The sequence below is a fragment of the Hetaerina americana genome, unplaced genomic scaffold (genome assembly GCF_022747635.1).
Source record: "Hetaerina americana unplaced genomic scaffold, ioHetAmer1.1.p SCAF_3, whole genome shotgun sequence".
NCBI classification, from domain to species: domain Eukaryota; kingdom Metazoa; phylum Arthropoda; class Insecta; order Odonata; family Calopterygidae; genus Hetaerina; species Hetaerina americana.
In genome coordinates this window covers 93,419,651-93,697,937 of record NW_027286874.1, presented here as the reverse complement: position 1 = coordinate 93,697,937, position 278,287 = coordinate 93,419,651, and the positions used below count along the sequence as shown (strand labels likewise).

General features: G+C 39.9%; 3 protein-coding genes across 7 annotated transcripts; 1 reads left to right on the top strand and 2 right to left on the bottom strand.

Annotated features, from left to right (window-relative positions):
- Positions 1-40,943: 40,943 nt before the first annotated feature.
- On the bottom strand, positions 40,944-56,592 carry Hap40 (Huntingtin-associated protein 40 kDa). Its single transcript, XM_071588501.1, has 6 exons — positions 56,507-56,592; positions 56,322-56,368; positions 56,002-56,201; positions 48,906-49,128; positions 47,900-48,151; positions 40,944-42,059 (listed from the first exon to the last, which is right to left on the bottom strand). The coding sequence occupies exons 1-6, from the start codon at positions 56,575-56,577 to the stop codon at positions 41,890-41,892; spliced, it is 963 nt and encodes a 320-aa protein (XP_071444602.1). The 5' UTR covers positions 56,578-56,592; the 3' UTR covers positions 40,944-41,889.
- Positions 56,593-56,660: 68 nt separating this feature from the next.
- Positions 56,661-81,613, top strand: ClC-b (chloride channel protein 7). The gene is made up of 16 exons (XM_071587492.1): positions 56,661-56,831; positions 56,937-57,056; positions 57,227-57,425; positions 60,274-60,383; positions 60,462-60,605; positions 60,692-60,869; positions 61,870-62,161; positions 67,319-67,457; positions 72,256-72,349; positions 75,771-75,940; positions 76,440-76,619; positions 80,109-80,318; positions 80,774-80,938; positions 81,014-81,097; positions 81,242-81,322; positions 81,402-81,613. The coding sequence occupies exons 1-16, from the start codon at positions 56,751-56,753 to the stop codon at positions 81,501-81,503; spliced, it is 2,349 nt and encodes a 782-aa protein (XP_071443593.1). The 5' UTR covers positions 56,661-56,750; the 3' UTR covers positions 81,504-81,613.
- Positions 81,614-89,359: 7,746 nt separating this feature from the next.
- On the bottom strand, positions 89,360-271,831 carry bru3 (bruno 3). Of its 5 annotated transcripts, XR_011701448.1 has the most exons (13): positions 271,780-271,831; positions 267,938-267,986; positions 170,627-170,755; positions 117,239-117,318; positions 116,354-116,497; positions 115,271-115,367; positions 114,663-114,815; positions 106,276-106,350; positions 105,478-105,555; positions 100,072-100,230; positions 99,411-99,570; positions 98,978-99,045; positions 89,360-95,620 (listed from the first exon to the last, which is right to left on the bottom strand). XR_011701448.1 is itself a non-coding variant. In XM_071587314.1 (12 exons), the coding sequence occupies exons 1-11, from the start codon at positions 271,828-271,830 to the stop codon at positions 99,443-99,445; spliced, it is 1,143 nt and encodes a 380-aa protein (XP_071443415.1). In that variant the 5' UTR covers position 271,831; the 3' UTR covers positions 89,360-95,620; positions 99,411-99,442. The 5 variants fall into 5 exon arrangements, 4 of the variants coding, with proteins under 4 accessions (XP_071443415.1, XP_071443417.1, XP_071443416.1 ...); XM_071587314.1 differs by lacking the exon at positions 98,978-99,045; XM_071587316.1 differs by lacking the exons at positions 98,978-99,045; positions 105,478-105,555.
- Between the last annotated feature and the right edge of the window lie 6,456 nt (positions 271,832-278,287).

The following is a 278,287-nucleotide window of genomic DNA, read 5'->3' as shown; positions in this document are numbered from 1 at the left end:
ATGTTTTGGCTTGTCTTCGATTTTTGCCTATTCCAAAAAATGGATCAAAGAATCTGCATCAAATGTTGTGTGGAAAACGAAATTAAGTGTGCGGACGCATTCCAAATGTTGACTGTGGCATATGGAGGAGCTACCTAGGACCAAAGCAACGTTTATCGGTGGTACAAAATGTTCTCATAGGGCTGAGAAGATGTGAACGACCAAGAGCGTGCCAGATGCCCAAGCAAGTCAACAACAGACGAAAACATTGATGAGGTGAAGAATATAGCATTGTCCAATCGTCGAATCACCTGAGGACCTAAACATATCGATTGGCTTGTGCCATTACCAATGATTTGGGCATGACTCGGGTCGCCTTGAAATCTTGCCAAAATGGCTCAATATCAACCAAAAACAGCAAGGCATTGACATTGCTAATGAGGTGTTGGACTTTGTCTGCACAACCCAAATTTGCTCCAGAGGGTCAACTGGTGACGAATCATTGGTTTATGGTTATGACGTGGAAACTAAAGCTCAATCATCCCAATGGAAGCTGCAGCATGAGCCAAAACCGAAAAACATTCAGTTGAATGCGAAAGTTTGGTTACAGTTTTCTTTGATTGCAAGGGCGTGGTGTATCATGAGTTCCTCCCCCAGGGTAGAACAGTAAATAAGGAATATTACCTGCAAATTATGTGCAATTTGTGCAAAGCAATCCACCACAAACGCCCAGATTTGTGGAAGAACTAAAATTAGCTTTTGCACCATGACAACGCCCCTGCTCACACATCGTTCCTTGTGCGTGAATATTTGGCCAAAAACAACACACTAATGATGCAGCAGCCACCGTATTCCCCAGATCTAGCCCCCAGTGATTTTTTCTTGTTCCCATAACTGAAGTGGCCCATGAAAGGATGATGCTATGCTACGATTGACGAGATAAAGACTGCATCGATGGAGGAGCTGAACAAAATCACAAAAATGATTTTTTGAAGTGATTCGAGGATTGGAAAAAACGTTAGCACAAGTGTATAATATCTAATGGGGATTACTTTGAAGGTAATGAAATAGATATTCATGAATAAATAAATAATTTTTGAAAAAACACAAAGTCGCGATACTTTTTGAACAGAACTTGTATTCTCCAGTTTATTCGTACTTACTACAACAGCCCAAAAACCATATTCTCTACCTTGTTTATTGAAACCTTATCCCTTCAATCAAGGAATTCATCATCTCATTACCTCTCAATATGTATCACATATGCCCTTTCTGTCTTCTTTTCCTTCCTTGATGCATTATAATTTCATCAAACAACTCCTACCGTATTGTTAAACTTCATTTTTGCCTTCCAATTCATCAAAACTCATTTCCTTCATTCTCCTGAAAGCTTCTAAACTAAGTTGTCTCTCTAATTTACAGTCAATGTATTGTACCAACACATATGGCATGGTTGTCATATCCCTTATTATGTGTGGCGAATTGAACAAATAAATGAATGCTCGTTCACCAAATGATCTTGTGAAAATTACCCTGGTGCATTGGTGTAATATAACCATATTACTTTCCTTAATTCAAATTAACCTTTATTATGATATATTGTGCAAGATGGGCAAAAGTAAGTGTAAGCATGTTACAAGGAAAGAAATGTTTTAGCAGAATGGGAGCATATTATCATGGTATGTCTGTCCTTTTGTTCATGTTACAGCTGTTCTCATCTCAGGTTGGTATTACTATGCAGTGGAATCTCTTACAATGAGTATAATTTTTCCCGAGATCTTTCTCATAGACACTTGTTTAGTGAAACAATTTTTCCCATATAAATTAATGTAAAAATATGATAATGTACTCCGTGTGGGAAAACTATAATGTGCAAGGTTTATGCAAAGAAAATTATATATGCATTGTGTAGGATCATGAATCATTTTCACCTTATCTTCTTCCTTAGAATGAGCCAACATAAATGCAAACTCCATGTATAAAAACAAATAATAATCAAAATAATTAGTTAATTATCTATGGTACAAGGTCTTTTCAAAAAAATATGAAGCTGTTCGGATAAATACTTGATTTTGGAACCTGACGATGTTATACCATAACAAAACCTAGGTCGTAAATAAAATTTTCTATGTGGAAAAGCAAAGTTGTTTATTTTCAATTTCAATTATTAATTACCCTTTAATTGTGCTTATTGTCTTAAAAATACAGCCCTTAGCTGCCAATACAATGCTCTCAACGTTTTTTCCAGCTTTCGAATGCCACCTGGAATGCTTCTTTTGGGATAGCTTTAAGTCTGTGGTCTAATTTTGTTAGATTTTTTCAATAGTTTCAAATCGGCATCCTTTCAAGGTGAATTTCAGCAAAGGAAATAGAAGAAAGCCCTCTGGAGCAAGATCCAGAGAGTAAGGTGAGGGGGGGATTACTGGTGCGCTGTTTTTGGCAAAAAAATCTGTGTGTGCTTGTGCATTTCGTGATGAAAACACCAAGACTTGTTTTTACACATGTGGACTCTTCTGCAACATGCCATGTCTTAACCTGCTCATAACCTCTATATAGTGCTGCCCATTCACTGTTTGTCCTTTGGGGGGCATATTTATAATGGATAATCCCGTCCCAATTGAAAAGAGTATCAACATCGCCTACATGTTTAATTGCAACATCTTTTTTTTTGGGTTGTGGAGAAGATGGCCCCTTTCGCTGTGAAGACTGGGCTTTTGTTTCTATATCATATCCATAAATCCAGGTTTTGTTGCTTGTGACGATTTTCTTATGAAGTTTAGGTAGTTGTTTGAATGACCGAGCAGTTCCTGACTGATATCAAGACATTTTTGCCTCTGTTTACACTCTCAGGATAAATTTGGACGCGATGCACTGCATACCCAAAATTTATGTCAAGATAGTGATACATGATCCAACACTAATGTCACCTTCATTGGCAATCTCCCAGACAGTTAACCTATGGTTGGCTTGCACTAAATCATTCACACTGTGGACATCAATGGTCGTCCACTTCATGGTTCTTCATCAGTCAAGGTTTTTCCAGTCTGAAAGCGGTTGTACTAACAAAAACACTTTGCCCAACTCATAGATTCATTGCTAAACCCCTCTTGAATCATTGCAAAAGTTTCAGTTGCCCTTCTCCCAAGGTTAAAACAAAATTCAATGCACATCGCTGCTTTTCTAACACCTTCAATCTTACCAACACAACAATTTTCACAGCAAGCATGTGCAAGCTCACATGCATGGGAAGGTCCAGAAGTACCCAGCCTGGCCTAGGGATGGCCGTAATTGTTTGCAAAAAAAATAGCACTATTAGAAAGTATGCAATCTATAAAGCATATGCTTCAAGTTTGAAGACGCCACGCTGCGTTTTCAGTGAATTTGTGAAAATGGAGAAGTGATACAATATCTAGCAGGCTGGCAGACATTGCAGGCATTTCAAAAAGTGTGGTACATCGCATATTAACTGAAAATTTAGACATGAGAAAGCTGTGTGCAAGTTGGGAGCCGCGTTTGCTCACACTTGAACAAACCAAGTGTCGTCAAGATGTTTCAATTGAGTATTCAGCAAAGTTTCATAGCAACAAAGCAGAATTTTTATGCTGTTTCATAACCATGGATGAAACATGGGTCTATCACTTCACACCTGAGATAAATGAACAATCAAAACAATGGATTCAATAGGGAGAACCGGCTTCAAAGAAGGCAAAGACCATTTCATCTGCAGGCAAGGTCATGGCGTCGTTTTTTTGGGATGCACGTGGGATGATTTTCATTGACTATCTTGAAAAAGGAAAAACTATCAATGGCGAGTATTATGCGAACTTAATGCAACGTTTGAGCAAAAAAATCAAGCAAAAGCAGCCATGTTTGGCTAGAAGAAAGTGTTGTTTCATCATGGCAATGCACCAGCTCACAAATCCATTGATGCAATGGCCAAAATTCATGAATTAAAGTTTGAATTACTACCTCATGAACCCTATTGATCAGATTTAGCCCCCTCAGATTATTTTCTGTTTGCAAACTTGAAAATATAGTATGGCTCGGTGGTCAGAGATTTTCCAACTGTGAAGAAGTGATGTCGGCAGTTAATGGCTATTTTTAGGAGCAACACAGTTCTTATTATAAAGAGCGTATCAAACTTATTGAACATCCCTGGGAAAAGAGTATAGAGCTAGAAGGAGATTATGTTGAAAAATGCATTTTGTCCAAAATTTTTTTGGTTTCTTTGTTTGGTCAGGTACTTCTGGGATTGCCCTCTTAAGAATCACAATTGTGCAGAGGCAAGTCGAGAGAGGGTCACAAGCATGGCATTGTTTTACTTCTCACAGATGCCGCTAGAAGGCGACACCTTGCTGATGTGAGCTGTCAAGCAGTTTGTGTGTAGAAAGACCAGGCTCATCTTTTTTGTACAGACCTTGTATATCAGAGCAGTCCTGGTATATACACAGAATTTTGTTGTATGACAGGTGTCAGAATTTAGATTTAAGAACATTAGGAGAAGAATTCCTTCGTTGAAATTCGTATTTGCCAGAGGGGAATCAATATCAGATATGTTAATTATATTTTTTTGAATTCAAAATCTGTGTCTATTATAATTTTAATCCGTTTATGTTAGTTGGATCTGCACACAGCTGTTAAGGAATCTTTTAAATCAATTTCCCAATGCCAAAAGACTTCTTTAACAGGATTCAGTTCATTTAAACTAAAGCTGCATTGGGACAAAATAGCAGCATGAGATGGTTTTCCATTGGCCTGTGGCCGGGTAATGTATTCTCCTCTACTGTTACATGTACAAGGGTCATCCGGAAAGTAGTACCCGTTCGTGCCGCATGAAGTGCTGACGACGCGAGTAGCCGCTGGACGAGGTCAGATAGCTTCAGTGGCTTGTCTGCCTTCTCTGAGCCAAGTTGCGTGACGCTAGCATTGCCTGTGTTGTTTCTGTGATTGTTTACAATGTTTAAAAAAATTGAGAACGCCGCCAGTTGTGAAGTGAGGGCAGTGATTAAATTCCTCAATGCAAGAAACGTTCGCCCATGTGATATTCATCGCCAATTAAAGGAGGTGTATGGAGACAATGTAATGGACGAGTCGTCTGTTCGGCGGTGGTGTCGCAACTTCAACATGGGGAGGGGGAACACACACGACGATGAGCGTTCGGGGAGACCGTCTGTCATTACAGACCAACTGGTGAGCTCAGTTGACGAATTCGTGAGGAACGATCGGCGCGTCACAATTGATGACATCTGTGAGCATTTTCCCAATGTTTCTCGAACAATTGTTCATGAAATTGTTAAACACCATCTGCATTATGCAAAAATTTGTGCAAGATGGGTCCCTCGCGTATCTCAATGAGCTGGCGGCGAAGGACTATGCAGCAGGAATACAGAAACTTGTCACACGTTATGACAAATGCCTTAATTTGCTTGGAGATTATGTTGAGAAGTAGTTTAAAGTATCCTCTTTCAAATAAAATTTTTTATGTTTGTTAATATTTACTTTTGTGTCTTTATTTCACGAACGGGTACTACTTTCCGGATGACCCTCGTACATATATAGATCCACTTCAGCCTCTTCTTCCAGGAGAGACCTGTCTTGTCACAATTATAAACGTTGTGGGGGGTAATCCTAGAAATTCTTGAGGACACCAATGAAGTTCTCTGCTGCCTTTGAGTTGGAGCTTGCTGCTTTGCAATGCCTTGGATTCCAGTTCTCTTAAACTTCTCAAACCACCCATGAATTCCCTTCTTTAGCTTCTGATGATCTTGGTATCTTCTTAACATAGTCAATGCAAATCACTTTTGCCTTTTCACTAATGATATTCTTGTGAATAGTGTCACATTGCCATTGCTTTTCATTTATCCATGTAAGAAGCAACCTTTCAACATTGTTAAGAATACATAGCTGCTGCATATATACTCTTGTCACTCTCTTTGAAGAAAATATGTCTCTAATTTCGTCCTTTTTCTTGAGGATAGTGCAAATAACTGATGTACAGTAGGTGCATGCTAGATCATCCCCACTCACACCTTGTCCTTGCTTTTCAATGATCTTACTTTTCATCTCTAGTTATTTTTATTCTCTTAAAGCTATCTTCTTGCAGCTTTTTCTTGGGGAGTTTTTTTTAAACTAAGCACAAAATATTATTTAACTTTGCACAAAAATGTCTCAAATTAAATGTCTGAACACACTTAGAAAAATGTGTGATTACTAGCAACATTAAGATGCTAGTGCCAAACACAAACTGAAGTAGCAGGTGCACAATCATTCCAGGAATTTTGCCCTCAGCTTTGTGAGTTGATGATGCTGTTCCTAAATCTATGTCAAACTAAACTATAATTTACTAGATGAAACCTACTTGTTTCTCCTTGCATTTTCCATGCATGACTCTCGGTATATCCATCAAAACATTTGCGGTACTAACAGGGTTAAATATGCTGTTGAACCTGGGGCAAATACCAGTTCTTAAATTTTATGCAAAAATTACATTTTTTATGGTCAGTAATTAGTTAAATTGCAAAATAATGAAAGAAATTACTATCGAAATATTTTATTAGTTACAAATACTCATATTATACATAGTTTGTTAAAAATATGCACGTCATTGAATTGACTCATCTTTCATAACCTGTACATAACATAACACAAAAAAAATCACAAAACAGCATACATTCAAAAGATCATTTAGAAAGTGAAATTTTGCTGGGAAAATAATTTTTGGGAATAAACCAGCTTGGTAATCAGCTTTAAAAGAATGCAACATTAAAGAGATTCACATGAACACTATTTTGACGTACCTTTGTTTTAAAATACATGGAACAAACAAGTTTAACATTCATTCTAAAGCTGATGTAAAGTGATATTTTGGATGGTGTGGAACTATAAAAGATTTGATGAGGCATTAATTGTGGGGACAATGAGTTCTCCTGAGATTTATTCTTCACTAAGAGGTTGTCCTTCAGGCTGTGTGCTCACTGCTTCAAGTGCAATGCCATTCTCATTGCTATTTCTAGGAAAAAAATTGCAGCAAACCTTTGGTATTAACCTTTTTCGCCATGCAATTATTAGTAGTAATAAACCAAATAAAACAATTAAAATGATCACAATATATATTATATTAAATGAGTCTTTGGTAGCTTTAACTAATTTTACTGGAGCACATGCACAATTAGATTTAGATTTCTTCTGAGATTCTCCTATAGCTTCAATCAGAAAGCATATTTTAGAGTCTGATAATATACTCTTGTTATTTTCAAAGGGTACACTAAAGTTACAGATTTCTCCTGGCAGAGAAAGCAGTTGGAAATGTAGGCTCTCATTTTTTTTATTGTACAAGTCCTCATCTTCCTCATGCTCGCCTGTAGAATTGTCATGGCACTTTTCCACAAATTGAAATACATATTCAAATACTGAAAAATAAAAAAGATTATTAAAACCCAGTACACTCAGGATGATTTTTTCAGCGATAGAAATTACATTTGAAAAAAATTGTCATAACCACTGTTATATAGTATATCCACGGTCAGTTTGTTAAGTGAGTGTAAAGCTCACCTAGCACTAAAGCCCAATGACATGTGAAAGTCACATATTAGGGTAGGTGGCCAGTTCTTTTCCCTGTGCCACCGCCAATGGTTTCCCAGGAAGACTTCTACTACCCGAAAAATCACACAGCTTGGGTGAAGCTGAGGGTGTTCAGAGGCATTCACTCAGCCTGAGAAACAAGTTCAGACCCTCCAATCAGTAATAAAATGCTCAACCCACTCAACCCAATACCATATCCCCCTAGTTAGATATATGCTTAAAAAAGAGCATATCACTCACTTCGAGGAGAACATTTTAAATAGAGTTGTCTAATCAGATTCTAAATGAAGTTTCCTTTTACAATAACTGAATGCATCTGTGAAATTTACATAGACTAGAAGTCATGGATCTTGTAAACTACATAATTAAGGTTATTTATGGTAAAGACATCTACTTTCTCCAATAGCATACCATATTTTTATAAGCCTTCCCTAATTCCAGACTTGCCTTTCCTAATTCCTATGTTTTTTAAATTCTGTCATTTTTCTACAACTTGTAATTCACTCAAACCTTTATTTGCAAAGCCAAACAATGTGAAGTAAAACAATAGCATATGGGGTGTGGCAAACCCAGGTTCAACCCATAGAGTGAATCCTCTCATTATCTGTTAAGAAAAGAAATTGACATAATAGGTCATTCCATATGACTTTAGACCCAAGACTAAGTAAGGGTGAAAAATGAACACTGGCTGGCATGCTGATCTAGTATAAAAGAAATCTGGTTTTGTACATCTTATCTTGTGATCAAATAGCAATTGAAATGCATTCTTTTTTAAAGTGTTGATTTCAATTAAGTAGATAAAATTCTAAAGTTCAGGTGGACAGTCTTGTCTATTTTACCTAACATAGTTATTTACTGAGTCATGGAGTAAATAATATAATTTGGAACTATACGGACTTTGCAAATAAAGGGAGGAGTCCATTGAAGAGATAACCTTAAAAAGACTGTGACTAACATTGCATTTGCAAAGTTCAATGACATTAATTTACAATTGTAGAGAAATGATACTAACCTTATCAAGTCAAAATCTGTGATGACTGTTTATTTGCAAGTTGCTTTTATTTAAGCACAAGATAGGTCACTGCGAGCTTATCAATTTCCTACCCTGTTTAAGCTAAAAGAGCAAGCTAGTATAGGTGATAATGATTTGAGTCTTTTGTGATGATTTAGCCACCTTGCAAAAACATGATGTAGCGATTTGAGGATCTTCTTTTGTTGGAAATTCCAGACTGGGTGACAAATCCACTTGTCGATATTGAGGATGTTGGAGTATTAGAGGAAGAATTAATTGGACTACAACATGATGTTGAATTGAAACCAAAATTCAAGATAAATTATCAAGAGTTTTGTCTACAAGAGGAGGTTTCTGATTATTATACTGCATTATGGATGGTGGTTAAAAAACTCCTTCTTGTTCCGATTACATATTTGGTGAAATGTTTTAGTGCAGTTATTCAGCAAATACCCAAGCAGGGAAACAGACTTCAGGGTAGCTGAGCGCGATGATTTAAGACTCCTGCTAAGTGACATTAAACCAAACATTGGAAAACTGGTATCAGGTCACCAAGTCCCTACATCCCATTAAAATTTTATTTGATGGAACTTTGTTATTAAATCAGGCAATGTAATCTCCTTAAATGACTTCTAGACTATGAAAAACGATAATCAATAGTCCCTTAATTGTTTCACTAACTTTAATAAAACAAGATTAGTTATTCTATTTAAATAAATTGACAATTTTCATGCAATATAATAGCTTAATTTAAGTAAAAAAATGACATGTAAACTTCTAAAAAAACCTTTCTTAAAATTATTTGTTTTGATAATTTATTTTTATGTAAAAAGTATATTCTCACCTAAGCTCCTTTTATTGTGTATTACGACTTTTGCATTAATGTGATATGAAAACTATACATCTATTGAATTCTAAATAAACATTTGATTAGTCAATGTTCCTCATTTGGTTATTTCATCTTATGATTTTGTTTATTACTTTAAAGCTACTGAAATGAGGGCATTGAGTATAGGTTTATGGATCCAAGGTGGCCCAAAAAAGTTAGGGAAACAGTGATATACACCAATCATTCTTAGTGGTCGAAATTCCCCTAAATGTTTATTTTAGGGATATATGCTTATAACAAAGGCTGTACTATAGTGTGTAATCATAATTTTTTTATTTGGATAATTTATTGTGCAAAACTTTATATTGTTTGCTTAATGTATAATGTCATCATCATCGGGCCATCATTTTGCATTGCCAACTTTAAAATGCACTTTCTTGCATTCCCCTATATTCAAGTGCCTTGAAATTCAAACGTGGATATTTTGGCATCCTGCTTCCCATGCAATCTCTTCTCCTCTACTCCTTCTGCCCTTTCAATCCACACTTCCCAAACATGACTCTTCATTTAGGCAAGTACCAAAAAGTTCGGCTACCCCTGTGCCAACTTTAAAGTGGTCATCATTGATTGTTTGTAAAGTTTTATTTGATAACCAAGTATTTCATCATTGTTTTTTAAAGGATGTGGTAGAGTGGGTAGAGTGCTGGGCTACTGATTAGAGAGCATGAATAGAAAGGCATGGAAAATAAAACAGCTCACATTCACTGCACTCATTGACTTCATGAAACTATCACATAATGAATGGAGTGCCAATTACAACATTCCTTACTCTTTTTAGTTGTATTTTCAAGCCCCCCATTCCATCTTTCTCTGTTGGGGCAATGCCTCACGTTGTGCACTGCCAACATTGGGCTGTCACATTTTTCAAATGTGACTTTAGGGGTGGGGACAGTGAGTTCCATGCCCATATATTAGTAGAATTTCCCCTTCTTACTTTCCAGCACTGCATTAATTGTATTTTTTTGGTGGAGGTCTGTCATACAAGTGGTAGTGGTTGTGTTTAATTTTCATTCCATTCTTGTTTGTGTAACAAAGAACTATTTTATTGGGTAAAATTGGCACTTGTTTTGAACTAAGTTTTCCTCCTGCATTGATTAAAATGCGCAAGTGTTTTTAGTTAATGTTTTTCCCCTTACCCATCCCACCTGGTGCTTGCACCCCCCTCCCCCCACCTCACAATTTTTGGTGGATCGCAGGATATTTATTGTGGATGTTATAGAATCCCAGACACCAGAAATGGGGATGCAAAACAAGTTGAAAACAAATAACTGCGGAATGCCATGAGCTATTCAAATAGTTACTACTTCAAACTTTTCTTCATTAACCATAGTTTTAAATATAAGATAACCATACATATACGTAATTGGTGTTTGCTTCTTTAGATTTATTATAAAATATGATTCTTCAACCCATCCTTATGATATTTAAGCTTCATCATCCTAGATTTAGCAAACATATTTTATTTAATGATTGCCAAATTAAGTTATGGCTAGTTAGCAATGTGCCATCCTGCCAAATGCAAATATTTAAAAACATATGAGTCTCCGGTAGAGCATGGGTATTTTGGAACCCTGGTGGCTAATCACTTGATGACAAGCCAAATCATATAAACAAGTATACTGGGACTGTAATGGGCACACTAACTACCAGTAAAATTTGTATATAGCAAAAATAAAGTAGCTGGTATGTAGCCCATTTAAAGCAAACATGCATTATTAACAACTTTACATGATGCCCCACCTTACAAGTCAGTCTTGTTTATCAATACGAGTATGCCTTATGTATAACATATATACCTTTTCCACTTCCCAGAGATCTCCCTGGTGCTGTCCATGTTAGTTTTATGCTGGGATGCATTCCATCTTGCTCCCCTTTAAGATCTCTTATTTTATCTGGGGGGTAAGTTTCATCTGTTTTCTGGAACTGAAACATTAAAATTATTTTGTACTGAGGTAAAATACAATAAATGGTAGATTGAATGAAAGCTAATATGTATATCCAAATGCTCATTTGTGCATATGTTCAGCATGCATGTGAATGACAATATTTTACATTTTAAAATGCCGCTCAGGATACCCTAGTACTTAAAATAAGAAGCACCTTTAATTAATTGCCTGCCACTGAATAATGGCTGTATGACTTACTTCCTGATATTAATATACAACTTATGCTGTATTTAAACAGTACTTCAGACTACATACATGTGGCTTTTTAACCAAACAGTGTATAGTTGGACATTTAATCCCATTAATTAGACCTAAAAACTTAAGTAAGTGTGCATCAGTCCACCTATTGAGAGAAAATTGAAATGAAAACATGTTGATCAATTACAAAGTAAGGTATGAATAATTAAGGAATTGCACAATGAAAGATAAAATAGAAAAAGCCAGAGAAAAATTACATGAAAATAGGTAAATGTATCTAATGTATAACACCTTAAAAAGGTGATGAAACTGTTGGCCACAATAGAGGCAATGAATTTAGTTTAAAATAGGACCCAGCCAATTTTCAGGTACACAAAACCTTCATAATACTTATTTACTACCAGAACCTCTGAGTTGTAAACGAATGTAAGGATTCCAAGCTCAATATTACATTATAAGTTGAGGAGCATGATCACAGTGTCTTGATATTCTTAATGGCATGAAAAGGTTGAAGGGAATGAAGAATTACAGATGATGTACCTTGCATAAGTAAGACAATTAATACCCCCTCTTGTTTCTGCTCCACAGTGACCCTTCCAAAGGAAAGTTTGACAAGAGACAGTATCCATTAAGGATGGAGGGCTCAGCCTACCGAAAAAATTAGGGCACCAGATAAAAGTCTACCAAAGAAAAACTAACTTCCAAATGTCATTCTTGGATTCATTTATGTATAAGATTAGTTAAAAATGTTACACAATAAAAGCTTGAAGAGTGGCTTTGCACAAGCCAAGAGCTATAACACATTATATCAAACAGTCAATTCAGTTGGTTCACACCCATATGGGAAGTATCTCCTTGAGTAGTGTCTACAGTAAGAGCACTGATCCCGCGGGCACTTTGAGTGAGTCAGCTACACATATGACTATTGCCAGTGTATGTGAACAATGGGATGAAAAGAAGTCCAGAAAAGTTTAGATACTATGAGACCAGTGTCATCAATGAATGGAGTTTTCAGGCTAGACTGAATTCTGTGCCATGCTGTTACTTGGAGATCCCTTGTCCTCAATGGGCACAGTCATGTTGCACATCAGCAGGCCCAATTCAGGAGCACTTAGTACCATAGTATTGGATCAAAGAAGTGTATATTGCTAGGAAAATAGGCAAAATTAGAAGTGAGCATGGATTTACAGTTAAATGCCTTGCTTTGCTACTTCAAAATGTAGAAAGTCAACCACAGGAGGGAAATTCTTAAAAGGCTAATCTCTGCAGGGTGACTCATATATGTAAAATTGTATTTGTCATGGTGTAAGAGTTGACTTTACATGGTCATGATGAATCTGAAATCTTGATGAACAAGCAGAATCACAAAAAAATCATCAGAATTTTTACCAGAGAAAGGGGGTTACGCAAAAGTTAATTTAAGCAGCCAAAAGTATTTCAACAAACTTCTTCTGTCTTCTTCATCTATCACTAAATTTATGGCTGGAAATATTTTGAGTGGCAAAAAATATCAATCTTGGTCATATGCAGATCCTAGGGAGGAGCAATGGGGGTTATTTCTAGGGCCTGGATCATAATAATAGTAGATAATCTACCGGTTGAGGTAGGTTTTGGATGGACACAAACTACCAAATAATTCTCTTGTCTCTCCTAACGTATCAATAATTGCTAAGGTAGGGCATTTAAAAAATTAGACCTTGTTTAACTTTTAATGCACATATTTATGATGTTAATAGAAAGTATCTAAAAAATTCCAGAATAGTCAGTCAATCCAAATTAAGAAAAGAAATGAGAATAGGCAATTGGCAAATGGAGTTTCAGACCCTCCATCTCCTGGATTTAACCCTAATTAAGTTCGATGTCAGCATATAGCTTACAACTATGAACATTAAGGTACATATAAATTTCATTGCTACCAGGACACGGCCTGTCCCAAAAATAACTAGAATGATTTTTCTCACCAATGAAGGCTGGAGTTGAAAATTTGTGGCAGGAAAGGTGTAAGTACGCCTTTTTTGGGTCTATGAAAAACGAACTTATATAAGGGATAGAATAGCCATCCATAACTGCAATTTACTCCTGTTTACAATAGGATGTATTGCAGTGCCATCAAGAAAATGGAGTATAAGTGGGGGATTAAGTGTACCTGCTTAAGAGCAAGATTATAAATTTCAAGATATGTTGAAAATTTCAATAAAAATGTATTCATATAACTTTAGTGCTTCACATTTTAAATAAAGCAATGTCCAATGACATATTAGAATGTAGAATAATAGATTCAACACTATATGGTATTTCAGAAAAGGTGGAGAATTTTCTGTGACTGATTTAAACCAGATTAGGGAGAAGGGGATTGAGATATACCAAGAGATGAGTGATTTTATGAACACCTGGTATAATATGTAACCCCTTTCAACATGCAGCTTCAATGCTATTAGTTAAATACAACCTGCTATAATAAAGTATGTTATCTTTAGTACCATTAATAAAAAATACCAAACCTTAAGGTATTCATTAACATACAAGTGGGGACCCAAAAGCAACGGAAATTGGGCTGCGGTGGGGAGCGAGAGTGGGGGAAGCCTTAGTTTGGCCGATCGTACGTCAGGCTCACGCCACCTGCATCAGTATGCGCAGTGCCATCGCTGTGACTGGATCGGTCCATCTGTGAGAGCTGTTTCAGTGAAACAACTTTAACCATTGATCAACTCAGTGAAATGTCTGGAGTGTCATGGAGTTCAATTCAGAGAGAATTCTAGAGCAGATCTTTGGAACAAAGGCGACTGGTTCTTCCATCATGACAACTTGCCGGCTCATACCGCCCTCTCCGTGATGCAGTTTTTGACAAAAAATGGCATGAAATTGATTATCTACCCCCCTCTACTCACCGGATTTAGCTCCCTGTGACTTTTTTGTGTTCCCCAGGCTCAAAAGGGACATAAAAGGAAAGCGTTTTGACACTGTGGAGAAGGTAAAATAAAAATCGCTAGAAGGCCCAAAGGAAATCCCGATAAATGAATTTCAGAAATGTTTCAAACAATGAAAGCATCATTTGGAGAAGTGCATTGTGGTCAATGGGGCATACTTTGAAGGTGAACAAAATTTAATGTAAATATATTGAGAACTAAAGAATCAATAACAACAATCCTGTTATTTTTGGGTCCCCCCTCGTAATATATCCTTCAATTTTAGGTAACCCCCATAATACGGGTAGTAGTAGTAGTTTTGAGGGGAGGCGACCGACAGCTAAGGTCATTTGCGCCATAGGGGAAGGACAGGAAAGGATGAAGGGTGGAGAGAAACCCGGCGTCGGCATTAGCCTACTCTTTACGAAAGGCGCCAAGGGGTCCGCGGCTTAACGTCCCATCCGACGGACGGCGTACTCACTCAAAGTGCCCTCCACAAAGCACCTCAAGTAGGGATCGAGATACCTCTGAAAAATATTCAACACCGCCGGGATTTGAACCCGCGCCCTCAGGGTGGGAAGCCAGTACGTTAGCCCCCGCACCATCTCGATCCCCCCCCATAATACGGGATATATGCATTTGTCTTACCTGTCCTGTAGATGTCTTACATGTCCTAGCCTCTTAATAAACCCATAGGATAACCTAATACTTTAACCTTTGCTTTGCTACTGACTCGGACAATTACATATCTCACCCCAATAGCATCCATCCTGAGTCGAATAATGGCAAAGAAAAAAACTCAAAATCCTGGCTGTGCCGGAATAACAGATGAGAAAAGAACATGCAAGCATTTCATTAATGTTTAACAGAAATTAGCCAAAAAATGTGGAGTTTTAGTACAATATTAACAGAAAGGAAGCAGTAAACAGGAACCGAGAAATTAAGACTATAGAAGTTGATATTTTAGGGTTATGACCGGTAAGTGGTAAGTATGATTACATTTTATGCCCAAAACACAAGGATAGTTTGTAGCGAAGGGTAACTATTTAAATTCACCATTGACCATGAATCTAGGAGGTTGAACATGCAGAAGAGGTTAGTAATACTTAATGGATGATGGAGTTAAAAGCAGATCATATAAATGTACACATGCACTTAAATTCAAGTGTAAATGACAACAAATGGTATCGGTTAAAGTCAGGCTATGGTAGAAAATTATTTCTTGATTCTTAAAGTTAGCTGAATGTTAGAATGGCAAAATGAAACAAAACCATAAAATTTGGCTCCATTTCTCCAAGTAACTTAGTTGAAATTACAATTCATCATCAGTCATTCAATATTACCACATTACTCTATCTATATTTAGTTTTGAAAATTATATGTTTATCTCACCTACTACATATTATGCTTAGTGGTGCCAAATACAATTAACCAATATACAGTATACTGTGTGCACTGATGTTTGTTTGAATTCCACTTGATATTTCATATCATATTGCCATATTTCATTAGTGCAGATCTAAATGCAATTGTCTTTATATTTATTTAATCATTCAATTATATGTACAAAAGATTTCATGGAAAATAAAATTTGCCGACAACAACCAAAAAAGGCTTGTCCCCTAAAACTGAAATTATGTTTTCAGTTTTTAGAAAGACACCTTTTTAACCAAAGTTGACATACATTTGTTTTACAAATGCTATATTTGACATTTTAAAATAATTATAAGATATTTTCAAAAGAAGTTTTAGATTACGAGACTAAAATCTGAAAAATCATTTTGTGTTAGATTTATTTATTAATAGATGGAATAATGTAACTTTTGCCAGTGAATGAATGAGTTTTAACCCGAGGGTATAATATTTAAGAGGCACTAAATTTGGGAGATGAGGAGAATAAAGGAAAATAATTTCAGACTCAGTTGAAATCCATTAAAAGAACTAATCCTTGATTGGCATCCACTCTCTTCAACAAATTAATAAATAGGTCACTTAGGTGAGTGAAATACAGTGACCACCATGAGTTTCAAACACACATACACATGACTTTACGGCAGTTAAATGCAATACTGGTGGCCGACTAATCAGACTAAAAATAAATGAATTAATATTAAGGAGTAACCAAAGCTATCACACCCTCTCACTCAGGTATGAGAAAGAATGATCTTTGCACGAATCAAAATACTGTATGCTCAGTGACCCTCATGAGTGTCTCACCACACATTAGTTTATTCACTTCAACTTTCATCCCATCATCCATCGTGAATCCCTTCTTCACCTGGATTCTCACTCTATTCCTAACTCTCCATAAATTGCTATAGGGATTGATCCTTCCTCTTTTTTTCTCTGAAGTGACCACCTTAGCAGCTAAATCCTGATGTCCGATTCATTGTCACTTTTACGCTTTGTTGTGCTCTCAGTGTGTTTGATCAAGTTAGTGTGGGCAATTGAGAATTCAAAAGGCTCATTGTGGTTTCAAGCACCCAAGTTGGAGAGTGTGTGCCTTACCTCTTATTAAGAGAGTTCATTATAATATCTTAAATATAATTAATTTAAGTCTGACAGATGGGTCACTGATAGGAGTGACTCACCATAAACTGAGCTTGTGTGCTTGAGACTCATGAGGGTCAATGTTTGACAAAAGGGAGTGGGTGCCACTCTAGGATTAGCTCTTTTAATTTTATTTTATCATGTTTGAATATATTCATCTTTCATCCCCTTACACATTTTGTGCCCCTTTCTGGCTCTGGGTTGTCAGATTACATAAATAAAGGTATTGCATATGTATATACCAAAGTGTTAACTGAATAATGCATAATCTGTGCAACTCATATGGTCAGGTTATTATTATTATTAAATGTTCTATGTAATATGATTTTAAATGCCACTCCTTGAATATTAATGGAAGTAACTTACCTGAAATGGAGGACCTCTGATCTCAATTTGAAAATTTCCATATTTGGGACCGTAGCCACTAGCAGAACAAACCAGAGAGAAGTTGCATGGTAATGAATTGTGCAAACAGTGATTAGAAGAGTTTTCTGATGGATAAAAATATCCTGAATATATTCCGTCATTATTGGCTCTATCAGCTCCCCAACCATCATCATGTAGTCTTATAGTCTCTTTACTGCTCATGTAGGTATTCATGAGATCACCTACATCTTCAGATGTTACCCTATAGAAAAAGTTAACTATCTTTATTAAATAATCACCTGAAGTTTTAGTATGCGACGTAGTGTAGTGCCTATGCAATTTAAAAAAATAAATTATATATGTGCCTTTTTACTTTAAACTTATTTTAGAACAACAAAATAAAACATTTATTGATTATATGTACTGTTGATTAAAATGAGTGCTATAATTCCATGAGTTTTCCTAGCTTCTCCTGGGGGGATTCTGCATATCTTTATTTGTAAAACTTCTCATTGTTTTTAATCATTGGGATTGTTAGTATCCATTCAGATGATTGGAGAAGCCATGGCTTTAATGATTAACAGATAATATTAAAGTATAGAAATATAGCTATTTTTTTAATTATTTGTTTAGAATAATTTTAATATGAATGAGGCAGTATATTCAACTTGGCAATAACTTGTAATACATCATTCAATTATATTTTCACATCTTTGAATTTAAGGAATTATATTCTTAATAATTCTATTGAAACAATACAATATGAGATTTTAAACAACAATTTACAAAGCCTGTGTATTATGAGTGATATTGATAACAAAGATGGTAATAAATTGCAGGGAAACAAATTTAATTCATCGATTCATTTAGTCAGAGCTTAATATCACATACGTTATATTTATATTTTCCAAAAGATTATGATTTTCTTCAATTTGTGAGAAAATTAGCACTGGCTGAAGATGGAAATCATTCCAGTGTGCATGGTTGTCACCCCTCGTACATAAACCTGTAAAAGAATTAGTAACATATTTTATCTCAATCCTTTCTATCACATGGTTATTATCATACACTATAGCTAAATAACTGAAATTCTTCTACTAATTGCGACAAAACCAAAATTAACACACAAATATTTGTGTTATTAATTGTAACAATAATTTGCGAGAGTGAACATATTAATATTTGGGTTTTCCAGCAAGGAAGCACTCCCTCTAATCATCTTTTTTAAAGTTTTGCCCATTTTCATAAACTACTTATATTAAGAATAAAGGCAGACAAAATTTTTCAGACTTTTAACCAATCTTTTTATGTACCAATAGTACCAATTATTTCATATATCTTGCACAAAATACATATAGTAATAAACATGCCATAAATATTTAAAAAATCAATAGCAGATACCCTGAACCAACTAAATATAGTTGTAGTTATGTATTTAGCAATTTAGCATGAGTTATACCAATTTTGATAAGCAATGATTTTTCTTATATGCTGGAAAGCAGATTACTTCATTCAATATTATTTCCATTCCCTGGTAATTGACAGCATCATTATGTAGTTTTACATGCAATTAATCAGACATCTTTTACCCCTGTCTATTATGCAGAAGTTAAGGTTTTTCATTGCAGTTTAATTTAGATTGGTGTAAAAATGAAATTAATTAATTATGTACACATAAATGCATTCTAAATATAAATGCTTTCTGCATAAATTTATAATTTAACTTAAGCAATGAACGCACGCATTATTTAATAAACTACCAGCTTCTGAATATAGTACAAACATTAAAAATATGGTATTATTGGCTCTTCTAACCAAGTCCTTTTCTCTGTCAATGAATTCCATAAGGTTGATCACACACTAGAGTTGAATGAATGTAAAACTCCAATAGCCGTAAACAGTTAACCTTTCCAAACAAAGTACAAATGAAATTAGTTGGCTAGCGCCACAAGTCAAGAAGGAATAAAAGGTGAAAAAGGAGAGGAAAAGAAAGGTGAATACGAACCATCAGCCTTGTCTATTGGCTCTTGTCTCTTTCAACACCCCCCCCCCCCCTCCCCCACACATGTCACACTATATACTCTTCGGATTGCCCTTACCCTTTCTCACTTCGACTTGTGTTGTCGTGAAGATTACCCTACAGTACGCTGAAGAGGGCTACTTTGTGGCCGAAATACGCGTATTCGTATTCACCTTTCTTTTCCTCTCCTTTTTCACCTTTTACCCCTTCTTGACTTGTGGCGCTAGCCAACTAATTTCATTTGTACTTTGTTTAGAAAGGTTAACTGTTTACGGCTATTGGAGTTTTAGATTCATTCAATATTACTAGCCGTAAGAGCTCATTTCTATCAATACACACTAGAGTATTGATAAAATTGAGCTCTTACGGCTAGTAGTATTAAATGAATGAAAAACTCCAATAGCCATAAATGGTTTACCTTTCTAAACAAAGAACAATTGAGATTAGTTAGCAAACTCCGTAAGTCAGTAAGGGGTAAAAGGTAAAAAGGAAAGGGATATGAAAGGTTTCACCTTTCCTCTTTACCTTTTACCTCTTCCTGACTTGCAGCGTTTGCCAACTAATCTCATTTGTACTTAGTTTAGAAAGGTAAACTGTTTACGGCTATTGGAGTTTTTCATTCATTTAACATACACTAGAGATTTGATTTTCAAATAATAATAATAATATATAATTTGAAAACCAAATCTAATTATATATATATATTTTTTTAGTATTTCAATCCTAGGATTGGTTTACTGCAGCATATATCTTTCCATTCCACTGTATTTTGAATGCAAGACAAGGCAACATATTCTAGGGAGAACAACATTGCAGTACTGCGGCCAATACTGTGCACTTCACTCTTGCCCGCAGCTGTGGCAGCTAATGCCAGGCCGACCCACTCAGTCTGCACCACCAGTGCCTAATTGTGAAACTGCTGCCTTTCACCATGGGTTCAGGGGTCTCTCTTTTCTCATTGCCTCATTCCGAAATACCACTAATATTATTCTGTTGTGTGCCTTGTTCCGAAAAACCATTAACAACTATTATTGAAGCTGAAAAAGCCACCAGTCACAGGACTTTAACCAACGACCTTTGGCTCCACAGACAGACAAGCTTTCTCTGGTCTATCTGCACCTCCTAATTATATATATATATATATATAATTACATGTATATGCATATATATGTAGGTGTGTGTGTATATATATATATATATATATATATATATATATATATATATATATATATATATATATATATATGTATGTATGTATACTCATTTACATAGAAACAGAAATAAGGAAAAGTGACAGGGACACACATAAAGGACAAACACAGGAGAAGTGGGGAAGGCAGAATCAGGCAGATTACGAGTGTAAAAATATTTCCTAGACCGGGACTTGAACTCCGGATCTTTCCACTTGCCAGGCAGAGGCTCTTAACCACTTGAGCTCTCCAGGAAATGTAATTAACACTGAGATCTGCGATGCTTTATGCAACCAAGTGCCCCAATCTTTGGCCAACAGATGGCGTTAGGGAGCTGTTTCACCCACCAAAGGAGAAATAGACAAGACACACAAGAGAAAAGGATAGTAGTTTAGAAATCATACAACATCATAAAGGATAAGAACAGTGCATTTCGGGGCACTTGGTTGCATAAAGCATCACAGATCTCAGTGTAAATTACATTTCCTGGATAGCTCAAGTGGTTAAGAGCCTCTGCCCGGCAAGTGGAAAGATCCGGAGTTCAAGTCCTGGTCTAGGAAATATTTTTACACTCGTAATCTGCCTGATTCTGCCTTCCCCACTTCTCCTGTGTTTGTCCTTTATGTGTGTCCCTATCACTTTTCCTTATTTCTGTTTCTATGTAAATGAGTATACATACATACATACATACACACATATATATATATATATATATATATATATATATATATATATATATATATATATATATATATATATATATATATAAACACAGATGTAGATTTTTAAAACATAGAAACATAAAGAAAGGACACTCACATATGTAGCTTTGATGTTTCGATGGCTTGACCCTCGTCATTAGAATGGCATTCTCAGGGGAAGAGTGGAGAGAACATGTTTGGGGGAAGGGTGAGGGAAGGAGAGGTAAGTGACCAACAGGAAATGAATAAGGGGGTGAGAGAGGATATGTAGGCAGCTATTGGATGCATTCAGAGGGCTTGGTTCAGCCTGGGAGGTTTAAATGACTGGGACACCCAGATATGCACCATCTTGTGGGTTTTCACCTCTATGATACTTGCAGATGTGGGAAGGGTTTCAATCACCAAAACAGAGAAGCAGTCATCAAAAGATTGGCTGTGGGAAGCAGTGTGAGTAGGGATGGGATAATTAAGGAAGGTGGGATATTAAGGAAGGTGGGTAATAAGGGAGGGGGAGGGTCTTAGAAGATGACAGCATTTGCAGCATGGATGGTTGCATGGTGCAGATAGGGGCGGGGAAGAGACAAGGGTGCTCGCAGTTGGTTTTGTCGACTTGAAGATGTCTCGCAAGTTTGATGGGCATATAAACGAAACAGAGGGACAATGTGGTAATAAAAGTGATGTGGACTGACTGTTATTAATAATTGGGAAGAGGTCACAGATTAAATGTTTAATTTTGTTTGTTCTGGGGAAAAAAGTGGTGATAAGATTAGGGCATTTTGGGCGGTTTGGTTTGGGGAGTGTATTGGGTTGACGGTTTGAGAATTTTACTGCTCAGTAGTTTTTCAGGGTACCCACATTTTCTGAGAGAGCCATGTAGCTGGTCCATGCATTTCTGTTGAGAGGGTGTGTTGTTGCAGAGACAGAAGCCACGGACTGAGGGTGGGAAGGGGATGGAGCGTTTTGTATGAGATGGGTGGCAGCTGTTGACATAAAGATACTGTTGTTTATTGGTTGGTTTAATGTGGACTGAGGTGTAAAGCGTATAGTTTTGGAGGTGAATGTCGATATCTAGGAAAGTGATATTCGAGTCAGATACAGAAGAAGTGAAAGATACCGTGGAGGAGGAGTTGAGAGAGGAAATAAAGGAGGATAAAGTTTCACATCCGTGGGACCAAAGGAGGAAAATGTCATCAATATAGTGGGCCCAGAAGAGTGGTTTGAGGGTTTGTTGTTGCAGAAAGTTATGTTCAAGTTTACCTTAAAAGATTGGCGTATGCGGGTGGGAGCTAAACGCGTACCCATTGCAGTGCCTTTTATTTGCAAATATATTTTGTTGTTGAATTGGAAAGCATTTTTGGTGAGGACGATTTGGCTCAGTTCGATGAGGAAATCTGTGGATGGAGTGTGTGGAGTGGGTCGTAGGGAGAGGTAATATTTCAAGGCTTCTAAGCTTTCATTGTGAGGAATGGAAGTGTAGAGAGATGTAATGTCTATTGTGGACATGAGAATGGTCGTGTTGTGCGAAATTGGGATTGAATGTAGATGTTCCAGAATGTGGTATGAATCTTTGATGTAAGAAGGGAGTGAAGTGGCTATGGGTTGAAGGTGGTGGTCTATTAATGTGGAGATTCATTCCATGGGTGAGTTGATGCTGGAGGTGAGCTGTTGCTGCCCACTGAATGCCTCCAATATTTACCCACATATCCCACCCCTTGTTCATTTCTTATTGGTCCCTTACCTCTCCTTCCCTCACCCCTCCCCCGCTCTTCCTCGAGAACACCATTCTGATGATGACGGTCCAGCTATCGAAACGTCAACACTACATATGTGAGTGTCCTTTCTTTGTACTTCTATGTTTTAAAAATCTACATCTGTGTTTTTATATGCTTGTGCATCGCCGAAGAGCATTCCATTTTGAAGAGAAAAAAATAAAAAAACATATAATTTTACATGCATTGTATTTAGACACTTATCAATCTATATATAATTCATTGCCAATTAATAACAAAGATTTCCGATACTCATGAAATAATTAGTAAGTAATATTTTCTATGAAGTACATATACTCACTTTTATCAAAATTCACTTTATTTTCAATGTAGTTAGGAGTTTTCCAATCTTTGCAAGCAACACAGGTAAACTCTATAGGCTTTTCATCATTCTCTTGAAAAATGCATACTTCATACACTTTAGTGAAAAAATTGTGAATGCTAGTTTCCTCATTATCAGTAGGGCATAAAATAGATAAAGTCCAAGTGCCATTCTATTTTGGGAGCAAGAGTAAAAGAATTATAAGGTGTTACAAGCGAATACAGGTAGGAACAAAAGGTTTTTCAGGACCAAATAAAATTTTTAATATATATGATATTATGAGTGTCTCATTATATACGAAGTTGTCTTCTTTAATTGCAACTATATTTGAATTTTTAGATGAAGAAATTTCCTCATTACAAGATGATCCAGCACACAGGCTGATATGATTCATAAATAATAATAAATAGATAAAGTTACCCCTGTAATATCAAGAAACACAATGGCCTGCATGTCAAGCAGCCCATTATTACATATCCCTATTGATTTTGGGACAGAAGTAAAGATGCTTCTTTCCCTATCCCCTGCACTCTCATTCCCCATTCCATTGGTCTGCAGGTCTATCATGTCATGCAAATATATTTGTCAAAACCACCCATAAATGAATTATTTTGGTAGCAAATTTTGTTATGTTAATTCATTTATGTCTGAGTTAATGATGATGTGCAGCTGAGTTAACTGTAAACTTACCAGGGAACATGGGTATGAAATCCATGAGGTGCTCAACTCTTTGTCAGTTCCATACTGTGCTTCATTGCATTCAGGCAAGTTGTGCCTAAACTCACATGTGCTGCTTCCACACAGTAATCGCATTGAGATTTCTAATCTCCTAAACTGCTTGCAGGAGAAAACTGTAATGGAGATATTAGTGCCTGCACCAGACTCCTGATTAATTAGTGTTTCTTTTTCTAGTAGCTGAAAAAATAATGAAGATACAAAGACTAATGAATATGTATTCTAATGATGACATTAAATTCTATTCTAATTTTTTAAATTGCGTCTAGGTCTGTAAATTGAACACCTAGGGGTTGGTGCAAAGGAAAGTGGCTCCCTCTTCAAACAAAAGAGAGGGTTGTGCATAAATTCTCCAGGGAGTTGGAAAGAGAAAATTCATGCTCTCAATTTTTCATAGCTTGAATGTTCTAGGTTACCCTGTCCTTAGATTTAACATCGTTTGTTTCAGATGTAAAATGGACCCATATGCAGTTTTTGCTTTCACTAGGGTGAAAGCAAAAACCACCAAATAAGAGGTTATTTCTATTTTATATGCTTCTTAAAACTAAGAACCAACAAAGTTATTCTGTTGGCACTGAGGTGGCACTTCAATCCTATATAAAAATTACTACTTACTCAAATATTAATTCAATAATCAATTAACAAATTTAACTTTAAGCAATTATACTTCATCTCCCTTCCTCCCTAAAACAGGAATCAAAAAACTTATACCCTAAAAAAAGGTTAAATGATACCTTCATACAAAACCATAGAAGCCCTCAAATCAGCAAATATCAGTGTTTTACCCACTGGACTACCACTTCCCTTGACACCTATATATGTGCTGAAACATTTTTTAATATAATGAGTTGGCAAAGTTATCAGTTAAAATATTTTAATCCCAAGGATTAAAACTGCAGCATTTAGGTATACATAAATGCATTGCATTTGGGAGGTTAGTGACTAAAATTTTAATCTCTGTTGTAATAGAATGTATGTTTTCAGACTTTATAAGCATTTTTTTACTCTAAGAGTTTGATGTTAAAAATGAAATATATGATAAGATTGTGTCATATAATAATTCATTTCGTGTGGCGAACAGAAAATCTTTCGCCTACTTTAACAGAACTATCCTTTTTATTAGCCAAATTATCATTTTTTTCAAGTCACCAAATGGTAAATTTCGAATAAATAGAGCAAAATTTAGTTTAATCACCCCAGTCCTAGCTCTTTAGTATGCACAATAATGTAGCCATCATATAAAAAATAAAAATACAATAGGTAACTTTTAAATGTGATGAAAATGTAAGCATTTGGATTTTAATTAAGTCATCCATTCTCACTAAGAAATTTATGAAGTATTCTGCATGCTAAGGCACTTCATAAAATACTAGAGCAAAAGCATGATTTAAAAATTTAAAAGTCAATTGCTTCTGATTTAACTACGGCTAAATATCACCTTTAAAAAAAAGTGGGGCAACCATAAATATTAGACTCTTAATGAGCAAACTTAAGGCCTTTTGAATTGTCTACTATATTTCCAGAGAATATAAATAATTACATAATTGTTTTTAGCCATTAATTGATAAATTAATCCTAATCTAAATATGATACAATAATAAATGATGATCAAACGTCATGCATTTTCCAAGGCTGGCGACCTAAAATCGATTCTAGTTATTCAATATTAAATTTGTATTTGTGGTATATAGGTACTTACAGAGGCAGTAGACATGTTATTACGCCCCCAATCTGATGTATAAACAGCCATTACTTCTGCCAATGCTGTGTCAATATTCATCACTCGCATTTCATGTTGTACATAAAGTGAATTTTCACTTATGTGTAGAAATTGAATATTAGAATTAAGTTCAATCGTTTCACATGCAGATGCATTCACACTGTGGAAAGAATAATTTTGTTAAAGTAAATATTTATATCACTTGCTACTATCATACTAAGCTTTAGGGAGTATGATTCCTCAGGTCTTATTCTTGTTACCATCTTATTACCATATCAAAAGTTCAACTCCTGCCAAGACTCTTACAAGCTTCATTTAAAGTTGAAACAATGAAAACTGTTCTTTTCATCTTCTTTTACATTTTAATTTCTACAAGTATTTTTGATTCATTCCCTCTATTAACAGCCTCTACCTGTATGCCATGAAGAGACTATACTTTGTAAATTTACTCGGGTAGAATAACCATTATTCTACCAGAATGAATTTCCAAAGTGTACTCTCTGTATTTTCAGAGACAAATGAGGATTACCTGGGGTGCAAGGTAATCCTGAAGGGTTTATAAGCTGTTTATAATAAATAAAGTACTATGAACAAATAACTCTAAATTGGGAACGAATATAAATGTTGATAATTTCCATACCCATTGAAGTATTTTTGTTGAAATGGAAATAATTTCAAAAAAGTAGAAATGTATACAGTCACATATTGACAAGGTACATACTTGAATCATAATAAACTTCATTATAAAAAACTTATTTTAATATGGACGAAAATGTTTATTTAATGCATTACTTTTTATGTAGTATTACAAGAATTGGTAGGACTCACCTCATAAAAATATTGACTATCTTATGATTTCTTTCCAATAACTTAAGTAATATTTTTTTCTCATTTATCCCAATATATGGCTCTTCCCACTTTTTATGACTTAGGAGAAAAATGAAGCTTCCCCTCCTTGAAATCATCTGTCATAAGAAAAAACTTGAAAATTAAATTTTACTGGCACAGATAACTCACAGTCATGGGCATTGATTATAAGTTATTATAATTTAGCTTAACATTATCGCATTTCTACTTTTTTAAGCTACCAGAGAGGAACACTGGTATCTCTAAAGGACAAAAAACATTTTAGATTCCTTCTCCTGAGATAAAATTTTGAAATATTTTTGTACAGCAAAAAAATCCAACTTCAACGGCCTTAAATTTTATATTAAACCAGTAATATCAATAATAAGTTATTTGCCCATCGATCAGATAGTACAAAGGAAATATTGTACATTTAGCAGAGGACATGTCAAATTGGAATAAACGACATTAGCAACAAGAAAGGTATTCACTGGTGCTGTAAAGCATTATCTTCAGCATGAGACATTTCAACTTACACTGCAAGGATGAGGTTTTGCATTCAACTGGCAGTTTGTTGGGTAAAATAAGAGGCCAATATAAGAATAGTTAGTACATATATGAGAAATATTCAAGTTATTAACCTTGCAAGTGTTATACTTAAGAACATCAGCATAACTAGAAAACAATGTTATATTCTTCTTTACAAACACAACTGCAGTTTTATGTACCTAATTGATCATTTTAAAAATTTAAATATCCACAATAAAGATGTGTAATCAATATGCTGAATGCGATAAAAATCTATTACATATTTTTTTTAAATAAACCAACCCAGGATTTGATGCATTGTTACTGTGAAAGTGGAAAGGTTAGGGATCACAAACCTTTATGTAAGTTGAAAGCATGCTGCTAGGTTAAGTTGCATATAAGTTAAAATCTGTGGTTAGTTTCACTGCTTACAAGAAAACAATGTAATTTATAATTTATTAACAAGCTCCAGTCAATGCAATACATACCACCTTAAACCTACTACTGTTACTCAATATGCAAGTTTAGTGCTGAATAGAGTCAAATCAAGTGCTACCTCTTTGCACCTGAGAGTGGTGAAACTTCTGAATCTAGTGCTTGAGTTACAACTCCTTCCTTTCCTCCCCCAAATTCTATCCACCTACATAGGTTTATGATCCCTTACCTATCCACCGTGACAATGTAAGCAATGCAACCTAAATCAGTAGAGAAAGAATTTTTAGCGGGCTTACAAATATATTTTTATATTGAAAATGTATATTATCAAACCAATCAACCTATGATGACGATCAGAAAACTTAGGTTTCCTGATCATCATCATAGGTAGCCGACTACCTCTTAGATTTCATCATCAGCATAGGTAGTTAAGAGGTAGATTTTGCATGGTCTTTCACTATTACATACATCATGAGCTTCCTTTAGCCCAAACTTCTATATTCCCCACAGTTATTCCTTCTTCAATTCATTTTGCTACGTATTAGCCTGCATTCCATTAAAAAAACATGTTTTTGAAAACTCTCATCCTTCCTCTGTTTCTCCCTTTTTCCTAACTATAAAGTTATCCATTCCCTCAGAACCTTTAAGATACAACTATCAATATCTCCTTATTTCAATGATTTGATCTTCTTTGGATTTCACCCAGCAACTTCCTCTTTTCACTCACTTTTCTTAATATTTCACCTTCTCTCTTCTTAGCATTGATCATTTATCTTCTATTCTATTAATTGTAATGATAGTGAAATTATGATACATGTGTATTTCTTCACCACATTAATGAATGTATATATTTATACGTTTTTCTTTTGACAACATCTATAGTGGCAAGTGCCACTATAGATGCTTTGAAGAATAAAGAATTATTAGCTTATTTTATCTATTATTCTTCATAGCCATATTTCAAAAGCCTTTAGTGGGAGGAGTTTTCTGATATTTCGTTATAATTATCAGTACACCACTGATAACATAGAAATCAGTGACATGATGGAACCAAGTTCAAGGGACATAAAAAAAATTAAATATTAATGGGTGAAGCAATGAATAATTCATATTGGAGTTGGTATCCTATTTATGGAAGCAACTGTAAGGCTGTATACTTTTGTGAAAATGAAAGGGGTAAATTATAATGAGAAGCATGGAAGTTCTCAATGATTACTATTGTATAGCCAAGGAGGACAGTTGATAGTAGTAAATACATGAATTTTTAACCTCAACCACTTCTTCCTGTTCATTTGTTTATGGCTAAAAGTATAAATCTTCCTGATGAAACAATTTGCAAGAGGCAAGTATCTTTCATTATTTCCAATCACAGTTATGTTTTTACAATTTTTTAAGATTACAACTAATTAGACAAGAGAATATACTATGATCAAATAAAAATTTAAAGAACATACCTCTTCAGCGATGTGGATCCCTTTTAGTGCATTACTTTCCCCATGAACAACTGGTATGATTTTTGATGCCAAGCCACTCCGCTGATTCATGTCTCCCATAATTGTCACAGGTAGATGCATTTTATTGGAAGCTCTGAAAGGTTTATTCAGTTCAAGAAAACAGTTCAGGCAGCCAACAGAACAAACCTTTCAATTTTTAAAACTTACCTCGCAAAGCTGCACTTCCCCCATTAAGGCCTCACATTCTTGTCAACTTTCGTTAACTCAGAGCAAGTACATGGAGCAAATGGACTTAAAAAAATCATGGAAGATGAAAGGTAGATTGGTAGTCTACTAGTAGATATTTGAAGTTTTTTCAAGTGAAAGAGTAGCCGAAGCAGGTAATTGTTCAACTTGACTAGATTTCTGGTCCAAAATACGCACAAAGAAAACATTCATGACATAGACATGACGTCCCTGCCATCAATTCCTTCAAACGTTTGAAAACTTCTTTTCCTAACATAATTCTTCTTTTTAATTCCATATTACTCTGACTATCTGTGAATGCATATTTATAAATTTTTTTAATACGAGGGTCATCCGGAAAGTAGTACCCGTTCGTGCCGCATGAAGTGCTGACGACGCGAGTAGCCGCTGGACGAGGTCAGATAGCTTCAGTGGCTTGTCTGCCTTCTCTGAGCCAAGTTGCGTGACGCTAGCATTGCCTGTGTTGTTTCTGTGATTGTTTACAATGTTTAAAAAAATTGAGAACGCCGCCAGTTGTGAAGTGAGGGCAGTGATTAAATTCCTCAATGCAAGAAACGTTCGCCCATGTGATATTCATCGCCAATTAAAGGAGGTGTATGGAGACAATGTAATGGACGAGTCGTCTGTTCGGCGGTGGTGTCGCAACTTCAACATGGGGAGGGGGAACACACACGACGATGAGCGTTCGGAGAGACCGTCTGTCATTACAGACCAACTGGTGAGCTCAGTTGACGAATTCGTGAGGAACGATCGGCGCGTCACAATTGATGACATCTGTGAGCATTTTCCCAATGTTTCTCGAACAATTGTTCATGAAATTGTTAAACACCATCTGCATTATGCAAAAATTTGTGCAAGATGGGTCCCTCGCGTATCTCAATGAGCTGGCGGCGAAGGACTATGCAGCAGGAATACAGAAACTTGTCACACGTTATGACAAATGCCTTAATTTGCTTGGAGATTATGTTGAGAAGTAGTTTAAAGTATCCTCTTTCAAAAAAAATTTTTTATGTTTGTTAATATTTACTTTTGTGTCTTTATTTCACGAACGGGTACTACTTTCCGGATGACCCTCGTAGTTAGACACCATTCATATTTGATTTTCCCATTTGGCTTCTTTCCCTCACTTCAAATTCTAATAAATACCTACATCAAAACAATTGCACTATTGATTTACTTTATATACTGGTCATACATACTTTATATATTCTTGTTTGAAGAAATTGGAACATAAAAATGTACAATTTCAGGCTGCTGTGATATTACTAACAATTAAATAATTAAAGTTGCATCCTTGGCAATCATGCAAATATAAAGAATATGTTCGGTGTTTAAGGAATAAATTATCAAAATTAAATTAGTCCTACAAAAATGATGTATCATTTCTTTATTGGTCTGCCCAGAAAAAAAATTAACTGTAACGTTTTAGTTGTCTTTTCAAAAAATGTTGGAGTTAAATGCTCTTCTAATAAATAATGAACTGACTTGCCGAGAAAGAATTTTATGACAATAATACTAAATCCAAAAAATCTCAACAATTTACTCTCTCTGTAATACTGCTATCCTTACCCTTTGCTTCCCACAAGAATGAAAGACAGTTTGTCTTTATGCATATAAAAGCGGAGATGGAGACTATTACGTACAATTCCACTTAACATAAATAATTATTAAGAGGAAAATTGTAATAGTCTTTGTCTCTGTTATTATTGAAGAGTTTCACCGCATCACACCAGTATCTGTAATTCATACTTATTAAAGGGTTTATGTGATCTAGTGTATTTGCTGCTCCTAAGCATAACTTGTTTTAAAAATATGTTCTTCTCCTTGTTTTATTTCATTTTGAAATAATGTAATGACTATTAAGTCAATAAGTAATTTCCCATGATCATTACAAGGTCCAGTTAATTGTGTACCATATGTATTTAGTTCATTATGGTTTTCTGGGCCGAGATAGGGCAACAGAAATGCATATTCTATATTTCCATTGCTAATAATTTTTAAATGGTGAATTTTACTCCAGGGAATTCTCTTTAATCTATTTCCAGATGGAAGAATCTTCACTAAAATGCAATTAAATGGCTGCAGCAAGCAGTCAGTTAGACTAATCCATAATTACACACAAAGTCGACCATGTAGCTTAGTGAGAAATGCCCTTGTAAGCTGACTTGCACTAAGGTCATATGTATTACAATTCTACCCAAGGCATAGATCTCGTCACCTGTGGCCAAAACAGAGACGACATGTTTTAAAATTTTGACATTTAATTAAATATTTACCCGATTTGAGCAACTCCAATGTATTCACCCTCTGGTACACTATATTTGATCCAGCGTTTTACAGTTTTTGCTATATGTTGATCCATTCCATTCTGAAATCAACAAAGAAATTGCCTCTCACTCTCAGTGCATAAAAATAAGATAAAATAAAAGAAAAATCAACTCTAATGCTTAAGGATCTGAACTAACCTACTGCATAATCATTTTAAATTTGCAGTGAGGCAATTAATTGTATAAGAAGGAATAAGTTTTGGTTCTGCCCTTTGAATATAATCAATGATTATATGAAAACCACTAATATTTAACCTAATCTCTTTAAAATTAAACTTGACATATATGCTATCATAATATTCAAAGTTTACTACAGACATCTGATTTTTACCAATTGAAACAATACATTGTTTCATGCAGCACAACTTTTGTTCATGAATTCTGTACAGAGATTTACTTTCAAATTAAATGAATATCATTTCAATATTTTTAAGCATCCTTGTAGCAAGTAATTTCATTTGGACTTCCAACAAGGTTTTCCTATTTCAAACAATCAAATATTCCTAACTTTAATTTTTACCACCAATTACTATTAACTAAATGGTAATGGTGGAGAAAACAAATGGAACTGAGGAATAAAACCATTTGTCTATTGAAAGATGAAAAAATATTATTTAAACCATGCTCAAATTATTATTATTAGTTGAGAAACATGATCTCAAGGTGAATTCCTTTCTCTTAAAACATCTTCTGCCCCCATCATCCAAAATTCTAACTGCCTGCTTCATGAAAAATTCCATTGAATTAATGAATTCAAAAAGAAAAATAAATGTCAACTATTTCCAATGAGAATACTTATAATAAATCATAGATACTTAAATGAAATAATGATGACGAAGACCTTCAGATATAATTCCGGCGACCAGAACTTCTGGCCATTAAAAGGACAATTGGCAACTGTGAAAAATCATATGCCTAGTGTAGGAAAAAACTTCAAGAAATGATACAAGATCCAGATGATTCACAAATTGCCAAGAGAACTGTGAGGCCAGCTTTTCAAAGTAAAGGACCACCTTGGCCAGAAGACTAAAAGAGTTTACCTTGCAGCCTTCGAGGGCAAAAAAACATACACCAGGTAAATTGGCCTAATCATCAAGGTCAGGATAAAAGATGAAAGAAGTTGCAACAGGTTGAATCATCTAGGAAAATAAGCTTTCACCAAACTACATCATATTATGGATACAGGGATTTATTGCCCAAGGAAACCATCAAAATATATCTGGAAGAATCAAATTTCCAGTGTCATTGACTATGTCCTGAGTCAACTGTGGAAGCCCAGGTTCAACCTATGGAGAACTCAAGTAAAAAAAAGAAAAGATTTGCCTGACCAAACAGGAGATCCTGGACTACAATCAGAATATATATATATAATTGTGAGAAAACCCAGCTTAAGAGATTAACATGCTGAGAATTGTGAAAACGGTTAGCTCTTGAAATATCAGCAGAGAAATACCTAACCCAGTGGAAAACCCAAGAGGAATTCAAATGTAATATTAAGGAGTTGGAGGTAACATTTGGTTTGATATTATGTTTATTCTAATATATTTATCTTTTTCAAACATATATTTCTCTTGGTTACTGATCGAGAGCCTGGGTTTTATTCTGGCTGATTTCTCAACTTCACCAAGCTGTTTGATTTTTTTTTGGGTTCCAGTTAATACCATTTCTATGTTGGCCAAAATATGCTCCACAAATAAACAACCTTTTGAATCTGTTATAATAGTAAGTCATGAACTCACATTCTATATTCTCTAGAGATATCCACATTGTTCCATTGAAATATTTATAATGTATAAAATTAATGCGAGAATTTTTGTCGCAAAAATTATGATTCACCATCCAGGGCATTATTTTTGACTTCGATATTGCTTTCCGCTTTATTTCTGTGTTTCTAACTATATTTTATAACAGTGTTACAAGTTTAAACTATTTTTCAGGATTTGTCCAGAAATTGTGATTTCCATTATCACACTACAAGATCTATAAATACACATATTATAGACCTATCTACATGAAAACAGCTACATTAGGATATCATGAAATGGGTCTCAAAAGACTGCAAAACTAATTTCAAGAGACCCTGTATATATCAATTGAGCAACAAATACTTGTGCAAATAATACAATGAAAAAATCCTATGAAAAAGTGAATTATTATAAACATGTAAAGGAACTGCAATTGAAGAAAGCCAATGAGGTTAAGGTGAATGGCAAGGACTGTATTGGAAGATCCTGGATGAAAATAAGGAACAAATAATGACAAATGTCAAAAAATAAAAAGAATATAGATACAAGGAGGATGGATACCTGATAGAATAATAGATTAGAGAGCTGTGTCAAATTAATCTTGGCATTGGTGGCCAATGCTGGTGGTATGAATAATATATATGATATATATTAAAGTGTACACCCAGGAATAGTATCCCAGGGGTTATTCCATGCTTTCATTGCATGGTAATTTTAATTAAAAAACTGGTTTTCAATTTAAACCAAAGATTCAATTTACAAAAATTAAGAGCTAAGATTTATTTTTATGACTTACAGTTACTTGATGTTATAATTAAGATTTCTAGTGGGAATCGAGATGTTAGGTTTTTCCAGAGTCAAAGGGTTTTTTGAAAACTTTACTCAATAGTTGAATGCCTATAGTTCTGAGGGGTGCTCAGGAAGTAAATCTATTTCTCTACTCTCAGTAGATTACAAATATATCTCAATAAATAAATCAGAGGGCAGTTTATCTCAACTAAATTGCTCATAAAATACTATGGAGCAATAATTTTAAATAAAATATGAATACTATGAGATACCACAATATATATTCTGAAATTAATTCCAAGTAAATGACGTACAAGTTTTGCAGTATCACCCATGTCCATCAGTATAGCAATATCTGGATGAAGTTCTCCCCTTAAATAATTAAATGCCAAATTTTCCTGTAAAAAATCAAAAGATAATTAAGCTATCTAAGCAAATTTCATTATTTGAGGGCATTTAGTTGTAAATAAACATGTATGAGGGGCAGTTAAATGAAAACCGAACACCTGCTACAATGTGACCACGGATTGGTTTTATTCAAAGCAATGACCTAAAGTGTTGAGACATTTATCCCACTTGGAGATGAGATGATCAATTCAAGTTTTGTAGAAAGGGATATGTTGCTGAAGGATCCTCAACGGTGCCCACTTTTGAACATCCTTGTCCGAATGAAACCATCATCCATGGATGTCTTTTTTTAGGTCGCCAAAGATGTGAAAATCACAAGGTAAAAGATCTGGGCTGTACAGAGGATGTTGAAGTGTTTCCCAACCAAATCACAGAAGTGTAGCCTTTGTCAAATTGGCAGTATGTGAGGGGAGGCTTATTATGCAACAAGATGATTTGGTCTGACAGCAATCTGGGATGTTTTCACTTTATGGCACGTTGCAGTTTCTGCAAAGTGTCTTCATAGCCCTGTGCATTAATTGTGGTTCCAAGCTCAAAGAAGTAGACAAGCAGAGGGCCCCTGCAGTCAAATCATGAATTTGCCAGAATTTGTGTGAACAGCTTTGGCTTTATTTGGTGGGGAAGAATTGGGATACTTCCATTGTTGACTTTATGGTTTGCTTTCTGGCTTGAAATGGTGGCACCACATTTTGTTCCTTGTGACGATGCAGGGCAGAAATGCCTAGTCTTCCTTGTGTACCACTGCATATGATTAGGGCTTTTTACCATTCTGTCAATCTTTTGTCCCTCTGTAAGTTGATGCAGAACCCACTACGCTCAAACTTTGTGGAAACGCAAGTTATCTTTGATAATGGCATGCACGGAGCCTTAGCTAATGCCAACCTAAACACGAATCTCTTCTGCTGTGATTTGTTGGTTTTCCCAGAAAAGGCCATCAATCCACCCTATCATATCATGGGTAATGGCTCAATGGACCTGTCCTGGGTGCAGATTGTCTCGCAATGATGTGCTCCCTTCTCAGAATCCCCCATGCCACTTGTCAAGTACATGCAGTGTTCACCATACACAGCAGACAAGTAACGATGAATGTCACGTAGTCCGGCACCCTCTGCCACCAGAAAAAACCACAACTCTGCTCTTCTTTCCTTGCCTCCATTTCTACAGCTGGATGAACTTACTAGACCAATCGGCGCACTTACAAGGGCAACCCAACAACTGCATGTACCTGTGAGTTGCAATTCTCTTACCACAGTAATGACAGTATTGATACGTAACAACAGTGTTGCACCCTTTTGTGTGGATGGTGTGTTATGGTGGGTTGTCGATTTGCATTTGGCTGCCCCTCATATATTACCTGTTGTTTGAATATTGACCAAAATTAAAAAGCCATTACTTTCTTATGCACATTGTAAGTACCTAATTTTCCCATTCAATGATCAAGAAGAAAAACACAATTTGATCAAATTTAAAAAAATTTATAATCACATAAAATTTGAAATAGCAAATGGTCTGACAGGATTGTGTTTCCCAATTGAAAAGCCTGCAGTTTAATCAATCACAGAGAATTACCAGATATATACCCATTGGAAAATATGTGTTGTTATCTGCCCACAAGGATGTTCCTCATCCTTCTAAATACTTCTATTCCTAAACTTTCAGAACTTGACCTCTAAATTAATGAAATGCTCCAATTGTTTTTACAGCAGCACTATCTTAGAAAATAAATTTACACTTTCTGAGGCATTAGCAAGGAATTTAGATTTTCCCAAGGTGATATAGCAGAACAAAGTTCTAATATTAACACAGGAAATACCCTTCAACTGATATTCTAGGAACTTTTAATATTGAAAATTTAGATGTGTGCATCACCAAAGGCCAAGATTCAGAGAGAAAATCAATTATCAGGGTGATTTCAATGATACATGCTATAATTTTCCAAGCTTCACTTCGTGGAATTTGCATCTATCCATATCAGAAGGTGCAACATACTTTTCCACAAAATTTAATATTTGGTACATATACACAAATATGCCAGCTAGGGGTGTGGCGAAATCGATTCCAACTGGGATAATTAGGAAATAGTTGGATTACTATTAATAGATTCAATTTTACTGACCTGAAGGGCTCCATTTACTTCTGTATGCTGTGTCATGCCTACAATGAATATCCAAAGAGTAATGTAGGCCTTGATATCTGCAAACTATAAAATAATATGTGCTAAAATAAAATGATTACATGCATTATTCATCGATGAGTATCCATGCAGAGAGTATTTACTACGTACCATGTTTATCAAAATAATTAGCTAAAATGAGTTCAATTTCTTCGTCACTAGTGTATGAGAATATCAGAGGAATATTATGATTCTATAATTTGAGGAAGCTATGACACATCTCATCTTGGCTATGAAAGTTTTTTATGCAGCGATTGATGCAATTTGTGTTTTAAGAAATCATTTTACGCTGAAGTAGAAAAGGAACACCTAATTTCTATTGAACAGATGTATTAAGTAGAATTAAGAAAAAATTATGAATCAGCCATCTTTAACTTAAGTCAAACTGCTTCCGTGTACTCAAAAAATTTATTATTTCATTATTTAATAAATATTTTTATAGAGAGGAAAATAAATTATTTCCAGCACTATTAAGCATGAATAAAGCCTTTTGTTATTATTATAAATTAAGTCTGTAACTTTTTTCATTTATCTCTTTCCTCCTACAAACATGCTCACTCCCGAACCTTTTGTTTAATCAGTGATAACACAAGCCAACAGCACGAAGAGGATAGATATGGACACAGAGTAGAGCTTGCTTGGATCAAAAGGATGTGAAAATTATTTCAGAAAGGTGAGTAACATCCTCTCCACAGCATATCTATCGACAGTTTCCAAGAGAAATTAATGAGGGCATGACAAGGGTCACCGCGAAATTTGCAAGAAAATTGCTCAATTTTGACCAAAACAGCAGCACATCAACATTGCTAATGAGGCAACAGGTAATATATGAGGGGCAGCCAAATGCAAATCGACAACCCACCATAACACACCATCCACACAAAAGGGTGCAACACTGTTGTTACGTATCAATACTGTCATTACTGTGGTAAGAGAATTGCAACTCACAGGTACATGCAGTTGTTGGGTTGCCCTTGTAAGTGCGCCGATTGGTCTAGTAAGTTCATCCAGCTGTAGAAATGGAGGCAAGGAAAGAAGAGCAGAGTTGTGGTTTTTTCTGGTGGCAGAGGGTGCCGGACTACGTGACATTCATCGTTACTTGTCTGCTGTGTATGGTGAACACTGCATGTACTTGACAAGTGGCATGGGGGATTCTGAGAAGGGAGCACATCATTGCGAGACAATCTGCACCCAGGACAGGTCCATTGAGCCATTACCCATGATATGATAGGGTGGATTGATGGCCTTTTCTGGGAAAACCAACAAATCACAGCAGAAGAGATTCGTGTTTAGGTTGGCATTAGCTAAGGCTCCGTGCATGCCATTATCAAAGATAACTTGCGTTTCCACAAAGTTTGAGCGTAGTGGGTTCTGCATCAACTTACAGAGGGACAAAAGATTGACAGAATGGTAAAATGCCCGAATCATATGCAGTGGTACACACTGTTATAAAATATAGTTAGAAACACAGAAATAAAGCGGAAAGCAATATCGAAGTCAAAAATAATGCCCTGGATGGTGAATCATAATTTTTGCGACAAAAATTCTCGCATTAATTTTATACATTATAAATATTTCAATGGAACAATGTGGATATCTCTAGAGAATATAGAATGTGAGTTCATGACTTACTATTATAACAGATTCAAAAGGTTGTTTATTAGTGGAGCATATTTTGGCCAACATAGAAATGGTATTAACTGGAACCCAAAAAAAAATCAAACAGCTTGGTGAAGTTGAGAAATCAGCCAGAATAAAACCCAGGCTCTCGATCAGTAACCAAGAGAAATATATATTTGAAAAAGATAAATATATTAGAATAAACATAATATCAAACCAAATGTTACCTCCAACTCCTTAATATTACATTTGAATTCCTCTTGGGTTTTCCACTGGGTTAGGTATTTCTCTGCTGATATTTCAAGAGCTAACCGTTTTCACAATTCTCAGCATGTTAATCTCTTAAGCTGGGTTTTCTCACAATTATATATATATATATATTCTGATTGTAGTCCAGGATCTCCTGTTTGGTCAGGCAAATCTTTTCTTTTTTTTACTTGAGTTCTCCATAGGGTTGAACCTGGGGATCTTGTATCATTTCTTGAAGTTTTTTCCTACACTAGGCATATGATTTTTCACAGTTGCCAATTGTCCTTTTAATGGCCAGAAGTTCTGGTCGCCGGAATTATATCTGAAGGTCCTCGTCATCATTATTTTATTTAAGTATCTATGATTTATTATAAGTATTCTCATTGGAAATAGTTGACATTTATTTTTCTTTTTGAATTCATTAATTCAATGGAATTTTTCATGAAGCAGGCAGTTAGAATTTTGGATGATGGGGGCAGAAGATGTTTTAAGAGAAAGGAATTCACCTTGAGATCATGTTTCTCAACTAATAATAATAATTTGAGCATGGTTTAAATAATATTTTTTCATCTTTCAATAGACAAATGGTTTTATTCCTCAGTTCCATTTGTTTTCTCCACCATTACCATTTAGTAATAGTAATTGGTGGTAAAAATTAAAGTTAGGAATATTTGATTGTTTGAAATAGGAAAACCTTGTTGGAAGTCCAAATGAAATTACTTGCTACAAGGATGCTTAAAAATATTGAAATGATATTCATTTAATTTGAAAGTAAATCTCTGTACAGAATTCATGAACAAAAGTTGTGCTGCATGAAACAATGTATTGTTTCAATTGGTAAAAATCAGATGTCTGTAGTAAACTTTGAATATTATGATAGCATATATGTCAAGTTTAATTTTAAAGAGATTAGGTTAAATATTACTGGTTTTCATATAATCATTGATTATATTCAAAGGGCAGAACCAAAACTTATTCCTTCTTATACAATTAATTGCCTCACTGCAAATTTAAAATGATTATGCAGTAGGTTAGTTCAGATCCTTAAGCATTAGAGTTGATTTTTCTTTTATTTATTAATCCAATGTTCATTGGTGAAATCCAATAATTAATGCAATTAAGCCTTCACCAATTTTTTTTCTTTTCAACAACTTTACCGACAAAAATAAGGCCTGGTAATGAAAGCATCTTTATGTTCTCTGCTGGTAGAAATATTCTTGAAAGACTTCAAGGATACATTACTAGCTTAAAAAAATTCCCCGGTCACAAATATATTTTACTGGCAAAGGTGTGCTGATGACATACTTTAATGCTGGACTAGAACCTCAGAACAGATTGAATCTTTTTTAAAAAATCAACTCAATTCACAATTGAGTTAAATTCAAATTGGAAACTGGGAAGGACCATAAATACATTTCCTGGACATTACACTCAGAACAAGAAACACTAACATTTAACTTATAATATATCCACATACAAGGTGAATTAATCCCAGCTAATCCATTCAGTCCTTTCACACAAAAATCCTTCTCCTTCTATTCAATAATCAATAGGCTAATCAAAATACCATTCACAGGATCAATTATGCAAAAGAACTCAAGCAATTATACACAATGCTACAAATAATGATGTATCTCAAAATTAGTAAGCAACAATTAAATCCCTCCAGGAACAAGCCATATCAGAAAGTTCAACCCTTAAGACAGAAGATAACTTTAGCATGAGGTGCAGAATTCACCTTACAAAGTACCTAACTCACATAATATCCTTCAAAATTTCTGAAAATTAGCAAATACTCGTAGTTGCATAATACAACCTCCAACACTCATTGGAATCATGAATGACAGAAAAAATTTCCAAGGTGGAAGTAGGGAAACTGAATACACCTGAGACTCAAAATATTGCAATGGACAATGCAACCCCAGTTGATGAGCAAGTGTTTCTCTCCAACTCCCTAATTTCAATGTCCCTTGTAAGCCTTACTCAGACCCACAACTGTCAGCTATCTGCTGACATGGACACACCAACACAGTCCTAGTTGTACCTGTACATTAGTACAGGTACAACTAGGACTGATGAAGAACCTAGCTTGCCAGACTAATTAGAATGAAAGAACATCTTCTTTTTGAACTTTAGAATATTATGTCTTGTCCTTCCAGCTTCCTCAAAATTTTTACTTGATGGTTTATACAAAGTAATCATTGTTTGAATGAATTATAATAAGACTGGCTATAAAAAACTAGTAAACAATATTTATTTTTAACAAAAGTTTATTGACATAATTATTATTGATTCTATAATTATCAATGAATATCAATTTGAAAATATATCCAGAAAAATGTAACTGGCTAATTAATAGTCCACACCAAATTTCCTAACTCTGAATTACATTAGCATATGAAATAAGTTCAACATTAATGAATTATTCTTACTTAATCTAATAACAGTATTATTAAGTAATTCCAACACAAAAAAGATAGTATACCAGTACAATCATTGTCAAATATATTTTTCTATAGAACAAATAATTAGAACTGAAATTGTAGAGGCTATTGGTAGCATCAAATATACTGGGTAATTGGATAAATTTGTACTATCAGATATCATAAGACCTAAGAAGCATATTCATCTGTTACATTTTCCACCATTAAAAAATATGAATGAGGCATCAAAACCTTTTTAAGAAATACAAAGTAACAATAATGCAATATTTGATACCCATTGTCATATTCTACAAAATCTCATTTCATTTAGATGTATTTTCATTCATGAATAGTATTACAGTTAAGACCAAAACACTTTCTAAGACACAAACGTGTGCTATTGATTTTGAAGATTTACCAAATTGGCAATAAATATATGAGAAAACATTTCCCACTGTAAAAGCAGAGGGTAACAAGTTATCAGCCTCCACTTAAAACAAGGATTCTTTTAAAATATATCACAGTACAGAAATGGCCATTCAATGTTGCTCACATTACAAAACAAGGAGATAAAATGAATTATAGATCACAATCATTCCTCTTGGAAAGCAAATATGCCATTTTGTCCGGTCATAAAATTTAGTCCACAAGAACTGGGGTCAACTCACACGTTGATATGAAGCACCCTTGGACAATGTTCCTCCCATGTACACCACATAACACCAAACGAGAAAAACTAAATGATCACTCAAAGAGTTTCCATCACTGAGTCATTCTGCTGACCAAAACTCGAAGCAGATCCCTTTGTTCTGCTGATTGCAGGTGGGGCCAGAGATCAGCTTCCAGAGTTGGCAGTGAATCAGTGTCATGTGACTGGCATGCCATAACTAGTGACTGTAGGAGCAGGAACAAATCTTGGCTCAGAAAGTCCACTATATATTCCAATCATTGCAGATGATGTTGAAATGAAACAGGAATGGTAAAAATCAGAAAAGAGGGAACGTGTATTTTTTTACGTGCACAGTGGATATTTAAAAACATGATATGAAGGAATAACACAACATAAGAATCACCATGCATCTGGCAACCAGTAAACAATTATAGTTGAACTTACAACACTAACTACAGCATTAAACTATCCCCTCGTCACACCAAACTAATTTCCTTACTTATGAAGAGTAACAGTATATTTTTAATGTGTTATTGATGGTCTATTTTCAGAAAAATATACCACAATTCATAATCTCACTCAAATAATTCATGAATAAAACCATAGGCACAGTAATTAAGCCGAAGGCCAGCTTGGTAGGCGATGGTAGAGTTCACTCAGTACTAAGCCCAACAGCATGAGAAATTCACACATCAGAGTAGGGGGGCCAGTTCCTTCCCGTACCGGTTATGGTTTCCTGGGAAGATCTGGTACCCGAAAATCACATAGCTTGGGTGGAGATGCAGGTGCCCAGAGAGGCTTGCCCAGGAATCGAACCCGGATCCTCCAGTCAGTAGTCCAATGCTCTACCCCTGGACTACCATGACCCACAACTCATGAATATTACTAATTAAATTTAAATGCCCCGAAATGCATTTCCAAGTGTTGTGACCAGCAAAATTAACTTGAAAGTTTAAGTTCTCAGATAATTTTATCCTGTACCTCCTTTACATCTCCAATTGTTTATCACACTCAACCAAATGGACAAAAACTTTTGATAGGGAAAATTTTTCCTCAAAACCAATCAAGGAGAAATTATTTACCTTTTCAGACAAAGTAAAAAAAAGATGAATGAATTTTGTTGTTGAATTAATGGATCAAATTTGAACTGTGACAATTTAGGTGGTAAGCAAATAATAAATTCTTTTTGATTGGGATTTTATCAATTTTATGAACAAATATTCCTTTAACATGCATCCTTTGTTTAACACAATATTAAAACAATTAATAAAATGTATCCCAAATGAGCCTGCGTATAAATTTGAACTACCATCCAACACTGCTTAGGCACTTAATCTTCTAAGGGCAAAGCTTGCGTTACTTTGGCACAATGGCCAGTCAAGCATTGCAAAATATGGTGTACAAATAACAAATGTGCCATACTGCTAAAAGAGCAGAAAAATCATTGTGAGGTACTCACTGGGATTATAATTAACAAGGTATTTCAAAACCAAAGGCAGATTACAACATACTTGCCAGGTACTTTTGTCTACATATTTAGCAAGGAACCAATTATTACACACTACAGATATGCCATTGATGACAATAGCACCTCAATATTCTTGTCATGAGTGCTCTCTTTTACTAACATGCCACCTGCAATGATAAAGTTTTCTAAGATTCTTTATATTATTACATAAAGTCAAAGCCTACTATAGCCTAGTCAAAGCCCACCTACATAATGATGACCATTAGTAAATGCACCAGACTTTGAATGGACCTTTATGGTGATTATTTCAACATGAAAAAGATGATAATGCCTGTATGTGCAAAATCATGCATAGGCCTGTACATGACTTTGCATGTACTTCAATAAGTGCATCATTAGATATCTATTATCTATCTATATATGTTTATATTGCCTATTTTCCCCCTCTCCAATGAAACTGCCTACCCTCCTTCCCAAAGAGAAGGCGAGGGGTTTGCAGTCATGGAGAATACTGAGACCCGAGACCCTTTGCTTCGTTATAAGTGCTCCCCCAAACATGGTGGAATATGCATACTTCATCACTGCCAGAATGGGAGGAGAAAACAAGCAATGCTGAGTCAGACGAGAAGCAATGAACATGGATGGAAGTAGGAGCATGGGACCAGGGTTGGCCAGTGAAAAGTTATGCACTTCATTATAGCTGCTTATTAGTATGTAACAATAGTTTTCCACCCACAGCTCATCATTTTATGGAAATAATACCCTAAATAACTAAAATGTTCCATCAAAATCAGTAGGGCCACTTTCACATGTTACTCCAAAGTTAATGATAACTTACATCTTTGTTGCTGGTAGTGTGCAGAACATAGTTGGGGATCAGATAAATGCTAACACTACATTAAAATGACAACAGAAAAAAATTGCATAAAAATGCAATACTAAATTATAGCTCCATTACTTCCTCTTTTCTGTTTGTGCAAGAAATACATATTAAATTTTAAGTTTTATGTGATTTAACACTGAACTTGTGATGTAAATAAATTCAAATTTAAAAACATCTCACAGATAGTAAGCATATGAGATAGATGAAGGTACCCACTGTAAAATAATTTACACAATACCATCATGCAGTAAGTCCCCATTTCAGAACAGTAATGTGCACTAAAATGTTAAATTAAAATTGTAACTAAATTTTTACAATTCTTCTCATTGGTGCGATGGTACCCTATAACCTATCATTTGTATTCAAGTGACAATTGTTGTGAGATTGTTGCACTGGTATGCATGCGCAGATCATTTTATTAAATTTTTTCGAAGTACAGTTTTGCTAAGTCTGGAGATTTTTCCATGAATATTCACAAAATATTCCTGAAAATATAACAGAATTGTAGCTGGTATCAAATAGCATCTTGAGTATGTACTTGTTTGTTTAGGTGCTAAAAAGTATACATTTTTAATTAAAGCTTATTCTGTTTCTTAGGCTGAGACAGGACTCTCTCAAAAATCACTCATAGAAGAGAACCTTCCTTTGAGTATGTTGATTTCATATTGCTTTTTAGGATCCTCCAAATGGGCACGTAAATCACACAGTTATCCAAATTAGTATTATCTTTTTTATGATAATTATATGCATTTTCCTCAATGATTTTTGTAAAAGAACAACTTTTTATGACATAAATATGCAATTATCCTTTCAATTATCAATAAAAGCATACCAAAATTATTGATTATCAAACATCTAATTCTTTATCACTGTCAAATTGAGCTAGTTAGTGTTCTCATTTACCCCTACTAAAAAGAATTTTATTTTGTTTGGGACAGCTTGAAGCTTCTTTATTTATTTTGGGACAGCTTAAAGCTTCAAAATGTGATATTGTCATTTACGGGGGGACTATTTTCAACTCTACTCCCCTCCAGCCTATAAGGTTGCAAGACTGATGGAGTGTTAACAGCTGTGATGCCATGAGATGGTACACAGGTCAGAATATCAATAGATTTCAAATCAAGGTTAATGTTAGCAGCAACTAATATTTCCCCGTGGTTATATGAGGGTAATCCCAAAATAAAGTTCTCTGACTTTTTGGAAATAGAAAGAAATATTCCTCTTCAATAACTGATACATTTTAAAACTTTAAAATTCATCTATTTTACGTGGGTAGGCTGAAAACTAATGCACACATGCTTGTAGACCACAAACAGAATGACCTTCAGAAGCACTCCTGGTGGCATGTGAAAGTAACATTCCCCCTCAACATGCACAGGCAGTGAATAACTGATTGTAGCACTTTTCCCCTTGATAAAATTTATTTTACGACCAGGTTTTGATGCATTATGTCATCATCACCTGATGATGATGTAATACATCGAAACCAGGTCGTAAAATGAATTCTATCAAGTGGAAAAGTACTATGATCAGCTATTCATTATGTTTGACGTCTACCATATCGCACCTGAAGCTACTCAATATGTACCTGCAGGTTTGAGTTCGTTTCATTCATCCAGTGAATTTTGAGAAGCAGAAATACGGATCGTGTTCTAGTGATATGTCAACACAAGTTAAACAGCATGCTGTTGTCGAATTTTTAAATGCCGAATAAGTAACTCTTACTGAGATTTTTCATCATTTAAAGGCTGTCTATAGTGATGATGCTGTTGATAGGTCTAGTGTAAACCCATGGGTAATAATTTTCGTGGTTGCGAGCCTGGAAAAGCCATAATTGTTGATGAAACTTCTTTTGACTATGTTTTGGTATGCTCACCGAGTATATGTGACCAATTTCCTGGAACGAGGGGCAATGGTAAATTCTTCTCAGTATATACTGACTCTAAAACACCTCCAACATTGAGTTTGTGGTGTTAAAGGCAGCCTAGTGCCAATAATCTTGCAACATGACAACACTCGTCCACACACCTCGCGCGCAACTGGAGAGGCTCTGCAAAACCTGATATTCAAACTGATTCCCCCGATCTTGCACCTCGTGATTTTTATTTTTTTCCTCCCTCAAGAGACACCTCAAGGGTAATCATTACACTTCGGACGACGAGGTGAAGGCAGCTGTCAAGTCCTGGATTCGAGAAGAGTCAGAAAATTTTTTCAGTGATGGAATGAAAAAAACTTGTTACACGTTGGGAGAAATGTGTTAGTCTTGACGGTGACTATGTTGAAAAATAAATGTATGATTTTGAAACGTAAGAATTGTACTTTTTGCCCAATTTTGCTATTTGTTTCTGTTTGTGGACTACAAGCATGTGTGCACTAGTTATTAGCCTACCCACGTACATATAATGGCAATTTAGGTTTTTGATTTTTTATAGGCAATGGGACAGTTTTAGTTTGGACGTGCCACACCAGCTTGCTGCCATGTCATTCAGGAAGCATTGAACTTGAACTTTCCCCTTGTCACTGTTGCTTGTAATGGTGATGAAAGCTTGGTACTCCACTACAAACCTGACATCAAACAGCAATCACATGAGGGGCAGCATTCCTCACTGCCCAAGCAGCGACAATGCAAAGAAACAGTCTACCAGCAAAATATGATAACTGCATTTTGAGTTTTAACAGGGTTTTGTCGGTCAGCTTCAGGGCTTCTAAAACCATAATAAACACTGATACAGAAAGTACCATTTGCTTCATAAATTTGAAGAACATTTGGCCAGAGGGTACTTCAGCAACAATGAGAAAGATGAGGTCCTGTGTATCCTCAATTAAAATGGCAGCATGCTCGAAAGACATGAGCAAACAAATACTTCTCCAATGCCTGAGAATCCATCACCTGTATTGGTGATTCAGTTGTAAAATAGAGGAATGTTCAAGCTTTTAAATCATGTATCAATCATTAAAAATGAACCATTCTTTCTTTCTCTAAAAAATTGAGACCTTAATTTTGAGATTACCCTGGTAACAATGTAACCACAGTAGACACATTAAAAATGTTCATTTATCTATAAGGTTTGCAAGCCTGAGTCTTTTTAAAGACATAAATTAGAATTCCTAATCAAAATGACTAACTCTTTCTCCTATGAGAAAAATTAGTTGTAGCGTGCCTTCTACAGAAGCATGAAAACCATCTCAAGTGTATGGCAACTGCCATGCAATATAATTTCTCACTTAAAATTCAACTCTCACTGCAACCCCAAATGCTATTTCATACATAACGGAAACATTTGGTTACTGTTTTAATGTCGTTACAGTGAGGAGAGGGATAAACATTACCTTTTTTGACAAACTACATGCCACTGCGAATTTTAGGAATATAAAACTAAAAAAACGGCTAATTCTGATTAAAAGTTATGGACTCCAAATATATAAATAACCTTAAAATGGCCTTTGAATTATACCACAGAATCATTAAACAATAGGGTAAGACTCCAGCTTTCAATAAATTTGGTGCCAAATACATTATTCACATGACTTAAGACCTACCATAGCAATCAGAACATGTGTCCAACAATGGGAAAATGAAAAAAACTTATGAGAATTAAATGTTGCCAGTCATAAAATAATGAAAATGCAATTATGGAAATACCATGGACCTTGCAGAAAAATCATCCAAGTATCTTAGATAAGTTAACATGGAATACACTACACTAGAAATGCCAATTACCAATCTTATGACAAAACTAACCAAACATACCAGTTTGATGAGCACCAGAGTCATCACCTTCATTCCCTGCCCATGCATATTTTTCTAACACTCTTGCCAGGTTAGGCGAAAGACGCTGGGGTGTAGGTTGCAAAACCAGCAACAGTAGCACTCTTGTAACTTCACAACGACACTGCATGTCTCGGTATGAGCCAACACCCGGGCCGCTGTGTTCAGACATGCAACCATATTTGGCCAAGGAGGCCATTTCATTGAAAACACCAAGGGCACCATCATAATCTCCTTTACATGGCGATAGAAAGATTATCATACATATATTACTAATAAAGTCAGATGTCCACCTTAAAATGTATGCTGATACTGAGTTGCCAAAGATAATTGCTCCAAAAAATATTGACACATGAAACATTAAATAAAATTAGCTGGCAGTGAAGGTTGATTTAGGCTTTGAGCATAGAAAATGTGCCTAAAGGGAAGTGGATCACTGAGCTGCATTTTTTATCGCATCATGTAAGATAATGAGTCAATGAATTACGATTTTTACAATTAATAGACATACGATTCCTCGTATATTCAGGGTGCGGAGCTTAAATCCGGACAAGCACGTGTTTCCTCGATTGAGATTTCCTCGCCGGGTAAGCAAAACCTTTCCCAGACTTCTCCAAAGCATTATACTTAGCCACAATACGGTAAACAGTTGTCCTGGGGTACTAGAAGAACCAAACTATTTCGAAATATAATGCCCAGCAAAAAATAGCCGATCTTCAATTGTACTCCGCACTTATAGGTAACATCTCGACCAGTTTGAGGTTATGACTGTTTACTAGATGCCTATAGCTTTCAAGAACGCCAATTGTGACCTCCAGTGGAACTATGATATGGTGGGAAATTCAAATTGAAACTTGTTTGGATTTAAGTGCTGCACCCTCTAAATACAAGTAATTCCTAGAGAAACCTTGGTACAACATTATGAAATTGACCTCACTTATATTACCAGATAGAGAAATTATAGAAAACCAAAAAACATGGTACCAACCCAAACGTATTTTGCATGATGCCAGGTACCCTAGAGCGTTACGACAAAGAGGAGGGCTGTGCCTCAGCAAGGCCGAAGCCGCAGCAAACTGTTCCGCAGCTTCAGCTGGGCGGTCTAATTCCTCAAGAGCACTGCCTAACTCTAAGCGAAGAGCAGCTGCTGGTCCACCCTGGCCAGATTCAGTGTGCAGCTTTATCGCACTATTGTAGCAACTTATGGCTGCCTAAGGAATCAAAGAGCAGTTACCATTAGAGAATTTAGGCGAAAAGAAAAAGGAAAATCTGTTCAGAAGACTTCATAGGTGTTAAATTATTGACAAACTAAGGAATGTTTTAAATAAAAATTCAACCAATTATTGGGTAATAGAAGGGATTTATAAGAATGCAAGTATGTACATAACTTTCAAGTATCACTAAAAGTTTATGGCAGCTGACAAATCCAATGACAATTGTAATGTTACTACAAATAGTATTAATTTAAAAATTTTAACTTAATAGGTATGGATAAAATATTTAAAAGATTATGTGAACATTAAATATAATAGCCTGATTTCACTAGTATAGCTGAAAAACAGTATCTAAAACATTATCATAATTCCAATACAGATAATTTGTATTCCACAAACAATTTCATAGAAAGGAATCACTTAAAAGAAAATTTATAATTTGTTTCCTTTGTTTTGCATGCAATGCCTCATATGTTTATTATTTATAAAAACCTCACAGTATTCATGGTTGTGTTCAATGAAATGGAATAATGATGGTGAACAATTAAGCAATCACACCTCCATAGTTTAATATTGTGCGTGACCATAAAATAACATTCAGCATGCTTCATACATGAATGAAATGTTCTGCACAGAAAAAGATGAGACTGGTCTTTCTAAACACAAACTGTTAGGTGGATCACGAACAGTGAGGTGTCACTTTTTAGCGGCATCTGTAGGAGGTAAAATAACACCACGCTTGTGGCCCTATCTCAAATCGCCTCCTTACAACAGCAATTCTTGCCTGAGCTTGCTGTACCAATTCTTAGGTCGGTAAGAATGAACGTGTTAGAAAAGCAGCAGGTGTTCAGGAAATTTTGTTTTAAACTTGAGAAAAGTAAAACTGAAGCTTAAGCGATGATTCAGGAGGTATTAAGCAATGAATCTATGAGTCACTAGACATCAAAGCCCAGTCTTCACAATGGAAGGGGCCATCTTTCCCACAACCCAAAAAAGCTCTGATGTCGCAATCAAACATGAAGGTGATGTTGATACTTTTCTCGAATGGGAAAGAATTATTCACTAAGAATACGTCCCCAAAAGACAAACAGTAATGGGCAATACTATAGAGAGGTTATGAGAAGGTTAAGAAGGATACTACCTTGATCAAAAAGTTCCCGGAATAACCACCGTGTGGCGCTCCCATCGTTCCGATTTGAGTTCTGTTTTTTTTGTTAAATTGGTACATCTGTTATTGATATTCCCTTTAAATCTTAGTGTCATAACTTGACATTTGCAAAAGTTACGTAGCCAAGAGTACATCTATCTCTGTGTGTGTTGGCGATTTTTTACAATTTCAGAAATGGATTTAAATTTGCAACAACGAACTTGTATTAAATTTTGCGTAAAAAACGGATTTAGTGGCGCACGGACGTTGGAAATGTTGGAAAAGTGTTTCGGCAACGATTCTCTAAAAAAAACGGTCGTTTACCAGTGGCACGAGCGGTTCAGAAGTGGTCGTGAGTCAATCGAAGATGATGAACGCAGTGGCAGACCATCGACATCGAAAGTCGGTGAAAAAATTGATAAAGTAAAAGAAATGTTGGTCAATAACCGCAAATGAACCATCAGAGAAATAGCGGAGGACTTGAACATTGCCTATGGATCCGCCCAAGACATTGTGGTTAATGATTTGGGTTTCCGTCGTGTAGCAGCAAAGTTGGTGCCGAAAGACCTCAATTTCATGCAAAAAAGAGACCGTGTTGACGTCGCAAAAGACATGATTTGCGAGGCTGAATCCGATCCCACATTCATCAAAAGGATCATTACTGGAGACGAGACGTGGGTTTATGAGTACGACACGCAATCCAGACATCAGGCAAGTGAATGGCGTTCACCAAATGAGCCGAGACCAAAAAAACCATGTCGTTTTCAGTCAAAAAAGAAGGCAATGCTGACGGTTTTCATGGATTACAACGGTGTAGTGCATCATGAATTTTTGCCAGAAGGCCAGACAGTAAACAAAGAGTATTATTTGGGCGTTATGAGACGTTTGCGTGAAGCAATTCGCCGAAAGAGACCAGAAATGTGGGCAGAAAACTCGTGGGTTTTGCACCATGATAACGCACCGTCGCACAGTGCTATCATTATTCGTAATTTTTTGACGAAAAATGCAACAAATACCATCCAACAGCCACCGAATTCACCTGATTTGGCTCCCTGTGACTTCTTTCTGTTCAATCGAGTTAAAAAACCATTACGGGGAACGCGTTTTAGCAGCCGAGAGGAAGTAATGGAAAAATCGCAGGAAGCACTGATGGACATACCGAAAACCGAATATAAAAAATGTTTCGAGGATTGGATCAAGCGCTGACATAAGTGTGTTGCAGTCAATGGGGATTACTTTGAAGGGGACAATATAGATTTAGATGAATAAACTTGTATTTTTAATTTTCTGAATAAATTCCGGGAAATTTTTGATCAAGGTAGTACATAAAATTTCTGAGCAGGAGATACTTGGTACTGCAAAATGAGCAAAAATAAATTTCTAGATTTTGATTACTTGATTTATTTGAGTGAGTCAAGAGATACAGATAACACATTATGTAAATATACACAATAAATAAAAATGTCTAATGAATATTTTTAATTTGACAATGAAAGTGGTTACAGGCAAAGAACGTGAAAAAATTAATTGTTAATAACCCATTGACAATATCCATACATGGAAATAAGATAAGAATTCTTCCATTATAGGCAACCTATAACAGATTTTGAATTACCTTTATACAAACATTTATAAACATGGGAATGTGGAGGGCTAGAGCATTAGATTATTAACCAGAGGGCCCTGGTTTGATTCCTGGGGACACATCTGGGCACCCAGATGTGTCCCCAGGCTGCCCCCAAGTTGCGTGATTTTTTGGATAGCAGGTCTTCCTGGGAAACTATAGCTTGTACAGGGAAAGGAACCGGCCCCCCTTCCCTAATAATGTGTGCATTTTACTCATTATTGGACTTTGCATTGGGTGATCCTATCAAACCAACCTTTGGGTTGATAACTATGGTTTGGTTATATGTACATACAACCCACATTTTTACTTGGTTCAATCTTTATGCATGAATCACAACTGCTTTGCACTCCTGGCACCCCTGCCTCCATCGCACTTTCCTATGGAACTTCATGCCATGCCAAGTATGCAAAACTTTGTTCACTAAAAACTAATGCCATTTAACAGATGAAACAGAAAAATGAACATTTTGGAATACATTTAATTTTTGCATGAGTTTTTAAATCCAGAAATTAAAAGTCCTCACATCACATACCACTGCTTTCCAATCCTGAATCACTATCAACTACCCAGAAGATCATTCCCAATCACGTTGTCAGTTGATTATTATAACAGTCTATCGATTTCTCCCTCCCTATGACTAGACTACTAGACACCATATACACTGAGATTACAAATGACCTGGTGTATATCTGCTAGTATCATTCTATCATTATTCTGCTTTATATTTACTATCCCAAATTTTCTGTTTAAACAATAGATTCCACTTGTCTGCTATCCTTTTCTTCACTACAAATTTCACTACAAACTACCAACCAGGTAGCCTTACTCTTCCTTCTACCTGCTGCATACACAATTAGTAACATAACTTTTCCTTCATGTCTTGTTTCATATTTTTTAAAAGTGGCATATTCACATTAACAGCAGCTTCAAAAGAGATTGACACTTTGCTATCTGATCAATGAGGAGAAATTATGGCAGAGACAACCTTTGTCCATCTTCAATCTTTTTATCTACATGGCCTTATCAAGAGCAATCATCATTACTCCCTTCAATACAGCTAGCTCTAAGAAACACTGGAATCTTCAAGTCATTCCACCACCATTCTCCAGGAAGGTCATTTCTTTATGACTGATAATTTTTGCTATTTCAACTTTGGAACGTAGTAACATATGATGGGAGAGGTGAGACTTGATAAAATGAGTATGATTTTGGAATTAAAAATGACAGTTAGGAAATTTTTTTTGCATAAAATATGTTTAACATTAAATCACACCTTCAAAAGCAACATTCCATGAAAGTCCACATGAAAAATACCTGTAGATATGAAGATACCAAGATATTAGGGTAATTAATAAATTTTGGAACAGCCTTATAATTTAAGACACAAGCTAATGAATTATAATTAAGAAGAAATTAGGGATAATTAATACATAGAGGTAGCTAGGAATGGAAATGAGATAGTGTATTCAACAGTATACAAATAACCAATAGATCTTACAGGATAGTAGGTAAGCCAAAGAAAATAATTTGGACCGAAGACATTATTAATGGAGCTGAAGTGATCATGGGAAAGTGGAACTAATCCATGGAAGAACTAAGCAGTAAAGATTAAGAGTTCAGCTATCTTTCTTAGCTATATAACAGGGTATGTGATCTGAATAAGTCAAGAAGAATAATATATAAAATATTAAAAAGTAAGTTTTGGGAAAATGAAGGCATTACAAATAATTGGAATACAATATTCCATACTGAAAGGTTATAGAGAAAATAGAAGACTTTTTTTTGGACATATTTGTGATATTGATGAGGGAGGAATTAGGCCTGAAGACATCATCAGAAAAGAGCTAAGCAGCAGCAGGCGAAGATTATAGTACCATATACTAATTTTCTATACGGCCAAGTGCATTCACAATAAGAAAGACAAAAGAGACTACAAGGCAGGGCAATGAACAACTTTGTTGATGATCAATTCAAGGGCTAATGAATCTTTGGTTTCCAGCCAGTTAAGGCATTTTTGCCAATTTTGAGGACAATAAAGGATAAATAACTGTAGTATGGGAGAGGAATAAATCGAAATTGAAACTAAACAACTTGGCTTTTCCACATAGAATGGAATTTACTACATGGAAAAGCCTAGTGGTTTAGGCTCAATTTCAATATAAAGATTTTCGACCAAGTGATGCCGGAAACTGTTTTATGTGGAATAAATCGTAAATAAATGAAATAGAACTAAGTTGAAAGCAAAAATTAGAGCATGGGGAGCAAACCAAATTTTCAGGTAGTAATATGTAAGAGATATTAGCTAAAGTTGTTCTCAGGATCATAAACAAAAGGATAAAGAGTAGGGCAAATGATTACTTAGGGGATGATCAGTTTGGGTTTAGGAAGGGGAGAGGTACGCATGATGCCATGGCAGTAATGAGATTATTAATCGAGAGGAATATAGAACACCACCAGGAGGTATTTGTCTGTTTCGTAGATTTCAAAAAGCATTTGATAGAGTGGATTGGGAAAAACTAATGAGTATATTGCAGAAAATAGGAATAGATAGGAGGGAAAGGAGGCTAATCCGCAACCTGTACATGTCTCAGACTGCTCAAGTGCTAGTGGGTAACATGGAGTCCAGTTGGGCAGTGTTAGGAAGAGGTCTAAGGCAGGGTTGCCCATTATCACCATTGCTGTTCAACCTGTATGCAGAGGAAATGATCCAAGAGGCATGGGAAGAGCTGGAGGTAGGAATGAAAGTGGGCGGGGAATTCGTAAAATCAGTTAGGTTTGCTGATGACCAAGCTTTAGTTTGTCAGTCAGCCAAGGGGTTGCAAGCATTGCTGAGTGAATTGGAAATTCACAGGTATGGGATGAGAATCAATATTAATAAAACAAAGGTTATACGATTCTCTAGAAAGAAAAAGGCTAAGCTAAAAATTAAAATAGGAGGGCAAAAACTAGAGCAAGTAGAACAGTTTACGTATCTTGGAAGTGTTTTGGACCAACACGGTCAAAGTAGTAGGGACGTAAGGAGAAGAATTGCACTAGGCAAAGAGGCTTTCACAAGGAGGAGGGAGTTGATGAGAGGGACGTTGAGTAAGGACATTAAGAAAAGACTCATAAAAACTTTGATATGGAGCGTAGCTATGTATGGTGCGGAAATGTGGCCATTGAAGCAGGAGGGTAGACGTAGATTGGAGGCTTTCGAAATATGGGTTTGGAGAAGAATGGAGAGGGTGTAACGGACAGAGAAGAAAACAAATGAGAAAGTACTTGGTATGGTGAGCGAAGAGAGGGGTTTGTTGGGAGAAATCCTATGGAGACAGGAAAAGTGGATGAAGGCGGTATTGACCAGCAGTGGGATGTTGAAGACTGATAGAGGGGAGAATGTAAGGCAAATGAGGAAAGGGAAGGAACAGGATAGGGATGTGGGACGGGGTGAAGGGAGGAAGAAAGTACTCAGAGATGAAGAGGGGTTTGATGTTGGATTGATATTGGATTTTGCATTTTGTTAGGCATCGCAAAATATTTATTTAGTAGCTGGGTCCATCCAAAAACCTACCAAAACCGGTAGATTACCTAATAAATAAATAAATATGTAAGAATATTGGCGTAAAGATATAGAAATTTAAAAGAACTTTAAGCAAAAGAATAATTTAAAAAGAGAAGAGGGCACATGCGTATGGTGAGTGGGACTGCATTGTTCCAAAATTTGTTTCATACGGAAAGACAAAGGATGTAAATTGGTGACTTGTATGTCACACTATGTATGGAATGTAAACACTAGAAGAATGAAGAGGTTAAGATGGAGAGCGATAAGGAGAAACGACGTTGTGGGTAGGATTGTGGAAGAAAAGATGTTCTGACAGTATTGGGAAAATTTGGTAAAGGAGGCATTGTGAGATTGAGAGTTATGAAGGATAAGGAAATGCTTGGCACATATGATGACAAAAAATAACAGGGTCAAAATATTGCTGTATTTTTAGCATTGGAGAAATGCTACCGAAGTTTATGACAGGCGTTGAAGTGTTAGAAACCATGCAAAACGTAAAGGAAGAAATGACATGAATGCATTATTCAATTCATCTCCTACATGTACCACTTGTACCTGTAAGTGCTCATCAAAGCTGGGGCAACGTAAACTATGGTTCCTTTTCTCAGCTTCCAGAAACAGGCGAGCACCCTTCACCAAAGCTGCTATTTCTCCACAAGGATTTCCTAACTTTTGTTCGCACCGAGCAACAGCTAAACAACAATATCCAGAATATTGTGGCTGACCTTCACTTTGCAAGTTCTTCGCTAACGCTCCTAAAATGTATGAATGTGATATTGCTTAATATAAACTTGACAGGCTGATTTATTTATTAATGTTACAGCATGTAATAAGACATGCGTATTAACAGAGCCAAATATGATTTGCTAACTCACCAAATTGCTCACTTGCTTCCTTGACGTTAGGGTTTCTTAAAAATCGCCTGCAAAAGAATAATGCAGTTAGTAAACAAATGATACACCCATTACCCTAACGTAGAGTCACAATGGAATAAATGTCCATGGAAATGATTTTTACAAATTGAAAAACTCTAGCAATGGCAGCTGACTTAAATGCTTACTTTTTCAATTTGCTAGATATTGCCCTGTACTGCCCTAGAAAATCTCCAATTCCACCTCCGCCATCCGTCATTTTCACCACCAGCACCCAGCGCGCTCTTCGCCAAGTTAGCAATAGCGGCCAAAACTGGAAACAATAGAACATGATAGCAGCGATAGAGGCAAACTTGGGCCTGGGAATTGCTATCAGTTCAATGTGGTGGTTGATGTCAACACAGTCAAGGAAATCGTCCGATTCACTCAGCAATGGCAGATGAGTCACTTCAGGATGATAGTGATCAACTACTTGTCGAAGAAGACGATGCCATGATATTAGCTCCTGACGAGGTATGTTGGAAAAAATAATTTTTGAGGAACAACCTCCTCTCGTCGCAAGACCGTAGGTTAATCGCTCACATTATCTATCTTGTTTATTACTTATATTTCCTTAAGGGTTACTCTGTCAATAATGATGCTGAAGATGTTCCTGAAGAGGAAGGAAATCGCCTTCGAAGGTCAACTAATGGAAATGTAGAACCTGGTTCTTTAAACGTGTTATCGGCTAAATTAGAGGTAATTACATTTAAACAGACTTGTCTATTGTAAGTGTTAGCTAAGCCACACTTGGCTAGTGCTCACGGTCAATGAATAATACTGTCATTTTCTTTGTCAATGAATTAATTGTTATTTGAATAATTTATGAGGAATCATACACTATTTGAACTCATTTATTTTCATTGCAGTCTCTCGATTACGACATATGTGAAAATGATCTACTGCTTGAAGAGGACGAAAATAAAGGATATACATTTGTGGTAAAAAAGAACCTTGCTAGATGGCTGGTATTTTTCTGGATTGGAATCATCACAGCAATCATAGCCTTCTGCATTGACATAGCCATAAAAGAATTATCAAACATTAAGTATAATGGCCTAAAAATATGTATCCTTTTTATGGGTCAAGTAAAAAATGGTCAGAGAATTAGGTACAAAGGATGTATTCAAAATAACAAGTTCCCTAGTGTTTAATAAAGGATTTTATTAAGGATGTAACTTAAGCCGAACGAAATTCTTTGAAACAGAAGTGTATACAAGAATTCAAGACAACAAAATCCTAAGGTATTAATGAGTGTTGTGTAGAAATATACCTCCCCATTGGCTGCAACTGTGACGCGGTGTATTCCTATGACTCGTAGAGCAGTGGTTGTGGAAGCATTCGTTATTGCAACTAGTAGGATTACCCATGCCAGATGGGGTGAGAAAGAACGTAGTCTGCACTATTACTGTTCCTCATTGAGGTAGTTGCGAAGGCGTTTGATCCCCGTTGTGTGGCCATTGAGTGATAGTATCAGGTTAAAAGCATAATAGAGAAAAGCAGCTGGAAACCACCTCAATTATTCATTACAAGAAAATATGATTGAGCCGAAATTGAAAATGAGTCCAGGCGACTGCTGGTTGTCATTATATGAAATATTTGCACTACTGAGGCTATGGCAACTGAGAAAAGAAACAAAAGAGGAAAGTCATCAAGAAAATAGGGACTTGGAATGTTAGGATGATGATGAGGATAAGTAAATCGAAAAATATCAAGTGAGAGATGAAGAGAGGAAATGTAGACATAGTGGGCCTATGCGAGATGAGGTGGAAGGATTCATGAAAGATTATTTGAGTGATAGCTACGCAGTGATATATAGTAGTGTGAAGACTTAACATGGGGTCACCGTAGCACATAACAGGAAACTGGGGAGAAGGGTAGTAATGAATGTTAAACAGGGGAATGGCAATATTACTGGTGAAAATAAGAGCTAACCCAGTCAAACTTGTGGTAATTCCGGTATACATGCTGACAAGCAGTAATATTTATGTATTTAATGTCTTTTTTTATTGGGGTATACCATATAGTCCCTTCATCCCCCTAGCCCCTAAGCACCACATCTAAGACAAATAGAAACACCCATGCCTTAGGTGGAGGAAAGCCCACCTAGGTGGGAATTGAACCCATGACCTCTGGGTTGGCAGGTGAGAGCGTTAACCCACAGCCACCAGGGCTGGTACAGATAACAGGGAGGAAGAGATGGATAGTGTATGTGATCAGTTTGAGGAAATGATTGAGTTAGTAGTAGTTATGAGGGGATGAAACCAGCAGCAGAGGAATGGTGGAGAGGAATCCAGCATAAGTATTAGTCTACTCTTAACAAAAGGTGCCAAGGAATCTGCAATTCAACATCCCATCTGATAGATGGCATTCACCACTTGAAGTGCCCTCTACATAGCACCCCAAGTAGGGATCATGATACCACTGAAAAACCAGTCACTTCCAAAATTCAAACTTGGGCTCTCAGCATGGGAAACCAGTAACTTAGCTACCACACCATCTCTATCCTCTGAAAAGATATGTGGAAGAAAGAAGAGGGAGAGGAGAGATTGGATCGAGATAGCAGAGTACAACTTAGGGGAGAGGAATGACCAATGGAAAGAACATGAGGTTTTGTGGGAGAAATAGGTTTATAATGATTAATTTATTGTTTAAAAACCACATTATATGTACACATGAAAATGCTGAGGGAAACTGGGAGATATCATTTAGATTATGTTATATTTAGGAATTAATTTAGGAATAGCATGCATGATCAACTCCTAGTTTTCGAGGAGAAGTTGAAGATTTGGATCACAATTTAGTGCTTTTGAAGTGTTATGTTAAATTCTTGATAATGAGAAAGGAAGGAATATAAGAAATTGAAATCTAGAAAACTTACTAAGAATCTTCGCGAGATGCCGGGACAGTTACTTTTGATGGAGTCATCCGCTAAAATGCATTACAATGCAACAATTTCAGAGTGTAAAAATCATTCTTAACAGGGGGAAAAGGAAGGAGAAATAGGAGACAGATAATTAAAGTTTGAGGAAGGATAAAGGAATGGATACAGTTGAAGAAAGATGGGAATAGTTCATGCAAGGAATGAGAAAGCATTGAATGAAATAGTAGGAATCAGTCAATGGAAAAAGGTTCAGGAGACATGTATTTCAAGAGATATTGTTGGCAAGATTGAAAGATTAAAATGGAAAAAAATGTTTGCAGCCTTAGGGAGAAGAAAATACAAAGAACTAAACAATAAACAAAAGGAAGGAAACAAATAGGGTGTGGGGAACATAGTTGAAAGAGCAGTGCAAGGATATGGACCCCACTCCACTCTATATTAAGGAATTGTCTGGTTTTAAGAATGGTAAATCCATTTACTCTGATAAAGACACAATGGCTTAGTTATTAATTGAAGCGGGAGAGGTTCTAGCAATATGGGAAGAATATATTGTGATGCTATTTAATAATGCTGTAATGCATGTAATGCTGAGTAATAGGCCTGTGAGCATGGATATTAAAGGGGAAAATGTGGGAATATCTTACAACTAGGAATACTTGAATGAGATATAAAAATTTTCAAAGGAAATTATGGGCAATCAATGTAGTTTTTTAATTATTTATATTAATTTCTGTTTATGGATGATGCCTTAATGCATATTCACATCTGCATGGCATTCTTATTATGATAAAAATTAGTTCGAAAATAAAAATGGAATTCGGCCATTTTAGAATTCATTAAAATTTTATGGGAACAAAAGTTTGAAAATATTTTTGGGAAGAGTTCTGTGAGTACATAATTGTATTTTAAACCATTTTTAGTTAAAAATTTAATACTCCTATGAAAAAACTAGTAAACTGTTGTGTTAAATCCCAAAAAGAGGTAATAGTCAGCCTACAAGTATGTTGATGCTTCCTTAATATAAATATTCAGCTGTGGATAAATGGATTACCAAGAAAAATTTGATATACCCATTTTTATCATGGATAGCTGCAAATATCATTCCAGTCTTTGTAGGATCAGTATTAGTGACATATGTAGAGGTAAGTGCTGAGTTGATGTGATTTCTGGTTTAAAACACATGTTGATTTAATAATAATACATATTTCTTCTGTTTTCAGCCCTGTGCTGCTGGTAGTGGTATTCCACAAGTGAAGTGTTATTTAAATGGTGTTAAAGTTCCAAGAGTTGTTAGAATAAAGACACTGTTTGTTAAAGCAGTAGGTGTGATAACTTCTGTTGTTGGTGGACTTGCAGTTGGAAAGGCATGTTGTTGTAGAAGTGTGTATTACCAGGTATAAATTGCACATTTAGGATGTAGTGAATAATTTGTCATTTCAATAATCACCAGGAAGGACCAATGATTCATTCTGGTGCAGTTGTTGCTGCTGGGATATCTCAAGGAAAAAGTACAACTTTAGCCAGTGATTTAAAAATATTCACATATTTTCGAGAAGACCATGAGAAGAGAGATTTTGTTTCTGGAGGAGCAGCTGCTGGGGTGGCTGCTGCTTTTGGAGCTCCTGTTGGTGAGTAGAGTCTGCATAAATTTTATTGATCTATTGTTGATGATAGAAGACATTAATTGAGTGCACAGTTAATTGAGGAAGAGTTTTCTCTTACCATACAAAATTAAAGATATTACCCACCCAATTCCCATTTCTTAGTTTTAGCAATAGATGTAACTAGTACATATACACTCGCATCTGCACTTCATTCATATACGAGTATGCCTAAATATGTTGTTCAAAGAAACTACACTATTAATTATCTCTAATTTGAATGTATAAATAGTCACTGCATATTATTAATTGTTTCAAAGGTAACAATATAATTGGGTTGCATAGTGCATTAGAAAATGACTCCTGCCATTGAAGTGCCAAAAATCCAAACTACTCAACTACTACTAATGTGGTCACATTATGAAAGCTAAAAGATAAAGTGATATCAGTCACTTTATAAAATGCCAGAGTAATAATTTTAGAGTAAAAAGTATTATTCCCAAAAATTAATGTACATGACGATAGGCTTTGGTTTCATGTACTAAGTGGTCTTTCCTTGTTTACTTTATAATCAACAGCTCTTTCACCTAGCTGCAATATATAGTAAATAATTTTATCATTGTGCTATAAAACATAATATGAATTGAATATGTTTCAAATGTTAAACATACTTACGCAAAGAGGCTAAAACTGCTTACTGTTCCAGTGATTTAAGTAAAGGCCCCCAAGTCTACTCACCAGCATTGAAAGGTGTTAAATGCTCATTTTAATAAAGATTTTATGCTGTATTTAGCCCCAGGTATCATACAAAGTGCTAAGGTGCATACCCATAGTGATGTTAAAGCTTTCTAATTTATCCCTTATACTTTGTCTCTGTGCCTTTGCCCTACTTGACATTGTTTTGTGATGTTTTCCGGGAATGGTCATTTTATTTCTCTGTAACTCAAACAGAATGTTTTATTGTGTATTATTTAATTTAATCATGCTCCCTTTCATAATGTCTATTTGATGTAAATATTTTCAAAAGGTGGGGTTCTCTTCAGCTTAGAAGAAGGTGCCAGCTTCTGGAATCAAAGTTTGACATGGCGTATATTTTTTGCATCAATGATATCAACTTTTACTCTTAATGTGGCCCTAAGTTCTTATCATCAACACCCTGGGGAGCTCTCATATGCTGGATTACTCAACTTTGGTCAGTTTGATAGTATCTCATATGAGTTCTTTGAGTTCCCTATTTTCCTCTTTATGGGAATGATTGGTGGTCTCCTTGGCTCTCTCTTCAATCACATCAACTACAAACTGACTGTTTTCCGCATGAGGTATGTATGAAGACATGTATGCATTGACATATATTGATGTAGCTGGAGTTTTGTCATTTTATAAAGCTAAAATTCATGATACTGAAAAGCTAATATTTGTATATTCTAGTTTTATATAAAACTATTCATCTTAGAACTCAAATGGATGGTACTGGTTTTCCAGACAGTTTTTCCTGCTAAAGAAAATATTGTTAAATGAGTCATTGTTTATTGACAAACATAAGAGAAATATCTTTCTCTCTTTGATTAATGGAAGACAATTTTTTTGGTGACTATTATGTGCATGAGAGAGAGAGAGCATTTAAATGCCATTGAGACAAGGGTTTTCAGAATAGGGGAATAGCTGGCTTATCAGTTTTTTATAGATACAGCAAGGGTTTGATTCCCGTCATTCTGTTGGATTTTGGATACTTTAATACATTACTAAATTGCAAAGGAAACACTTGGTTTTTCCACATAAAATATTTATTCACGACCTAGGTTTCGACGCTCAGCGTCATCTTCAGGTGAAATACAGGCCAAAATCTTTCTTTATATAACAGAAGGAATGGGGAGGTGGGGGGGGGGTGTGTATGGATGTAAGAAAGGAAGAGGAGATGGTGGGGGAGGGAAAGGAGCGGGATTGGGGTATTACTGAGAAGGAGGAGTCAAGGTTAGTCTCCGGGGGGGGAGGGGGGGGGGGAGGTTAAGGAAGCATGGTAGGGAAAGGGTTGCCTGGCGGGGGTCCGCCTTGGGGTTAGTGGAGATAGGACAAAGAGTTTGGGAGTTTAAGGTTGAGGAGGGGTGACCGGGAGTTACATAGCACGTCGTTCACTATATTATATAACAGAAGGAATGGGGAGGGGGGGGTGTGTGTATGGAAGAGGAGATGGTGGGGGAGGGAAAGGAGCGGGATTGGGGTATTACTGAGAAGGAGGAGTCAAGGTTAGTCTCCGGGGGGGGAGGGGGGGGGGAGGTTAAGGAAGCATGGTAGGGAAAGGGTTGCCTGGCGGGGGTCCGCCTTGGGGTTAGTGGAGATAGGACAAAGAGTTTGGGAGTTTAAGGTTGAGGAGGGGTGACCGGGAGTTACAAAGCACGTCGTTCACTATATTACAGGAAGAATTTGCTCTTTCCAATATCTCCATATTTTCCAAAATGTCCAACCGGGGGCCTTTTCTTTCGAAATGGAGAAACTCCACGCTGAAATCACTCTTATGGTTCTGGTCAATCAAATGCTTGGCAAATTGAGATTTTCCATTACCGTTCTTCAGGCAGGCCTGGTGCTCCTTCACACGTTCACGGAACTTCCTTCCCGTCTGGCCTACGTAGACGGCGGAGCATTCACAGGTTAGCTTGTACACTCCGCTCCTTTCCGATTTTGGGATTTCGTCTTTGTTATTTGCGAGGATGTTTCGCAAGTTGCGTCTATTGTAAAAGGCTGGCTTTATCCGTTTTTTTGGTAACACTTTAGCGACCGAGAGAGACAACTGTCCTAGGAAGGGAAGCCTGCGCCACTTGGCTTCTGAAAAAACATTATGATTGAAACCATATATTAACAGCGTGCTTAGTTTTTTTCTTTTACACTGGTATAAACGGTCAATTAATTGGGGCGTGTAACCATTGCTGTGCGCTATCTGTTTAATAATAGACAGTTCTTTCGCAATATTGCGCGAAGACATGGGCACGTTAATTACTCTATTAATCATTGCATGAAAAGAAGACAGTTTTTGAGAAAAGTGGTGCCTGGATGTGGCATGGATTACTTGATCTGTGTAAGATTTTTTTCTGTAGATTGCAAATTCCAGTTTCTGATTGACTCTAGTTACTACTAAGTCTAGAAAATTAAGAGAGCCATTGCTCTCCTTTTCTAAAGTGAATTTAATGGATTTGTTGATTGAGTTAATGAACATTAAAAAATTGTCAAGTTGTCTCTCCGATCCTGACCATATACAAAAAACGTCGTCGACATAACGGAACCAGCGGTAGACGTTATTCACTAAGGAGTTGTGGTGAGCAAAAATGTCTCTTTCCACCTGACACATAAAGATATCGGCTAATAATGGAGATAGGGGTGACCCCATCGCCAGCCCTTTTGGTTGTTTATATATTCTCCCATTGAATTTAAAATAATTTTGCGCAACACATGTTTTTAGACCTGAGCACACTTCACTTATAATGGGGAACGGAACCGCCTTCTGTATGAGGAGGTCTTCGGCGAGCTGAACGGCTTCTTTCACAGGAACACTGGGAAACAGATTCACCACGTCAAAGGAAACCAGGATGCATTTAGGAGGGAGGACCACTGAGGATAAACGGTTGGCTAAATCTGAGGAGTTGACTACCCCATGTTTGGGGGAGAATTTGGAGTGCTGCCTAAAGATGTCATTGAGTTTCCTAGCTAGGAGATGGTTCGGGGCTGTAACGTTTGAAACTACTGGCCTTATGGGCACATCAGGTTTATGCACTTTAGGTAGTCCGAAGAACCGGGGAACAGAGGGATTCATTTGCACTAATTTATATACATCACTCGGTTTAAACAAAAGCTGGCAGGATTTGATGGTGTCCCTACAATACCTTTGGAATTGGGTAGTTGGATCCTTAGGTAATTCTATGATATTATTTTCCTTGATGAACTCTTCGCACTTCCTGTTGTAGCTATTCTGCTCCATCACCACTACTGCGTTGCCCTTATCCGCTTTTTGGACAATCAGATTATTCGTAGCTAAACTACGTCTGATTGATTTTAGTGCCGATAAATCGGAAGGGAAATTTTTTCCTTTCCTAAACCGGGATTTTTGCAAACATTTTTCTATTTCACGCGCCACCAGTTGTTTCTCACCCAGGTTTTCTTTACTGAGAGCTACTTCACAGTCCACTGCAAGGCTCTTCACCTCGTTGACCGTAATAGGGAGGTTGGGGACGTATTTCAACCCTTTCTCCAACATGGCTGTTTCGTCTGGTTTAAATTGGTGCTCTGATAAGTTCACTAATCTCTCCCCGAATTGGTGATTACCAAGAATTGGTAAGGTACTATATTTACTGTTAAAGGCCGACTTCTTATTTTGCACCAAGGATTTGAGTTTCTGAGAGATATTACCTCTTTTTTTATGGGCGATTTCACTGGCTTTTTGCCTGACCATGTCGTCAAAGCAGAGCCATTCGGTCCATTCCAGCTCATGGGTTAATTCAAGGTATAGCAGGAGTAGATAATGTGATATGGCGTCCCTTTTTACATACCACTCGTGGAGTTCCCTTTTAAGCCAGGCCCGTCTTCCAACTCCCACCGCGTAGCTTCCAGCGGAAGACCAACTCTCCTTCCCTTTCAGGCTGATGTACTTCGGGAGGACACCGAGGATGATACACTGGCTATTGAAGAATATATTCAACGATGCTATTCTGTATTTGATCGATAATTTCCTGTAGAGAAATGCCTTTTTCGCGTTACAAGCGCACTTGATAAAGGAGATAGCTTCAGGCTTCATGCCCATGTCTTCGCGCAATATTGCGAAAGAACTGTCTATTATTAAACAGATAGCGCACAGCAATGGTTACACGCCCCAATTAATTGACCGTTTATACCAGTGTAAAAGAAAAAAACTAAGCACGCTGTTAATATATGGTTTCAATCATAATGTTTTTTCAGAAGCCAAGTGGCGCAGGCTTCCCTTCCTAGGACAGTTGTCTCTCTCGGTCGCTAAAGTGTTACCAAAAAAACGGATAAAGCCAGCCTTTTACAATAGACGCAACTTGCGAAACATCCTCGCAAATAACAAAGACGAAATCCCAAAATCGGAAAGGAGCGGAGTGTACAAGCTAACCTGTGAATGCTCCGCCGTCTACGTAGGCCAGACGGGAAGGAAGTTCCGTGAACGTGTGAAGGAGCACCAGGCCTGCCTGAAGAACGGTAATGGAAAATCTCAATTTGCCAAGCATTTGATTGACCAGAACCATAAGAGTGATTTCAGCGTGGAGTTTCTCCATTTCGAAAGAAAAGGCCCCCGGTTGGACATTTTGGAAAATATGGAGATATTGGAAAGAGCAAATTCTTCCTGTAATATAGTGAACGACGTGCTTTGTAACTCCCGGTCACCCCTCCTCAACCTTAAACTCCCAAACTCTTTGTCCTATCTCCACTAACCCCAAGGCGGACCCCCGCCAGGCAACCCTTTCCCTACCATGCTTCCTTAACCTCCCCCCCCCTCCCCCCCCGGAGACTAACCTTGACTCCTCCTTCTCAGTAATACCCCAATCCCGCTCCTTTCCCTCCCCCACCATCTCCTCTTCCATACACACCCCCCCCCTCCCCATTCCTTCTGTTATATAATATAGTGAACGACGTGCTATGTAACTCCCGGTCACCCCTCCTCAACCTTAAACTCCCAAACTCTTTGTCCTATCTCCACTAACCCCAAGGCGGACCCCCGCCAGGCAACCCTTTCCCTACCATGCTTCCTTAACCTCCCCCCCCCCTCCCCCCCCCCCGGAGACTAACCTTGACTCCTCCTTCTCAGTAATACCCCAATCCCGCTCCTTTCCCTCCCCCACCATCTCCTCTTCCTTTCTTACATCCATACACACCCCCCCCCCCACCTCCCCATTCCTTCTGTTATATAAAGAAAGATTTTGGCCTGTATTTCACCTGAAGATGACGCTGAGCGTCGAAACCTAGGTCGTGAATAAATATTTTATGTGGAAAAACCAAGTGTTTCCTTTGCAATATGTATCGTTTCCACAAAGTGACGCCTGAAGCTATCTACATTACTAAATGATAATGATTTATTTTTCAAAAGATCTGTAGTCTCTCTTTCTGAAACAAGAGGCTGCTTTGCCAGTTGTCACATATATTTGATCAATGCAGCATTTGCTGGGTTTAACATTATTTATCCAGAAGTTAGAACTTAGGGTATCCCGAAAAATTTCCATCAAGTAATGTTAGAAATGATTACATACAGGTGGTCCTCCATGTTTAAAAAAAACTATTTAATCAAGGTCATTTTAATGAAATATCTTGATGATGCATTCCCATCTAACTCTAATTGGTAGAGAATTTAAATAAGTGAATAAAAAAGTATCATTCTGACCTAAGCATAAGTATACTGCATTTTTTTAGCATTGTATTAAATCATAATAAAAGCTTATTTCTTTGCTAATTAACTTAATTAACCTATTCCTTTATAGGTATGTGACAAAAAGAGCGTTCAAAGTATTTGAGGCTGTAATAGTTGCTGCAGTCACTGCAACTGTAGGGTTTGGGATGATTTATTTTCTAAACGACTGTAAACCACTTGGCCAAGATCCAACCAAGTTTCCTATCCAGGTATGGTGTGGCTATTTCATGCAGCATCTGTTGAAAATTTGTTTATGTTATATTATATAAAATAAGGGTGTCTCTCTGAACACCTCAATTCCAGCTCTTATAAACTGATACTCATTTTGCCTTTGAACCACTGTAATGCTTGTGCTTAAGCAATTATGTGTAGCTCTCCATTAAGAAATCAGGTTTTGCATATCATCCTCTTGAATATTGAGGAGAATGACCCAGATCAAACCAGCAATCTCTGAGAATACCCATAGTCATGGCTGTAAAATTGGCATTCCAAATGTAATTATTTACTGATTTCTATCAGACCATCATCATTAATGATTATTAGTTGTGAACTAGTGGAATGTAGTCAATTGCATTTGATTGCATTTTATCGAACCAAGCTTTTGCTATCAGTTGAACAATTACTCTTTGTTAAATTTAAAGAAGGAAATCATATGAAACTTTACCAAGATGTTATTGGTATTATATTCATTATTTTGCAGAAAATACTATTGAATAGGTTAAAATGTGATTCAGCATATCTGTTTCAAAAATGTTTATTGCATTTTCTAAATTTACTAGAGATTATCCTCAGATTATTTCTGCTCAAAAATTGACAATATTAATGTTTTGGACAAATTATCATAGAATTTATCTCCCTGTGTCATAGAAAAATCACCTGCATATATGCTATCTCAATCATTTTTTGTGATTTTCATGGAAAACTAGTACTCCAGAAGTTTTTCGTAGGTCACCAAAATTCATTTAACTGACTGGACTTGCAGTAACATTTTACTTAGAATTTAAAAAGTTACATTCTTACTCATACTCTACTGATTTTTTTCAATGCTCTTGAAAGCAGGACCTTTTCTCTAAATGAGACCTTGTACCATAAGCACATTAAACTTACAAATGTTTTGAGATTTTGACTCATCCCCACAATCTTTATAAGTTAAAAATATAGGGGTTAATTATATCTACAGGGCACATAAAATAACTGGTATGGATAAGTATGTAAGTATAGGATATGCAGTATTTTGGAAAAATTGAAATTTAAGGTGGAAGATTTTCAAGAGACATTGTGTGTAGAAACTTGCCTCTAGTGAACCTCATGCTGAGTAATGTCTTCATAACATGTTCTTTGAAGTCTTTTAATTATTTTTGTTCTCCCTTGCTCAAAGGGGACTATATTTTCTCATCTGTTAATGTTTCTCTATGACGTAGGAATATTGAGCATTTACTTGTCAGAAAGGCGTAAGTTAAGGAGTAAAAAGAACAGTTCAGGTCTAGAAATGATTTATGTAAACACAATGGAACACATGTAGAATATAAGATCTGACAGAATCCAGAGGACAGTGTTAACTAATGGCATATTTTGTGCATGAGATTCTTTGATAATCAGCCTTAGGTAAATGGCAAATTTCCAGTTCATAAGGCAATTACTGACTTTTGTAAATTATGATTCATTAGGTTACCTGATAATTGATACACCATGAGTGATTATTGCGATTTAAATATTTCTATTTTTTGCACGTGTGATGTGTGTTATGGCAAAATAAGAAGAAAATATAGTATGCATTGACAAGGTCTGTCCCAAAAGCAGTAATCCCAAAAGGACTGACTGAGTTGATAAAAAAAGTGTGTCACCAGAATGAATGCATTCACTCAAAAGTCTTCAAAGTAGCACCCTCGGACCGCTGCCAGCGGCTTTTCCACGCCTTGTATGTCTTCTGGAAGGAGGTGCCCAGAATGCTGTTTGGAATGCCCCAAATATCACGGCCTGTTGTAACACTTCCACCAAGCCATGGTGACGTTCTTCAGCACAGATTTGAGGGGGGGGGGGAAGAGGAAGAAGTCTGATGGGACGTTGTCTAATAAATTTGGATCCTCATTCACATGGTCAAGAAGCTCTTAGCAGATCTGTATGGAAGTTTCCTTTTATTCATCCGAGAGCACTTTGCACACACCATTCTCATGCCCATGTTTTTCAGTCTCAAGTCAGTGCAGATTACCGATAGGGATGCCAAGTTATCATAAACCATGCGAACAGTTAATCTGTGATCCCTGTCCAACAGAGGCCTCTTGCAAGATTTTTGTAACTTTTTGAGGGGTGTCTTGAACATTTGGTATCTTCAACATCTTCTCTGCCCTCCCAAAACAACTTGTGCCCCTCAAAAACACCTGATCTACCTATGTTGGCCCAGGTGGTGGCGTGGTAACATCCTTGTTTGCCAAACCAAGGGTTGTAGGTTCGATTCCCGCCTGGGTAGGTTTTCTTCCACCTAGGGCGTGGGTGTTTGTAATTGTGGCCATTGTTATCACTATTAACAGTTCGATGTAAAAGAGCAAAAAGTGCTGTTTTCTGACTAAGAGTAAATAAATAATTGTTGTTATCGCCATGCGCTGCCTTGAGCATGTCATGAGTCTCTCTCCCATTTTGTTCTATTTCATTCAAAATTTGATGGTGTATTGCTGTTTCAATCTGATTCATGATGGAACATAACGAGATCACATTATAGAGGTTTTGCAAACAAATGGTCAGCACTCTGCAAAGGCTGGGTGAGCCAATTTCTACTGGCCTCCAGCCTTTCCTGAGACTCCCCACCATCAAACCCAGCCAGAGAAACCATCGCCGTCTATCTTGTAAAAGACAAGTTCTACTGCTCTTGAGACAGACCTTGTAAATATTACACACCTACAAGGATATAAGATGCTCCACAATATTAGTGGTATGTTTTGGAATGTGTACAAAGCCATTCTTCAAGTCCAACTACAATGCAAATCAACAGATGTTTAGAGATGTGTTACATCATATCTTGGCTTTACAAGATGAATGAACATAGGCTGGTTGGTGCATATTAATGCGGTGAATTTGCAGGCCAGGTTGAAGGGTGGTGACTTTCACTGATGCCTGAAGAAAATAAATAGAAACCAAGGGAGTGGGTGTATTGGGATCCAAAGTGACCCAATGTCACATATTTATCTGATATTTTTACCATTCCTTTAGTTCCATTTTGTGTGCACCATCTTTGAGAATGTTTTCACGGAAATTGTGTATTACCAAAGAGATATGGGTTAACTCTAGGCAGGAGATGTTGGCCTTGGAAGAATGTGAGGGATCAGAGTAGGTATAGACATGATATTCTTCTTTTCGATTATTCTCTTCGCTAATGCCTAAATTTTTATTTGTGAAATAATAAAAAAATCTTAAAAAGAGCCTATTTATGTCAAATATATTATTTGTGTGGCTAAAATGAACTTATCTCTAAATCTTAAATAAGATTTTAATGGTGAAAGGATGATAAAGGTCATTAATACCAAATTGAAATGGTGTCATAGGAATTATATTTAGGTGCAATGAGAAGGATTGCAATGAAGCTAAATAAGAAAAATACTTTTTGAAAACACAAATGTAGATATGTATAAAATTGTACCATTGCTTTAGTGGTGTCTTCATAATGTCCTAGTGTTACTTTGTATTGTATTCAAATGATGCTGTTATTGGAATGAATTTTTTCATCGCCTGAATTGGAATTTAAACAATGCTTGGAATAGGAAGCTGTTGGACCTATTGTTGGACTGGTGTGTGTAACAACTTAAGCAAAATCTATCAATGTCATCATCTTGTAATTGGTGATGAAAAAATTGCTGTGAAAATCAATTATGCAAAACTAAGGGAAAGAATGTATCATAAAAACCACAGTGTTGAAGGTATCTGGGTACAAGTTGGGTTGGAACTGGCAGTAGATACAAAAATATTGTTATAGAAATACTTGATAGGTGTTCTAAAACACTTGTGAAGATTAATTAAAGACATGGGCCTGAAGGATATGTTGTACAATACAGATATTTAGTTGAAAAAATAGAAATATCACAGAATTATTTGACATGGAACATAATTTGTGAATCATAAGGAAACTTTCAAAGACCTATTTTACAGGCATGCATGAGCAAAAGCCATTGAAGTTCTGAACAATGCCAAAAATGATTTTATCTGGTGTACAAATATAAATAAAATGAGAAATCATACATGCAATCACCTTCATTAATTTATTTGGAACTATATGTAGACTACAATTGATATGTGGGAATGCTTAATTAAGGCATCTGATGAAATAGTCCATAAATAAAATCATTGAATAGTGAATTTTTATTTTGTTTCAAAAGTATTGTTGTCTAGCTTGCGTTAACTTGTGGTTTTTTCAAGAAAATATAAATTAAAAATCTAACAGCCTCAATACCTACATTTCTAAGATCAAAATTATGCACTGGAGGAAGGATAACATAATTTTTAATGAAAATTTTTAAAGCATAAAATTCTTTGTTGAAATGAATATTTGGTTGGGGCCAAGCTGAAGGTTAACGTCAACACTCAAGTAATTAGCTGCCAGTCAGAAAAATTTGGTAGAAGTGGAGAAAGTAAAATTATTTATTCAGTCTGTTTAGAAAACTAACTGCTGATTCTCTTGGCAGAGATGGAATGACAGAAATATAAGGGAGAGTTGAAGTTAATGAAAACTCATTAATCAGCAAGAGTGTCATTATGCCTGAATACTGGTTACATACTGATTAATCAGTCCATCCCTAAATTGGACCCTTAATGAATGCAGGAACATTGTTGCTGGGGAAGTTAAGGTACAACTATAATGATCTCTTAAAATAGAGATATTCTCATGCATGGGGGTGAAGTTTAAAATGTGCATAGGCGATTTTAATGTCATTTGAAATGGAATTTCTTCACCTTTTGAGTGACTGATTAAAATGTGGCAGCAAATGGTTTCTTTCCTAAGCTTGAACATTTTATTTTCAGATGCACTGCAATGATGGTGAATATAACGCTGTTGCCTCCATATGGTTTCAAACTCCAGAAGCTAGTGTGAGATCCCTTTTCCATGATCCTCCAGGTAATATAATGATAATTCTTTTATGCATAACACAAATACATATTGCATTAGCAATAGATATTCTTTATACATGGAAATCAATATTTATCGCTGTAAAATTTAAAGTCATAATTTTTTGTCATTAATGTTTTGGAGTTAATCACCCCTCAGTAATCTGACCGAGTAAGTTAATCTTGTTGGTAGAATAATTTTTGACCATGTTGCTGGCATTGATCGTCTAATACTTGTTTTGTTTTTTTTTAACCAATTCATGTTCAAATGGCCATACGTTGACAGTAATATTATGGATCCTCCCATGTTTTACATTATGAAAAATTGCTTAGTATCCTTATCTGTATTATATCACATAGTAGGTATAATTTGAAGTTTGAAATATCCATAGCATTAACCCCTCTTTGTGTTTTGTTTGTGCCAGGTATTGGACTTTTCTCAAGGTTCTGCTATGGAACAAAGCTCTCCATTATTCTCTCGTATTATCAGCCAAATAGCTTCCTCCTTAATAGCATTTAGCTAGTGATTGAAGCTTTGGCTCAATAGTGCAAAATGACCACCCGTTTAAATTAATTCCTTATAGATGTGCTACTCAGTTACACTCCCACTCCAACTCTTCCCTTCAAATGTCAAGGGATGCATTTTCCATGGTGTCTAAATGCAGTATTTCATCAAGGTAGTCCATAAAAAACACTTATGAAAGCTTCTAATATACAGTGGAGCTTTTTATTTATTGTTTGTGTACATAATGATGGATACAAAAAATAATGGTGCTTAATCAATTGTCAATATAAAATTTAAAAATTTTGACCCAACTTTTTAAAGCAATTAGCATTAGTTTTTTTACATGGTACCCTGCAAGCCACCACTTGGGGGTGTGGCAGGGGGTGATCACACACCATTGACCTTAGATCCAAAACACCTTGCCTTCCTAGCATTATTCTGTTCCCTTATCGTTCTTGGGGAAAATATCATCTAAAATCCATCTCTTAATCTCTCTTATTTTACCAACACGATCTCTCCTACCATTTTGCAATGGGGCTATTATACATTTTCAACATCATTGCTAAAGAGACATCTTTCAAATTTATGTAGAAAATTTAATCTGTAATTTAACTTCGCTCCATGAGTGATTGCCAAGCCTAGATCCTCTAATAATTTTGATACTATGCTCAGTTTGTCATAACGATGTTTTACAAATCTAGCTCCTCTTTTCTGTGCATGATCCAATGTGACACTTCTTCTTGTGCCTAGGGCAAGCAAAAACTGTTTCCTGAGTAAAGGAGCAGTCAGAATACTTTCCACTCAATGTTATGAAAAAAAAGCAGTATCCAAACACATTTTTGAAAAAGAGCACCACATCACTAGATGTTACTGTACATCAACACAAACTCCACCAGCCTATAAATATCATCCTTTACCTAGTTTGATCTGTGTGTAATATAGTGTTTCATTTTCATTTTGGAAATGCCTCACCAGAATGCTGGAGGGTGAAGATGATATCATGAGATTGTTCATAGTGATCATTTGTTGCATGCATAAGTTGGCTATAGAATGAAAGTTGCTATTCAACATTAACAGTGGATTTATTGTGTTATCACCCCTGGGAGTAATTCTAACTTCAAATAAAATGCAAATACATGATAAAACTGCAGTAAATTGAGGATTAAGTCAAATTTTTGAAATTAATCACTGAATTTTTGTGTCTAAATTTTGCAAACATGTAATTAGCCTAGTAATTTTGACTTTAACCATAAATAGTATAAGTACAAGGGTAGGGTGAAAACTAATGCACATATGCTTGTAGACCACAAACAAAAGCAAATAGCAAGATCTGGCAAAAAGTACAATTCTTAAGTTTCAAAATCATTCATTTATTTTCAACATTCCTAACGTGTAACAAGTTTTTTCATTCCGTGAGATCATTTCATTCATACACTGAATGAATGACCTTTCGCAGAGCCTCTCCAGTTGCAGGCAAGGTCTGTGGATGAGCGTTGTCATGTTGCAAGATTATTGGAACCAGGGTGCCTTTAAACACAACAAACTTGATGTTGGAGGTGTTTTAGAGTCTGTATATACTGAGAAGAATTTACTGTTGCCCCTCGTTCCAGAAAATCAGTCGCATAAATTGGTAAGCATCCCAAAACACTGTCAAAAGACGTTTCATCCACAATTATGGCTTTTCCAGGCTCGCTACCACAAAATATTACTACCCATCCAGTACACCCATTACAGTAGGCCTATCAACAGCATCATCTCCATAAACAGCCTTTAAAAGAAGATGAATCTTAGTAGGAGTCACTTTTTCAGCAGTTGAAAATTCGATAACAGCACGCTGTTTAACTCACGTTGACATAGCACTAGAACACGTCCCCATACTTCTGCTTCTCAAAATACACTGGATGAATGAAACAACCTCAAACCTGTGCATGCATGTTGAGGGGTAATGTTACTTCCACATGCCACCAGGAGTGCTTCTGAAGGTCATTTTGTTTGTGGTCTACAAGCATGCTTGCATTAGTTTTCAGCCTACCGTTGTATATGCATCTCATTTGCAATTATGCATCTCATTATTAAGAAAAAAATGCAATAGGATGCCACCCCACCATTACATCTCTTATTCATTTGTTCAAATTTAAAACTTCCCATTTCTCTCAGCCACTGTCTTCTTGTACTCTATCTAATTCTCAATTAGCAAGTAGAGAACATTTTCAAGTATTATTTATTTATTAATGATGATTATAATAGATAGTTATACGTAGATTATGTAATAGATTTGGACAATGGATTATATTAATTATATTATAGTTGATATATTTATATATATAATAAATTATAACTTGTGATCTATGCTGAGTTGATTGAACTCTGTTAATATATTCATTGTTATGCATACTTGTTAAGTTGGGACAAGCACTAACTTGGTGTCAAATGTAGGCTTACACATTATCAGTATTTGTCAAATGGTGGTTTTCCATATCTAGTGGTTGAATCTTGGTAATTTTGTTGCTTTAGCTTTCATGAATATTACAAGCTGTATAAATAAGAAAAAATGTTGTTTCCAATGATGGAGCTGGCAAAGGTCTCATGTATTTAGTGAGCTTTATTTTATGAAATGGTATGCATTATGTGTTGTGATCTGATGAATTAGTTTATATGCGTATCAAATGACCAACATTAGTTTTGTGCAACAATTGTTCTCAAAGGAAGGTTTCAGTACATCACTATAAAACTTACTCCTTGCATTCAGAGTTGTCTTTACTTAACTGAAAAGTGACCCTTTTGACATTATCAGCTTGCCCATTGAGGTGAGAGATACATTACATGCAGTACAATGTATCTTTTGAATATTATCTTTGAATTCCACCAATAATATAATTTAATCTTGTAATAAATTACTACAATCAATTATATTCTTGATTTTCAGGCTCTCATAAGGCAGTATCGGTGGCATTATTTTTTGCTCTCTACTTTATTCTATCTTGTTGGACATATGGCCTTAGTGTGTCCAGTGGACTTTTCATTCCCACACTACTCACAGGAGCTGCCTGGGGCCGTCTCGTTGGAATGGGTCTGGAAGCACTTTCTCCCAATGCGGTGAGATAGTTATCTTAAGATAGGCATTAATTTCTATATCACATTTCCCAAAATTTATTCCTTTTATATAAACCATCAATTTGTTGGACAAAGTTCAAGATCAGATTAGGTTTCGTTAAAAAAATTATTTTTCATGAACAATAACATTTTGTAATACATTGCTCACCTGACTGACCTGGTCAGTGTCATGATGTAGGATATTCAGGGAGTAAAATATAGTAAATTTTGTTTTGAATAAATTCCTCATATTGTGTGGTGATGCCGTTAAACCTTGAATGCATCTTGAAGATAGAATGTGGATCTGTGAACATTTTAGAGCATTTTTGTCTCAAAATCAGATTTTACTCTGGAATAATATGGTATTAAATATAGGTTTTGGAACACACATTGTGTAATGGTTAAATAAATATAAAATGACAAAAAATTTCATGTTTTCTTCAAAATACGGAATAAGTAAGATTTAGTAAGGGATATTCCATCAGAAAATTTCCATTTTCAGGGGTGGGCTACACCAGGAAAGTATGCCCTTGTGGGCGCAGCCGCTCAGCTTGGAGGAGTTGTTCGGATGACAATTAGCCTGACTGTGATCTTAATTGAAGCAACTGGTAACATATCCTTTGGCCTGCCATTAATGATAGTCCTTATCACTGCAAAATGGATGGGAGATTACTTCAATGAGGTGATTATTTTATGAATCTCTTTTCTGCTTCTGTTTTTTACTTTCAAACATATATAGTATATGTGACAAAAGTGTTGTTTCATAAGCAAAATTGACTTTGACAGGGCACCTGCCTTGTATGAACGTGCACACGTTCAAGCATAAATGGCCATTGTGAAATAATGGGCAGTTTAAGTAAACCTTAACATTTTTAGTTTTTTTTATTTGAAAATTTAGGGATGCTTCAGTTTCATTTTGCTATTGTGTGTCTGACATTTGAGGGAAGTTCAAGTAACTTGTATGTCAATCTTTCTCTTTTATAATATAATTTTTCGCCGTAATAATTCCCTCAGTTTTATCAGTAAACTCTGGTGTTCCATGCACTTCTAAAAGTCTTAGTCTTACCTGCTTCCTCCATGGCCCTAGGCAATTAAAAGCGATATGAATTCTCATGAAGTACCTATTTATTTTTATCATGGAAATATGAAAATATTAAGGTCATTACATGGATCTTAAACCATTATGCATAAAAATTATGTATTCTTATTCTGTTTACCACCATTCACAAAATGTCATTCCCATATGGATTTTTTTATATTTTGCCCATATGATTGTGGATACCATAGAAATGCCATTGTGGTGCTTACTCATTCTTTTTAATTGGATGAATGCAGAATTGATTCCTTCATTTTGTTGATGAAGGAGAAGAGTGTAGATTAATAGTTGTTTTCATCCAATACCAAAGAATGTTTTGCCAAATCAAATTTTTAATTCAATTATTTCTGTAAATAATAATGACAATTGTTATTACTCTTTTTCATGGGACTTTAATAAAGAAATTACATTCAAAAGGTCCTGGTAAAAGCTTAATGGGGAATATCATTTCTAAGTCATATACTGCATTTCCTGGCCCATGAGAAGCAAAGTGATTTTTCAGTTTAGAATTCACAAAAGGAGTGGTGTGTTTGAGTGGCTATCATTTGTTGAGTCCAGTGATAGCCTTCTGGTTTCACTCTATTAAAATATGTTGAAAAAGCTCGATACAGGTCTAAGAGCTAATTGGACTACTCCACTCTTTGATAATTTGGAAAAACTGTTTTAGGGGGCTATCTAACTTAGTGAGTGGCACCAGTCTGGGGATTAAAGTATCACCTTTAAGCCAGCCACTTTTTTTAACCACCATACAATCATATTATTCTATTCTTAAAAATGTAAAAATTGTTTCATAACATGTAATTCATCCACTTTATTTTGCATGACAAATTTACAATAAAGTTTATCTTTTGGAAGCTGACGATCATAATTTATAGGGTGCTTTGCTATATGTATGTAAAATAACTGGAAAAATATGATTTTTAATTTATTTAAAAAGACAGCATTTATTAGCGGTGCATATTAAAAACCACTAATGTTCTTCGTTATACAATTATGAAACATAATGTTGTTTTATGGTAAGAAATAATATGCCGCTTTATTTACAACTATTCATGTGGCAATGTGACAATTATGGCAACCCACAACACATTTAATGCATTATATCGTAGTTGAATTTTTCACTGTTATAATGAGACTTAAATACTTAAATAGCACAATTTAGGGAGTGATATTTTTCAAAAATCATCTGTGTGCATAATTGAAATTTTATGTTCACTGGCAAGCCCACTAATTAATCTCATTATCATATTAAGCTATCTGTGTCATTAAAAGTATTACGTTTCAGAAAGTCAGGCTAAAAGTTAGAAAAGTTAATGAAGTACTCAGTGGCTGAAGGAAGCTGTGATTGCCTTTGTTCCAAACAATAAACCTTAGAGAAAATGACAGTTTCAGGCATAACATGGTGAAAATCCTGCCTGATGAAAGAAGGCACTTAGCTGTTCTACGTAGATTTTTTTATTACTAGTAATAAAATAAATTCTGAGTGGAAAAGCAAAGTGCCTTCTTTCAACATAATAAACCTTAGACTTAAGTTGATGAGAAAATCATTTCTTTAAGGCACTTATTTTGGGGTATTCTATTATCAACTGTAGTTTACTTCACCATGCTGATATTGATACTCAAGGACTATCTAAGTAGTGTGGCCATTCAATCATCAGCTCATCAGGAAAGCTCTGGGATCAGTGCTTGTTAGAGGCTATCGTGCAAACTGGCCCTGGCAAAAACCAAAACTACAGTTTGAGGCTAACTTCATTAATACCAGTGCCTTGTGAAGTGACGAGGCATGATCCATTAAAAATACTAAATCAGATTGCAGAGACCTGGGAGAAAATTCAGGGAAAAGGATCAAATTGTCATAGGGGAAATTGAGAAAATTTTGGAATGGGACTCGATGAAATGATTCACCATCCTGGTGAAGCAAATGGATAGTGGTAAGGAAAAAAGTAATTACATCTGTTATTCATTTATTCAAATTTAAAACTTTAACTTCTTAATTCTCTGATTTTGGACCCATGTGACCTCTGTTCACAATTACAAGGGGTGGCCCTTTGGAATTCGTCAGTAATGCTTGCTATTGCTCATTCAATATTTATTAGTCAATCTACTTTCTTGGAGCATTTCATGGTTGGTATTGCCAAATGTTCTTGCCTTTACATTCATACTATCTTTTGTTCACTCTCCCTCTGCCTTCCTGATGGTAGAAATACACCGAGAAGAGAAATTAATTTTCCTAATTGCGCAGGTATGCTAGCTTGCTTGCTTACTTGCAAGCTTGTATAAGTGATATAGGAATTTACTGAAGTGGAAAAAATTGCTCCTTATCACAAAATATGTAGGATTGCTTTATAGGATGGTTAATCCATTAGTTGACTGAGACCAAAGTTTTCTCTTGTTCGCTGCTTTCATCATCACGCTTAATAAATTTATGACTACTGCTTCAATCATCTTATTCTGAGCCATAAATGAATGCTGAGTGAAACAATGTGTACAAAATGCCAACAGAGTGGTTATTTAGCATAAAGAGTACACCATGAATTGGAGACGAACTTTGTAGCACTGCATTTGAGATGACAATTCAAACAAAATGGATATCAGAGAGAGAATGAACTCACATAGGTCAAGCTGCACTCTATTCCAATGCTACAGGTTCTCCCTGTATCACGTTGGTAAAATGGTCTCTGCTTCCCTCTCTCTCTCTGAGACCAAAGGCCACTTTGAATGGAGTTTAAAGTTGACCTCCATTGGTTTCCAATAGAATACCACTGAACTGAACATTGCCCTCTTCAAATATTAGAAGATGTCACCCCTGTGGCAAATGAGGTGAAGAAATAACTAAAAGTAATCTTCAATGTGGTCGGTGAACAGCAAATTATTGGTGGTCAAGCCATTCTGGACATTCATAATTCCAGAATTTAAGATGGCTACTATAATGCTAGTGAAGTCATTGGGTCACCAGTCACTGGTCAATCTATGAAAGTTGTAGCCGTCTGAATTAACTGTTACACAACATGAAACGGTTTACCTTGATTCCAATACTTTTTAGCTTCATTCATTTATCTCTTTTTTATATTCCAGGGTATATATGACATCCACATTCAACTTTCTGGTGTTCCTATACTTCCATGGCAACCACCTCCACTCTCTAGTAATATACATGCCTGTGATGTGATGAGTCGTCCTGTGGTCTCATTCAAAACTGTGGAAAATGTAGGGTACATAGTGGATGTTTTGAAAGGAAAAAGTCATAATGGATTCCCAGTTATTGAACCCATGCCACGTGGTGCGGTAAATTTTAAATTTTTTTTCAGTGCAGTCCAAATAGAAATGTATATTTTTATGGCCATTGTTGCAGTGTGTGTGTGTTGGAGGGAGAGTGAAATATTAAGTAATGAACAGCATAAATGAAAACTGCTGATCTAAGGCAGACAATAGTATTTTTATTAACAAAATAAGCAGTAACATGCTTAAGCCTAAATTTAGCTCAGTAGAATCTACATTATACTGTATTATTTTGACTATTTTATTCATTTAAAATGTTCAAAAGTCAGGATTTTAATATCACTTTAATTACAGAGTTATTGGGTTTTCTTCTTCATTCAAATGATTTTTACATCATTCAGGAAATATTTCACTTACTTGAATGCCCCCATGAACTTCATGTTGAATACTGTGAATACCCCCGACAACTTTTATTGCAATGAATTATTATTTTATTGAAATTATTTCAACTTTTTTTTCAGGCAGATGGCAGTTCATATGGGTTGTTTCGAGGCCTTATTATTAGGTCTCAGCTAATAGTACTATTGCAGAATAAAATCTTCAGAGAACTTCCACACATACAGAATTCTCAAAATGTCTCACTGAAGTTATTCCGTGATGCATATCCTCGGTATCCTACAATACAGGTGAAATTACTTTAAATTATTTGCACACTTATTTGTGGAGTGTCAGTATCGATTCTAAGATGACTTTTCTTTCAGAGTGTTCATGTGTCACCTCAAGAGCGGGCTTACACTATTGACTTGAGGCCATTTATGAATCATTCACCATATACAGTTCAGGATGTAAGTTACATTGGTGAACATTTTGATATTTGACTTTGTCTTGAACTTAATTTTTGCCAAAGAATAGTCTAAAATTTCCTGCTAAATAATTTATTAATATTGTGTATAGTGAGTGATATGCCAAAACTTCCAATTCAATTTTAGTCGGCTTCCCTTCCTCGGATTTTCCGGCTTTTCCGTGCTCTTGGTTTGCGGCACTTGGTTGTAGTGAATAGCCGCAATGCGGTAGGTCAGGAATGATACAAAGATGCAAATTGTCAGTTTGAAATTGTTCATTGATGGTAACTGTAAATTTTATCCTCAGGTCATAGGCATGGTCACCCGGAAAGATTTGGCAATGTACAGGGTGTGGAAGCATCAAGGAAGGATGGGTTTGGAAAAATTACTGATTTCAGAAAAACTCTGATTTTAACTGTACTTTTATACTGTATTATATTTTTATCATGATGATAAATATGCACATATTGTTTATTTTTATATATGAAAAATGCATGTATTAAATTTATTTATTCTCCATCTAAACATCTCATGTTTTATATTAAGATGCAACCCTCTTTCAGTAAATCAATTGTATATAATTTGTAACAAACTTAAGCAGTCTGGATTATAGAAATATTGTTAGACTGTATGGGACTTCACTTAAAAGAAAAAAATAACTGGTTAACTATAGCAGACAAAAATAATTTAAAAAATCAAGCTTCTATCTTTTGAATGAACATTATAGCTAATATAATATTTCATTGTTTTTCCTATGCAGTCATTCTGAATAATAATGAAGATTAATTTCATATATTATTAGACTCCTTGTATATGCTAAGACTGATGAGGATTCAGGTATTAATCTATGGTGGCACACTTTATAAGTTAAGTGCAAGTGTGTGTATCTGTTGTCATCATTCACTCAGTCATTAATAATTCAATTTGAAGATTCAATGACGGCTGGCCTCCATGCATTCTTATTCAGTTATGATTGTTATATGCTCTGCTTGCCACTGCTTTATATCCCCGAGTTTCAGTACAAGTGTTATTCTACATATTAATTGGCCCCTACTTTTCCAACAGAATTAAGACATTTCAAATGAAATTGTGCAAATAATACAGAACACTACATGAGTATTTTAAGATTCCTCAAAGTGAAGCCTGAATCACTTAGTTTCATATGTATAAGTAGTGAAGGGTTGAGTCCAAAATTATAATTTTTCCAATTTAAACCCTGATTCTCTATTTTCAATGCTGATGGAATCTATTTATAGAAAATGCGTCAATCTGATTCATTAAAACTATTGCTTAGAAAGGCATATGTGCACGAAGAAACCACAATTATTAATTAGATGACAAAATATTGATTAAATACATCTTTTTAATTTACAGGCAGGAAATTAAAATGAGCTTGTTAGCCTTCAGAATATATTAAAAGCAGTGCTATACATTCATATTATTATAGTTTCAATCTTCATTATTTAATTCAACAATATGGGGCAAATTATTATGCAGGATGTCCAATCAAAACTATCCAATGACATTTTTTTTCTGCCTTAACATACTTTAAAAATGTAGTAAAAATCAAAGCATCTTGACTTGATGAGGATCAGGTCTGTTATGTTTTTGTCACATTCCTTTCCTGTGGCGTGAAAATGGCTCATTGAACACAATGAATGTGGCTGGGTATGGCCGAAAAGCTTTTGCCTAATACACCCTTTCAAATTTAGGTAGGAGAAACAAGCTTTCCAGTGAGCTATAAAAATAGGAATAAAAAAATGCTCTTTTTTTCCTTGCACCCTGTGGCGGCAAATTTGAGGGTGACCCACATAGTAAATGATACATCAGCTTACATTGTGAGCAACATGAGGGCTAAATGATATTATGTCATCAATTGATTGGTTGAACTTGAAGCCAGTTACATGAAATAATAATTGCCCAAAAGATACAATGTTGCTAACATGGCGTCCCTTGAATATTTTATTTACAGCAACATATGTCAACACCAGTAAAGAACCTTTTTAATGTAGTGAAAACTAAGGTTGAAATATAATGTACCTAAATTAAGATATTGAAATCAATTTTTAGCATAAAACCCACACTGGTGCAAGTGATCTCATTTTTTTCGTGGGTTTCTCAATATGGCCAACAACCTACCATACATTGCATATTTCTCTCTCCAGCCATTTAGGTCTTGCCATCATTCTATTCCTACAAGTATCTCTATTTTCTCAGGGGAGTTGTAAATTTCATTAAATATATTCTTCTCCCTAGTATTAGTATTGTTGAATGAAATAATAATGAAAACATTTGTGCTTTCTTCCTCTGATGGCAATTTAAAATATTAGCATTTCCTAATTATTTCAATTCCAATGGCTGGATACATAAAATAATTTTTCCAGTAATGTTAATGTCATGCTGACATATACTTTCATGTCATATATGGCAAATAAAAGCAGATTATCATTTTCATTGTGAGCCTTATTTAATAATTTTTCCTATTTCTGAAGCATGGGGAGTATAGAGGTGGCATGCCATGGCCAGTGGCCGAATTCAGCATGTGGCATTTGGCCGCGGCCATGGCAGGCAGTCACTGCACAGGCTGCATCACTTCAGTTAGATAGGTGTGTGCAGAAGACTAGTACTTCAGAAATCGTTCACCAGCTTGGTGAAGCAAAGTGCAGACATAACTTAGTTTTCTGTGGAGCCCTGAAAATTTTAATGCTTTTGTTTTCACTGCTGCATGGCATGCAAATACAAGTGATTGTTGGAAGCACACTTGGATTAAAACTCCGCAAAGTTTCCAATTCCTGCTTCATGTATGCGCTTTGTTGCCTTGCCAATTCTAATGTCAATGTGAGTCAAAGCTCTTCTGATGTAGCCATGCAACAAGGATGTACTCTTTCATCAATAACACCAAACCCTCCAGCGTGAAGGCTAAAGCAGTTGGTGACGGATTGCCTGAAAACAATGCTTCAATGCAAGGATACAGAAATGAAATGGCAATCTAATTTTTGAGGATCTTGTCGTGGTAAAAGAATCAAAGTTACCAGTCATATTTCTGAATTAAATTAAAATAGACATCTTTTAGTATTTTCATTAGCCTACAATTGAGATTTTTCAAGAATGCTGAGCATTTTGATTGGCGATGGAATGCTGAATACTGTGATGGAGAAGGGAACTTTAGGTAAGCAAGGTAGGTGGAGGAAGAGGATGATTATGGATGGAATAAATGGAGCTAGAATTAATGCAGAATTGAAGGACGGCTTATTGTATCCCGGGGCATCGGGTTGTCTTGTAGATGGGAATCAGAAATGAAGCAGTGTGCAGTCTGTGCAAAATCTGCTTTAAACAATAGACTACCTAGTTATACTATACCTTGGCGGTGGCGGGCAGAAATAATTCTAATTCGAAGGCCCCATTTGCTGTATTGAGCGATAAATATTTGTCTACCTTGGATTCCTTGGTGCCTTTCTGTCTTCCCTCTAAAATGTCCTCTGCCTTCCAAGGTCCTCATTCCCCAATTGCCCATCGTATCTTACTGCAGCAAACTTTTGAGTAGTCTTCTGGAGAGTTAAAGACCTCAAAAAGAATATACATGGTATTTGCATCAGTGGCACACTTACAACTGCAGCCTGACTACGGACAGTTGATTTCAACCACGAGATGACCATTTTTTTAGAAGACGAACTCAACCACTGAAAAAATTTACGCAAAGCTACCAAAGCATCACCTGGGAGGTTTTTGCAACACTGCTTAAGGCTATAAAACATCCTTACCCAAGTTATCTCTCTTAAAAAAATTCTTGCTCAAGTAATCAATTGCTGCTATGGATCGTTATGGAACAAACAAAGAAACTGTTTTTGCAATAAGAGTGGAAACTTTGGAATTTCAATGCAAATTGTTTATAATGCCATTTATTCAAACAGTAACATCATACTGAAAAATGATCTGAATATTTATTATTTATCTTTACAAAAGCCTCATTTTCACATCCGCGAAGTGAAGATATATCGAAGGAGAGAACAAAAAGAGTTACAACAGCATTTCCCATGAAATAGTAGTTTTTGGGTAGCTCTTGAATGAAGGGTACTGGATTCTAAGCCTTTATTTTAAATTGAAACGGCATGATTTTATGGTTTTCAAAACTTCATAGGTTGACACAGATAGCATATGGAAAGGAACTGGTCCCTAAACTAAATTTAATTTAAAAAATTTAGCGATGCCTGCCTCTGCTGAAGTATAATCTACCCTCTCCAAAAAAATAAACCTACAATGATTGCATCAGTATATTTAAAATATGTGTATGAACTGAATGAATCTACAAATCTAATTAAAGTGAAAAACGTTACCAAGATATCTGTTTGAGTGCTTGTCCTCTATCTTAATGTTTAATTTAGCTTTCCTTTTTTTCAAAAACCTAATTAATTCTTTTGTTTACATTGATTTTAGTCCCGTGCATATTACAATGATCTTCTAATATGTTTGAAAATCAAAGTCAGCCCCCCTGGCTGACCCAACTAACCCTAACTAAGGCTTGAATATCCAGCATATTTGATTTTATAAATTACCCACCATCTTTCATTGCTATCTCCAATTCTTTACATACCTTTTTTACCATCTTTTCCACATATATATGTTGAATATATTAGAGTGATCCATGTCTTACCCCTCTTCCTAATACTGTCCATTCCAGCTCTTGTCCGCCACTCCTACCTGAGCACTCAGTGGCTCTGTACAGACTGCGGATGACTCAACTATTCCTTCAATCTACCGCTATCTTCTGTAATCAATTTAACTATAGTTAATCTACCAGTTAAGGTAGGTTTTGGATGGGCACAGCTACCAAAATATTATTTTGTCTCTCCTAAGAAAACACAACCCAACATCGTACACTACAACAAGCACCTCTTCATCTCCACACACTTCCATCCCTCCTTCATTCCGTCCAACATCCCCATCCTATTCCTGCCCCTTCCTCGTTTGCCTAACATTTTCCCCACTATCATGGTCTTCAACATCCAACTACCAATCAATATGCTTTTTTATCCATTTTTTTCAGTTTCCTTCTGATTTCTCCTTGCAATTTCACCTCCTCTCCCACCATACCTAGCACCTCCTCACTTGTTTTCCTTTTTGTCCAGTGAACCTTCTCCATCCTTCCCCACACCGGCATTATAAAAGTCTAAAATCCATGCCTATCCTCTTGCTGCAATGACTAGGTTTCCGTGCTGTATGTTCTATATCAAAGTTTTAAGGAGCATTTTCTCGACATTCTTACTCAACGTCCCTGTCATCAATTCTCTCCTTCTTGTGAAAACTTCTTTGCCCAATGCAATTCTACTTCTCATGTCCTTACTATTTTAACCATTTTGGTCCAAAACACTTCCATACCTTGTGTACATGAAAATGCGACCTTTTGATCAGTGATGGTCATATTTGCATTAAGTGTCATATGGTCATCACCGCATCACATATGGTCATCATATCATTGGCATATGGTCATCACTGCATTCAGTATCCTCACGGTAGCATTTTAGATTTCCGAGACTTCTGAACCGATAACAATTCATTTATAACACTCTTAGATTTGATATTGTGTTATGTTAAGTTCCTTTTCTAGGAGAAATTATTTGTTAGTCATGTGCTTATATCAATTTTTTTTAGGAAAACTGATAAGTTGTTATTGAGTCATTCTGTCTTGAACAGAGCAGAGTCAAATTTGTAATAAGAAAATAAATCTAGGTTTGAGATCCAGTACCAGGAAGATCTGGTACCCAAAAAATCAAATAGCTTGGGTGGAGCTGCAGGTGGCCAGATACATGCCCGGGAATCGAACCTGAGACCCTCCAGTCATATATATATAACACACACAGACAATGAAGTTCAGTTCATTTCCCTTGTCCAATTGGGGTTCTGATTCTTCCAGACAAATAATTCAATATTTCCCTGACAATACCAGTTCTGCCAGCAGGTTACATATGTACACTATCTTTGCACAGCCTGGTCACCTTAATTATGGATGAATAAGGCAAATATAATGAAATTGATGAAAATAAAAGAATGGTAAGAGCCCTAGAAAGAACTGTTTTCTAGTGAATGGCGAATGATCATAGTAGGTGTAGGTACAAGGCAACAGAACAGCCAACACCGAGTTAAAATGGTGATGACCTGACATCATTTACTCTTGAAATTGATACTCTTTTTTTTACAATAATCAACAAACGTGTGTACACTATCTTAAGGCTTGGCTTACTCCTAATGTTTCAAAAGTTAGACTTGTTAGAACTGTGTATGAAAGCAAATGCTTTTTCTGGAAATGTTATGACTTAACATTTGTGGTGATGTAAAATTTCAATTATCAATTAATTTTACATAACTTTTTCCTCATTTTTGGCAATCTCGAATTTTCATCATCAGGAGACTTACCTAGGATGGATAAAACATGCATTTTATATTACATTACTTAGGGGGTACAGATGTAAAAGTGGCATTTCTGATGTCATATTGGCATGTTTTTGATACGTAAATGACATACTATGATGCTTAAGATATGTTTTCGTCTTCCTTTTCTCTTTCTGTTACAGTTTTCATAACCTCCTAATTCATATTGTTGACATTTTTTGCATTCAAATACTTCAATATGCCATTCACTTCCTCAAAATTCTCTTAGATATTTTCTTTGAACTACTTTTCTTGTGCCTCTGACATACCTTCAGTATTTTTATGGCAAAATCTCATAAATCTGAACCATTCAATGCCTCGTTAAATATTGCAGACATTTTCTTTTACATCACCCTTCTTGTTAAAAAGAACTTCTAATATTGGCCTAGTGGAAATATTATTTCTTGATTTTTTTGTGGAATTAGTAAGCTTCGAATTAAAGGTTACAGCATTTTGAAAAACAGCAATACATATAAAACCTCTAAGGAAATGATATTACTTTTCTACTTTTTTCCTATCACTTTCACTTTATCATCTAAACTCTGTTATTTCAATTTTACTGGACATCTTGAACAACATCTTGAACTAAAATTTCAAAGCTCTATTACATGAAGTACATAACTACATTTGATAAATTTGGCCATTGTCCAATATGGTATCTAAGGAAATTTAACTGTTTTAACTTCATGGTGTACATTGGGTATAGCTTTATTACTTCCACTTTTATCACGAAATACCTTTGACTGTTCAAGGAAGTTGCAATTATTATATTTTTACAGGGGAAGTCATTCATATGTCATTTAAATAACCATGCTACAGAAATGAAGTTCTCCCCACAAGGGTGCCAGGAGTGGTCACCCCATAGAATCTGGAAATGTAATCGCACAACATTTTTGGCCAATCAAGCAGTCTGTGATTGAAAATATCTTGCTAAAATTGGTGTTAGTTAGTAGTTGATACTTTTCAAGGACTCATGAACTTTTTATTTTGCCATATTCACTTGACGTCATTGAGGGTAGATTATACATGATTCATAATCCATTGGTATTTGGTAGTGATATAAAAGGGGAAAATTTGGATTATTTTAAGTTCATTTTTTAAAGTATGGACTGGTCAATAAATATGGGCCGGAAATCCATCATTGGCTTGCACGAAATTGGTTATAGTCGAGCAGTCATTAAGAGAGATTTCACCATAAAAATAGGCATGACTCAGGATCTGTATCATTAATTTGCATTGTTGTTCATTTGCAATTATTATGATATGTGATTTCAGATGTGCCAGTTACAAAATGCCATCACAATCTCTTCTAAGAGGTTTGATGGCATTTATCAACAGCTGACAACAGAACAGCTATGTTTCCATCAAAAAGTTATGATGCAATGAATTGATTAACAATTGATTTACAATTCAGTCATATTAAGTTTTTGAATGTCATCTTTTTGGCATCACTAAAAGTTGATAAACCTCTCTAAAAATCATTGGTCACCTATAAAGAAAATGCATCAGGTGTACTCCTTGGTTTCACTTGCTAATTCTGTTCTTTAAATTAAGCAAGCATTTCTCTTTCATAATTTTCTGTTGCTTTTAAGCACTCCATATATTTTTTATTTCAATCATATATTATTAATTTACTTCCTTTATAGTACTGTATTTTTATATAATGTTGAAGAGCACTTGTTAATTGTATTGAAACAAATATATGATGTCAAATATGCTATGAAAACTTCAACCAAAAAGAGTGCCAAAGATACCATGTACATTTTATCACATCTCAAAATAACATGAAAAAAATCATCGCTCTTTGGAAAGGTGTACTAAAAATCTAGAGCATTCTGGTAAAAATTCAGTTTATTGAGAATTATAAAGAAGACTAATTGACAAATACTTATAAAATTAGTATGAATTTGAAATAATGCATTTTCCAAGCAAATGATAGACACTGTAATCATGATGAAGGTTGTAAAAGCCTCAGAAAGTCCCTTTTAAGGGCCTCAAAAAGGCTTGCCCTAAGGCCTTATTTAGTTCAGCATGAATGACGTGTATGTTTGTGAGAAGGAAAATTCCTTCAAAATTTACAAATTACAACAATATATTATTGTTGGTTAACATTGGAGACAATTAACTTAACTAACTTTACATTCTGATCTTCTAGCTTTTGTCTAATAGGATAAAATAAAAGAAGTTTCTTTAACTGTAAGTCAGAGCTGTAATGCATTTATTGTCAGCAATCAAAAATATCAATTAGTTCTGTAAATGGCTAAAAGATATGTCACACTGAGTTGTTTTTAGTATCCTAATATGAATATTAGCAGATTCAGTTGTGTAGCTGTTCTGCCATCAACTTTAGTCAACTACTGCCTCCCATAGCATTCAAAAGTTTTCCTTTATGATTGCACTGCATCCTAAGGCATCAACAAGGTAAACAAACAAGAAAATAAATTCACAATAAAGCACAGGGCATGCCACTGTTCAAAGAGGTAAAATGTTGCTCTGACAATATAATGAAAGGCCTACAGAATAAAATCAATAATGAGGTCGAGAAAAATTATGATTTTATTTGACTTTATTTCTTAGTCATTATAAAGTTGCATTTTGTGCTGGCAAACAAAGTTTGTTTCATTTCCCTTTGCATGCATGTTTTAGTCAAGCATATCAAGCTTCAGACCTTGGCATTCATGTACCTATCATGATAATTGGCCATATGATAAACTTATATTTACAAGGCATTTAAAAATATAGCAATAAATGGAAGCTATAATTTAAATTCACAAGCAAATATGTGAAACAAACTTTAGTTTAGCCTCCATTTTCAAGCAAAAAAAATTAACAGCAGACATGCACCTGGCCAAAGATAGTATTAGCTCTTCAAAAGTATAACAAAAGTGAAAACTGACAGCAAATATCAGCTAAACAAGTTCTAATTAATTAACTAAGTCAGTTTTCAACAAACAGATTCACTGTATTAACTCAATAGTTTCATTTACATGGCTCAAATTATGGAATTATTCAGCAGAAAAATTATATAAATTATGCTATGATTATGACTATCTAAAGTGATGACTAATGAGTCAGCTCTTTACAAGGATTAAGAGACCAAGAAAGAAAACAACAGAAAGGTGAAGAGCTAATTTATAAGACTCACTACTTATACCTTAAACAACTGTCATAAATTCAGTTATAGCTGTTGTTTTCTTTCTATGCCTTATAAACTCTAGCCTGCTAAACTTAAGTAGTATCATATACCTAATAAAATTTACATGCAACAGAGGTTAGAGTATGGAATGATGTGTTGAACACATCCACCCTTTTCCTTGACCTCACAAAAGTCAGAAATGAGACCTGTGAAGGTTCCAAGCTCAACACACTGATATGCTAAATAGCTGCTTGATTCACTTCCATCCTCAATGGTTCAGTAATATTGTTGGCATTCTGTTTGTTATTATCTTGCAATTGTAAATGTTTATCGCACGGCCATCACAACCACTGGTCATCTTGCATTCTACTTTCCAGAATAGATGAAGATAATACTGTTTAACAACCTGCCATGCACTCTCACATGGTCACAGGTGCAAGTTTTCAAATGAAAGTCTACTATCACTCTTCAAACACTTTTCCATTGACACTCAACAGTCACATTTTATGTCACCCAATGATGTGAAAACAGTTCAAAGTGCTTTTCAATTAACAAATTTGAAAATATAGCACTTTAAAATAATGACTAGGTACAGTAATATCCCTACATTATACTCTAAACTACTTTAAAAAAACACTGCCAGCATGTAATAATAAAATAACAATCAGTGTGATGTGTTACAAAATTAAATCAATAATCTAGGGAAGAGGTAGAAGAGTAGCTGATGTGCTACCTTTTAACTAGTGTGGCATCTTTCCAAAACAATTAGGATCATCCATCCCCAAATAAAATTTTTCAGAATAGATGTTAGTTCCCACAATGAAATGCATATTGAGAGTTTGGAAAACTTCAATATTACCTCTTAATTACCAAAATGGAAATGTTTCAATATATTCTGGTGAATCTTGACAGTTTTGTTCATTTATTTTAAAAGTTCCATCTCTCATACTTTCTCCTTGGATAAAGGGGCAAAAGAATCCACAATTGACAAGACTTTTGCAATGGAAGTCCAATCACTTACTACCAATCACGACACTCTTTGGGCCATTACAACACAACCATCCCATGGAGAGGCGCAGCTGCTTGGTCCCAACAAGTCAACTTTCAACTCCCAAACATGAGATTCAAGTGGGTTCTTTTCCTCTTACCTTAGTACATTATAGTTTTTTACATTAGTGTATATATATATTTATATTTATAAATATATTTACATTTTTTTCTCTTCTACTTTGTCATGCAGAGTAGTCAAGAAAAAATATGTTTATATAATAATGGTATATTTTCCAGAGAAGGAATAGGCTAAAACTTGTAATACCTGGTAGTGAAAATGAGTACACTAGTTGATCATTCAAATGCTCATCCGGTTGTTGTACATGCAAACAAAAATCATTCTGTGGTGTGTTTGAGGTTTCTTTACAGTATGACAATACATTCATTAATGACCATTTTAAAGCCAGCATAGGCAACTCATATGTCTAGAGGAACAGTACGGACCTTTAATGCACTGTCACTGATGATATCAGTCTTGCTGTTGACGCTGTCTCCTATGTGGTCGTACTACCTTCAGTCCACCTTACAATGATGATCCAAAGGATCAATACAAATGCTATATATTGGCTCTATTTGATTCATATCATATAATATATATATTTATATATTTGATGCATATAAGCTTCACTGCTCTCAACTCTCTCCATGTCTCATAGAAAAAACCCCTGTTTAATAATGAGAGCAATCATGGGGAACCAGGTGCAAAAACCTGAATCATTATAAGAATTTTCCCCTAATGGCACATACAATACATTTGAAAATAGTGAAAATCAATAAATAAAAATCCACACAAAGTTAATAAAAGTTGTGCCCCAATAATCTATGTGTCTCATCCACAATAAGAATACTAGAAAACCCCCAGTAATATATTGGTACATACACCATTGCCATGACAGAACATTTACACAAATAAGAAAGCATACCCTGTATCCAAAAATCACTTCATTGCTGTTTGGGGTTCAAATTGGTTAGTACAAATCATCACCTCCATGCGTTCATTGGCTAGTACAAATCATCACCTCCATGCATTCCAAATCCAACCTTTCCTTCCCAATATTCTTCTTTGGATTTTACAGTGCGCAAGAGAATATCATCACATTCCATGGGTTTGCACTGAATACTACTGTTTTCTTTTAATATTGAGGTAAAGTCAATGTATCCATTGTAAGTGTCAGTGTGTGTAGCATGTGGGTGTTTCTTGTGTAGTATGCATCAGCAAAAAATAATTATTTCATCAAGGTTTATAAACATCTAAACAACAATAAACTTGGAATTAAAATGAAAATATTACAACTATTTACAACAAAAACAACTAGATATTAGTTGAGTTTGTGTTCTTATATTTCTTATCCTAAGTCCATCCCATTATAAAATAAATCTGTGTCAATGGCACATTCCAACCCTACCGTTTCATACCCTCTCTGTAGTCTGATGCACAGCACTCAACGATTCCATTTGAAACTCATTTTCCAACATTCTAGTTAACTCCTTCCACTAGGCATTTCATAAATGTAAACTTCAGCTCAACTTCCATAATTCCCAGTCCCAATTCACAATATTCATTTCCTTTACAATACAAAGGAAGAGGAAAAAATGAGTGACCATTGCAGTCATCTCTGGATTTGTACCCATAGCACAGCATTAGTTATTCATTGGACACTGGGATATCAACTCACTCATCCGACTATCATCTTTCCCAAGCAAACTGTGCTTGCTTTTAACAAACAACACCTAATTTGTACTGCACTGGATTAAAGTAAAATTTACATGGCACTTACACCATGACAACTGCTTGAAATAACCCAATAAATTAAACATTGACACAGCTTTAAGCAAACACTAATGGCAACAACAAATGCTCTGTATGAATGTGTATCTCATGATATTTAAAAATGCAAGTGATTAAGAAAATAAAATGTTATGATCGAAGAATTACCATGTTTTAAAGGACATTGGTTTTGGTAACAATTTCAACTCTATTAACTATCAGTATTAAAAATACAATTTTTACAGTGACTTTATAATAAAATTCTCAGTTAATGAAGCAAATGATTTCAAAACACTTAATTCATAGTATTGTGAAAAATCACTCAACGATAAAAAAATGGACAATCTGAAACTATTAAATTTGTAGAGAATATTGACCATGAGAGGCAACATAATTTTGGTTTGATAAAAATAATCTAGTAGGAGGGGTAACAATTCCCAAGGCCATTTCAAATTTGACCTCCTGAGCTGGTTCAAAGTTCCTTCAAGCATTCCATAAAAAAATCTCACAATTTAAAAAAAATGGAATTGCTTTGTTTTTCCTAAATCTACATTATAGGCAATGCTTTTTTAATTTGGAATGTTCCATCATATGGAATGCTTATTTATGGACTTCATCTAAAAAATATTTTGTAACATTTAATCACAAACTAAAGTGTAAGCTAAGGATTAAACTTCTGAGCAAGTTTGAATATTACAAAAAGAAAAATAATTTATTTGTATAAATAGTTTTCACAAAACTAATTGCCGATATAAATACTAATAATGTAAATATAATGATGTATTTTACCTTAAGTGGCTTTTTAATGAGGAATAAATTATTTCAGTCAGCAGAATAATTTACAGGCTTTCTTTTAAATGTGAAACTATAAATAACAATTTTATCTCATATTGCACTAAATCCATTGCCTCAGTAATTAATTTAATAAATAATCAGCCTTTTATATCAATAATTTTTCTTCCTTTATGAAAGCAGACTAGAAATTTAAATTTCAATATTCCTATTTCTCTGACTGGTTCTTTTTTCTCAAGCTTCCTAATGATCAACATCAACCTATCATGCCTTCCAAATGGCTTTAATATGATACCCAGGTATATTGAATTCCATAACAAGTCAACCAGTACTTACCCTTTTTCAAAATGCTTCTCTAATTTTTAGTTAAACTTTTAATTTTATAAAACATGAATGCAAGAATAGTGACCATCGTGTAAAACAAAATTCTTCCCTCTATTAATTGTTCAAATGAACTTTCAGAATTATTCATTTAACCTTGCTACAAATTCGTCTTCTCATCGCAGTTTCTACCTCTAAGTCATTTTATGAATATTTGGTACTTTACATCTGATGTCACTAGGTTGTAGAAATATTACAATTTTATATTTTTCATATAAATATTTGAAAGTTATATTGGATAAATTTGTGGATACTTGTGCAACTTAGCATTCAAGTGCTGTTAGGCTCCTAAGGTAAGAAACAAAGAGTATGATATATAAAATTTAATTAAACCAGAAGGCATGCAGATGTATTTGTGACACAAACACATGAAAAAAAATACCTTACAAAGAAACATGTCTTCCAGTTGTTCAAATATAAACCTTCTTATCAAAAGTTGGAAAAATTTCCCCAGTCAATTTACATAGGATGAAAGTAACCTTCCTACACAATCAATATATATCACAGCACAATTGGAATATCTCATTAAAAAACATATGATTCCATAATTATGTACCGAATATGGACAGGAATTAAACACCTGGGGACCTTGAACCATCATCTCTTTGGAAGTCAACCTGTGGAGACCAACAGCCAAGCCTTAAGCAAATTGTGATTTTTTACTTTAGTATTCAGAAATATTTATAATATAAATACAAGTTATAATGTATATCATAAGAATATGAAGCAACTATCTTCTACATATTCCTAGCTTAAATCTACTATAATGCCTAATACTTGTCAGGAAGTCTCAGAATGATGAGTGGCAGCAGCCAACTGTGCTTCCCACGCCCCTGTCACCTCCCAAGCTACACGAGACACTCGCATGATGATATAAATATGAATTTTATCAATAATGAAGAGCCACCAACACTCTGTTATCATGTTCATCAGCTTGTCCACTGATAGCATTAGCGTTGTCCAAAAGAGAGATCTGAGGAGGAAACAGGAAATTTCTGTGAGTGCCCAAGAAATGTGAATTATTATTTGAAAATGAGTTTAAATTTTCAAGTTTTTACTCTAGATAGTCAACCACAATCTATATCCAATGAATGGTTTCTTTGAATTATTTTTTTGATTACTGATAAATACAATAATTTTCTTTTTGCAATATTAACATTTAATACAAGTAAATATTAGCTTTTTTCAAAGAGTATATTAATGCCACAAACATCCACCAATATGCATACACAATTTAAGCAGAAGCTGCAGTTAAGGCATTCCACAATAAATAAAATAATATCTGCCTAATAATTTGGAATTATGATGCATTCAGTAAAATAAAATTTGCTATCCAGAAACATTAAGAAATGCGTAGGAGTCGAATAACATTTATATGTTTACTGGCCATTGACTTTAAGGCACTGAATAGTGAAGACAGGCCTTAAGGCTTTTGCTGATAAGTTTCCAGAGAAAAGAAAAATTGGTTCCCACTTGACATTGAAATAAGAATAAAACACAACCATTGGAATTTTCCCCTGTGCTCAAAAAGATATTGATTGCTAGTTACTAAAACACTGGCTCTATAAATTCAAATGCTTGTGGACATAACTTATTTCTTTACCAAGAACAGCAATCTTTTCTTTTCTCTGAAAATCAGACTAAGTAGTGAGGGGTCAGCAATAAAAACATTGTTTTGAAATGTATTTATTTTGTAAATAAAAGAAAGTAATAATGAGAGTTCTTATTATAAATACAGTTTTACGCAAGTAACTATTTAGTATGATCTATGAGTAGCATGCTATCATAAACTTTAATGCTATTAAAGACAAATTCAATGAAAATGCATGTGCATCTGTAAACTTTGACTCAAGAAGGTTTGTAACAGAATACGACAATGACAAAGCAATACTTTTATTTTAGGAGAATAAGCACAATTTCCTCTGAAGTAGAGATCAGGAAGTAGAGTAAGTGAGAACAAAAGAAAAATTCAACAAAATATTCATAATACAATTCAAAGGAATGATTATTCTATTGTATTTTTTCCTCATCAAACAAACAGTCTAACTATTTACAGAAGCAAATGTGCCAGGAAAGAAACATTTTGATGCTTTTCCTTCTGGATCACTTATAAAAGTTGTGTGCATGCAGGATTACCACGAAGTGTTCGGGAGTAAATACAAAAATGAAGAATATCATTTTCTCAAATAATGAATTCAGCTGACGGTTCATCAGCAAATATAAATATATAAATTAGTTCCTACCATTCCCTGTGAAATAATTAGTATACAAAATTTGTGCAATAATTTTGTATGCTGATTATTGCTCATTTGTGCATGTAATATGTTGCACATAACGTTATATATTTGATTAGAGAACTCATTCATTTTTATTTATAAACAGAATATGCCCACAACTATAGTATATTATAAAATATACATTTTCCTTACACATTTTTTTATATTAATCCGTTTTTGTTAGAAAACTACCCACAGAAAGAGTTCACTGAGAGAACCAAATGCAGCCAGGAGGATTGAAGCCCTATTAATTCAGACTAAAAAAACAATAATCTATTATTATAAAAACTGTACATTTTGACCTATCTAGTTTTACTGTTTTTCAATCATGAAATGATTACAAAATTTTTGGCATTGTAATACCAACATTTTAGAATGAAATTTGTCAAAAAAGTAACATCATTTCTGTATTGCAGCTAGATTTCATATTTTATTCCTTGGGGCTTTATAATTTAGATGGTGTGCACATAACTAATAATCTGCAGGATAAATCTCTCTGGTACTATTATAGTGCCTAAATAGGCATTATTCTATGTCATTCACTGCGAGGAATATTGGACATTGTTAATTTTTTCCTTAAAATGCTTCATACAAGAATGAAATTCATGGGCATGAAAATGATGAGCAACCAGATATGCTGCAGATGCAAATTAGCTTCTAGGCACCCCCTAAAGTTATGGAACCCAATGACCGAGGTAGAGGGTGGATTGTCTAAACAGCTGAATACACACATTATGGCCAGATTTTAATTTACAATGAATCTAAACCAGTAGCATAATCAGTGATCAACTTACTAAATCCAAGATACTGCAGTTTCAAAAGCTGCATTTATAATAAATAACTACATGAGAATAGAACATATAAATAGTCGTAAGACAGTATATTCAGTTAATGTAAAATTATTGACTCAAAAATGACAGAGCACATCAATATCATATTTTTCACTCTATCATTTTCATCTTTAATGCTGATAATGTGAGATATTTGAAATGAAGCTGGAGCTATGGTAGATAGTAATCAGTCTCAAGAACTGACTTTTCCAACATCCATGAACAATAATTTAACACTTGCATTCCCCATATTCCCATTTACTTATTAATTCCAAGTCATAAAGTAATGAAATGATGATTCAAACAGGTACAGATATGATGGCAAATTGGTACTCATATTACACTGTAAGTAAGATGCTACCTCTGCAATAATTCATTGACTTGATTGATTCAAAAGAAGACGGTAATTTGAGCTTGTCATTAAATACACTGCAAGAGAAGTAGGCGCACAAGAACTTGAACACATTTTTTTGGATTCATTAACAGCAAAATGTGGGTTATTTTCAAGGTCACCACTATAGCAGTGTAAGGAGTACTACTGACTCATGGAAACATGGTATCTATGAAAATTATTTGCAATCATCTAAAATATGGATAGGGTGGTGTCTGGTGCTTAGTAATTTAATTTTTCACAGAAATATACTTGATCAGAGTGAATTTCTAAACATTTTATGCTGTCTGGGACTGAGTTCACTTTCATCATCCATTTAAAGTTTCATAAAGGGGAAATCTGTCAAAATTACCTGCATGTATATGGCAGCAATTACTTTACTTCAGTTCAATAGGCACATTTTGCTCATGGAATGAAAGTTGAAACTAATTATCCTCATATAATAGAGTTAGCAAATGTTATTATTGAGTGAAACAACCTGGCAAGGCTACTTATTAGGGTAGACAATACAAAACCAAGTATGGCAATATGTGATGGGGCATAATTGATATTACATTATCCATATGCATTGAAAATCATGATGCAACATTATTACACAAGTCAATGCATCCCTTTCTCAGAAAGTAAAATGATATTCTTGTTTGCATTTTCTCATGGCTTACTTTGTGGTTATCCTGTACACTCTTTTACTCACATAAACAAATAAACACCACTGCAGTAAAATAGTACACCCAATTATTACATTTACAAATGGTAAGGAATTATGGAGCTACAGCATATTAATTTGACAGCACCATCAATGTGACAACATTAGCACAACATCTGCCACTTACTGGGGCGCCAATATTGTTTAGGTATGTATGGCAACCATTTTGGGCGCAGCGGCTTAGTTTCCATGACACTGAAGGATGGTGGAAAAACAGAATGAATGGTTGGTTCTGCATAATTACATCAATATTAAAGATGAAACGTTACAATTTCTATGATACTTACAATGATTAATTTTGTTCACAATCCCCTTATTTTAAAAATAAACTATTAAAAATGACTCTAAATAACCTAAGAGTACAAAAATACATGTAACACACTCAATATATTTAAGAAAAAATGTCAACTCATTGCTTTGTCTATTTAAAAACAATTATTAATCAATATGTTTAAATCATTCATTTAGTTAAATGCTTGCCTTTTAATGTCATGTCGACTAAGTTTGTAATCACCGGGTTGATGGCATATCTAGTGAAGAATAATGGTTAATAAACATACCTCTGTTTTCCCAGCATTTCCTAAATTTGTCGCTAGTATGGACGATTTGCATCTTTTGGCCTCTTTAGTTGAACTTTAAGTCGCTTCATTCCAATCTGGAAACCATTCATGGCCTGAATTGCTGCCTGTGCGCTGGCAGGATTATCAAAGCTAACGAAACCTGAAGAACCAGAAAAATAATCGCTCATATGTCTACTCTACAAGAAATTCTAATAATTTCAGCATAATGTTAAATAAAAAAAAATGAAAATGTCTTTGATTTGCAATTGAGCGGTAAATGTTACAAAAACAATCTATTTTTACTCAATATTATTCAATTTAAATATATGTTTACCACAAAAGCTACTGAGACTCATAGAAATTACATGGTAAACAGAAGGTTATTTGTATGATAAATTTTTACTTGGAGTCATAGTATTAAAAAAGAAGAATTGCACCATGATTGTGTAATTTAATTTTAATATTAAGGATAAGCAAAAACTTTGTATTTGTCAACAAAATTTAATCATTCATAAAAATAATAAATTGACATAGGGAAAAATGGCACAATGATCCTGCCTTGAAATCATTTATCTTAAAATTTCTCATAGCATTTCTGTACTCCCAAACAAATAATAATTGGAAATTAAAATTGATATATCATATTCACTGCTTCAATTACCAAAGCATTTGCTCTGATTTGTTGCTCGGTCAATAAAAACTTTGGAACTGATGACATTGCCAAATGGAAGGAACATCTGCATCAATTCTGCATCACCAAACTCCTGAGGTAAGTGATAGATGAAGAGATTGCACCCTTCTGGGCCTGAGATGGAACAGCCTATCAGAAATATAAACATAATTAATATGTCAATTAGTGACAAAACAAATGAAGTTAATTATTATTTTAATAGGGACACCATACTGATAAGCCAATTGGCATGATTCAACACCTCATATCTTCAAAGGAAAATCTGTTTATGGAGTTTCAAACATATTGTTCAGAGCATAAAGTAATTTCACCATTGAAAATAAAAAGGTGTTCATATTAAGGAATAAAATGATGGAAAATGAGTGATAAAGGAATTTTTTATTAATGCCTAAATATGAAATGCAATATATATATATATATATATATATATATATATATATATATATATATATATATATTTATTTATTTATACACATATACACACAAACACACACATGTATATACCCAAACACACGCACACACACAAAAACATAGATGAATGTATATACTTATTTTAGAAGAAAATGCTCTCAAGCAACAGATTATTAAATACAAACTTTAAAACAAAGGAATTTTTGTTGAGATTTTATTTTGCAATAGTAGGTTGCTGCTTCAAATGACTACGTAATGATTGATTCCATATTGAGTCCCAAAATATATTCTGAATATGATATATTCAGCTAAAAGATGTGTGTGTGTGTGAGTGTATATACACAGGGCTCGGCAACATAACTTCCTTTTTTTTGAAAGTGTTTTGAGTTTGAAAAAAGAAGTTATGGTGCTGCACCCTATATATATATATATATATATATATATATATATATATTTATTTATATATATATATATATATATATATATATATATATATATATATATACATACATATATATATATACATACATATATATATACATACACACTATATATAATTTGTATTTATTTATAATGTATACAACCAGATTTAGAATTATAATAGAAAAATAAAATAAATAAAGGCTTCAAGGCCGTAAGAATATTCTTAATGAATGAAAAGACATTTGTATCATACAAAACAGAGGAAACCTTAAATTATTAGTCACCATTGTAGTTAAAGACATTGTAGGATAATTCATAAAGCAATGCATATATTTAAAACACACAAAGATTGGGAATAAAGTTTTCAAATCATGCTCATATATAAATATTAGTACATTAAAAATAAGTGGCTAAGGGGCACACTGATAGTGCATTTTTAGTGATAATTCTTAAAAGAGTCTAGCAATTATTTTTTTAGTTAATGCTATTTGATATGATTGCTTCATGATTGGATTAATTTTTGTGCGTGTTTTTAAGCACTAAAATTACATACCTATGATAACATTTTAGCTTATGCATCTGTATTTTAACATATTAGTTATAAATATGAGGCAAGTTTACATTAAATAAATGTATACATCTATAGGTATAGACATTATAAAGGTAATTAATTTTACAGTATTGACTGATGTGGGCTTTGAGTTAATGAAGGTATAAGCGCAGTCTTAAGAATTTCTTAGACAGTTGTACAATTTTAAGTATCAAATGAAAAAATTTCTCTTTTAATGACAACATTCTAGCCTTTAATCTTCTAAAAATCAATATTAATGATTCCATCAAGGTCCCATTTAAAAATTAATGAATTGCTCATCCCATTAGTGGGGCTAATAAGCTCATAACACATAGAGGAAACAAAAACCAAGCTCAAACAATCATAACAGAAATGATAACCACATAAAGCACTGATAGGCTAATGGGTCCAAACAGTAAAACAGTCCAAGATGACTGAATCTAGTAGGATGGAATGTTCCACAATAAAATATGAGTTGTAGGAATTTTTTAATTCTTTTTCCTAAAAGATGCTTTAGAACTGTAACAGCTATTTTGATTTGGGGCAGTATTAAATATTCTTTTACAATGTAATAAACTCAACTACCTAGATATTGGCCAATGCTAATCATAAGTTTCAGGAACCTTTAACAAAACCTTTTGGAATGAATAATTCATTCAGAATGAAAGATTTAAGAATTATCCTATTAAAAATGGATTTAATTAGCTGAAGTGACAAAAATATCTGGGAACTAATTAATGTAATATACTGGGATAGATTGGATTCTCCAAATTGTCATACAACTTGTGCTTTATGTTTTATTTCATCAGATGACTTCATCAACAAAAGTCTTAATTATTCTAAGTGGGAATACATCCACAGTCTTTCAATAAGCATGGCAAGTTTTCATCATGTTGAAAGGTAGAATAGCTATACAAAATAATAGTGGATGAATACATCTTATGAGGCTTTAAGTATTAGTTAGATCTTTAAGTATTAATTGGTCAAGTGTTTGAGTATAGGACTGAGGGAAACATGGATGAGATTTGAGAGGCATATATGGTGGTCATGATTAGAAAAATTGATTTGTATCTTACAGTTCATTCCTTTTTTTATGCAATTTGCATTTATAAATATGACAAGTAATGAATAAGATTATATCATGTAGACATAGTTAGTTGATATCCTTAAAGGACATTTCATTTACAAACTGCCTGTTTCTCATTGGAACCTGACATTTTTTATACCAAACAGTCATAATCATCAACCCAGAAGTTTGGGGAAGAGGCAATTAAAATCTTTCAGCATAGGATTCCTTGACCAATGCTGCTTGTGTCTTCTGAGATGTGTTTTGAACTCTGAAAATTATGCTGCCAGGGTTTTATAATAGTGTTAAGTGAGTTTATCTAAAATTGGCATAGGACAATTTCTGGTCTGAAACCACAATAAGATTATAGCTGAATAATGAGCAAATTTTGTATCTAAATATAACTCAAGGAACTAATTTAAAGTACAACTTAAAAATTTCCCTATATGGTTTCAAATAGGTTATAAATTTAACATCTCCTTGTGAGTTAACCTTTTGGACATGGAGTATAACTTGACATGGTTATCATGCAAAGAGATGAAAATGAGTTCTATGATCATTTAAATGAAAATTATGAATTTAGTACCGGTCCAATTGAAATTGCAGAGAGGAAAACTAACCTTCCTTCTCCAAAACTAGGGTGAATGCATTAACAGTGATGTTTGATTTATAAAGCCAAACAAAGGCACACGATGTATACTCAAGAGACAGTGATGGAAATACAGGTGATAGCATTGTGAATTTGGGCATGGCACAGTGTGGAAGAAAGTTTCATAGTGGAAAATTAGAAAAAGAAAAATGGAAAGCTGTATCCAAGAATGACCAAGAGCTTAGCAGGATCCCCTTCTCCACTGATCATTTATGCGTTGGGCTTCAAGTTTCTTGTGAATGTGCCATACTAATGGAGTTTATTCAATTGTTTTTACTGAGATGTTGTTAAAAATATATAACAGATAAGACCAACGAGTGTGCTAGGTATAAAATGAGAATCATGGTATTACACTAGTGTCACTCTTGCAAGGGAGAAACGGAAGGAGAAAACACTCTGGATGGGGACAATAATGCCTAATAGGAAAGACAAATTAACTGTTATCAAAGACCTAAAGCTAAAGAAAGGAGAAAATGCAGCTTACAGGAATGATTACGTAATGCTTCTTGCATGAAAAGAAAAGAAGTTAGTCACAATGCTCAGTTCATAGGGCACGTCAGAGAGAGTCCATAGAAAGGAGAGTGTGTATTGGTAGGAAAGAAATAGTTCTCAAGCCCAAGGATAAGATAAAGTTATTGGAGTTGACATTGCTGATTGAGATGGGTGGAGTTGATATTACTGAATAATGTTTATATTGTGGATATTGCCGAACCCATAATGTTTTATAAGGAACATCCTAAATTGAAGTCCTACACCATCCCATTGGACAAAAAACAAATAAATATATACAACTATGGACATTCTGGAATGAAACGTGTAAAAGCACCCTCCTGACTATTTTTATGCAGAGTTTTCTTAGAAGTTACTGATATGATAATAATATAAATAATGTAATATTATTAGGAGTTTACCACCCTTGTATAACAATTTGGATAGTCTTTTTCTGCCATATTTGGACCAGAACTAAAAACAAAATTCTCCAAATATATTATGGAGTCCCTTCTTAAAATGATTAACCAAAATTAATGAACTTTGATGCATCTCTATTATGTGTAAACTCCAGCTTTTTGATATCCAAAAATGTGTAGCTTGGGAGATATTTTTACTTCATGTTGAGGTTTAGTGAAATCTATATGCATTTGGAAGATATTATTATATTATAATGATTGAGGGATGCTCTTCATGATCTTACATCTGATGATTTCCATTTTTAACTTTATTACATTTTGATGTCTTTAAGAGGAAACATACACATAACTCAAGTAGGTATTTCGTAGCCAAGGCTTGAGAGAGAGACAGAGAGAGAAAGAGAGAGAGAGTGGATAAATGTTTGGCTTTTAATGCAAAGATGTAAATATCATGCCATGCATTTTTAGAAAAGAATTGGTTTATAGATTTTTTTTGGCATTTGCTAAATACTTTCTGAATTGAATTTTATGATTTAATACTTGTGGAAATCTGATCATGTTTTGTTAGGACTGATTTTATTGAACATCCTAATCATCTCATTTGAGTAATGATTATTTTATCACTTTTAAATGCACGTAAGTGTGCCTAAAATAGATTACTAAATTGAAAAAGAAACTCATGGAAAAATTACCTCAAAATTTAATTACTAATCATTTGGATTTGATTTTAGCATAAAATAATAAAAAATAAAAAGTTTTAAAAATTAATATTTTCATTTGAAAGTTCCAAAAGTGTTAACAGGCATTAGGCCACTCATTTTTAACCCTCAACAGCAACATTTAGTTCAATGTAATTTAAATGGAATTTCACTCGATGACCATAAAATGATGGAATTTTTAATTTCTGCTTTACACTGAAAGCTTTGTTTTTTGTGCCAACATTCCTTTGCATTGGCTTAAACAAGGCAAGCAAAACTGTGATTTTCAACTTCCAGCAACAATGAACACACAGGATTGCACACCAAAACAAGGCAAGTGCGAGTGCCAAGCCATTGGATTAGCATAACAAATGCAGAATAACACAATGCAATTATTGTAAGGATAAGTGATACTACAGCCAGTACACTGTCTTCATTAGCAACCATATTTCTCATTTTCCAACTTCATTTGGATATACAAACCTCTGGTATAATGTATAGTGTATGAAGTTTAAGAAAAGAGTTTTTTTATGTCACAGAGTGGAGGGATACACAGGAGACTACTACTTATTTAAATTGACTTCATTAAATAAATGTCTTCTAATTACAATATTTTTTTGCATTATGTTTCTATATATCAGGCATCTTACCTTCCCTTTGCGTTGGGGGGACTGTTGTCATCGGTTGGGCCATAGCCTGCGGAAACTGGCCGTAAACTGCAGGGTATGCTGCCAAGAAGATTACAAATTGATACATACACTCAGTGAGGAAGTAAGCAGGTGTTTGGTAGAAGAGGGAAGGAGGAAGAAGAGCATAAGGAAATTTGCAAATATGTTATATATGTTATCATTTTAAAAACAGTTTCCCTTCTCAGTTTAGAGCATTTACTTTTTTAAATCCCTAAATATTTTTCCTTGTTTCTCATATTGGCTCCCGCAACATAATTCCTTGAATGATTTACAATAGGATAAGGAATGTACACATATTAAGCATTAAAACTGTGCAGTGATGGTTATCAGGAATATCCATGCAAAGACATTGCAGAGAAAAAGCAATGTAGAAGAAACAAATAGAACCCATTCAAAAATTTCCACTTAATATTCATAGAAAATATTTCACCCACATTAATTCATTCCAGAAAACATTGAAGGAACTTTTTAAATAGAATCATGGCTATTAGGAATATGTATGGGAAATAAAAACATATCCATTGAAGGTGAAGCAAGTGACACAAACAATCATGCAGGAGTACTTACACAAAAGGATTTCAATGCCCATTTGGTTAAAAGACTAAAGCTTGTCTCAAATATGTGTAAACTATACCACACAGGAAACATTGCATTTTTATATGAAAGACACAGTATAGATTGATACAGTTAAGTGAGTATGAAAACAAAAGTAGGGAGACAATACTTGAGCAAGTATTATCTAAACATGTTTCCACATACCAACACCAGGGTAAGGTTGCATTCCAGGGTAAGCAGCATGCTGCAAAGTAGCTTCACCATTGGGCAAGCCTTGAGCTGGAATGGACAAATGAAGGGCATCTACGTAAAAGTAGTTTAATTCTTAGAGACCGCGACAAATTATGGGTTACATATAGTATTTATAAGTATAGGATTAGGAAATGAATGAGCAGCAAAAGGGAAAAAGTGGCTTTTTCAAACATAATTGTGCATTAATCATTTCTCTAAAGAACCATTCAGTCACCTTAGTTATTTCAGTGAGGTGTTATCTGTGAAAACTCAAATTTTGCTTTGCATAATATGATCAGGCTCAGAATGTTCACCGCATAGTAAATTAGTTGGTAGAAGTCTACATGTTTTGTTTGTGTCAGCATTGGCATGCTATTGAAAAGTAGTTGTTGAACAAAAAAACACAACAGCTATGAAATCACTATTATGTTATTCTCTCAACTGGTGTGCTTTGACTATCCAACCCTGCTTCATATGATGATCAGGAAGATGATTTTTTGAATCTTTACGTTTTCCTTCCAATTACAAGTTGATTTAGAATAAATATAGGTCATTCTGTAATCCTACTACAAAGGTATTGATTTCTCCGAAGTCTTTATACTAAGGGTCACATGTTATGGTGGATAATCTTACTTTTAAAGCTGAATCAGATAAAGTTTTACGTCATGGGTGAACAGATCAGTATTTTGTATTAAATGACTATTTGTTTAGCTTCCTGCAATAAAATCGTTTCATCATGATCCTTATCTTTTTAATCAGAGAATTTTATTCTGAACCTGTGAAAAGATTTTTGATACACAATTTTAAGTTGAATACTGGTATTATACTGTTCCCGATGAATTTATGATTGGTGCATGTCAAGGTTATTGCTTTTCATTTGAGGCTTAAGGCTAAGTGATAATGAATAAGCTTTTGTCAGGAGTGTTTTTACATAATGTGGTTCATAAACAAATTTTTTTGGAATATTATATAAATTTTTTTGAGAGTGGCCTACAATGAATAATCATTAATGAAAATGCTTAGTTGTGGACAAACATCAATTTTATATTTTGTAAGATGGGGACATATTAGTATAATTTAAAAATTGTTATCTGATATAAAAAAGGTGTTGTACTTCTGTTTGTTCATCATCATGTATGGCTTTATGGGTATATGTGTAATCCTGGACAATCTAGGTAGAAAACTAAACAATATTTGCCAAATGTTGAATTTGCAAAAAATATCAATTACAACGAAGGACTGGAGAAACTGCAATTCATTATTCTGGGATGCTATAATAATGAGGTGAAGAAGAAATGAAGAAACTGAAGCAGAATCTGCAATTTGTTGCTCACAGGATATTGAAAGAAGAAGATGACAAAGAATTAAATAATTGAAGAAGAAACTGCAATTAGTCATTTGCAGAATGATGAAGAAATCAGACAATACCACTTACAGCAAAATAATCAAACCAGAACAAAAAGTATCAATTGATACCTGAAAGAAATTGCAGAACATGAATATAGACAAATGAATTTGCAATGTATTGCATTTTCCTATTGTATATTTGTATTCATAGCCAGATTTAGTATAGTACATCACATATATATCCTGGAGGAGGAACTACAAGAAGTTTGCACAATTGATAAAAGAAGAATAGCTTCTGGAAATATTGAATATCTAGTTAATATCATCCTTTGACATGACAGAAATTTAGATAATAGATGATATAATGTACCAACAGTGGATGGAATGGACACAAAAATATTGATGAAGAACCACCCTTTGAGAGAGATGCACAAGTTTATTGAGACCTGACAACAATAATAGTACTTTTATTCTCACTGTGAATCAAGATGGTAGACAATTTTACCTTTAATTTATTTCTCTCCACATTAATTTCTATCAGAGAATTGGTAATGAGAATTCAAGAAGAAATAATGTCAGTGCAACAATGGATAGTAGCTCAGACTTCAGGCTGGAGGGGAGATTTTAATGATTTGCTGTATAGTGAAAAACTATTTTGATAATGGTTAGTGGAATCTTATTTACAAGTTGAAGCAAATAATTTAAATGTCACTACAAATTGACAACCTAAGCTGCAAGTGGCATAAAAATGAATTAATTTACTATACTTTACTGATGGAAAATTATTGGAAAATGGTTTTACTAGATAAATATAAAATGCCTTTATTTTACCATGTTCTTATACAATATTAAAAATAATATTTTTACGGTTCACTAAAATCATCTTAAATATTACAGTTATTCTAAAAGCATAATTAAAAACGATATGTGAAATTCAAGCATTATTTAAACTCAGCACTTTATTAAAAACATTATTTATATTACATTTCAGATGTATTGCAGGAAGAATATAGAAGAGGGGCAATGGGTGGTCAAATAGGTTTGGGAAAGACTGGCTATTAGAAAAATTAGAACTTTTAGGGCAGGTCTTGGGGGGAAATAGTATCGTGGGTGTTGAGAAAAAAAGCAAAGAGGAAGGTGAGGGGGCTGAATCACTGAGTAGAGAAAGGAAAGTAGTGATATTTTGGAGTATGCTTTAGGATTTCATCTCTTTTCCAACTACTATAGAGGGTCTACTTATTCCCACCCTCTTTTCTTCCTCATTTGGCCAACTGATACTTAAAGACCCTACTGTGATTTGTCCACCTACATCTTGCCCAATCACCCTCTCCTCCGGCAAAAGAATACATGTTGCATCATATTATAAATTTTATTTTCCAAACCTCTGATCATATTTATCAATAGTTCATCATAATGTATTACCCAAAGGTGGAGAGCTTAGGCTTTGGATAGGTGGAGACAGCATTTAATGTTCCATGCTCCATTCAAATGTTGGAATGGGTATCTGGGAAAGTGGAGGAAAGCTAAGGTAAATTAAGAGGCATAATAGATATAGAGTTGGAAGCAATGTATTTACTTAAGCTTTCATAAATTGAAGAGTGCAGGTGAGTATATTTGGCATTTATAATGGTTACAGATTCATAATAGTGAAAGTGATCACGTATTCCAACCAATTGGTCTCAAATTCCTTTTAGATAATTGAATATATATTTCATCTTCAAAAGCAAACCCCCCTGTGATTTAAATCAAACTGAATGCTATTCTTTGGGAAGCTCCAAACTCTAAATCTAAAATGGATTGCATGGACATAAATTTGCCGCTCAACTTTCCTCCCTGACCCCCAATTCCTTCTTCCAATTTGGCTCCAGAATCTCAGGTTCTACACTCACTCATCAGAATATTGTAGAGGGGAGACATTATCATAGAGGGAAAAAGAATTGTCAAAAACATATGATGTTTTGATTCTCATTACTAACTCTGGGTTGACTTTCTATGGCAAAAACATATGACAGCATGTTGCATATCTTCGAGTTATGACAATAAGAAATCTGAGCTGGTGCACTGAGATAAGAAAGCTGAAAAACCTCACTTTCTTTTCTCTTTAATGATGCTGTTTATTTTGAGAGCTACGGCAAGGTTTTTCTTGCTTTTCATTATATTAAAGATCCATTCTCCGCATCCCAAGCATTCAAACCCTGTTCTTCTGCTTCACCTATATCTGCCATTATGTCACAGCACTGATTTTGTGTAATGGATAAATTTGGAATTGCGTAGTTTTTAAAACTTGGTTTCCCAATATGAGTAGTTTACCTTGACAGCAAATCAATAAAAGTTGCACCCCTGCCACTAAAATGTGGGCATTAAAGGGAAAATTCTTGACAAATAAGTAAATTCATATTTATGGTTTACTTAAAATTTACCACAATGAAGTAGAGTTCAGAACCAACCTTAATATTTAGAATGATTGTAAATTCCCTGAACTTTTCACTTGATTTGTTCATTTACATTTTTTTGGAATTATTGATTTTTTTGAGTAAATCACAAGGAATTTCTTATGTTGTAATTAGGTAATGAAATTCATGCCTTCAATCATAATCATGAAATAACAGTTTAGAAAAAACATTTATTATTTATTTGAAGTCTTTGCTACTTTACTTTTAGCAAATAAAACTGATTATACTCCAACTATTGATTACATTTCAAGCCTTGGATTTTCATCATTCATTTTTGTATTTTGAAAGCTTTGTATCAGAAGTACCTAATTCAAACTCAAAATATGCATTCATCTCTTTGTTTTTACATTCACATGCCACTCATGACTAATAACTTAATTAAGTTTGTTTTCATTTCTTTAATTTCCACAGTTGATCTAATTATAAAAATAGAGTTCCACCGCTAATTCCAATTCCAAGGCATTGGAAAACTTTCTGTTATGAATAGGAATGGGTGATATTCACTCATATTCAACAAGAAATCATTTCCAAATCCATACAAGTAACCATAAATCAGAAATTTCATTTTAAAGCATGAGGGCAATTGAAGTCAGAATGTATAACACATTACCACACTGATTGACAATGAGTGATAAATTATGTAGTGATGAAAGAAACTAAAGAACCTCCTTCTAATGAAGTGTTATTGTGAATTTATGAATGGCAAGCAGTTGTAGTTCATCATGTTTCTTACATACTTTATGGTATATTTTCTTTTTTAAGCATGTTCATAGTGTTGTATTGCACCTGTACTTCATACTTTTTGTTTGACAACTCCTAAACCTACATCATATGCATAGTCAGTGGATGATAAAATTGCTATTACTATTATGGGAGACAGGAAGTATGACCAGGTAATATGAGATGTGAAGCATTTTGTGAGTAGCGACTAGTTTTCTGAGCTTTTCTTTTCAGTAGCTGAAGTGATACTACAAATAAAACCAGTATGTTCAACCTTAGTATCTGGGGGATAAGAAAATATTTTTTTTCATTGGATTGGCTACTCATTCATAACCTAAACCTCTTATAAAATTAAAACATTAATTTACATTTATTTAGAAATAAATTACATTTAAGGTTAAACTATGAAGCAATATACAACCATTTCAATCTTAATTTTAGAATTTAATTCTACTGTATAGTATGGTAAAATTATTTTACATTTACTTTAATTATATTTGACATACCTACCTAATTCAATGGGCTGTCGTAATTGGAGATATGTGTTGTCATTTGGTTCAACTTTTAAATTAAATTATAGAGTTCCTATTTTTGTCTGAAAATTAGCCCTTTGATGATTTTCTATTATTGCATTAAATAAAGTAAGACAAAGCAAAGTATTTAGAATAGGTCAATGAAAGTTGTTGGGACTTAAGGCAGGTGTATGCTTATGTCATTCTGCTTTTCATAAAATGGAAAAAACTATTTTTAATACCTTCATTTTTACATAAAAGCCTAGTGGAATCATTCTAATAATGAATTTTAAAGTGAATGAGGTTTTTTAATCATAGAAATTTTTAAAATAAAAAAAGGATTATTATGAATAACTTTTTTATTTAGTAACTACTGAAGTAGGCTATGTTGTCCCCCAAGGTCTTAAAGTATACCTAATTATTTATTTACGTTCTCAGTGGATTCCCTTGGATTTTATGAATATTGGTTTAGTCATTTTATTCTAGGCATAATACCATGTTGAATATACAAGTTTTAACTTCATAATACTTTTCACTGTAATCACCATTATCTTGCAATGCTGATAAACTTTCCCCATCAGAGAGTCAGTTGCTTTAGGTATATTTTCTCCGAAAATGTGTTCTATTGTGAGAAGTGTGAATTATAAATGTGTGCATTTTTGATTTTCCTCAATATACAGGTAAAATATCCCTGAATAACAGAATTTGTATTCCAATGACAAATGCGTCAATAAAAATTTTGTGAAGAGTACAGCTCTGATAGGTATCTATTATTAAAGTATAATTATAATAAAATGATATTAAGAGGCACACATATGCACAAGAATCAGTTTGACAGCATTTGTGCAGGCAATACTGAAATGTGATGGCAAAATGAATGCAGATATGATAAAATATTTGAAGATAAGAAAAAATCAAAATACATATTTTTTACAACATTTTTCAATTATTCACAGTGAATGTCAAAATATTAATATGTATATGTTATAAAAATAATTTCACTTTTTATATGTACTGGTAGAAGTTGTTAGGATACCAGACATAGATGAAGTAATTTATACCTTGACAGGGATAGATTGATAATTAGATTTACATCCCATTGGAGCAAGTTTATGAACTTTCTGGATAGGAATTGGAATTTGGTGGACAGTTGCTCAGAATAAGCCATTCATGAAAAATATTCACAAAAATACTCTATTTGGCCACAGAATGAGAATGAATATAGAGCATTTCTAAAACTTTGGATGCCATCTTTGGTATTTGAATCTATTAATTCAAGACAGTAATGAAAATGAAAATTAAATCGCATATTTTTCATTTCACACCTCTCTCCCACTTTATGGAATATCTGGAGCATTAGATGTTAACTTGCCCCAACATTAGTAAAATCCATCCTTTTCATTGAAGATTCATTCAGTATTGGTTCACATGACATGCAATCATAATCTTTTCATACTCATTCTTATTCAGAAAGTAAAAACTTGCAAAGTTCAATTCCTGGTCACTACCTGAGTAATCATGGCATAACATTTTTCTGATTGTTGATGTTCAACAAGATATAATTGACCTCAGTATGGGGTTTACTTCTGGTTCTTATTAGATAGGAGATAGATTGGGCAATTGCAGTCAATGTCAATTACCATATTTATTCAATAGTGTAAGTTGAGGGGTGCTAAACAGGTGCTGGGGCCTATCAAAGTGTTATGGTGCAACCAGAAAGTGTACACACCGATGAATAATATGCTGCTCTAAAATATTAAAGTTTACAATGGAATGTATATTCAAGTCTGTCTGCAGCCAATAATTTATGTTTGTTGTGATGTTTACTTTGCCCAAGTTCTATAAAGTTATACATATTGTCTTAGAGTGCCTAATGTATAAGCAAGAAACTTCTAACACTATAAAATAATGCCAAAAGTGTCATTACCTGACCATATCACTTTATGAAATATTTTGTATGCATTCCAACAAAGTACAATATATTTTTTCTTTTGTCGAAAGGGCTAAAGCAAAGCCTGAAATTTCTGCAAATAAATATTTGCCAAATTGACTTACCTGTGTTCTTGGACAACAGGGAGATATAATTTTTGGGATACAGCCATTACATTTAATGCTTTTCAGATGTGAGTTGCAAAACTTATCCCTTCATTATGTGTGAAACTCCAGTAGCTGGTAGTCATGTACAGGGCAAAGTATTCCTATTTTTGAGCCCTTCATCACCATTACTAAACAACCCTCTTCCCAATAATCTTTAGATCAACTCTTCTTATTTGCAGAGTTCCTGATTTATGCAACTATGATTTCCCAACAAAGACCAAATTACTTTACACCCTTTCTCTTGGATGCTGCAGGAATCATGTGACATAACCTACAACTACTTTGCTCCTACTTGCTCACATCACCAGCTGCTGTCTATTGGCGTCCCCATCAAAAATGGACCAGAGAGGGATCAAAACTGGACCCATTATTCCAATGCTGAGATGACCTATATTGGTATATCACTTTTTTATCAGGATTGTTTCTTGAATCAGGGGTAAATTCAGAAAACTTTCTCCCAGAGGACACTCTATTTCATTATTTTGCACATAGTGATTTGTACAAGTTCATTGAGAACTTAAAAGTATTGGGTAGCAGACCCAGAGTATTAGTTGCTAAATATGTATTCTTTTATTTATACAATGTAGAAATTGCTGTCAGGAATTTCCATGGATTGGTATTTAAGATCATGGCGAAATGAAAATTATGAGAAAGTGCCATTATCTAATATATTACATTGCCTAGGAGAAGAATAAGAATATATTTTTAAGGGCCAACATAATAGCAATTGATAGAGTGATAAAGAAATTTTATAGAAGAGAAAGAGAAATTATTTATAGAAAATTACTGCATTAGAGGAATGATGATGATTCATCCAGTTACATTAGAAAATACCTTATATTTTCAGTAAAATTTTGAAGAGAATAATTGCATCACAGATTCTGAAGTATAATGATTTGCATGTACTTGTAATTGTGATTCTTGTTAACTTGTGTGTTATCAGTTCCAAGAAAAAGTAGTACATTAATTCCATACATGAGGTGTTAGGAGAAATTTTCTGATTTCATTGGCTATAATTGGCAATGTCATATTCAGCGGAATGATAACATAAAAAACCTGACTAAATGGAGCCAAATCAACATATGTAAATAGAAGACTTTTTTGTAAAGTCTTGCAAATTGTAATAAAATTATTAATGCACAAAAAATAAAACTCTCAACCTTTTTTATAGTTGCTGTAATCTGAAACAAAAACCATTCAGATATTTTCACTCTTATGTAGTTATACTTACGTGTTGGGTATGACTGAGGCATTCCATTGGTGTAAACTGGATCTGATCCACCTGGCTGGCCATTAGGTGTTTGTGCAGCCATATTGAAATTTGGCATAGTAGGGGAAGGCAGACTAGGAATAGCACCATTTACCGGCTGTGCTGAACCAGAACCTAGAAAAAAAATTGTTACATGAAATAATCTAGGACTAAAATCTTGATCAAACTTTAATTAGCAAACCTTAAGAAATTTATATTTTATGGCAACAATTTTCTGTGAAATTTTCCAATGCCAGCACTGAAGGAAAATTCAAAAATATGCATTAATAGCTCAGTCAAAATACTGCATCTCTACAGAAAATGTAAAGGCTTATAATTTGAATACTTGTATAAATAATATGTTACATAAGGGTTGGTCATAGAAATAATTAATTGGCAGTCAATAAAATATCTATTTTATTAGTGTTAACTTTATATTTTAGTTCTTGAGGCATTTATTATTAATATTAAGGGAAAACTGATAATATTAAAGAAGAAAGTGATGAATAAATTGTAGTATATATTAACATATCCATACATACGATTTTCTCCTCAGCAGAAATATTCTGTTACCTTATGTGGTTACTCACCATTAAGGGCGGCATGAGGCATTTGAGTGGCAAGTGCAGCAGCCATTGGGTTAATATAAGTGCCCTGAGCAGTGGCAGCTGCCATTAGAGCCTGTTGCTGCATGATTTACCATCAATGGCAGAGGTGAGTGGCCAGCCATGGATGAAGATAGCAGCAATGGCAACAAAGCAGGGTTTATGGGAGGAGAGAGTTGGGCAACGAGATCAGAATTGACTCCATGACACACAGTAAATAATATTACAATATTTCAATTACTCTCCAGGAGGTGGTAAACTTTTTGTGAACTCAATACATATAAGTAAACATTCAATAATAATGTTGAAAAAACTTATTGAAACATTTTATTAAAACCTACTTGTCCAATTATGTATGATACTGAATAAAGGATTGAAAAAATGTCAATTTATCAATTAATTTCCTACACAATCCCTCCATGGAATAAACTTGATAGTACAGAAATTTAATGTTTATAATTAATTGGCATTGAAAATAAATAAAAACAATAAATAAAAATATTCGGTTTTTCTTAAAATCTGAAGCAAATATTTTAAAAATCAATTAAGGAATTAACCTCAAGATTTGTTCAAATTCCTATTATATGTAATAAATGTAATTACACAAACATACTTATCTACTGTTTATAATAATGGTAGTTAATTTGTTTAAATTATAATGAATTACGCGGCACACACTTATGACCCTACTGCGAAAGCTAATGTGAATCCTCAATGAGGCCAGATTCTTGTAGGCTGAGCATTTGTTAAATAGCTGAAATATTGACAGTGCCAAGTTGTATGCATTTTTTTAATGGTGGGAAGCCATTTAATCTAATGGCTTATTTCAAATCCTCGATGTTTCACTTTTCTTACTGGGCCTGTCATTTCTTCTGATGACACTTCCAGCAGAGGGAGTGAAACGCCGAATATTTAAGCTGGCTAATCCCGAAAATCACTAACATAGGTATTACATAGAAGAAGCTGCGGAAGTCTCCATTTTATTATTATTTTCCCGGAATACGTTTTCAAACGGAAGTTCAACCTTACGAAATAATATGCCGGGGGGGGGGGGACAAAGCAGTTTACCTGTGCGTACGCGCCGTAGGCTCCGAACTGGTTGAAGACGAACGGATTAAGAAGGCTCATGTTTCCAGCCATCTGTTGCATTCGACGCAACTGACGTTCCTTCTCCGTGTCTGCAAACTTTACAACCAAGCTCGAAGACGCGCCCTGCAACGAAAAAAGCATTTTACTCATTGGTGATTGCACTAAAACATAAGGAAAATTGCTATTTTCAAGTGACACGAACATCAAAGGGTAATGAAATGGATTGATTGATTAAGAGATTTCTTTATAGATAATTATGACTTCATTGAATAATAAACATCAACTATTAATTGATAGCAACTTCAACAGAAACCATTCGTCTTCATTTCATCACCTCGATCTTAAGGGTGGATTTCGTGTGAAAACATCCATCTTTAAATACAGCACACGAAATGAACATGCTATGATTTTGCGAAAATTATATTTTAAATGAATTTAATAATATTGATAAACAGTCAGCGCATGATGACTCTGATTCCAGAGTACTATGAACTGCCAAGGTGGACTTACCCGCGTAAAATCCTTATTCGAGCAATAAAAATTGGAAAAAAATCAATTTTATCGCTTCAGAGATAGAAATTCAACAATCATACGGAGAATTAATTTAAATTGAGGTCACAAAGATTCCATGCAGGACTGTCCAACTTTGTTAAGAAATGGACGGTGGGCAACAAGAAGACTGCACTTTAATGCAATGTTCAGCATATATTACAAATATTATGTTCGCCAAATAACTGGAGATTCCGTTGGGTCACGGAGAGACTTCAACTTAATGCGAACATAGTGAGAGTAAATTTAACATTACAGCTAATTAAATAATGAGGAATGATAGTTGTCATTATTCTTCAAGTTAAGTACACTCACCGGCATAGTTTGGCTCCCGTGCAGACTGCTGATAGCTGCTTGTGCTTCTTGGTGCGAGCTGAACTTAACGAATGCACAACCTATGGAAGAACAGAAAAGATGGTTATTAATATATAAAAAATTGATTTAATGGCTACCATTAAAAGGGGAATTATGACTCTGGTGACTACCCGCGCGTACACAATCTTGTAATTTAAATATTTACTGCCCCCCCTAATATTTCACAAAAAGGAAATTCAAGTCTTTATAAATCAACTGTCAATGACAGATGAGAATTATAATATATGTTATTATCATTGTTATGATAACATTATTAAGACATTGATGTATTTAGTTTCACACCAAAAATCGTAATAAAAACGGAACGGACTAATGACTCTAAAATGTTTCGAAAGAATTTTAACTTTAAATTCAAAAATAAATTTCAATTACTGAAGGTATTTTATCAACGATGGTCAATTTATTTTTAATGGCCTCGTAGAGTGGGAGTCCCTTAAAACTACTGGAAGCATCTCCTTCAGTAGGAGGGTAAAATTATAAAAAAGCAAAGGACACTATAGATTGCTCTTCATTCAGAAGAAATTGCGTGGATACGAATGACGAAGGAAACCAAATCCCGCACGGAGTCATTGCTCATTATGACCTCACACCGATCCGTCATCTTAACAAATGCAGAGTGTATCAACATGGGCACTAACAGAGTACTAATAAGCACAGCAAGTAAAGACTTATCGTTTTCCATTGCGTATTACGTCTCTAACGCTTCATGAAATGATGTCTCAGTCATGACACAATCAATTGGTAGCTAACCACACACACTCAACCACTGTGAAGACACTTCTATGCCATAGCAAAGGCATTACTTCTAAATTTGAAAAACATCCGTTGGTGATACCAAAATAAAATAATTAAAAAGTTATAAGTAATATTGAGTTCAAATTATTTTAACACCGATTTCACTAGTTTCAGCTAGACCTTTGCTCCTCAATTTATTTTACTATTCTCTCATTGAAAGGCGTTTGACAAACTATTGCTACAAGATTTGGCCAGCCGTCCGAAAACTAGTGCGACTGTGTACCAATTTCGTTCAATGAGCTTAAATCCGATATTTTTAAGACACCTCAGCTGTTTACAAGTCTCCTAAACACAAAGTGGTCATCCATCTTCTCAGGTTAAGTAAATCTGCAATGGAAGCACCTTACTAATGGACAGGGAATAATAATAATAATAATGCGATCCCATCCGAGAGGGCGGATCACCAAAACGGGGGACGACGGATGGATCTGCGTCCCTTTCGGAGCGGGAGGGGAACCGGGGAAGGGTGCGGAGTTGGCCCCCACGTGCGTGTGCCCCGCGCCCGACAAACAGCCCGCGGAGGACGGGGAGAGGGTCACATGGCGCTCACCCGTCCTCGGGCACCTTGGAGGGGCCGGAAGGGAGACGCGGGGGAGGAGGGAGCGAGGGTTTTGAGTGCAGGGGGAGACCACGGTGAGGGATCGATAATCGGGAGAAGAGGGCGGGACGGATGGGTGGGTGGGTTGGTTCTGGGAGGGTGGGAGGATGGGCGAGGAGAGAGGTGGCAGAGAGAGAGAGAGAGTAAGGAACGGAGAGGAGTGGCGTTGGTTGAGAGGGAGTTTTCTGGGGTTGAAAATGCGTATTGAAGGGAAAGGAGAATGGGAAGAAATGGAGGGAATAGTACGCCACGTACGCATGTGTGCGCATGTTTGTGTGGGTGTGTGTGGGTGTTTGCATGCGGAGTAAAAGACATTGGGATTGAAGTCAGACCTTGCTTTCTTCCTTTTTTTTCGACCATTACTAGAGGTCGACAAATTGAGACGGGTGACGATTTAAATATTTTCGTTGGCTTTTGGGTGAAAAAGGGTGACGATTTTGTTCATTCACGCTACTGGAGTGATCACGTGGTCAGTAGAAGTTTTAAGCGTAGCATGAAGATCGTTTCAATAAACTAAACTACAAGGATGTCAGTGCCGCATGTTAAATTAGCTACGTGCCTGCTGAATAAATCTAACGCTTGACAGAATTATCTGAGCGAAAATTACTATATTTTATGAAAACGATTATGAGTTGCTAAATTTTGCTTATGCTCAGTATGATTGTTTATATTTTTACAAGCGCCAAAGAATTAGTAAATTTGAAAATATGCCAAGCAGACTTAATCATATTTTATATGAAGACAAAAAAAGGGTGCATTGATTAATGTTGCCTGTCATTAATCCCAAACCTTAATTGACAGTTGGGGAGCCTACGTAGTTTTACGGATCTATAATGAACGATTAACAGAATATAGACACATACATTAGAGTGTTGGCAAAATATTAATCGGCGTTGTACTCCGCAGAGTATTTTAAAAAAGTAGCCTGACAAAATAGTCTTTACATGAAGTAGTATTTGACTATGCGTACATTAAATGAAAAATAATTTCCACATGAAATATTCCCGGTTAACCGATGAATTAGCAACAACTGTCTCTATGAAAACCCATCACCAACGGCGGAATGGCAGTTATATGGGATGCATACTTAGTGTACGTGTGACGCAGCGTAGCGGATAACGTATTGAGAAGGCAGAAAACGAGAAAATAACTCAACGCCCGGCGTGTTTAAAACTCATCGGAGGCAATTCCTCTTCAAGACATGCACGTACATAAGTGCGCGTCCGTATCCCCCGGTATTTATTTCGCCTCCATTAACCACCCACCACAGTACTCCCACTTGTTGGCCAGCAAGAATCTTACGCCGGCGCCGGCCCCTTTTGACACAACAGAGAACTTCCCAGAGCCGGTTATGGAGCGGGAGAAAACGCCCTGGTGCGACGATAAGGAGAGGCAGAGGGCGAGAAGAGTGTCGTCGGGAAGATGAGTCCCGCGCTAGAGGAGTGTGTGCGTAAGGGAGAGAAACGTGTTAATGGCAGCGACTTGGAGAGGGTCAATGGAGGAGGGAGCTGCGAGGAGTGCGGGGCAAAGGGGGGGGAGTCTCTTTCCTCCCCCTCCCCCGAGGGACTCGTTCTCCCTCATCTAAAGACACACACCCACACACACACACACCGCCCCGCTCGAAGCGGGAGGAAGCGGCGTTTTTACGACCGCTGGTCACGTGACCCGACGGAGGCGACGGAAGCGGCTTCGGAACGGCATTGTGCGACCCCTTATTAAAAGGCTGGCTTTAGAACAACGGTGGGGTCAATTCTGACCCAATTTCAGACGTTGCCCTTCTAGCATTTACGATCCGATCCAGCCAAGATTTTTTTTGACTGCTATTCCCTTATGGACATCAAAATAATGGATGAGTTTCATTATCCGGGATGCATTTATACTGCTGTGCGCATCGAGCACCTCTGGAGTGACAGTTGGATCATTTCTGAACCAGCGCGACGCTGTCAGAAGGTATTGGTCACCATCCACATTAATTTCAAGTCGTGTGTTCTGCTGCCGTTGGTTTCAAATAAGAACATACATTTTTGTGAGCTCGAGGTTCATCCAGAAATGAAATGTTTTCGGACATTTTATGTTTTTCACGTCTAACGAAGTGCCATTTTTGAATGATGAGTCGAACAATTCAAAAATAATGACTTCAATAAACTACATATTTTAGGTGACACAAGGGCCCCGAAACTGAAGGCATTTTCCTTAGTCGGTGATGTAGCACTGTGCCTCTAGGCTTAAGTTTACTTTTTCTTGAATCCAAAATTTCCAAATCCTATAACAAATCCGCAGCCGCAGAATATTGCGCTCCTTCAATCGATCCAAATCTCACGTGAATGTCTTACTCGCAGTCCAAGACTCTGGGAAGGGTAAGGGAAGGGCTATAAGGGAAGGGCATCGAATTCCCTTCTGACAGCAAAGGAATTATTAATCCCCACACTATATCGGCTGAAAAGACCATCGGGATAATATAATACGTAGCAAGAAACTCCCCGTTTCAGAGGACTGCCAGTACTCCTCTTCTGAACTATGTCATTCTGAACAAAACTGATGCTGGAGAAAACTTTTATTCTTTTAGAAAGGCACTACGTTGTTGTATAATGTTGGATCGTAGCTGAAAACTAATGGATAAACTTTAAGAATTCTGAGAACTTCTGGAAAAAGTAATCCTTATCTTAGCAGAATATCGATAAAAATAAGCGTTTAGGAAGGATAATGCTCGGGATAAGGACATTCGTAAATGTGACATCTAAGACTGACTTTCGAGTATTTTTATGTATGTAAGTTTTTTTCATGAAATCGCTCCTCTTGCCCGATAGTGAATATTCAAACATTGACCGAGAGAATAAATGAAAGAGACTTCCTTTCCAGTGATAATTTAATTTTCTATGCTTTGTATTCCTTGTTCATTGCCTGTGCAAATTGTTGTCCATACTCGAGTAACAACCATTCTCTTGGGTAGTACGGAAATCGGGAATTCAACAAAGGAGAGAAATGGCCGTCAGGTGGACATCAGGCCGACCTTTCTTTGTTTATGATGGAATGTATGGGTATATGAATAACCTTGAACGATACTCATTCTATTTCATTTAGACCGATCGAATCACGGGTCGCGGTTTCATGACGCTCGAATTTTATGTGGTAAAGGCATATTTGCTGCCAAATGCCACCTGCAAAGACGCAGGGGAGAGGAAAAATACTTATGTTCAAGATGGAAACCCTCCAATCTTTTTTCTCGAAACATGCTACACTTTCGTGACGCGAGAACTTAAATATATTGAGAACAGCTGTGGTACAAAATCTCGCAAAGGTTGGAGAAACAGAGAACATCTTACAACAAAGGTGCACAAGGGCACGCGATAAAAGCAACATACCACGTAAGATTTTACAAATCACTAAAGAAAACTACAGAAAGGTTCACTGATGCGCACATAAGTGATGAATTCGGGCGTCTTGAAAATATTATATTTTGAGTGTTAAGCAGAGTTTGTTATCATTTCTCGCTTTAAAAAAAGGGGATGCATATGAATACATACTTGAATTTCACGACACTATTACCTTCTCATCAGAAGAAAATTAGTTGCAAGTACACTCAGTAGTATGGAACCATTTGCAATAACAATTGGGAATGAATGGAACTACACTTATTAGCATGGAAATACAGTATGAATTTGCAAAATAATTTGGGAATGTTTGATATTTGTGCATTTCATTAAGATTTTTCCATCACGGCTAAATCATTTTTCATCAGTACACTGCGATGCAACAGGATTAGCTGCCATGCGAAAAGCCATTTCAAGCTCTGACGCAGCGAAAGTTTGACTGTATTCGACAATGCAATTTCGTTCAATCGCTCAATGTTCAAAATGCGTCACCTACGTTTGTGTGTGTGTGCGCAGAGTTTTGATGACATGAAATAAATATAAGGATTGGTATTTGACTACGAAGTGGTACACTCTCATTCGCTGGCTTTATGCATTCAAAATTCTTCATTCCTGCCACTATTCATACTGATCGCAAAAAGCTTATTAGAAGAAGGGTTGGTTTTCATACAGCAATACATCACGTGTATATTCATGGCGTATTGAGAGCTGAGTTCCGTCATTAATTTTTCGACGCGAAAAGATGAAATATTGAGCACCGCAAGGGAAAATAAGAAATACACGACCGATATCGATTCCAGTGATACCATGGAGGGAGGGAAGAAAGGACAGGGGTGAACGAATGGAAGAGAGGGGGAGTGCGGACACGGTGGAGTGGGTGGGATGAGGAAAAAGGGAAGGAAAAAGGAGAATAGGTTAAGGGTGGTTTTATCTGTCGATAAAAAAAATATGAAGACGATTTTTCCTCTACTAATGAATCCTTTACGCAAGCTGATAGCGAGGACACGGGCGTGCAGTAGTAATCACGTTAAAAAATATATATTCCGAGTACCCAAAATAGCTCGAAACCTCAATTTGAAACAGAAAACCTTGTGATGCAGCCTCATTATTTTGGTTTTGATCGCTTAATGCCACCAGTGGGCCCTTCCTCTCCTATGAAACTTTTGTGTCGAGCGAGCGCAAAAAAAGGATTACTTTTCAAAACAAATTCATTAAAATCATTTCAGAACAGATTGGAAATCGAGTGACCATGGTAATTTTGCCCAGGGAATGAGGTTAAAACCGCACTGGGGATTTATTCTTAGGGCTAATGGGAGTTGGTGGTGGGCAAAGACCTAAAGGAGACGCATAGGGCACGAGAAGGGCAAGGAAAGACGGGTGGAGAGGGAGAATCGAAGTGAACGGCGGACCACTTCCTTTGGCCTGCACGTGCACGGGTTCTGGCCAGTCACCAGGCGTTGACGAGGAAAAGGGGCGAGGCACGGGGCTGAGGCGAGCTGTGGAGAGGTTCCCTTTTCGGGCCCAGAGACGGTGGGAGGAAGTCGAATGATGTGTGCGGGTGGGTGGGAGGAGGGGCGAACAAGGACGGGGAGGGGGGGTCAGAACTACTCCGGGTTTTTTCATCACCGGGCTTCCCCTCACCGCTCACCCCCTGACCCCGCCCGCCCATCTCGTGCCCCCCTCCCCTTCTCCATCCCCAACCCGATTGCCACCCCCTCGGAAATTCGCCTTGCCTCCTCATATAACATCCCTTTTAAGCCTCGCCGTATTCTTCCGCCCGCCCCCTTTTCATTTCACTCTTCGGGTGTACACCCCCTCCAATCTCCGCCCGCCCTTCGCTCCCACTCCCTCCCCTCTCCTCGCCTCCCTGCTAAGCCCATCCTCCGTAGCACCCTACCAACCCACTTCCCCGCACACATTTCACCGTTCCCCTTCCCAAAAAATCCCTCTCACGTCCTTAGCTAGCTCGTAGAACGCAACCGAACGATCTCCCCATCCGAGCCCCTCTCATCCTCGTGTCCCACCCTTTACCCTCCCACAAAACCCTCCGACCACTCCTCCCAAAAGCTCATGCGCCCAAGTTGGCGAGGACATGTGCTCCCGAGGGGAGCAATGCCTGGGAAAAAATGAACCCCTATTATCATCGAGACCTCTCGATGAAACGGGTTCTGTGGATCTTTAATACGTCGGTGTTCCAATCGTGGAAGACGGATCTTCTTTGAAGGGAACTGCGATGACCTACAGCATATAAAATACATTCAGGGTCGAGGAAACTTGAAAGCCAAATCACAAAGAGAACGTGGAGCATTAGTACCCTATTCTTCATGCAACATACAATAAAAACGTCTGGAGCACAATTATGCAGAGTAATAAACCCTACTTTTCCTTTCACTTTGAAAATACAAGGACTAAAAATTCATATTTTAGCTGATAAGTTTTAATGAATAATGGAACATTTGTTTGAACACCGCATTATCATTTATTGTGTAATTGCCACGGGATGAATCGCAACCTGCTCTTGCTAAGGACTAGTGAATTCAATGATATTGACGTTTTAATGGCTTTGAATACCTGTTTTATATTTCTCTAGACATTTTTTATTTATTCAGAGAGCTTATGGGCTTATTTAATTCCAAGCTTTCTATGGATTGGTAGGAATGACGAGACTACTTACAACATGTTTCGTAATTTGACGACGGATTTCTAAGCGTTCTCATAGAACCAACCGATTACGCAGCAACTTTTACGGCGTGTGTCGGCGTTACAACGTCATTTCAAAGCATGAATGGCACCGGGAGATCGATTCGCACTCATGTGAGGGGAAGAGTATTGGGAAAGGTAGAGAGGTGGAGAAGATTGGAATGAGGGATTGGGTGCGACACTGACCAGTGCTCAAAAAGGTTGGAAGGGAACGGTGGGGCTGGGCGCGAGGGGAAAATGGGACGCAGGCATAAAAATGGGAGATGAGAGGCGGTGTAATCACGGAAGAGTATGGAGATTTTTATTACTATTGAGGTAAACTTCGTAAATAGCCTCAATTTGGAGAGAGATAAAACGGTGGATATTTATGAGCAAAAACGTAAGCCCAAGCGAACGTAAACGCATGAAAATGCAGTAATATTTTATTCATCCAAAGCATATTACATTTTTATTTTTGCTATCATTGCATAGGATCAAAAATATTCTTTTTCGCTATTAATACCTAGATGCATCACCGGAGTAAGCAGTTTTGAAAGAGTATTATCGTTGTCAGCCACACCGCTCTCTTTTAATGATCGTATGAATCGAAAGAGGCTACTGGGCTATGAGATCTTGACTCTCATTATACCCTACAAAATGCCTTTATGAGCATTAGGGAAAAAACTAGCGTGAGAATAAACAAATTCAACCAGATTCGACGTTTAAGAGAAAAGTAATCATGAAATTAGGGCTCGATTGATTCTTCCTCTGCTTTCTTTGGCGATTGATTCCACCAAAAATATACGAATCACCAACACACGACGGATATTTAGTTTTCATTGAACGCAAAACTGACCTAAAAAATGAAATCGATGATTTTACTCGCCCCAGGAATGTGACGTTTTTACGTTGATCAACATTTGCAATATTATTCGAGATTTTGCGATGAAGCCCCCAACGTTGGCATTCATGAGAATACACGGCAATTTTTACGGGGCGTGTCTGCGTTACAACGCCATTTCTGAGCGTGGATGGCAGAGAGAAATCGATTCGTATTCACGTGAGAAAAAGAATATTGGGGAAAAGAAGGGAAGTGGGGGATGTCCACGGGAGGCGAGCTGAGCGTATCGGTGCGGTTTTCGTTCTCTCGTACGGCTGATTCCCACAGCGCCAGGCAATGTCGCAAATTCCATCCGTATGGATGCAACTGATTCACCCCCCTCCTCCCTTCGCTCACCTCCGTCCCCTTTCTTCTCCGGCTCTCCCTCCCTCACCCACCTCTCCACCTCTTCTCCCCCACCTATACCCGATCCCTCACACACACACACGTCCGTCCACACCGCACCAACCTTCCCGTCCCCTCCATTCCTGCCTCCCGAGCATTCCCCTCTACCCCCCCCCCCTACACCCTCCCACCTGCGCTCCAGCTCGCTCGCCCGGACGCCCCCCTCTCAGCTCTCCCGCCTCCGCCGCCGAGCCCTTCCTTCCGCCGCCCTGCTCCCTCCCCGGCCGGGGGGACGCCATAACCTCCTCTCCCGCTCCAGAGGGGAGCTCGACCGGGGGTTGAGGGCGGGGGGGGGGGCATAGCGGTGGCGGAAGGGACGGCAGCGAGAGAGAGCCCTGAATCACTGTCACCACGACGTCTCAATCGCCGGCAACACGGCGGAGGTGGCACGTGGCGGCGTTTCACGGCTCACCACACCCCAACCTCTCGCTTCCTCGGAAGTGAGAACGGAAGCCTCCTTACAGGTGAGAAGCACGATCGGTAACCCACATTGACCAAAGTTTGGGCTCGTAAGACGGCGCCGACTGAACACAGTCAAATCGACGTTTCTCGGTTGTACGGAACCGAGAAATGTCGATTGCCGCTCGACTTTATGACCACTTGTGTGTCACCGTTCGTTTTTTCACTCTGCTTCCAGACTACTCCTTCACGACACATTTGGATATGATATACGCATTAACCAGCCAACCAGGTACGGGCTCGAGTGAATTTTATGTTGCAAGATAATACGCACGGAACAAATCCCGCTGCGTAGGAATCTACATACAGAGCTCCCCCGCTGAATGGAATACTGGAATATTTCATTCGCGTTCCGGGTACAGGGAAAAGCTCCTTGGCATTTGATAAGCCAAGTAAATAAAGGAATGGAAGAGCAGGAGCCCATCGAATCACGCAAATATAGCGAAGGGGGAGTGCATAAAAACGTTTTGGGCGGCCTGATGCGTGTCACCGGGGGTCGGCCGGGAGAGTGGCCGAGAGCCTCCCACGACGCCAGACTGAGGATGCATTGCTGCGGCCAACATCGAAAGCGCATCGAGAGGAAGTGGGAGACGGGCCTTCGTACCTTCTCTCCCTCCTCCCCGGCCCCCTCCCTCCCCCTGCTCCCTCCCTCTCACCCTCTCTCTCTCTCTCTCGAGTAGTCACCGTGAAAATCAACAGTTGAAAGTGGGACGGGAAGGAGAGCCACAGGTTGCATAAAAAGAAGCGAAACGGCAAGCGGCGGCGGCGGGCGAGCACGACGAGACTAGGGAGAAGGAGGGGAGGGAAGGAAAAAGAGAGAAATGGAGAGAGAGAGGAATAGGGGGAAGTGTGTGGGGGGGAGATGAGGTAAGGGGAAGGCTGATGTTTGGGGGGGACCCTGGGGAGTGGGTGGTGGGAGGAGTGCTGGAGGATTAAGAAGGAGGGAGGTGCGCGGGATCGAAAAGAGAGAAGGGCGATTAGCAGAAGCGGGAGAGGAATATTCCTGGAAAGAGGAGAGAAACGAATCAGCAGAGGTGGATAGGCACTAAGGACGGCTCGGGATTTTAGGAAGGAGTCGATGAGGTGAGGAGGGATGGAGACGAGTGGGAGGGGTGAGGTCGAGGAGAGATCGAATGAAGCCTCCGCGGGGGTTAGCGCGAGGGAGCGGACAGGTTGGAGGAGAGCGAGAGAGGCTGACGGGTGGAGGGAGTAAGCTGAGACAAGTGTGCGGGTGAGTGGGCTCCGGGAGGAGGAAGGTGGGATGGACAGGGGAGAAGAGGGAAGAAAGTGGGGGATGCTGCGATGAGGGGTAGATGAAAAAAGAGAGATTGATGGAAAGTCCTTATTTAGTGTGGGGCGAGATTGAGAGTCTCGAGTCTCCTATGTCCCCTGTCAGAAGTTATAAACGTATGCATTACAATTGGTCCATTACAGTAAGGGAGAGTGAAGGCTGTTGGAATTGGGAGAGCAAGCCAAAAACGAGGAGTTACTTCATGAAAAATATCATGCAAATTTCGGGATAAAAGGTATTTAAAACAATTTACTATCCGAGGCGCTGTTATGGAATACAAGGGGCAAGATTATCAACTAATCTACCGTTGCCTGAACGGATAAGAGATAAAAATGACGGAAATACCTCCTATTTCACCTGCAAAATCTCTGGAATACCGTTCGTAGGGAAGATGGCACTCGGGGATCAAGCACCAAGTAACCTTTTTAATTGGCAGAAATCTCAGCGCCCCCAGTCACAAGAATGTTTAAAATATTCAAAATCATACAAAGTAAGCGATTCATAATAAGTAACTAATCAAGTGAAAGTCACGACAGTTGAATAGAAGCTGCTTGCACTGGTCTGTAGAGTAACTGGAAAAGATTGTACTAGTTTATGCCATATTGGTATCCAGTTTTACTGAGTTAGATATAAAAATCACAAATGTCATCCACTGAATAGTTTGCTGGAATTCTTTCGTTGCATTAATGAAGTGCAAATAGACTGATACTGAGTACCCATTTACACATCAGTTACCCTAGGAGTGGGGTCGAGTGAAAGTGCTATATGTAAAACTCAATGAGTGCAAATTTGAGGAGGTGATCCCGTAAAACTCAAGTTGGCAGCTCAACAGCTATTTACACTTAGATTGGTTTGTGATCGAGTGACAATTCACGTGGGCACCCTGTAAACGACCATGGCACCAAAATTTTCCTCAGACAGGTATGACGAGGCGTGACAAATAGAAGGGATCGGACTGACTGAGCGTAAATATGGGAGAGGGGGAAGGTGGGTGGGTTCGAGGGGACGGTAGGCCTAAGGATGGACGAGGGTGAGGGAGTGGCGGTCTAGGGACAAGGAGGGAAGGAAAAGGAGTGGGGGAGGAAGAGGCGAAAGCCCCGAGAATGAAGGGAGAGGAAGGAAGAAAGCTCAGGAGGGGGAGGGGGGCAGGGATGTTGGGGGGAGAGGGACCAAAAAATCCTGATTCGAGGGAGGACTCATTTCACCTGGTTTCCTGGGTACGCAGTCAACGGAAGCGCCCCTACACCGGACCATCTCCATCGCAGCACCCTCTCTTCTCTCATTGCCCCTCCCCTTCTTCCCAAACCCCGCTGTCCACCCCAGAAGCTCTCTCCCTCCCCCACTCACCGGCCCCGCTCTACTTGGTGAGACTCCGTCGCTCCCCCCCTACCCGTAACACCTTCCGCCTCCATTCTCCTCCTTTCCCCTTCACACTCTCTCTCCCTTCTCCTCGCCACGCCCTATCGCACCCAACCGAAAGAGCACTTCAAAGGCCGGCCGCGGTGAATGCAGGGACCGTCACCATGGTAACCAGTTTAGCTCATCGAAGAACTGTCCAAGCGCCAAGCCTATGTCTCCGTATGTGTATACGTATATAGTATATATATACACACACACACATTATATATATATAAACAAACACACACAGATATATATATATATATATATATATATATATATATATATATATATATATATATATATTATAGATATATACACACACATAATATTTGTGTATGTACGTGAGGTCTTAGGCATATAAGTACATTTGTACAAACATAGATATACGGTTACTCGAAGGCAGGTGATTTTCCTAACCCCACATTCATCGCTCTAACGAAGCTCCGAGACGTATTGTAAGAAGACCCCTTGAGCGATAATAAGGGCCCTTCGGTCACCAATCCGGACCCTTCTCTCACCGGGAGCCACCATCACTCGCTTATTTCGACCCACATACAATCCTTAGTGCTGAACAACATCTCCCAGCTCCCGGCAGAGTTTCTCTCTCACGCCCACCCCATCTACATCTCTTCTTCATCCCCGCCTCTCACTCTCTCTCTCTCTCGTCTACGTCCTCCCCTCCGCGCTCCCTCCCCTCGCCTTCCGTTCAACTCGCTCCACGTTGACCTTACGCAGTGACATTGAGAGGGAGTGGAAACTGCGTCGCAAAATACAAGGTGCTGCATCATCAAACAAATGCATATGTCTAGCCTTTGCGTCAGGTGGAAACGCACTTCATCGTGTTGATTTCTTCTTTGCCAGTCGAGGCGGTATTAATGGTAGATAGAACACAAGTTTTTGTATCTCAAGAAAAGCTGCTATACCAAGCAATATGTTAATAGCTACAGAATACTTGTTCATTCTTGCGTGGTTTTATTCATTCAATTTATTTATAATATTTATAACGAATAATTAAAATAACAATGATCCCATTGCATGCATGCGTTTATGGACGTGAACACTTTGCGAAGACTTATAACTGTTTTTGAATGTCTGAACGGTTGCTATTTTTATATATTAGTTAAAAAAATTATAGGGGAAAAGGTAAATTTTTACAGTAATATCTTAATTGTATTTACTAAAGAATCGTTCCCATCGACATATATTTGTACGTTAAATTGTGAAAGGTAATCGAGAATTCAATTTTTACGATGTAACTCTTGCATCCATTTCACCGAAAGATGTCATTTTCATTTGTTTCATTAAAAATCTGGTAAAGGATAGTAATGACAATTTGTCCATCGGTGGAAAAGAATTGGTGGTGGAAGTAAATCGAAGTGCCGTTTGAATCATAGATATCATTTCCTGTAAGTTATGTTGGTGGCAAAACATGTACGATATGTGGGTTGCGTCAACAAAATATCCGGGCGCATTTATAATACATCAATATTTATCTAGACGTCCAAAAGTTAGTTACGCCGCCAACCTTTCAGGGACGTCTGCGATTGGCTTAAGGTGACGCCCCTGGACGATGGGACATAGAGGGGTATCCATGACGATACCGTAAGTGCGAAATAATTAAATTAAATATCTAAATATCGGCGATGCACTCCAATTCTTATTGACTTGGCTAAAATTAAAGATGCTTCATTGCAGCAGACAAAGATTATTCCGGGAAATCAATATGCGGCATTGCGATGTGTCATGCTCCAACCTTTTTAGAAAATTAGATTTTAGAAAAGATTATTTTACGTTCATTAAATATGTCTTCTATGATCAAGCGTTACGAAAATGTCTTAAGAACGCGCTCCTAGCTAGAGGAATAAAGCTTTTTTAAACCGCTGCCTTAAAACATGGTTTCATTACAAAATTATAAAGTGGCCTTCTTATGGGGAAAATATAGCGTTATTTTAGAAAGGGTTTTCAGTATCTTGTCGAAACAATATAAAGGGTGGAAAAGAGGTTGAAAGAGGTCAGAAATGACGTGAATCCTCTTGCGGACCAAGCTTTCTTTTCTGTCTTTACTAAATATATATATGCGCACAAATGAGGATGAACATTTTCACTCCAACAACCATGAAATTCAAGCTTTAATACTCAAATATTGCCACTATTTTAAATAAGAAATACTTATGACGTTGACATACTAGGAAATTGTTAGCGAAGTTTTAAGACATCAAGACATGTAAATAACATATATGACTTCAAGAACAAATGAAAAAAATGAATTCCAAATTTTGACTGGTCTAAAACCGTTGCGGAGAGACATTAAACATCTCAACGGATCCAAGAAGGATACTATTTCTTGATGTAAATCTTAATGAGATTATAATCAATTTATTTAATTAAGAAACTTTGGCTTTTTCCGCTTATGAAAATTTTAAGTACAGATGCAGAACACCTTAGAGAATGAAGTGCTCCGCTATTAAGTCGAAAGTTATTGCAGTCAGTATTTACTAATAGCATTCAATCTATTTTATAATATCTAATTCTAATAGACATCTGAATCCTCTAGGAGTTAAAAATCGAACTTGAGCTACAGTTTGGTGCAGCAACTACCAAAAACATTTGAAGTTATATCGGAAATTGAAGAGAAATATTTTTCAAGGCATAGATTCAAGATCAAAATAGAAAAAAAAAGAATGAGAATTTAAAATTTATCAATGAGTTTCTACCGGCGGATTTGAGACTATGCAGTAATTATGGAAATTTGAGTACAAAATTTGCCGTAATTAATAGGTTTATATTTTGAATACACGAAGAGTTTCCATGAAACCGCGGGAGATGACGCGACAGTAACTTTTAACGGAGTCATTCATTAAATGTGCATTACAAAGTACTACATTTAGGGTGTGTAAATCATTCCCGGTCAAGGTGAGTGATTTTTACACTCTGAAGTTGTTGAATTGTATGAAGAGTTTGTTTGAGATATGCCAATTTAATGCTATTTTGAAAGTGTGAAGGCTAAAATATGTTTTCTATGGCAATAGAGTTAAAACATTAGTCTCATCAGGCTAGATAGTACATGACTATAGATGGATAAGTAACTAGATGGTTATGTCACGTTCAATGGGATCATTTTAGAAATGTAATCGGGCAGGGGTAATATGGGTAATAAGCGCAGGGGTAATATCTACTAATACAAAAAAATTACTCCAGCTGCAAGGGCTGATAAAACCAAGAATACCACCCAGAACAGTCGGTTCAAAGACCCTGACCCATCCAAAGGTACTTTTACTAATGTTGAGATCCCATTTCAGTCATGTCTCATTTTTTTAATTCCAAAATACAGTATCTTGTACCCCTGATGCAATCTCCAAACACTCCGCAGCCCCTCGAAAGAATGATCCATTCTTTCGTGTTCTCACTTTGTCGCTGAAAGCCACCACACGGCCGCAACTTTGAGTGGCGACGTTGGACCGACCGCCCGCCAGCTTCCGATGGCCCCCCAGGCCCCAACATACCCTCCCTTCCTCCGACCTTCTCATATCCCGTCCGTCAAAGCTCCCCCACGAGGTGGTGGCGGCGGCGACCACCCCAGCTCGCCTTCCTACCCCCTCGCCCCCGACGGCCACCTTAACCGAGGAGGCATCCGCCGCTCAAACGCCCTTCCCGCCTCGCGGCCCGCTCTAATTGAGTCGCTCGCAGTGTTCGCACCGCCGCCACCACCACCACCACCAACACGACCCTCCCCTTGTCTTCCACTCCCTATCCCGCATCTTCCTCCCCTCACCCCCGGCACCAAAAAATCCCCAACCCCACAGCTCCTCACCCCCGTCCTGAAACACACACAGGCACACCCTCCCAAATCTTCACCCAGAGTTCCCCCCTCCCCTTCCACCTCCACACCTCTCCTCTCTCCTCCCTCTACTCGCCTCGCTGCGACGTCAATCCCCCGCCGCAACTCTTCCCAACGAGCTGTGCGAAAGGTCAAAGGGGCAGCGAAGGGTGGATGAGGAAGGAAATATGGGAGGGCGGGATGAGGGGGGAGAGGGCGGGGGCAGAAGAGGGTGCCGTGAGGCGGATGAGAGAGGGGGAAAGGGATCGGCGGCGTGACCGGGAGAGAATGGGAGGACGTGGGGTGAGAGGAATTGGGAGGAGGAGGGAGAGGCCATCGATGGGGAAATAGATTAGGTTTATCGTGGGACGGGGGGCAAGGGACGGGGACGGGAGAGGAGAGGGTGAGGGAAGGAACGGGTGGAGGAATATGTGAAACAGGAGGCGAACTAGCTCGGGACACGATAAAACCATAATCCCTTGCCAACCACGGGCTCTGACAGCCTCGGTCTCTGTGACCACGATCCCTCTGACCGCGGGCTTCGAACGATTTGCTCGTTAATTTCTTTGCATCAATCCTCTCTGCTCGGCATTCGATCTTCATGAGGAGTAGACTGTATCGAACGCTTGCGCTTGACTTTTAGATTTTGATGCATAAAAAAATTTGATGGCGACTACATTAACCGGTATCTCCGAATGAATGCGAGAGATAGACGAATGCACTAGTCGTGTCTTCCTCTCGACGGATCAGGAAAACTCATTTGTCTCAGTAATATTTAAGTCGCACCGCTGCTGTGAAAATTTGGGACTGCAATTATGCCTTCATTTAACGACTCTAGGGACAACTTCCACATAGAGGGCAGGATCTATATATACCACCCCAGGGACAGCTGACAAACATACGCACCACAAAATTCCACGTCTTTCTCCAGGGGGACTATTTCCCGAGAGCTTAAGACGGTAACCTAAAGTTCCCAAGTTATGTAAGTCCAATTGTTATTAGGGATTTGCCTCAAAACAAACGGTGGGAGTTAAAAGTTTGGCCAAGAAGTCACCAAGAGCTAATGAGTTTGTGAGTGGATGAACACATCCAGAAAAACATCGTAATACACGAAGCGCGAGTGTATTCGATGAACAATGAAATTAAAATGTACCAAATGTGAGTATAGTAGGAATTGTGTCATAACAAGTTATCCAATTTGGAAAGAGTTCAATTTTTAACCCTCTCCTATGAACCGAACCATCGAAAGGATAGTCCCTTCCATAGGTTTATTCTCCTATTCAAACATGTTCAAATTAAATTCGGCAAATGATGAACATTGATCATGTATAGTAATTCATCCGAACTTTATCATTGGTGAAGGACTAACAGAATGGATAGAGAAACAAATATTGATATTACGGCGACGAACTTAAATTAAAGGGGTAGTGTACATTAAATAGGAGTAAGTAGCCGTAGTATCATAGATGAACTGTAATTGAGATAAGTGCTATAGAAAGATTTCTATGATGATTCCTTGCCCATGGTCCTTTGAAAAATTGGTTTCGTAAGATCACCAAATAAAACCCTAAAACTTAGGATTTTAATTACTGACGATTAAAAGACGAGGTTAGTTGTACTTTTGAGCGTTATGGGAGCAGTATGTGGGACAAAAAAGATTGCGAGAATTGGTGGTATTAAGGTTTGAGTTCCAGTTCAACGATGACGCTCTTTTCCGCTGGACGATTTCGGTCCGCGACTAATTGCACATTATGGCTCCCTTTAGAAAACCGCGACAGAAACGACACCCCCGATGACCTCCTCCAGAAATCAAAATCTCATGGTGATGTACAGTAATTGGCGATGAAAGCATCCGGACAAATTTCTACGAATGGGGACACAAATACCGAGCTACGACCGATAACGCGCAGAGAGGTAATGAAGCGGCAACGCAAGGGCGACGGGTGACATTTCTTGTCGGGAAATTATTCCTCGGAAATGCCTTTCCACTCGAGGTGGTGGGTGGATGGAGAGGTTGGTGGGGGGGTTGGAAGAGAGTGGTGGAAGGGAGGAGAGACCAGGCTAATGGGGAGACTTGGATGAGGGAGGCGTCTCGTGGGAGGATTTTCCCAAACTTTGAGACGGAAAACTTTAAAGCCCTCGTCAAAATGAGCCGCGAGAATTATTTTGCTTATATACCACTTCGAATACACGAGTTCTATTAACCGACACGCTATCACCAACCAGAGTGCAGAAAAGTCGGATGTATTTATTGCGCTTCGATAGCCACCCAACCCAATTCAATAATGGGGCACGAATGCATCCCTGGTTTGCTCATTTAATGACTGCTATAAACGTGGAGGGGACACTTGGCCATTTAATGACACAGTCTCTTCAACCTTGAATTTATTTTTCCTCCGAGTTTGTGCTTTCCCGCACATTCCGAAATTCATTGTGCACTTTATGCGCATGCAATTTTCCCTGAGTCTCCGGTGTGCATAAATGCATCGTACGTGCCCATTTTATGTTTGTGAGCAGATACCTCCCCGACATGGGCATTGTAAAGCGAAAATAAGGTCGTCTGGTCTCCAATTTACATTATTTTATTGCTCTACGAGCCATTTCCTGCATATCTTCCCTTTCCTCGATTCCTGTATTCCCCAATTCCCTCATAATAATAGTGAAATGACATGCATTTTCAAGTGGCAGTGTTTTCCATTACCTTTTAGTGTCTCCGCATATATCGTGCACCGTAATCACATAGACCAACGCTTAACAGTACGCGATAGTTGAAGACGTTTTAGATACCATCTTTTTATTTGATTCGTACGGGTAAAGTTAAACATTTCATGATGAGACTATCATTAATTCAATCTGTGACAGTTTTCACGAGGACACTAAGGTCAGAATGAGATCAATTAGATGTTCGACATTCGGTTCCATGGTTCCGTTTGCTTAACCTTGTTATTGCAAAAGATAATGATCTAGGGAATAACATCATCCCAACTGAATTCTCTTGTTAAGAGCCTCATTAATGATACAGTCAATTCCCAAGGCCATGCTGAATGGACGGTTTCATCTTAATTAGCTTTTGAAGCAGAATCAAGGGAACGATTAAACTAAGTAAACGTAGAATATTCTGGGCTAAAACTCATCCATAAAAAATTCTTTATGAATAAAAATAAATCATTTAAACATTACCTTCTTTAATCTAAATCTGATCAACTTTTTACAAAGGAACAGAAAGAGACTATCCTAATTGGTGCATGGCTATATTTCCAAATCAAATGAAAAAGGGAAAGTAGGCATTTTGCTGTTATAATAAGAGAATTGTTAATAAATTATTAGTAATATATGGAATTGAAAACTTGATATCAATTCTTAAACATTAAAAAAAGGCGAAGTTCAACATAAGCCATGTTTTACATAAGTATTATATAGGCCATATTTTGAACACTTGAGTATCATTAAGAGGTGGTAAGATTTAGAATGTATCAAATTAAATATATTCTAAAGTCACCATGGGAAGCAACTAAATAATTATATTATTTATAGCTACTATCTTAGGCATAGTTATTCCATAAAAACAGTTTGTTCGGGCGTTCTCTTGCAACTTTCTGACGGAAATGTATTAAATGTTTAGCACATTTATCTTGCTAAAATAGTGGCCATGAAAAAAGTAAAGAAAGAATATGTGGGAGCATAGAATACACCATAAGATAAAGCAAATCATCTACGTTTTCTGTCGAGAAGAGTTCAATAATCTTAAGATTTTAGGTGAAGCAGTTAATCAACTGAATATTAATAAACATCATCCTTTACTTCTTGGAACTATTCATTATCAGTGTCAGAAACGAAGTTCTTTACTGCTCTTCTAGATATTACAGCTTTTTCAGGTCAATTATAAATGCATAAGAAAAAAATGTGTTTCAAAATGCCAATCAAATCTATTAAAAAACGGTAATTTCTTGAAGAAAAGCTGGCATTATTTCCTTAAAATAACGCTATGAAATGAAATCAACAAGTTAATGCACTCACTACAATTCTCTTTTAAAGTCGTAATATTAATAAAAACATTATTAATTATCATAAAGCCAAGCTAGCAAAGCGATGATAAAAAGAGATACTCTAATTTTTTTCATATTTGTTTATGCAAAGAAAACCTCGTATTACCTAACTACACCGCGGTGACTCTTAGAGTTGACAGTGGAAGTGGATGGGTTGTCAGCTGACATAAAATTCACCCCCTTAATTGAAGGCCATTTAACCGACGACTCAATATGACTCAACCAACTCAATCAGGCTTATCATAAAGTATTTATAATAATTGTCTCACGTCAAAATTGTAATGAAAAAACGATAAAGAATTACAATAACCTCCATTGACACTACATGCTCATGTCTCCCAGTCGATCGAGCCCGGGCAGTAGTTTGAAGAGGGACGGATACGTGGAGGACCTTTAGGAGAACGACCCCCTCGAGGGACATCCATGCCGATATCAATTCGCTAAAAATACACAGGCGGGAGGTGGGCAGAGAAAGCGAGAGGGAGAACAGAACGCGAGAGAGAGGGAGAAAAGAGCGCGCCGAAGTTTATTTATTGTGAAAATGCCGAAAAGAGGAGGAAGGGAGAATGAAAACTTGAAATATCTTACGGAGAAAAAAAGGATAAAATCGCGAAATAATCACATTAGGGCTTGAAAAAACAAGCTCTCCTCCATCTTGTTCGCCTCCGGCCCGAATTGAATAAATAGAAGCGAGCAGAGGCCGTGGGGTTTGGGGGAGAGACGGGAGTGGTGGTGGATGAGGGAGTTAAGAGGCGAGGGAAGCGTGGTGAGGGCGCGGCGTGTGGGAGGAGGATGTTAGGGGGTGGTTCGGGGGGTTTGGGAGGGATCTGAGGTGGCTTGGGGGGAGAAAGGGAGGGGGAAGGCGAGGGAGGGACAGGAAGGGTGGGCGGAGGACGCTGATCCAAACATGCGCGCGCCAGCGGGGAGGAAGGAAGGAGCGAACCTCCGCTGTGTTCTTCCTCCAATCCTTCACGCGGGGATGAGCATGGGAATATGTTTTCATTAGATTTTTAGTTCCCCTTTTCCGGCGGTGGAAGGCCCAACAAATATAAAGCGAGTCCATTCCCCCTCGAAAAAAAATCAACCCATCCTACCACCCCAAGATGAACAAAATTCTCCCGCCTCCAGGACACACCCCTCCTCTCCCCCCTTCCTAAGAACACCAATATTCATCCCCTTCCTCCGTACTCACCCTCCATCAAAACGCACCTCGGCATGCATATATATAAATATATATGTATATATATATATATATATATATATATATATATATACATATATATTTATATATATGCATGCCGCGTGCGAGATGGGAAGAGAGAGTCTGTGTGTATATATATATATATATATATATATATATATATATACACACACAGACTCTCTCTTCCCATCCTAAGGGTGCGTGAATAAAGGCAAATATTTACCGGCGCATAATTCTCCCAATGAATTGAAATCATCCGATGCCAGCAGGGCTTTATGTTAATGGCCGCTTGTTCGATCGCGAAAGTGGGGTTTGTTATCATTTATTCGCGCCATACATATTATTCCAATTCCCTCTTCCCACGTAGCCAAATGCTCTTTCCTCTTCCCTTTAGCTCCTTCCGCGCCCTCCCGCTCCATTTCACGGCACACGCCTACCCCCCCCCCCATTTTGCCCTCGCCCTCACCCCACACCAACATCCATCAGCCCCCCTCCCCCCCACAACCCAAACCGATCTCTCCTCCTCCCGCTATCCCAGAATCCCCCCCTCCTTCCCGCTTGAAAATCCCTGCCGCCATCTACATACCCGGCGGCAGAAACGGAATGAATAATAACTTCATTATCACTTCATATCCCCGCACTAATCCGAACCAACCAGAGCCTCTCCCGACCTCCCCTGCCTCCCCCACTCCTGCCCAATCCTCATTCTCCCGCAGACGCAACGCAACCGCGAAATTTCGTCACGACACACGTGATGCAGAGAAGAAGCAGAGCTCCAATGTGACGTGGGGTGGGGTGGAGGGCAACCGTTTGGACGTGGTGGATGGTGGCGGCCGGCGAGGGGGAGGGCAGAGCGGTGGGTGAGGGGGAGGGTGAAACGGGGAATGGAGCAGTCGTTTGGTCGGCTGGCAAATCCGGAGGCAACAGCTCCGAATCCAGGCCAGTGCACACACGACCGCCACGCTGAGGTGAGGCAAATATGTTTTCTTTCGTATAATACATTTCGAAAATATTTTGACCATGGAAAATCCTCCCTCGAGCTTTTGGAAAAGAGCAACTGTAATTCTTTTTCGGAGAGTAAAACAAAAATTGTAATCAAAGCAGCAGAAAAAAAGAGTTATGTTTCTGCATTCACTTTCTTATAATTTTGTATTCAAACTTGAGCATCATAGGAAACGAGAAGAATAATAAAAAAACAAATCTGGTTCTTTGGTGCTTTTAGACAAGCCTCTCTTTTTCCTGATCGTAAAACCCTGAGGCAAAATTTGTGTTTCCTAGCGAATTAGGAACTTTAAAGGTTCATTGCCGCATTTCGTGCAAACTTTGACTGGATTAAATATAAATGGAAAATTATTTGTAACTGACCTGTACCAATTTATATTTTACCTAACCCATGAACTACTCGAACTTATGTAAAAAAATGTTTGACCATATAATGTGGTTGAGGTAAATTTGATATCATAATCTTGATGGATTTGGTGCTAAAAGGTGTTGTAGAGGTGAATGTAATCGTAAAATTTACTAGAAATTTATTCAGGTTACTTTCTTTAAATTACTATTATCTATTTAAACATAATGATAATAGGTCCAGATGTAAAGGAATTTTAATGAATGCATTCTTCCACTTCTTTAAGAATCCAAGAATCAGCAAAATAAAACGTGATTTTTAATGGACTTTTTTGTGGTTTAATCAAAAATTAGACGTAGGGGGCACCACGATTTATAATTCTGAGATCAAAGTTGGCCGTAAGAATTATTTTTAAAATCTGAAGAATAGAAGTAGGAAATTATGGCTAAATGACCCAAGGCGTCATTTTCCTAGCAGACTGAATTATCAACGACCTTCTCCGAGGTGCTTATTTGTGAATATCCGTTACTCAAAGACAGTGGCGAAAAATGCAAGGAATAATTCCACCCGAAGAGAGAAGACACCCAATATTTTTTGTGAGAAGAGTAATCTACCCCAGGAGATCTTCAACATATTTCAAACCCCGAATATCCCCAACGCTTCCTCCGTTTTTAAGCGCGAAAATTCCAAGAAAGGCTGAATTTAGACGCCACTCTTGTCCTGAAAGGCTCAGGATCTTCTTTCCATGTACTCGAATGCGCTTAGGAAAAAATCTCAATATGGAGTATTAAATATTTCTGGAAAGTTTGTGAGAAATAAAAATTCGGTGGAGAGAGAGAGAGAGAGATGGAAGGGTATTAAGGAGCAAAAGAAGATAGGATTAAGGGCGGTGGCAAAGTGGGCGAGGTTTCTGAGGAAGGTCCTCGAGAGATTCGATAGAATAAAAGGTTTCCCGATGAGAAGGCGATATTTCTTGAAATGCGGGCCGTGAAAAACAATGGCTCGGAAGGAGAAAGACAACGACAGCATATTTAAATGAGATGGGTGCGTGGGGCAGAGAGGTTAGGGAAGGGAGGGAGGGCGTGGGTGAATACGTGCGTGCGAGAGTGGGAGGCCTCCACCTCTTACCCCAGCCACCACCTCGGCTCTGGGATGGGGAGGACGAATGTGCGGTGGGGAATAAATGAGGGAAGAGCAAGGAGAAGTGGTGAGGGTGTGAGGTGATAGAAGGGAAGGGGGACTTAGGAAGGAAGGAAGAAAGGATGTGGAAGCCTCGGAGACAGAGGAGAGCAGGGGAGAGTGGAGACGTGGGACGGGGGAAAATAGGGGAGGGAGGAAGGGTGGAGAGAGAGAGAGAGAGAGAGAGAGAGAGAGAGAGAGAGAGAGAGAGAGAGAGAGAGAGAGAGAGAGAGAGAGTAAGACCTACGAATTATGGTGCGATCGCTCCGTACTAGTGGTTTTTAAGCGGGGTGGAGTGGAATAGCGTGAGGGCTAGGAAGGGGTGGTGGGGAAGAGGGTGTGGGCATGCGCCAATGGGCCGAAATTTCCATCACCGGCTCGTCGATTCCCCTTGTGCCCGTGGCCGCTTCCTTGTGTGTTTTGGTGGATGATGGGGCATTGCGGGCGATTAATTTGCCTTGAGTCATTGACCAATGGGTACTCGCCGGAATTATTTCATCATATTTTGAACTCGCTTACCCGAGTATTAGTTTAACAGAATTTTTTTGCAGATCGCGTGACAACGCCGGGAGAGAGAGAGAGAGACGACCCAATAGGAAAATTCGTACCTGGCACAACTAAAAGAAATCGATTCAATGAAGGTGAGATTAGCACTTATTTTTTCGACGTGAAAAACGCGGGGACTTGGGTAGTCCCGAAAATGAAGCCATTTACATGAGCCCTCAAAAAAATCAAGTTAATCAATAGATTTTCATTGTACTATGGTTTATTTTCTGCCTTTTATCAATCAGTCATTAGGGTTGTGCAAAGCAATTTTAAAAGACTCAAGAGTGATTATAATAAGATAAGACAGCTGCATTTTGCTTAGATATTATTATATTAGGATTGTTTTTCAAATGCCTGAGACCCACCACGAAGCCATTTTCCCTATAATCTTAATACTTCATCCCATGATGAATATTTTAAAATAGAAACATGTCAAAACCATATCAAAATATTCAATCATCGTTCCTACCTTTCTCAAAAGCGAAGAATTATTTCCTAACCCGTCACGACATTAACATCCATTTCGGATAACCCACTACACATCGTCGGCCCTTGCTCACTTTGACGGGCAAATATCTTTTAGCTACAACGGTACCCACTGTATTTTCCAACCTCCTTGCCGACGCCTCTTACGTCTTCCTCTCTCCTTCCTCGACTTTATCCCTCTCGGCACCCGCAGAAATGGGGTGCGTGCTGCAGAAGGCTTTCAGGTGTTGCTTCGCCGAGAACAGCGCAGGTTCCCCGAGTTTCAACTTAAGCCCTCCGACTTAAGCCGGGATGGTTGCGCTCCCTTCCCCGGGCCCCTGCGGTGGCTCCCTCGCGCAGTGCTTGATGGGAATGTGAATGAAGGGAGCAAAGCGCTGGGGGCTGGCGGAGTGGGAGATTCCGGGGGAGTGAGAGAGAGCGAGAGAGAGATAGAAAGAAGGAGCTGAATGGGATTGGGTGGCTGAGATGTACTCTGTGTTTAAGAGCAGCGTTTCTCGATCCCGGAGCGCGAAGTTTCGACTGGCATGCAGAGCGGTAGTGCTTATTTTCATTTGCACGAGAACTTGAAAAGCAGAATATCCTCTTGGTTTATGACGACTGCTTAAAGCGCAGGAACTTGATGATTCTACGCTGTTAAGCTCAACCCCTCCCTCACTCCTTCGCGAGCACGCACAAATAATGTTGTCTGTATGAGTCAGACTTCACCATTAGCAGTAATAGCAGAAGGGGACGTAACTTTAGAAGAAGTTTAGGAATTACGGGTGAAGGAACGCGCTAGAATCTCAAGCTATATTTGATCCCTTCGAAGAAGTGAAAGATAATACGGAAAACACCATGAGAATCCCTGAGGTGAGCACTGGAGTCTTAAATAGGCACGCCTGAATTTGCTATGTAGAAGACAGAATATAAACAAAGGTATGGTTTTTTTTAAAGTTAATCTCGTGTGCTCTCGAAAGCACTTGGGAAGGTCGTCTAAAATTTTCGCTAGGAATAAGCTGCATAGGTTGTTAAAAAATCGTTATTTGGCAAAAATGTGAAAAGCATAGGAGAGTTTCCCTTTGGTTAAGAATTCTTATTTGATGAAAAAGTTACTTTTTAATAGCCTCATAATTAATATCATGAAATCACTGGATAGCGTATAAGGACAAAATACGTGCATTCACTATGCGGGGCTTAGGCTTAGTCATTTTGAATGGACTTATATCGTGCAGTGCTATTGCGCTCGGACGGGAGCTCTCTCAGGAGCGCCCTCCTGGCAAGTGTGAGGGGGAAAAACAAGGCGGGAGGGGAAGAGAAGGAGATAGAGAAGTTGGAAGCTATTTCGTGGAGGGGAGAGGCACAAAGAGTATCAGCAATAGGGTGTGACGTAAGCTTGGTCTGCTCTTGAAGAGCAGGGCAAAATCAAAGACAACTGAATCACAAGTTCCTGATTTCCCACCACTATTACAAAACTTAATTTCCATTTCACTAGTCACCAGTGGAATCAGATAAGCTATAATTAAATTTAAATTGTTCCCATTCTGTATCTCCATCAAATGTTAGAGAGAACATATTTTTGCACAGAATTTTGCGTGAAAGTAAAAGTTGAAAGTGTCTTTCTTTCTGCAGAAAAGTACGTTCTCTTTTTCATTTTATGGACACACAAAACATCCACGAAATAAAGCCTGACCCTGTTAGGTTTGTTTCTACTCAGTACTGCTTGCGGAAAAACAAAATCTCACAATCTACTTACTTTTTGTGGTATCTATTTTTATAAAATTAAGATAGAGATTTGACGTCGAATATATGAATGTTAGAGTATTTAATATGTAACGAAAATATAGGTTGGAATAACTGAATATACATCAAGAAGCCGTTGTTCAAAGCTAAGAGTCGATTTAAAAGTCCTCTGAAAGCAGTAAACCAAATTTAAAATTATAAAATTCGCCAACTTTGTAATGCAGACATGTAAAAAGTGCTGCGCCATTTATTTTTTCTACACACATATGTATATATATATATATATATATATATATATATATATATATATATATATAATGTTTTTCGGGTACCAGGTCTTCCTGGGAAACCATAACCGGCACAGGGAAAGGAACTGGCCCCCCTACCCTGATGTGTGAATTTTCACACGCCGCCTAGGGCTTAGTACTGGGTGATCTCTACCATCACCTACTAAACCGATCTTCGGGTTGATTACTGTGTTTATGGTTTTATATGTGTGTGTGTATATATGAATATATATATATATATATATATATTGAATATATATATATATATTGAATATATATATATATATATATATATATATATATATATATATATTGAATATATATATATATATATATATATTCATATATATATATTCAAACTAGTCAATTCTACTTTACCCTAATAGTCCACATCTTATCTAATAGTACATTAGTGACGCATAATACTATAAATACCATATACTTTACGAATCGACCCCTCTCGATATCAATTTTCTCTCCCGAATACAACGGGCTAGATATACAGGTTCCTCCAATGGGATCTACCAAGATAACTCATTTTTTGAACCTTTAAACGAATGCCAAAAATATATATTTGACAAAATAAAATTTTTTCAATTGCCTGAATAATGATTTTCCTCCAATTAAAAAGGAATATTAATTATTAAAATAGCATTTATAATTCAATTTTAATTTTTTTCCAGAAAATTCCATAATATAAATTTCCAATTGCATCATGAAAGTGGGCAAATGGCGAGATGAACCCAGCCCTCGGATCTAGCCATCTCATACCTTCCGCTGCAAGACAGAATTGCCATGGAAGAAAGGGAGCGTATAAAGAGAGGAACGACTCTCCGGACGAGGAGGCCTCGTCAAAAAAGGAAGAAAGAAAACGCGAACCAGTGATGATCTGGGGGTGATGGTGGTGGTAGACTGGCGAAGCGGAACGATTCCATGGCGGGTGGAGGGGTCCCACAAATACGCACTGCCTTCCTTCCTCCCGCGGCCGGGTGAGATGGGGCAGGGGGGAAAAAGGGGGGGGAGAGAAAAATGAGGCCGCCCAGACCATCCGCCCGCGGAGTAAACACTTAAAAAGCGTACCGTCCGTTCCTGGGTTTATTTTGAATTGAAACCCGGAAGCCGGGAGTCGCCCGCCTTCGCCCATCACTCCACAGCGTCTTCGGGAGGCGGAAAAAATACTTGGGGGGCTCGGGGCGATTTGGGGTTGATGGCGGAGATGAGGGAGGAGAAATACCGGCGATCGTCGCGGCGGACCGAGGGACGTCGAGCGGTCGGGCGGCGGGGATTTAGGGTGGGGATGGGGCACAGGAGGGAAGCATAAAGCACAGTGGGGGAAGGGAAAGGGGGGCGGTGCTGCGCCGCTGGAACACGGTGCCTTTAGGAGTTATTTCAGTTGGGATGGGCATTCGACGGATATAGGGGCGGGGAGAGGATATGGGACGGCTGAGGCTACGGGAGGAATGACGCCGGGGATGAAGGTCGGGGAAGTGGGAAAGTATGAGAAAATAGAGAGAGGAATGCAGCGGGAAGAATGGGGAGGGGTTTGGGAAAGGTGGTGGGCGACGGTATGAAAGGGCAGAGGGGCAGGGAGGCGTGGGAGGAGCGCTGTATTTGGGGAAAGTGATGGAGGATTGAAAGGAGATAGAGAGCGGGAGCGGCAAATCTATGGCACCTGCGCCCACGTTTCATGCAAGACGGAGAGGGCTGGCACGGTAGTCGGAAGCAAAAACACACCACTACTTCCCAGCCGGGGCTTGCGGAGAGAAAAAGACCCTGCTCAGGGGAAAAATCATCGCGAAACCGGAATGAGCTGGAATCTTATGTGGAGGGCATAAGACTTTTCAATCAATGCGATAGCTTTACCGCGGACGCAAATATTTCAATGCCATCTTCATAATGCAAAATAAGTGAAATTGAAAATTCTCCCGATAGTGGGATGAATCCATACATTTAAATGAAAAATAATGCATACAGTAGTGCTTTCTGCTCTGATCGCTGTTGCCGCGTCCATTTCGAGGAGATGAAGTCATGGTGGCGCCCTAGGGGAACCGTGGCGGAGGCCGTCGTGGAGAGTCAGAATTAGACGGGGATGAAAAGAAATAAGGCGAAAAAAGAAGAGTATAAATGAAAAAGAAAGATAAAAAATACAACCTAAGAAGATAAAGGTGGTGGTATGACAAAATAAAACACAAAAAGGGTGGCGACCACACCCTGACAAAGCGTAGGCGCCATTGGAAAACACCGAAATGAAACATGTAAAACTAAGGCAATAAAGCGTTTATTATTGAAAAACTTTCTCTATATTATCTTCAGTGAGAAAAATGTGTACTTTAGGGATATATATTTTTCAAGCCGTCCCTTACTCTCGCGGGGCGGTTAAAATATCCGCTTTTATCATTTCTTTCATTTAATTTAATATTTTCCGCAGGAGAATTTTTCTTTACGGTTAACGCTTTCACCACGCTAGCTCAGAAAAATAAAGGATTTTCCCATAGCCGTAATCGAGGAATGAGGGTAGCGCGAGAAGAGGGAGGGGAGCAGGAGGGGCGTTTACACAAGAACTCGGCTGCTAAAATTTTTAATGTGCGCTCAGTAATTAAACTCTTAAAACATCCGCATGGTGGATCCGGAAGCATGGGAAGCAGTTCTAATTGTTAGTTGAAAAGAGGCTGCCCTTTGGATCGGAAGGGAGTAAGGGGGTAGTGGGGGGCCAAAGGGAAACGGGGAGGGATGCGGGAAGGGGGAAAAGGGGGGGGTAGGAACAAAGGAACTTTTGGCTTTGCTGCTGGCTGCATCGTGTGCGGGAACCGGAGGAGGGCCACGCTGGGCAAAATTATGGGTTCACGGGCAACGTTGGAGTGGAGCACTCCGTTCGGAGCTCGCTGAACAATTTTAACCATAAGGCGGTCCCTGCACGTACACGTAGGTACATGGAAACTTGCGTGAGTCCAGGGACAAAAAGAAAACTTCCACTCAAACACACTCACACCACAGCCACCTTCTAACAATTTCAAACATTTCCAACTCCGAACTCAATTTAATTGACAAGCCTCGAACTTGGGGAGGATCGCGAGGGGGCCTTGTGGGTGGGAGTGGGGCGGAAAAAAAAGCGAAAAGAAAATAATCCCACCACCGCGTCTTCCGCTCGTCGAGTGTGTGTAGTTTATTGAGTACTTTGGACGGCGATGACGTTTCAAAGGTAAATACTGAGAGGAAGAAAAGCCGGCACCCCTCAATCCGCTTTGAAAAGAATCGAGTTTCGGGTAAATAAGCACGGAGCGAGGGCGATAGGACGGAGAGGGGGGGACCAGATGCCTGGCCATGGCTCGAGCACCATTGACTCGGTGCACGCCGGGGCGAGGATCGAGTGCGCGGCGTCCGAGTGGTCGGTTTTGCGTTGCGGAGGGGAGGGAGGAGGGTTTCGGGACGGCGGAGGAGGAAGAGGGTTTGGAGGAGTGGAGGAGGAGTTTGCTATCGGAATGCGAGCGCCGTGGCGAGAAGTCGGGAGGGAATGGCGGAAAGAGGGCGGTGCGGGGAAGTAAGGAATGAAGGGAAATGGAGGAGTGTGGGGATTGGAGGGTGGGGAGGAGGACAAGTATGGGGGAGGGAGTCGGGGGAAGGAGGAGGGGAGTTGGATTCTGAAGAAGAAATGAACGGTGGGAGAGGTTGGGGTGATTCGGGGGAATAAAGAGGGAGGTGGAGTAGGACGTGCATCAATGGCAGATGGACCGCTCCTTTGTTAAGAAAAAATTGGAACACAGGCCCTTTTCCCATGCTTAATCCATCATTAAAGTCAAGTGAAGGGAAAAAACGAACGAATAAAACTATGAAACACCAAGAATGAACTCGTGGAACATTAAATTACCGTTGGTTTTTTTATGAAATATTCGGGAGTCTCCTTGCGCGTTTTTTTTAAGGGTTGGTGGTTTCAGGAGATGACAAACGCTAGAATCGCAAGGGTCAACGATGTTGGCTTAATCTCCATGCCTACTTGCTCATCAGTCAGCCTTACTACCAACTAACTAGTGGTGCATTACATATGAACTGTGTGTATGTACATCATCCAGTGGAATCATGAAAAACTCTTGGAAATAATAACTCTGATAGGAAGTGAATCACACCAGCCTTATCAACTCACTTCGGTTTCACATAATATCCACTACTCAATTTTTGACAAGATAACTGATTTCACTCGTGTCTTTAAGAAGAGAAACTTTCAATAACGATACGCAATCGCCGCTGTCCTCGAAACTCATTCGCTAGTTGTCACGGGGTGCCCATCTGCACGGCCGATGACGGAGCCCAACTCAAAAACATGAGCAGAAGAAGTAAGTTGAGAGAAATAAGCAGGCATTCTTTCGCATTTTGACATGAAAAAGTTTCACATCCAGAAAGTATTCGTTTGAGAAAGGGACGGAATCGCCTGAAAGGAATCGACGGAGTTTGGAAAAGAGGGAGCGAGTTTGTGATGGGCCCGGTTGACAGGAATAAAAGGGAGAGCTGGATTGATTGGGGAGGGAAGGAGGAAGAGGTGGGCGTAGACGGGAGGGGGGAATGGGAGGGGTGCAGTGGGGGGAGGAGGGCTTAAAAAGGAGAGCGGATGCGAACAAATAAAGGATACGAGGGGACAAGGGGTGTAGTTAAACCGTTTCCCCTCTCGTGAGAAAACTCACGACTGGAGACTGCAGATGTAACCCTGTTTATTTTCTTCTCCTACATTAGTTTTAATACTGGTTCAAGCCCGTTCCTACCGGATTGCGTGCCTTGCCTTTTATTCGTGTTTCGAGGCGACCCCCTCTTCACGAATTCTTATGCGCAGCTAACAATTTTAGTCCCTCACTTTTAGCACCCTCGTGCTCGTGTTTTTTCCCGTATTGGCTCTCCTCTCCCTTATATATTTTTGTTAGCAATTCTGAAATTTCACTATTTTAGTACTTACATTCGAGCCCCTTGTGCTTAGTACAATTTCGACAATATATTGTACTGAACGTGCACTCGTTTCATCCACGGGGAATTAGGAAATGGGTCGTTACACTAGACTCCGTAGCCGGGATGGGCAAACGCTCGAGGAAAAATGTGCCAGGGGGATTCCAAATTACCTACTCAGCCCCTAAACTACCGCCTGAGGAGACGAAATGTTTGCATCGCCCCAATCGTACCACCACATGGGATCTGGTTACCCATCGCGGAATCCGCATTTTCTCTTCGGCGGGAATTTGAAGATGCGTGCCCAGGGTGATCACAGCCCAGACACGAACGCTGTTCCCCCTGGTCACCGAAGGGGTCGCAGGAGAGACTCTTGCATCACAATGACGCAACTGAGGGAAAGGATGCGATTCGAACCATTTCAGGCCGCCCAGGAAACATATGTTGCTGTTCGCAAGAATGCTCATTTGTTGGCTTAGCCTTATTTGGAGGTAATGATCTAAACTTGCCAACCTAACGTCACACTGAGCCCAAGGGGAAGAAAATACGTGCGAGAGTAGTCACAAGAAAGCTACTTCTGTGGTCATCGATGCATATGAAACTTCATTTAAGAGGTAATATTGATGAATAAGTGTGGTCAATACAGCAGACATTTTTCCTTAAAAACGCAATTGTGATAAAAGTATAATCGAAAAATGCGTTGATTTCAATTCCTTTCGGGAATTGGATGTTGTGCAAGATGGACAATTGTCTAAAGCCGGAGTCCTATATGTTTTGGTAGGTATTATTGTCTATCATTTAAGCTAATTAAGAGCAATTTGCTTTATTAAGTTTCCCTATTAAACCATTATTATTTTTCCACTAATGCGAAATCAAACTGGATCCCACTCAGGGTTTAAACATTAATAATAATTGTGCGCAATTGTATGCCCAAATATTATGTGAACTCAACCCAGGGAAATTACCCCAATAAAATACCATTAAATAGAATAAATTTATGTAATTATTTAGAAATGTAATTACAGACAAAATGAGATGATTTATTCAATTCTTGTATGATGCACATGATTGTACAGGGTTCGTCCGGAAAATAAGTGTACTGAGCTCAGGAAAAAAAATTTATTACACTTTTACATATCTTAAGCTAATATTCCTCAAAATAGGACCCTTGTGAGTCGATACACTTGTTCCAGCGGCGTTCCCATTCCTGGAACGCTCCCGCGAAGGCATCATCGGGAACCTCTCGAAGACACGTCGTCACGGCCTCTTTGACGGCGTCCAAAGTCCCGTATCGCGTTCCTTTCATACTCCTCTTTATCTTCAGGAACAGAAAGAAGTCCGGTGGTGCCAAGCCCGGGCTGTAGGGCGGGTGCGGCAGCGTTGCCACGCCGTGCTTGGCCAAGAAGTCCGACACGACAAGCGCGGTGTGAGACGGCGCATTGTCGTGATGCAGCCGCCAGATGTTTTTGATCGCTGGCCGGACGCGGGCGTCTCGTTTTCGAAGCCTGTCGAGCACTTGGACGTAAAATGCAGCATTTACAGTTTGTCGTTCAGGCACAAATTCGTAGTGGACGACTCCCCTTTTGTCAAAAAAGACAATGAGCATCGCCTTGATCCGAGATTTGCTCATGCGAGCTTTCTTTTGACGGGGTGATGATGGGGTGTGCCACTCCGCACTTTGTCTCTTCGACTCCGGGTCGTACTCAAAGATCCACGTCTCGTCACCCGAAACAACGTTCTCTAAAAAATGTGGATCATTTTTGCAGTGATCCGCAAGTTGTGTCGCGATTTCCAAACGATTGAGTCTTTGATCATCACTGAGCACTTTCAGCACCAACTTTGCACACATTTTTCGCATCTGTAATTGGTGCCTAATAATCTCGTGCACTATTGTTTTTGGCACATTACACTGCTCTGCTATCATCCGAACACTAAGACGACGATCAGAGTTCAGTACATCGCGAACTTTTCGCACATTTTCGTCGGTGAGTGTCGTTGATGGGCGTCCAGGCCGTGGTTCGTCGTCGACCTCTTCTCTGCCCTCCACGAACATCTTGTGCCACCGAAAGATCATGTTTCTGGACATGGCTGACTCCCCGTAAGCCTGGTTAATCATACCGACAGTTTCGGTAGACGATTTCCCAAGCTTTACCGCAAATTTGATGGAATAACGCTGCTCCAAAAACTTCGGCATCGCGTTCCGTGACGTGGGTCGAGCGTGGAGGTTCGCGTTAACAGAGCTCCTCACTACACCACAGCTCAGAGCCGACTGCCTTTTTCAGCGTCGCTTGCCAACATACCCCCCTCCAATCGCAGCCCGTCAGAGCGGTGCTGGGCGCGCCTGGAGCGGCGCGCCCAGCCCAGGAGTCAGTACACTTATTTTCCGGACGAACCCTGTATGTATATATTTATTTGAGCATTTTTATACATTTGATTTTAAATACATATTCCAAAACAGGAACGAACTATACATGTACGCATACACCAGTAAGCATACATGTATGAGTCGTTTAGCTGGTATCTTGACACGTCAAGCCCAATGATCTTGCGGTGTCTTGAATGGATATAGATAGATCATACATGCAGGTTTCCAGCGAAGGAATAATGATTATGACTGAAGTCAGTGAAAACATTTGCTATCCATTTACATAGTTATTGCACTATATTGGTTTCTAAAGTTAGCATATTTCGTATCGATATGAGTAAAACCTGGTGTTGCTTCAAATTTAACTTTGAAAATAACTGCCTACAGATTTTCAAATCATATCAGAACATAGTTCAGAGAATGCCAATCAAGCATATTAATGATAATTCAGAATTTGTGGAAGATTAAAGTAACAGTTATGTAAACACAATTATGATTTTACCAACAAATGTCAATTTAATTTATGCTTGCTAGACGTACATTATGACTTATGAATAAGGTGAGAAAATTTACTTCCCATTATCTCTTTGCATATCTCATCCTTTTGGCCATCACAAGAATAATTTATTATTTTCTTCATGAGCCACACCTAATGAACGAGGGTGATCGGCACTAAATAAAGAAAAACTTGCACGTCTACCTATCACTGAATTGCATAACATAACAACGTTGCCTTATCCTGGAGAGAAAATTGACATGCCATTCAAGGAGCACCATAAGAATGTTTTTTTAAAAGCTCATTTGGGTCACAATTTTCACTTTCGTTCAATGAGAGAAAGTAATAAACCCATGTATTACAAATAGAGAGAATGAAAGAGGAAGTGTGGGGGTGGGGGAGCGAATCCAAGAGAATATCTTTCAGTACCCCTGCTTTTGACCAAGCTTGAAGACCATTCATAGTGCTATGGTTCCACGAAACAGAAGCCTTGAGCTGTTTCCACGCAGGCACACACACCTAACATCACGCCAATTTAAAATAATGAAGATGGAGAGAGGCAGAGGTCGGGGGGTATAATCGGGGGCACGAGAGAGCAGATAAGCAGTTGGTGAGGGGGAGGTTGCGGGGCGGGGGAGAAGTTTCGACGAAGAGGGAGGGTCGGGGAGGGTGAGAATTACTTCGGTGGCGGGAGGTGCTGGATTTGGGAATGGGACTGCAGCGTGCGTGGGAGTGGGTCGGTGGAGGGAGGGAAAGGGAGGCGGGAGAAGGCGGCGGCGGCGGACTTCTCTCCCCGAATAACAGCCTCCAAGAATCTGACGCACGCAAAAACTTCCTCCCCAATTCTCCCTCCCACTCCTCCGGCCCACTCTCTCCCCACCCTCCTCCACCCCTCAAACCTCCGGCCCATTCCCCTACTCGCCTAGCCCCCCCCTGCCATACCGTCTCTTCCCATTTCCGAATCGTAGTCGACATTCTCCGGAGTAAACAGGGCTCCCCCGGTTCCTTGGCTCTCTCTATCTCTTTCGCTCTCCCGGAGAGGGCTTTTGGAAGAGGGGAGGAGAACCGAAGGGGAGAAAGGGGTGGTGGGCCTTCGTCAGTGTCCGCGGGAGCGAAGGGCGATGGGAGGCGGAGGGGGGGGGGTGGAGGGAGATGGGGGCGTGAGCGATCACCGGGCGCTTGGATGCAGGTGGGTGGGGGTTCGAGCATAAAAGGGGAAGGGGTGCGGGCAACTTCCGCCCCAAGTTCCTTGTTTGCAGACGGCGCAGGTTTTCCCTCCCCTTCCCCACACCCTTTACCCGCGCCCCCTTATTCCCTCCCGCCCACATCCACAACGGCCTCCTCTGCCCCTGCCCCACTCCCCCCACCGAAAATCCTCTTTCCCTCCTCACCTAACCCTTAAGACTGCGCTTTGTCCTTAGGAGGAGCGTCGTTGTCTTCTCGGAGAAAGTATGAGAGGAGTTGGGGAGTTTGGTTTGTGGAGGCTAAGAATGGGACGGTGTGCTAAGGACAAGGGATATGAAAGGATGATCTAAGTCTTAGAGTGCCGAAGCTCTTTCTCAAATTCGGAAAACACCGCGATATTTCACCGCACGCTGTAATTTACGTGGAACGGCGTTGGCTTTAAAGGGTTTTACTCCTACGGTTATTCTGAGGAGAGAAATCAATTTTGGATTCAAAAAGATTGCGGCGGTTAACCTAAGATTTTCCTAGGTGAATTTTAGCTCTTTTAAAAAGCTAACCACTTCTGAAAATCTGGTGGAAAAATGACAATATTTCGAAAATGCTCTAATTTATATAACTTAATTGGATTTTAAAAAGTTTAATCCTATGGAGTATCACTGTAGCAAATAGAAATATGAACTACGAAATACACAATTAGCAACAGCTAAGAACCCTGCGCGGATCTAAGGAGAGGCGATCGGCCCTTTTGGATTGTTATTATACAAGTATATCCCCATTTATTGCATAAATATTTGAATCATTGTTAAGATAATAAAAAAATAAAGTTTTCACACGATTTAAGTTCACCTCGTTAATAATATTGCACAAATTCAACTAAAAAAAAAGAAGATATGCCAATAGACTTCATGCAGATGAAACACTAAAATTATTAGTATACTTAGACTAGTATTACTTTTCCGGATTTAGGTACATTTTTATTTGGCCCAAATGATTTGTAACATTATTCTAGCAATCTACATCTGAAAATATGAAATCGCTGCCAATCAAGGATTCTTTGATACAACATCATGTAAAGGTTGAGCAATATATCATGTTAAAAATTCATTCATATACCTCAATGCATGATGATATTCACAGTAATTCATGTATAATTATATAGGCTAAATAAAAAAAAAGTGACTGACTTGGAGTGGCTTCTAGTGGGAAAAATGTGTATTGGAGTTTCAAAGCTCTTTGAACCTCTTTCAATTTAGATAAAGCAAAAGACTTATATAAGAAAAATATACTTATCTATATTGTTTTATCATTTGTCGCATATTGATGCACTTAAAATGCTTTTCACCACCCTCCTCCCCGTATCTTTTTTCAATGAAATCCGTTGCTTTCATTAACAGGTCAGGCTTTGCGTGCTTTACCAGTCCTGCAGCTTTCCGTGCAGTAATGCTCATTCAGAAAACAAGTTTGAGATTCAAGTCAAGCATTTCATTAATTGTCACGTGAAATACATATTTAATCGCTAAATAGATTTCAACACGCAAACCCTCTTGACACCTTATTTCCATTGTATTTTAGGCCATCCATTCCTTTGAGGTATTTAAAAAATGTTGCATGCAACTCACCCACTCAACTCTACAAGGATATTTATTGACCTAAACTCTATTTCTTCCTATATATGAGCGCAGAAACAATTGACCCTTTTTTTAAAACATCTTTATTTCAAAATTTCTACTTAAAATGTAAACAAAGTTCCGTTTCATAGAAAATCTTACAATTGTATTGTAATTTTGAGGGATTTAATAATCTTTTTTTTATAGAACTACGAGGGTATGCTCAAACGTAATGCACACATGCTGGTAGAGCGCGAACAAAAGAAAATAGCAAGATCGGGAAAAAAGTATATTAAAGTAAGCTTTATGGTATATCAAGCTTCAAAATCATATAAATATTTATTTTTCAACATAGTTACCGTTAAGGCTAACACATTTCTCCCAACTTGTGACAAGTTTTTACATTCTGTGAGGTCATTTTATTTATACACTGAATGAAATGACCTCAAACTTGCGCATGCAAGTTGAGGGGGAATGTTACTTCCACATGCCACCATAAGTGCTTCTGAAGGTCATTTTGTTTGTGGTCTACAAGAATGTGTGTCTACCCTCGTACATTTTGTTGTATTAACTTCATCTTTGTCGTAACTTCATCAACCAATCTGACAAATTCCAGAACTTTGATTGGGCAACATCAAAAGCCGTGATCCGATTGAAGTGAATGCCCGATGCTTGGGGTTCTAACTTAAGAATGATACCGAAAACCTAATTGAACCACAAAAAGTTTTTGAGTTCGTTCAATAAGAAGTACTTTGACACTCAAGATTTTTCAAACATTAATGAGATATTTAATGACTGGTCCCTCAGATTATTTTCATCGGATGTAGAAATATCTGCTAAGTCTAAGTCTAAATAATATTAGCCCTTTGATATTTTTCCTTTTATTTTAAGGCTTGAATGTTTCTGCGAGTAATGCCGAGTGTTTTAAGAATGAAATTTATCTCTGAGAAAGATATCATTTCGAGATTATTTATTTGCCTTGTCGATACTCTAGTCATTGAGCTACCGAGGAAATATAAATTACACTGAAATTTGCGGGGGGTAAATGCAACCACTAGCCTCCCTTGAGTTTGGGAGCTATGTCACCCACCAAAGGAAAAATTGACGAGGACACAAGAGGAAAGGATGGTATGGAAGTAATCATACAATATCATAAAGGATAGGAACAGTGTGTTTCGTGTTCGTCTTTTATATGTGTTCATATCCCTCTTCTTTATATATATATACATATTTTTTTCTGATAGCGCTTAAAAATATAAAAAAAGGAAAATTTGCATTATATCGCAGAAATTTTATTTAACTACGTGATATGTCACTAAAACATTTTAATAATAAAAACCTTTAATATGGAATATCATTATGCAGTGGAGCAACTCTGAAACTGAAATTCCATTTAGATACTTAGACTACAAGGTACACAAATTGTATCGCCCGAGCGTCTTTTCTAGCGTTGGTTAAAAAAAGTTTAGCAATATCTCGTGTGATTTTACCTCAGTAAAATGCACACACAGAAATCTCTATTCAAGTGAGACTTCAGAAAAAAAAACAATTTTAATGGAAAGAACTACCAAAACCAAGTAAGGATTCGTGCGGTCAAGAATACCATCCAACACAGATGATCAATCACCTGATTGTGGTTTATTATCGATTTTTCAAACGCTTTCAGAATCCAGAAAAAAATGGGGGCCCCGCACTTTGGGACCAGCGCAGGGTTTGATTGAAAAACGATTACTAGCCATTTTTCCCGCGCGGTGGGCGGGGAGAGCCGACATATATGGATTCGGTCGCCCCGAATGAAAGCACTCGCGGCCGTCGGACTTGGACCACCGTAGGAGCGCCTCCCGCGCCACCGACCACACTCCCGCCCGTCCGTCTCATTCATTCGATTCGCGCTTTTGCCAATCCAACGCCCTCAGACCGACGCCGCAGCCCCAAAACCTCCTCCCTCTCTCGCTCTCCCTTCCTTTGGGGTCCACAGGGTGGCGGCGTTGTCCCCACCGCGCCGCTCTCCCACCCTCCGGTGCCCATCAACCGCACATTCACACAAGAACCGCTCCTCGCTGCTGCCACCCCTCCCCCGCAAGGACGCGAGATCTCATTGTTCCGCTAATCACCGCCCTGCATAAGCCGTCCATGCGCTTCCCCGTATCGCCATTATATAACTCATACAAAGAGACACCCCTCCCTCCGTCCCCACGCCCTAAACCATTCGCGCCGGGGAGCTCTCCTGTCTCTCTCTCTCTCTCTCCCTTCTGCGCCCGCCAGAGAGGCCGAGCCATATCCCTCCCACTCTACTCCTCTTCTCCGCCCTTCCTCCCTACCACCTCAGTTCCGCACCCCCCGGACTCCCCCGCTATCCTTCTGTCCGCTTCTCCAACATTTCCTCCTCGTCCTCTCTTTCTCTCTATCCTTATGTCTCGCTTCCATCTTCCTCTCTCTCATCTCATCCTCAGTTCTACAGTGAGGCGAGAGAAAGAGACCAGTTGAAATCCAGACCTCTATTTGTGCATTGCGCATTGAAATTCCCGACTTTTGTGGATCGAGACAGCTCGCATTTATATCAGCCCAGAATAACAGGGTTATAGCATCATTTCACTGCAGCGACAACTTAATTACTTTTTGGCGAAATAATGTTAAATCTGCCTATTACCAAAGTAGTCCTATCCTATTTTCCGAAGGAATTCCGCAACCTTGTTTTTACGAATGAAACGGGGAAATTGCCTCGTTACCGAACATAACACGTGCCAAATATTTTGTTTAATGATCCAGGAAGCTTTTAGATCGATCCAGTGATGTAAAAGAAATAGGAAAAAGAGTTTGCTAAAATGGAGAAGTTTACAAAATAGACTGAGGATAAAAGGTTACGATATATCTCATTTGATCCTGATCGATCCAGTTTGGAAAAACTAACGACAAGAAATATTTGCGTTTGCTTTTTTAAATCATAAATTGTATGTATTCTCGTTTTTTCTATGTTTCTATGAAAAGTTTGAGTACTCAGTAAGAGCAAATTAAGAAAACCGTATTTGAAGCAGTGATTTACTAAGATGTTATCAGCTCCTCTAGAATCGTTTTCAAAAGTGAATTACATCCTGTTTTAATTTTCTTGAAAATTTACTTTAAATAATAACAAAAAATCAGGAGGGGATGTAAATCAGAATTACTCGCTACGATCGGGGAGCGTCCTGTCAAAGACTGACATAGGTGAAGAAGAAATGCTGTACTTATTCCTTGCCTGTAATTTTTCCCACAAGAATCCAGAATAATTTTTCATGCTCAAGTTCATTCTTCCCATTTCTTTTTTTCTTCGTTTTGCCAATTTTATCTCCGTACTCAGTCGCTCCGAGTGGCGCGTACCTATAGTTAATGACCAAGTATCAATCTCGCTCCCGCTCCTTTCTTCCTCCCTCCCGACGACCCGACCCCCTCTCATTTCCCCATCCAGCCCCATCATCCCCCTCACCCACCCCGCCCCCGTCACGGCCAACTCTCCCCATCCATCATTCCGCGACGTACGCTGCACTCTCCCTCGCTCACACATCACACTCCAACGCTTCGCTCCCGGGGGTCTCCTCGACCCCTTCAATCTCGACCCCGCCTTCCTGAGAGCTGTCTCACCCCGCATCTTCCCGTCTCCACTCCCCGCACCCCGTCAACCCCTCTCTCTTCCTCTCAGTCCCCCCCCCCAAAAAAAACTCCCCCTCTTATCCACCTCCACCCCCGGCCGTTGCCCGCTCCCCTTGCCTCCGCGCCGAGCTTCGAAATCGGCATGAAAGGGAGTGGGCACCTCATATTTTTGCCATCCTCCCTCCCGGCCGTCTCCCCCCCCAGCCCTTCGCCCGAACCAACCAACAGTATCCGCGCACCGATCCAGCTCCCCAGCCATCGGAGCACCCTTTTCCCCTCCCGCACTTCCCATGCGACCCTCCCACTCCCTCGCCTATATACGGGCAACACATATATCTATATGTATATATGTATATGTGTATATATATACTTATATATATATATATACACATATACATATATATACATTTCTCCAACCCTTCCCATCTGCCACCACCCCCCGCTTAGTAAGTTTAGGGCTCCGTGCACTTCAAAGTGGAATTCAATTTCCAGCGCCTCCACGCCCCTGAATCCCCTTTTCCTCCCCACTTCCCTCACCCACGGAAACCCCTCATTTCCCTCCCGCTCACTCTCCCTCTCTCTCTTCCTCTCTCCGACTCACCCTTTCACTCCATCCGACGAACCTCTCTCCAATCCTGCCAGTGCCTTTCTTCCTATCCTCCCCTCTCCACCCTCAAAACCTCTCTCCCAGGAGCACCGAAATCTTGTCCCCTACCCCGCCCTCTCTCACCCTCCCTGGAGTACCATGGGCTGTTTCACGACAACTGGTGACGCCACGAGACGGCAAAGGTGATTGCACGATCACAGCCGCAATGTTGTTCTTCGATCGCACGCGAAAATTGGGACGTCGGCCGAAATGTGTGCCAGAATTTTGACGAAATGAGACTGTGCACTGAAACTACTTAAATTTCTTCACGTTTCAGATAGGTAGATGAGTTTTGGAAGCCTGATGAAGGGCGAGGGATGCTCAGGGCACCGATCGTGGTTGACGAGTCGATCCAATATGTTTGGAAAATCTCTGAAGGCTCTTTTCCCCTCGCGGGGCAGTCCGCTTGCTTTGCCTTTTCGCAATTCATTCCAAACTGTAGATTCCCACACGAGTGAAAAATGGAATGAAGTGACCCCACACCATCGGTCTGGTCAACACTGATATCTATTTGAAATTGATCAAAGAGGGAGGAAGATAAGGAAATTGCCAGTGATTAGCAATTTTAACCGAGGCACCGCGCAATATAGCGCTGACGTAATTGAAAAGTCAAATGAAAAAGGAGAAAGGTGTGGCGTACCGAGTTGGATCCCTTTCTTTAGAACCTAATATCGAAGGCATGAAACGCAAAAAAACATGAATGGTATCCTAAGAATTCCTAAGATAATTTGGAGTATTGTATCATAATATTTAAAGTACACACCTGGAAAAATCTTGAAAATCCAACGAAAGGTTTCACTGTTGATTCAGGTTTGAATACTATTATTAGTTATTATGGGCAGTTTAATAAAATCATGGAAGTTCAGATTATGCCTAATTATAAAAGTGGAACTCGAGGTTTAAAATAGTGAAATATAACGAAAAGGATTTGAATCATCAGCTACATTTTGGAGAAAAAATTACAGGTTCTCTTCCAGGGGAATGAAAAATTATGTTAAAGCACGGAAAAACGAATAAATATGAGCTCTAATTATTTCCAAGAGGAAATAGCAAAACACATGTCAAGTTTCCATGCATTACTACTCCTTTTAATTTATTTCAGGAACATCAATCGAAAAAAAATCCATTTCTTATCTCCACGTGGCTCTACCATTGACCATCCAAGGTCAGCCATCTAGGCCATTCAAGTATCATCAAAGTGTATAAATATCAAGTGAGATTTGAATCTAAAAGTTGAAGAAGGAAAGAAAGGGAATATGCGGACAGAAATACTCTGAGAGAAAAAAATGGGACGCAGGAAAAACTTTTAGACGAGTGAGAGAAATGTCACAGGGAGGGCGGAGTGAAAAGGGGAGTGGGGAAGGAAGGAGGAGGGTGGGAACGGAAATGAGAGTTGGAGACGGATGTTGCGAAAAGAGAGGGAAAAACATCTGTTTTGACGTCGTCAGGGGTCCTTTGAGAGGATTTTATCAAGAGGACAAATGATCTTTTCACATGGAGATATGAATTACAACTTAGCGTCCGCTCAGGCGCACGCATTCACGGGGCGAGGAAGAAGAAGAGGGGGCACGGAGCGAAAATCGCCCCGCGGTTGGGATCAAAAGGCCTCTCTCTCCCCTTTGATCCTGTGGGCCAGCGAGCGGATGCCCACTTTGTACCCGCTTCGATGAATAGGGAGCGTTTTTGAATTGGGAAAGAATTATGACAAAACTCTTACCGAATTTGAACGTGAAATAGATAAACATACATATATATATAATTTCCGCCTCCTGAATGCGCCCGGTGATTTTTTTTTAATCGGCTTTACTTCATTTTGCCAACCGCTAACACTCGATGAATTTCCCACGAATAGCGGAAAAGGAGGTAGCAGACGTATTAAAACAACGTCGCTCGATTTTTTGGCAGAGATGGAACGAAAATCTCACGGTGATGAGTCTTTGAACCGAGCCAAATTTGCGTTTCAAGCGTGGAGCAAAAAATACCCCTCCTTTCTCTTACCCCCATCTCCCACATTCCATTTTTTTTCTTCTTAATTTCCAACGTTATGGCACTGTCCTCCACTCCGTTCGTTCAAACTAAAATGTATTTCATTTAACGAGAAATACGATGTGAATTTGTAACTAAATGTTGACTCTCACATGGAGAAAAAGTTGTTAACATGCCTTAATTCTATACTTAATAGGGCCTTTGAAGGCTTGAGACTCAAGATAAGGCTTTTAAAATATGGTGAAACGTTCCTACAGGAAGTTATACATGGAATTTGACTCGAGCAGAAGAAACATAATGCACATTCATAATTAACTTTATTCCTGACATTATATTAATCACTGATCATCCTTAATCAACGATAGTTGTAGCGCCCACAGAGTGAGATTAACACAAATCTTTAATTTGGAAAGGTAATATAAAATGATTGGAACATGAAATTTACTATCTAGAATCATGTAAAAATTACTGGAATATGAAATAATTAAATATTAGCAAGAGGCTGATGAACAAAAACTATTTACCCCTTAAAAAATCATCATTTTCAAGCGTACTTTTTTCCTAGGATATTCCATATCAGTAAAAAATGGGTTAAGTAAGAAAATGAATAATTAATTTAAGAAATATAACTTAAATGACAAATGTTTTAAAAATATGGGCACTGAAGAAATAGTTTATGAGCTGGAAATAGTACTACTATTAGCTAAGAATTTTTTCGCAACCGAGTACTAATCGAAATTAGTGTTTCCGTTTTCAGCGAGCAATGGGAAAGAGTATCGTATGCGATTCTACTGCAATGGGGCAAATTGAAATGACTTGTCTACTAATGAGAATCCCTGACGTGACTTCTTTTTCAAACCATGGGCTCAGAGGGAGTCTGCAGCTGACTTTTTCGGTTGAAAGTATCACATTTGTATTTTGCGTCTGAAACGTTCTCATGTTTTTTGCGTATCCTTTGGAGTGCTTTTTTTCTGTAAGGCCCCCTCGTAGTTCCCCTCTGAAATTCCCAATGTTATTCCGTCCTCTTCGAGTGCACCCTCACGGTACACGCTCTTGATGGCAAAATCTACTCCGGACTAGAAGCACATCTGGCGGTGAACGGGTTCGAGCCTTTTTAGGCTGATTGGTCGAGCAAAAAAGCATTCGGGCTTAGGCAGAGGCTTATGATTTGGGTTTTTGAGCACAAATCTCTTAAAGATTAGGGCCTATTGGGATTACTTCGACTCTAGTTTAGACTTCGACCGGAAAGACGTCATTATATGGACCAAAGACGAAAGAAATGAGAAAAATGCCGCAAAATTGTTGGAAACGTTTCCGATTTGTGTGTTTGTCGGAAGAGTGAGAGGAGGGGAAAAGAGAGGTTTACCAGGGAGGTGGAGAAGAAATCAAATGAGAAAACATTGAGATTAGTTGAAGTGAAGGAACTCGACTAACGTGATTAGGACGAAGCAGAAGAAATGGGTTGAGGAGATTGGAGTGAGGGTAGGATGCTGAAGGTCTTTGCCGGAGACAGAGAGAGAGAGAGAGGGTGACAGAAGGAGCATGGAAAGGTCCAATGGGACGGAATAGGACCGAAGGGAAGGAATAGGACCGAAGGAAAGATAACCCTGAAAGGAGGAGTACTTACTGGAGAATAAAGGGAAAAAGGTTTACAGAGAAGTGGAAAGGGGTCACGCAACCCTTATGGAGGTCGCCCATTCACAAGTGAGCTATTTTATTTCGTTTCTTCCGCCTCTTGCTCTATTTCGCGCATTCTCTGACGGCAGTTCGTGAAGACAACGCAGTGTGCAAATGGCTTCCGTCCACGGGAAAGCGTTCTTTTTATTTCAAGTCTCTCATTCCGGTAACGCGGTGTTTCGTTCAAGTAATTTTCCTAAACTTGTCGCAGCCCACAGAACACCTACACTTTAGACTGCTTGACTCACTATTGCATGAAAAGACATCTGAAATGGCATGGGAATCACTTAAACTATGTTTTCAGTATATTTAGAGCAATAGCTATCTCATTTAAATTTACATACACAAGAATTTCCACACAATTATAAAAGGAAAGAGCAGGGGAAATATATTTGAGAAATCTAATAAAAGTAAGATTAAAATGCATAAAAGAGGGAAAGGAATTCATATGGAATATGGAGGAATACAAGCATGTATGTTTGCTTAGAAAAACTGCTTTAATGCATAATATTTAGAGAGAGGAAAGGAATAAATGAATTAAATAAAGTTGGCATTTTATGCTAACTTTATTTTCTTCATAACTTTATCTTAGCTAATTAAGATGGCAAATAGAATTTTGCACTTTTTGAGCAACGGCAGGAAATTTTCCTAGTAAAAAACACGATTTTGTAAGGAGGAAAGAAGAGATTTAAAAAAATCATGGTGCATATAAATATATAAGTTCCAATTCTAATATAATCCATCTAATGCAAAGTCTGTTGAGAAAACGAGCAAGGTAACGAAGAATGGTCAGAACGGGGATAATCTCTATCCATTGGCCTATTTCCTAAAAATAAAACCTTAGGAAACGCAAGGTTAGGCTAAGGGAAATGATCACCCTAGCTCATGGGTGCTCTTTTATCTCGAGCGATGTTTTAATAGCCCTCTTTTCAGCGTTTTTACTGCTGTCAAAAATTGGCTCCCCTTTCCGCTACTCCCCCCTGGGGATAGCGGGTCGCTTGGCCTGGCGGTTTGGCCCACCAGTCTTCCTATAAATGGCAGCAGCACGTGTGGAATTATGACGGAGGTGGGTGACACGCCGTCATGAGATGCAAATCCAGAACGACCGCAGATATACGACCCAGCCCTGACCCACACGATATTATTCGAAGGAAGCAAACAGAAAACACGCTACAACTTTTCAGATACCTCCTATCCTTACAGAGAGAAAGACAGGGATTCCGAGTTGGGTTTTTAAAGGGTTCAAAATCTTTTCTTGGGGAAGGGGGAAAGGAGGGGTCCGATAACTTCCCGATTCCTCCACCCTGGATATCAAATTTTATGGACTCTTTAAAAGAGTTCCTCAAAGTTTTGCTGCGCCGCCTCGTCGGAATGATGCCGCAATTAAAAAAGGGTCGTAAGTATAAAGCGAACGAAAGAACCCGATTCCCTACGGAAGGGTCCCTTTCCCGAGAGCACGAGGAGATCGCCCGCGCGGCCCTGGCCTCCAGCGGGAAAGGGATGCGATCCGGCCGCACCACCAAGGAGAACATTATGAAACGTCATTAACACAGATATGCCTAATAAAAGCCCGGGCGCAATTTAACGGTTTTTTCCCGCGAAGAATGGGGAAAAATTCCGGCCGCTAAGACTCCTCGGGCCTTCCCTTCCCTCCGTTCCTTGACAGCCGCCATCGTTTCAACGGCCAGCTCCCCACGGAACTCTACAAACGTTCGAGGCATCGGCATGATCCTCTTTACGGTAGCATCCGCTCTCGCCCGACTCTCTTTCCCAACCCCCCCTTCCCCCGTATCTCTCACTGCCTCCCTCCAAGTCCGCCTCTCTGCTCCATTTCTCCCCCGGCGAACGCTCTCTCAACCTCTCTCGCCATTATCATTGTTCCTCCTGCGCCCCCTCCCCCCCTAACCCTCCACTCTGCAGTCTCATTCCACCCTCGCCGCTCATTCCCTCCTTAATTACCCCCACTCCCTCCACCATCTACCATTTCTCTCCTCGACTTTTCTCTCCCCCACGTTTCCTTCATTCCTTCGGCCTACATTTTTGCTGCAGTTACCTTTTCATTCAAGATGCGTAATGACTTAGAAAACCGTATACGGGCGGAGGGACGATTTCTCGTCGGTTGGTGAGTTGTGGAACGAAGGATAAATAAATCCCTCCGGCTCCACCCTCCCGGGGACCACCTCTCCTCCTCCTTCCTTCCTTCCACCCGGCTGCACACTAACTCCCCCTGCCCCCCCTTCGACGCTCCTCTGCCCCTCCATCAGAGGGCGTCGTCGTAAAGTGAACGAGAGATCGCGGGGAACATTTCTGCACGCGGTCACGCAATGGCACCGTTGAGCAAATAAATTGGGGGTGGGGGTTGTGCGCACGTGTAAGATGGAGTGGTGGCTCTAAATGGTGGGGGAGGCGTGTGAGGGGGGCGGAGGAGGAAGAGGCAGGTGGTGGGAAGGAAGGATTTACGAAAGGAAAGTGTGGCAGAGAGAGGGAGAGAGAAGCGGAGGGGAATAGGGAAAGAGAGGAGGGAACAAGGAGATCCAGGAGACGTCTGAAAAAGACTCTTGGGGCGCCACTCGAGTGATGTGTGAGGAAATTAATATATTTACAACAAAGCATCTGTCACGTATCCACCTATCAAATAACCTCAACACGAGTCATTTTTCACCTCATCCACTTTAGTGCGAGAGGAACTCATAAAACACAATATTAATGGTTTTGTAAACTTCGCATAATAAGATACATAAAATTAGAACTCGGAAGTTCATGTGGGGATCGTAAACTCACATTTTGTTGCGCCGTAGTTTTGCCGGAAGCAGCTACCCTTCCACCCCACTATGGAGGTGGTGAGAGAGGTGAAGACTCGCGAGTTAAGAGGCTGGGACAAGTGGGGAAAGATAAAGTGAGGAGGGAATGAGATGGAAATTGGAGGATGGGTGGAACGGCGATGGGGGAGAGGTAGATAGAGAGCCCTGATTCCTCCCCGATTATTATCAGGGTGCAATTTAGCCCATCGTCCCCAACCCCAGCCTGCGTTAACTCATGAGAGAAGGAGGGGAAAGCGGCTGGTGGGCATGGGGTGAAAAGGGACAAGGCGGAGAAAGAGAGGATGAGGAGAGGGATGAAAGCGGAGTGAGAAAGATGAAGGAAGAAAAGATATAGTGACTGATTGGCTTAACTTACCGAAGCAAAACTAAGGATAACAATGGTGACTTCATATAAACTTAAGATAGTTTCGATTAATTAAATCTATACCTCCTATACCTAAAACTTACCTATATATATCCTTTATACCTAAAACTGATGTGATAACATACAAACATAAATTAAGAATTACATTACAGCACTAATGTGAAGATAATTGAAGATAATTTCATTAAATATGTTTGTAGTGCAAATTAATAATCACTAAAAGGCACCTTTTTCCTCGGCGAAAACGTTTTCGAGTGGGAGAGCCGGATAAGGCATATCTAGCAGAAGTACTCAAGCTTCAAAGTAAATACAGTGTAATTAAAACCATCCATAAGCAGCAGTGATGATCAAGAAATGCATAGGGGGCGCACATTTACCTCAATGGTGAGAGGGAAAATTTATCGTGAGACTTCACACTTGATCACGTGGCTACACTCCCTGATTTACCTGAAATGATATCCCAATGAAGGAAAACATCGGAATGCTGGATATAAAATGAAGGAAGGAATGTCATGTTAAAAACGTTTACATTGAACCAAGTAAATGGCATAGGGAATGGTGGTAGCAGTTGAGTAGAAAGAGATAGGGAGGGAGGGTGGCGGCGAAGGTAAAGTTGACGCCAATGCAGGAGCGCGGGGCCGGGGAGAGAGAAGGAAGAGGATGCGGCGGGGGCCAAAAGGGGCCAGGAGTTGGATAAAGAGGGATAATTGCAGTAATTGATTTATTTTAGTCAGACACGAAAAGAAAAATACAAACACCGCCAAACTCGAAGACTAGATGGGACCCTTCAAAGGAGTCTCAAAAGAAAATTCGTCAGATAAACGTAATTATTCAAAGTTTAATCTGCGTTAGGGCAACGGGACCTAAAACGTCCTCGTTTTGTTAACGTTCAACGTAGGCCAATTTGATAAACTTTAACACCCAAGAAAAAATTCGGGTGTTATATTTGACGATAAATTGGAGAGTTGAAGTGAAACAGAGAGAGATGGAGAGGGAGAGAGAGAGAGGCGGTAGGATGGGAGGAGAGGACGGATTATCCGAGATGGAAGACGGGAGGATGAGATAAGGGGTGAAGGAGGGGGAGGGTACCGAGGAAGAGGTGAATGGGGTGAGCGAAGCTGCTTTTCAAAGGGGGACGAGGCAGGGGATAGAGGGGAAGCGCGGGGACAAATAGGCAATGGAGGGATGGATTTTAATATCGCCCGCCGCACCCGGTCGAGCGAAGAGATTAGATTAGGAGCGTTGGAGCGGTGAGCGCGGTGTGGGGACGAGGGGAGGGGAGTGGGGTGAACAGAGCGGTGGGTGAAGCAAGACGAAATGGGGGGAGAGGGAGCGGGCGGGGCAAGGGAAGAGGGAGGCTCGAGTGAGGAGGGAGAGGGGGCGAGGAGAACTTTAAGTAGTTTCGTGGGAGCGAGAAAAGGAAGGGGTTGGCTCATGCGACGAAGAGATAAGGCGGATGGCCGCCTGGGAAACCCTCTTCTTCCTCCTCTCCGAACAACTCCCTCCCACATACCTTCCCTCTCCCTCTATCCGAAGACCCCTGCCCCCTTCCATACCCTCCTTCCCCCCTCCCTCCCTCTCCCTCTCTCTCCGAAACTCCTAATGTCTCCTTCTTACTCCACGTCGCAGCGAAAGCCCCTGTCCGCTCCTTAATCTTAAGAGGACCTCAGGGATGGGGGCGAGAGATCGGGGATTTCGGGAGATAGAGCATGCCGGGGCGTGTGTGGGGGTGGAGGGCGTGGGCGATGGGTGAGCGGGGTGGCATGGGGAGGCTACTCCCTAGGCGAGGGGCAAGAGGGGAGAAGGGTTGGGAGGGACTTGGCTCGACGAAGTCATGCGCCTCGTTCAAAAGGGGGGCGACGATGAGGAGGACGGCATGTCTGGGGGAGAGGGGAGGGCATCTCGATAAGCATAAAGACGACGTCGTTTAAATGAGTCTAGGGCCTCCCACTGAAAACGTATGAGCTCGCCGACTTGCGACCTCAAAAGCCTTTAGCTGCGTCGAGTTCGGGGCGATGTCTTGGGTCGGGGAGGACATGCGGAGGGAGGACGAAGGGTTCGTGAGGGATGAACCGACGCATGGGTGCGTGCATCGCCGATTTGAGCATTGCCCACCAATACGAGTACAGTGTTTTACACATTTATTTTTTACATTATCCCCGCAAAACCAATGAATTAAATATTAATGGCGCGATGTCTGTTCATTCTTGGTAATACTAAAAGTGTTAGGAGAAGCTTTGTGGTAATCAATTTCAGCACATTTTGATCATAATAACAAGAAATCATAATCATCGTACTCAGTGATAGGAAGAGGTGCATCTGGGAACTATGAATATCCAATGAGGGTAGGTGATCAAAGGAAATGCATCCACAAGAGTGGGAAAAAACTTCGCCAAAAATTCATGTATAAAATAGGAAATAAAGGTATAATTGAATACCAACTCATGATTAACTTAATGAGGATACGTATAATTAGAGACATTAGATGACATACACCCCTTTTAAAAGAAATATAATGAAACTGCACCACTAACTTTTAAAGATTTCCCTGATATCAGTTTATTTCACGACGATATAGAAAACATTTGTGGAAATATAGGTGTCATGCTTCTTTTGGGACATGCAGTAACGAGGAAATGTGGCTCAAACAATAACTGACAACGCTTTCCCGATTATTGTGAAAGAAACATTACCCATGAATATCTCCTATGTCGAGTGATTTGATCCATTTGTAGCGTGATTTGAAAAATACGAGTCGACGAATGATTACACATTTGTACATTGACTTGAAGATGAGAAAAAAATACATTATTTCCCTCGCGTTGGGAATTTAAATAAGACTTATTTGCTCCTGAACTCCGAAAAATTAAAATTTCTTTTTATTATTTTTGAGAAACTGATGATGGAATAGACGCTTCTTTCTCGCGTCAATAAGCACCTCAGTCAAAATTGAGTTTGGCTACTCCCCTGGAAAAGACCAAAATCGCTCCATGATCCGCTCCACAGAGGCTTTTGTGGCTCCTCGTGCAGCTGGCGAGATGATAAAAAGCGAGAGAAAACTTCGCCATAGGGTTCCCTCACGCATTTATCCCGGGGTTAATGGTAGTTTATAATTGAAAAGAAGGTACTGAAAGAAGGAACTGAAAAATATGGCCGGATAAAAAAAACCACGATCGAGAGGAGATAGGAGTGAGGTGAGAAGGAATGGGGAGTCGCGAGGTTGGGTGGAAGGAAGGAGAAAATCCTGGAGGAGACCTTGTGTAGCTGGAGGGGAGAGGGAGGGCATCGTGGAGTGAGGTGAACGCTCTGCTGGGAGATGGAGCGGTGTGGGGGGAGTGGGAAGGAGGGGGCGTGCGGGGAGGGGGTGGGAGGAGGACTGGTGGGTGGGGGGACGGGGTCTTGGGGGAGGCGGAGGGTGGGGGAGAGGCTAATTTGGCGAATCGACTAGAAGGCGAGGGACTTTCGAAGATTTCGTGCCGGCGCGATGCCACGGGGGATGAGATGGAAGCGTCGCCCTCGGGAGCAGCGGGAACGGTCGAGGGAGGGATGGAAAAGGAGTTGGAGTGGTCGAGGGCTTGAGGGTCGTCGTCGTCTTGGAAACAAAGAAACTTTGGGAAACGTTGAGGGGAAGGAGGGAGGGGGAAGAAACAAATCGAGAGAGAGAGAGACGGGGGCACACACACAAACACAACCGAATGGGGAGAAAAGTCCCGGGGAAGAGGGAAAGGGAGGCGAAGAGACGAGGACCACGCGATTCGAGGATGGAGACCGGAGGATGCGAGGGACCACTCCTCCTCTTCCGCAACTCTCGTTTCCGAGCCTTCCGGGTCGATCAACATTTCTATTTCGAGCGTGCGGGGTGCGGGGGAAGGAAAAAATACAAACCATGGTGTGGAGTGAAGGCACGCAGGGGGTGGGCTTAGCACTCATCTTATGATTGCGTCGTTCCTTAAGTGCTCGAGTGTGTCGTGGCTTCGGGTGGAGTCAATGGCGGAATCCATTAGTGAAGGCGGGGCGGGGAAGGCGGGGAGAAATTTACTTTGAGAAAGAAGGGAAAGGTTCAGTTAAGTGGAGGGAAACACGGGCCGGCGGCGTGTTTGTGTCACTTCCAGGGGCAGTATGGGCACCCAAAGCTTTATTTTCTCCCCTGCCCTGGGGGACCGAGTTCGGAATTCATAAAGTGCATGGAGGAACAAAGCACACATTTTCAGAGAAAAGTAGAGATTCACAACATCAGATAAACAAATCACAGTCACACAGATACCAGTACCGGGGATTGTAGGACATTTTAAAATCCCCATCGCAGTTAGTCAAAATTATTAACCGACGTTACGGCAGGCCACTATGGAAATTTATTTAAACGTTTAGTTATAAGTCACACCTATGGACGTAAAGTTCTATAAAATCCCATGCACTTCAAATTATTGTTATTGATACCTTTTAAAAAGTATAAGGATCACTAATAAATAGTCAAACTCGTCATAACTTCCAGGAAATTCAATTATTTTACGTAGAAATGATTTGCTTGAATTGATTTTTTTCTAAAATTGGTGTCCCTTTCACTGAAATTGCTCTTTCCGGTAAAACTCTTACAAATTCGTGAAAAAACGATTACAAACATTGACTATGAAGTTAGAACGGACGATGAAAAATATCTGAAAAAAAGAGAACTAGGAATAAAACTTCCATGGCGCTTCCAAAGTATATTTGCGTAAATCAGGAAGAGAAGGTACCAATTGTTTGATTTTGTAGACTCTGATCTGGATCTTAAGATAATTACCACCAAGGAGAAACTTTACGGTTAAATGGACGCTCTTTTCCTCGAAATATATATATATTATATATATATCTATATATATATATATATATATATATATATATATATATCGAAGTGTTCTGCAGAGGGGTCAGTCATGAAACAAATCGTCATTATTCGTCATCTGACGAGCTAGCTGTGTTCTTTCCATTCCTATGTATCGCTCAAATACACCATCGATTACTGTTGTTGATCAATGCATTGGGAGGGACTGCAACGGGTGATGACGGCACGAGTAAAGGTGAAGTGGTGGGCAGGGGGCGGAAGGTGATGGTGGGCGATTAATCGAGGAGCCGTGCTTACCTTTGCTGGTTCCGTCGGGCCCTCTCAATATCGTACACTCCTCGATCGATCCGAAAGGCGCGAAGAGCTGTCGGACATCCTCTTCCGTTTGTTGCTTGCTGAGCATTCCCACGAACAGTTTTCTGTCTTCTGAAATAAAAAACAACGAAAGAGGCCGGTTAGATTAATGTTTAACGAGAGAGTCCGTTCTAACTCTCGCATGATTCTCTAAAAAAAGTGCAGATCCATTTCAGTGAAAGACACTCAAAGATATGTACACGTTTAAAGAAATGTTTGCACGTTAATGACCAATCCGACTGTTAGCTCCATTGTTCGAAGAACAATTATGCATAGAGGCACGAACAGAAAGAAAGACAAGCATGCAGAATACGAGGTGGCATGCAGTTTGCTCTTGAGTTAAAAAAAGCCAAATCGTGTCCGCCAAGGAAATCAATTCTATAATTGGCGCAAAGTTATTTTGCATAATACGTACACAAATATTTATCGTTTTTTTCTAAGGGACTATTTAATAATAACCTGCTAATGGCGATTTTATTTTTGCTAATTTATAGGGAAAATTTCATGAGCAAAGGTCGTTTGCATTTTTTGCATTAAGACGATTGGATCTAAAACATGTAGGAAACAAGGTAAAAAAAATACCATTCAATAGAAACGATACTCTTAAAAAATCTACAGTAACCTTTGCTAAAACAAGTAAATCATGCATAGTTAAAGCATTTATGCAATTTTTTTTAAAAGAGAAGATTTTGAATGTTACCGTGGAATATCAATCGGTTGTAAAGGACTTCTTACCCTTCTCCTACGCAAAAAACAAAGATGTTAGGATTTGAGGACGATGAACTGTGGGCGATGGATTTTCAGTTGCCATTTACACCACTTCTCTTACTATTGTGAGACGATGAGCTCGAGCTATCAGCTTCTCAATCCCTTAATGGTTGGCCACCTTGTAAGTTGCAGTCGCTAAGGAATGGGTAAAAAAATATACGGATATACACCAATGCAATCAGCAGTGAGGTAACTTTTGGTTGAGTTTATCGTGATATAATTATGTCAGTCTACCGGCTAAGGCAGGTTCTCGATGGAAACGAACCGTTGCTAAATTCATAAGCCTCATCCAACATGACTTACGTGACAACCTATACAACAGTACACAAGCGATTCCGCATCATTTCTGCCTTCCTTCATTTCACTCAAAATGCACATTCTTTTTCTCTCCCTATCTTGATTACTTAAAATTCGCTCCTATAACTCAGTCTCCAATATAACATCGCCATTCAAAATACCCTGCATCTTCTTGAACTGCCTTTTACAATTTCTACCGTAAACTTTTTCTCCTCTTTAAATGCGCCCATAGCTTCTTCGCTTGTTTCAATTTCCATCCATTTCACTATTTCCATGCTCCTCCACACCTAAATCTCAAAAGTCTTCAATCTACGTTTATCACTTTGCCTCAAAAACCAAGCTAAGTCCATAGAGCTTCGTAGACTACTCCGCTCGTTGTGAAAGATTTTACTGATATTGCCTTTAAGTCAGTACTCATGGTCCCTGTCGTCAGCTCATATCTCTTTGTAGCAGCATTTTCGCTTAACGCAAATTCTTATTTACGTCCGTACGACTTTGACTAACTTTGACCAAAAAATTTCCCACACAGGTAAATTTCCGTCACTCTAGTTTATGCCCTCTGATTGAAATGTTTAGCATCCTTCGTGTTTCTCAAAAACCTCCTAACATTTGCTCTATTTACATTGGTTCTTATCCTGTACCTATAATAATGATTTTTTGATTTGCTCAGTAGTGGTTTAAACAGTTAATTTACTGGTTGACAAAACGCTTGGAAATCCGTAAATATCACTGATTTTATGAATTTCGCACATATTTTCATTCCTACCTCCAGCTACCGTGACATTTGCACCATTTTCTCCGGATGCACCTCATACAGTCCTCTCTTACCTCCTGCCTAAAACTGGCTATCTTGACTCCCGCTACCCGCACCTATGCAACCTGAGGCATGTACAGGTTTCGGAGGAATCGCTCATTTGTCCCTTAAGCCAATATCTATCTTCTATAATATATATTTGTGTATTTTAATCAATCAACTCTGTCGTAAGAGCTTCAAGAAAATCGTAAGTCATATATTAATGGAGAAATAAATACATCCTTGTTGTATTCTATCTTTCTTTTTCTCGATGATCTCACCACTGCTACACCACTACGCGAATTTTTCTCATTTCTGAAGTAAACCGATCATCCTTTAAATAATCATTTGTTCTCTTCTCCATTCTTTTGTGGATGTTGTTAGAATTGCTAAATCAAACTCATGGTTAACACCTGGGTCAATACAGGTTATTACTGCATATGAGATATCGTAAAAATGAGTGTGTTAATAATGTCATAGTTTGATGAAAACAGAATTTCAAAAAATGCAATGGAACAAAAACATCTACAAAACAAATATGTCTTTAAATAAATACTCTCAGCTTCAGTAAAATTTTCGATAATGATGTACAACAGTCTAATCCGTGAAAAGAGCTCTTTTAGAATTGTAATTGGAAACGTATTTAGATATGTGAAATACAAGGGCTATAAAATATGCCGCGCTCAACGTTGGAAAGAATTAACCGCTTGAATAGAGTGACAAATTGAAAGAGCTGATCGAACCATAATAAATGTAATAAGAGCTCATTTGAAACACCCGCACGTGAAATGAAGTAAAATAAACACCCCTGAATACGTTTTCAGACTCATATTCAGAATCCACAGCTGAACGTTTAAATAATATTTTCTAAAAACTATTATATTGCATAAAACGAAGACAAAAACGCGTAAATTAGATGCAAATGAGTGCGTAAAATATTGGTTGCATGATATTGGTAATAGAAACCCAAAATTATGTACATATATTTTTTAGTAAAAATAATAACGTGAATGCAATAATAATGCCACGAATATACGAGTCCGTTAACATAATCAATACGCTCGAATTAAAAATAAAACATAAAATAGCGAAGTATACCGCTTTTATCGCGAATAACTACTCCTCTAAGTTGAACGAATGAAGAAAATGTTTTGAAATGTCAATAAGAATGGGCGTTAACACCTGAAGCAATACTACAGACGTATGGAGGAAGTGAAGATGGTGCTCGGATGGGAAATGGATGAGATGTGGGTAAGAAAAGATGAGCCGTAGGTGCGAGGGGAGGGATAGAAAGAATCCTTCCCGGCGTCAGTGTAAGAGCCCCATAAGAATACGTGGTGAACGGGGAATCGAAATAGGCAGACTGTGTTGTCGTTCCAGATATTTCTAAATCCACAGATTTAATCATATAATCCTCTTAGGAATATAAAATCAGGAAACCAACTCGGACAACCAAGATTAAAAAGCACTCCAAATCAAAAATAGAAGGTCGATTTGACTTCCCCGATTTACCAGCCCTGCTCTAAAGACTCTCCTTACACCCGGATTTCGCTTGTGGGATGGTATTCACGCCGATTAAAAAAGTTGCGGATTGGCCGGATTCAGCAGAAAAACGAAAGAGGGATGATAGCGCGGGGAGCGAGGCAGGGGGAGAGGGGAGGTAACAAATTAACCATCGGTCCGCGGTTTATCCTTCTTTGCTCCGACGTCAGTGAGTGACTGCACGGGGAATAAAGGATTCCGGAGAGAAGAAAGGTGAAAAAAGGGAGGGGAATGGAATCATCAGGAGAGGTCGAAAAGGGGAGGAGGAAAGTGATGGGTCGGAGGAGGCAGGCCGAGAACACGATGCATGGTCGGGGAAAGTCGGACTGTGAAGAGATTGAGAGGGAAGGAGGGAGGAAGGGAGGGGGAGAGTTTGATGGGGGGCGGAATGGCATGGGTCATGGGGCAAGGGGGGGATTGGAGGGTGAGGGGCGGGAGAAGAGTTTGCAGTGTCGGAGTTGATGGAGAAGATGGCAGAGAGATAGTGTGTGCGTGTTTGTGGTGGCGTAGGCAGCACCGCCGGGCGGGTTCCGGGGGATCTGTGCGGAGGTTGGGGGGGAGGGGGCGAGGCGGGGACGGTTCTGGAAGGCTGATGGGCCCTCGGACAAATTGGTAAGTGGGGCGAGAGCGAGGGCACACACGCGGCGTCGAGGGCGGCGGTGACGGCGACGCACATGCACTTGCGCGCCGCCTGGCTCAAATAACTACGTCAACACGCAATAATTAGTGGCAAACACGCGAATGCACACAAACCAGACGCGAAGGCGGCCCTCCATCCTCCTCATAATCTCCTCCCTCCACACCCCTCTACCCACGAACCCATCCATCCCCCTTCCAGGGCACGGCCATGGAGACCACGAGCAGTCCGATTCACTCGCGGTGTTCTAGAGCCCCGGTGTGCACCGGGGCGACTCTCTCCCTCCCTCCGGGGTGCACGGGCGTGGATCTCGAACCTCCGGGACGTGAAACGGAGGAAGAAGGGAGGAATGATGGAGTTGGAGGGGGGTTAGGGGATGCAGAGGAGAGAGTTCCCCTGGGGGGATGAGGTCGGCTCGGGTGTGGGAAAGGGCAAGAGGTGGAGGGTAGGTTCGGCCAGCGGGTGTGAGGGAGATTGAGAAGGGGTGGGTCGGAGGAATGCCGGGGGACTGAGCGAGTTATTAGGCGGGGCTGATGTGTGGGCCGGTGGGGTGGAATGGGACGAGAGGTGCAGCGCGGGGAGGACATTTGGGAGTCAGGGAGCGAGAGCGGAGGGAGAGGGACGTTCCTGGGGATCAGAAATGACGTGTGTACGTTGCCGAGGAGGGATAGGGGTATGAGGGATGCGAGCAGAGAAGGGAGGTGGGAGGGAAGAGGCGACCCCGAGGAGTGATGGGGCCTGTCGCTCGAATGGGCCGCGCGCACCAAATGATACCGCCCCATTAGCAAATGTAAACATTACGCCGCGAGGGAAAGGGAAGCAAAGCGCCCCGCCCGTGTTCCCCCCGTCCCACCCCTCCTTCCCCGGGAGTGGGCGCCAACGTTCGCGCTCACCTCCCCAAACATCCCATCTCTCTCCCACCGAAGAATAAACACACGCGTCATTAGCCCCTTATATGCAACGGCCGCGAAGCTCCCAATTCCCTCGAGACCCGACCCCCACCAAACCCCCCTCACTACCTTCCATCTCCTATCCCACTCTCTCTCTCCCGCCGACAGAGGTCCCAAGGGTCGAAATGGCTAGTGCATATTCTTCGCTGTCGAGGTAACCATTGACATTTCTGCGAGATATATATTCACTTGGTGGCGACCGAGTAAACAGGAGGGACCACGCGTCCCAGGCGCGGAGAGGCTCACCGGACGTCCAAGGAGTGATTACTACGGGGGTTTTGGAGCATTTACTTCGCATGGAAGACGTGAGGAGGACACTGCCCGGACGAATTCGAGGCAGTGTGAAATTCCACCTGGTGGAGTGGACACCCTGCGGCAGGATATTCAACACGACAGGGAATAAGTGGAGGCTTAAGGAGAAGGGAAATCGTAAAATGCAAAAGAAAGTTGGGAAAAAGGCAGCTTAAAAGAAGACGCAAGTGAGATTTATGGTATTGAACAAGGTCGAGAGACTTTGGGATTGGAAAGTGTTTGATGGCAAACAAAAGGGGGTGTGAAAACGAGCAAAGGGAGTACTGGGATATCGAGGAGTGGGGAAACACGTGGGTGGGGAAAAATAAAACAGAATTCCGCCAGAAAACGGGTGATTTGATAAGCTAATAATGCGAGAGAATTTTTTCCACGAAGAATTGTTAAGTTAAATTGCGAGAAAAAACGTATTACCTTATATTATTGTTCAAAAAATGAGTTTTGAGAGAACGCCATTTGTACAAGCCTGATGAAAAAATAATGGGAAAATCGTGTTTATTGATATTCAACTACAGTGTCTAAAAATCGTTTTCTCACACCGCCATTGGATTCAGATTGATAGCAAGATCTTTCGCTATTCTTGTCATTCCCTCAGTAATATGCGAGGCATATTTTATCAAATATACACATCCCCTAATTGATTTTCATAGTTTAAGGAATACCTTACAGAGCATTCTACAGAGTAGCAAAGCTGCAGGTTTCCATTAGTGAGCGAATGGGGCCGGGGTGAGGGATATTAAGAATGACTTTAAAAATGAAGAGTGGACGAGGCTGCTCAGGTCCGCGGAGAGAGGACCTCTATGAGTAAGGGAACAAGAACGGAGGTCGTATTTGCATACCCATAGGAAAGAGTTAACCTCAGTGCAAAAACTGGATTTCTGAGTACAACTGAGGCCTGTGATTTGAAAAATATTAATCATGGTGATTGGCAATAAAATATTTTATTAAAATTCCATACGGAGCGTATCGGTATTCTGAAAGCACCAGCAACTCCCATTGAATGTTTGGAAGCAGCGATGTATTTGCGCTCGGAGTATTCTTGCCGGGAAGATCCGATTTTCCAACGGGGCCAGGACAAGAAAAGAGGGAAAAAACATATAAATGGAATGAGAGGGGTGGAAAAAGGCGAATGGATGGGGGTCATATGGAAAGTCGTTGGGCCTTCATTCCTTCTGTATAGCAGATCCAGGGGGCTGCGTGACATGTTTTCCGGGGCCGGAGTGGGTAGAAGAGGAGAATACGAGGAAGCAGGGTGGGGGGGGCGTGGAGGGAGGAGGCGAAGGAGACAAGGTGGAGGGAGCCGGATGTGTTGCATGAGTGATTGGCCTGGGCACGATGCAGATGGAAATTTCGGGACTGCGTGAGAGATGAACAATGACTGCACGGGAGCATACGAAGGGATGGATTAGGGACGTGAAGACACATGACATGATAAGGAGTTACCCTTACCCCCGTTTCCCCCCGATGAATCAGTGATGGAGATGATCCGTTAGCTGGACCGATAAGGCACTGAATGCACTGCCGGAATATTGGAGCGATTGAACCTGTTACTGACCTACTTCATGCGTTCGACGCCTCCCTTCTTCGTCCGTGCGCCGGGAGCGGGCACACACACTGACGGAACACACACACACCCTCTCACGCTGGCGAGGGAATGCCAGAGGAAGGCGCGGGCCCGAAGCAAACTATTTCGGGGGAAAGACGGCGGCTCGAGCGGAACGGTATCCGAACGAGCGGGGGTTGGGGTGGGGGAGGAAGGGAGATGAAAGAACCGTGGCACCACTTCGCATAAAATATTTGAGCGTGCCTGCGCGACGGTGTTGCCGTCTCCACGGGAGTGGAACGAATGAAGGTTATCGGTCACATGAATGTCTAACGCGGTGGACATCTGTCCCGGCCTCAGCTATTCTCGCCTGTCGATCGAAACGGAGGAGAGGGAATCAGGGCTCATTTGGTCCAGTGGCTCCATTCAAATCGACGTTCGATTCGGGATCAGACAGGCAGATCTATCGATGGATCACATTCGAGAGGGAGGGTGTGGGTGTGCAGGCGCCCTAAAGAGAGTCTATGTGTGTGAGAGAGAGAGGGGGGAAAGAGAGGTAGAACACTCGATCCATTTTTTTCCTCTCCCAGACGAATTCACATAATTTTTTTACTCCTGTGCCGGAAGAGCGAAGGAAGGGGACGGGCGGTGGTAAGAGGTGAGGTGGATCCGGGTGTGGACTACGTGTGCATACGATCGAAGGTCTTGGGCGCGACGCTTTGCTGGCTTCCGCGAGAGAGTGCGACGCATATTCCTGGGAATAGCAGGACATTATTGAAAAAAACCATATTGCATTTCCAGTTACGATTCTTCATCCAACTATTTATCCCTAAGCATTTCTAGAAGGTAATATCACAAATATTGATTTGTCATACTGTGATTTATATCACGTTTTACCATTTGCATAGTTATGAACCACGAATTTCGTACACTAAGAGAAAAAGGGCTGGCACTACTAGTTGAAACTAGTAGTACCAAAATAAAGAACAATGGACAAATGCATTGTGTTCTTCATTTAACAAACATGAACTTCCACAAAGTTAAACCAGAAACCATCGTCTACAGAAAAAGGACTACTGATTGAGCTAATGATTTGATTCCTATCAATTACACTGCGTAATTATAATTAGAAATAAATACACATTTTTGAAGACATTTCTGTGGGATTCGATATTGATTTCAGATTTGTAATTAGACGATTAATGTTGGAAATTCATTATTTCTTGGATTTCAAAAGCTGGTGATATGGTACAAAAATGGATAAGCACTATAACCACCACTTCAATGAATAACCTTGTGGAATAAGATGATCGAAGTCAGGATATTGCGTTTAATAGGGGTATCTTAGCACCAGGATTTTGTTTAGGTTTTGAAAGAGTCAAAGTCCGCACATCTTCAAATTGAATCGATTCTATTTTTTATTGGAAAAAGAAAAAAAGCTACCTCATTAAGAAGTGCGATGAATGGGGGAAATTTTTAAAGATATCAATTCCTTGTAAAAGGTTAGTGGTTCGCCGTACGATAACTTGGGCGTACATGCTACAGATGATGAAAAATTCCTTACCCAGTACAAGTTTATCCTAAAACAAAATTAGATGATATTTAACTTTTGTGAGAATAATAGGTACTTTGAGTGGAAGCACTTGCAGTCCCAAAACTGGGACCCAGAAGGTCGGGAAGGGGACAAGAGTGGAGTTTTGGAGGGAATGGGAGACGGGATGGGAATTCGGGAGAAGAGGGTAGGACAAAAGACGGACGGACAAAGGGATCGGGAGTGACAGGAGAATGGAGGAAGAGGTGATGGAATCGCTAGGGAAACTGAAGGTGATGGAGGGAAACATGAACACGGGGAATCTTGGGATTGAAGAGTCGGAGAAGAAGTCAGTTGGAACGGGGAGAGGGGGAAGGGAGTGGTGCAGGAGAATAATGCGATAGATTCGAAGGAGTCTGAAAAGTGTATGTAGAGTAGGATATATATATATATATATATATATATATATATATATATATATATATATATATATATATATATATATATATATATGTGTGTGTGTGTGTGTGTGTGTATGTGTGTGTACATATATATACACACACATATATATACACTTATACATATGTAATAGGTCGTCGAGTGGGATGAATGGAATTAGAAATGGAGAATAGGGAGAGGAAAGTTTTTAAGGGCAAAAGAGGACTGAGAAAGGGGGAAAGGCATAGAGCAGGAGACAAATGCGGAAAACGGAGGAAAATGGACGAGGAAGCGAGGAGGAAGACACGAACATGGATGAAGGGCAAAAGTAAGGGAGGGTGGTGGGAGAGTTGGAAAGGAATGGAGGTTGAAGATGGGTGGAGTGAATCGTCTCAGGTAGACGGGTGGAGTACCGTGTAAGAGACAGAAAGCGATATGGGAACTGGGAAGGAGCATGAGATGAGAGTCAAGGGGAGTTTGGGGTGGTGTGCGAAAGGAGAGAGAGGGAAGCTGGGTCGCAGCGTGGAAGGGGAAACGGGAAGAAAACCCGAAGCCTACTTCCGTACGGCGACGAACAGAGCGGTCGCAGGGCTCCCTTTATGATGGCACGCTTGGCACCACCCGTCCAACGAGAGCTCGGTGGTGTCGGGTTCGGGGATGAACAGTCTACCCCACGATCCCCCAAGTTCCACCCCCACGTCATACTGGCCTTCCAGGAACGGAAGGAAAATCCGCGTTCATTACCGCCAAACCGCTCGGCTACCCGCAAATTAAGAGGTTAGCCTCCGTGCGGTGAAGCCACCCATGCCAGGGCTCGGACTAAGGATTTGGTGATAGGTGGCGATGTTGCTGATTACCACGCTGTGTTATCGAGGTCCGAAGGACTCGTGGTCGACGGTTGGCCCGGGATTGGTTCTAGTTTGAGGGGTGCTTGACATCCTGACTGACCAAGGTTGACTCAGTTTCACAAATGAACAACGATTTCAATCCAAGGTCGAGATATATATGTAAAAAGGTTGGAAAAGTATTATATACCAACTTTAGAATGGATACAGGTTACTAAAACCCTTGAGATAGAATTTTACCAATTTGTATATTTCAAGATAGTCAAATTCATCATTTATTGTTAAAATAAAATAGTTGGTACCCCTTTCATGAAAGTTCTCTCGGGCCGCAGCAATGTATTCACTACTTCCAACCTCGCAAGTAATGGATTTGTTTTTTCACCATACATTAGCTAATTATCAGGTAAAACCTCAAACGTAGATATTCTCAATAAATTGAAAACTGAATTTATGAGATATTAGTAAAAATTAAGAAATGTACTAAAAATAGAAAATCGCTATATTAAATATTATTTGCTCAATGTGCTCTACCATACGGATCAAACTTAACGATTTACTAGCCATTGGATATGCTCTACGCAGAGGAATAAATGTAAACAAAAGTTCTCACGTGAAGCAACACATGATGGAGACTCCCAGCAAGTTACGAGGTATTTTTCACGCACATTAACTATTTGGAGTGGGCTAGAGAAAATGGGTAGGCTATGGATAAAGTGGAATCATGAAGAACAAAGAAATGAGAGTGCATCCTCTTTCTTTCGTTGGTTTTGTAATCCAACTGAGTAGCACCCAGTTACAAAACGACGTCAAGAGACCACCTCGCCGCTTCACTTCCTTTCCCTGTGTTTATTTGGCGACCAGACCCGCCTCTCACACTCTCCTCTCGATCTCTGGGATGGTGGTGCGCCCCATTTCTTCCCCCGTTTCATATCATACATGGCTGTGTATTGCCGAGTTGATGCACGCAGAAAACCCCTCATTGTTTAATTGAGCCATAATTATTTAGACTGAATGTGAGTGATAGAAACGAGGCACTCTTTACCTAGTCTTCGTTGAAACACTGGGTCTTTTCTCTTTCTGCTAAAATAAATTAAGTGGAAATGTTTATCACATACATATTAAACAGCTAAGCCAGCTGTATCATGCCAACTGATTGACCGATATTCATATGAATTTGGTTTGATATTAAAGAAAACGAATGATATTTTTGCAAGCTTATATATAAAGAAAATCATATGATTGTTATTGGAAAGAAATCATATGTTGCCACTGGATACGTATTAGAACCCCAAGAGCTAACATAATCCAGTTATGAAGATTTTTCTTCAAATCTCTACTTTCTCATTTACTTAAAAGTATTATTTTCCAATAACGTGACGATTTTCCTCACGTAAGTATGAAATAGCTGGGTCAAAATTTTATGATTCTGTTCATAGTCAAACATTATTTCCTCCTAAAATAACTGGAATTATAAGCATTTTATGAAAATAAAACTGAAACGAAATCCCGAGTACAGCAAAACAATATATGTGTGAGCGTACATACATATGCATACATATATTTATGAAATTAACATATGCAAATGTACATACATAAATATATATCACAGCAAAAGATTAATACACCAGAGAATGCGCAAAATGTTTGAGTGCAACACACAATACAAGGTAATGCAAGGTCCTTTCCACTTGACAAAAGACAAATAATGAGCGGACAACACTTGACGACACAGAAACTAACAACAGATACGACACAGAGAGAGAAACTAAACACTCACACAACCACAAATACTCACTCGCGCACACACACACGCAAGGCACGTGAAAACAACACAGGTTGTGAGTGAGACAAAGATACAGGGAGGGGGGACTATACTGGGGAGGAAAGAAGGACCAATCAAATGGAATGGGGAAGGAGGGCAATTAAAGAGGTGAGCAAGGGAAGGTGCCAAGTAAATTTATCTCAATTGCTTTTTTTTAGGTGTCTTATAATGGCAATCCGACATAAAAATCCAAAATCTAATTACCGTATCTAGCAAAAATACAGACGTATCACTCTAGCCTTTGAAAATGAATGTATAGCCAAAATAATGGCTCACAAATATCGAAAATGTACAATCTGAACTTAACTAATATATTCCGGCATTTGACTTGATTTAATAGTTTTAAGGATACAGTTTGCAAAGAGTTGAGTCAAAAAATTGTTATTTAATGAGCCAAAATTGAAAAGTTACATAAAATGAATTTATTTATTTGCTCTTCAGTATGAAATGTCCACAAGCGATTGCAAAAATACTGAAAATTTAAAGAAATGAGACCATCTGGTTCTGAAAAGAACTAGTTTTGGCAAAGTGAATGAAAAACAATGCTCTCACTCTTAATCACTCAAATGCATTGAAATTTTCTTGAGCGAAAAGTGGAAGCTCCAAGTTTACAGTTTTTTTTACACTTTGTTTCACAGAAATTCAAAAAATACTTTGCAATGGCACCAGAGAACAGGGAAGAGACATGGATGAGAGGCGAAATGGGAGATATTTATTTAAAATATGGGGAGGAGTTCCTTAGTGCAAGAGAAACTGAAGAACGGGAAGCAAGAAAAGAGAGAGAGACTGACTGCACAGAAAAAATGCAGCCCCGACCTTTGTCTGGAGAGCCGGACGCACAAAAACTCTGCCCTAATGGTGAATCTTTCGTTAGCAAAACTAAAAAAGACAGCTCTTAGCCGAAAGTCATCGTAAGACACGTGGTGCGTCCGACGTACCAACCAGGGTTCGTCTCAAAAGGAAGCTGGAAGGGCAAAAAATAAAGACATGGAGAACAGAAACGTAAAGAGAAAAAACTCCAGATGGAAACAAAATAAAATATTTGATCAGAAAAGAGAAACAAGAGGCCATGAAACTCGTTTAAAATAGAGCCGATAAAGAAATAAAAACGCTCTTGCGAAGGAACGGAGGATAAATAATGAAGGAAGAAAGGAAAGGGTAGAAGAAGAAATGTAGATCGGAGTTCGATGTGGAAACGGAAAGGTAGAAGACAAGGTACTGTTTGGCGTCCAGGGGGATCCGAGTACTTCACAAATGAAGAAAATGCAAAAATGAAAACAAAGGCGGCCGTACAGTTAGAGAAGAGATGCCAAAGAGGCATCAAAGGAAGTCACAGATTGGGGGAAATGGAAAGAAATGAGAGAATGAAGATGGTGAGGGGAAGTGATGACACTCAAGGAACACCGGGAAGACGATACAGGGATTTGTGGGAACACAGTGAACAGGAAGAAAGCGGAGGACAGCACAGGGGAGCGGTGTGAGGCGGGAGAGGGACGGTGGGCGGAGGATACATTTGGGGTGGTGGAGTGCAGCCAAGTGAAGGGATATGGAAGGTGGATGTCGAGCCAACTAGCCAACTATGGATGTATCTTTGTTTATGCAAATATAGATATATATATACATATATATATATATATATAGATGTATATATATATATACATATATACCGGGAGGGAGCAGCACAGTGGGCCATTTACCTGGAGGGCGGCTCGTAAGTTTCTTTGCGCACGCCTCTCTCTCACCTCTCTCAATAGCCCCTTACAACCAACTCTTTCTTCCCAATCTCTTTTCTTTTTTTGTGAGTCTACGTCCAGAGACCGTGTGGGCTCGCGCCGTCCCCCCCGCTGTCTGCAACAAACACAGAAGAGAAGAGAGGAGAGGCGCTATGGCGGGCAACGTCCAGAAATAATGATGAGAGAGCACACACACACGGGTTGAGTTGAGGCGGACGGGGGGGAATGCGGGGGGCTCTGGTCGTGAAGGGTGGTCGAGCGGTACAGGGTTAAGGTTTAGTGGAAATGGAAAGGTGATAGGAGGGGAGAGGAGACTGAGGAGGGGGGTGGTTTAGGACTAGGGTTGCGATCCTAAGCCAATGGATCTCGCAACAGGGGTTAAGAAGGAAGGAAGGCGGTGGGTACCGTGAAGTGGGAGTGTGGTTTCGGCGGAATTCGTGGACTGACTCGTATTCTGGGGGCCTGGAGTCTGGTTCACTCGGGTGGAGCGAGAGTGGACGCTTTTTCGAGCGGTACACCAGCCTACAACGGTGACAGTACACAAGTGGGAAGAGTTAAGAAGAGTAAGGGGAAGAAAGGAATGCACACTTGTGAAATGAAACGGGACGCGTTTTCCTCCTCGTCGAAACGACCGCCGACGGCTTCGTTTCGACTGAGGGCTTTCGGGAACCGTTTTTTTTTTTAACTTTTCTTTTTCTCATCCGACGGAGTCTCGCGGGTGGAATTTCGAGGAAGGGTGGGAGGAGAGAGGGGAGGATAGTACAATGTGAGCGCGCGTCGCTCGCGACCGATCTGGGCGCGCAAAACACACGCGGGTCGGGCACGGCGACGGGTCGAGAGGGCGGGGCGCGACGCCATTAGTGTGGGATCTGGTACCAACGCGCGGCGGACTCGACTGAATACTTCAAATTGGAAAGTGAGATAGATATGCCAATCGGTGGGAAAGGGGGTGGGGAGGAGGCATCTATCACGCTCTCCAGTGGTAAACCGTGAATGATCTTAAAAACAATTCCAAGTTCAATAAATTAGCAACATTGCGAGCAAAGTTTCATCTGCAACAAACACATTTTTTAAAATCTTAAATTTGAAGTCAAGTGGCCTCCGATGACTAATTATTGCACGTGGCTGAAATGCGTGTCGTTCATGAAAGAGAAGGTCAACGTGCTGGACACAAAAAAATGACTCGCCCGTACCGTACCGTGATACGATCCGGGGGCATAAAAATCATGATTGAGAAATAACTAAACTCATCTGAGAGGGCACAGAGGTCCAAAATGTTTCAAAGACAGAAGATCAAGACGTTTTAGAACATTAAGAAGAGAACATAAGTTCGTGCCAATGCAGTAAAAATTATCATTTCACCTCATGTGATAACAAAACTCACGCAAGGAAGCGTGACCTCCTGAAAAGCAGAAAGGAAATATAGTTTATGCATAAGGAATTACATAGTACGATTAATACATTTGAATAAATAAAACACTAATGATGTCATAGATAATTGTAAAGAGAGTATTATTTATTAGTACTGTAATTATTGTGAAAGCATGCTTGACATTTTCAAAGTATTTCGGTCTTAGAATAATTAGCTAATGTTAATTTAAGTCTGGAAAGGAAGAATATAAACAGATTTCACCATATTTACATCCATATCAAGTTTAGTCAATATTTCTATTAATATTTGAAATGACATAATGGTATAATTAAAGCATATGTTGTTTTAAAAATATTTTCTTATATTTTTGAAACCGTCTTGAAATCGGAAACAGCACCATTTAATTTAAACTGCATTCAAAGTTTTAGCGAAAATGGAATATACGGTTTCCCAAAACACGTTTCACTATGTCATCTTGATGACCGTGAAGGAAAAAATCTCATTTCGGACAAAAAAGTATATAAGACTTATGCGCGAAGAAAGTATTTGAAAGGAAAATGCGAGAGGATAACGATGTCCTTTCACAATCGGCATGCAACTTGGACTGTGGCAGGTGCGAAAAAAGACCGATATGGGACGCAAACGGCTTCGAAGACTGATGGCTACGACTTGGATGAGCCGAGGGCGACCAGCTCTGTTATGGGGAAGAGGGCAATCATTTCGTGAGTGAGGAGACGGACGCATTGGCGGCGGCTCCTCCCTTTGCGAGGGGATTTGAGGAGGCCGCGTGCGAGATGCCCGACCCGCCGGGATACTTCGTCCACCTGACGCTAGGAGGCGAAACGAGCGACGCAATACGCTCCGTGCGATACGGATGCGATGGATGAACAGGTGGGCTCGGGGGAGGAGAAGGACGAGGACAGGGGTGGGAAGAGGGGGGTCGGAGCAGGAACAAAGGGGGCGAGGCGTGGGGAGGGGGAGAGTTTGGTGGATTATGGGAGTGGCGAGAGCTGTGGGACGGGGAGAGAAAGGGGAGTGAGAGGAGTATGTGGCCGGGGAAGGCAGAGTAGGAGAGGGGTAGGTGGGGGGAAGGAGGGTGCTGGACGGTGAGGGGGGCGCGGCGAGGGAAGGGAGAGGAACGCGTGCAGCTGACAGGAATACGGTGGTTGCGGAGGGAACGAGGGACTGCGGGAGGAGGAGAGGGAAGGCAGAGGGAGGAGGAGAGAGAAGAGGGGTGGAGGAGGAGAGAGAAGAGGGGTGGAGGGGGAGGGGATTGAAATGGGCGAGTTGGGAAATGTGAGGGTCGGGGTGAGGTGAAAATCTCTGGGTGGACGACATTGGGGGGGGGACGGGGGTGGGAGGCTGAGTGTGAGTGAAGGGGGCGGGGAAGGCGTCCTCTTCGAATCACGCGCTGAATCGCGTACCCTTCGCGAGTGTGTACCACGAGAATTCTTTCCCCTCTCACTGGCTACGACTCTCAAGGCAGAAGAGGAAACCGACATATCCTTGGAATTCATCGACATCAACGGATGGGCAGAAGGGAAATTAATTTCATTTTTCGATTAAGCTTATGTCCGCTTCTGGTGCTTGCGAGCTATCACACATCTTTATCCTTTTTATTTATTTCACTATTCATATTTAGTGTGTGTTAATATAGTTTTAATCAATCTTAATATCATCTGCCATCGATCGTAATTAGCACTTTGTGCAGTGTATCTATTTGATTGCTTTCCGTTTGTAAACCAAATGAAGATTAGTATTACCGACACGGATTTTGTCATTGTTTAGAGAAGTGGTATAAGTTGCGCCGCTCCAGAAAATAATCCTGCTCAGATTACCGTGAAAATTCCCGATATCACCAACAACACAATGAAAAATATTCTGAACTAAAAATGCATGACAAAATATAATAACTCTTAGGAATCTAGGCATCATGAAGTTTAAGAAATGCGTTTCTGTGAGGCGAAACTTGTAAAGCTCTTTGGTAAACCATTCACTTTGTTCTGTCAGCTTTATTGCTACTTGAATGTATTTTGAAGTCTAAAAATTAAGTAGTCCAACCTACTAAGCAATTATTTTAATTATGAATTATGAAATTTATCTAACGGCTAAAATACGAGAACAAAATACTTTTGTTACAAATAACATAAAATCGAGATTAGTAATTTTATATTAAACATTTCTTTATAATGGCCTAGCTATGATGATTCTTAAACCGACATGTCTTTGCAATTATAATATCTTGTGATAATAGTTAGTAGGTAATGGGAAGCTGAGTAATGAAAATAAATTAATATTCGAAGTCTTAATTATACTCTGAAAATATCAATTACACATACATAGTTTCTGCTGTAATTTTAAATTATCAGAGAGTTAAATTATCTATCAAAACCCACAGGTCACGACGGTTTATCCAATTGGGAACAAAAATGCCTTTGAAACTTTTGAATCAAATACTAACAAGGTGCATGATGTCCTAAGAATAGATTATCAGCCTCCAATATCACTTCTAGAATGGATAGAGGTTAGAAAGGCAATTTATTATTTTTTTCTAGAAGGTAAAAATAGCTCATTGGAGGTAGAGCGGTAGTAGAAATGTTACTCCAAGTTGCATCCAAGTATCCGAAACTAATGCATATCCAGTTTGTGTAGATCAAAAGATAAAAATGATTCATTATATAATCGTCGAAATAACTTTCCCGATATCTTAAGACGTATTTTTTTGAATCGCCCTGTTGCATTTCTCAAACTGAAGCTCTGTTATAAGATCACGTCTACCGGTTCGTTACAACGAGAAATAAACTAAGTGAAACCGAACTAATCTACTTTTCATTTCTTTCTGGTTCGTGCTCTTAGGTTAAAGCTGATTTAAATACAAATTCCCCGTGGCGTAATATCTGGCGATGAATTTGGCCTTCCATATACGTACCGCGAATGTGGTTAGGGTCCAAATGCGAGGGAAAGAACTCATAAAAGAGACAGTGGGTCTGGCTTTATCTGACTTTAAATTGTCTCTAGATGGAAAAGCGAAATAAAACCTCCCCTGAGACCAATCTTATAGCTTCTTCCGTGGACTTTTAAGGCTGGTATGGATCAGGCGATGAGCTCAGAAGTTAGTGAAGGGGAACTCACGCAAACCCATAGCGACAGACATGGTGATCTCATAAGCCTCCTTCCCCCCTGGAGAACTCGAGTCGTACGGATATATTTGAAAGAAACGCCTCAGTGAGGACCTTTATTGAACGACGATGGCTCCGATTTCTGGATTCCCCAGCTCATCGTCCTGAAGTGTTACGCTTCCCTGCAAAACACATGAGCATATCGGGACAGGGCATATCAAGGAGGATGAGTTAGAGAGAGAGAGAGGTGGGCGGGGGACTCTATATATGTACATATACTAGGAGACGCCCGCTGTTCCTCTCTCTCGTGCATCTTACAATATCGAGAAATGCGTATTATGAGGGCGCGGGGGAGGGAAAATATTCAGCAACGGATTCATTCGTGACGCAATCGAGAGGGGGGTGGTGGTGTGAGAAGGATGAGGGAGGAGAAAGGGTTCGTGTTTCCTCGGGAGGGCGAAAGTGATGGATGAAGGGAAAATGGGAGAAAATGTTGGAATTCATGGAAAAGGAAAGTGCCGTGGAACGACGTGGGGCACCGACGAGAGGGAAGCGACGAAGGACCGTGAGAAGGAGTGACCTTAATTGATACAAACAGCAATTAACGAGCCGCACCAACTGGTAGACTTTCATGATAAGGGATTGGAGAGAGCGGTTGGCGACGAGCGGGAACGAGGTTGTTAAGGGAGGGAGATGGAGTGAGAGATTTGGGAGGGGTGAAAGTTTGGTCGAGTCTCCAACGAGGATGATGAGAACAGAAAAGGGGTGGGGGTGAAAAAGGGACATCTTAGGGCGGGGGTGGCGCGAGACACTTATGGGAACGACATCATTGAGTTAAGTTCACTGAGGCAAGCGATGCAAGGCACACGAGGGGATCCTCAGGTATAGGACCGCGAAGAAAACGAGAAAACAAAGGTATTCTCATCCATTTATCTACCTTTGTAGTATTCTTTTCGTGAACCTAGTCGCAGTGTGACGTATAAAATCCCACCTTTGGAGGAGCAAAAGACTCCAACGGAGCATTGTTTGGTGTGCATGTAAATTTGTTTCCATTATATCGAGTGATTAAGTGATGCAAGCTCCATAAACATATTAACTGATGAGGCCTTCAATGTTGCACCGCGACATTAATGGATCCACAAGCATCAAATAGAAATAAAGGTGCACAATAGAGGCATTATTAATCTGGTGATGAAATATTTATATATCGTACAGTACAATAATTTCCTGCAAAATAATATTATTTATTTAAAAATAAATTCTTTCCTCAAAATCGCCATATACCTTTAAGAAGAGAGCACTACGAATCCGAAGCGTGATGCGTTACAGCAATAGGAAACGGAGTCCATGGCATGACCACAATATTCCAGGTGTAACCTTCTGGTGAATAAATACGTATTAAAGTTTACTCTCAGTTTTTTTATGAACATAAGAATAAAAAGTAATCTAGCTTCAACAAAAAAATTATTGAAAACCCTGATTTTTGTGACGTGATAAATATAGCATACACAGTTTCATTTTCATACACAGGGTGAGGCAACATACGAGTATATTCCTTTTTTGAAAGCGTTTTGCGTTCGAAAAAAGGTAGTTATGTTGCCACACCCCGTATATCATTCATATTGAAAAGGAGATGGTTGATAGATATACTATTTAGGATCTCTTAGCAACACAGAATTATTTAATACGAATTTTTATTTCTTTTCCTTAGTTAGTACAGTGGAACTTTTTAACTCAAGGGGATGATCAAAAATCTATTGATAACCATATTTGGCTAAAGTTACATTAAGAACAAGCCATTTAATTATTCCCCAAATAAGACACATGATTCGTTTCTGTGATGGATGATGCTAATACCAAGATGAAGAATCTCCTTTGAACTTGTTGGGGTATTCATAGGCCGCATAAATAATTCCCTCCTTTTAAAAGGCTAAAGATAAAATTGCTAAGAGGGGGCGATCGGGCTTACGTACTCTCAAAGGAACGGGGAGAAGGGATAAAGGTCTCCTCTCCATTGGCTGGTGGTACTCCGCACAAGCGGGGGACGGGGGTGAGCGGTAGAAGATGGTTGGTGGAATATGGGGACAGGAGGGATAGGAAGTGGGAGGGGTTAAGAAAGAAAGAAAGAAAGGATGGAAGGAAGAGCAGGAGAGTGAGGGAAGGAGGATTACGGAGTCCCTGGAGATCACGAGTTGGAGTGGAAAGGGTTGGTGGGATGAGGTTGAGGGCAGGGAGAGGGAGGAGGGCGGCAGAAAAGGGGTGGGAGGGTCTCCGGGGGGTAATAAGCGATGTTCCCGGGTGAGGGGTTGGTGGGCGGGAGTGAGATAAGGGGCATTTCAGACGACTTTGGCGGTGGGCGACGGGGAGAGGAGAAGGGGGGATGGTTAGAGCTTTGGCGAAGAGGGAGTACCGGGATGACAGGGAAGACTGGGAGAGGTTGGACATAGGAGGAGGAAAGCGAAAGAAATGGGAAAGGTTTTTGAAAAGAAGAGGGGATGATGAGGGGAGGGCAGGGAGTTGAGGGGAAGCACGTATGCTCATTACGGCGCAATGCGTTGCACGTGGGGCGCGGGCTAACGGGGGTGCAAGGACATGCCATGCATAACATTTCGGGAGCACAAGAATTGGGGAAGGGGAAACCTAGGGAACCTCAATTTACAATGCAGTTGCTCTTGAAAGTTTAGAAAAAATCTCTATCGTTGTAACGAGGAATTTAATATCATTTTTCTGTAATTTTCTATTTTAATTAGCCAAAATTCCGTTTCAAAATTCACGATATAACTGTATCTAATCAACGTATATCCAAAAGTAACGATTTTAGTACCTTTCTGCTGGCTATTGTAATGGAAAACAAATAAAAAGACAGGGTTAGCAAAAAAATAAGGAAAACAATTGTTTCAATTGTGTTTTAGCAATATGCATTGGACATTTAAAATAATCCTAACAAATGGAAACAGCAATAAAGGCATTTTTCCGAAAAAGAAATATTTTCATATTAACTTTTTTGTATCGTTTCCCGTATTCAACTTTTGTTCATTATTTTTTTTTAATAGAATGAACCCTCTTAATGGGCTGTTTCGTCGAAATCACAAGTTTTTTTGACCCTAGACTCGTCCTTCACTTTTCCCTCAAACATCCACACGCTCACCTCTTCTCCTTTCACTCTTTCCCTTCACCTTCCAGTCATAACTCTCCCCCACGCCCACTTGGTGGCTTGGAAAATTTAATGAAGGAAATGCTAAAAGGAAGGCTCCTTTCATATTCTAGGGCGCAGAGAAGAGCCTCTTGACATGGTCTACCAATATATAGTACTTTACGTGGAGAATAGCCGCGGATGACAATTCACCACTGATTCACAAAGTCATCCACAAATAAAATAATATTCATACAATCGATGACAGATTATTTAGACGAAAGGAATATCAAATTGCTCTCCAGAGAACTCCTTGCGTAATTAGAATTAAAATATATATATATATATATACATATATATACACACACATATATATATATATATATATAATTATATATATATATATATATAAATATATATATATATATGTATATATATATGTATATATATACGTATATATATGTATATATATGTATATATATATATGTATATATATACGTATATATATGTATATATATGTATATATATATGTATATATATACATGTATGTATATATATATATATATATATATATATATATATATATATATATATATATATATATATGTACATTTTAATTCTAATTACGCAAGGAGTTCTCTGGAGAGCAATTACATACATATATATAATATATATTATATATATAATTAATATTATATATATATAATATTATATGTATATATATTATATATAATTAATACATTTATATATATATATGTATATATACATACATATAAGATCATAAAAAAATTTTCGCTTGCAAAAGTGAGAATACTTATGTTTATAAACATCCGAAAACTGCACTCTTGAAATTGAATACTTCCAATCATAATACCCTTACGGTTGTAGTAAGACACTGATTTCATTTCAACTGTCAATATAATCATAAATTGGATTCAGAGAAAGTAATGTTAAATGTATTTAATGAACTAAAATTCATGTCAATGCATTCAAGCCATGAGTGTTATGTATTTCTCTTAAACCAAAGGCCTTCGCAACGATATGATGATACCATGGTGGCTTCAGAATGTTTTTGCGCTCGGAGAATTGGGAATCAAAGTTTCCCTTGATTCGTAGAATTCGTATTTACGAGTTCATATCACTGTGTATATTTCTGTTAAAATAATTCCTAAAAATATTAACTTAGTGCAATTAATATTACTTTCAATGCGACAAATCAAACAAAAGGCTATTTTACGAACTCTTTCAATCAAGTAAAAAATGTGAAGGTGAAGACAGTGAAAAACTCTACATCTAAAAATAAATGTTATTTACTCCGGATGTTATTTTGCTCTCCAGATGATTCAAGAGAAAATGCAAAATCACACTAAAAATATTGCATGTCCATTATTTCCATGAAAAAGAGTGTATGCGAAAAATAAACAGAATGTTGTGTTGCTACCAAAGGTATCGCATGAGAAAGCCGTTAACTTCAGTAGCCAATAAAAGAAATCTCAAGATTTCTTTAATAAGCGTGTCATTGCTAGAGAAATGTCAATGTTTCGAAAAAGAAATTATAATTTGACAGTTGATGGAATTGTTATTTCTGGTCGGTTTTTACTTTTCAATAACGCATGAAAAATAGATTTCGAGAAATATGATCCGTGTTTATGTAAATTGTATGCGGACGGGCATCAAAAAGTGCTGTGCTTGAGGAAGTTTGAATAAAAGATAGCTGAAACTTCTCGTCACATTTTCAACCCATATTTCAAGGGAATGTATCGCTTCGACAAATAATCCGTCACTGGCAGGTGGCAAAATGGAAACCAACACTTCCCCAGAGGGATGGGAAGGGAGAAAAAAACGTTGAAATTCCCCTTTCTGGATATCCACTTAAGAACTGCACTCAACTGATAAGAATGGACGAGAAGACGATTCGACGTCCCAAATACGGAACTATCACTCGAACAGCTTTCTCCATTTCTTTTTTGTCAAAATCGCTCCTGCTGACATTCTCGCCTCACAAATCCGTCGTGCGTCTTCGCCTCGCCTCGATAAACTTCCCACCATCCCCTCCGCCTCCTCAGACCCTCCCTTCTTTCTCCGCCCACGCGGACCCATCCACCCGATGTTTTCTACACGGCCTGGACACGCGCCCAGGCCCCTTCCATCTACTTGCCACTCCGACCAATTCCTATCATATTCACAAGTAGGGGCGATGAACTTCAGGACGTAAAATGGAGCATAAATAACAACATTTTCCATAAATGTTTATGCTGCTTGTATGTTCAGTATGTGCCACGAGCAACAATCATAGTGATTGATATTATGGTTGAGGGGAATTTATTGCAAGCATTTTAAAAATATTTCGTCGCAACGCCCAAGTTATACAACTAAAAATGAAAACATTTTCAATATATAAGCGAAAAACTGAGTGAATAAGTCTCAAACATTCGGTCATCTTTTCTTATATAACGCTGCCACATAAATCATTTTTGTAATTGCGTAAGAGGAATTAAAAGGGAAATAAGTAATAACTAGGTTTAAGCGAGTAAATCTAAACCCAGCCCAGTAACACTGTTTTTCGTGCTATAGCTGATTCTGTACTGATTCTTGATAAGACTCGATAAATGAATAGATTTTTTTAAAACAAATATAGGAAAACGTCGTTTTGAAATGAAAGAGGACTTCAAAAATGACATTCATCACAATCCTTGAAGAAAATATGGAAAGCAGAATAACTGTGTACTAAGAAGTGAAAAATTACCTTCACTGGTGTGAAATAGATGCGATACTCAACTCTACCGTGGTGAACGTTAACCAAAAATACTTAACATAAATGATGTGGTAAAAAATGAGATAAAAATAAATGTTGTTTTGGATAGTTTTGATTTGCCAAATACATGTATATACTTTTTCCGTTATACTGGACTTGCAATTATCTTCTCACGACACTTTGAGGTCCATAAAAAAGTATATTTGGTTACACGAAATATTTTGTGTGTTAAAAGTTTTCATTATCTTTCCCGAAAGATCATAACCAGGGCTTTATCTTTTCGCATCTTTTATTTGAACGCCGACCGGCATATAAAATTTTTATCCATAAACAATGCATAATGCTAAGCTATGAAATCATACAATCGTCAGTCGACACTCAAACTAAATAAATATTGGTTTTTGAAGGGGGAAGGGAAAATAGAAAGGTTGATTGATATATACATATGGGCAAAAGAGAGAGAGAGAGAGAGTTTCTGTCTGTATGGAAAGAAAAAATACAACTGCTGGTGTGTATTGCGGAAAGCCCATGAGACATTAGACAGAGTGGAGACAAAGAATGTAAAGGGCGCTGTTGGGAAAGAAGGAAAGATTACACACCTGGACCGTTTCCGGTTTCCCGGAAGAGCTTTCACTCATAAACAACTTTCACTTCCCCAAGGCGTCGTATTGCTTCGCGTCCCTTCCGACTCAGAGAGCATGGAATAATACGTCCTTTTCCGAGGCATAAAAGAGAAATGGAGAGAACTTAATTCCATTAAAGTCCCGGCAATACATCCCACTAAATGCGTCGAAACAGTTGACACAAAAAATCCCCATGATTGTTGGTACGATGTGGGTCGAAAGTTTGCTGGCCTATTGTTTTGTTGTTTGACACTACAGGACCTTATGGAAATACAATTCCTAAGTGGTTATAAGTATATCAACTGAGTGATAATAAATTTTGGAGAATCTTTTCATTCTTGAAGACACATTTCAAGAATTAATTACCATATATATACTTTATAATAACAAATTTAGTCGATTAAGGGAAGCTATCCTTAGAGATCATCTCCGTCGAATTGCCAATTTCGTAAGCAATGGAGAAAGACGACCATATTTTGTAAGAAAAACTCGACTTTGAATCCCAAAAAAGTGGTAGTGCATCTTATAGTAAAAAATAGATTCATACTACCAACCTTTTTACATTAATTTAAAAATAAGCTAGAAAATTCGTTGAATTGCAGAAATCGAGAAGTAACATTTCGACATTTATTAAAGTTAAGTTGAAGTAATCATGACAAATTAAATCAAAAAAGTCAACAGTTACATACCAAAATTGCGATTGGAATATATTATTTTCAGACGTGAGAGAGAAAAAGATAAACTAACCATCCGAATCTTCATACATAATGATAGAACATGTATACCAGCGTCTTACGAGCGGAAAAGTTAAGATCGAAGTTGATTCCTAGAGGAAAGAGGCTAAATTCTACGTGCTTGTTGGTGTTAAACGATAACTTAAATAATTTGATAATTCTCAAAGGATTTATTCTTAATCTTTGCGCCACACGAGATTCAGATATATTGGTTCGAATAGGTATTATTAGACGATATTGCTTGCAAGTATATTTCTAAAACTTTTGTACAATTTTGAATCAAACTAAGTTTCCGCCGTGCCCTGAGGGCATTTTCATTGGATTTAAACTATTAGCTATTCTAGATTCAGGTCCAACTTAGGTTTAACGTCCGTAACTAAGAGAAGAGTAGTGGGTGTTTTTAGTGTTTTGGTCACTCATTTAACTTCCCTGAAGCGACTTGAACGAAGTCACGACAGTCAGATGATAAAAAAATGGCGACGAACACAACTCTAGCTATTGCACCTGCGATCAATGCCTAGATGTCCCGACGGGAGGCTGAGGATTGGCTCAGCAAAGGCAGAGGAAGGGGTAGAAAACTCTCTCCAAAGTCCAACGGGCACTTGTTTCGAAATTTGTCTTGAAGTTTGCGAGGAGCAATGTCTTTTATGGCAGTCCTTCTCATGCCATCACTTCGTATAGGTCTTTCCCCTATATTGCCGCAGGCCATCGTGGACTTCCTTGACAAAGTAGTGTCCTAGCCAGGACAGAATATTGTATTCTGCTTTCGGCGAGTTCTCTCCAGGTACTTAATATATATTGAATCTATTGTGAACCTCAAAACATACCATCCAAAAAGTTTGTATGAAAATTAAACAAGAATAGATATACGCATTTCCAGAATTCATATGAACAATCCAGCACGAACACGTTTTATCACAGTTTGCAAATGATTTTTAATCTCGTGGTACCAGGAATGCCCATAATTATAACATCTGAGTGCTCTACAAATATATTTTTGGGTTCTTAAAGAAACCAAAAATGTATGAGTAATCGGTGGCAATTAATGTAAACACTAGAGAAGATCTCCTTCCAATAATTTTATTCATTTCCACTACTGTATTAGATTTCCAAGAAAAATAGTACTATAATGGAGTTCCGAGGTGTTCCGAACATTGGGATCCTATGCTACATACATATAGAGTAGATATCCTGTTTTGACGTGATTTGATCTCACAAAAAGAATGACTATGATTTAAATCGTGTAGTTTTCGCCGTCGTGTTTCTACGTCGTAATTAACGAGATCATGTAGACACGAAGGAAAGAGAGAGATTAAGAGCAAATTTTTTAGCATCTTTAAATAAATACTATGATTATTCGTTTCCATAAAATCCCTATGTAATCAGTCTTCCCTAAAAATTAAAATCTCAGTTAAACGGAGCAATAACTATGTGAGCTGTCAACCACACGCAATTTGGAAAATATAGCAATTAAAAGGGAAAAGGGAAAAAGTAATATTGCCCTTCACTATGTAGTCAACTTTTTTAAATATAGAAACTAAGTAGTATAAACCAATAAACATATTTCCTACTTTGAAAAATTAAAATATAAAACCCTGCTTAAATCATAATTAACGTTAACTCTTTTTTTATAATACCGGGTGAATGCACTGATAACGTGCAAATACCTCGTACTAGTCAATGGAAAGACTATTTTTGCTTAACAAGATTTAGCCGAAGAGTTCATAAAGAACTAATGAATTCATAAACCCTAAAATGTAAGCTAGATTATATCATTAAAGGAATTAATTGATATGATATTATGTCCACTATGCACGGCTTACAAATACTTTGAAACCCTAAAAGATAGGTTAAGGCATGACTGCCAAGCCTAATGGGATGCAGATATATTGGTAATATTCTGATGAATTTTCAAAATTCAGCTACTTAAAAATAAAAGTTCGTATGCATTAATCGGTACGAATATGACCGCTCCATTAATGCATCTTTATAAGTCTCTAAATCTCGTTATCAGGAAAACTAATCCATTTATAGCTGCATGTGAATATTTTTATCAGTGTATCTTTGTTATATTTCCGTGGATTGGAGAGTTTTTTTAAATTAAACGAATTCCTTTGTTGGAATGAATTTTCCCTCTCATTCCTCCAAAAGGATAGAGGAAGAGTGCTGAAATTGAGTAATAAGGCAGGGGTAATATTTGATACCGGATACTCTAAAACTAAATGATTTTGACATTTCTTCTCACGTCAAATAAAGACCAATTAAAGCCTCAAGTGTATCACAGATATTATTTAGACCGCCGAGAAAACTATTACAAAATGATAAATATGTTGGAAACTAAGGTGAAGTTACGTGATGACAAAATCAATAAGATAAATATTGAGGTACCATGTGATAGTCATGGAGAGATGCAATACAGAACGAGAAGATTTTGAATGTTAAGAAATGAGTACCAGAGTAAAGAATCAGAAGGTAAAAAAAAATGTGGGGAATAAATGAAGAAAAGTGAATAAAATAGGAAAATTATGTGCTCCAGTTTCCTGGGACATTGGGAATACAGATTTTTTAAAATACCTGAAAACATCTACGCGTCTTATAAGCTTCTCGTAGCCGAAAGCAAACCCAATTCATGTAATGCATCGCGGTTACCCTAGAGGAGGAAGTCGCAAATGGAATCATCTTGGGAACGTTCGGGAGAGGCCTAATTTATAGGATAGGTCTTCATTAACAGAGTCACGAAATAGTCGGAATGTTTCGGCAGAGAGAGAGGGAAGGAGGGGGTGGGAACGATTGGCCGAGAGAGATTGTTGTGGCAGGGAAGGCGCGAGGTGGCGGAGGACCTTATCCTTCCTTGGAGCGACGAAAGCCTTCCCTTCTCCTCTCCCTCCACCTCCCCTATCTCCCCTTCCCACCACTCTCCGCCCTCGCACGAGTCCCCGAGGCACCGTGCGGTCGGTGACCGTCCAATCTAAAGTTGACTGCTCCGTGGGGAGTGCAGGGCTGGCAAGGGGGCCTGGAGAGCGGGGACCGAGGGACGGCCGAGAAGAGGAGCTAGGGTAGAGAGGAGGAAGCGATGTGAAGAAGGGTCGGAGGATGGCTGGGTGGGTTGAGGATGGTCTAAAGGTAGACTTGGTGGTTGTGGTGGGGCGGGCAGAAGGGCTTCCCCAATGTTGCCGATTTAGCGATTTATCGCCAATTTTGGCGATTTTCCCTACCATTTGGCAAAAATACTTGAAGCTCGACGCCTTGGTCTACACATTAACTTTGGCATGGGCCAAAAAATCTCTCAAAATTTGTCGAAAAATAAAGATTATAGATAGATCGAAAGAGTTATTTTGTGAAATATGAAGTTCAAGTCATAAGAGTGGATTTCGATGATGCTGATTCGGGAATTCTATATTGAATCCGTGTTTCTCTTGCAACTTAATCTTCTCTCCAACTCTGTTCTTCAGACGAGTGTGTGTGTGTATACATCCATACACATACACAAACGTATGATAGATTAATATTCGGTAGATCATCATCCCGGCAAGCCGAAAGTACGTGGTTCCAATCTCGGTCAAGGAGACTTTTTTCTGCTGCACTGATCTACCTTCACCTCTGGCCTAGTGTTTGTTCTTAATATGTGCTCCTATCCCTTTTTCCAAGATCTGTATCCGTATGAATATTTTTTCCCCTTTTGGTAGATATACGTACAAAAATACACACACGATATTGCCCGTAGAGGGGTTCGAAGGGCTACGAAGTTCCGCGGTTCGAATGTTGGGTAGAAAACGTCTTTCTAACGTTTCAGAATCCACATCCTTCTATTTTCCCTCATAGGCCTGGACCTTGATTATTCTTTTCATGCATTACCCATCCCTTTCCTTATATTTAATAAATATCATTGTAGATATAGTGATCTGTGGACTATTCCCGATTTGGGAAACCTTTCTCTGCTTAGAACTCTCTTTCAATTTCCCCACTGACCTGTATGCACCTTTTATAACTGTTTCCTGTTCTATTCCTTACATTCGTGTTCAAATACTTCAGAGTATAAAGATGTTTCAGGTACCATGCGATGCCCAAAATATATATGACAATTTGATTTACAACTAACGTCAGCTACACAGACGAATCATAAACAAGGGTGATAGTGATATCTTGGTAGTTTTCATGCATCTCAAATTTTATTTTTAAAGATCCATGGCCGTTACATAATCGGGGCTCTTCCAGCACAGAAAAAGAGGGCGGTGCACTGACAAAAGGAATTCTCCAACTGCAGAAATTCACATGTTATTATAGGGATTTTCGGCGACTTTACGCCGTAGTACGAGCGACATCGTGTGGGCGAATTTTGGCAACACTGCAGTGGCAAGTTAGAGGAGAGAATATGTTGGCCAGTCGAAAAAAAAACAGATCTAGAATAGTTGGCGGAACTTGTGTGAGAGAAAAGAGGATGGGTATCGTGAAATTTCAAGGGGATCGGGAGACGGTGACGGGGGCAGTGGGAGCGTCGGGGGAGGATTTTGCTAGGAGGACTACGTACAGATGGGTAAGAGTGGATGCGAAAGATCCCGCTACACGAGGTTGGGGGTTGGAGAGGGAGGAGTGGAGGGGGTGGCATGAGGAGGAGGCAATTTCCATCGTCGGGGTCCACTGGCTCTCTGAGTGGTCTCTCTCGGGGAAGGCGAAGGCCGGGCCAACGGAAAAAAAGGGGAAAACTAAGGCCCCCATCCTCCGTCCCCACCCCCTTTACCTCCCTCCCCGTCGCCCATCCGCGTTTCTCCGATGGGGAGCACGTGATCGCATGCATCGACCAACATTTCACTGCCCGCCCCGTTCACATCCCATTGTGTGCGGCCCGGGATGTTCCGCACGCCCTCAGCGGCAAAAGTGATTATTTCAAGTGCTTTGAATGGCTGAGGGCTGCTTTGAAGGGTTCGGATGTATTGCGGGACTGAGAAATTATCGCACAGTACTGACATACTTGAATTGCGACCCCGTAAGTGGTCATTTTTTTAAAGGCAACACTGGATTAATCTAACCTTAGTAAAGACGTTTATTTGAGAACCAGAAAATAAAGACCATTTCCACAGGAACTTTCACGCAATAAGTTGTGAACTGCAGTGAGGACTGAAAATAATAGTCTATGATGATCTCGTAAATATGGAGTATTTTATTTGAGATCCTTGTTTTTCACGTATTTCTTCGAATGCACTCATATTACTGGCCCAGCAACGTCGACCAACTTAAAAATAAATTACACAAGATGCGTCAGTTAAAAAATGCAAAAATGGCATTTTTTATCAACTTAAAAATTAATTTTTTATCCAAGCAGATGGTGCTTTTTTATTTCCTAGATACGCCAATATTAGTGAACAACGTACCAGGTGTCCAGGGGTCATGATCATGGTTCTTCCAATGTACGTCATCGCTATCTCTATTCACTATGTAATATTCTCAGTAGGCGATGGGTCTAACGACCTAGCTTCAATGATTCGCGGCAGCGGCATAGGTCACACACTGTTGGGTTTAGAATGTTATCGTAAAATAAAAGAACGGTGAGAGAATATTCGCAACCGAAGCTTACATAAAGGCAACGATAACACGCATGCATTATTTCACCGTACCTAATGGAAGAGAAAATACCCCACGCAAATAGTCAGGGTACAAATGCGAAGCTCAAATAGTATTCATCACAAAACCTGGAAGAACTATCGAGGTGAAAGAGGATTAGAATTGTATGGGGAAAAATTAAAAGCTGTAGTCAGCTTATCTTCGTATTGAAGGATTAATTAATGGTCCATTTAATTTTCTTATGGAGTGAATGAAAAAGATTTAATTAAGAATGAAAGATCGCACCCCCAATGTTTTCGTACGACTGTGTCAAGTTATTCCAAAGACAAAGTTCACCGGTGAAGATGAAGTTAAGGCAAGCGGCAAGTGGACGTTCTGCCTACATTAACATCAGCCTAGAGACTTCGGATCTGATGAGAATTAATGAAAGGAATATTCCAAAAAAAGAAAGAAATCAACGCAAGTGTCAAGTCATCACATGGCACTTAAAGTTGAATGAAAACCTAAAATATGGAACTCAATATTATATAAATATTGAGTTTCATATTTTTCAAAGAATTTTCTACATTAAGGTGGGGCACAGCATGACACTCTTTGGTTTTCACGGAATTCAAGCGAAGAAATATGGAGAAAGATTTCCAGAACTGGTGATATTCGTTCATATATAATGTCTGGAGACAGAAATGCATCGATTGAAACGTATCTACCCACACTAACATGGCTCCATTGAAAGAAAATGTTGAATGAAAGTCACTCGTTCCCCCGAAAGAGATTCAAATCGCCCAATTCCATGGAAATACAATTCCCGGAATCAAAGACGATTTAATATTTTCATTTTAGAGCCACTAACAACATGTATTGACTTAATTGCACAACAATATAATGCATGATTTCGAGAAGGCCATGGTGAAAAGTTAATTTACACTGCTAGTTTGGAGTGCTTTTAAGTATACTTTCCCACTAAGTACAACATGCTTTTTTGACAAAATATTAACAGGTAAATGGCATCAGTTTATGAAAAATGGATTAACTCTGATGAAGCAGTGTCTCCTCCACAAATTATCCTAAATATTCTGGTGCTGTTTGACGGTTAATATACGAATCATTAGAATTTGTCACAGGGAATTTGTGTTTGAAGAACGCCCCGAATATATGATATTATATAGTATATAACGATATACCTCTATGATACACACCTCAGAGGAGAGCACTGAAAAGGAGATAGTACGCGCAAAAGAGAAAAGCAAGGTGTTTTATATCGCAAATTTCGCTGTCAAAACACACTTTCACTGATCAACTTCCCGCAAACATTTTATTTTCGCCTATGCAAAACTCGGGATTAAGCCAAAAAGACTTCGGCACAATTCGCCGCACACCCCATTCGAAGCTGGATTGCTGCACTTGATGAGTCCACTTCACGACAGACAAATGGGGCACGTACCGGGGCTGAAAATGCGCATCTGCGGGGATTCGACCGCGGATTACCTCTGGGGGAGGCCGACACTCGACGGCGATCTCTCTCCCTCTCGACTCCTAGCCCCCGGCCCGCCCTTCCGCAGGGGGAGAGAGAGAGAGAGAGCAGAGATTTACAGCGAGATGGAGGCGGGGTAGGAGGAGCAGTGGGCGGGAGGAGGAGGCATTATGAGTTACGTCGCAGAGTGGCCTTCCGACGTCTACGCCAGACAATCAGACTCCCATCCTCCTCCCACGGGTAGACGCCGAGTGAAAGATACTCCCACCAATCCCCGCTCTCCACACCACTTCTCTCCCTCCCTCTCTCTCCACCCCATTGCACTGGATCTGGACCTACCCCTTTCTGCTGCCGCGACCCCCAGTGAGAGAGGGAGTCACCCCCACTCCTCCCATTTTCGCCCACAACGAGCGGAGGGTAAAATACGACGCCACGGAGTAGATTGTAGGCGGGAAGGACTGAGGGGTTGGGGTGAATGCGGGGGAAATTGCGGGGTGTGGGAGTGAAATTCGCCGGAGGGACGATATGGGTGTGGAGGGAACGACGATGCGGGGCTTGTGGGTGGAGTGAGGAGGCGCTCGCTGGTGTGGGGAAGGGGGTGGATAGGGGAGGGAACCGGGCTGGGAACGGTCTCGTAGGGTCGCATGCAGATAGGCACGGCCGGATAGCTTGAGAGATGGCTCAATGACAAGGAATAATGGAGGACTGTGGCGTGGGAGGGGAGTGAAGAAGGGGTTATGGGATCGGTCGGAATTCGGGAAAGATCAGGGGGAGAGGTAGGGGGGGAGAGGGCGGGAAAGTGTACGCGAGCGGATGGGGGGAGCTCTGCGGGGTATGGTTTTTTTTACTTAGGAGACCGGCGTTCGAGGGGAGGTGGCGGGCCGCATCCGCGCGCGACGAACAGCTGACGAGGCAAATGTGGTCAGAAGGGGACGTTGCAGCTGGGTAGGGGGATCATGCGGAAGGGTGTGACGATTGGAATGGGGGGGGGGGTTAAACAGTTAGTGTATGGGGTGGGGGCTTGAGACGGTGGATGGGGGGAAGAGGGAGGTGGCGGTGAGACGCACAGGGCTCTGGCTACCTGGTTACTCAGAAGCCATCCACCGCGAGGATACGATACGCCATAAACGCGTTGGATCAAAAGAGTTAGAGGAATAACTACGGGCATTATTAACTTGGCCTTGATTTATGGGCTGCTAAGTTTATATCCTTGGAAGAGAAGGCGAGAGCCGGGACCTTAGGTAGAACATAGAACGAAGATTTAAGCTCCTGGGGCATATTTTCGCCGCATTCAGGCGGGTGTATACACCGGGTGTGCAGGCATAACGGCTCAGTAAAGACGTTGTGTTATGCTTCCTCGTTCCACACGAGGGGTGAGGAAAGGAGTTCTCAGTAAGGTCACCATGAAATAAACCGGGGATTATAAAGGTCATGGCGATCAGTACGATGACTTGTCTTGGCAGAAAATAACGAGCATGAAATTGCGAGGTACGATACGAACAAATATGTCGATCGGCCATCAAAGTTAATAGCATGTATTGTCGCGAAACATTTTTATTCCTCCATTAATATTCTTCCAGGAAGTTACAAATAAATTAGATTAAGCTTATGAAAGCCCTCTACTTATCGCCCTATTGAAAAATACCAATGATCGCTTTGCCATTTTATCCTTCCATCAAGCTAATGCAGAAAACCATGGTTACCTTTTTGGATATTAAGATATTTGGAGTGAGAGTTAAGAATTAATTTCAGTTAAAAATTTTCAACTAAAACAGAGATTCTGGTCCTATTTATTTTTAACCGCTGCAAAATTGACGATGTGTCAGGGTACGAACGGACTCAGAATGACTCATATCAATGTAATTTGTTATTTGATTAGACTTAATAAAAATGAAAGAGAATTATTAAGATTTAGGAGATTGATTAAATTAAAACATGATCGTTGAACAACATGGGGATAGACTTATGGGATCGGAATACAGGTCCTGATATGGAGAAAATGCTGATCCTTTGTAAAAATTTTAGAGAATATTAATTCATAATGGCCAAAACAGCAATGAACATACCACTTTATCGCCCACAGTGCTCATTCCGATAGCTGGAATTTTGCTTATATATATTTCAAAACTGTAAATTTGGAATTTAAAAATAAATTTACGCTATACGTATGAATTAGTAAAACTCATTCTGAAAGCGTAAAAGCACTCGTGATAGAGCCGGTCATTTATTTACAAGAAGGCTATCTTAAAAAAAAGAATACGACTGATTCTGCCACTATATTTCAGCCTGGCACTTAAAAGTGATTAATGTGAGAGCAGGATACATTCTGATGCAGGGAATAGCGCACAGAAAGATAAAGATTGCCATGTAAGGTCTTCTTTGTTTTTCATCGGTGAAGAACGCCCAAAAACCGAATTCAGGGAGAAAACAAAAGAGGACGAGACGGATGAAATGGCGAAATCCACGGAGAGAGATAAAGAAGTGAGCGGTGCGGCGCGGAGGGGGAAGGTGAACGGGGAAGGAAGAATGGGAAAAAGGAGCGGTGGAAAGGTGGGAGGGAGAGGTTGGGGAGGGAGCAGAAACGAGACACCCCCTCGTCCCCCTTCGCGTCCTGTGGGTGAATCATGGCCGTCCCAAGGCTGCTTCAACACTGGAGGGTTCATTTCCTGCCACAGGGGACTTCAGGGGGAGGGAACTTGGTAGGAGTGGGATGTCCATGGAGAGGGTTCACTGGGAGGGGTGAGGCGACACCCTTGGGGGACGACTGAGGATGGTTGGAGGGAGAGAGAGAAAGGGAAGAGGAATGGAGCGGGGGTGAGATCGGGGAGGATGATAAAGACGAGGCCAGCTTGATTCGAACGTTATTGAGGCAGTGGGCTAGTTTTTTTAGGTTTGCCACGCAGAGGTGGAACATTTAAACGGGGCACCAGGTGATGCTGATGATGATTAGACAAAGGTGTCAAAGATAAAAGAGGCCAAAAATGAGGGCCAAGTAAGAGCCTTTGAAGTGAGGAGCACTGATATTAGATGTCAGGAAGAATGGAAGGCTTGAGGCGATGCGAGGAAAGAAGAGAGGGAGTATCGGCTTTTGCATCGCGTAAAGAAAATAGTGATTTATTTTTTAATCCATTTCTGGAATTCGTCGTCAAGGCGCTTTTACGAAATAAGTTAACTTTTTGCCACCATTCCCCAAAACGAGTGAAATAAAGTATTGAGTTTTTGGATGGAATTTTCTTAACGATTTTTCTTGCGCTAGAGACAACAATAGCTTATCTCCCGTTCAATCAATGGCTCAGTGCTTTTGCCAAAGGAAAAGGTCATTTCTAAGTCATGGGGGAAATAGAGTCGACTAAGCTATGGAAGGGAAATCGAGGCAAAATCCTCGTCAATCTTGGCGTATCCGTGACACATGCTTCACATTTCCCATAAGACGTTTTAATTACCAGTATTGAAAATGTATTATATATTATCATCGAACTTATTTCTTTTAATCTTTTTCACAGATGTAATATCATATTAAATGTATTTTATTCGCCATAATTTGTTTATATTTTTGGAAAAATGACGCACCACATTCTAATTCACTTCTCTTAAATCATATACATTACAACATGGAAAATATAGCATTTATATTTGTATTCGATGGAACGTTAACTAAAATTTGAACGTGTAGCATAAAAATATTGAAAATTTTTCAATTAGCACAGTTCAAGTGAAAAATTAAAAGATGCCCGACTCCAAATAAAGAATTGAATTATAAACCGTTGATTAAATTTATGAAATAGTTTACATAATAATGAAACACACAACGCCTAACGAAAACATGAGAACAATTTCAGATGCGATTCTTATTAGCTAATCATTTTTAAAAGAAGTTTAGGGCAATTCTCAAATCAAAATTATATTCCGTGAAATAGGAATTCATGTACCATGGAGAAGAATACAATATAACAAAATTTGCTCGCGTTGTATACATATTGCATCCTGTTGTAATATACATGGTTGATAAAATACTTGTACACGGATGATAAAATATTTGGTAACCTTGTGAGATGTTTAAAAGATATATTTGAGATGTTTAAAACAAATCTTTAAAAATTCCAAATTAATTGATCCAAGGAAATGGTCCCCTTGAACTGAAATACGTAAATAAACTGATTTTGTAGATCCATGTGATGACACAATTCCGTAAATTAGCGCTGAGAGTTAACGGAGATGAAACTGCATGCTAATCAGAGTTTGAAGGGAACGAGATGTTGGTTGTGTACGTGTTAAGGAGGAGCGAGGAAGTAGACTGGATGCAGAGACGCAGAGTTAAGATGGGAGGACGGCAGATGGAGGGTGGAATGGGGCAGCAGTGTCGGAAGGACGGCGGACAGGCGTAAGGGAGGAGGGGACCCCTGGGGGAGAAATAGTGGGGTTGAAGTACGACCGGGAAAAGGGTCGGTGGGATATCTGCGGCTTTGAGATGAAGGCGGAGGGAATTTGTCGGAAATGCGGGCGGGATCGAGGGAGAATATGGCGAGGGGAGTTGAGAAGGTTTGGAGCGTTCGTTTAAGGAGTCGTGTGGTATTTACGGCTGCACGCAAACGGGGAAATTTGGTTGAACAGAAAACAAAAGCCATCGACTAAATCAGGCCGTAACTTTTTACATCTCTTTGGTGACCTAGACCAGACTGAGCTGCACAAGATAAAGTGAGGAAATTGCGTCTGCTTAGTATCCCGTGAAATAAGTAGGGAATTCGATGGTCGGCATTCGAGTAAATATTTTACATTTCAATTTAACTAAACATCTTGTTAAAATACTGGACTATATTTTATGTTAGATACATGTGTGGCCTATATAAAATAATGGCTGACCTCAGTCGTTTGATGAGGATTATATGATTTTGGAAGGAATTGATCGGGATTTATACATTGTACATACAATTTATCTTTTGAGATAATTGAGAGATTTATCCATAATTACATAGAAAAATGCGTCGAAGTCCATTATTATGTATACAGCTTCTCACGAAGTCACATCGATAGTGAATCGCACAATATAATACACAAATATCACCGCTTAGGATTTGATTCCAGTAATTTCGCTTCATACGCGCTAAGCAGTATGTTGCCATGCCATTTCGTCCCACTGGGGGTGATTATTTCACATTTTAAAGCTTAACGGTAAGCTAAAAATATATGAAATGATTCAACAGTGGGTTCACATATTACTGAACCACATTAGAGATATGAAAAAACTAAGATGAATAGTGAAAAAAACCGATGAAATTCCCAGGATAAGGCGAGGGAAAGTTGAACATGTTGGGAGGGAATAAAGGTACGAGTAGTGTTTTCGGAGAAATAGCAATTATTACATTAGAAGAGAAATATCACAAAAAAGGTGAGATTTAAAGAAAGAAAATGAACGACTTTTGGGAGATTCAACGTGATTGGAGAAAGATAAAAGTCTTGAGATGAAAATTCAAGGAGGAGAGAAATTGAAGATATCAGGATGCTGTTTAAGGATAAGGGAATACGTAGATGGTTTGCCTGAGATAAATAGGAATGAGGGTAATTTCAACTAATGCCATTATGGACTGCTAGATTTTGGATATAAATCAGGAATTACTTGGGAAGGAAACATCCGACGGGAATTGAAAATTTATTATTTTGGTAAGTATACGGATATTGTACAAGGTGTTCCTCTCAAGGCTAGTTCAAACCTTGGAAATATACGAGTTGATACAAGGTAAAGCTTCAATTTTTAAAAAGACTTTCTTGGTGCTTATTCAGATGTACTTAGCTATATGTCAAATGCTATATGATGTTATGTTTTTGAAGTAAAGAGTAAAATAAGGTAAATACATACGTTTATTAAAAAGTCTCACGATTAAAATTACAATTAAGGGATTAGGCAGACAACATGGGAGATATAGTAGAACGCATAACCTATTATTATGGGCGTTTACCAAAATTACGACATACTAATATTTAGTATTTGGATGAGTGAAGGTGAGTTATTTCAACTTCATTTAACAATATGAAACTTTTTTATTCGTAATGAAGTTTTTTTTACATTTTAAATGAATTATTCCTTTTTTTACCGTGCATTTCACCGTTACGACTCGTGATTTTATTAGAATCTTTGCATCTGGTGAAGCATTAACACGCTTGAGTGCATGATTGGCAAATAATAAAGTTACGACCACATATTTTCTCCCTAGGTATTAGTCATTGACGAATGCTGATCATTAACACTATCGCAGCAGAATAATGCTTCTAAATTCATCCACCAGTTCGCTGCTAGGGAGAAGGAAAGGTCAAAGTATACCTTTAAGGAAGATCGATATATCTTCGGTCAATAGATTTGCTTTATAGTTGGCAAATGCAGAAAATGTATTCAATCTACGTGAGTGGCTTGCTAATGTGATTCCATGGAATAAATGGATCGGAAACGTTGATGCGAAGAAGTGACGGCGGGTGCAATAGAGGGGAAGTGGTCGATAGGCCAGGGGACTCATTCTCCCCTCGGGAAGGAGACGCGCGAGGAAGCAGGAACGGTCGGCGATAGGGCAAGATGAGGATCGGGTTTTGCCGTTGACGGGTGCGGCGAGGGGGCTGTGCAGTTTAAATGTGGGAGGGGCCCGAGGGGAGGTGAGCCGGAAGGGGATTGGGAGGTGGAGATCGTAATAGTCGGATAGGCGAGCAGGGAAAGGGAGGGAGAGGCATAAGTGAGTCTCATTCTTTGCGCCTAAAAGATCCCCAGACTCCCGAGGTCCGGCGGGGCCTTTGATCGCCTCATATACCCTTATAAATTATGAACGAGGAGATACCCTGGCCCCTTCTCTTTCCTTCTCTCCCTCTGCCCTTTTCTCCCTCTTCTGCCAAGACCTACCGTCCTCTGCCGATGATGCTATAACTACGTATTAAAATGCTGATAAAGAGACGAATTATACCGCTCCAGATTTTTTCTCCTAAAATTCGGCGATTTTATATCTACCACTACATTTTCAGTCAATGACGTCAGAATAATATCGCTTTCAGAAAGTACACAAAGGTAGAGCTGTGAAAGCCCTTTTCGTGTGCTAAGAGAGATCTTTCGAAAGAGTTTCTTTTGGTAATCTTCAACGGCATTAATGCAATATTCATCAACGATTCTTGGACGAACACCGGGGCGACTACTTGGATACAGATATCATATTTGCTAATTCATTTTTTATTTCACTTTGCTGCCTGCGTATTGCATGTGCTGTACAACTTTTGATTGCTTTACTGACAAATGTATTAAATAATGTCATATTTTCATCGTTAAAAATGCGTTCTCTTACACGTGTATTTCTAAAACTCATCATTCAATAAACATTTTTGCCCTCATAACGAAGAACCAAAATAAAAAGACACTAAATCACTCCGTGTTTCAAGCCTTGAAAATAAAGAGTTTTGATATAAATAAAGCTCAATGACATTATTTAAAGCAATTATTACCTATCGTTTTAATGCACTCCACAAAAATGGATGAAAACGTTCTGTGTAAAGAAATTTCAGAGATTTCAGTAAAGCATTCTCTAATCCTTAATATCATCAAACATCCATAAAACTATTAAAGTAAATCTTTAAAGCCAATTAAGGTTATAGTCAATTATATTAGCTAAGAGTTGATCAGGCTATTCGAATAAGTTGATGTGTGATGTGCTCATTCTGTAGACCTAAAATTGTGGGTTGGAATGTTTTCCTAGATATGGAATTTGTGTTATTATAATTATCTCAGAGGATGTTCCCGGAATAAAAACCAACGAAGCGCCTCCATAACCCAATTCCTAACCTTAATTCTGAGGGGTTAAGTAAAAATACGCTGCTCCTAAGATAAATGGCAGGAACTGTAAATGTTTTGGCAAAAAAATTAATTTAAGAGGCCGTAAGAAGTGTAAAGAAATGTCTTTCGGACTATGATGAGACGACTGATATTTGATAAACATCATGGACCACAGTCAACAATTTTGAAACTTTAGTCTCCCCTAATACAACTAAATTCCCAAAGGATGTGTTATTAATCTGAAAAACGAAGGGCAGGAAAATATAGGCTTCACCTTTCAAATCAATATTCCCTCTAATGGCCAGTGCGGGGCATACTATATGTATCCAATAAATAGTAAATCCATTTGGTCAAAGAAGTTCATACATTTTCTACCCACATTGATGGTAAATTTCAAGACTAAGAAATATAAATATTCTCTTTCTAGCGAAATATTTCATATATTCACAGAAATGAAAACAGATTTAAGTGGAACTACACATTTGTGTATTATGCAGTAAATGCAGAGTACATTAATACTGATGCAGTTGCTTCTCCGATAACTGGGTAAAAATTTCTCTGAATGAAATGATCCTTCCAGAGGCAACAAACGAATCACCAAAAGAAAATATCACGAGATTGAATGGAAAAAAAGAGTCCTCTTCGTCTCTACCATCTCTTTTGAATTTTCACTGGCCCTATCACCACATGTATCGCATATTCCCTTTTGTCTAAGATGATTACTGTCAATTCTCTAATGGCATAGAGATGGGATAAACGGAGAGGGAAGGATAGGCGAAGGAGTGGAGGTAGCAACAGCAGCAGCAGGGTGGCGAGAAAGAAAGAAGAGTAAGGAAGAAGGGGAGAAGATTAATAGGACCAGATACACCGCGAGAGGGATGGGGAAAAACTTCCGATGGTGGTAGTAGGTAGGTAAGCCAGCGAGTAGGATAGGGCCGGGCGTCCGAGAGATGGGCAACCCGGGGTCGCTGGATGCACAAAAGAGTAGCCCGCGTGAGGGCCGTCGGAGTAGGGGAGCGAGAAAGGGACGTGGGGGATATCCGGTGAGGCTGGCCGGGTGAACATGTGAATGAGGGGTGGTGGGAAACAGTGAAGGCGGAGGGAAGGGGGGATCGGAGCGAAGGAGGAGGGCGAGAGAGGATCAGACGCCCATTCCGACCGGCCGACTTCCGACTTCGGAAGAGTCAGCACTTTGGGAACACACTCCGAAAACAGGGTGCACCATTCGGAAAGACGGGATTCTTCTCCGGGGATTAAAAACAAAGTAATTCCGAGAGATATTACCGTAAACTTTTGTGCCCCTGCGCGACCATCTATTTCTCAGGGGTGACCTTGTGTGTGGGTATGTGTGTGGGCGGTTGACGAGATGGTGTCGGGGTGCCATCTGCCTCCACGATGGTCGAATCCTGAAGTGGGAGGTTTTAAGAGGGGCGGAAGAAAAGGGGGGTGGGATCGAAGATGGGGTGATATCTGCGGCAAACTGCCGTCGCTGGAGACCTCTACCAGCGATGCGACGCGCTCCACTTTACTCTCCGGCATCCAAATTCCAGGGGATCTAAGCTCACCCGGGAAACCCGCGGTGTCTGGTGAGGAGGGAGCGCCTGAACCAATAACTCCCGAGAGCCAATTACTCTTCTAGCCGCCGGTTTTATTATACTGGTTGGGACTTGGGGTTCCTTCTTTATGCCTCATTCGGCCAATCCCCCAGCTGCCTACCGTGTTCATCTACGCTCTAGGAGAGGAGACTCTGGGAAGAATTAGATAAAATTTTGTGAATACCTTGAATCCTAAGTGGGCTGTTTTGATTTGAAGAAAAAATTCCTCTTGAAGCGGAATTTAGTATTCCAAAATTATTATGGTCCTTCCTTTCTTTCTCTTCCAACTCCCAGTGAAGCAACTCAAAGCGCTATGCCGCGATCAACATCGAAAGTTGGGTGAGACAATTAAATTTTGAATTTAATTTAGATTTAAAATGCGTGAAGTTGTTAGGTTACCCTTATATGCTGGCAAGGAATCTACTAGATTGAATAAAAGCGTAAATATTAAATTAAAAATTTCATTTATTTCTTAGGAATGAAACTTAAAATATATATTGGTGTTAGGGGCTGCTCCAAGTGAGAAATACTGTTCATGACTTTTTCGTCCTTGATACATTTAAGGTAAAAGAAGTGAACTTAGTGAGCGCGCCATTTTATTGCTATAGGCAATTCATTGCGTGATTTTGGCAAGAGAAAAGGTTATAAATTCAAAAGATAAGGAGAAAAACGTTAGTCATTAATCCAAACAGTAAAATATTCATTACCTCCAGCATAAAATATGGTCCCTGATCAAGCATATTGGAAGATTCCAGGTTCTTCTCTGTTGTCACTGAATGTAACATATTTACCCATTCAGTGTTCCATCAATTTATGGTAGTTTTCAAACTGATTTAAATTATGACGTGAAGTAAACACAAAAAAATATTCTAAATAACAACTATTTAGTTGCATTTCCTTTGATAATGGATGGTACTACCTATCAAAATTCCATATGAGATGGCGTTTGCCGATTTTGGGATACGACGTCTACTAAAAGCAATAAAAATCGGGCCTAATTTCACATTCAAAATAGTAAATATGTGTCTCTAGATAACAGATGAAGTAATTTTACTACAAGTGGAAAATTATAAGTCATAAAGAATAGAGATCAGATTCGAATAACAGAATAAAATAAATTAAGATAGTGCATGTAGTTTTCAAAACTAAATATTTACACAGAAAATTGCCATATTTACTTGCAAAATAATTATACACTTTTATAAAAAGTAAAATCATTCTAGAATCACAATGCTTGGTACTGTTCAAAAATATGAATTGTTTATCCCTGAAAGATGGACGCATCTTACAAAACTAACCACTTCCTGAATTGGAAAAAATCGTATAAGTTCTTTGTTCCCGTTGGCTTATCTAGGAATCCACCATTGAAAGAGTATTCTAACTTAAGCTTGGCCAAGGTTTAAGCTCCCTTCCCGATGAGAAATATCAAATCCGATATTTTCTCTCTAAATTCTGCGTCCTCGGTGAAGTAGTTGAGCGGCGAGATTCCCTTCCCCACCCCCTCCCGACTGGCGACATTCCTGAGGGAAAAACCTACGAAGCTACTGCAGATTGCCCCATTTTGGGACGCTTGGCCCCTACGTCATGGTCGGAACGACTTCTATTTTCTCTCTATAATCCCTTTATTTTCCCTCACATTCCCCGTCTCTTTCTCTCTCTTTCGCCGTTTAATGTTACCCGTGGCCTTTCCAAGCTAACGTCGTCAAGGTTCCATAATCGAAGCAGAGAGGGCATATACCTACCTTTCTTTAGTAAACTGACCTTTATCGTAACTGGCCGTATTCCCCCCCTCTTTTTTTCACCCCCTCTCCATTCGGCTGACGCTAAAATCGCCAACGATTCAATGGCTCCCCAAGTTCGTACGTTATCTACATAATAACAAGGTGAAGGCTTTTTTGCCGAATTTAGCGTGCTGGAAGTAAAATTTAAGATGCAAAATGCTGCTGGCCACAGAAATACTGGTAGTCCACTCCTAGAAAAGTGGCTTAGGTATCTAGTTTGCAAGCCGATGACGTATTCAGTCCCGCCTAACGTGACATGCTGATTTCAAGAAGCAGGCTTCGTGAAGGCAATTTTACGCTTAGTCGAGGCTGATATAAAAAGCGATGGCAAGCGACTGGCTGTGCGATCTGTGGAAGCGAGTATAAGTAAACGAATGACCAAAGGAAAAAAAGGAGGGGCTATTTTTCCGAAACACAAGCAATAAGAAAAGCAGAGCAAAATTTTTTTTTTTGCGAGACACCGGACGGTATCCCGAGTTTTTCTCGACTAAATCCCGCCATTCCGTGTGGAATGTGCGCGATAATTTTTCCTCGGGATACAGCCCTGGCACATAAAGTTATTAATTCCCTTTTTGCTCTTTCGTTTTTATCGGAAAACCCTTGAATCTAATCGTGCCCATGAATCAACGGACAAAAAAATAATGCTGGCACCGACACTTTCGCACCTCTTTATCACCGTCCAATCGACTGTTTACCACGGGATCGGAGCGCGGGCGTCAAGCTCAGGAAACCTCGGAGGGGAGAGACCAGCGGAGCCGCCGTCCGGCACCGAAAAAAGGAGGGAATTCCGTCCCTTCGAAACATTAAAACCGCAAATAAAGATCTGAGCGCGATTTCCGGCGACGCAGCGCCAATTCTGGCAGGAAATGAAACCGAGGCGAGAGATACAAAGGCGAAGGGTTGGGTCGAAAAGAATGGCGGAAAACGGCCGAAAAACAACCGGTCCAAAGGGTGAAATAAGAGCACGAGGAGGAAGATGAGGAGGTGGAGGGGAGAAGGATAAGTGGAGGGGAAGAAAAGGGATAAGGGCAAAGGAGGCCGGTTATAAGGGGCGCGGGGACGGGTGTTGAGGGAACTTGGGAAGGGGTGGGGGGCAAACATTTTCATTCTCACGATTCCGCTTGGGCGGAGGGGCGAATGTGGCGCCGCGCGGAGGCAGCCGGAGGAAATGAGTCTGCAAAGACGAACACATCGTTCGAAATCTTAAAAGGGAATCCCGGACGGGTCTTTTCCGAGGGCGGACTTGTGGGGTGGGGGAAGGCGACTTTATGGGGTTAGAGTGGGGGGTGGGTGGTGGTGGAGGGAATCCATTGGATCCACTGCAGGCCGATGGCCTAAGAGGAGCGGTAGTTTTGCGCGGTCGTGGAGAGAAACGATGAAAACAAAGGGCCACACGTGTGGGAGAGAGAGAGAATGCGACTGATGGTGTGTGCGGGCACACGTGTGCTGTGTGTGCGCTGAGAGTGGCCATGGTCCGAGGGGTCGTATCGCTGACTGCAGGGTCCAGAGTCCCACCACCTTCCCTCCCTCCTTCCTCCCTACCTCTCTCCCTCCCTCCTTGCCACCCCCATCCCAACTTCCTCCCTCCATCATTATCTCTCTTTCCTCTCCCTTCAAAGTGTTTCCTAGGGATAATAAACTGCCTCTCCTTTACCTTCTCTTCTCGTTCCCCCCTTCCCTCCTCTCACCCTCTCTATCTCTCCTCTTCCTCACCCTCCTTCGCTCGGACTCTCTCTCCTCCCTCTGCTCACCCCGATTCCTTTGCTCCCCAAATCCCAAAAACTGCTTCAATCCCCCCCATACCCTGGACCTGAATCCCTACAAGCAACTAGCTCACCCTTCGCGCCCTTCCCTTCCACCCCCCACCACACCAACCACTTCCTCCTAGCCTCCCTTCTCCGTCCCCTGGACAAATGCCGAATATCGGACGACGCCGGACGCCCCGAGGACCAAGAGGCAGCGCCGAGTAAGCAATCCATCCCTCCTACTGCCCCCTCTGACCCCTCCTCCCATTTAACACCCTCCCCCTCCTTCACTTCATCCCGGGGAGGGCCACTCGCTGCCCTCCTCCCATTTAACTCCCGTCCACTCGCTCCTATTTTCCCCGAAAACACATTCTTCTCATTATGGCTAATTGAGTTTGGTGAAATTCAGTGGAACGGAGTCTTAATCAGGGATAACCGTTGGAAAACGGTATACATGTTAATTGCCTACCCTTATCCTATGGTAAAGGACAGGAGGCCCTCGCCTTCACCAACCATCTAATAAATAACAATGCTAATTAGTCAGCCTAATGGATGCAGTCTTAAAAAAAGTGTGGCGTTCAGCATAGTTCTAACTAACGTTTAATAAAAATGATGCATTAATTCTTCTTTAGTCATCAGAGGAACCTTTTTTTAATGATGCGAAATGAAACCGCAGTTATTAAATTCATTTTTAACGGTCACTCTTTCTATCGAGTCTCATCCACGACGTACCCTATTCCACACATTCATTCAACATACTATACCCCGGACGCTAGGGATTCATTATAGAGTTTAATCTCAGATATTGCCCTCCCATAATATTCGCTAATACAATGCATTAAATTAGCTGTAGTGAATTTCTGTTTGATCCCTTTTGCGGTATTTTCACCCTTTTAGTATTGTATAGGAAGATAAGTATCAAGATTAAGATAATACTGGGTAAGCTATTCATAATGTCTCCTTAAAAATGTGGATAACGGAGATTCATTAATATGCAAATGACGTAGTCCTTTCCGTGGCCTTTTAGGCTCACAAAATTTGGATGGAAAACACCAAAAATATCCTTTGTGGATTGCCTAGGCAGATCGCAAACCTCAGATTGGGAAAAGATATGCATACAGAGCATAGCAATTAACGTGAAAACCAGGAACCCCTAAGTGAATTGTTAGTTTTCTTTAGGAAAAGAGATTAGAAAAAAATTACAATGTGTGTGTGTGTGTATGTATATATATATATATATATATATATATATATATATATATATATATATATATATATATATATACTTCCTTTTTCCAGCGCTAAGCTCTTGATCACCATCCCATTCCCTCCGGCATATGGATGACAATGTCACGCTGCCGCCCAACTGCTCTCAATCTGAGATCTCATTAGCAAAATGTACGCGGGGATTTATTATTTCCGAGGCCTCAACGGACGGAATCGCGCCGCAGCACGCTTAATCTCGAACGTGGAGCTCGTGGATGGGGATGTCAGAGTGACATGCAGCCTGATGCCTGCGTCACATTAAGCATCTTATCTGGCTCACCAATGCACTCACCGTGGGTAGTGCGGTCAGCGAGGTGAAAAGGGTACGAGGTCCGGCGGTGGCACATATGGCCCTCCCATCCCACGATAACCTGAGAAATTATGGATCATTTATCCAGGAGCACCCACGCAAATGCAGAAAGCATAACTCTAAAGGCTGGGAGCATGTGAATGGGAGAAGCGGGGCGGGAGGAGGGAAGGGCAGAACATGGTCGCGTTTTCAAAGTTTGGGGCATATTATACATCATGCCAAGATGACTGACAAACGCTAGCTTAAGTAAATATAATTAGGGCGATGAAAATTTGTTCTTCATTATGAAGAGCTAAAAAGTGGTGTTCTAATCATTCTGTCTTTTCATTGTTACCAGCCGTCGAAATACAATATTCCTTGTTCCTTCTTTACCCTGGAATTTGTTCTTCCTCAGTGGGAATAATCGGCCAGATAAATATTTCACTTGATAAGTGGTGGTGGAGCTCAACACAGAATAATACCTACTCAGATACTGAGAAAATCATGCAGGCTGAGTTTAGCTGGAAGTGTTCAGAGATATCACTTGGCTTTGTACTAGAGATCCTCCAATCCAAAGCTGAATGGTCTAAACACTGGGGCATCACGCATCAATCGAAATGTATGGGGTCTTTATATTCGCAGTGCAAATTATCAATGCTGTATTTTCCCCTAACTTTAATACCTTCCAAGTAGTCTTGATAAGTGCACTTTAGGATATAATTTCACCGCGTTTTACAGTGCATGATGTGGTGTTAACGATATTCAGCTTGACTTTGAAAACTTCAAACATTGATGTAAACTGGTATTTTTCCAACCCCTGCACATCAATTGTCCCGCACCAGACCCTAACATATTCCTATGCTACGTCCAAATGAATATGGGGAGTTCACAGGTGCCTTGCACATCCAAAAGAAAAGGAACGGGGACCAGTGTGGGGAGACCCTAGGTTGGATGGGCGTGGGAGGGAGAAGAGGCACGCGCGGTCCGTTTGCCGGCCACCGAGAGAGAGGAGAGACCCGATGCGGGGCACGAGGGAGATAAAACGAGGGACGGAATCACTCGGCCGGCACGCAGAGGCGGTGTGCACCCACCTCTTCTCCCTCCGTCCGGAGGCTTATCCGGAACCGCAATCTCCACTGACTGCGAGCCCGCAACCTCTCCCTCCCTCCCCATTCTCCACCGCCGCCTACCTTCCTCCTTTCCCCGCGTCCCTCTCATTAGTTCTCAGCGGCAGCACGATAGGTGCGACCTCTGCCGGGTGTGCGTCCTCTTCCCTTCTCATCTTCTTCTGCACCCCCACCCTTCGCCCGGCGTTAGTCCACTCATTTTTCGGGGGCGGGAAGGCAGTGGTCGAGGATATGGGGTCGGGGGAAGGAGGTGAAGAGCAAAATCTCCCCTCTTTCCCCTCCCGACCACTGCCGCGCCTACGTTCCGGCCGCGCCACGCCAGCCTCCTCTCGCGAGAGGGGGGGGGAGAGATAGAGAGAGCACGTCCCTCCGGGGTGACCGCGGTTAATGAAGATGTCGTAGGTGGGGACCCCCGGACTCATCCGATAAGAGGATTCGAGCAAACACAAAGGGCGCGGATTGGGCGAGGGACGATCCGTGCGGGGAAAGGAGGAGGAGAGGGGGGAGGCGGGTTAGGGAGGCAAAGAGTGTGGGGTGCCGCCAAGGGGTCAGCCGGGAATGGGCCGACGGGGGAGGAGGCGGTGGAGGGAAAGGGCGACGGATTTTAATTTAAAACCGTGGAAAAGTTGCCCCTAGGCCCTGAATAAATCCCACGACTGGATGGTGAGGCGGTCTGGGGAGGAGGAGACGGTGGCGCGGCGTCCTCTAGCGACGCGGGGCAAACCAACTCCCGCCCGCCGATCCTTTTAATGCGTCCCCCGTGACACCGACGTGAGCTTTCGGGGGCAATGAGTTTGGACATTTGACGTCTTGTTCGAGCTCGTTTCGTTGACATTTAACATTAATAACACGCATATACTTGTCAACAGGACATTTTTCTCTGCCATTCTTGGGTTAGACGTTTAGGTCCATCGGTGGGTATTTAAATATTTTTACTTTTGACGAATGCGGATGTGACAGAGCGAGTTGAGTTGAAATCCTTCACATGATGGAGTGAACGACCCAACTCACTTTGACGCAAAGGCTTCATGCAACAGCGAAATATGAAAATATATACTTCCATCCCCAGCGTTGCGCTAAGGTATCGAGCGAGGAAAACTTATCCAGTTGAAGTGGAGCTATTAGGAAATTTTCCAATCCAACCATTTTATTCCAATTACCAACTTGATAAGAATCAAAAGCGTATGTCTATAAGGATGGAATAAACATAACCTGTACTCTCTTAAACATGTGTATATACCTATGTGATAGTACAAAATGGTTATACCGCAAAATTTTCCCATTTTCTCCATTGCGAGCCACAAACTAACCATGGTCGATCGAACTGATCATCAATACCAAAGACTGAGATTCAATATGTCCATTAAATATCTTCTGGGAAAATTGAAATTAAGCCTAGCAGAGAGTTTCAGGAATTTTCAGACAATTTAAAGCGATTTTGATTACAAAACCGGGTGATCATCTGCTCGAAGGTCGCACAAAAATGAGCGAGTGTGCGCTCCAAAAGGAACAGGGTTGCCGGAGGTTGAAGGGGAGTTTTGAAGAGGAGTTCAGGGGGGAAAAGGGGTGGGCGCAGGGCAGGAACAGACATACGCATGTGATAAAGGAGGGAGCGCAGTCGGCGCCGCTCGTTTTTATAGTCTGCCATGAGCGAGAGTAATCGGGGCGAGGAAAAGGCGGAGAGGAAGGGTTGCGGGCGGAGTAAGGGGTGGGCTTGGTAGATGGAGCGAGGGAAGGAGGTAGAGCCTGGAAACGCGGCGCCGAATACATTCTCCTCGCCCTATTCCTCTCTTCACGGGTACGTCCAAGGGTCACTCGGCTCCCAAAGACCCACCTCAAACCCTCTACCCCTCCTCCTTCCTCACCCAAAAGCGATGCACCGTGAATTTGTTCCGCATTGTGCCGGAGGCATGTGGCGGACGACGTAGTTAGTGCGCCCAAAGGACGGCTGGGAAGTAATGTGGTGCGCGGAGGGAGCACAAGAGTGACGCGGCGGATCGGGGTAAGTGTGCCGGAGTGGGGGAGTGGGGACTAGAGGGTGGTGGGCTGGAGAAAGAGAAAACCCGACCCCCACTGTCTCCGGGAAAAACCCCCGAGCCGTCTCACGCCACCCGGCTTCTTATCGACGCCGAAGGTGCAAGTTACGTGCAATCTCGTCCTACCCTCGATGTACGAGTGGAATCTGGTAAATTTGGTTTAATCCGGGAGTTGAAAGGTTGAGGATCGTTTATGGGAAATTACACGGGGGATGTAATTCCCGATAGCACTCTCGCCTCGATTCTCCGCTTTTGGCACTGTGTGGATGTGAAATGATTTGAAAAAATAAACAATTTAAAAGCTTTCAGAATGTTTTAAATTAGTTTGTTAAAATCTATACATTTTTCAAATTCGGGATTAAAGAGCTTGAAAATAATTTTCAGTAAACCTGTTTTCAATTTTCACTTATTAGTTTCTATTCACCATTCATTCATTATTCACTTAGTACCTCCTTTCATTTATTCTCAGAGTTACTTTTTCGCTAATTTTGGACTCCCTATAACGATACATTAGATGCGTCTCAAGATGTCTTACTGCCAAAAAGAATATAAATATATAGGTAGAATAAGGAAAGATATAATAAAGAAATCATACTCTGCCAGAACACAACTAACTGAATATAGAGATGTTTGGAGCTGGAACACAAATAAAACAAAACTTCGGAGGTAAAAAAATATGCTGTAAATTGGTTTGAATGGTAAATTTGTTCTGATGCATGCAACACAGTAAAACATAATATGTCCGCCATTATGAATTACAATTGATTTTGAAACTATAAAAATTCGTGCAAACAGTTGTCATTCCCAAAATATTCACTAATTTAGGGAAATCCTATGGAAACTTCAATCTTGAAACTTTCCTTTTACATACTATACATGTTCCTCCGTTACTTTCAGAAAATGACTTTCAACTCTTAATCCGAGTGTGCTCCCTTTGCAATAATGGCATTATAATATCCATGTAAGACCCACAGAGAGAGGCATGTGGAAAACTTAGTGATTTGTAGCGCTGGTTCCGTTCGCCTCGATATGGATCTCATCATCCCCAGAGGCTCATGTCGTGGGAGAGGCACTAAACGCGATCCGTGGTTTTGTGACGGAAGATTCAAAAGGCAGAATCAAGCGCATCAGAACGTGGAAGCCGGCGATTATGCCCATTCCCTCGCCTATGGAATGGGAGAGAGGGTTGAAGGGGGCTGGGAAGAGGAGGAGAGGGGGGGTAACGGAGACGGTCCAACAACGCTGCTCAATCCTGGCCGTGGTTCGCCTGCACCGTCGTCACCATTTCTCTTGGACGGTTCTTGTAACGAAGCCTGGGAGCATGTTACGCTCCGCGAGGTATAAAAGAGGCTACGGGGAATGAGGGACGCTGAGGGAGGAGCAGGGAGGGAGGGCGAAAGAAAAGAGGGGAGGGGTTGGGCGAGGCGGGGTAGCAGGGCGATTTCGGTGGAGGAGAGGAAGGAAGGTGAGGGGGGCCTGAAGGAGATCACTTGACGGGCTCCCTTAACGGCAAGAATAACAAGGTACTCCGACGGAGGTAAGTCCCTCGTTAGGGCTATCGGGCGCATTAACCGGTGCCGGCCACGGAGGTGCGCCACAGGCCGGGTGATTGTCCGGCGGCCGACTATCGAGGGCCATCGAGAGCGGGGAGTCCCTCGCCCAGGGAGCCATTGACGATTCTTCTTCACCCTCCTTCCACCTTCCCCCCAACCTACCACCCTCGACAGCAGTGAATCTGGCGCACGTAATGAAACTGGTAGCACGAGCTCATTTGTGTCGCTTCGGCTGCACGCTTGCCGCTCACCGAATCGTAGCGAACGTCTCTGGCTCTCGTTGAATCCGGCGAAATACTCGGTCATTTCAGTGAAAACCTGGGCGAAGGAAACTCCAGACGAGTCGGGTCTTTAGAAGCAGATAATTAACTCAAATATTTAAAAGATGATTTTAACGCAGGTCATGCTATTCTACTCGTACGATACTACTACTAAACTTTCGTAGGCATGTTTAGTACTTGCCAATAATCTGAGAACGCCATTTTGATTAAGTTAATAACTCAAGATTTTAAACTATTACTACTTCATTTTTATTAGATCTGGCGTTATAAAATGGAATGAATTCTTTTTCTAATATCATAGTCAATTTTATTCATCGATAGGTATACGATTGAGTAAAATAAGTCAATATTTTGGTACGCGGTACACGGATATTAATGAAACATAAATCCGTGCTACGTTGACATCCTCTTGCAAACATGACGAAATATTTTATTTTGCTCCATGATAAGTAAAAAGTAGTTGTAATAATGTTTGCTAAGCAATTTTTCTTACAAAGTAATTCTGAGTAATGAAGATTTATTATTAGCGCTAAAGCTTAGAAATAATAATCGAGGATATAGCTATCTAGTATTTTAGTGATATATTAAACTTTAATTAAAGTTAAATAAATAGAGTTACATTGTAATTCGAATCATTAAAGTTTACTTTCAACCAGGTCATGCTAGGAAAAAACTAATGTGATCCCTCTGACAGTAGAGTGAGATTCAGTCCCTGCGATAATGCAAGCATCGTTTCGGATTAATGGCTGCACTTTCCTCTAATATAAATATAATCCATGAATTAATACTAATACGTAAATACTGAAAACACGTGGCAGTTATCGAGCCGATATTTTCGCTGAACGTACCAACTTTCCAGAATTGGCAAAGCCTCCTTCAAACGCCGGCTAATTGAACAAACCAAGACAATGAGGCTCCAAACTTACCAAGGTATATTTTGGCGGGGAATGAAAATGGCAATCATAAATGAAGTAGTTCATCGCAAATGTTTAAGTTATAGAATTTTCAGGAGACGAGGACATGAGTTGACAGTATATACGAGTTTGCGAGTATATAGAGAGAGGAAGTCGAAAGAAATCAAACTGGGGTCTGGATGAAGAGCATGGGAAGGGATGAAGGGACGAGGGTGGCTAGTGGTTCGATAAGAAGGAATTTAAGAAGAGAGAAATGGGGAGGACGAAGGCGTTGGAGGAAGCGTGGAGGCGGGGAGAAGGGAGGCGGAAGGGAAGCTCGAGAGAGACAAACGACTCCGTGCGGGCGAAATTGAAACCGCACGCTCTCTCCTCACTTTCAACCCTTCCTCGCTAAAAGCAAAATAATGGCAAAAAATAAAGACCGGACGGAATGAGGAAATTGAGAGAGGGAAGAAAAACATTTGAGGGAAAGAGAAAGGTTTGTGGGAATTTCTAGGATGAACCAGGAGCTGGCGCCTCGTCCAGCAGGGAAACCAACGCAGGGAAACATTCACGAAGTGGTGTGGGTAGGAAATAAAAATCCAACAGAAATCCACGACAGGTGGAGAAATAGAACGACGAGAAGGGAGGATCGAGGGACGGGCGAGTGAGCGAGCTGATGAAGACGTGCGAGGGAACGATCCGAAGAAACGTGAGAGCTCGGCCGTGTGGGTTTCATTTGGGGCAATCCCGCGACCGTCGTCTTTGTGGAGGGAGGGTCATCTCCTCAGCGCACCCGCCCACATAGCGTGCCCACGAGACCAAGACGTGGAGAAGGATAGAAATGTGACGGAAGAGAGAGCCCTCTCCTGGGCGAGGTGGAGGAGATGAGGCGAATAGGCGAAGTGGGAGATGCAGGGAGGTCGGACGAGGGTCGGAAGGGAAATCTCCGGCGGTGGGGAGCGTGCGAAGGCGAGTGACTCACGCACATCGATCAGCCGATATGACAACAATGTCCGGGCGGCCCTCTCCCATGCCGGTGGCTTCCCCTCTCTCCAGCGAGCCATTCCCCCCGTGGATCCAAACCCCACCCCCCCTCCCCTCCTGCAGAGACTCCCAGCAACGGAGCCCACCCCCATGCCGTCACGCGCAGCCGGGGAAGCGGGCGACGGGATTGAGGAGAGGAGCGAGGGGGGGAAGAGAAGGAGGTGGTGTCCCTGGGAGAAGGGAGATGATCCGAGGGCGCTGTTCACGACTGGGGGACGGAACGGAGGGTGCTCACCCAGCCAGCAGTCGGACGAGGATCGCGCTGCTGGGCAGGGCGCGGCAGGAGGGCCAAATGAAGGGATGCCTTGCTATTATTTCTGCGTGCTTCTTTGGTGCGTGAGGGAAAAAGAGCGGGATGGGCGAGGGACTTTAAAAAATAGATGAGAAGCAGAAAAGCCGACGGAAATAACGTGGTTGCTGTAAATGCTCAGAAGTCTAGACGAGACTCGTGGGACGTCTGATAGATGAATAGTCGGTGGTTCAAATAGGAGGGTTTTGGAGGAGACAGAACTGTTCATAGGGAGTAAAGTGAATGACCGTCAATGGTGCGGTGCCAGAATCCACCTGTATGCACGACCTTTAAACCTTTAAGTGGAAATAACTCTTTGCTCAGCCTTGATTAGTTTAAATTATCTTTACTCCGCCCGTCTTCTAGCCCCCGCGATCATGCTGCACCCGATAAATAGTGGGGGGTAAATAGTGACTTTGTGACCCGGGTTTCTTTGAGTTGTAATGGGGCGATACGCAGGATCTTAGGGCAGGAGGATAGTCAAGGTAAGGGGTCAACTATTTTGTACTATAAGAGAACATATTAATGAATTTACAAGAGCGAAATTATGAACGGAAGGAGAATTAAAGAAAGACGTTAACATAATTCGAAAAAGTTGTTGTTAACCCCTGGATGAAGTAATTTCAAATATAAAATACTCCAAAACATCACAGAATTACTCAAATCGCTGACTTCATAAATAGTGCTCATAGTACTAAAAATTAATTACCGTATTGAGAATTTTGGTAGAGAGGACGGGTCGAAAAATATTGGATGAAGAAGACGAAATGCAAAAATGTTATTTAAAATTATTATGGGATATTCCTCACTAATGGCATTTTCCATGACATAATACTTGCAAATGACTCTCAAAAATCCTGAATATTATGACATAGGTATTTGCTTCACAAATTTGACTACATTGGAGGCAGTATTTGAACGCCAGACTAAGTTGTGTATCTTGCAAATTATGTTTTTTTTTATTAAAGGTATTAAAGGAAAGGAAACCATGTCGCAGAGGGTGTCCGCATTGAACGGGATCACTGTGATGTGGAAAATGAATCCAGGGTTGTACGTTTCAAGAGCGTTATCCGACCGTCGAACACACAGGTATAAAATCAAAACTGCTTTGAATGGAGGGATCCGCTGGGAATACTGGAAAACCGGCCATAACACCAAGGCGAGCGTAAAAAGATTTTAACGCGCGGCAATTCCTTAGAGTAATTAATCTTACGCAGCGCTGTGAGCGAGCGCGTTGAATGTTTTGTGGTATCCATGGGCACCGGTATCCATGGCAAACACCCCGTGCTTATGAACGCGGGGAGTGGGGTCGGTCCCTAAATCCGCGTCTCGTTCTCGCGTGGATGTCGATTTTACGTGCACACCAATTCGCGGCGAACCCTGCCTTCCCTCTCCCTCATCCCTCTCCCTCCTGCCTGTGCCCCCCGACATCCCCTCCCTCCCTCCGTGCTCTCGGTGTGAAAAGGCTCAGGAGTCGAGCGCTCAGAGGGGAGGGGGCGGGAAGAAGGGAGGACGGGGAGGGTTGTGTGAAGGGCTGGAAAGAATTAAAAGATGAGGCGAGGGTGCGAAGGAGAGAGTGTGGGAGAGGGAAACGGCGTCGAGTGGATAGCGGGGCGTGGGAGAGAAGAATGCGATGTAGGGAGGCGCGGGGATGGAGGCCAAGGGAGAGGATTTCGGGGGGTAAGGGGAGGGGAATGGAGAGTTGAGGAAAATAGGGGGAAAGGTTTTTTGGGGGGAAAATGTTGGGAGAAGGGATAGAAGATTGCGCATACGGCAATTTCTTCTATTGAATGGAAATGAGATTGAGGTTGGAAATTCACTTACGCTACTTATTTCTTACTTGTCCAAATTAAATCACGAAATACGTTGACTAGAGGAATATAGTGACAAGCGAAATTCACCGCTGAAGTTGAGAGGGAGAGGTTGATTTGATCTTTTCTCTTGTACAGATTTGATTTTATGATATTATTTTTCATGCTCCAGAGGAGACTTAAATAACCTTATGCCATGATTAGATGTCCGAATATGAGGAGAATCCTTTAAGAAATACAATAATCTATTTATCGAAAAAAAGTTAAGAACCAAAGGATTCCTGTTCAAAATTACATTCCGAGAAACTTTATTCGAACAGCCCTTAATAGATCTCACAAGAGTACTAGAGAGTTTATGGGTACAGATATTAAATCTCCAGGCAGAGCAAGACCAAAAAAATATCTTTATATATATATATATATATCTAAACTCTTACTCTCATGAATTAACCAGTACCATAGGCAGGAAAACGACTTCATTTTGAGGTTGTGACTGAAATCATTATCGCCTTTCTGCCACTTAATCCTCGTAGAAGGGCAGCAGAGGAAGGGGAAAAAAGATGGGAAATCAAGGACGCAAGGGGATGGAGGTGAGGAAAGATTGAAGTAAGATGGCGAATGGGTGGGCGGGAAGAATGTAATGGCATTCGCGGGAGAGGATGAGTCGAGCTCGGAGGGGAGGGGTGGATGGGGATGAGACGGAGGGCTACAATGTTAAGGAGGGGATCATGGGAAAGGGTTGGGGAAAAGGAGGGGTGGGGACAGCCGAACTGCGGGGGAGTATCACGTAGCAAGGGCGCGGAAAGAGGTTGGTTTTTCTAAAGGAGGGATGAGAGGAGAGCCGGGGGAGGTGGGTGGGATGGCTCTGGTTGATGGGAATTGCGCGGGGTGAGGCAGTGGGCTTTAGGGATGGGGGAAGGAGGGAGGATGACAAAGAGTGGAGCGACACAAATGAAAGTGGAGCGAAAGAGAGACGGGGAGGAGGAAGGGAATGAGGCAAAGAGAGAGAGAGAGAAGGGGCGTAGGGAGGGAAGAATGGGAAAGAAGAGATGTGGATATTCGGGGATGTTGAGAAAGGGAGGGCGGGAGAGTGCTTTTATGAGAAGTGTGAAGGACGAGGTTGGAGTAAGGTAGTGGTGGAAGGGAAGTGAGTGTGCGGGCGGAGGGAAGAAGAGGAGAGGGATGGACGGCGAGTAGAAGAGGAGCAGGAGGGCCGGGAAAGGAATCGATGGACTCGGAGAGTGAGTGGCGTTTGGCGGGAGTGGATTCTCGGTGGCGATGCGAATGGGAGGACGCGTGGGCGGGGTGGCTGCCGTGGGGGGAGGCGGAGGAGTGGGGAATGGGAAGAGAGGAGAGACCAAGTGGAAGAAGGAGAAAGAGAGAGAAGGTGTGGGTAAGGGGGATTTTTTGGAGAAGGGATGGAGAGTGGGTGGGATGGGGAGGGGCGGGTATGTGGAAGAAGACTTGCTGGATGGGCAAATAGGTGGACTCGTGGGATGGCGCTGGCGATTGTGTAAATGTGCGGTGTGGGGTGGAGTTGGGGGGGGGCTGAAATGGTGTAGAAGACAGGTCGGGAGAGTAGAGAGGTGGATGGGATGGGGGGGTGGGTGGTGCGAGGTGCTTGGGACGGTTGGGGGGACCCCACGGCACCGAGAATACCCACTACGGAGCACCTCAAAAAAGCACTACACACGCCATTACGAGGGGCCTTCTTCGAGTGAGGGCCACTCCTCGCTTTCTCCCCAAATCCTCTCCCGCACATCTCCCATTTCTTCTCGAATTGCGCATCACGATTTTTTCCCCTGCTACGCCCATGAGCACCAGTTTAAACACGCTGGTCGAATTTTATTGTTAACGAATGCACTTGCATTGAAAATCTAAATGACGCCTAACGTTTACTTTGAATGTGTCTGCGAAAAAAATCGCAATACTTTGCCAGGTTGACTGTTGGAAAAATATTGGTTCACCCCATTTAAATCCTCATCTCAATGCATATAATACCACAGTGGAAGTCTAATTATGTCAAATTTAGCCGCCGAGTATGAGAATAATGGATTCAGTTATTATGAAAATGTATGTATTAAAAAAGTGAAAGTATTTTTTACACTCGAACACTAAAATTCCCATGTTACATACTGTTTGAAAGGAAACCGAATGAATACGGTAATCTCTGGTTCAAACCTCAATTAATACAGTGAATGAGTCGAAACTGTAAATCCAAAAACGAAATAAATTTATACCAGAATGAGAAGAGCTGTCGTTAAATTCCCATTGCAGACGAAAATTTCTGAGCTGTCATCTAATTCCTAAGGCAAACGGAATCGAAATGGGAATGAGTGGTATATTTAAATAATAGTAAGACCAAAACCTTACGTAATAAAACCAAGAGTGGAAATATTATGATTGGATCGGGGTACAGACATGAATGTAATAGTAAAAAAAGAAAAGACATAATCGTAACCTGAGATCCTACATAATCGTAGAATTAATTGAACTATTTAAATACTTATTTATTAATCTAGAAAAAAATTAATAAAATAATTATGGCAAATAAATGCGGAAAATGATGAAATAATTCCATGGTTACATTTCCTATAACGATACATGGAAATACTGTTGCCACCTATGGGAATTTGTCCTAAAATAAGTCCTTCCTATATAGGAAGTATGTCCTAAAATACAAAATAAAACAGTGAAAAATATAAAATCATGCACACAGAATGTGAAATGCCTTTCGATTGTTACTGAACATAATTATCATAATGAATTTATCAAATTGTGAATGGTTCTGTTTATATTAAATAATAATAAGTCACTTGAATTAAAGTTTGGAAAAAAAGGAAAAACATAGCAGGGGAAGAGCACGGAAACGGCTTGTGTCTAAATGGTTAATTCCTCCATAAAAAGCATTTGATGAAATACCAAAAGAACATTATAATAAGCTCATATTCGTTCATATTTATTTCTTAATAGAACTCGTAAGAGTAAAAAATCAATAATCCAAAAACATTAAACAGCTTCAAAGTAGACCAATCAGACGGTGTAAATATGATATTGAAAATTCTGGCATGATGTTAATATTACGAACATTAAATATAATTTTCAGGGAGGAAGTAGGGAATGATATACAATTCACAAATTTAATATTTTTTCATTGAGGATATTTCTCAATCTGGATTTCCGTCAGGAATTAGAAAGTTATGGGAATATCTGAGCACACTTCTGTGAAGTACTATCATGCTGAATGATATCACGCGTAGATTTCCATATGGGAAAACAATCATTGAAATCACCATTTCTCTATTGTTGGAGGAACACTTGAATATTGAAATAATTACATCAACATTTTTAGATGACTTAAAAAATAGGTTATGAGTGCATCTGTTACGTTATTCCTCTGTTAAAAGACCCTTTGATGTGTTAACAAGGTGTTTTCGCTTCGAAAACAAACTGTAACATTTTTATTGGTGAAAAAAGTGTTCACTTTATTTGTTATCACAAACTAAAAAATATTTTTCTCATATTATTCGGCGTTTGGCGTTTCGAATGATAGCATTTTTACTGAAGCAAGGCTCCGTAAAATTCAATTCGGAGTATTTTCACGCTCTCATTCTTTGCCATAAAAAATGGCTCTAAACCTCTTTTTTTAATTTCCACATAATTTTATATCAACTTGTTTGTATCGATGAATTCAGTTTTTAAAATCAAAAGAAGGACTCACTGCCTTAATGTGACTTTTTTAATACCTTGAACCTTTTTAGGATTACATTGTTAGACTTTATGCATTCATGGATATTGGGTTCTGGGATATACACACGACCACATGGTACAATTCGGAAAGGTTCTATAGACAAAATTGTAAAGACTACATTCGATAGGAGGTACTTATTTCGATTGGCCCCAAAACTGCCGAATTCAAGTGGTTCGTAAAGAAACGCACTCGCTTATTTCTTTTCTCCGCTTGAACGTAAATATTACATTTATTTGATGCTTTCGCGAGCCGTGCGTACCCGAGACAATAATGCCATGTCCCAAAATCAATGTCATACCTACTCACAACTACTTCTCCTCGCTTTCTTTCTTACCATTCCTCCCCCCCTCCGGCTTCTTTTCCTTTCTTCCCTTCTTCTCCCCGGCCAGATATTGGGCTGTGAATCGATTGCAGCCCACGGACGCCGACCGAACCATCGCACTTTTCCCTCCTCGTGTGTCCACTTTCCCCGCCTCCGACCACTCATCCACCCACCCTCTCTCTCTATCTCCCTTTCCCCCCTTCCAATTCCTCCCATTCTCACTCACACACACACGACCGTGCCTCCCTTTTCCACCTGCCCCCTCCTCCCGCTGCTTCTCCCGCCGCCGGCCCCTCCCCCTAACTCCCCTCTCCGCCCTTTTACTCTACTCCCGATGCGGAGCACCGGAGGGCCCTGGATGTCGATCGCGATTAAACGTCATAGTTTTTTTAAGGGACACTTGGGCTCTGCCGTCCAATCTCATATTACCTAGCTGGAGAAATCAAATCACCTCCATGTTTCCCTGAATGCCGGCGAAAATGGCACCGATTAATTACTGAGGGTGAAACTAATCTCGAGTGTACGGAGGGGAGGGGACGGAGTAAAGCTGTGATTTTCTAATAGCTGCTGTTATCTAATAATTTCCTTCCTTATCGATTAGGGATCTGTTTACCAATGACGAGCATATCATCCATTTCTATCCATGCGGCGTGCTCTGGGCGACTATCATAACTGTGTGCACTGCGATGTGAATGTAAAAAAAGGATTAACGAAGAAGAATTCAATGTTTTCCATGGTGAATGCAAATTATATTGTGACAAATTTTGCGCGAACCACTTTGCGTTGAAATTTAGGCGATTTTGGGTAAAGAAAACAAATCATGATCAATTGGCAGGGCTGAAAATTTGTTGAGCTTGGAAAAGACAACACGCAACGCAAACAGATTGGGTAACGATGTTTTTCCTCTTATTCCTTTTAAAGCTTTTAAATGGCTTCAGGGGGGGTGGAGAGAAAGAGAGAGAGAAGAGACCTCAGTTCAGAGTGAGATTGGTACACGAGTGGGGAAAGGAAGTGTACTCTGATAAAGTATTCGTTTTTAGCTCGGATCGGCCATTAGACATGTTTTATTTATACGCTCAAAGGGAGCCCACCCGACGTGCATGGATTGAAATTATTCTGTGAAAACCAGTGAGCTCTCACAAGTGGGCAGCTCTTCCCGTTCTTTTACCACTCGAATCCCAGTGCGCTGTAACTAGATTAAATTTAAAGTTAAATATTTTTTCGAGTAGCACGGAAAGTTGAAACCGTTCAGAGGTTCTAATTATTCCAGGTATCCGAGAATCTGACTCTTCCTACTCCGCGCGGGCAACTTAAAAGTGAACTCAATGACCTGGTCTGCACATTGACGTTTTCAAACGAGTGATGCCGGAATACATCACGACCAGTAGGACCAGGTGCCCTGCGCTTCATTTTTAGGTAAATGCTTCGGGGAAACCTATGCACATCAGGGAATGAGCGCGGTGAATTTCACGTGAATTATGTAGGCTCTCTTCAGGCGCTACTATTTGCAGAGAAAACTATGTTTCTATACATAGTTTCTATACACCATTTCTCTACAAAAAGAACAATTATGTAAAGTTGAATGTTTTCCCCCACATAAAATTCGAGTTCTTTATAAAAACATTTGAAACTCTTCTTTAAGATCTTAAAATTAATAGCCGCATCAATTTACTTTCCATCATTTTTACTGATTAATACTACTTTTATTCGTATTTTCGACGATGATGCCAATGTTACCACAGGCACTAGAATTATAATTACTGTTGATATTTTTATAGGAATATCTCATTCCTATGAGAATTCGTGCATTTCATTTCGTGCTTTTTCATTCATAGCACTATTTACTAGTGAAAATTTGAGTACTTGCATGACCCCCGTTTCGTGTGGCAGAATGCGAGTAGGAACTCAACGCAAACAAATGTGAATTTTCCTTTACTATAAGAGAAATCGCACCTAAGATAAAACTAAACTTCATATCATCACATCCCTCGCGTCACTCCACACTTCTACCTACCACCCAATGTCCCATTCCTTCCTCCTTCGTTCCCCACTTTGTCTTATTCTTTTCCTCTCTTTCTCTCTCACTCTCATCTCCCTCCCTTACAAATGAGAGCACGCCTCGCTCTCTGCCCCTTCTATATTCACCCAACCCTCGCATTCCATTCTTTTAAAAGCACTCGTGGCGTGTCCGGGCGTGGAGAGAGCACGCCTTCCTCCTCACAAACGTATGGCAAGTTTTTACTACGTTCCGCGACGTAATGTGCAGGGAGGCAGCCGGTGTATATGTATGCGTATTTTTATTCTCCATCTCGCTGTTCCACCGCACGACGCGCGAGGAGGCTTCGCGAATGGCTGGCCCAAATATATATAAATACGCTCGAACATCCGTTTCCAATGAAACGCCACTCTCCGTGCCTCGTTTTCCCCTCACTTTCCCCCTTCCCTAGACCTCTCACTCACTCACTCACTCACTTCCTCACCCCCCCCCCCGTAGAGGGAGATTTATCTTTTTTTAATGGAATAAACGACGGACGAGTTCACTGGTGGTCTATCGTGAAATATTTTTTTGCAATCTTCCGAAATTCGATGTTTCGCTGCAACGCGATTTCGGTCATCCGAAACGGCCATTTGCAAACGGCCTTCGAAACGATCGCTCGCGAGCGCACTCACGAGTTTCCGAGAACAATAAACAATGACGGGCGGAATTATTGTGCAGCGCGACAGGAATTTATTCCATTTGAAGAAAAACGAAGCAAGGGGTTCTTGCTGAAATAATCCGTTGGGGCTGATGATAGCGATTTGGTGCTCTGAATTTCATTTCTTAATTGATTCCGAAGCGAGCTCGTTGGTGTGAATATATTCGTGATTGGTAGGCAATAATCGCCTCTTGCTGGCCTAAATCAAAGAGGAAAAATAATTCAATTCGACGAAAGACTTTTTTTACGAAGGTGACAATGGCGAAGTTTCTGAATTTAGTTTTAGAGAATTGTTAAATTGGAATTTTTTTGAATGCTAATTGGAGCTTTTCACAAAAAAATATCGCTCATAAATGTTAGGTTATTTTAAAGAGTGTTGGGATGTTCATGACCTCGCCGGGAGATTGAAATTCTTCGGTGTTGCTTTAAATTTGATGCTTACTTGAGGAAACGCATTAAAAGCTTCTGTGGATCCTCTTTAAAAAGTGTGGCTACACCAAATATATATATATATATATATATATATATATATATATATATATATATATATATATATATATATTTATATATATATATATACATGCATATATAAATATAAATATGAATATATATATATATATATATATACAAGCATATATAAATATATTTTTTAAACCATAAAAACAGTAATCAACCCGAAGGTCGGTTTAGATATACACATACATACATACATATATATATATATATATATATATATATATATATATATATATATATATATATGTATATATATATATATATAATAATACAGTTGTAGATTCTGAAGACGACGGTCGAGCCGCCGAAACGTCAAAACAACATATCGGGAGTGTCCTTTCTTTGTGTCTCTATGATTTAAAAATCTACATTTGCATTTTTATGTATTTGTGCGTCGCCGAAGAGCGTTCCATTTCGAAGATATAAATATACATATATATATATATATATATATATATATATATATATATATATATATATATCTATATGTATATATACATATACATATTTGGGAAATAAATGGATAGATTGTAAGACAAGATTTACATTTACTCGTATTTTGCATTGACCAGATTTTAAGCTTGTAACCATTGGAACAAAAAGATGAAAGTTTATACTTAAACCTCCCCTACCATATGGATACGAAGCTCATTTTTTGAAATTATATGAAAATGCAAAAATTATTCTAGACCGTAGGAATTGATATAACGCATATTTCCCGAAATTCAAACGATTTTTGGAACATCTATTAAAAAATAACACCTTATACTTCCATTCTACTTGGCTTTTGCTCTATGATTGGCACCAATCTTTAACGGAAATAAAATAGAACAGATTAATACTAAAATTTAAAGTATTAGCACTAAATTCGACATTAAAAATCCGGTTTATTTTATTTAATATATAAAAACAAAAGTAAATGAATTCCACGATTAGTGACCGAACAAGTTGATGACTGGGATAGAACGTTTCTCATTCTTTGCACAAGGGAGAATAAATTACCGCATGAAATAGCTAACTGTTCTGGAAATTTAGAACCTAAGCAGACTTGTTTCAATTGCTGTATTTTCCCTAGTTAAACTCTCAGCGTATTATTTCCCGAAATTGAAACTCATTTTTTTGTCTGATTGGCCGTACATCTTTAAGGATAAATATTTATAAACGCCCGCACGCGGAGCGGAACACCGCTTCCATCAAATGAGCAATAAGCCTACCCTTTTCCGCCGTCTATTTCGGCTTCCATAAGCGTAGTCCGTTTGGGGTTCGCGCCGCTCTCTCGCCCTTGAGCAATACATGTCTTTAAGTAAAAGATGACGCAGCATTCCCTTTTCTTCCCGGTTCCCCGAAGCAGCTCCAGCAAAATGATCACTCGGACGAGAACCCAGCCTTGAGTTTAAAGAAAGAATACCCTCCCTCCCCCCTTTCCTCTCGGAATTTCGATTAATGAGAAATAAATGCCTTTCGACACTAATAAACTCCTTGTCTCTGGCGCCGTGCATCACCCTCGGGCACCGAACGATCGTGGAATTATTTCTGAGGGTCCGGGGGAAATAATGGCATATGGTTTCCGAGCCCGAGAAGAAAGTATGTGCTGACGAGAGAGCGTTCGAAAATAGATGGCTGCTGCGCGGATGGCTGCGAGGGCGCGTGTTTACATTTGCCGATCGCCCACCGCACGCGCCCCGCGTCCCTTCCCTCGAGCCACCCCCGCGGGCCCCGAGGCGAGAGTGAGGTTGGGAGGGGGCGGGAGGTGGAAAAAAAGGAGGAAGGGGTAGAGAGATAGAGAGAGAGAAGAATGTATACAAGAACAAACAGTCTGTCACACGTGGCCTTCCCCGCGCGTTTCTGGCAAGCCTCGCGCGCACACGACGCTGATGCCTCGATCGCTCCCCCGAGGCGCAGATGTTTTACGAGTGGAACTGATGCGTGTCGCCCCATCAAACGGGCGCGCTTCATCAACTCCCCTTCTATTTTTATAGAAGTTTTCGTTACCGCCCCGTCAGCGGTGTCCCTGCACCCTTGGTGGACAAGGTATGAAATAATTACGCGTATGGATTCTCTCAGAACCACTGATGTCAGAAAGGAACTGCAGGAAACGTAGATGCGAAATATAGTGAATGGGAAAGGAATTATGAAGAATGTCATAGACAATTTTAAGTGAGCGAGTATCGGAGGACAATATTGGGAATATTTGACGGGAGAAAGGGATGTAGGGGGAAAGCAAATATAAAAAAATGGTTTTAATGCTTAGGGTGTTTGGGATGTGTAGTGTCGCGTTACACGGGCTTTCGAAGATTCCTTGCGTCCGTCAGAAAGCTACATCGATTGATAGACTGCTGGCAATAAATGTTTACTTTGCAACGCTCGAATTTGAAAATCGCCACCACCTAGAGGAACTGAATAATGATTTTGTATATTTTGGTACGAATTAATCCCCTTAAGTACATAATATTCTTTGCCTTCAGTACACACCCATCTCCGCAAAATGTCACTCCATATGAAGTTTAGTCGTGATTAATTCGAAATAATTTTTATCTTTAATTGAATTACTATGGAAAATGATGTGCTATAAATAGTTTTCACCATTCTGAATTTTGAATAAATCACAAATAATAGACAAGCTTGACTCTTATAGCAAAATAATTAAAGATGGTAATTTTGGGCATAGTCTTTTAAGAGATCTAATGAAATTTACCAATTATTTGGGGAAAAAACGCTACCATGGCCTTATCGTTGTCTAGTGAGTGCGATATCTTTTGTCCTAATCCTGTAGGTAACAACCCTTTTGATGCACTTCTAATGGAACAAAGCACGACCATAAAACACTTTGATATAATTAACATAATTTATTTTGACTCGGATCGTATAATCTCAACAAATGCCAGGTTATGGTTTTTTCCTGGATTCTACCATAAATAATGCTATATTGCACGTGTGACTGAATACTTCACTTAACCTGAATGATCGACTGTACGTAATATCTCAAGGGGTCATCGCTGTCGGATGCAACTTCATGGGCACGAAGTCCCAGAAATCTCATCTCCTATTAACATAAAGACCTTTATTATATCCTAGCTGAGCGTAACCTGTCGCCATAATGGAACATTGATATAACATTTAATGATACCTTCCCTTATATGTCTTGAAATTTAGATATCACAATTGGATGATTTCATTCAAATTTCCCATAAAAATGAAACAGTCTAGTGCTTGAAATCGCGTTCGGCATTCAACGAGATTATCCTCGAATTAAAGGGGCATGGTAGACAATTTAGAGGTTGGAGTGCTGTTGGATGATACACACTCATTGCGATTTTCATTGATTCGGTAACACCCCAGCATATTCAAGTACAAAATTGGAGAGTCGGCTATGACCTAGGAAATGGCGATGAAATTGCCAAAAGTGACTGCCCATAAAATTAAACGGCTAGGTACATAATATAGTATGCTTGAGCATGGCTTTGAAACTGCTATTAAGGATCCGGGGAAATAATTAAACAGAAAACCTGAAACCAATCGTGACCTCAAAACATACCATTGAAGTTTTGAAATGGAAAATCAGCGACGCGCAATGAATTTTATCATCTCACGCACAGGATTAAAAAAAAATTCAACGATGCCGACAATCAGAAGGAATATCAACAAAAGTTTTTTTAGTTTATTTTGAACATGAAGATACTCGGCCAACATGAACTACAAAATCTGATGGTCAGTTAAATACGTTTTTAAAACCGAACGTTAGACTTTACCGTTTATTTATGACAACACACTGTAATTTGCAAATGGCGTATTGGGATGTTTCTCTGTATAAAATTTGACAAGTTGGCTAAAGTGCTGTTCACTGTTAATTTAGAATGCAGAATGTGCTTGGCAAAATTGAACACTCAGGGAGTGCAATTTACATTACACTGCTATCGTCCATAGTAATGATAGATGATTAATGTTTATAACCTTTACAATTCTATAAGTATGGGCAAGGGTATTCCATGGGGTCTAAGCCTGGCCTTGGTTACCCCGCGTTCCTATTGTGATAATTGATTGGTTCTAGTAAAATATTCCAATAAAAAGCTACCATTTCCGATGTTACTCAAGATAATGAAACAAACAGGTACCCGAGTCCGTATTTTGCATCTAGTCATGTACCACGACTTTTCCTCATTCTTGGACTTGCAACGTAATCATTGACAATGCAAACGTTCGCAAATAAGCCGGCGTTAGAAAATATTCTAATTTATTTTGTGTTGTACCAGAAAATGGATCTGTGAGCTAAAATGTGTCGTGAATTAAAAACTTTTTATTCTGTAGAAAATTCCTATTATCTCTTTATTGATATGCCCTAATTTCTAATGGAGACATCTCACTCAGTGCCTGTGTAATCCAAAGAATGCTATGGATCGTACCTTTGAATTAGTCTATCGATGTCTTCAGTACTAATATGAAATTATGAAACTGTGTCAGTGAAACAGTGATATAAACTATTTCATGTCATAATTGTTTCTTTTCACTAATATACCAAAATAAATCTGGAAGAAGTTTTACACTAGCTTAAGCAAAAATATTTTCACTGATCTCAAATGCAATTCTTTTGTCTAATCTGCCCACAATAACGATCCATTTTATACCTGAGCCATTTCTTATGCCATTGCTATCTATGCACATAGATGGGTATTTAAAGCGTAGAAAAAAATACAAAGTAAAGCAAAATGAAAAACAGACCTCTAAAAATAACGGATAGCAGGAATTTTCCACTATCTAGTGGAAATAGAAAATTGCTACTGTCCGTTTTTTATTATGCTCGAATTCCACCATATCACGCCTGAAATTACCCAGGCAACTAATATTAAAGTAAATTCTCGTTTAAGTAAATATCTTGTAAAACTTTTCTATGTGTATTTTTTCTTAGGTTGGATTTTAATTAATATTTTCGACCGTACGATATTTATTTCACCCAATACAACACATCTCTGCGATGGGATGAGGTATTAGCTGCAGGTTCAGAAGTCGTTAAAGAAACTGAAAGCATTATTTTTCTCGCAAATAGGGTGAACTCCTACTTATATAACATTGCACCAATGTTACATCAACATTTTACCACAATGTTATGGTGCGCATTCATTATCATTTCACAGAAAGAAGTACTTTACATTTCGGCACTACATTCATCAAATGCTCAATTTTCCATTCCCATTCCTCCGGTTATTCTACGCCCACTTTCCTACTTCCGCGACGCCGAGAGAAAGGTATTTTGGTGCTGCTCGCACGTTTTCACCATCGACCTGGTAAAACCGCCTGGTAGTCCTCCTTTATCTCCCGGCTTTTACGCCCCAGCATTCCCTTTCCTTCATGCTTTTCTCATCCACTTCACTTCTCTCCGGTCTCTTTCTTCCCCTGGCCCCTCTCACTCCTTATGGCTCGCACTCACTTCATCCCTGGTACTTTTTCCTCCTCAAAAGGCGGACAACTCGTAGCTCCGGTCTCTCTAAAGCCGGTGAAAAACCGACTGGGTTAACCTGGCGGGTTGCGTGCTCGTCGGATAACCTAAAGCTGGAGGTTTTCTACGGCGCCCGATGATTGAAAAACCAGACCAAAAGATTTCACCAAGAGTAATGCACTAAACTATGTAAATCGTCACCTGCAAGCCACCACTTGGGCGTATGGCAGAGAAAACGAATACACCAGGCTTTGTCCAATTGTAGGAAATTATGATTTACTTGTGAAAATAACCACCTCATTCTGCCTAAAATGAAGGGGGAGATGAATAACGTAGGTTGTGCTGTGATTTTGGATTGTGCCAGAAACAATGATGAAAAATTACCTTCAAAGTGCAATGAATTGCTCCTGCAACCATGAAAGGTATATTATGGCTCTTGGCATACAGAAAACAGGCATGACCACGCGATGTTGCACGCATGTCGGCCTTGACTTCTTTTCAAAATATTCGCAAATAATCTGCGACGGCACCACTGCCACCAATAGAGGCAGGAGTGTTCGTCCGTCACCCACGGCCGTGGAATGAGAAGGGTGATACCGTGTGCTCAAGAGTCCTCACAATGCTGCATGATTAATTTCCGCGCCTCCAGGATAGGATTCCACATTTTGCACGTGCCCTCGCTCGAAACTTGTACACCTTTCCATCGCTGCGAGGGCAAAAAACGCCTCGCCGACGCTTGATTTACCGACGCATCCGAAATGTCGCGCTCGCGCCCGTGGCAAGGTACGAGCTGCTGGGACCTCCCGAGGAGAGGACCCGCCCCGGTGCAACCCCCGAATCACCCCCCCCCCCTGGGAGCGCGCCGAATCAGTCAATCAAGCGGACTCTTTCACCCCTTCTCTCTCCCTCACCCCTCCCCCCCTCCGTCGTTCGCGCCTCCACATCCCGGTCCCCCGTGCACCACGCCCTCTCCCGAGCGCACAAGCCCTCGCCCCCACTGCCGCCCCGAAAAGCGAACGGTCCACACCCCTTTTCCCTCCTCTCTCACGTATTCGTGCCCGACGGGCGCGACATTCGCGGGAGAGGGAGAATGAAAGGTGCGAGAAGGGATGTGGGGAAGGGACCTCTGGGGAATTGAGGGGTCGCGGGGGAGAGAAAGAAGGCGGGAGGGAGGAGAGAATTTCGCAAACGATGTTTGGGGGGAGCGAAATGAATTTCCGTCCGCTAAAGAGGCTGCGACCCGGGAAGGACGGCGTCACGTGGGACGGGATGGGATGAGGAAAGAGGATTGAGCGAGAGAGGAAGGGCAAATACAAAGGGTAAGAAGTAGATGATAGACTGTGCGTGCGCGGGGGTGTGAAGGGACGAACACACGGCGAGGTGGGTCGGAAACCTGTCTCCAACCCCACGCCCTCACATCCCCCTTCCCTCTCCGTCAACCCCGTAAGCCCTCCCTCACCCCCAGAGTGTTCGTATTAGAGACAACTGGAGTAGCGGCAGAGCAATCCAGAATGAGCACGTGGTGATTACCGATCGATAACAATCTCTCTCTCTCTCTCTCTCTCCCTCTGCCTCTCTCTTTCACCCTTTCCTTGCGAGAGAGGGAGGTTTAAGGGTGGGGGGGGGACGGGGAAGAAAAAATGAGAGTGATTTTAAAGGGGAGAGAGCACGGAAAAAAATTGCAGGGGTGGGGACGTAAGAGTAGAGGGCGGCAGAGGGAATGCTGGGAGGGGTTGGGAGAGAAAGAGAGAGTGAGCGAGGAAAGGAAGCGAAAGGCATTTGTTACAACCGGGGACGCGGGATTTTTGCAAATCGCGATGAGAAATGAAACGTGTCGAGCGGTAGACGACATGTTCATTTTGTTCTTCCATGTTAGACTTCCCTACGCGCCGCTTGGGTTGAAATTTCGATTTCTCATGAGACTGAGCCCGCCGTCAACAAAGCAAACGTATGTAATTATTTCATGGGTTGCCTAGGAAAAGAAGGTCTCCATGCTCGGGTCAACGAATGCGGTCGTCGCATGAAAGTAGACATTCATGAAACTAAGATTTTTGGAGCTTGCGTAATTATACATTATTTATGTAACTAACCAAAAAATATGTTTCATTGATAAAGAGTGTAATTGCGATGCAATTTAATATAGCCTACTACCGATTTCATCAAATCCTAACATTTTCTAAAATAAGTTAACCTAAATTAGGTTGTTCTTGAAAAAATGCAATAGAGGGACACTACATAAAAAAATAAACTTGGGCGACGCTCTTCTTGACCACGAAACATTTTATCGGCTGAACTACTGAAACCAGGGGTTAACAATTTTGTAAGACTAACCTTATTAAGGGCTTCAGAGGACTAGTACATTCATCTGTTTGCTACTCTTAATGTAAAATATATGTTTTAGTAAGTTAAAACTATTTATAAATATGAAAATTTTCACAACTCTGATTCAGAGATATAATAATATACAATAACGATGATACTTGTACTTAGACTGTGGAAATACAATTATTTTACCCTCCTTGAAACCACCAACAGTTCCAATGAAAAATAATTTTCAAAATATGCAAAAATTTTAAATTAAAGATTATTCATTTATAATAATTAAGAGATGCTTCATCGAGTTCCTTAACTCCTTCTCCTCTTCATAATAAAATGTATTGAGAAGAATAAACTATTCCTTCGTGTAATAGTAGACGAAATAAAAATATGATGTTAAAGGTTAGGGGTATGTAAGGAGTAGTGCAAAACATACTGTCACATTTGGAAAAGAATTTTGTTGATATTTAAACAGAGAATATTCAATTACCTACAATTACTTAATATCAAATTCTACCAGCCGATTTTTCAAAGAATCAAATCGATATGAACAAATTTCACCACTGTGCCAGGAATATTATGCATTTTGGCAGCCAGGAAACCCAAGTTTGAGTGTTTCGTCATAATATGCATTGCATCGCTGGAATTTTCATTGAATGACAAAAAAATAATCTTATAAAAGGCAGACCAGTTGATTAACCATGATAATATGGATGTCAAAACTGCTCTGTATGAAAAAAATCACCAATAAATACTTGAAAAATTTCTTTCAGATCTTGGCAGACGAAATGGCCTACTAACCGATACCAAAATTTTTGCAATTGGTTGCAAAAATTAAAATGTTCTATCCTAAATTATCAACATTCGACCACGTGAATTGTTAACGGAAGGTTACTCAATGAAGAACAATTTTAAATAATTTATTACTATGATTTATTGTGCAGATATTTTATCTAAAGTTTTTAATTTTAGCTTATTTGTAATTTAGATACATGCTGTATAGTTTACTTCATATGGTTACAACATTGCCTTGGGGGTTGCATGCTGAAACATGTTCAAATCACTTGAGTTAACGATTGATTTAACACGTAACGAGCGAGATGCTGCAAAATAATTTTGCCATCCCTTGAAAAAAATTGTCAGCCGTTATGTTATTGCTACAGCAGGCTTATGGATAGTTTGTTCTTCCCTAGAGTAGTGCTGGAAGATTAATGCTCAATTTTCGAAGAGGAGATCCTGTGAATTTCAATGGAGAGCGAAACCAGTCACTGCTTTGAATACCACTGTTGCCATTGTGAAAAAAATGGTGGGAGTCAAATAACAATAAGAACACTGTCGGATATATTGAAAATTTCATGGTGTGCCACCGACACATTGAAAAGCGAAAAATTGCACTTGATACGTGTTTGTGAGCAGTGGGCTCTACAAAATCTCGGTTATCTTACGGAACTCAACGTGAAGTGTTTTCCCATAGTCCTTACGGTCCAAAACTAGCCCCATGTGTTATCTTTTCTGTTTTACAGTGCGACGAAACAATGTCATGGACAAAATTGTTCAAAATTTGAAGTAGGGATAAGCAAACAATAACTTTTTTCAATTTCAACGGCTATCGCTAGCCCAATTCTCCTTTCCAATGATACTTGTGTCACATGAAAATTAAACAACAATATAGCATAAAATTAAATTTTTGGGGTGTAATACGCATAAGAATAAAAAAAAATATTGCCACTCTACAATGAAAAGTTCTCGTAACTCAATAAATGATCGTATTTTAACTCTAAGTGCAGTGATAAATATAGAGTCTGAATGCCGCAAAAAATGATAAAAAAAGAATAAGTTTCCTAACTCATAGTATACGCTAAGAGGATTCTTTTGCGATTGATGGTCCCTTATGGTGCTTTTGATGGACCGTGCATTCCGTCACTGGCGACAGGTACCGATTTCGAGAAACTTTGATACAGCCGCCACATCTCACGGCCATCGTGGACTTTGCCTCTCCTGCTCAATTTCGAACAGTCCAACTTGAAACAGATGGACATGTCGCTATGGGTACGGAAGTGCCTTTCCCAAGGATGCAAGAGGTACCACCAATGCTTTCAAATGCACGGTTTCTATCATACACACACACACAAACACACACATACACATTCACCCGCTCACACTTACTAGGCACACATCCATTTCGGACGTCTTGATTGTGCTCACGTTTCCCGCGGTACGTTTGGCAGTCACGTAGCATGGAATGCATTTTCCAAGATGTGCGCGCACTTCTACTTGTTCGACCTCTCCCGCTGCAGTCCCCTTCCCACTAAAAGGGAATTTCATTAGCTCCAGTGGCATTCAGTGATATTCGCGCGGGCGTTTTAAGGGACCGAGGGACGAAATGGAAGGTTCACCCTTCCTTGGGCGACGACACGTCTGCTGCAACCTCTCCCCCACCTCACCCTCGCAACAAGTCTCATGGCTTTCTGCCGAGGTGACGGGGAGAGAGAGAGAGGGTGCATCGCCGCGAGCATTACGCGAATTTCCTCTCCACGTTCACACCCCCGAGGGACGGAGCAACTCGGATTCAATTCGGAATTCTCGGCAAGAGTCGCAAGAGTGTTTCGCGTGTGCACCGTCGATTTTTTTTTCTCACGAGATGGGAGGGAAGGGGTGGGAATGAGGGAGTGGGAGGGGACTACCACCGAGAAATGACGAAGTCTCCCTTCCCCCTTTTGCTCCGAGTAGGTGAGGGGAGGTTGGGAGTGAGTGGTGGGGGGGGGGCATGCATAATCAGTCCGAATTCCCATCCTGTCCTTCGAGTCCCCGAGACCTCCAACCTCCCCCTTCCCCCACAACCCCCTCCCGCCCCCCACCCCCCGTCCAGCATCGCCACGCCCCACCCCCCGGGCCTCCACGTGAAACGTCCGCCCCTCCGCCCCCCAACCGCACCCGTCCTTCCCTCCGACGCCCTCGGCTACAGTGTGTGCAGCCGCCCCGGGAGAGAGGCCCAGAGCAGCGTCCCCCTCGCTCTCCCCCCGCCCCCTGCCCACCCTCTCCTTCCCTTCCACACCTCCGCCGTGGTTCCCCCTTCCCCCTTGCCGCGAGGGACCGGAGGAGGAAGTGGCGGGAGGGGGTGAACGTGAGCACGGGATGGAGAGTGGAGAGAGGGAGGGAGGGGGAGAGATACAGGGGAGGGGGTGCCCCAAAAGACATTCGAGTCGGGGCCTAATGGCGGAAGCAGCGTTGCCAGGTGTTGCGAAGGGAAGAGAGAGAGAGAGGGTGGCGAAAGGTGGGAAGGGAAAGGGCTGCGAGGGAAGGAGGGGAGGGCGGTGTATAGAGGGGAAATGAGAGTGGCGGGATAAGGGAGTTCGGGGGGGAGGGGTGAAAGGGTAGGGAAAGGACGGGGCACGAGGGTGCACGGACGAAAGGGTGCGGGGAGAGGAAAGGGGAGGGGATATCAGGGTTCGCAGGGGGACTCTCATGTGGAAGGGAGGGGGGTCTGGCGGGGGTTGCCGAGGGGGGGATGATGTTGCCCTCCCCCTAGTGTTCTCTCCCTTCTTCCCCCTCAGGGTCTCGAAAGGGTCGCTCCATCTCGCCCGCTTACGCACGCGCTCGCAAACCGACTTCTCTCTAACGTGAGGGATCGCTTTCATTGCGGGACCCTTTTTCGAGACCCACGCGAGGTCACCCCAAAGGACGCGGGCCGAAGAAAAAAGAATAATAGAGAAAGGGAGCGGCGCGCAGGGCTCTCCCTCTCTCTCTCTTTCTCTACCGTCGCGTCGTGACAAGTGCGCCTTGGAAATCACTGACGCAGGTTGAGATGGCAGGAGCGCGTGGCTTTGCCTACAGGGAGTGTCACGAGAATACTACTCAAGTCGCCGCCCTGCTAGTCTGAATGGCACATTTTGACAACCTTTCCTGGAGTTGCTAATACATCACCCAGCTTTCACGACTCAAATCTTTGCCCTTTCAGAAGAATCACTTTAAAAATGTGAAGAGAGAACACTACAACCATTCTTTTTCTTGCAAATAAGACGGTGAGTTTACTCAGAGGTGAACTGATTCTTATCGGTAGAGGTGACTTAATTTACGTAGACCTATGGACAAATAGCTAAAAAAATATTGGCATATTACTTGAATCACAATATTCAATGGAATTTTTGAACACTAAAAAATCTAAAATCTAAATGCAGCATCTAATCTGAGCGTTGCAAGTAGATAATTGCAACTGGAAGGAATCAAAAAGACGAAAACAAGCTGATGAGCTTAAGTAAGAGAATATTTTGGGAGTTCTGACGGGCAAGGAGTCTTCTCGAGGAGTAAGCCAAGTGTTTTAAGTGCAGTATAAGTAGAAATTCTCAGATTCACGGGCCCCATGAATTCTCTCCTTAAATAAACATCTGCTCACTCCCGACGGGGGCATTTACCATGCACGGCAGAAAGTCAAATCCACGGTGCACGGTGGACTCAGGGGGACGAGAACACCGCGAGACTTTCAGGTTAGTTGTTTCAAATTTCAAGAAAAATAGGAATTATTTTCCATTTACTATTTGAAATGATGGCATTCGTCCGGAGAAAAGTCATTTATCATTAATCATACCATTTGAATGGAAAATAGAAAATAGTTCGAGATAAAATAATCATAGGAGCTTTCATTTAAATCTAATCATGTACGGTCGTATATTTCTCATTAATTACGGTATCACTTCCAATCTATAGCATACATTTAGGAAAAAATGCTGGAATCATAACTCCCCCTTAGTTTACAGTAGTTTCCGAAAAAATAGTTTGTCAATGACTTCTCATTTATAATTTGACGCTTATGTCTTAAAAATTAATTTTGAGTTCCGCGCAATGCCATATGTTGTGTGATACGTGACCGAACAAAAAATCTAATAAAATTAGGTCAATGGAATCAATAGTGTATACATGGCAAAGGAAAATTTAGGGATAAAAAAGCAGAGAAAGCGGAAGGTACATAGAATACTCACTCTTTGTAGGGGTACTGAAATTGAAATGTGACGAGGAAAATAAAATAAGTATAAATTACTGAAAAATACACCTAATGTGGATTTAAACTACAGTTTGAGGAAGATACTTCTGTCTCGGCACCAATTAAACGGTCAGAAATAATATGAGTTTCCATTGGACGGACATGAAATATTAATAGAAATTCGTTGGCCGCTACACTTCCTATGCACGTTTGAAAGAGTGACAACAAAATTAACCACATGGCTACTTTACGATAGAACAACGGACCTTTGCCTCTTCCGCAAGAGTTAACAAAAGTGTAAATGTATCAATGAGTGATTCTATTACATATGAAACATTTTTTTCAAGGGGAAGGTATTCCGTATGGTTTCACGGTCGGCTTTCTTCAATCACTCAAAAATATTAGAGGGTGGCAGCAATACCTTCGGCCGGGCCATCGGGCAGAATGGCATTGGGAGTATGAGGGCGAGGGAGGTTAAGGATGAACGGGGATCACTAGAGGGAAGAAGTGGAGAGCGCCAACTGGAAAGGGGAAATGGCATAGATAGAGGAAAAGAGGGTGGAAAATGGGGTTGAGGCGGAGGAAGAGGGACGGTTTGGATGCTGGACTGGACTAGAGTGAACGCGAGGGAAGAGGGGGAGGGCCGTGAGTGGCGTAGAGGGGGAAAAAAGCCGTTTGGTCGGGGAAGAATGGGTAGGTAGAGAGAAGTGAGGATTTAAAGCGACCGTCTGAAAGGCTCTGGTCACAGTTGGATGACGACTACAATCTCACCACCAAGCTCTCGCCTTTAAAAAGTTCAAATTTCCACCTATATTTTATTCAGCACGGCAGCGTAGATATCACGAAATTATTTTAGGAAATTGCGGCTATCAATAAGGACTTTTCCCCGCTCTGGATCCTGGAATCACTTCTGCAGAGCAAGCTAGTAATCTAAAACAATATGCTAAAACACTACGAAACGTCAGACCGGATATTTAAACGTACAACCTTTGGATTGATTATCTGGAGAGTGCGCCGTTGACTGTACTAAACAGTTCAGCTACTTCACTGATGCACTAAAATGCTATCTCCTGTGAATGCCTAAATGCAGGTGTTATCTGATGTTTATGTAGTGTCATGGAAAATATTTTCCCCGGCCACTTGCTGTATTCCATTATGATAACTCGTTCGGCGGATGTACTTATAATTAAGAAATAGGAGTGACACCCGCTTTATCTCTGCCTAGCTATGCGAAAACAAAAGCGACTTGACTTTTTTGTTTGGCCGACACACGATGTAAGATATAATTTGCTAACTCAGTTTAGGAGTTGGTTATAGCCAATTGTAAAGGAAAATAGGGATCCTCTAAGATCCTTAATTCAATAGAATTCAAGAATATTTCTAGCATCAGACGCTTTAATCGTGTTTTCCACGGAAAACTCTAGGAAGTACCATTTAACCAAAAAATCAAACTTGCTCAGGGTGATGAACACTGAAATTTCATAATAACTCACTGCCTACCATGTGAATTGGATTCGGTTTTCAGTGCTGTACAATGCTTAAGACGCAGATAATATATCACCTCATCCAATCGTTATATGCAACAATGTTTAACAAAATAATCAGCGGGGGTATGAATCCCCTTGGTCAGCGTATTCGGTGGCAATGCGGACTTGAGGATGTATCATGTTTGGATTGGTTTATTAGTATATATTAGGCAAACACTATCACTGATGGTACTGATTTGAATTTCCCGATATCTTGAGCGTGGTCTCATAGTGCAAGCCATTCCTTCTTTTAGAGGGTAAAAGTAAAGGAGATGGTGCAAATTGGAAGCAGACTGATGACTTCATCAAACATTGGGCACCGCCTCATCTGATCTCCTCAACTTGGGATCGCGGAGCCCTGGGCCGTCGCCACGCCCAGTCGTCCCAATCATGACCGCCACCTACCCACGCTCACGCGAGGGAATTTAATCCACTGCGAAAACGGCATTTTTGTGCCCGAATCTGACGACCGATGATGGTCACACCGAGCGGAGGGCTACGAGTCCGATGAAACCCACAATTTTCAGCCCTCCTGCGTCTACCACTAATTAGGGAGCTTTGTATACCTGTATGCCTGCCTACGTGTGTGCGTCGAAACCAGGTGGGCAGGGGACCGTGCGCCACTGGCGAAATGAATCAACTGTCGGCATCGCAGGAGGGGCGTTTCGGGGTTGGCGGGGAGGGCCTGCGGGCCGTGAGCGCGCTCGAAGTTCCCCGCCGGCAATATCGGAGCCGAGGGCGGGGCGGGTGCTAGGCCAAGGGCGAGGCGGGGGCGGGGCGGGGGAGGCACGACCCCCTCCAAGGCCACCCCGACGACTCCTCTCGTCACGTCCGCCACTCTCGTGCGTCTCCCATCCCTTCCTTTCCCCTCTCTCCACGGCAGCGCACACCCTCTCTCCTTCTTCGTGCCAGGCTCTGAATGCCTTGGCCGCGAGAAAATCCGATACCCGCGTATCATTACGACTGACGATATCGCTAATACGGCACATTGCATTGATTTCAATAGGTCTTTCTCCGAAATATCGAGCGATCCTAGAACCGAGTGACTCATGTTAGTGCCCAATCTATCGGAAATATTTGCTGACTAGATGTGCTCATTCCATGATTTATCGTGAGGAAAATACGATATCATGATCACATCCATACCGTGAGGCATTAAATGGCGCCTTTTACTCAGTCCCCTAAGACTTTGAAAATAAATAATGGTTGTTTGTGAATAGGTCTTGGCCCGGGTCCATTTTATTTGCACAATTTACGCAATGGAATGTTGATGATTTATAATGGAACGCAACTGATTACCACTTTGTTGTAACAAATTAGCCACAATGTCATACTGCTGAAATTCGGGATTGATTTTATCATTATTCGCAGAATCTACACATGAAAACTATACGTCGTACTTGCAAATAGAAATAATTTTTCGGAAACTACATCCGATTGATGATTTTATAGATATGGTTCAGGACAGGAAGAGGAAAAATTTACATTTAAAGGGGAAACTTGATTCAAGGGCAAGATAAAAAAAACGATGCTCAAATCACACATCACAGATGCCCTGCTATCCTCCCCTTCATCCGTCAGATTACCTGCTTTTTGGAATTCGTAACTAGCAATGGGGGAATCGGGTAAAATGAGAGAGGTAGAAAACTTTCATTCGCTCAAACATAGACTGAATAGGTTCAGTAATATTTAAATTTGGACAAAAATAGAATATCCCGTAGAGTATTTCTTCAGCCGAATGATGAATAGAGGCAGAAAGTTTAGTTTACGAGTCACTGAACGCCATTTGCGCCAACCATCACTGAATTTACTTGCACCCGGCGAACAATTTGATCATCACCGTTAATCAGTTTGCAGATAATATTAAAGGTAGATATTCCCCGCACTGTGATCGCGAAGTCGCTCGAGCATCAACGCAAATAATGGATTCAGATACAACGCTTCGATGGAAACATTGACAGATAGAGAGAAAGAACTTAATGGGACGCAAATACCACACATCACGGTGGTGGCGGTCTGCACAAACGCGTATGTCATATCTCGCGCTGCCGTTGGTGACGCCACATCGATATGTGTGTGTGTGTGTGGGTGTGTGTAAGTGTGCTTTTCTTTCATCTGCACGCACGGCCTCCCCCAAACCTTTCCGTCCAAAACCAACCCCTCACCCTTTCCCCTTCCTCCTCCTCCCCAGGAGACTGGAACGTGGGCAGTGCAGCTGACATAACTACGTCCTCTCTTTTTTTTCCTTTCTCTCTCCTCACTCCCTAACTCTATCTCTCTCTCTCTCTCTTTCCCCCATCACCTCTACGTCCCTCACTCGCCATCCTCCGGGGCCTGCCACCCCCTCCGCACCCCCCATTGCTTAGCCCCTCACGCACGCTTCCACTCGGCTTGGGCCCCAAAGGGAGGACGCCATGATTTAATCGGGAGGAAGGGGGACTGAGGGCCTGAGGCAAGAGGGGGGGGGGACTGGGAGAGAGAGAGAGAGAGGCCAGCGCGTGTGTGAGGGAGGGAGGGACAGGAATGAATCCCAGGCGGGCGAGTGCAACGGACGTGACGTGTAATGTGCTATTTAAATAACGCAGCTGCTCAAACGAGCCGGAGGAAGAGGCGAGCGCGAACGAACACCCTTGCGGCGGTCGGTGTCTCTCCTCTCCTCCCTTGCTACTCCTTGGGCTTCGGGAGAGAGAACAAGGGGGCGGTGGCTCTCCGGCTGGCCGGGAACGGGCTCCGGGGTCGGCAGGGTCCGGCGAGATGGATTCACGAGAGCGTCCATTCACCACTCCGTCACTCACTCCCCGTGCAGAGCTCCGAGAGGGTGAATGAGGGGGGGAGGAGGAGGTGGGAGGGGGAGAGTGAGGGTAGCGGTGCAGAAACAGAAAACACGACTGGGCTTTCCGAATCGAATGCCCTCCCAACGAAACCCCCTTCCCCCTCCAACTCTCGATACTTCTTTCTATCCATCCATCCATCCACCACTCCCCCCTCTCCTTCTCTCACTTTCCAACCGTCCCCCCACCCCCTTCACCGGTGCCTCAACTCCGCTTAGCCAGACGTTCGTCGCACTTCGATCCTACCTCCCATGTGGCCAAGGGGGGGGGTAGAGTGGGGAGGAAGTGGACGGGAAAACCGGTGGGAGGATAGTGTGTGTGTGTGGGAGGGGGGTTTTCGAAACTATATAGAGGGTGGCTGGCGGTGGACATGTGTGGCTCGGGAGCACGCTGTACGCGAGGACCGTGGCCGGCGGTTAGTTGTCCGAAGGCGGAGGCCGGGGTCCGTGCGGATGTGCGCGACGGACGCAGGCGGGTTAGCCTGTCCGTGACGCCACGGGGGTGGGGAGCGAGCTGGGAGAGAGAGAGAGAGAGAGACCAGAGGAGTGGCCCTGAGAGGAATGAGTGAAGAGATATGTACCGACCGACCTCCTATGTATTACTTAGAAGTATCTCCCTACCATCTAATGACACGTGACTTAAGATAATTTTGGAAAATTACTAAGTGATGGCAAATTTTAGGAATTTGTCCAGGATATCCGGCATTAGGTTGGTGTTATCATGCTAACCAGCCAAATTTTGGGAAATGCATCAGAGTATTGTTGCTAATGTATGCATACACGTACGTAGATTGGAAGATGAAAGTTTACCCAATTAAAAACGGAAATCAAGATGCCATGATATGTTACTATATTAGCGATATTGACGGATCACATTTGATCGGGTTTGAGGGTCAGTATTATTGTTAGTTTCCTCTCTGCCAGCGGTGACATCGATTCTCTCGAATGGCGAGATTTTGGTATGGGTCTTATCGAGGCTTTATCGTCCGTCGAGTGGGACATCAAACATTGGCGGATTCCGTTATTCTGGATAATGATAAGACTAGTTTTGAAGGATTAATCTCCACCATTTTCCATTTTCTACGGATCTTCTATCTATAGTAACCTATTGGTGCAACTCTATTGGTGCAAATGGATAAAACTCGGGAGCGCATACAGAATGAGCGATAATAGGTCAGTGTGTATCGCAGCCGATTGAAGAGTTAGAAAGAAATTATTTGCTTTTTTTGGTAATTTGACGAATCTAATCGAAGGATAGAACGAGAACAATTTGTGATCACAGGTACGTCTGCCACTAAAGCTCTCGAAATATGTTCCTGACGATCTTTTCCCTCTGTCGAAAAATCGATTTCGTTGTGGTATTTTGCAAGCCAAGGCATTTGGCTCGAAGAATCGATCACTAACGCGGAGGAAATGTGACTAGAGTAATATTCGAAAAATTAATCGGAGAGAGATCCATGAATAACGGGACCATAGTTTATTGTCCTTATGCTATATTCCGATCAAATTCAACATACACCTCATCACTTTTACACCATCTCTCCCCCAATACCTTGAGACGATGCCTACCACAGAGGGTGCAAGAGTAAACTGATATGTAAGGGCTACACTGGTTTACCCGATGACTGATGGGAGCCGGGGGACACACCTCCGCCCTCGGGGTAGCAAGTTTTGCCGCTGTTGGCAGATCTCTCATTAACCCTGAACTTAACCTCGCACGAATAAGTGGAAGAAGAGACGAGAGCGGCAACAACGCACCCGCACGTAGGAGGCCGGCTTATATCGGCTCGGAGTTACGGATAGCGTGCAGCCCCTCCGTTCATTTTTTTCGGCGCTAGGATTGATGTTAGGGATTTTGCAGGGGAGAGGGGGTCAGGGGATGCGAGTCGGCTTGGAAGGGGGCGGAGATGGAAGGGTCGAAAGAGAAAGGGGTAAGTGGGGTATTGGTTGGGTGGGGTGAGAATGCTGCGAGGGTGTAGATTGAAAAGATATGGATGGGGCTGATGGAGGGTGGAAGGTGGGCGTTTCGGGTGGTGGGAAGCCGGCTGAATAAAGGGCAGTAGTGCGTGGTATGGGGGGTAGAATAAATATGGGAGTGGGGGATCGCAGGAGTTTTGTCCAAATAGTGAGTGATGTGAGCAGGGCAGTGGATGGAGTGCTATTAGGAAGAGTTCAATGACTTTTCCCTGTAGACCCCAACTCCTGCTAGGAATGACGCTTTTAACGAATTCCAACTCAGCACGTTTAAGGTCATTATAAAAATACACTCTTCTTCGTTTGACTCAAAGTTCACTGTGAGATTATCTCAGAAAGCAGGAGAGTGATGATAGATACAAAACCTAAAGTATACCATAAAAGAAAGGAACATAATCAGCCAAATATACAGATGGAATGTTTGGGATTCGTATAACTCATTCAGGATTGCTTCTCGTTTACATTGCACATAGCTGACCATAATATTACAAAATAACATAATGCTTACATTGAAATAAATAAGGAATTCAAGATATCGTTAAAAGTCCAGTGAGTTTAATTTTCTCCGGACGATAACGCCTCTTTGTTATGACTAAGTCTGTGTAACAGTCGATTTACAGCGAATGGTACACTTCTTCATCGGTGAATCCATTGTAGTATCTCCTCTCCAATCAAAAATAAAATACATTGTGAGCAGCGATACTCATTTAAACACTTTTACGGAGGTGAATATTTAGATATTCAAATATTTGAACTTCGTACAGTAACATTAGCATAAAAATGGCTTCCTACATTGTTTTTCTGCTTAAATTTCGATTCGGGAATTCACAAGAGTACAAAATGAAGAAGAAAAACAAGTGAATAGATCTTGACCGTTATGCTCCACGATTTCTTTCGCAAAGAAATTGAATGCTTGCGGCCCCAACTGGTGAGTGGGCTGTTACAATAAAATTTTCTCCACATTCCGATTTTCGTTTTCCCAATAACCTGTGAATGTTCTCCGCGCGTGGATTCGAAGTGTACGGCAGAGGAGGCTGATCGAGTTCAAAGTGTGCAGGCAAGAGCCAGTCTCCCCATCAAATGGGAGCGGAGGAGGGCGAGAGGAGACGTTCATGGAAACTATACATACCATCACCACTCCTCCCACACAGGGTCCCATTAGCTCCACCTCTCATGTCCCCTGTGAGTCTCCACAATCCCCTTCCCAATTGGCAATGAATTTCGGCATTCCTCCACTACCCCCTCTTCATTGTTTCCACAACTGGAGGTCAGTGCGTGATTCTGCAGGCAAATTTACATTTCCCCAATTCCTTGCTTTGGGGAAAGGGTCGATTCGTAGATTTTCCCGATCGAGCACGATGACCATCACTTCTTCGAGAATAGATCGAACAGCCATGGGCGATAGATTAGTTCGCGAGCATAAATATTATTTAACTCGCTCCTGGATTCAATTCAAGGAAGCCGAGTCAAATATTTTGGTATTCCTTTTTTCCCCCCATCCTACTTGAATGCTCGGCCGTGGTCGTCAAAATGCACGCAAAAGAAAAGAGTAAAACTTATCGATGGACTCGCTCATTGTGTTCTCTGCAAATAAGGGCCTTTGTTCGTTCTACTCGTAGTCACTCCAAATCATTGATTTATTCCGTTTTTATGAATTCTCCGAGTGACGGAACAGACTTTCGAAACAATAATGAAGGGACGCCGAAATATTAAATCTCGCTCCGCAGGCGCGATATTAATATTTTATTTCCTCACAAATTACTTACTCATGCGGAATCAATTCTCCATCGTTAAAAAAAATAAAGTTTCCCGGGTCGCTCAATTAAAACGGCCGCATTCCCAGAAAGTTTAACCAAGTTCAGCAGCTCTCTTAGATGAAATTAAATAACCTCGTCAATGTTAGCATTCAATGGAGGAAATATCCAACCTATTCAAAGTTTAGTTCATTTATTTGGTCCGTTCGCGGAAAGACTCATTATGGTCATTGCGGTGAACGGTGGAAACTCAATTAACAATCACCATCGTGATCAGACATGCCCAAAACCCCTTTCAACTTCATTTGGCAACTTGGAAAAGGACAGCACGTAAGCGTTTGCTAGCTCAGACTATTTGAACTTGGCTACTACGCATACAAAATTAGTTAAATCAAACCGAATGAAGACTTTTTACTGAACTTAATAAGACGTATCAATCGTTTACTGGGAACGATTTGGGCACCATTAAAAGGGCAAATGAAATCATGTGCGTAACGTTTACACACAGATTTCGGGGCGATTTAGAATTCTTGAAGGTAACGAGACATGTTTGTCACGCTTCCGACTGCCATCGTTTGTTGTTTTATACGAAGGGCCCGCGTGTTTTGGGGGCAGAGGATCGAAGGGTCGAATTCGCGTCGGCTTCGATTCGGACGATCCCCGAAGTAAAGCAATTTTTTCCGTTGCAAAATGAGACGTAGCCAACGTCCCCGGGGCCAATTAGAGTTTGCGTTGCTCTGTCAAACAGAGGAAAAGCAATTTATTTCAATTGAAAAGTTGTCACGCATCGCGTAACGAACACAAGCGAGACTAAACAGCGGAATACGCCCCTTTCCAATCAAAACGGTTTGTTTAACTCGAAAAAAGAACCACCGACCCGTGGATGCTAATTCGTTTTGTAAACAGTTCTTTGGGCACGGGTTTCGAAGGGAAATGTTTGTTTTCGAGACGGAAAGAGTTTCGGAGTAAATAATTTGTTCCGACGAAATTCGGAAACATTTTGTCGCAGAAACGCCTTTCCTAAACAAGGAGCGAAAAAAATGGCGAAATAGGAAGCTCCGCAGCGGCATGCCGATTTGAGACCGTGGATTTGTAATGCACGGCGTTTGCTTTGGAATTCTATGGCCATACGAATGGGAGCGAACGGAAAATCCAGTGGACAGGCAATTTCAATAACGGAAATGTTTTTCCAGGGCATTCGCGCGGCGTCAAATCGGGAAAACACACCCAGGAGTGTTTGGTGTGTTTCCGGAGCGGCATCCGGATAATGCTACACTTCCCTAGGCGAATGCTTATCCAACAGAGGGCGGTGTAATTGCGGTGCGCTTCGGTGCGGTATGAAATGGCGGGGTGGATGACGAGAAACGGAGGTTGGACCAGGACTGGAGGAGGAAGGAATGGTAGGACAAAGGGATTTGGAGCTGGAGAAAATGGAGAAGAGAGAATCTGGGCAAAGATAGCAGAGGTAAGATGCTTGCAGGAGGAAAAAAGAGCCTTATGGGTCCTAAAAAAATATCTTTACTCAATGTAAATATAAAGATATTAAAGGTTTATGAATTATTTTTTCTCGTTTCGGAAAAAGTATTTTAACAAAGCCTTGAATCTAATTAATCTATCTATCAAACTAGTTTTAACCTCAAATTTATGTCCAAATATTCCGATAATCCTAACATTTTCGGCTTACACATCGCAGCCAAGAAAGTACTGCATTTTGAAATGCAAATAGTTACAAATTTCATCAATGATACTCTCCCGTCCTCTTAATCTAAACAGAATAATATGTTCGTAACCAAATGATATGGCGCTGGGGAAATAATTATTCTAAACGTCTTTTTCAACAGGAGACGTATGCTGGCTTTAAAATGAAGATAGATGCGTTCATGCGATTAACATAGGGCATAAGGTTTTTAAAGTTTCAAAATAGTTAATACTTTTCCTTTACGTGTAGAATAAATTGCAAAGATGAGTATGCTATAATCCAACGCTGAATGATAACATAATCTGTACCTCCGTTTATATGCAAGTTATCGAAAATCCTGGCAAAGCTGGACTTATGTTGATATTGAAGGGATAAGAACGCGGTTGCACTTATGCAGGGTGGAGACCGTTGCAAAAAAATGCACGAGGAAAAAAAAACGTGTCTGGAAAGCAACTTCAAACTTTGAGATTTAAGTGGAAAGAATACGCTTGGATAAAATCAAGGCATCCATCACCATCCAAGCGATCGAGCACCTAAGTACGTCTTGAGAGCAGGACGCAAACTTTAACATGACGCAAACAAATTACGCGAGAGCGGTGTCTTTTTATTAGATTAATCCGCAGACTAACTAACACGGAGTTTACATAACTTGGCAACACGACGCATTGAATTTTCCAGCTGCAAAAATCTAGCTTTTGATCCAATCTAATTATTCCCGGTTGGTTCAGATTCGAGGCCACGAGTGTGCGTGTCGAGGGGTGTGAGGGAGAGGGCGAGTATGTGCGAGTTGGAGAGTGAAGCACCAAGGGAGGGACAATGGGAGTTCCAGCAGGGGACTGGGGCTGTGGAGGAAGGAGAGGAATGAAGGATGAGGGAAGATGAAGAGAGGGAAAGCAAGAGAGAGATAGAGAGTGAGGGATGATACGAGGCAGGGGAAATGCCACCCGAAGAGGGAGGGGGGAACAAGAGGATGGGGAGGAGACAGGAATGGGGAGTGAAGGGGGAGGGAACGAGGGAGATGGGGGTGAGAGAGAGAGAGAGGACAGGGAGGATGGAGGCTGGGGAGAATTAGGGGCGTGAGGGAGGGAGTGGGGTACCGATTGACTGATTGATTGATTTAACCCTTTATTCGGCTAGGTTAGACCTCCACGGGCTTCTCCTCAACCGAGCCTCATAAGACCCCGTGCGGCATATATATATACAGATACACATATCCTTTAGATGTTATGTGATTGTTGATACACAAAGGAGTAATTACAATTAAATTAACCGCGCTCGATCGATCGATAAATATTTGCGCGGATCTAAACGCGATGAAGAGGAAGGTATTATTTGCGGAATATAAAACATTCACGGGGGGGCAGAGGGAACGGGGAAGGGAGAGAGAGGGGGGAAGGGTGTGTGAGAAGGCGAAGGTCGGGTTAGGGGAGGGAAGAAGTTGAGAGGGAGAGTGGGACAGAGTAAAGAGACAGGGGGGCCGAGGGAAGGAGAGTTGAGCTGGGAGGGCGAGGTGAAAGGAGCCGGAGCAGATATGAATTCAGGCAGTCTTGGGCACCTGACTCTTAAAATTCCGGGTCTCCCCGAGCTAAATACATCCGTGCTCTCTTATTAAAAGTGCGGGATTTTGCATGAACAAAGGGCAATAAAAATCGCTTTCATAATTCATGATTTTTCGACTACACAATAAGGGCATAAAGGCACAAAAACTCGATAAGGGAGAGCGTATACGGGATTAATGCGAATGAAATAACGGAAACGTTTCCCGTAAATGATTATTCAACCAAGAACGAAAGCAAAAATTACGAAACCATAAAGGTTAAGGTAGGAGTGGGATGGGAAAAGAAAAATTTCAATAGTCCCGTGATCTCCGAGTAGGAGGCTTCCTCATGGACTAACATTTAGCAAGACGCCCGATAATTAACGCGTGCAATTTGCCTAATACTGAGAGATTTTCTTTCTGCCCCCCGCTCTTTTTTATGTGAAAGCAGTACATTTTCTCCTTTCGAGTCACACCGGGGTGTCTCCCCCTCTTCACGAGGCGAAAGGAGAGGAGGGGGACGGCGGGCGAGTGTGCCGAGGACAGGCTCCGGCTACGTGAGCGCCCCTTGGTTCCGCGAGAGTCGGAGTGCGAAAAAGAGGGAGGGAGGAGGAAGGCGTGGTGGGAACGGAAAATGGGAGATGCGAGGGAGGAAGAGAAAGAGAAAAAGGAGAGAAAGGGGAGAAAATGGAATGGAGCGTGTACTCCCGAGTCCTGTGGACGTGCCGAGCGAGTCCGTGCTCCGCGCGTGTTGCGGCCGAGAGGGGGGCGAAGAGAGGGTGAGGGTGGTGGGGGGGGTGTTCCAGAAGGGGGAGAGGTAGAATGGCGGAGGGAGGACAGAATGGCGGGGGAATTAGTCCTCGGCGCGTGGAGGAGGGTGGGGCACGGCTTTTTCGCCCTCGTTTTTTTGCTAATTCTTATTTTGTTCGGCGAGAGAGTGAGGGGTTTTCCCTTTTTTTTTATTATTTTTCAACCACCACCACTACCTCCCTGCGTTCCGGGAGAGGGGTGGAAGAAGACGGGAGAGGGGAGGCGCACTCGATGATGCACATCCGGTGGGCCGCGGGTCACGTCTCTCACGCCGCCGCGGAGTGCGGGCGTCGGAGCAATTACGGGGGCGCAAAGGGGGGGGGGATGGCAAGGGGAGCGGGCGACGGCGGTAACAGACGGAGGGAGGGGAGAGGGAGGGCAGCGGCTCGCTGCTGCGTGCTGGTTTTTCGTGGGGGAGAAGGCGGGGTAGATGTGTCGCTTCTTCGGCAGGGGGTGGGTCTCTGGAAATGGGTGGAGGGAGAGGGAGAGGTGAAGGTGTTGGCGGGCGCTGAGGTGGATGGGGTCCATGGGAGGCGCATGGGCGGTGGTGGCGAACCGAGGCGAGAGAGGAGGGAGACCATATGGTGGTTTCCAGGGATAATAATTACGTCCATAAATACTTTTATTCGCTTACCGATTAATCGAGGCAAATATTTAAAAGAGGGACAGAAAGAGAGAGAAAGGGACGGAACGACCCTTCTTTCCCCAAGAGAATATACTAGTAATTTTTACACCGTATCACTAATTATTATCGTTACGATGAATCGTTAGCGCAGAAGGGCGAAAGAGTCGCCAAGGCGGGATTTCGGGGAATTGCTAACAGTTTATTCGGGTCGGTAGTCGTTCCGTTTACGGAATCGAAAATATTAACTTAATAAAGCTGGAATACGCCTTCCATTGTACCTCAAATAAAGTTCACAATATTGATTTATGCGCTGGAACTCAATGAAGCGTTACCAGCGACCAGGGTGTTGTCCCGGGACGAAAATTCCGCAAATTTCACTGGAAAAATATATTGCCTGAGTCCGGAATCCAGGGCAATTAATTACGCATTAACAGACAATTATTACAAATGATGGCGGAGGAAAGTTCTCACTCTGGTAATGCTGAATCGGAATTCCACTACATCAAGCCTTTTGTCTTTATCATCGTGGAACACGATGAAACAGGATACGCGGCATAGGGTTTCAAATTGAGTACAAAGGAAGAGTAAAACAAAGAAAGTCAAAATATAGCCATGGAAATTTCATTATCTTTGGAAAGCGCAAAACCTTCTGAATAACGCCTATTGTAAAATTTTCGTAAATATCAGAGAAGTAACAGTAAACTATGGTCATTATCATGAATATCATTCTATTAATACATGTATTGAGCTGAATTCAATGATCAAAGAAAAACAAATGGAGACTGGAATAATACGGTAATTAAATAAGGTTAATATATATGTGCATGTTTAATTAAAGCTCTAAAGTTTAACCTTACCTAAAACACTATTACAGGTTTAATCCTAGATGGCCACATCAAAGGTGATGCGTCACATAATAACAGCATTATTTTAATGTTTTTTTTATTTATTTGCAGCTCCCATTACTCGGAGGAATAGAAATAGAAACCATGACAGCCTAACGTTCGCACTGATTCATTTCCGTGCTATTCATTATTTTAATCAATTATTGATTGATAATGTGCAAACTATTTCATTATGAATCTTATTTCTTTATGAACTTCACTGAATAAATATCAGTAATTAGTTCATTAACGGAAAATACGAGGGTCATCCGGAAAGTAGTACCCGTTCGTGAAATAAAGACACAAAAGTAAATATTAACAAACATAAAAAATTTTATTTGAAAGAGGATACTTTAAACTACTTCTCAACATAATCTCCAAGCAAATTAAGGCATTTGTCATAACGTGTGACAAGTTTCTGTATTCCTGCTGCATAGTCCTTCGCCGCCAGCTCATTGAGATACGCGAGGGACCCATCTTGCACAAATTTTTGCATAATGCAGATGGTGTTTAACAATTTCATGAACAATTGTTCGAGAAACATTGGGAAAATGCTCACAGATGTCATCAATTGTGACGCGCCGATCGTTCCTCACGAATTCGTCAACTGAGCTCACCAGTTGGTCTGTAATGACAGACGGTCTCCCCGAACGCTCATCGTCGTGTGTGTTCCCCCTCCCCATGTTGAAGTTGCGACACCACCGCCGAACAGACGACTCGTCCATTACATTGTCTCCATACACCTCCTTTAATTGGCGATGAATATCACATGGGCGAACGTTTCTTGCATTGAGGAATTTAATCACTGCCCTCACTTCACAACTGGCGGCGTTCTCAATTTTTTTTAAACATTGTAAACAATCACAGAAACAACACAGGCAATGCTAGCGTCACGCAACTTGGCTCAGAGAAGGCAGACAAGCCACTGAAGCTATCTGACCTCGTCCAGCGGCTACTCGCGTCGTCAGCACTTCATGCGGCACGAACGGGTACTACTTTCCGGATGACCCTCGTATATATGAAAAGCTACAGCACCTACACGTCATTGGAACAATTAGTGCCCTTCGCGGTGGAAAGAAATAAGGAACGGCGAGCGAAGAAGGTGCATTTAAATCATCGAATGGAGTAAAGCTTCCAGCTCGAGAATCAGGGAAACGTATGAAACAAGGTCGAAAGTACGCGGCACGTGCACGCGAGATGAATATCCTCGCTACGCCAACCTGTGGCACGTAACAGTCATCATAAGCACTTATTTTTAACTGGAGTCCTTTTATTTTTCACGATGGGGCGCCGATTGGGCGTAACGTCGAACTGTGAAAACTCTTGATTAATGAAATGAGCTAATACCTACGGAATTCGGGAAAAAACTCTTTTATACCTTTCGTAAGAAACGTCTAGCTCCCTCTAAGGAAGGACGTTAAATGTTAGCACTGTCAACTTGTAAGACTAATGAGCCATTAAATGTAAAGTAAATTTTAAATTTAAATTTGAACGAGTCAAAATACGTACTGTCTCCACTTCATTTCCCTTTATTGCTGTATAAATATGTATGTATGTATGGGTGTCTGTTTGCGTAATTATGTATGTATTAATGTATGTGTATGCATGCATGTATGTATGTTTATCTGTGTATGTGTATATGTATGTGTGTGTGGATATGTATGTATATGTGTTGGTATGTGTATGCATATAGGTATGTATGTGTGTGTATGTGTATGTATGTGTATGTTTGTGTGTATATATATACATATACTTTTTTCTTTTCGATGTGCAAATCTGTGCTAAATGAATTGATATCTGTCTATATGTATTTATGGGTACATATGAATGTAACTATAAGTTTAATGCCTAATATAATATGTATACGACGATGGGTTAAATGGAAGAAGGGACCATTTGGTCTCAATTTCGCCCAAATAAAGACCTCTATCTGTCTATCTATTGCTCTTATTGGACCCCGATTTATGAGGAATGGGCAATATTTCTATTTATGCTTTAATTCCCGACAGTAAAAATTATTCTAATTGGAATGCAAAGCATGTAATTGACCTTTGGATAAAAGGTTGAAACTGGTGAACCACGGATAAAATGTGTGCTCTTAGCTTATATTGGAATAGAAATAATCAATACTAAAGTGAGGGATACCACTTCCGTTCCGGTAGGAGGATTTAACTTTTAATCTGTTTGTATTGGATTATTGGGTAAAACTATTACCGGAGATATCTAAACATTAAGGCGCTAGGTTCATCCTTTTTGTAAGTTAATTGGCCAATACCTAGATTGATCACATTCAATGATCAAACGAAGGATATGTTAATTGAGCTTACCATAGAAAGTATTTTTGTCTTAATCATACGATATGTGTATGCTTAAGTCAACTTGACAATTAGCCAAGTGAAATATAAAAAAACAAAAAATAAGAACTAATGTGCATTATTTCGATATTTACATTTGATTTATAAGAACTGAAAATTATGCAGTTGGATACATCTACAAAAAGGTAAAGTTAAGTTAAGTTTACCTAACATATTGGCCTTTTGAGATAATTAAAAATGGACTAATTTTCCAAAAGGTTAAGGAAATCTAGTGCTGGTTTTTGTGTGCATTATCTTGTTTTCATTCCAAATTGGTCGGCATAAGAAATAATTCCCTTAGAATATATATATTGGTATTCATAAAATGTCTCCATATCAAATTATTTTAATTAGACAATTAGCATATTGAATTTCACAGTTTCTCTCCAGATGTTTTCGAAAAAATATTACATTGCATATATTTAAATTTTATTTAAATACGTGTTATTTACAATTAATCGCGGCAAATTTTATACAAGACTCTTATAAAAAATGGAGGTGGGATTAAGATATATGCCACCAAATGAGCACTAGCCTCAGAGACAAATTATACGGTAGCTTCTACAAATCCTGATGTTTATGTTACGCGTCGTCTCATTCGAATGTTGTGAAAACCTTTAATTCTTTTATACAGGTTTTTCCGTAGAGCCAGATGAATGTTAGACTCCTTATATTTTATTTTTGCTATGGACTATGGAGAGAACAATGATGATGCATGGGGTAAATAGTGAGAGGAAGGGAGAAAAATATGCAAATTTGCATGCCTCGACAACAGGCACACATCTAAATAACTGTCTTTCTTAGGCTTATGATGGGGGAAAGAACGATTTTCACTCAAGCCATCTCTTAAGACAAATGTTAGTATGAAGGTTGGCTTTACACTACGCCTCTGTAGAAACAAGTGCATTTATTCCGGCTAGGGAAAACTGTTTTTTCATGTAGAGGCATTACATTACTATTTGCAAGAGTATTTTATTGAAATTAAACTTCAAGCTCAAAGCTACGTCTAAAAATATATTCCCATCATTTTTAGAATGGATGTTGCTGAAGTATGGGTCCTGTGAGCTTTGAAAATTAATTTTCAAACAAACTTCAAATGGACACTTCTTACCAGCAACCAGAATAGGAGGAGGCTGTAAAGGTATAAGCAATCGCTTCAAACATGGTCTCTACCTCGACTATAACTTAGAATAACTTTTCAGTTCTTTCATAGACTTCGGTAGATATAGTTAGATTATCGTAGTTATGCAATGGAGTCCTGGCAAGTGAGAAACAATAATTCAGATGGTTGAAGCACGATTGCTTGCATCACGCATATCTAAAGGAATACATATAAGGAAACAAGGTCCGATTGGATAGAAAATATAGCTAAACAACATAATATTTAAAAAATGAGGCCAAAATGATAACTTGTACAATAAAGATAATTAAAGTAGGAAATAACTCCTGCTATAGGATTAGAATAGGTAAAGTGAAACTTAATAATTATTAGAATATGTGACTGTCTTTTAACCAGTGTTTAGTATTTAAATGTAATTGGCGTCTCAGAGACAACAATAGTTATATTTCAGTAATAGGTATAAGTAATATTTGGGAACTGAAAATGTAGGAAAATAAACCATTGAAGCTAAGATTTTAATATTTTGTTAAATCGTTATCACAAACTCAATTCTTGCTTTTATAGAGCTTTAAAAAAAATATTTTTCGGACAAAGGCTGAAGCTAATATATACTTCCCAGACGTACAATTCCAAGGCGGGCTAACTTTTATCACCGCCATTATCCATTCTTTTAATATTGTATGCCGCAAATCCTCTACGGGCGGTGGAATCCGCTTGGTGGCATTGGCCTGATTAACAGAACAATCGTCCTTATTGTACACAACTTCCCCACCTCGGTGAAATAATTTAAAACTACCGTTAAATCTTAACGGTAAATATATTCATGTTCGTTTAGAACTATCACGATAGTATGAGAAAAATAAATTTGCCTTTTTCCACTTATTTGTGGAAAAGTGCAAATTTATTTGAATCATAACGACTAACTTCCACTTCATCTCGCCTGAATCTGTTGAATATCACGATAGTGTTGAAAAACATATACAATGCCTCGCAAGAATAGCTCAGAAATACGCGGGTTTTCACTATAGCGAGTTGAATATCTTAATTTCAAGACTACGTACGAATCCAGTTCCTCAATGACAATTTTTCTCGTAATAATTGAGACTATGATTCGAATAAGTACAAATAGATTCAAAGTTAAAGTTACGCGCAAGTGGTTCAGTCTCTTTCTCGATCTACGGCAGATACATTTAAGTTAACGCACTTTTGACGCAACTATTGAAAGAATTTTTCAAAATCCGAAAGACGCAAATGCTTCACTTAATGAAATTTCAGAGTGTAAAAATTTATTCGCCAAACACTCACCATCTTTTGAATATGAGCAAAGATTATTGCAGTGCACAAAGTTTCTTGGCCAAAGTTCCATTTACTTTTAATAATTGAACCAATTTACATAATTATCGTTGACTTGAAGTTTAGTTAAAACTAACATCTATTCAATTGTATTCCCAAAAATATTAGTTCCTCCTTCAATAGAACAGAATCGTAGCATTATTAACGAAAGCTTTAACTTAAACCTTATAGTAGAGGGTTTCCGTCTATTCCTAAAATTATTTTAAACAGCGCTTCTGTGGATAAAAATTTTAGTAATCGTCTATGGCTTAAGCATCAAATTCAATACTTTTATGCCCCTTAAAAAGTCTGTAATATCAATATTTAATTAAGTTTTGTTAAAGAATGTAGTTTTTAATTACAATGTTAACAAGATACAAATTAAGAAACAAATAGTCATTAACACAATTGTGCTAGTTCTTTTTGGAAACAAGTGAGCTTAAAAAAATCGCTTAACTCTTAGCGGAGAAATTAAATAATACTTTAAAAAACATATTACACAAATATAGAGAAGGGAAATATAAAAAGCCATTTGGAAAAAAATAATGAATATAACTATGCAGATTGGCGAAAATTTGGGACGCATTTGATTTTTTAGGGACACACTAGTGAATAAATTAAATGTGAAGGTTCCATAAGGATGAAAGGGAGGCAAATAGGTAGGTCAAATAAAGAGAGATAACAGATGAGCTCGCTGGGCGTCAGGGAATAGGCATTGGAGTAGGCATGAAAAGCGGGTTGAGTCAATTAATCTTCGAATTCATGAATGCGATTGATTTGTTACAAAATCTAAATTCCTTGCTGAATTAGAATTAAAATTTTTCTTCATACTTGAAAGGAATAATTTAATGTTATTTAAGAGATAGCAGTAACACATCCTCCTGTCGGACTTTTTTTGAGGAGGAAAAATAGGGTGTTTTCAAAGCTCCATGAGAAAAATAATGTCAATAAATTTTAAATAACCGCGCAATGCAGCTTTTAAAATGGATGCCAGAAGTTTAGGGCAAGAAGATGGTAAAGATTTCATGCGAGTTAACTCCTCAAAATAGGATCGTCGATTTTACAATGTAAATTGGGGGTTTACTTCGTGAGAAAGGGAGATTTGTGGACATGATTTTTTCTCATTGATACAAAATGTAGTAATCTAGAAATCAGCGCATAGACTTGAGTTTTAATGCTTGTGTCCTAAATTGTAAGTATTTGTGGTCTAAATAGGGAGTTCTAAAAATTTCTCCGTCCAAATAAGTATAACTTGGTTCTATTTTTTCCATTATTGCTAGAAAGGGAAAGAAAGGAATTGACCGAGAATATTCTCTCTGTATGCAGATTTTTAAAGAAAATAAAATAAGCAAAGGATTTCTAAATCACTTTATAGATCATGAAAATGCAAGAAAATTGCGTCCTTTTAACTATTCAAACAATATACCCTTGAAAATACCACATTCAATAGCTTAATGTAACAATACGGTACACAGTCGATACATACGAATGCATTATGTAGATCATAAAAGTAAGGCATGGGGTTGTGAAAAACCAGCAAGCGATAAGAAATCCAGATAAAGAGTACCTATCCTATTTTCAGCTATTTTGTAAATATCAATTTACCGTGGCATAGAAAAAGCTGGCGAAATTTTGAAAGACTTTTATGCATTACATAGCAGGAGCAATATTTCAATATAACATCGAGATATTTTGCTGTAATGCAATTAATTTCAAAGCAATAATATTTATATGTTCATGAATCCACCTTTATGAAACATTATCCATATCAAAATCGTATTTGAGAGCTGATAGAAGTGAATATAATTATGTATAATGTTGTACCTAAGCAAAATACCTTCGTTGAAAGTATCTTTACTTGAACATGAAGAAAATTGGTGCGTATTCATGTAAATCTAAGATACAGCGGAATCCTTCAAAATCTATTCGCAAAAGCAGTGTAAATAAATAAAAACTAGATCGCTCATAAAATTGCGGAAGATCATCTGAACATATAATTTCATGGAGATGTAGAATTTATTTTTCTCAATAAAAGATTTCCCCAACGTTCTTGCATACCTAACTTCGAATGGAAATTACAGGGAAAAATCAATTCACTCAGCCGGAAATTATTTTTCCGTACAATTTCCCATCTAATTTTGAGCAAACGGTCTCTTCAAAACGTCTCTCCGTCGCATTTTCAAGAATTATTTCGAAATACTCTCTATTTTTTAAAATTACGATACAGGTACACTTTTTATGAAATATGTTCACAATTCACCATAAAATTTGTAGCCTCTAGCAGTTCCTTAGAATCAAAATCAAGATAAGGATGTAAGGATTTGAATAAACTCTTTCAGGATCTTGGAATGTTCGATCAAATATTTAATACTTGGCGGAATTGAATTATCATGGAAGAAAATATTTAACCTGTTCATTGCTTTTGCTTTAACCAGAAGGCGACTCGGATTCTGTTACATCCGAGCAAGACGCATCTTAATGTTATACAATGAAATTTCACTTTAATAATACACGTATAACACTATTCTATCGAGTATAACTAATTAGCAAAATATTTAACCAAATGCATTAACATACGAGTGACTTCGCACATACCATTATGTCATTTCATTCGAACTAGATATAACAAAATAAGGTGTGTATATAACTACTGATATGTATATTAACGGCGTATCTACCAATTACTGTTTAGAGTGAAAGGTACATGATTGCAGAGAGAAGGTTTTCATTTGATCTAAGAAAGCGTTTAGCCAATAACACACGATACTGATCATGTACAAAATCCAGTTCATTGCTTCAGCTGCGTGATTTCAGAAATAAATAACATTCCAAATCACCATTTTACCGTTTGCACATTTATCTCTCTTGTATTAAGCAACGTTAATTTAGCAACCTATTAATCGTGGTAATATCCCACCTTCGCAACAAATTATGTGATCCGGCTATTTTTCAGTCGAATCCGTGGTTGCTGATTGAAAATTCAATCAGATTCATCCAAGCTAAATGGGAGCGGGTGTATTTATGTCCTGGTGCAAACATTTCATGGGTTTTCATAGGATCAAGCGTTTCTAAGAAATATTTAAAGAAAATCTATGCGATCCAATCAACTGATTATTAATCCAATTGATTGTTCCGCGTAAACAAATAGCGTAAGTAAAATTTAAGAAAACTGTGAAAAGTTTGGAATTACCACTGCCGGTACCCTTGGGAATGTACATGACCAATTATCGTGTGCCATTTGGCTTTAACCGTAGCTGTTCGTGGGTATTCAATAATGCTAGAATGAAGCGTAAAAAAAGGAAGAATGCACTCACCTCCGCGGTTCTCACTGTCCGCTGGCTTCACCTGAATGGGACGGTTCATCTGAAAGCAAAGACAAAGAGGCGTGTATTAGAGTCACTATTTTAACCACGCGTACGTACACGCTCAAACACACACGCACGCATGTCACATGGGGGGAGAGAGGAGGAGCACCGTGACCAAATTGCTTTCAAGGGCCTCATTATGGGCCATAATTGAAACTGGCGGCACAAAACACACGCGATCATCTATGGTGAAAAACGATGGCAAATGGAGGCTAGAAAGATATTTTTGATAAATTAAAAAGTTCCGGCGTCAGCCGAACGGTGTCGTGCACGAAATATGTCTCCAAAACCTTCTTCCCCTCCCATCGTTCTGCACTCGACAGCAAGCACACCACAATCACACTCACACGCACACAATCTCCGAATGGAAGGAAAAAGAATATATTCGGAAAACATATAACTAGTAAGTTTTATTGGTGTGGGATTCGTATTGGGTTTGTCGGGAAGAGAGGAGAAAGAAATAAGGACAAGGTGGTCAAACTTCCGAGCCCTGTTACCCTAATGACATCGAATTGAAAAGCGTGGTATTGGAAATAAACCCTTATATGCCTACACACACAGACACACACATCTATATATATATATATATATATATATATATATATATATATATATAATATATATATATATATATATAAAAGAATTGCTCAAGAGACCAACAGGTAGGCCCCAACTGCGCACTCATTCAATCGCATTACGGGAGACGATGATATAACGTGCGCAAGGGGGGGTATGGCTTGGCAGGGCGGTTACGTGGGGCGGCAAAAATCAATTTCAAATGTGAAGGTTTTGAGTCGAGATGCGGCAATAGGCGCAGGAGAATTCAACTATGGCAGGAGCTTATCAGAGTAAGGTTCCGTTTTTCCTGGCCAACAGGTCGAGGGATGAACGCCCCTCAAATCACTCTGAACCCTCTGGAACCGGACAAATATAAAATGCGACCGCGTCCCCTTGATAAGCAAACCAATCACTAGCGTACTGTGATAAGTTCTTCTCTGAGGTTTTAAAACTATCCATTCAGATGCAATTATCGTGCACACGTTAGTTGAACGGGTGAAATAGAATGTGGTTCCGCCCCCGGGGTAACTGAGAGCACTCCTGCTGCACAGGAAGTTACTCTATTATCTATATGGAGAAACTATTGGTCGCGAGACAACTCAAAAATCCTAGGCGCACGTTTTGGAGAACATTCCCAAATCCCTCAGTGGTAACCACGGGGACGGGGGGAAGGCTATACCGTTTCCATCACTAAATTATCCACGCTCAAGCTGCGTCGGAGCTTACTCCGGGTAAGGAGCGGCACACATCTGTTTCCAGCACATTACCGAACGACCCTCCCGGTTCCACGAGTCCTGCAGTGCCAAAAACCTCCGGATCAAGAGAGGGTGAGAAATGGGGTGGCAGCGAGGGGAAAACGAGTTGGCTAGGTGGGGTGTGATGTGGTGTTTTTTTTATCCTCCAGGGAAAGGACGAGGAAGAGGATGAGATAATGCACCAAAAGAGCTGAGCCAGAGGGGTTCTCAACCTCGCACCACTGAAGCAAAGCACCACCAGCGTCCTCGAGAGGCAACTTGCACCCCGTTCGCTCACGCCACCGCCCCCGCACCCCGCCCAAATCCGAAAGCTCATTGTGGGTCGTCCGTACAAACGCTGGCAAAGCCTGTTGCATCCGATTGGCGCTTGTGCCAAAAAGTCTTTTTTTTTCCCCGAGGGAAAAAGTGGGCGGAAGGGGAAGGCGGGTGGGTATGTGGGGGAATGAAATGGGGGCGGGGGGTCGAGTGGGAACGGAACGGAAGAAAGGAGCTAGTGGGGGTTGACGAAGAGGGGAGGAACGGTGGGGGGGGGGGGTGCGAAATAGGAGGGTGATGGGAGAATTTTGGGGGAAATTGGTCGTGAGACGTAGTTGTTACAGCGGGAAGATGACATGTATCGACGATCAACAAGCTAGCCATGCGGAAAGTATTCAGCGAATTTTTGAAGAATATGAGTGAGGCACGCAAAAATCGTGAAGGAGAAAGAAATGTGTGTAAGGAAATGAGAGCGGAGGAATGAACAAAACGCGTTGATGAGGAAAAAATGAATCTTGCAACATTCAGACCCCTTGACAAAAAAGGAGGACAAATACAACAGTTTAATGATAAGAAGTAACATCGAAAAGATTAGTGTGGGTGCGAGAGAAATTTTAACCACTTCGGCTACTAATAATATTTAAGGTAGCATTACAAAAAAGGAATAAATTACAAAACTTTTTGTAGCTAATGAGTAAAAAATGTAAGAGGATAGATAATCAAACCACAAAATCGTATTTTCAAGCAAAAGAGTACGAGCAAAATTAGACAAAGAAAAATTCCACATCGTAGGCTATTGTTCACACAAAGAAAGATATCCTTCCCTCCAGTGTACATGTGTAATGGTCGGCTACTCACCGATAGTCACGGAAATATCCCGTGAAGGCCGACTGTGCGAATCCTCGGTCATTAAGGCTCGAAGTAGAAGAAGCGACAAATATGACAGAAGAAACGCAACGACTTCAGTACAGATTCGGGGGTAGTAGTTTAATGTGAACGGGGGAAGCGATATCGGAAGGCAGTGTGGATCAAAACTGGCGGGAAAAATATAGACATTCGAGGTAAGGGAATGGCGAAGGTTGAGGACGAGCAAAAACAAGACCGCGACACTGTTCCGTGAGAGCTTGAGGACGTGGGGGGGTAGTGGGGATGGATGGGTCAAGCACTTTTAGGGCGACGGGTCGGGCTCGTAAAGCTATCACTAATGAAGCCGGCGCGCGTGTCTGTCCCACCCTTCCGTAGAGCGCACACGAAGAACCGAGGACGAGGAAGTATTATATCAAGGGAGAAAAACACGGACACCCGAAGAATTACTCAACACGCGCTTAACATCTTTCGGAACACTTTTTTGGGACGGAGATGGAGATAAAGACAGAGGCGGGCGGGGAGGATGAATGGGAACTCTTCACTTTGGGGAGAGAAATGTTTCGAGACACACGGACGGGAACTTTTTTCCGAGTGTTGGATGGTCCAGGGCGGGTGTCGGGGGTTGGGGAAGGATGAGGGAACAGGGAAGACGAGAGAGAGGGGTAGCGAGGGTCTGCGTAGGACGGTCCTATATTATCCCTTGTGTCTAGTCCTCCTCCACCACCGCCTCTGTCCTCTCCGTTTGACGGCGGTGTCTTTCTCGTGGGGGAGGAGGAGGAGGCCAGCCGACTGTGGTGTGGCGGTGGGAGCGGCGTAGAGAGAGAGAGAGGTGACGTGGGAGTGGTGTGGGAGGGTGCCGGGGCGAGGGTGCGGAGGAAGGACGAGGAGGGGATGGCTGCGGAGGCGAGGGGGGGCTCAGAGCGGGGCGTGCGGTTCCCATTGGCCGCGGAGGGAGGAGGAGGATGCCCGGGCGCGCGGGACGCGAGGCGGGAGCCATGCGCCGCCGCGGCCATTTAAACTCGAGGAGACGGCCATGTCGGGCTGGACGAACGAGGCGGAGAGAGGGAGAGAGAGAGAGAGGTTGAGGGAGGAAGGAGGGGGAGAGGGAGGGAGGGAGGAAGGAGAGAAAAGAGGGAGGGAGAGCGAGCGAGCACCTCCTCTATCCGGGATCGGATGCGAGGGAGAGGAGGCCGCCGCCGCCGACGCGGCTCTCTTTCGAGGGAGGGGCTCAGGAGGGAGTCGAAAAGGGGGCGTTCACAGGTAGCAGGAGCCTGAGGATGAGAGGAGGTCCTCCAGCCTCTCGAGTCGGTGGCCGCGCTTTGGAGATGGGATCGGGGGAGATGGTTGTGGACTCACGGCGCGGTGCAGCAGGTCTCCCGAGGAGCGGGGGTCGATGGTGCACACCATGTCGATCTCCGGAGGGTTCAAACAAGCGATGAGAGAGTTAGAGTTAGCACGACGATCCCGCAAAAAAATGTTTTCCTTTTCTCCTCCACTCCCACTCCGCCAATTCCTCTCCTCCTAATGCAGTCGGCGGCCCGCCCGTGTGCAACGCCCGGTCAGTCGCGGCCGCTCCGACGGCGATGGGAATAGAGATACTCGGCGGCGGCGGCGGTCAGCGACGGGGCAACGGCGGCGGCGGCTGCGTCGTCGGCGGCGAGGGACTGTTCTTCTGTCGGGGTGGGGGTGTGAGGCGTTGCGCCGCGTAGGCTTTGTGGGCGGTTGTGTGCGCGAGGGAGAGGGCGTACGTGGGCCGTGGCCCAGGTGGCGGGGAGCGCGGGGAGAGATTGCCGGGGGGTGGGGGGTGGAGGGGTGGCTGGCTGGCGGGCGGGCGCAGAGGGGAGCGCAGCGAGGGGAAGAGAGAGAGAGAAGAGATAGATAGATAGAGAGAGAGAGAGGGAGAGAGAGACCCACGCCAAGCCAGAGCTCGTGCGAGACAGGCGAACGGGGAACGAGGGCGGCCGGATCCCGGCAGGAGCAGCAGGCAGCAGAGAGCTCCCTCTTCACCACCCCCCTCTTTCTCCGCACCCCCATTCCCCTATTCCTGAACATCCCCTCTCTCCACTCGCCCCTCTCGCTACGCAACGCGTGCGCCTCCCCTCCGGAGCCACCCCTCCCTCCCCGCAGCCGGCACACTCACTCTCCCTTTTTTTTGTGTCCCCCTCCCCTCCTGTATCGCCCCCTTCCCTTCTCTTTCTCTCCAGCAGCTCAGCTCCCCATTCTCCCCCACGCACGCCCCACACTCCTCTCTCCCCCCTCTCCCTCCAGCAGGAGCATACCCTCTTCCTCACCCTTGCCCACCACATACACGCCCCCTCCTCCCTGTCCCTCAGCCGGGGGAGAAGACCACCCTCCCCTCGCAACCATTTCAGCCCCTCGCCTAACCTCCCCTCACTCCCTCCGGCCCCTCCGCGCTCATCATCGCCCCCACCCTTCGTGTGTACCATGGCCTCTCCCCTCCGCACCCTCTCCAAACCTTCCGTCGCCCCACTCCTCGTCCCTTCTCCTCCGAAAACGCTCCCCCCTCCACTCCCCTCTTCAACCCCGCTGCCCCCTACCGAAGCCATCCCCCCCCTGCCTCCCTACCCACCCATCCCCCCCCCCGTTTGCGACCTCCCTCCCAGCGCCCGGGCACACTCGGGGAAGGAAAGCACGGGAGCGGGAAAAAATGTACGCAACGCACACCAATCATAGCCTTCGATATGAGAAAGGGAGATCGATCTAAAGCGAGCGACGGAGGGAAGGGAGGTTGGAGCGGCGGGGGAGTGGGTGAGTTAGTTGGTAGGGGAGCGGAGTGTAGGAGGGGAAGGGCAAAAAATTGAGGGTTGGGGGAGGGAAGAGAGGTATGGAGATCGGAGGGGGATGGTGTGTTCGGGGGAATGAGAGAAGGGAAAGGGGATTTCGAAGGGGTGGGATTGTGTCTTGGGGGGATGGGGTTTGTGTCGAGGGGGATATGCGGAGGGAGGTATGTTTCGGGGGGGGGGAATTGTGGAAAGGGAGAAAGATAACGTGAGGGATGAGGGAGAGAGGAGTATTTGTGTGTCGGCAGGGGATGTGGAGGGTGGGCCAGTGTGCGTACGCATGCATGTGTTTTCATGCAGGCGTGTGTATTTTCGAGAGGGAGGGAGGTTTCGTGGATTTGCGTGCGTGCGTGCGTTCGCCTCTGGCGGGGGAGGGAGAGGAGATGAGGGTGGAGGGATGGGACAGGAGGATTGGGAGGGGAGAGGGTGCGATGATGGGGAGGTGATGAATGAGTTGGACGGAAGGGGGACTCTGCGAGTGGGGGGGCGGAATGGGGGGCAGGGGAGGGGAGCTGTTTGGTATGGGGGATGATGGTGTCCTCGTGGAAAGGGTTACGAGGGTAGTGGGGAGGGAGTGAGGGGAGAGGGTGGTAGCGTTGGGGCCCGTGCATCCCCTCAGCCCCGAGAGGGATAGGCGGGTGTGGTGGAAAGAAGATCCTCTCGTTCCCCTCGCAACCGATCTCCCGCTACCCTCTTCCTCGCCTCTCCTGCACACTTTCAACTTCCGTTCCTCCTCATCCTCCGCCTCCTCCTCCCCATTCCCTACCCACCATCACTCATTCCCTTTGCTCCCACTTTTATCTTCCCTCGCACACTCCCCAGCACACCATTTTGCCCTCCCCATTCTCCTCCTTCTCCTCTCATTTTTATATTTTGGTCTCTTTTTATGCCCCACCATATTTCCTATTTTATTTTCTTACCTATGCTCTCTATCCCCTACTTATGGAATACCCTCTGGAGTGATTTAATACATTAGGGGACCCTGGCATCTCAATATCCCGGGAAAAATACTCTTTCGGTCCTTCTCTCCGAGCTCCTCTTTTTCTCCTCCCTCGTTGCCTTGATTTTTTACTCGTTATCCCATCATATCTGTCATATCCTGCTGTCCTCAATATCCTGTCATTTCTTGCCTCATTCTCCCCTCTTCCGTCAACCTCTCTCCAAAGCAATGAAGCTGGAAAAAAACGCATGTCCATGTACTAATACATATTGCTTTATTATTGACCAATTCCCCCACTATGCATATCCCTTCGTCCTCACTCCTTATTACAGAGTTCTGTTTTTCCGCAGACTTGCAATATTGAGAAAAAATATTTGTCGAGTGCGATTCCATTCATTTCAAACTTTTTAAGAAGTTGCACTCTTTTCAATCACGCTATGTTGCCTCCACATACTTCGTGACATTATGACGTTTCCAAACTCCGTTTTATTACGTTCCTCTGACATGCTGACGTTCCCAGGAGAGAACTGTTTGTAGCCGGGGCTCCTTGAGCAAGCACATTCCTTCTTTTTCCTCCTGACTTCCTTCCTGCTCTTTAGTACTTTCCTCTCCACATTTAGCTCATTCGATCTTTCTCTCATGCCTCTTCATCTTCCCTCCCTCATGAGGGAGGGCTGTTACTCCTCCTCGATTCATTTCTATTCTAAACCGCCGCCTTCCGTATTCTTCCAGTTCTAACAATCACACACCACTTTTCCTCCTTGGCCTCCCGAATCTAGTTCCTCCCAACTTTTCGCCTCTTGACCCTGCCTATCTCCGTCTCCTTCTCATGCCATGTGATCTCGTTCGCCTCCCCCTCTGCACATTTCTGGGCGTTATTCCCTCGCCAGGTAAACTCCAAATCATCGTCTTCCATCACAGCCCCTCTTCCGCACCTTCTTCCTTCCCTCCCCATCTCATTCCTCCTCCTCCCTCCCACCGCTACGACGCCGTCGCCGCCGCTTCGGGCTTCCTGCCCCCACTCTCGCGCCATTCCGTCCCCTCTCCCCTCCACGTGCCGCTGCGTCGCCTTGCTGCCCCGTCCGCGGTGTCCTTTGACCTTCGTGCGGCTCCCTCCCTCCTCCCCACCTTTCGCCCACCCATCCCGCCGCCCCACCTCTCTCCTTCGTTTTCTGCGAGTCTCCCACCGCCGCTGCTCGACGTGATGTGCCCCCCTTCCGCCCCGCTCCCTCCCCGCGGCCCCGGCTGCCTCTCGGCAATTCCAAAGGCTTATTTCACCCGCTTTCAACTGTTGATTTTTCGGGAGCAGCAGTTGATTGTACGAGTGCGAGCGTCAGCTATTACGCTCCCGAATGTTTTCGTCTTTTATTCTCGTTTATTCCGTTCTCGATTATTCCATTTCGTTCGGCGGGGTTTCCCGGGCGCGGTGCGTGGCGTTGGTTATGTTCCACTCTTGTCGGAAACACTGAGTGAATACTAATTAAAACTTCCCCCCTTCCTTTTTTTGTGGTCTATTTTTGTTTAAATACTTTGTAAAATTAATAACATTCCGTTCACGTGAGATGAGAGAGAACGTTCGTTACATTAATATGTGTATCCTGCCGGTCCATTTCATTCGTCTTGATACATTTTTTCAGATTCATCTGCAAATTTACGACAAAACTTAATTGCATATCACTTCTTAAGAAAATTAAAGTTTATCTTTTTATAAAAAAGATTAATAATAGATAAATAAGTAGAAATTGTGATATGAGCAATTAAATTATATGCCACCATTGAGATAAGATGTTTATTTCTTACATATTTCGTGTCAATGAGGTCTTCATTTTCCATAGTCCATTGCACCATTCCCGTCCATAAGAGAGACTAAGCCACTATAATTTTTAATCACAGTTGTTTCAAACAATGCCATCTCCACGTTTAATTACGTTAAAGTTGATGCGGTAAGAGAGAGTAAAATTTATCACCATATGTTGATCACCATTGAAACTCCTTCCTTAACCCCGATTTAGATTTTGTCCCCGCTTATCTATGGGATCAAGGAAGGATCATTCATGTGTTTTGCTAGACAGAGACATAATGTGTGCCACCTGACAATGTCTATCAGCACATATGTATTTTTAATAATAATAATAATATAGATAATATGGGAAATCATTGTCTTTTTAAGATTCGAAACAAAACAATGTAGGTGAGAGATTTTGCACAAGTTAGTCCAAATTCTTTCCTATTCCGCCCTTTTATATTCTGTCCCGTCTTTTTACATTTAAGATGGTACATTAAAAATGATTCTGAGATATAGAACGCTACGAATTAAACTTACGCACCTAATCTTTTGACTTTGTGTAGGCAATCATGAAACTCAAAGAAATGAGCAACTATAAATTTTGCTCTTACCTGGATATTCATTTATATATTTTTATTTTTGAAATTTATACCATTTTCTAGTGGGTGGCGGTAGTCCATGGGGTAGAGCGTTGGAATGCCGACCGGAGAGGTCCGGGTTCGATTTCCGGGCAAGGCACTCTGGGCACCTACAGCTCCACCCAAGCTATGTGATTTTTCGGGTACCAGATCTTCCTGGGAAACCATAACCGACACAGGGAAAGGAACTGGTCCCCCTACCCTGATGTGTGAATTTCACACGCCGTATAGGGCTTAGTACTGGGTGAACTCTGCCATCACCTACCAAACCGTCCTTCGGGTTGATTACTATGTTTATGGTTTATACCATTTTCTAAGGTAATAATTAAATGGAGGATAACACTCGTACATTACAAAAAGCTTAAGCGTATAGGTTACATTTAATGACTGTTTTAATGTTGGTACTATAGGAATTTTTCACTAAAATGTTATGAAGGGACAACTTTTCCTGGATTTTCCCAATTTATCTCCTCTTTTGGACTTTGGCTCGATGTATTTGTTGGAATTGCCAATTCCCTTTGTATCTATTGCATATCATTTCTTAATTATCACCGTATGGAAAACATTGATAGAATAATGCGCATCAATAACACAAAATAATGCAGACACGGTTAATGTGAAGCTACCACCGGTATTTTCCTTATAGGAGAGCATTAGTCATTTAGGACTATATTTATACTCTTATTTGCCTGATTTAAGCCCTTAATGAAGTTATCTGGGATATTTGGAAGATTAGCGATCGCCATGCTAGCATAAAATTTTCTTTAAACTTCACATGAAACTTGCTTCACGCCTCCCATAGAACAAGCCGAACGTGACGCTCATTTCCACACCGCAATGAAATGGGAAAAAAACCTCCTCTGGCTCACCGACGATGGGGTCGTATTTCGACCTTCTCACAACAAGACCATGTACGGTAGGCTTCTTCCTTTACTCGGTCGTGTCAATGCTATCGATTTTAAGCACGACTCTGTCTACTTGTTGGAATGTTCCAGCGGCACGTCACGTTGCCCTTCAAATGCGCATGAAACTAAAACATGTCATTTAAAAAGGACTACATTTTCTCTGAAATTCAATCTCTGCAGAGGATTCGATAAATAACTAATCTCTATTCACATTCATCTCTTTGACGTTTGAAAAATTCCCTGAATGCCAAAACTTGTTTCCATACTTTTACATCTGGTGGGTTCTCTCAATGATGTCAGAGAGAGCTAATTTCAGGTCACTTAATTTTCATACCTATTTTTGTCAGCACGTGACGGTTGTATGAACAGCAGTTATATTAAGACCAATTGATGGAAGTTGATTTTACGAGGGGGTTAAGCCATTTTGACATTTAAAACACCCCCGTTGTTATTATTGAGTAAATAAATTTCACTGTCACATACAGCTGCAAAACGTAAAGCAATGAATATGCAGATAATCTATCAGGATAGCTGTGGCTAGACCAATTGCATATAACATATTTACATAATCTTTTGCTTAAAATAAAAGAAACGGTATTTTAAGTGACACATCCCCGCAGTATTTTTTTATACGGGATAAGTACGAGAAACTTACTAAGCATAGAATTCATTGGAATGAAGGAGCAGAGCTTTTGCATAAGATACTTGAACGCTCAAAACTTAACGTTTTCCCTTGCCAATGCTCTAAGAATAAGGCCAAGTCATATCGATATCAGTAGAGACTTCCCTGCACC

What these genes read in the sequence shown, in the direction of transcription:
- bru3 (XM_071587314.1), bottom strand. Translation starts at nt 271,830, where the DNA reads ATGGTGTGCACCATCGACCCCCGCTCCTCGGGAGACCTGCTGCACCGC. An exon ending in GCCCGACGGAACCAGCAAAG is followed by an intron (nt 117,319 to 170,626) that starts GTAAGCACGGCT and finishes GTTCTTCCATAG; the next exon opens with GTTGTGCATTCGTTAAGTTC. An exon ending in AAATCAGAGCAAATGCTTTG is followed by an intron (nt 99,571 to 100,071) that starts GTAATTGAAGCA and finishes CTGGTTCTTCAG; the next exon opens with GTTTCGTTAGCTTTGATAAT.
- ClC-b (XM_071587492.1), top strand. Translation starts at nt 56,751, where the DNA reads ATGGCAGATGAGTCACTTCAGGATGATAGTGATCAACTACTTGTCGAA. An exon ending in AAGCACTTTCTCCCAATGCG is followed by an intron (nt 75,941 to 76,439) that starts GTGAGATAGTTA and finishes TTCCATTTTCAG; the next exon opens with GGGTGGGCTACACCAGGAAA. An exon ending in CTCGGTATCCTACAATACAG is followed by an intron (nt 80,939 to 81,013) that starts GTGAAATTACTT and finishes CTTTTCTTTCAG; the next exon opens with AGTGTTCATGTGTCACCTCA.
- Hap40 (XM_071588501.1), bottom strand. Translation starts at nt 56,577, where the DNA reads ATGACGGATGGCGGAGGTGGAATTGGAGATTTTCTAGGGCAGTACAGG. An exon ending in ATATCTAGCAAATTGAAAAA is followed by an intron (nt 56,369 to 56,506) that starts GTAAGCATTTAA and finishes ATTCTTTTGCAG; the next exon opens with GCGATTTTTAAGAAACCCTA. An exon ending in GGAAGCAAGTGAGCAATTTG is followed by an intron (nt 56,202 to 56,321) that starts GTGAGTTAGCAA and finishes CATACATTTTAG; the next exon opens with GAGCGTTAGCGAAGAACTTG.